Below are 288,358 nucleotides of genomic sequence, written 5' to 3'. Positions count from 1 at the left end.
ACCTTTATTTATAGACTCAAAACTAATCCTAAACCTAATCAAATTAGAAGACTAATCCTAATTGAATTAGAATCCCATTTGACCTAGAAAACCTAAGAAAACCGAAACTTGATCCCCAAGTTCCTAATTCGGATATGACTAAACTAACTAAGTTTAATTCAACTTAGATTAGGTTATTCAATCCTCCTAAAACTCCTAGACATGCCTAAAGATCAAAGTCAAGTCCTAATCCACTTAGGAACTAACTTTGCTAAAACAAGTCCTAATTCAAATAGGAACTCTCTTTTGCTAAAGACAAGTCCTAGTTCAAATAGGAACTCACTAGACCAAAACAATTCCTAATCAAAATAGAAATCCTAACGCTTAAAACAAGAAAAACCCTTTTAAGTGAAAGGTAAAAAATTGTAAGCCAAAATCTAATCTAAGAAACATTAAAGAAACGGACCATGAAAGGAAACCTTGAATGCTTCCGCATCACAAATGCATTCTAAATAGCGATTTGAATCAAATAAAAGTCAAACAAATTCAAACAAAGCTTTTTGAATCAAATGATTGTCAAATCCATTCAACGATGCTAATTGAATCATGTGAAAGTCAAGCACATTCAAACAGATTCAAGCAAAGCTAATTGAATCCAATGAAAGTCAAACAAATTCAAACAAGGTTATTTGAATCAAATGAAAGTCAAACACATTCAAGCAATGCTATTTGAATCAAATGAAAGTCAAATGCATTCAAAAAAAGGTATTTAAATCAAGTGAAAGTCAAAAACATTCAAACAAAGCTATTTAATCAAATTAAAGTCAAACACATTCAAACAAAGCTTTTTGAATTAAATGAAAGTCAAATGCATTAAACAAAGCTAAATGAATAAAATGAAAAGTCAATCACATTCTAACAAAGCTAATTTAATCAAATGAAAATCAAACACATTCAAACAAAGTTTTTTGAATCAAATGAAAGTCAAATGCATTCAAAATAGCTATTTGAATCAAGTGAAAGTCAACAAAATTCAATCAAAGCTTTTTGAATCAAATGATTGTCAAATCCATTCAACATTGCTAATTGAATCATATGAATGTCAAGCACATTCAAACAAATCTCTTTGAATCAAATGAAAGTGAAATGCATTTAAAAAGGCTAATTTTATCAAGTGAAAGTCAAACACAATCAAACAAAGCTTTTTGAATCAAATGATTGTCAAATGCATTCAACGAGGCTAATTGAATCATATGACAGTCAAATACATTCAAACAAAGATTTTTGAATCAAATGAAAGTCAAATATATTCAACAAAGATAATTGATTCAAATGAAAGTCAATGGCATTCTAACAAACTTAATTGAATCAAATGAAAGTTAACCACATTCAAATAATGCTAATTGAATCAGATGAAAGTCAACCACATTCAAACAAAGCTAATTAAATCAAGTGAAAGTCAAACAAATTCAATCAAAGCTTTTTGAATCAAATGATTGTCAAATCCATTCAACGTTGCTAATGAATCATATGAAAGTCAAGCACATTTAAACAAATCTCTTTGAATCAAATGAAAGTGAAATGCATTCAAAAAGGATGATTTTATCAAGTGAAACTCAAACCCATTCAAACCATGCTTTTTGAATCAAATGATTGTCATATGCATTCAACGAGGCTAATTGAATCATATGACAGTCAAACACATTCAAACAAAGATTTTTAAATCAAATGAAAGTCAAATGTATTCAACAAAGCTAATTGATTCAAATGAAAGTCAATGGCATTCTAACAAACCTAATTGAATAAAATGAAAGTTAAGCACATTCAAACAATGCTAATTGATTCAAATGAAAGTCAAAACACATTCAAACAAAGCTAATTGCATCAAACACATTCAAACAAAGCTAATTAAATCATATGAAAGTCAAATGCATTTAAAAAAGTTAATTAAATCAAGTGAGTCTAACAAATTCAAACAAAGATTTTTGAATCAAATGATTGTTAAATGGATTCAACGAGGCTAATTGAATCATATGACAGTCAAACACATTCAAACAAAACTTTTTGAATCAAATAAAAGTCAAATACATTCAAAAAAGCTAATTAAATCAATTCAAAGTTAACCTCATTCAAGCAAAGCTAATTGAATTAAATGAAAGTCAAACACATTCAAACAAAGCTATTTGAATCAAATGAAAGTCAAACACATTTAAGCAATGCTATTTGAATCAAATGAAAGTCAAATGCATTCAAAAAAGGTATTTAAATCAAGTGAAAGTAAAAAACATTCAAACAAAGCTATTTGAATCAAATTAAAGTCAAGCACATTCAAACAAAGCTTTTTGAATTTAATGAAAGTCAAATGCATTAAACAAAGCTAAATGAATCAAATGAAAGTGAATCACATTCAAACAAAGTTAATTTAATAAAATGAAAATCAAACACATTCAAACAAAGCTTTTTCAATCAAATGAAAGTCAAATGCGTTCAAATTAGCGATTTGAATCAAGTGAAAGTCAAACAAATTCAATCAAAGCTTTTTGAATCAAATGATTGTCAAATCCATTCAACGATGCTAATTGAATCATATGAAAGTCAAGCACATTCAAACAAATCTCTTTGAATCAAATGAAAGTGAAATGCATTCAAAAAAGCACATTTTATCAAGTGAAAGTCAAACACATTCAAAAAAAGATTTTTAAATCAAATTATTGTCAAATGCAATCAACGAGGCTAATTGAATCATATGACAGTCAAACACATTCAAACAAATATTTTTGAATCAAATGAAAGTCAAATGTATTCAACAAAGCTAATTGATTCAAATGAAAGTCAATGGCATTCTAACAAACCTAATTGAATCAAATGAAAGTCAACCACATTCAAACAATGCTAATTGAATCAAATGAAAGTCAACCACATTCAAACAAAGCTAATTAAATCAAGGGAAAGTCAAACATATTCAAACAAAGCTTTTTGAATTAAAGGAAAGTCAAATGAATTCAAAAAAGCTAATTGAATCAAGTGAAAGTCAAACAAATTCAAACATCGCTTTTTGCATCAAATGACTGTCAAATGCATTCAACGATTCTAATTGAATCATATTACAGTCAAACACATTCCAACAAATCTTTTTGAATCAAATGAAATTCAAATACATTCAACGAACCTAATTGAATCAATTGAAAGTCAACCACATTCAAACAAATCTAATTGAATCAAATGAAAGTCAAACACATTCAAACAAAGCTATTTGATGTGAATCAAGAGGCTAATTCTTTTGAAGGGTCCAAGACACTTGTAGAAGGTCAAAATAGCTTCATTATGGGCTGCCCAAACAAGAAAATAAACAAGATAATAAACAAGGAAAGATCCAATAGCTTAAATTGGAAAGAAACAAGCACGAATTACAAAGAAGAAGAAATTGCGAAGTTCACTTCCGACGAGCACACATGCTGCCACGCGCCGACTCCTGGCCAACGCGCCAACTCCCTAGCTCCGCCATGGACCCACCTTGACATTGGTCAGGCGCGTGCAAAGAGTTTCGGCGACAGAACGAAAAGCATGATTTTCTTTACTTAGTTTTCTCTACAGTTTTTGCCTGCAAGTTCTTACCTTTCACTTGAAAGGGTTTTTCTTGGTTTAAGCAATTAGGAATCTTCTTAATTTCTGTTATTTTATTTTAAAAATAATTTCTAAGTCAATTAGGAATTGTTTTAAGAAGTTTTAGGTTAATTAGAACTAGTCTTATTACTAGTTTCCTAGTTCCATTAGAATTGGTTTTCCTATTCTATCTAGGATACTTTGGGATCAAGGCTAGGGTTTTTTCTAGTTTGAATAGACTTAGGAATAGTTAGTTTTAGTCTATAAATAAGGGATTTTTCGTGGCTTTGTACACAACAACAAAAACCAGAAAATTCAATACAAGTTTATTGTTTGTTTTGCTTAATTGCTTACAAATTCTTTTGCTAGTTTTCAATTCAAGGAGTTGTTTTGATAATTGGAACGTTCAATTCTTAGTTCTAGGAGTAGTCTAAGTTTTGTTCATCAAAGTACTTAGTTCCAGAAGTGGTCTAGGTAATTTGAGAGGCGTTGAATTCGTTCCAGGAGTGGTTGTTTTCAAAGTCATATCCGGTTTGTTATCTTTAAGTTGTTCGATTTTCTAACGAAATTCGAAGGGTTTGTGTTACTTGTGTGATTTTAGATTCTTTATTAAGTGAAGGGGTTTAAATCCACATCAAATTGGTATCAGATTTCAGGGGTTTTTTATCGTTCAACAATTCGTTCATCAAATCGCACTTGTTCTCGGATAACCAGTTTTTCTGTCAACTTCAGAAGGCTCGTTCTCCTTCGTTACAAGGTCCTTTAAGTTGATTCGTTTTTTTTTTTGGTGAAATTTTGTATACTTTCTGCCTGTGAAATTTCGGAATTTTTCGAGTTCGTTTGCTATTAAACTGGATTGTTTTCCGCAACTGTGTCAGTTTTGGTCCGATTTAATACTTACTGCTCGTTGTGTGCGATTTTGTTCCAAGTTGTGTTGCGATTTATGTGGGATATACCTGTGTGGATAAGGGTTCTTTTAAGTCTGTTTTTGTCTTATAATTATGGAGGAAGCTTTGAGCAAACTCATGGATGAATTTGCAAGATTGCAAGATAATACGGAGGCACGTTTTAATGCTTTTTCACAACTATTGCTTGATAAAAAGAAAAAGAAGAAAAAACGGCATGATAGTGATAGTGATGCTTCTAGCAATGATGATGATACTCATTATAATAAAAAGATCGATGATAAAGGTATCAAGCTTGATGATTTTACGGGTCTAGGAAGCCCCGAAGATTTTCTTGAGTGGGCGAGACAATTAGAAAAAATTCAGATTATAAAGGTTTTGATGATTCTCAACGTTTCAAAATTGCTTATATACGACTCACTAAGAATGCGGGAATTTGGTTCGATATTTTAAAGGCTCGACGTGCTAGAGCAGGGAAGGATAAGATCAAGACATGGAGAGTTTTGAAGAAGAAGATGCGTTCTAAATACCTTCCACATGATTTCGAACAAGTTCTATATGTGAAACTCACTATGTTGACACAAGATACTAAGAGTGTTAATGAATATATTGCTGAATTTGATAAACTAACCTCTCTTTGTGATTTGGAGGAGAAAGAACCATTGCGGATTGCTCGATTCCTTAAGGGTCTTAATCGACCTATTGCTAAGAAGATTGAATTGAGTACTTATGAGTCATTCAATGATGTGTGCAAATTAGCTTTGAAGATTGAGAGTCATTGGCTCGAGGATAAGAAAAAAACCGAGGCAAATAAAAGTTTTTCGAAACCTTTCAAGCCTAGTTCCACAAATTTTTCTAACGAGCACAAGGGAGAAAGTTCGACGAGTGGAGAAAAGAAGGTTGTCAAGGTGTCTAAAGAGGAATTTGAAAGTCGAATTAGGTGCTTCAAGTGTCAAGGAAAGGGACATAGGTCGGATCAATGTCCTACTAAGAAAGCTCTTACAATCAAACAATATCAACAAATGGAAGAAGAAGAGGAACACATAACCTTTGAGTGTGAAGAGGAATCAATTCATAATAAGGAGGAAAAGGTTGTTGACTCGGAAGAAGAGGATGAGGTTGTCTATGCCGAAGATGAAGATAAGCTGCTTGTTTTAAGGAAGATATTACACACCGAAGTCACTTCTATTCAAGATTAACGTTAGAATTTGTTCCGTACTCGATGCAAAGTTGGTGAAAGTACTTGCAACGTGATCATTGATAGTGGCTCTTGCACGAATGTTGCTTCAACTAGCATGGTGAGTCAACTGAACCTCTCTATTCGGGATCATTCAAAACCATATAAAGTAAACTGGCTTGATGATTCAAAGAGTTTTCAAATTAAGAAGCAAGCACTAGTAAATTTCTCCATAGGAAATTACAAAGATGAAATATGGTGTGATGTGATTCCAATGAGTGCTTGTCACTTACTTTTGGGAAGACCATGGAAATTTGATAGAAAGGTTAAACATGATGGCAAGACCATTGTGTATTCCGTGAAGGATGGAAACAAACGTTTTATTCTACAACCTTTGTCTCATAAAGGACATAGTAATTGCTCCAATGTTAATCGAAGTTCAAGTTTGTTTCTAAGGGAAAAGGTATTCAAGGAAGAGATCAATAGAAGACCCAAGACATGTCTTCTTAATAAAGAAGATGACAATTATGAAGATGGTGATTACCAAGAAGACTTTTCTAGTAAGAATGGCGATAAAGATTCTACCTATAACATTGAAAACCTCTTTTCTTGTTTTGATGATGTGAATTTGAGGGCAAATTCTTTTGAAGAAAGGGAGAATGATGTGAATCAAGAGGCTAATTATTTTGAAGGGTCCAAGACACTTGTAGAAGGTCCAAATAGCTTCATTATGGGCTGCCCAAACAAGAAAATAAACAAGATAATAAACAAGGAAAGATCCAATAGCTTAAATTGGAAAGAAACAAGCACGAATTACAAAGAAGAAGAAATTGCGAAGTTCACATCCGACGAGCACACATGCTGCAACGCGCCGACTCATGGCCCACGCGCCAACTAACTAGCTCCGCCTTGGATTCACCTTGACATTGGACAGGCGCGTGCACCACCTTGGTGGCGCGTGCAAAGAGTTTCGGCGACAGAACGAAAAGCATGATTTTCTTTACTTAGTTTTTTCTAGAGTTTTTACCTGCAAGTTCTTACCTTTCACTTGAAAGGGTTTTTCTTGGTTTAAGCAATTAGGAATCTTCTTAATTTCTGTTATTTTATTTTAAAATAATTTCTAATTCAATTAGGAATTGTTTTAAGAAGTTTTAGGTTAATTAGAACTAGTCTTATTACTAGTTTCCTAGTTCCATTAGAATTGGTTTTCCTATTCTATCTAGGATACTTTGGGATCAAGGCTAGGGTTTTTTTCTAGTTTGAATAGACTTAGGAATAGTTAGTTTTAGTCTATAAATAAGGGATTTTTCGTGGCTTTGAATACAACAACAAAAACAAGAAAATTCAATACAAGTTTATTGTTTGTTTTGCTTAATTGCTTACAAATTCTTTTGCTAGTTTTCAATTCAAGGAGTTGTTTTGATAATTAGAACGTTCAATTCTTAGTTCTAGGAGTAGTCTAAGTTTTGTTCATCAAAGTACTTAGTTCTAGGAGTGGTCTAGGTAATTTGAGAGGCGTCGAATTCGTTCCAGGAGTGGTCGTTTTAAAAGTCATATCCGGTTTGTTATCTTTAAGTTGTTCGATTTTCTAATGAAATTCGAAGGGTTTGTGTTACTTGTGTGATTTTAGATTCTTTATTAAGTTAAGGGGTTTAAATCCACATCAAATTGGTATCAGATTTCAGGGGTTTTTGATCGTTCAACAATTCGTTCATCAAATCGCACTTGTTCTCGGATAACCAGTTTTTCTGTCAACTTCAGAAGGCTCGTTTTCCTTCGTTACAAGGTCCTTTCAGGTGATTCGTTTTTTTTTTGGGTGAAATTTTGTCTACTTTCTGCCTGTGAAATTTCGGAATTTTTCGAGTTCGTTTGCTATTAAACTGGATTGTTTTCCGCAACTGTGTCAGTTTTGGTCCGATTTAATACTTACTGCTCGTTGTGTGCGATTTTGTTCCAAGTTGTGTTGGGATTTATGTGGGATATACCTGTGTGGATAAGGGTTCTTTTAAGTCTGTTTTTGTCTTATAATTATGGAGGAAGCTTTGAGCAAACTCATGGATGAATTTGCAAGATTGCAAGATAATACGGAGGCACGTTTTAATGCTTTTTCACAACTATTGCTTGATAAAAAGAATAAGAAGAAAAAACGGCATGATAGTGATAGTGATGCTTCTAGCAATGATGATGATACTCATTATAATAAAAAGATCGATGATAAAGGTATCAAGCTTGATGATTTTACGGGTCTAGGAAGCCCCGAAGATTTTCTTGAGTGGGCGAGACAATTAGAGAAAATTTCAGATTATAAAGGTTTTGATGATTCTCAACGTTTCAAAATTGCTTATATACGACTCACTAAGAATGCGGGAATTTGGTTCGATATTTTAAAGGCTCGACGTGCTAGAGCAGGGAAGGATAAGATCAAGACATGGACAGTTTTGAAGAAGAAGATGCGTTCTAAATACCTTCCACATGATTTCGAACAAGTTCTATATGTGAAACTCACTATGTTGACACAAGATACTAAGAGTGTTAATGAATATATTCCTGAATTTGATAAACTAACCTCTCTTTGTGATTTGGAGGAGAAAGAACCATTGCGGATTGCTCGATTCCTTAAGGGTCTTAATCGACCTATTGCTAAGAAGATTGAATTGAGTACTTATGAGTCATTCAATGATGTGTGCAAATTAGCTTTGAAGATTGAAAGTCATTGGCTCGAGGATAAGAAAAAAACCGAGGCAAATAAAAGTTTTTCGAAACCTTTCAAGCCTAGTTCCACAAATTTTTCTAACGAGCACAAGGGAGAAAGTTTGACGAGTGGAGAAAAGAAGGTTGTCAAGGTGTCTAAAGAGGAATTTGAAAGTCGAATTAGGTGCTTCAAGTGTCAAGGAAAGGGACATAGGTCGGATCAATGTCCTACTAAGAAAGCTCTTACAATCAAACAATATCAACAAATGGAAGAAGAAGAGGAACACATAACCTTTGAGTGTGAAGAGGAGTCAATCCATAATAAGGAGGAAAAGGTTGTTGACTCGGAAGAAGAGGATGAGGTTGTCTATGCCGAAGATGAAGATAAGCTGCTTGTTTTAAGGAAGATATTACACACCGAAGTCACTTCTATTCAAGATCAACGTGAGAATTTGTTCCATACTCGATGCAAAGTTGGTGAAAGTACTTGCAACGTGATCATTGATAGTGGCTCTTGCACGAATGTTGCTTAAACTAGCATGGTGAGTAAACTAGCATGGTGAGTCTATAAATAAGGGATTTTTCGTGGCTTTGTACACAACAACAAAAACCAGAAAATTCAATACAAGTTTATTGTTTGTTTTGCTTAATTGCTTACAAATTCTTTTGCTAGTTTTCAATTCAAGGAGTTGTTTTGATAATTAGAACGTTCAATTCTTAGTTCTAGGAGTAGTCTAAGTTTTGTTCATCAAAGTACTTAGTTCCAGGAGTGGTCTAGGTAATTTGAGAGGCGTTGAATTCGTTCCAGGAGTGGTCGTTTTCAAAGTCATATCCGGTTTGTTATCTTTAAGTTGTTCGATTTTCTAACGAAATTCGAAGGGCTTGTGTTACTTGTGTGATTTTAGATTCTTTATTAAGTTAAGGGGTTTAAATCCACATCACTATTTGAATCAAGTGAAAGTCAAACACATTCTAACAATGCTATTTGAATCAAATGATAGTCAATGCATTCAAAAAGCTAATTAAATTAAAAGAAAGTCAAACACATTCAAACAAAGCTAATTGCATCAAACGAAAGTCAAACACATTCAAACAAAGCTAAGTAAATCATATGAAAGTCAAATGCATTCAAAAAAGCTAATTGAATCAAGTGAAAGTCCAACAAATTCAAACAAAGATTTTTGAATCAAATTATTGTCAAATGGATTCAACGAGGCTAATTGAATCATATGACAGTCAAACACATTCAAACAAAACTTTTTGAATCAAATAATAGTCAAATACATTCAAAAAAGCTAATTAAATAAATTCAAAGTTAACCTCATTCAAGCAAAGCTAATTGAATCAAATGAAAGTCAAACGCATTCAAACAAAGCTATTTGAATCAAATGAAAGTCAAACACATTTAAGCAATGCTATTTGAATCAAATGAAAGTCAAACGCATTCAAAAAATGTATTTAAATCTAGTGAAAGTCAAACACATTCAAACAAAGCTAATTGCATCAAACGAAAGTCAAACACAGCTTTTTGAATTAAATGAATGTCAAATGCATTAAACAAAGCTAATTGAATCAAATGAAAGTTAATCACATTCAAACAAAGCTAATTAAATCAAATGGAAATCAAACACATTCAAACAAAGCTTTTTCAATCAAATGAAAGTCAAATGCATTCAAAATAGCGATTTGAATCATGTGAAAGTCAAGCACATTCAAATAAATCTTTTTTAATCAAATGAAAGTCAAATGCAATTAAAAAAAGTAATTAAGTCAGGTAAAAGTCAAACACATTCAAACAAAGTTTTTTAAATCAAATGAAAGTCTAATGCATTCAACAAAGCTTATTGAATCAAATGAAAGTCAAACACATTTAAACGAAGCTAATTATATAAAACGAGAGTCAAAGACATTCAGACAAAGCTTTTTGAATCAAATAAAAGTGAAATGCATATAAAAAAGGTAATTTTATCAAGTGAAAGTAAAACACATTCAAACAAAGCTTTTTGAATCAAATGATTGTCAAATGCATTCAACGAGGCTAATTGAATCATATGACACTACAACACATTCAAACAAAACTTTTTGAATCAAATGAAAGTCAAACAAATTCAAGCAAAGCTTTTTGAATCAAATGAAAGTCAAACACATTCAAGCAATGCTATTTGAATCAAATGAAAGTCAAACGCATTCAAAAAAGGTATTTAAATCAAGTGAAAGTAAAAAACATTCAAACAAAGCTATTTGAATCAAATTAAAGTCAAGCATATTCAAACAAAGCTTTTTGAATTAAATGAAAGTCAAATGCATTAAACAAAGCTAAATGAATCAAATGAAAGTGAATCACATTCAAACAAAGCTAATTTAATCAAATGAAAATCAAACACATTCTAACAAAGCTTTTTCAATCAAATGAAAGTCAAATGCATTCAAAATAGCGATTTGAATCAAGTGAAAGTCAAACAAATTCAATCAAAGCTTTTTGAATCAAATGATTGTCAAATCCATTCAACGATGCTAATTGAATCATATGAAAGTCAAGCACATTCAAACAAATCTCTTTGAATCAAATGAACGTGAAATGCATTCAAAAAAGCACATTTTATCAAGTGAAAGTCAAAAACATTCAAAAAAAGCTTTTTGAATCAAATTATTGTCAAATGCATTCAACGAGGCTAATTGAATCATATGACAGTCAAACACATTCAAACAAATATTTTTGAATCAAATGAAAGTCAAATGTATTCAACAAAGCTAATTGATTCAAATGAAAGTCAATGGCATTCTAACAAACCTAATTGAATCAAATCAAAGTCAACCACATTCAAACAATGCTAATTGAATCAAATGAAAGTCAACCACATTCAAACAAAGCTAATTAAATCAAGTGAAAGTCAAACATATTCAAACAAAGCTTTTTGAATTAAAGGAAAGTCAAATGAATTCAAAAAAGCGAATTGAATCAAATGAAAGTTAAACAAATTCAAACATTGCTTTATGAATCAAATGACTGTCAAATGCATTAAACGATTCTAATTGAATCATATTACAGTCAAACACATTCCAACAAATCATTTTCAATCTAATGAAAGTCAAATGCATTCAACGAACCTAATTGAATCAATTGAAAGTTAACCACATTCAAACAAATCTAATTGAATCAAAAGAAAGTCAAACACATTCAAACAAAGATATTTGAATCAAGTGAAAGTCAAACACATTCTAACAATGCTATTTGAATCAAATGAAAGTCAAATGCATTCAAAAAGCTAATTAAATTAAAAGAAAGTCAAACACATTCAAACAAATCTAATTGCATCAAACGAAAGTCAAACACATTCAAACAAAGCTAAGTAAATCATATAAAAGTCAAATGCATTCAAAAAAGCTAATTGAATCAAGACAAAGTCCAACAAATTCAAATAAACTTATTTGAATTAAATGATTGTGAAATGGATTCAACGAGGCTAATTGAATCATATGACAGTTAAACACATTCAAACAAAACTTTTTGAATGAAATGAAAGTCAAATACATTCATCAAAGCTAATTAAATCAATTGAAAGTTAACCTCATTCAAGTAAAGCTAATTGAATCAAATGAAGTTCAAACGCATTCAAACAAAGTTATTTGAATCAAATGAAAGTCAAACACATTTAAGCAATGCTATTTGAATCAAATGAAAGTCAAACGCATTCAAAAAAGGTATTTAAATCAAGTGAAAGTCAAAAACATTCAAACAAAGCTATTTGAATCAAACTAAAGTCAAACACATTCAAACAAAGCTTTTTGAATTAAATGAAGGTTAAATGCATTAAACAAAGCTAATTGAATCAAATGAAAGTCAATCACATTCAAACAAAGCTAATTAAATCAAATGAAAATCAAACACATTCAAACAAAGCTTTTTCAATCAAATTAAAGTCAAATGCATTCAAAATAGCGATTTGAATCAAGTAAAAGTCAAACAAATTCAAACAAAGCTTTTTGAATCAAATGATTGTCAAATCCATTCAACGATGCTAATTGAATCATGTGAAAGTCAAACACGTTCAAACAAATCTTTTTGAATCAAATGAAAGTCCAATGCAATTAAAAAAAGTAATTAAATCAAGTAAAAGTCAAACACATTCAAATAAAGCTTTTTAAATCAAATGAAAGTCTAATGCATTCAACAAAGCTTATTGAACCAAATAAAAGTCAAACACATTCAAACAAAGCTAATTATATAAAAGGAGAGTCAAAGACAGTCAGACAAAGCTTTTTGAATCAAATAAAAGTGAAATGCATTCAAAAAAGCTAATTTTATCAAGTGAAAGTCAAACACATTCAAGCTTTTTGAATCAAATGATCGTCAAATGCATTCAACGAGGCTAATTGAATCATATGACAGTCAAACACATTCAAACAAAACTTTTTGAATCAAATGAAAGTCAAATGCATTCAACAATGCTAATTGAATCAATTAAAAGTTAACCATATTCAGGCAAAGCTATTTGAATCAAATGAAAGTCAAACAAATTCAAACAAAGTTATTTGAATCAAATGAAAGTCAAACACATCCAAGCAATGCTATTTGAATCAGATGAAAGTCAAACGCATTCAAAAAAGGTATTTAAATCAAGTGAAAGTCAAAAACATTCAAACAAAGCCATTTGAATCAAATTAAAGTCAACCACATTCAAACAAAGCTTTTTGAATTAAATGAAATTCAAATGCATTAAACAAAGCTAAATCAATCAAAAGAAAGTCAATCACATTCAAACAAAGCTAATTTAATCAAATGAAAATCAAACACATTCTAACAAAGCTTTTTCAATCAATTGAAAGTCAAATGCATTCAAAATAGCGATTCGAATCAAGTGAAAGTCAAACAAATTCAATCAAAGCTTTTTGAATAAAATGATTGTCAAATCCATTCAACGATGCTAATTGAATCATATGAAAGTTAGGCACATTCAGACAAATCACTTTGAATCAAACGAAAGTGAAATGCATTCAAAAAAGCTAATTTTATCAAGTGAAAGTCAAACACATTTAAACAAAGCTTTTTGAATCAAATGCATTCAACGAGGCTAATTGAATCATATGACAGTCAAACACATTCAAACAAAGATTTTTGAATCAAATAAAAGTCAAATGTATTCAAAAAAGCTAATTGATTCAAATGAAAGTCAGTGGCATTCTGACAAACCTAATTGAATCAAATGAGAGTCAACCACATTCAAACAATGCTAATTGAATCAAATGAAAGTCAACCACATTCAAACAAAGATAATTAAATTAAGTGAAAGTCAAACACATTCAAACAAAGGTTTTTGAATCAAAGGAAAGTCAAATGAATTCAAAAAAGCTAATTGAATCAAGTGAAAGTCAAACAAATTCAAATATCGCTTTTTGAATCAAATGATTGTCAAATGCATTCAACGATGCTAATTGAATCATATGACAATCAAACACATTCCAACAAATCTTTTTGAATAAAATGAAAGTCAAATGCATTCAACGAACCTAATTGAATCAATTGAAAGTCAACCACATTCAAACAAAGCTAATTGAATCAAATAAAAGTCTAACACATTCAAACAAAGCTGTTTGAATCAAATGAAAGTCAAACACATTCTAACTATGCTATTTGAATTAAATGAAAGTCAAATGCATTCAAAAAAGCTAATTAAATCAAAAGAAATTCAAACACATTCAAACATAAGTAATTGCATCAAACGAAAGTCAAACACATTCTAACAAAGCTAATTAAATCATATGAAAGTCAATGCATTCAAAAAAGCTAATTGAATCAAGTGAAAGTCCAACAAATTTAAACAAAGCTTTTTGAATCAACTGATTGTCAAATGGATTCAACGAGGCTAATTGAATCATATGACAGTCAAACACATTCAAACAAAACTTTTTGAATCAAATGAAAGTCAAATGCATTCAACAAAGCTAATTGAATTAATTGAAAGTTAACCTCATTCAAGCAAAGCTAATTGAATCAAATGAAGTTCAAATGCATTCAAACAAAGTTATTTGAATCAAATGAAAGTCAAACACATTTAAGCAATGCTATTTGAATCAAATAAAAGTCAAACGCATTCAAAAAATGTATTTAAATCAAGTGAAAGTACAAAACATTCAAACAAAGCTATTTGAATCAAATTAAAGTCAAACACATTCAAACAAAGCTTTTTGAATTAAATGAAGGTCAAATGCATTAAACAAAGCTAATTGAATCAAATGAAAGTCAATCACATTCAAACAAAGCTAATTAAATCAAATGAAAATCAAACACATTCAAACAAAGCTTTTTCAATCAAATGAAAGTCAAATGCATTCAAAATAGCGATTTGAATCAAGTGAAAGTCAAACAAATTCAAACAAAGCTATTTAAATCAAATGATTGTCAAATGAATTCAACGAGGCTAATTTAATCATATGACAGTCAAACACATTCAAACAAAACTTTTTGATTCAAATGAAAGTCAAATGCATTCTGTTTAGGGTAAAAATACCCCTAAGACACGTGGCCCTATAAAGGCTTGCCACGGGTCAAGTTTTCAACGGTCAGCAAAGGCCCAATCCCTTTGCGACATGTATCATTGTACCCTAATTGAGGTACAGCTCTACCCTACTATAAAAAGTAAGGGCAGACCTCATTAATGGGGATTGAATCATTTTTCCAAACACCAACCAAACACAAATCCCCTTGCAAATGCTCTCAAATCGAGAAGCATTTATTGTCTTATTTCCTCATTAAGAAAGATACTAACTTAATCTTCGGAGGCGGAACACCCCAGCCCCAGTCGGAGTTTTCCGTTACTTGTGCAGGTACAGGCAAAGGAAGGAGCATACTAGGAAATTGTAACTCTCCCGTAGGACACATAAAAAACCCCCAAACATTTGGCGCCGTCTGTGGGGAGAGTACTTTCTAGATGACTTCAGAACCTGTATTGCCAGGAAAAGGTAGTCAACCTGCTGGTGAGGCTGAGGTCCACTTGGACCAAGATACAGCTGACAACTACGAGGTTGAAACTTACACCGCTGCCGATGGTTCTTTTAGAACCAAGCATACTCGTTCCAAAGACAAAAGGGAACGGACAGAGCAGCAGGCAGGCCCAAACCATCCCGTCAGGGGACCACTTGGGTTAACTCCTGCTTCAGAAGGAGCCACCCAAGTCTCCGGGGACGAACTCATAAGCATAATGATGAGTTTCAAAGGGGAAATCAAAGGCCTTCTGGATAACATAGCCGACCCCCGTAAGGGTCAGGCGGAAGATAGGCGTCTTGGAAAAAAGACGGCCCAGACAGTGAAAGGTAGAGCGTCTACTCCACACCCGAAGTCAAAGGTGCCGGCTAGATCCGGCCCTCATATCATCTAACCGGCATTGCATGGGACACCATACACGCCTTTTGGTTCTCCATATTCACAGCCGGGTCTTTTTGGGGGGCAGCAACAGCCGCCTGTCCAGCCTATGGACTGGCAGCTCCGGCTGCTCAACCTTGGGGAACAACCAACGGCGTTTTTCAGGGAAATCACCGAGATGGCCCATCCGTCAAAAATTAAAAACGTGTTGGTGGGTGCCTCTGACGGTACCACCAACCCGGAAGATCACCTCATGGCATACACCAACCTGATGTATTTGAAGGGTTTGGACGATGCCTCATAGTGTAGGTGCTTACCGACAACGTTGAAAGGGATTGCTCAACGTTGGTTTGGCAACTTCCAAGCCGGATGCATCAATAATTTCAGGACGTTGGCCTACTGGTTTACGTCCAACTTTTCTATGAATATTCTTGACAAGAAAACAAGCCTTGATCTAGGGGAAATTCAGCAGGGAGATAAGGAAGGGCTCCGGTCATATGTCAGGCAGTTTAACCTGATGAGGATCCAAATCCATGGATTGTCTGATGACGTTGCCTAAAAGACGGGTCAACTTTTAAGTTTGACTTGGTTAGGAAGAGGGTCTCTACTCTTCACGAGGCGCTTATGAAGGCGGAGGCTTACATTCAAGCAATGGAACTCTGTGCTGTGAAACTTCCAACGGATTACAAAAGATCCAATAAAAAAGAGAATCGGCCTACCTAGTCGACCAAAAAGGAAGAAAATAAGAGAAAGGGGGTATGGGCAGCAGACCCATCCGGACAACCTTTCCAGAAAAGAAAGAGGTCGGATCCATATGTGCCAAAGTATGTATTCAACAAGGATTGTGCCTCCATTCTCAAAGAAGTAAGGGACCGGTTGAATCTTGAAAAACCAGCTCCCATGAAGAGTCCCGTGAGCACCCGGGATAAGAGCAAATATTGCCTTTTTCATGAAGAAATTGGTCATGATAGTGAGGGCTGTTTTAGCCTCAGGCGGCTCTTTGACTAGCTCGCTGATGAAGGGGCTCTCAAGTCCTATTTATCCAAGTCAAAGGATGCTCCCAAACAAGTAAAAGGACCACCCCCAAAGACACTGGCTAATCAATCCGATACAGATGAGGATACCATCCTAACCATAGTCGGTGGATTTGCGGGAGGTGGGCCTACCATCCGGGGCACGAAGAATAACATTAGGAAACTGGTCAACTCAGTGGATGAGGGCTAGTCGTCTAAATATTCATTTCTGGAAGTTAACATCTCCGAGAAAGATAGAGGAGAGGTCAGGCGGCCTCATGATGACCCCATAGTCATCGAGTGCAAAATCGCCAATCAACGAGTTGGCCGGATCTTAATCGATACCGGGAGCTCATCTGACCTCATAAGCTACCGGTGCTTGGAAAAACTCAAGTACAAGCCCAGTAGCATGCATCCGGCCTCATACCCTCTTGTTGGTTTTAGAGGAGGAGTAGTACATCCGGTGGGCATGATTAATCTACCCATCCGGTTCAGAGAAAAGGGAAAGGGCCGTCACGTGGTTGTCAAGTTTCTTATTGTGGAGAACTGGCTGCCTACAACTTGATTATTGGTTGCCCAACCCTTAACATCTCAAAAGAAGTCATCATCCCATCTCTAATGTTGATTAAGTTTGAAAGGGATGATGGCATAGTCGGTTCCTTGACTGGGGACCAAACGATGGCGGGAGAGTGTTACCTCTCGGACATCAAACCAACGCTTGACACAGCCGGTCAAGAGAAAGAAATACTGGTATAAAGAGAAAGGCGGACCAAATGGCACCTGTAAAGGAGAAACAATAGCAATCACTGTCAGGGGAGAGGCCAGACGGCCTTCGCCCCCATCCGGCTAGAGAAATAATTGACATTGTCCTTGAAGACAGCCGACCAGACAGAACCGTCAAAATTGGGACGGTTGCTTGTGAAAACTTGGGACCCGACTTGCTCCTTTTGCTGAAGGAGTTCAAAGATGTGTTTGCCTTTGAAGTAGAAGAGATGCCGGGTGTAAGTCCGGATCTTGCTGTTCATAAACTCGCTGTGGATCCTAAGAAGAAGCCGGTCAGGCAAAAGAAAACGAACCATGGCGAGGAAAGGTCACAGGCGGTAGCAACTGAGGTCAAGAAACTCTTAGATGCTGGGTTCATCCGGCAATGCTACTGCCCGGATTGAATAGCCAATGTTGTCCTTGTGAAAAAGCCGAATGGAACCTGGCGGATGTGCGTAGATTACACGGACTTAAATAGAGCTTGTCCAAAAGATAGCTACCCGCTTACAAAGATAGATCATTTGGTAGACTCTACAGCCGGCCATGCCCTGATGAGTTTTATGGATGCCTACTCCGGCTTCCATCAGATACCCGTGTGGAAGAAAGACCAAGAAAAGACGGCTTTCGTCACAGATCAAGGGCTATATTGCTGCACGGTGATGCCGTTTGGGTTGAAGGATGCGCCTGCCACTTTCCAACGAATGATGAACTCGGTCTTGTATGATCAGATTGGAAGGAATGTGGAGGCATACATCGATGACATGATAGTCAAGTCAAAACTACAGGCGAATCATCTAGCTGACCTCCGAGAAACCTTCACCACCCTCAGGCGGCATAATGTCATGTTAAACCCGAAAAAATGCGTCTTTGGAGTTGAGTCTGGGAAGTTTCTCGGATTTTAGATTGATCAGAGAGGCATAGAGGCCGATCCGGACAAAGTACAGGCGGTGATTGACATGCAATCGCCTCGTACTGTCAGGGAGGCTCAAAAGCTTACCGGTTGCCTGGCAGCATTAGGGAGATTCCTCAGCCGGTCAGGTGACAAGTGCCTGTATTTCTTTCAAGCAATCAAAAAGAGGTCAAGGTTTGAATGGGGTGAAGAGGCTGAGGCGGCATTTCAAAAACTGAAGCAACACTTGCATTCTTTGCCAAGATTAGTGAGTCCCCTACCCAGGAGGCTCTCTACATGTACTTAGCCGTCTCAGATCATTCCTTTAGTGTCGTTCTCCTCGCTGAGAGAGACGACAACCAGCTCCCGGTTTACTTTATAAGCCATGTCCTCCGGAATGCTGAACTTCGCTATCCCATGATCGAAAAATTCGGTCTGGCTTTGTTCAAAGCAGTCAAGTGGTTGAAACCTTATTTCTTGGCTCATCCGGTTACCGTCTATACTGACCAACCGCTCAAAAGGCCTATAACCACTTTAGAGTCATCCGGAAGAATGATTAAATGGGCTGTGGAAATTATAAGTCTAGAAATCACTTTCGAACCTAGGCGGGAAGTGAAGGGTCAGGCGTTTGCCGACTTCATTGTTGAAATGACAAGGCCGATACAGCCGGATTAAACTGATCAAGTTTGGAAAATATATGTAGACGGGAGCTCTACTGTGAACATTTGTGGGGCAGGCGTAATTTGTCATTCCCCAGAGGGGGACAAATACGAGTATGCTCTACGATTCAAGTTTCAAGCTTCAAATAAGGAACCAGAGTACGAGGCCGTGCTGGCCGGTATTCGCATGTGTAAGGCAACCGGGGCAAGGAAGGTGGACGCCTGCTCTGATTCTCAACTCATTATTAGCCAGTACAACGGTGATTGTGAGGCCACCCATCCGGTGATGATTAAGTATCTTCAGGCGGTCAAGGAGGAGGCTGGGGCATTTGATAAATTCAATCTAAGTCAAGTACCTAGGTCCGAGAATAATCAGGCGGATGCACTATCAAAATTGGCATCATCCGCCACATGTGATACGCCTAGGTCAGTCTTCTGGGAAGTGATGGAAAAGAAAAGCATTGAACATGATCCCATTGGAGTTCTAGATCGAAGCTCCACGTGGATGGACCCCATCCGGGACTACTTGGTAGACGACACTCTACCAGGTGTCTCATCAGAGGCGGCTGCTCTTAAAAGACGAGCATTAAGCTTCATAATGCACAAAGGTGAACTCTTCCGGAAGGGTTACCTGAAGCCGCTATTCAAATGTGTTACCCCAGAAAGGGGAAAGGAAATACTGGAAGATCTACATGTCGGCTTCTATGGATCACACATTGGCGGGAAGACTCTTGCCAAAAGAGCCAGGCGTCAGGGATAATTTTGGCCCACACTCGAGGCAGACGCATTAGATCTAGTAAAAAGATGTGACAAGTGCCAGAAGTTTGGCCGGCTGATCCGACAGCCGGCCACTGATTTTAACGGCTATTCACATCCCTATTCCCTTTGCCAAATGGGGCATGGACATTTTGGGGCCATACACTCCTGCCCCAGGCGGCAAAAGATACATTTTAGTGGCTGTTGATTACTTCACTAAGTGGGTTGAGGCCGAGGCGGTAAAGGGCATCAAAACTAAGGATGTCATCTCCTTCATCTGGAGAAATGTCATCACCCGGTTCGGTGTACCTATGTCAATGGTCTTTGACAATGGCCCCCAGTTCGAAACGCCTGTCCTAAAGACTTGGTTGCAAGATCAAGGGATTTCCCATTACTTTGCATCCGTTGGCCGTCCTCAAGCAAACGGTCAGGTTGGCTTTTAACAAGCTCATCTCAGGCGGCATAAAGAAGAAGATTGAAAAAGCAGGCGGTCTTTGGGCAGAGGAACTGACTCATGTTCTTTGGTCTATCAGAACTGCTGAGAAGGGGTCAACCGAAGAAACTCCATTTCTTATGGCATATGGCACAGAGGCGGTGCTTCCCATTGAATTATATGAGCCAACACTTCGAATCATGTTATATGATGAAGAGGCAAATTGGGAAGCCATGCGCCTGGCTTTGGATACTCTTCCTGAAAGAAGGGGCAATGCCGCCTTACGTCATGAAATCTACCGTCTGCGAATGACGAGGGCCTACAACAAAAGGGTGCGCAAACGCCCCCTCAAAATCGGAGATTTTGTTTTACGAAAGCTTGAGGCAACCGGTAGGGCGAACGAACAAGGGAAACTGACTCCAAATTGGGAAGGACCCTACCGGATTTTTTAAGCAGTTAGAAACGGCACATACCGCCTGGAAACCCCAGACAGAATGCGGCTGCCTCGTATCTGGAATGTAGATAACTTGAAAAAGTACTACTTCTAAGGAATTTGTAATTTTTTGTAAATAGTATTGAAATGTGAAAGCATATAATTTCCATTCATACAATTGTATTAGCACTTGTCTAGTGCAAAAACATAGACGGAAGAACACTTGTTAAATTCAACTACTCCAAAAAGAGCAGTCATCCGGCGAAACCTATTCGGGTGAAATCGTTGAAGAGAACAGCTCCCTTCCGGGTGGTGTTTAGGGAAAAATAACCCTAGACACGTGGCCCAATCAACAATTGCCACGTGTCAACCCCTCAGCAGTTGGTAACAAGCCAGTTAGCTTGTGACACGTGTCAGGCCCCCATTAGGCATACAGGGGCCCACTCTCTCTGTGAAACGTATCTATTAAACCCTAATTAAAGGAACAGTTCTCTCCTGCTATAAATGGCAGGGGCAGACCTCATTAATGGACACACGAAATTTCCAACAACCAACAAAACACGAACCAATTGCAAACGCTCTAAAAAAGGGAAGCATTTATTGTTCTTATTCCACTTCGAAAAGATACTAACTTAATCTTCGGAGGCGGAACTCCCACCCCCCGTTCGGAATCTCCGTTACTTGTGCAGGTACAGGCGAAAAAAGGAAGTCTGCTAGGAAATTGTAACTCTCCCGCTGGACACATAAAAAACCCCAAAACATTTGGCACCGTCTGTGGGGAGAGTACTTTCTAGATGACGTCTGAGCCTATACTATCTGGGAAAGGCAGTCTGCCTACTGGTGAGGCTAAGGTCCATTCGGACCAAGATACAACCGATAACTATAGGTGGAAACCTACACCGCTGCTGATGGTTCTCTAAGAACCAAGCATACCCGTTCCAAAGACAGAGGGGAACGGGAAGAGAACCGGGCGGCTCCTAGCAAGCCGACTAGGGGGCCGCTTGGGTTAACTTCTACCGCAGGGGACTCTCCAGTCTCTAGAGATGAAATCTTGAATATGATGATGAATATCAAGGGGGAAATCAAGGGTCTCCTTGATAAGTCAACTGGTCCTCGTACGGGCCAAGCAGAGGAAAGGTATCATGGAAGAAAGACAATCAAGCCGGTAAAGGGGAGAGCTTCTACCCCTCACCCAAAACCAAAGGTGCCAATCAGGCCCTTTGACCTTTCAAGACTTCGAGTTCCCATAGAGGGAATCAAAAAACCTGTCCGGCATATATTGCCATATGGAACGAAAAAACTTTACTCTGATGCCTAGGTACTTCTTGAAGACAAAAGAACTCAGTTCTCTGACTCGGCATCAACGTCCACATTCCATGACAGCTTCCATACTACATCAGGGAGGCATTCTCAAACCAGCAAGGGGAGCCGGACGCACGAGGAGTTTTTCGCGCGATCCGGTCCCCATATCATTCAGCCGGCATTACATCTATACATGCCTTTTAGAACACCTTATCAGCAGACGGCTCTCTTTGGAGGTCAGCCACCACCTGTCCAGCCCATGGACTGGCAGCTCCGTCTGCAAAATCTTGGGGAACAGCCAACGGCGTTCTCCAGGGAAATTACTGAGATGGCCTAGTCATCAAAAATGAAAAACACATTGGTAGGTGCCTATGACGGTACCTCCAACCCGGAAGATCACCTAATGGCGTATGCAAACCTGATGTATTTGCAGGGTTTGGATGACGCCTCATGGTGTAGATGCTTCCCGACCACGTTGAAAGGGATTGCTCAACGTTGGTTTGGTAACTTGCCTACCGGGTGCATCAATAACTTCAAGACGTTGGCATACTGGTTTACGTCCAACTTCTCGATGAACATCCCTGCCAAAAAGACAAGCCTCGATCTAGGGGCAATACAGCAGGGAGAAAAAGAGGGACTTAGGTCCTATGTCAGGCGGTTTAACCTGATGAGGATCCAAATCCACGACTTTTCTGATGAGGTCGCCTAAACAGACTTTTTCAAAGGTCTGAAAGACGGGTCAGCATTTAAGTTTGACTTAGTCAGGAAGAGGGTCTCCACCCTCCATGAGGCACTGATGAAAGCAGAAGCATACATCCAGGCATTGGAGCTCTATGCCATCAAAACTCCATCGGATTACAAACTATTCGACAAACGAGAGAGCCAGCCTACCCAGCCGGCCAAAAAGGAGGAAAAGAAAAGAAAAGAGGTCTAGGCGATAGGCTCATCTGGACAGCCCTCCCAAAAGAGAAAGAGGTCGGATCCGTACGTCCCCAAGTACGAATTCACCAAGGATTGCGCCTCCATTCTCAAGGAGGTAAAAGACCGGTTGAACCTGAAAAAGCCGGCTGCAATGAAGAGTCCCGTTAGCAGTCGGGATAAAAGAAAGTATTGCCATTTCCATGAAGAAATTGGCCACGACACAGAGGGTTTTTTTAGCCTCAGGCGGCTTTTTGACCGCTTAGCTGACGAAGGGGCTCTAAAATCATATTTGCCCAAGTCAAAGAGTACTCCCAAACAAGTCAAAGGGCCACAACCGAAGCAGACGGCAAACCACTCGGACACAGATGAAGATACTATCTTCACAATAGCAGGAGGTCTAGCAGGCGGTGGTCCTACCATCCGGGGTACTAAAGACAATATTAGAAGATTGATCAACTTGGGTCCATATCTCCGAAAAGGATAGGGGGAATGTCGAGCAGCCACATGATGACCCCATAGTTGTCGAGTGTAAAATTGCCAATTAGCGAGTTGGCCGTATATTGATTGATACGGGAATCTCGTCCGACATTATAAGCTACCGGTGCTTGGAAAAACTAAAGTACAAGCCAAGTAACATGAACCAGGTTTCCTACCCCCTAGTAGGTTTTGGGGGAGGAGTTGTGCATCCGGTGGGAATTATTGATCTACCCATCCGGTTTGGAGAGAAGGGTCTAGGCCGGCACATGGTCGTCAAGTTCCTTGTTGTTGAGGAACTAACGGCCTACAACTTGATCATTGGCCACCCTACCCTAAACATCTCCAAGGCAGTCATTATCCCGTCTCTAATGTTGATGAAATTTGAGAGGTATGATGGCACGGTCGGTTCCTTGAGCGGGGACCAAAAGATGGCGAAAGAGTGTTACCTCTCGGACATCAAGCCAACCTTGACACAGACGGTCAAGACAATGTTGAAATACCTGATGACTGTGATCAAGAGGCATCGGCACCAGCCGACAAAAAGAGAAAGGCAGATCAACTGGAATCCGTCAGAACAAAGCAATATCAATCACTGTCAGGGGAGAGGTCAGACGACCTCCGACCCCAGCCGGTTGGTGAGAGCCTAGACATCATATTAGATGAGAGTCGGCCAGATAGAACCATCAAAATTGGGACGGCTGCTTTGAAAATATTAGGGGAAGACTTGCCTTCTCTTCTCAAAGAATTCAAAGATGTGTTTGCCTTTGAAGTAGAAGAGATGTCGGGTATAAGCCCGAACCTTGCTGTTCATAAACTCGCCGTGGATCCTAAAAAGAAGCCGGTTAGGCAAAAGAAGAGGAATCATGGCGAGGAAAGATCTCAGGCGGCAGCAGCCGAGGTCAAGAAACTCCTAGATACAGGGTACATTCGGCAATGTAACTATCTAGAGTGGGTAGCAAATGTTGTAATTGTAAAAAAGTCGAATGGTTCTTGGCGGATGTGTGTAGATTACACAGATCTCAACAAGGCATGTCCGAAGGATAGTTATCCACTTCCAAAGATCGACCACCTGGTCGATTCTACAGCCGGCCATGCTTTGATGAGTTTGATGGATGCCTACTCGGGCTTCCATCAGATACTCCTATGGAAGAAGGATCAGGAGAAAACATCATTCGTCACTGATCAGGGGTTGTATTGCTACACTGTGATGCCGTTTGGGTTGAAAAATGCGCCTGCCACCTTCCAACGAATGATCAACTCTGTATTTTTTCATCAATTTGGAAGAAACGTGGAGGCGTACATTGATTATATGATTGTCAAATCCAAAATCCAGGCGGATCATCTGGCTGGCCTCCGAGAAACCTTCACCACCCTCAAGCGGCATATAGTCATGCTTAATCCAAAAAAGTGCGTCTTTGGGGTTGAGTCTGGAAAGTTTCTCGGATTCTTGATTGATCAAAGAGGCATAGAAGCCAATCCGGACAAGGTACAGGCGGTAATAGACATGAAGTCACCCCATACAGTTCAAGAGGCTCAAAAGCTTACAGGTTGTCTGGCGGCATTGGGGAGATTCCTCAGCCGGTCAGGTGACAAGTGCCTTTATTTCTTCCAAGCAATCAAGAAAAGGTCAAGGTTTGAATGGGGTGAAGAGGCTCAGGCGGCGTTTCAACACTTAAAACAGCACTTACATTCCTTACCAAGGCTAGTGAGTCCCCTACCACAAGAGGCTCTTTACATGTACTTGGCTGTCTCAGATCATTCTCTAAGTGCCGTCCTCCTTGCTAATAGAGACGGCAATTAGCTCCCGGTGTATTTTATAAGTCATGTACTTAGGAATGCTGAGCTCCGGTACCCCACAATTGAAAAATTTGGCTTGGCTTTGTACAAAGCAGTCAAGCGGTTGAAGCCCTACTTCTTGGCTCATCCGGTAACCATCTACACTAACCAGCCCCTCAAAAGGCCAATGACCACTATGGAGTCATCCGGCAGGATGATTAAATGGGCCGTTGAAATTCAAAGTCTCGAAATATCCTTTGAACCCAGGCGGGCAATAAAGGGTCAGACATTTGCTGATTTCATTGTCGAAATGACAAGACCAGTACAACCGGACAACACCAATCAAGTTTGGAAGGTATTTGTAGATGGTAGCTCTACAATGACTTGATGTGGGGCAGGCGTAATTTGTCACTCTCCGGAAGGGGATAAATACGAGTATGCTCTACGGTTCAAATTCCAAGCTTCAAATAATGAAGCAGAATACGAGGCCCTGTTAGCCGGTATCCGGATGTGTAAGGCAACCGGGGCAAGAAAGGTTGACACCTGTTCTGATTCACAACTTATCATCAACCAGTACCATGGTGACTACGAAGCAACCCATCCGGCGATGATAAAATATCTTCAGGCAGTCAAGGAAGGGGCCTAGACACTTGATGAATTCAACCTAAGTAAAGTGCCAAGGTCTGAGAATAATCAGACGGATGCGCTATCAAAATTGGCTTCATCCGCCACTTGTGATACGCCCAGGTCAGTCTTTTGGGAAGTCATGGAAAAAAGAAGTATTAAATATGATCCCATTGGAGTTCTAGACCGAAGCTCTACTTGGATGGAACCCATCCGAGCCTATCTAGAAGATGGCACCTTACCGGGTGTTTCCTCGGAGACAGCTGCTCTAAAAAAACGGACCATAAGCTTTGTTATACACAAGGGGGAACTCTTTAGAAAGGGTTACCTGCGGTCGTTATTCAAATGTGTAACCCTAGAAAAGGGGAAGGAAGTACTAGAGGAACTACATGCCGGCTTCTGTGGCTCACACATAGGTGGCAGAGCCCTAGCAAGGCGGGCTAAGCGGCAGGGATACTTTTGGCCCACTCTTGAGGCGGACTCCATGAACCTGGTAAAGAAATGTGACAAATGCCAGAGGTTTGGCCGCCTTATCCATCAGCCGGCTACTGACATGACGGCTATCTACAGTCCCGTCCTTTTTGCCAAGTGGGGCATGGACATTCTGGGTCCATATATGCCTGCCCCAGGCGGCCGCAGATACATTCTGGTGGCTGTGGATTATTTCACCAAATGGGTGGAGGTAGAGGCGGCCGCAGTTTGAAACGCCTGTACTCAAGACTTGGTTACAAGACCAAGGTATCTCTCATTACTTCGCATCCGTAGGACGTCCTCAAGCAAACGGTCAGGTGAAGGATTTTAACAAGCTCATCTCTAACGGAATTAAAAAGAAGATTGAGAAGGCAGGCGGCCTTTGGGTAGAGGAGTTGTCCTATGATCTTTGGTCCATTAGAACCACTGAAAAGGGATCAACCGGCGAAACACCGTTCCTAATGGCATACGGCACAGAGGCAGTCCTCCCCATTGAATTATATGAGCCAACTCTTCAAATCATGTTGTACGATGAAGAAGCTAACTGGGAGGCCATGCGTTTGGCATTGGACACTCTCCCGGAGAAACGGGGAAAAGCCGCCTTGCGTCATGAAATATATCGTCTCAGAATGACGAGGGCCTACAACAAGAGGGTACATAAACGGCCCCTGAAAGTAGGAGATTTTGTGCTCCGAAAACTCGAAGCAACTGGTAGGGCCAATGAGTAAGGGAATTTAACTCCCAATTGGGAAGGACCTTACCGGATTCTTGAAGAAGTCAGAAATGGCAACTACCGCGTAGAAACCCCAGACGGCAGGCAACTACCTCGCACTTGGAATGTAAATAACTTGAAAAAGTATTACTTTTAAGGATTTTCGCATTATTTGTAAATAGTATTGAAATGAGAAGCTTATAATTTTAATTCATCCTATGTATTAGCACCCGTTTAGTGCCAAAAAACAGACAGAAGAAACTATTAAAAAAAAACACTTCTCAAAAAAGGGCAGTCATCCGGTGATACCCATCCGGGTGAATGACTGAAGAGAACAGCTCCCTTCTGGGTGGAACATTGTTCTAGCGATCATAAACTCAAACGGCACGAACTGACAAAATATTGCAAGTAAACGAACCGTTTGAATGATCCATTGTATCTAGGAGTCAGCCAGCATACATGTGGCACATATCACTCCTTGAAGACGTCAACCATCTTTTTTGTGCAAAAGCAACACAGACGGTTCGGAGGTTAGAACTAACAGTTGTTTAAAAATTACAAATGTTTGTTTATTCATACGAAATATCCCTGTTAAAAATACAGACGGTAAAAAATATAGTAAAACGTATATTGCTTGAAAAATCAGTCGAACCTCGGTCAAACGATATACAAGCGAGTTGTAAAAACCAAACACCCATCCGGCAAATTCCGGATGATGGTACAACAAGAGGATACCCATCCGGCTGCCTATGAACGGCTGACTGTTTACCGTTGGGGTAAACAACCAACCGTTCTAGGGAATTTAATAGTACAGCCGGCATGATTGAAGTTGTAAACTAGTTAACTTATATGAATATTTGCAGAAAAATTGTAATTTTGCAAGTATAAAAAGAAATGCAAGTATAGAACTAAGGAAGAATAGCAAAACCGACTACGTCAGCTTAATATATATAAAATAGAAATTGTCAGCCAGACCCTTGTCCGGGGATAGTACAAAAGCATACATGGCACGCAGGCCGGTAAAAAGGAGTGTTTATGGTTGCTACGGTTGCTGTTGCTAATGCTGTTGAAGCTGAGGCTGCTCCACCTCTTGGGCTTGCTCAACCTAGGTCTCGGTCGTCTGCTCTTGCAGTTGCTCCAGCTGGTCTTCAGTTGGAGCCTCATCCGACACTGGATTCAACCCCTTCTCAGCCCACTCGTCGAAAGGAGGAGGGGCAGGAGTGCCGAGTACTCGAGCTTCGTAAACTTCAGAAGCATACAAGTAACGGAGGTTGAAGTAGTTGAAGTCAGAGTCCGGATGGATAAGGCCCCAAGCCAGCTTCATACGCTCCTCGCAGTCGGCCTCATTCTCTGCGATCAGGCGGCTGCGTTCTTCATTCAGCTCCTTTTTGTGGGCCGCCAGGATAGTAGAGAGTTGGACCGTCAGTTCGCTGTTCTTCAGGCGGAGGTTGGCATTCTCTTTGTCAGCTCCTTCCGGAGCTTTAAGATCAGCCTGGAGGTCCTTGACCTTGAGCTCAAGCTCACCAGCTTTCTTCTTAGCCTCCTCCCTAGCCAGCACAACCTCTTTCAGCAATTCCTCCTGTTGCAACTCCCTCTATTTAGTGGCCAGATCATATTTAATAGCATTGAATTGACTAATGTCAATTAGGTCAAGGGCACGCTTCTGAGCGTCTCTTACCTCCTCTTGCTTTTTACGCAAGGGGACTCGGACCCCATCCACTCTCAGTATCACCTATGGTACCAGCCGGAAAAAGAGTTATAAAAAATAAATGAAAAAATTGTTACTACGCATCCGGGAAAAACAAAGCATGAGACAAGTATAGGGCATCCGGTATTTTACCTCAGCTACAAGAGAGCTGATACGGTCCAGGTTAACCAGGTGTACAGCCGGCACCGCCTCCTTTTCAGAACGGGTCAGAGTCTTGATCATTCTCTTGGCATATTGGTTGTAGTCGGGCCGGCTGGTAGAGTCATCTGCAAAGGAAGGGTTATCTGTCAGCTACTGGGCATTTGCGCCGCCTATGTTCAGACGGCTGCCAGAAGAGTCCCCAGATTGGCTTGCTTGGGTTTTGACTCTCATATGCCCAAGCGGCCAGGGGGGATCAATGGCAGAGGTTTTACCTTGTTCGGGCTGTGGGGTACCACCCCCCCCCCCCCCCAGCCGCATCTGAGCCAGATCCCATCCGGGTCTGGCCCGCCGAAGCACTCGGCGTTAGTTGCAGACTCTTTCTTGTAGTTGTTGGCCTGACTGGTGCAGGCGTCTTCTTTGGAGGATTAGCTGCCGGAGGTGGACCCGTCAGCTTCGGAATTTTTGAAGTCGGCTGGGGTATGTCACCAGCCGGCCTTTTGTGCATGCTTGCCAGTGATTTTGGCATGCCTTGGGTTCCACCCTGAAATTAGCCAAGGAAAAAGCAATCGGTTAGAAACAAGGTTAGCTCAACATATGTCATCCGGTAAACAAAATGAAAGAAGTTATACCCCAGCATTCTTGGCGGCCAGTGCCGCCTTCCTCTCTTCTACTTGTTTCTTTCTCAGCTCAATAGCCGAGAAAGCCGGTGTCTTTCAGGAGGCACCATTCTTTTAGCTTTGCCTGCAAAAAAAGAGAAATTTGAGTTAGAACAAGGGTAAACATGCGCAGGCATCAGAATTCCGGATGGGTTATTAAACCTACTCTTCTTGAACATTGTACTTAGATTGCAAAGGGATAAGAAGGTCTCATCCCTGAACCATTCCGGGAGGGGTACCCAGAACTTTGGGACGATGATTTCACTACCGTCCTCCATCAGATGGGTCGCTTTGAGGAAGAGACCCGTCTTCATTATTTGGTCCCAGGCCTCAAACGACACTTTTGGGAGTGCGCATTTTTTACCCAGCAATGCGGGGTGCTTATTGTACCGCCGCAGCCGGCGATTTAGGGAAGAGGAAGGGGAAGAGACGACATAAAATTTTCTCTTCCAGTTGGACCACTTTGATGGCTTCTCCAAAGTCATCATGTATTCTTGGTTTGTGGTCAGGGTGTACCAGGCATTCCACCCACCCGGAGCCCGGCTGAGGTAATGCATGTGTTCAAAAGCCTCCTAGCTTGGGTTTACCTCCTGTAACTCGCAGGCGGCAACGTACCCCAGAATATTAACCCAAGAGTTGGGGGTCAATTGCCATACGCCCAAGTCATACCCCATTAATATGTCCTTGATACAGGGGTGAAGGGGGAACCGGAGGCCTGCTTTGAATGCCGCCGCATAGCAGCCGAAAAAATCATCGGCATGTTCTAAGTCGTCCGTCCAAACGACGGCTGCACCAACAGGCGGGACTCTTATTTCCCAGTCCTTCCCAACTGGTTTCCTTTTAAAAAGAAAGGCAAGAAGGGTTGTCGTTAATGTGACCACATCTCTCGCAGACATGGTCATGTCAGTCGGATCCCCCTTAGCCGGCCATTTGTAAGCCTCCTCAACAATAGGCTCAGCCTCCTACACAGGGGCTTCACATTCATACCCAGACTCTTCTCCACTAAATTCTTCCCCGGATCCTTTGGCATTAGAATCAGAGTCTTCCAATATGCTGTCACCCGGTGTGCTTGGACCACCCGGGGAATCTTCACAAGTCTCCTCTAGATTTTCTTCTAAAGGAATTTCACCAGACGGTCCTGCCATCTGGTCTTCGTTTAGGGGGTCAGCCGGATCTTCGGCTGCAATTCTGTCTTGCACATGAACAGAGACGGTCGGATTCGAGGTAGGTGAAGGTTCGCCCAAACACCCCAGACGGCAGTCCCAGTCTTAGACTCAGCCGTCCCTAGTGACCGGCTGACCATTGTCGTAGGCTGTGTCGAGTGTATATTGGAAGGGTCCATATCCTAGCTACGCAACCGGAAATTAACTAAAAGAATGGAAAAGGGTACAGACGATGCCTTAGAAGATTGAGATTTGTTGAGGTTAAGTGGCTTGAAAACTCCACAGGCGGAAGTCTCCGGGTGTGTTTGAAGTTGAAATAAAGGAAAACTATATCAGCTGTATTTCAAGCTGCTCAAACGACCCCCATACGGTTAATTGTCGGATGGGGGCTATTTGTAAGTTTGAGAAAAAAGCAAAGGCTGCTCAAACGACCCCCATGCGGATGAATACCGGATGGGTGCTATTTGTAACTAGTTTTAGAAAAAGCAAAAGACTGCTCAAACAACCCCCATGCGGCAAAATACCAGATGAGGGTTATTTGCACCTTGTTTGAGTAAAAACAAAGGCTGCTCAAACGGGCCCCATGCGGCAAAATGCCGGATGGGGGTATATTGTAACCTGTTTGAAAAAATTCAAAATATTGCTCAAACAGGCCCCAGACGGCAAAAAGCCGGATGAGGGATTTGGACTTGTGGTTAAAAAGCAAGGACTGCTCAAACAAGCCCCATGCGGCAAAATGCCGGATGGGGGTATTTTTAAATACCTTGGAAAAAACTTGTTTCTGCTCAAACAAGCCCCATGCGGCAAAATGCCGGATGGGGGTATTTTAAAATACCCTGGAAAAATTTGTTTCTAAGATACCTCAGACGGCAAATTCCGGCTGAGGTAGGTGTAATATTCAAAGAATTATGAAAAATGTACCCAGGCGGCAAAATGCCGAGTGAGGTCCTTAAAACCTAAAGGGCAAAAAGAAGAGAAAGGGAGCAGACGGTACCTTGCTGAATAAAGCACTCAGCCGGTAGACAGATATCGATGTTCTTGCAAAAACCGGATGCTCGAAAATCTTGAAAATAGCAGCCGGTATCAGAGCGCTTCTCTCAGGAAATTTTTTTGAAAAATAGTGATGTATGAAAAGTATGGAGGAGATAAGGTGCTGCTCCTACTTTATAGGAGAGAGGGGCAGAAGGCCAAACGACCTCTTTTGAAATTTGAAAAAAGGGGGGGAAGAAGGTGAACCGTCTCCCCCCATACGTTTGCCACCTGTCACAGGTGACACGTGGACATGCCACGTCACACCTGTGAAGGGCATATGTTTAGGGTAAAAATAACCCTAGACACGTGGCCCAATCAACGATTGCCACGTGTCAACCCCTCAGCAATTGGTAACAAACCAGTTAGCTTGTGACACGTGTCAAGCCCCCATTGGGCATACAGGGGCCCACTCTCTCTGTGACACGTATCTATTAAACCCTAATTAAAGAAATAGATCTCTCTTGCTATAAACGGCAGGGGCAGACCTCATTAATGGACACACGAAATTTCCAACAACCAACAAAACAAGAACCAATTGCAAACTCTCTCAAAAAGGGAAGCATTTATTGTTCTTATTCCACTTCGAAAAGATACTAACTTAATCTTCGGAGGCGGAACTCCCACCCCCCGTCCGGAGTCTCTGTTACTTGTGCAGGTACAAGCGAAAGAAGGAAGTCTGCTAGGAAATTGTAACTCTCCCGCAGGACACAGAAAAAACCCTGAAACAGGTGGTACATTGTTCTAGCGATCAAATGACTCAAACAACATTTATTTAAAAGAAACTCGCAGCCGTTAGAAATGAAACGGCCCACTGCTCCACCACTTCTTGCTAATCCGGGAAAGTAAAAATCCTAGTGGGTTAATACAACCGGGTTTTATGTAAGAGCCACCCAAACGGTTTTTCCAACCCATCCGGCTGCGAATGAAACGGCCGCCTGTTTACCGTTGGAATAAACAGTTAGCCAATTCAGGGGCATTTTCTTGTACCAGCCAGAGTAAGAGTAGATCAACTATTGATTACCCATCCGGCTGCCAATGAAACGGCTGCCTGTTTACCGTTGGAGTAAACAGTTAGCCATTTCAGGGGCATTTTATTGTACCAGCCGGAGTAAGAGTAGATCAACTATTGATCACCCATCCGGCTGCCAATGAAACGACTTCCTGTTTACCATTGAAGTAAATAGTTAGCCATTTCAGGGGCATTTTCTTGTACCAGCCGGAGTAAGAGTAAATCAACTATTGATCACCCATCCGGCTGCCAATGAAACGACTGCCTGTTTACCGTTGGAGTAAACAGTTAGCCATTTCAGGGGCATTTTCTTGTACTAGCCGGAGTAAGAGTAGATCAACTATTGATCACCCATCCGGATGCCAATGAAACGGCTGCCTGTTTACCGTTGGAGTAAACAGTTAAATATTTCAGGGGCATTTTATTGTACCATCGGCGTAAGAGTAGATCAACTATTGATCACCCATCCGACTACCAATGAAATGGCTGCCTGTTTACCGTTGGATTAACAGTTAGCCATTTCAGGGGCATATCATGGTATCATCACTTCATCCGGCGAAAAATAGAACGGCTGCTCATTTACCATTGGAATATATAAACAGCCATTCTACTTTGGAAGAATATTAACCGGATGAGTAGTAGAAACTTGTAATACTTGTAGAAATTGCATAAATAAAAAATGCAAGTAATAGAGAGAATATAAAATAGCAAAACCGACTGCGTCGGCTAGGAGATTAATAAAAAAAAAAATTAATGTTAAACAGACCCCCGTCCGGGAAAGTTACACGAAAACTACTCGGCTCACAGGCCGGAAAGGAAAAAGATAGAAAGAAAATATTTATGGTTGTTGTTGCTATTAAGGTTATTGTTGTTGTTGAGTTTGCTGTTGCTGATGCTTCGGCTGTTTAGTTGGATCGACTAGAACTTCGGCCCACTGCTCCACCACTTCTTGCTGATCCTCTACTGGTGCTTCTTGATTAGCCTCATCCGGCTGAATCTCTGTGTTGCGCTCAACCCACTCGTCAAAAGCAGGAGGAGGGTTAGCGCCGAGTACCTTTGCCTCATAAACCTCAAGAGGCATACTAGTATCGAAGATTCTAGTTTTCATACTCAAAGTCCGAATGGATTAGATTCCAAGCCAGCTTCATGCGCTCTTCGCAGTCGGCCTAATTTTCTTCAATCAGGCGGAGTTGTTCCTTTTCCATCTCTTTCTTATGAGCCGCCTGATTGTTTGCAAGTTCAGTTACCAGCCGACTGTTGTCCTTCCGGAGATCAGCATTCTCCTTGTCAGCATTCTCAAGAGCTTTAAGGCTAGTTTGAAGATTTTTTACTTGCAACTCAAGCTCATTAACTCTCTTCACAGCTGCCTCTCCAGCCTCAGCCGCCTTCTTCAGCAGTTCCTCCTGTTGCAACTTCCTTTGTTCAGTTTCCAAGTCATATGAAAAGGCATTGAATTGGAAAACGTCAATAAGCTCAGATGCGCGCTTCTGAGCGTCTCTTACCTCCTCCTGCTTCTTGCACAGAGGGACGCTAAGCCCATCAACTCTCAGCAGCGTCTGCGATATCAGCCGGGAAAAGTGTTAGGAAAGATCAAAGACAAAGTACTTGCATCCGATAAAAAAGATTATTGCTTAAACATAGGTCATCCGGTATTATGTACCTTAGGCAGAAGAGAAGTGATCCGGTTAAGATTGACCGTGTGCACAGCCAGCACAGCTTCCCTCTCAGACCGAGTAATAGTCTTGGCCATCCTCTTAGCATATTGCTGATAGTTTGGACGGCTAGAGGTTGTATCTGCAAGCATAGAATCATCTGTAAGGTATTGGGCATATGCCTCGCCAATATTCAGGCGGTGTCCAGAAGAATCCCCAGATTGGCTTGCTTGGGTTTTTACCCTCATATGCCCAAGCGGCTAGGGGGGATCAAAGGAAGAATTTTTACCTTTTTCGGACTGTGGGGTCAAAGCCCCCCCAGCCGCTAAAGAACCGGAGCCCGTCTGAGTACGAGCATCTGGTCTTGCTGACTCCACCACCATTTCAAAGTGGGGAGTGAATTGCAGGCTGTTCCCTACTGTTGTTGGCCTGTCCTTGTCAGGCGTCTTCTTTGTATGACCAGCAGCCGGGGCAGGAGCCGCCACCCTAGGCACTTTGGCGGCTGGCTTGGGAATATTCCCAGCCGGTCGTTTTTGCATACTCGCTACAGAGAGTGGTACGACTTAGCTTCCGGCCTGAAAACAATCAAAGAGGATGCATCCAGTTAAAACCATGTACCGAGAAAAAGGGTACATCCGGCAAAAGAAGAATAAACTGTAAACAAAAATATGATAAAGAAAAGACTACCCCGGCATTTTTGGCGGCCAGCGCCGCCTTCTTCTCTTCCAATTGCTTCTTCCTCAAAATAATGGCAGAAGTAGCCGGTGTCTTCTCTGGTGGCACCATTCTTTTTGCTTCTTCTACAAAAAAAAAGAGAAAGAAAACATGGTTAGAGATCACACAAAGTATTTACCCATCCGGGAAAGACTTGATTAATCAGTGAACCTACCCTTCTTAAACAAGGTACTTAAATTACAAAGGGACAAAAAACCCTCATCCGTAAACCAATCCGGATGAGGCACCCAAAATTGGGGAACTATGATCTCGCTCCCGTCATCCAACGGAGCGATTGTCTTTAGAAAGAGACCCTTATCCATTATTTGGTCCCAAGCCTCAGCCGGTACTTTAGGGAGAGCGCATTTTCTTCCCAGCAATGCCGGGTGCTTATTGTATCTGCGCAGCCGGTGGTTAAGTTGGGGGGATGGGGAAGAGGCGACATAAAATTTCCTCTTTCAATTACTCCATTTGGACGGCTTGTCCAAAGTCATCATATACTCCAGAAGCGTGGTGAGAGTGTACCACGCATTCCACCCACCCGACACTCTGCTTAAATAATGCATATGCGCAAATGCTTCCCAGCTTGGCTTGACGTCCTGCAGCTCGCAGGCGGCAATATATCCAAGAATGTTGACCCATGAATTAGGGGTCAACTGCCATACACCCAAGTCATACCCCTTTAGTATGGCTTTTATGCAGTGATGGAGGGGGAACCGGAGGCCGGCTATGAATGCCGCCTCGTAGCAGCCGAAGTAGTTATCGGCATTGTCCACGTCGTCGGTCTAAACGACGCTTGCCTCTACAGGTAGGACAACCACTTCCCATTCCTCCCCAACCGACTTCTTCGTTAAAAAAGCAGGGAGTGTGGTGTTTAAAGTGACTACATCCCTGGCGGACATGGTCATATCAGTCTGGTCGCCCTTAGCTGGCCATTTGTAAGCCTCCTCGTCAATCGGAGCCGCCTCTTCAGAAGACTCTTCATCAAAGCCAGAGCCAGAGCCGGACTCCTCATTATTGGCTGATCCCTCGTCGGATCCCTCTCCGGATTCTTCACCGGATCCCTCTCCGGATTCCTCAGCGTTGGAACTAGAGCTATCCAAGATACTGTCACCCGGTGTGCTAGGTGTATTCGGGAAATTTTACGGAACCTCTTCATTAGGATCCATCTCAGCCGGTTCCTCGGCTTGTTCTTGATTTATAGGGTCAGCCGGATCAACGGCTGCATCATCGGACTTGTAATCGGGATCCCTTGCCGTCTGTTTAACCCGGGCCATTCTGTCCTGCACATGAACAGAGACGGTCGGATTCGATGTAGGTGAAGGTTGTTCCAAGCACCCCTAGACGGCAATCCCAGTCCTAGACTCAACCGTTCCTAGTGACCGGCTGACCATAGTAGTAGGCTGTGCCGTGTGTGCATTGGTGTAGTCCATATCCTAATACTATGCAACTGGAAATAAAATAAAGTGACAAGTATGGGATGTAGGCGGTACCTTTGAAATGAGAAAGTTGAAAGATTTAGCTTGAAGTCACCTCAGGCGGGGAACTCCACAAAGTGTTTAAAGCTGAAAAAGACAAAGTAAATGCTTAGCCGGTTATTCACTAACTCACCCAAAAACACCCCAGACGGTATTCAATGAGGTGGGTCAGAAGTACGCTAGACGGTGTATGGCCGGATGGGGGTTCTTTACAAACATTTGTAAAGGCTAGCTAGATTATTGTAAAGCTCTCTATGGTACCCTAGGCGGTATTCAGCGAGCTAGGTCAGAAGTACCCTAGACGGTATAAGACCGGATGGGGGGTTATGACTTGCATTTTTGTAAAGGCTAGCTAGATTATTGTAAAGCTCTCTATGATACCCTAGGCGGTATTCAGCGAGCTAGGTCAGAAGTGCGCCAGACGGTACAAGACCGGATGGGGGGTTATGACTTGCATTTTTGTAAACTTAGCTAGATAAATTGAAAAGTTCACTGAATATTACCCCAGACGGTATTCAGTGAGCTAGGATAGAAGTACCCCCAAACGATATAAAACCGGATGGGGGGGGGTTTGTGATAAGCATTGGTAAAAATAGTAAAAAAAATTGCAAGGCTCACTCCATGATACCCCAGACGGTATCAAGGAAGTTGGGTCAGAGATACCCCATCCGGTAAAAATGTCGGATGTAGGTGCTGCAAGCAACATTTAAAGTCAACCATACCCAAAACGGTAAAATACCGGATGAGGGTATAGTAAGAACTGTTTCAAAAAGGCCTGTTCAAACAATACCCAGACGGTGAGTCACCGGATGGGGGTGCATTGAACGTATCTTAAAATTTGAAAAAAGTCATGAAAAGACAAGGATGATGACCCAACCGACTTTAAACCCGGTTGGGGTTTTTGAAATCATTTCTTGACAAAACAAATACCCAGGCGGTGTAATACCGGATGGGGTGCTTTGAAAGCCTTGTTATTTGAAAGAAAAAGAAAGGGTATTGTAGTCTAAACTTGGAAATGGGTCTAGGACCCCCCAGGCGGCTTACCACCCGGATGGGGAAAACATTCAACAAATCCTCAAAAAGAAAGAAGTAAAAGAGAATGAAGAAAGGGATCTGACACCTTAGAAATTGCAGAGAAATTACTCAACCAGTAGCCGGATGTACTTGATCTCACGAAGCCGGATGCAAGAAAACTTGAAGGAAATTAGCAGCCGGTATTAGAGCTCAAGAAATATTTGAAAAAATATGCAAAGTGTGGAAGAGAGAGTCATTTATAGAAAAATACCCCTAAGACACGTGGACAAAGTCACACCTGTGAGAGGCAGATGTTTAGGGTAAAAATACCCCTAAGACACGTGGCCCTATAAAGGCTTGCCACGTGTCAAGTTTGTAACGATCAGCAAAGGCCAAATCCCTTTGCGACACGTGTCATTGTACCCTAATTGAGGTACAACTCTCCCCTACTATAAATATTAAGGGCAGACCTCATTAATGGGGATCGAATCATTTTTCAAAACACCAACCAAACACAAATCCCCTTGCAAACGCTCTCAAATCTAGAAGCATTTATTGTCTTATTTCCTCATTAAGAAAGATACTAACTTAATCTTCGGAGGCAGAACACCCCAGCCTCAGCCGGAGTTTTTCGTTACTTGTGCAGGTACAGGCAAAGGAAGGACCATACTAGGAAATTGTAACTCTCCCGTAGGACACATAAAAAAACCCCCAAACACATTCAACAAAGCTAATTGAATAAATTGAAAGTTAACCATATTCAAGCAAAGCTAATTGAATCAAATGAAAGTCAAACAAATTCAAACAAAGTTATTTGAATCAAATGAAAGTCAGACACATTCAAGCAATGCTATTTGAATCAGATGAAAGTCAAACGCATTCAAAAAAGGTATTTAAATCAAGTGAAAGTAAAAAACATTCAAAAAATGCTATTTGAATCAAATAAAAGTCAAACACATTCAAACAAAGCTTTTTGAATTAAATGAAAGTCAAATGCATTAAACAAAGCTAAATGAATCAAATGAAAATCAATCACATTCAAACAAAGCTAATTTAATCAAATGAAAATCAAACACATTCAAACAAAGCTTTTTCAATTAAATGAAAGTCAAATGCATTCAAAATAGCGATTTGAATCCAGGGAAAGTCAAACAAATTCAATTTAAGCTTTTTGAATCAAATAATTGTCAAATCCATTCAACGATGCTAATTGAATCATATAAAAATCCAGCACATTCAAACAAATCTCTTTGAATCAAATGAAAGTGAAATGCATTCAGAAAAGCTAATTTTATCACGTGTAAGTCAAACACGTTCAAACAAAGTTTTTTGAATCAAATGATTGTCAAATGTATTCAACAAAGCTAATTGATTCAAATGAAAGTCAATGGCATTCTAACAAACCTAATTGAATCAAATGAAAGTCAACCACATTCAAACAATGCTAATTGAATCAAATGAAAGTCAGCTACATTCAAACAAAGCTAATTTAATCAAGCGAAAGTCAAACACATTCAAACAAAGCTTTTTGAATCAAAGGAAATTCAAATGAATTCAAAAAAGCTAATTGAATCAAGTGAAAGTCAAACAAATTCAAACATCGCTTTTTGAATCAAAAGATTGTCAAATGCATTCAAAGATGCTAATTGAATCATATGACAGTCAAACACATTCCAACAAATCTTTTTGAATCAAATGAAAGTGAAATGCATTCAACAAACCTAATTGAATCAATTGAAAGTCAACCACATTCAAACAAATCTAATTGAATCAAATGAAAGTTAAACATATTCAAACAAAGCTATTTGAATTAAATGAAAGTCAAACACGTTCTAACAATGCTATTTGAATCAAATGAAAGTCAAATGCATTCAAAAAAGCTAGTTAAATCAAAAGAAAGTCAGACACATTCAAACAAAGCTAATTGCATCAAACGAAAGTCAAACACATTCAAACAAACCTAATTAAATAATATGAAAGTCAAATGCATTTAAAAAAAGCTAATTAAATCTAGTGAAAGTCCAACAAATTCAAACAAAGCTTTTTGAATCAAATGATTGTCAAATGGATTCAACGAGGCTAATTGAATCATATGACAGTCAAACACATTCAAACAAAACTTTTGAATCAAATGAAAGTCAAATGCATTCAACAAAGCTAATTGAATGAATTGAAAGTTAACCACATTCAAGGAAAGCTAATTGAATCAAATGAAAGTCAAACACATTCAAACAAAGCTATTTGACTCAAATAAAAGTTAAACACATTTAAGCAATGTTATTTGAATCAAATGAAAGTGAAACACATTTTAAAAAGGTATTTAAATAAAGTGAAAGTAAAAAACATTCAAACAAAGCTTTTTGAATCAAATTAAAGTCAAACACATTCAAACAAAGCTTTTTGAATTAAATGAAGGTCAAATGCATTAAACAAAGCTAATTGATTCAAAATAAAATTCAATCACATTCAAACAAAGCCAATTAAATCAATTGAAAATCTAACACATTCAAACAAAGCTTTTTCAATCAAATGAAAGTCAAATGCATTCAAAATAGCGATTTGAATCAGGTGAAAGTCAAACAAATTCAAACAAAGCTTTTTGAATCAAATGATTGTCAAATCCATTCAACGATGCTAATTGAATGATGTGAAAGTCAAGCACATTCAAACAAATCATTTTGAATCAAATGATAGTCAAATGAAATTAAGATAAGTAATTAAATCAAGTGAAAGTTAAACACATTCAAACAAAGCTTTTAAAATCAAATGAAAAGTCTAATGCATTCAACAAAGCTTATTGAATCAAATGAAAGTCAAACATATTCAAACAAAGCTAATTGCATCAAAGGAGTGTCAAAGACATTCAGACAAAGCTTTTTAAATTAAATAAAAGTTAAATGCATTCAAAAAAGCTAATTTTATCAAGGGAAAGTCAAACACATTCAAACAAAGCTTTTTGAATCAAATGATTGTGAAATGCATTCAACGAGGCTAATTGAATCATATGACAGTCAAACACATTCAAACAAAACTTTTTGAATCAAATAAAAGTCAAATGCATTCAACAAAGCTAATTGAATCAATTGAAAGTTAACCACATTCAAGCAAATCTAATTGAATCAAATGAAAGTCAAACACATTCAAACAAAGCTATTTGAATCAAATGAAAGTCAAACACATTCAAGCAATGCTATTTGAATCAAAGGAAAGTCAAACACATTCAATGATGTGGATTCTAACCCCTTATTTAGTCAAGATTTTAGAAAACCCACAATCTTGAAATAAAGATAAACGAACCGATATTTCTCCTCACAAGATCACTCCTGAAACTTATGATTCGAATCCCCAAATTAATTAACCCACTCCTGGACGCTAATTATTTTGAGATTAAACTCTTAGCCTACTCCTAGACACTAAGTTTTTAATGTTCTATTCTTCAACCAACTCCTTGAATTGAAAACTAGCAAAACGTTTAAGCAAAAAGCTAAACAATGAATTTTTGTGTATTTATTATGTGTATACAAAGCCACAAAAATAAGCTTTTATAGGCCCCAAAGAGGTCTCCTAGTCCTCCTAGAAGTAGGAGATCTAACCTAGATAGGATTCTAATAATCCTACATAAGATAGAATTTCAATCCTATCAAAGATAAGATTGCTAGGTAGTTTATTCCTAATTAAACTCTAATTAACTAAAAACTTTCCTAATAACCTTAGGAAGTTTATAGCAACTAAATGACAGAAAAATAAACTTATCCTAAGTGCTTAAACCAAGAAAAACCCTTTCAAGTGAAAGGTAAAAACTTGCAAGCAAAAACTCTAGAAAAAAACTAAGGATGGAATTTCTTCTATTTCGTATCGCCGCCGTTTGACCACCACACACGTCGTTTCTTGCCTCACGCGCCGAATAACGTTGTAGCTGGGTTTAAGGTGGTTCTGGGAAGGTGGCGCGTGGCCCTTGGAGTGGCGTGTGGCATCCGTAATTGCCGTTGGAAGTGATTTATAAATATATTCATCATATCCCTCTCCACCGTCATTTTCAATCCCATAAAAAAAAATACCAAACCCTTCAACATCTTCATTCTTGGTAAGCCATGATCACTCCTTCAAGTTTTACCTTCTTCTCAGGACTCAGTACTTCATAAACACATCACCTCTGTTTTTCTAGTTTTGGGATTCTTAGTAAATAATTAGTTGTTTTTTAGTTTTATTTTAAAAAAAATTGCAATTGCAATTGCCGCTGTTGGTTTGACCATCTTTTTTATGGCTATTTCCTACCTTTTAGTTATGAAAGTGGGCTTCCTTCTCATAATAACTTTCAAATAGTCTAACTTCTGGTTTAGATTGGTCAGGGATTAAATCTGCAAGGCAAGTGCCGTTGTTTTTTTTCCCCTTTTCGAGATCTCAGGTCTTCTTGTTGTTAAAGGCTTTTGGTAAAATGGTTTTAGGAAAAAAAATAAAAAGGAAATGATTTTTGTTTTAATCGTCAAAACAAATTCATGTTTTAAAGTTAGATATAGTCACTACTATACACCTATTGCTTTCTATTAAAAGTTTTCGTAGTAGGCTTTAAGTTTGGGTATTATAAACAACTAATTGATGAATAACTATTTCAATTAGTAATGCCGTAAGACTAACTTAGACTCGTTATTGGTTTATTTGTAGACGGAGGTTACTAGGTGAACGTCTTGGAGGTTACTTACCTTGAGATTTACGCACTATAAGGTAATTTTCAATGTCCATCATCTTTAGAATCCCGTTAGGAAATTGTTTTAAATTATTTTGTGCCAACTTTGTGCTTACGTAATTATATGTGATGGATGTGTTACCGTATGATATTATGGAATTATATTATATACTAGTTTTCTATAATTGTGTACTAGTATAGTATTTTCGAAAATTTGATTATTTGGTATTGTATGAGTTTTTATATAACTATAATCTCGGGAATTGGATGATTGATTATATGTGATTGATGGTCTCCAAGACCTATTGGGAAACGAGTGTAACTAGTATGTCATGTAAAATGACTAAGTTCTACTAATGCTGAAATTAAAACTTTATTACTTGGGATTAAATTGATTTGTGCAATACTCGTGTGCAATGTGATCGGACAATTTAATCTATTAAAATATACATTCAATTAAGAAGGGGAATGAAACCCGAAAGGGTGAAGAACAGGTTGCCCACTAGTAGTTATGGTTGCTACTAGTTGGTTTAAATTGACGTATATTGTTGTTTAGTCTTCCTCCTAATCAATGGGTATTAGTGAGGGGTGTGCACACTAGGGACATTCTGTTTAATTTATGGCCATTTAGGGTTACGCGAGACCCTTTGTAAAGTAGGTGGTGACATGGACTAGTCTCGGCTTACTGGCGTTCTCTGTCCCTTTCTTAACTAAAGTAATAATTTTATGTGACAATTTGATTTTTGACTTATTTTTTTAATGTCGATAAAATTGTGTTGTGTAAAATATTTTTCGAACTAAAATTATTATTTTACGGGATGGAGTTGGAATTACTCAATTTATCTGATTTTGGGGAGTTTTCTCTCTTTTTTGTTTCTGATTTATTTTGCAGGTTGGTAAAAGGGTACTCGGTTGGTGTGAGGAGACGTTAGAATAATCACGTAGCTAAGACATTTTAGTTAATTCTAAACTTAGTTATTTTCCTTTATTTAATGATTTAAAATTTTTTACGGTTTGGATGTAACGATTATTTTATTCTTGTCGCCACTTATGTTTGGGGGTTTTTTATGTGTCCTACGGGAGAGTTACAATTTCCTAGTATGCTCCTTCCTTAGCCTGTACCTGCACAAATAACGGAATACTCCGGCTGGGGCTGGGGTGTTCCGCCTCCGAAGATTAAGTTAGTCTCTTTCTTAATGAGGAAATAAGACAATAAATGCTTCTCGATTTGAGAGCGTTTGCAAGGGGATTTGTGTCTTGTTGGTTTGTGGAAAATGATTCGATCCCTATTAATGAGGTCTGCCCTTACTATTTATAGTAGGGGAGAGCTGTACCTCAATTAGGGTACAATGACACGTGTCGCAAAGGGATTGGGCCTTTGCTGACCGTTGCAAGCTTGACACGTGGCAAGCCTTTATAGGGCCACGTGTCTTAGGGTATTTTTACCCTAAACATCTGCCCCTCACAGGTGTGACGTGGCATGTCCATGTGTCACCTGTGACAAGTGTCAGATGCATGGGAGGAGACGGTTCGTCTTCTTCCCTCCTTTTTTCAAATTTCAAGTTTTTAGGGCAGAAGGCATCGTTTCGCCTTCTGCTCCTTCTCTATAAATGAGAGACACACTCTCTCTCCTCCACACTTTGCATAATTTTTCAAAAATTTTCTGAGAGAGAGCTCTTATACCGGCTGCATAATTTTCTAAGTTTCCTTGCATCCATCATTTTCAAATCAAGCACATCCAGCAACCGGTTGGGTGTTCTTTCTCCAATCTCTAAGGTACCGGCTGTCCTTTTCTTTTTACTTTCGTTTTTGAGGATTTTGAACATTTCACCTCATCCGGGTTGCCTGCCGCATGGGGGGATTTTAACCCATATCCCAGTGTTGAATTCTCTTCCTCAGCCGGCATAGCTCCGTCTGAGGGGTCTTCAACTTTTAAGAACTAAGCATTCTAAACACCCCCATCCGGTTAAACGCTGTCTGGGGGGGGGGGGGTCTTTGATCCATTCCCAAGTAAAATTATCTTTTAACACCGCGTGGGGTATTCCTGAGCTTTTTATCAAGAAATGATTTCAAAAACCCCAACCGGTCTTAAAGCCGGTTGGGTCATCATCCTTGCCTCTTTCAGGACTTTTCAAATTTTAAGATGTATTCAATGCACCCCCATCCGGTGACTCACCGTCTGGGTATTTGCTTTGCCAAGTGATGATTTCAAAAACCCTAACCGGTTTCAAGGCCGGCTGGGTCACCATCCTTGTCGTTCCGAGACCTTTTCAATTTTGAAGATGCATTCAATGCACCCCCATCCGGTGACTCACCATCTGGGTGTTGTTAGAACATGCCTTTTTGAAACAGCTCCCTATATCCTCATCCGGTATTTTACCGTTTGAGGTATTTGTTGACCCTAGATGCTGATGCAGCACCTACATCCGACATCTTTATCGGATGGGGTATCTCTGACCCAACTTTCCTGATGCCGTCTGGGGTATCAAGGAGTGAGCCTCACAATTCCTTTTACTACGCCAATTTTGATCACAACCCCCCCATCCGGTGTTATACCGTTTGGGGGCACTTCTACCCTAGCTCACTGAATACCGTCTGGGGTATTATTCAGTGAACTGTACAATTAATCTAGCTAAGTTTTACAATAATGCAAGTCATAACCCCCCATCCGGTCTTAAGCTGTCTGGGTACTTTTGACCCAGCTCACTGAATACCGTCTAGGGTATCATAGAGAGCTTTACAATTTTCTAGCTAGTCATTACAAACATTTGTAAAGAGCTCGCATCCGGCCTTATGCCGTCTGGGATACTTCTGACCCACCTCATTATACACCGTTTGGGGGGTTTTTGGGCGAGTTAATGAATAACCAGCTAAGTATCTACTTTGTCTTTTTCAGCTTTAAACATTTTCGCGGAGTTCCCCGTCTGAGGTGACTTCAAGCCAACTCTCAACTCTCATTTCAAAGGTACCGCCTGCATCCCTTACTTGTCACTTTCTTTTATTTTCGGTTGCATAGTATTAGGATATGGACTCCACCAATGCACACACGGCACAGCCTACGACTGTGGTTTGCCGGTCACCAGGAACGGTTGAGTCTAGGACTGGGATTGTCATCTGGGGGTGCTTGGAACAACCTTCACCTACATCGAATCCGACCGTCTCTGTTCATGTGCAGGACAGAATGGCTCGGATCAGAGTGACGGCAATCGACCCTGACTACCAGTCCGATGATGCAGTCGCTGATCCGGCTGACCCTATAAATCAAGAACAAGCCGAGGAACCGGCTGAGGTGGGTCCGAATGAGGAAGTTCCGCAAAATTCTCCGGATACACCTATCACACCGGGTGACAGTATCTTAGATAGCTCTGGTTCCAACGCTGAGGAATCCGGAGAGGAAACCGGAGAGGGATCTGGTGAAAAATCCGGAGAGAGGTCAGCTGATAATGGGGAGTCCGGCCCTGACCCTGATGAAGATTCTTCTGAAGAGGCGGCTCCCATTGAAGAAGAGGCCTACAAATAGCCGGCTAAGGGCGACCCGACTCATATGACCATGTCCGTCAGGGATGTGGTCACTTTGAACGCCACACTCCCTGGTTTTTTACAGAAGAAGCCCGTTGGAGAGGGATGGGAAGTGGTCGTCCCGCCTGTAGAGGCAAGCGTCGTTTGGACTGATGACGTGGACCATGCCGACAACTTCTTCGGCTGCTAGGAGGCGGCGATAACAGCCGGCCTCCGGTTCCCCCTCCATCACTACATAAAAGCCATACTAAAGGGGTATGACTTAGGTGTATGGCAGTTGACCCCTAATTCATGGGTCAACATTCTTGGATATATTGCCGCTTGTGAGCGGCAGGGTGTCAAGCCAAGCTGGCAAGCGTTTGCGCATATGCATTATTTAAGCAGAGCGCCGGGTGGGTGGAATGCGTGGTACACTCTCACCACGCTTCCTGAGTACATGATGACTTTGGACAAGCCATCCAAGTAGAGTAATTGGAAGAGTGAATTTTATGTCGTCTCTTCCCCCTCCCCCCAACTTAACCGCCGGTTGCGTAGATACAATCAGCACCCGGCCTTGCTGGGAAGGAAATGCCCTCTCCCTAGAGTACCAGGAGAGGCATGGGACCAAATAATGCAGAAGGGTCTTTTTCTGAAGACAACCGCCCCACTAGATGACGGGGGTGAGATCTAGTTCCCTAATTTTGGGTGCCTCTCCGGACTGGTTTAAGGATGAGGGTTTTTTGTCCCTTTGTAACTTGAGCACTCTGTTCAACAAGGGTAGGTTTACTGATTGATCAAGTCTTTCCCGGATGGGTATGCTTTGTTTGATCTCTAACCATGTTTTCTTTTCTTGTTTTGCAGAAGAAGTAAAAAGAATGGTGCCACTAGAGAAGACACCAGCTACCTCTGCCATCCTCTTGAGGAAGAAGCAGCTAGAAGAGAAGAAGGCGGCGATGGCCGCCAAAAATGCCAGGGTAGCCTTTCCTTAACCATCTTATTGTGATGTACCGTTTACCTTGTTACAAAGATTTTTTTTTTTTGCCGGATGTACCGTTTACCTTGTTACAAAGATTTTTTACCAAGTGCATCCTATTGTGACTGTTTTCAGGCCGAGAGCCAAGTCATACTTCGCTCTGTAGCGAGTATGCAAAAACGTCCAGCTGGGAATATTCCCAAGCCAGCTGCCAAAGTGCCTAATGATTAGGGGATTTTTATCCACCAAGCGCCGTTTGACAAGTGGACCAACCAGGTTCCGCCACGCGTCCTCCATGGACCACTTAAGACACGCCACGTGTCCACCCATGCCAAATGGGACAACCGGCCATCAAGGCCCATTTCAGTCTAGAAGCCCGATCGGCCCTAGGTTTACCTTAAACCTAGAGAGTTGCACGCTTCCCAAGGCTATAAATACTCGATTAATCCTCATTAATCGGGGGACCGAATAATTTACAGAACACACTAATAACCGGCTGATCTCGCTAGCAAAGCAGATTACCTACATTAAATACTCTCACCTAGAGAGACCTTATTACTTTAATTTCTGTATTAATTACTCCTTAATCAGGTACTAACTTGACCGTTGGAGGCGGAGCTCTCAGGAGTCTCCGTTATTTTGCAGGTACAGGCGTCCGGTTCCAGTCTCGGAATTGTAACTCTCCCGCAGGACATCAGAAAACCCCGAAACATTTTGGCGCCGTCTGTGGGGAGAGTACTTCAGAGATGGCATCCAAGTCTGTACCGACCCCAGAAGAGAGGCGTCCCCTAGACGACCCTCAAGTTCAGTCGGACCATGATACCGAAAGTGAATTTGAAGTTGAAACTCATACAGCTCCAGACGGGACCCTAAGGGCCCGCCGTACCCGTCATACTGAAATAAGGGAACGGGAGTATCTTCAAACAGGAAGTGAGCCAGCAGGCGCACCGCTTGCTCGGCAACAGCCGACTGATGGGTCTGCTCCGATCACAAGAAACGAACTCATGACCTTCATGAGGGGATTCAAGGGAGAGATCCAAGAGTTGATCAACAAAAAACCGCCTGCTTCAGTCAAAGAGCAGGCGGCCAAAAAACCTTCCACTTCACTCAAGAGGAAGCCAGTTCAAGGGCGAGAGGCGACTCCCCATCCTAAATCTAAGAAGCGGGAGCCGTCTGCTCTTGATTTCACAAAACTCCGTTATCCTACGGGAAATAGGAAACCGGTTCGTCATATTCAGGCGGACGGGTCAAAGCAAACGTTCACAGATGCTCGGCACCTGCTAGAGCAGAAGAGGAGTGACCGATTATCAGAGTCGGCTTCTACTTCAAATTTTCAGGACAGTTTGCGAAATGCCTCGATGAGGCCAACTCAGTCGTACCATGAGAGTCAGTCAGGCGGCACCTCCCGACAGTCTGGCTTTCATAGTGCGCAGGCGGTACCAAATTTGCCATTTGTGCCGCAACAACAATATTTTATGCAGCCACCTCCATTTGGTGGACCTGCAGCAAAAAACGTCCAACCTATGGACTGGCAGCTACGGCTGCTTAGACTTGGTGAACAGCCGTCGGCCTTCTCCAAGGAAATTACTGAAGCCGCTCAGCCGGCCAAAGTAAAAAATGTTTTAGTAGGCGCCTATGATGGCACTACTAACCCGGAAGACCATCTGATGGCATTCACCAACCTGATGTACCTTCAAGGGTTGGATGATCCCACTTGGTGCAAGTGTTTCCCAGCAACTCTCAAGGGAATTGCACAGCAATGGTTCGGCAACCTGCCGACTGGTTGTGTAAACAGTTTCAGGACGCTTGCTTACTTATTTGCCTCCAACTTTGCAATGAACATCCCTGCGAAGAAAACGACCCTTGATTTGGGAACAATTCAGCAGGGTGAAAAGGAGGGGCTTCGTTCCTACATCAGGCGGTTCAACCTGATGAGAATACAGATTCAAGGGTTACCGGATGAGGTAGCTTATACTGACTTTTTTAGAGGTCTCAAAGACGGGTCTACCTTCAAATTTGATTTAGTTCGAAAAAGGGTGGCGACTCTTCAAGAGGCCTTGATTGAAGCAGAAGCCTATATACAGGCGACTGATCTGTGTACAATGAAACAGTCGGACGGGAGGAGGTTCGACAATAGAGAAGGACGACAGAAACAGTCGTCCAACAAAGATGAAAAAAGAAAAGGGGTCTGGGCGGCTGATTCCTCTAAACAGCCGGCCAAGAAGAAAAAGGAATTCAAACCATACTCCCCAAAGTATGTGTTTAACAAGGATAACCAGTTTATCCTAAAAGAAATAAAGGGACGGCTCTCAATTGAGAAACCGCTCCCCATGAAGGGTTCTGCGAGCAACCGGAACCAAGACAAAATCTGTGCTTATCATGATGACATTGGTCATCACACCAACGACTGCATTAGTCTCATGCGGTACCTAGACCGCTTGGCTGATCAAGGTGATCTTGACACTTATGTCAAGAAATCTACGGGGAATACTTCCTCAAAAAAGCAGTCGGCCAAAAAGAATCAACAGGCCGACAGTTCCGATACTGATGATGCAGTCGTCTACACCATTGCAGGCGGCTTCTCAGGAGGCGGCCCCACTATTAGGGGCAACAAAGATAATATAAGGCGGTTAGATGTAAATTCCGTTCACCAAGAACGACCGTCCAAATATACATTTCCTGAGATTGTCATCACTGAAGAGGATCTAGGAGGAATAAGGGGGCCGCATGACGACCCTCTCGTTATTGAATGTAAAGTGGCCAACCAGAGAGTTGGTCGAATCCTCATAGATACTGGGAGCTCTTCAGATCTCATCAGCAGCAAATGTCTGTCAAAACTGAAATATCAGACGGACTGCATACATCCGGCCTCCCACCCTTTAATAGGGTTTGGAGGAGGAGTCGTCCACCCACTGGGACGAGTTGATCTACCAGTCCGCCTGGGCGAAAAAGGGGAAGGACGACACATGGTAGTCCGATTCCTAGTTGTAGAGGAACTCTCTGCCTACAACATGATTCTGGGTCGCCCAACCCTGAATAGTGCCAAGGCTGTTATAATCCCGTCACTTATGCTGCTTAAGTTTGAAAGGGACAATGGAACAGTCGGCTCCCTAAGGGGAGATCAGAGGATGGCCCGAGAGTGCTATCTCTCGGATGTCAAACCCACTGCTAAGGCCACTGGGTCAAGTGGAGAAAAAACAGACCTTGACAATGTCAAGGAAAGTGCGCCTGTTCAAGAAACAGGCGACAGAAAAAGAAAGGCGTCCCAGACAGAGTCCGCCAGAAAGGCAAGAAAATAGCAATCATTGGCAGAGGACCGGCCGGATGAGTTCCGCCCTCAGCCGGCTGGTGAGCATACGGACCTGATATTAGACGACTCCCGCCCTGACCGAACAGTCAAAGTTGGGACGACTGCTCTGAGAAACCTTGGTGATGACTTTCACAACCTGTTGAAAGAATACAAGGACATCTTTGCATTTGAAGTCCATGAAATGCCAGGCATTAGTCCTGATCTGGCAGTACACAAACTCGCTGTGGATCCGAAAAAGAAGCCGGTACGGCAAAAGAAGCGGAACCATGGTGAAGAAAGAGGTCAGGCGGCCGCCGCCGAAGTCAAAAAATTACTTGATGCAGGGTTCATTCGGCAATGTTACTTCCCAGATTGGGTTGCAAATGTGGTACTTGTTAAAAAGCCGAATGGCACCTGGCGAATGTGTGTAGACTACACAGACTTGAACAAGGCGTGCCCCAAAGACAGTTACCCTCTGCCCAAAATTGATAACCTGGTCGACTCAACAGCCGGCCATGCCTTGATGAGTTTTATGGACGCCTATTCTGGTTTTCATCAAATTCCTTTGTGGAAGAAAGATCAGGAGAAGACGGCCTTCGTCACTGATCAGGGATTATACTGCTATACGGTCATGCCGTTTGGTCTTAAGAATGCCCCGGCTACATTCCAACGAATGATAAACACAGTGTTCTTTGATCAGATTGGGAGAAACGTCGAGGCATACATTGATGATATGATTGTTAAGACTAAACTTCAGAAAGATCATCTGACGGACCTCCGAGAAACTTTCGCCACACTCAGGCGGCACCATGTCATGCTCAATCCCAAGAAATGTGTATTTGGAGTTGAGTCTGGGAAATTTCTCGGATTCCTTATCAACCAGAGAGGAATAGAGGCGAACCCTGAGAAGGTACAGGCGGTCATTGACATGCAGTCGCCTCGTACCGTCCGAGAGGTTCAGAAGTTAACAGGTTGTCTGGCGGCCTTGGGAAGATTTCTAAGCCGATCAGGCGACAAATGCCTATACTTTTTCCAGGCAATTAAGAAAAAGGCAAGGTTTGAATGGGGGCCGGATGCTGAGGCCGCCTTCCAGAAATTAAAGGTTCACTTGCATTCCTTGCCAAGGCTGGTCAGCCCTTTGCCCAAAGAAAATCTCTACATGTACCTGGCCGTCTCTGATCATGCGTTAAGCGCGGTGCTCCTTGCTGAAAGGGACGGCTGTCAACTTCCGGTCTACTTTGTCAGTCACGTACTGAAAAATGCCGAGTTGAGGTATCCCCTAGTGGAGAAATTTGGTCTTGCACTCTTCATGGCTGTTAAAAAATTGAAGCCCTACTTTCTGGCACATGCAGTCGTCGTGTATACCGACCAACCGATCAAGCGGCCCCTTACCACCATGGAGTCCTCCGGACGAATGATCAAATGGGCCATAGAAATGCAGAGTCTCGAAGTTACTTTCGAGCCTAGAAAAGCAGTGAAGGGGCAAGCCTTTGCTGACTTTATTGTAGAGATGACTCGTCCTCCTGACTCTCAAGTTCCAGAACAAGTCTGGAAGGTATATGTGGACGGAAGCTCTACTTCAAACGGTTGTGGAGCAGGCGTCGTATGTCAATCTCCAGAGGGCGACAGGTTCGAGTATGCTCTACGCTTCAGTTTCCAGGCTTCAAACAATGAGGCAGAATATGAAGCTTTACTAGCCGGGATCCGCATGTGTAAGGCGGCCGGGGCAAGGAAAATAGACGCCTGTTCTGATTCACAACTGATAGTGAGTCAGTACAATGGCGAATACGAAGCAACACATCCGGCCATGATCAAATATTTACAGGCGGTCCGACAAGCAGTCGGCTCCCTTGAGGATTTCCATCTGATCCAAGTACCGAGATCAGAAAACAACCAGGCAGATGCACTCTCGAAATTAGCATCATCCGCCTCCTCCGATACTCCTCGAACTGTGTTTTGGGAAGTAATGGAGAAGAGAAGCATCGAGGAAAATCCTATTGGAATTCTAGACAGAAGCTCAACCTGGATGGATTCAATCAGGGCATATCTGACAAACGGTACACTGCCGGATGATCCTCAACAGGCGGCATCACTGAAAAAACGAGCCTCCTGTTTTGAAATGATACAGGGGGAACTGCACAAGAGGGGGCACCTTCAACCTTTCTTAAAGTGTGTTACTCCTGAAAAGGGACGAGAGATACTAGATGATCTTCACTCTGGTTTCTGTGCTTCCCATATAGGTGGTAGGATGCTTGCTCAAAGGGCAAGGCGGCAGGGCTACTTTTGGCCTACTTTGGAAGCAGATGCAATGGAGATGGTGAAAAAATGTGACAAGTGCCAAAGGTTTGGCAAATTAATTCACCGTCCGGCTACTGACCTCACTACCATTCACAGCCCACTACCGTTTGCTAAGTGGGGCATGGACATTCTGGGTCCATATACGCCTGCTACAGGCGGCAGAAGGTATATACTTGTTGCCGTTGACTACTTCACTAAATGGGTAGAGGCGGAGGCTGTAAAGGGAATCAAGACGAAAGATGTAATTTCATTCATTTGGAAAAACGTCATCACTCGGTTCGGGGTTCCCATGTCTATGGTTTTTGATAATGGTCCCCAATTTGAGACGCCTGTTCTCAAAAGCTGGTTGGGAGACCAAGGAATTGGACATTACTTTGCATCTGTCGGCCGTCCACAAGCAAACGGCCAGGTAGAAGCCTTTAATAAAATCATCTCAGACGGTCTCAAGAAAAAAATTGAACGAGCAGGCGGCCTATGGGCAGATGAACTACCACATGTTCTTTGGGCCATTAGGACGACTGAAAAAGGGGCGACTGGAGAAACTCCATTCCTCCTAACTTATGGTGCAGAAGCTGTTCTTCCAATAGAACACTACGAGCCGACTCTTCGAGTAATGCTATATGACGAAGAGGCAAACTGGGAAGCTATGCGCCTGGCATTAGATTCACTTCCTGAAAAGAGGGGCAATGCTGTTTTGCGCCATGAAATCTACCGCCTGAGAATGACTAGATCATACAACAAGAAAGTGCACAGGCGTCCACTCAAAGTAGGGGACTTTGTACTTAGAAAAATGGAAGCAGTTGGTAGGGCTAACGAGTCTGGCAAACTAACTCCCAACTGGGAAGGACCCTACCGAATCTATGCGGAAGTCAGGGACGGTACCTACCGTCTGGAAACACCAGACGGACAACCGTTGCCTCGAACTTGGAATGTAGATAACCTTAAGAAATATTTCTTTTGAATGATGTAAAGTAAAGAGCTACTTAATAAAGTTGGCACTTACTATTCAATTTTGTATTACGAGGGGCATGCCGTCTGTACCTTTACAGTCGGCTACTCTCCATTGAGTTTTTTCACTCTATCTTCAGAGGGGCATGCCGTCTGTACCTTTACAGTCGGCTACTCTCCATTGAGTTTTTTCACTCTATCTTCAGATCTTCAGAGGGCATGCCGTCTGTTCCTTTACAGTCGGCTACTCTCCATTGAGTTTTTTCACTCTATCATCAGAGGGGCATGCCGTCTGTACCTTTACAGTCGGCTACTCTCCATTGAGTATTTTACTCACAATACTTAGCTAAAAAGATTAGGGCCTGGCCGACCCTGTGCCTAACAGGCGGCTACCCTTCTTTGACTTAGCACCTACGTTCACCAAGAACTTACCAAGGCCACCGGCCGAATGATCAGACCAGGCGCCTAGTCAACTGATCTAACTTTTAAAAACTAATCCGACCTGTCCCAACATTATAGCAGGCGTCCGGCGGCATCCATTCGGATGAAATTCGTCGCAGAGAGCAGCTCCCTTTTGGGTGGAACATTGTTCTATAAACTAATTACACGGCACCTATACGACTGTCCCAAAGGGCAACCACGTAGCCGTTTTTGAGACAAGGATAACTCTATCACTAACCAAACCAGTGGTAGCAGTTGACATCTGAGTCAGATGACCGCCTGTATTACTTGGGATAAATGCAGGGGGTACCTATTGAGATAATAGCCAACAAACATTGGCGAATAAAGGGGTCTAGCCGGCCTACGCCGCCTGGTACCTCTACTTCTCAAACAAAAGTGACGGCGACTGAGTAACTCCAAAGTTAACTCATAGTCACTCCTTCAAATTTGGTATGGAACCTAAAAAGTTTGAGTCGTCCGCCTGTTTTATACAAACAAGGGCACTCGAACCCCTATTCCTACTGGATAACCTATTGAGTAAATAGCCAACAAACATTGGTAAATCAAGGGGTCTAGCCGGCCTACGCCGCCTGATACCTTTACTACTCAATCAAGATTGTGACGAAGACTAAGTAACTCCTATGTTAACTTAATAGTCACTCAAACTTAGTACTGAGCCTAAAAGGTACGAGTCGTCCACTTGTTTTTATAAACAAAGGCTCTCAACCAATACTCTTGCTAGGTTAACAAATAACAAATTAGAGGCCAACATTGGCAATAAAGGGAAACAACCGGTACCCGCCGCTTGTTTTCCTACTTAAATTCCTTGGCTACTTGGTAATTCTATTTACTTGGTCAAATTGAATAAAGAGTTCGAATACCGATTGATTAAATGGCCGACTGATTATCTATCCTGGAAACAGACAACCAGTCGTCCAGGGGCATAGGCGGCATACTTACTATTTGTACCTGTCTTAACGTTCGGCCATACACAACAGTCTGTCTAGTGAGCAAATTTCAAATACTTAGACAAATTTGAACAAAAACAAAAAATTTGATTAAAATGAGCCGGCCATAAAAGACCAGCAGAATATTCAAAACCCCGGCCCCCTGGCCGGGTAATTACAAAGCAAACGGCACGCAGGCCGTGAAAAGAAAAAATATACTTAAAGCTTAAGAAGGGGGCAGTTCAGTATCAGCAGCAGCCGCCTGGTCAGCACTCTTCTTGCTGGACTCGGCCTTAGCTGCATCATCTTTTGATGCCTTACCCCCAAGTGGCACAAGCGCCACAACAGCCTCTTCCTCCTCCAACGCAACGTCCATCGCCTCTTCTTCAGCAGCCGCCAGGATCTGTTGATTATATATTTCCGAACACTGGCGGTACGTTCTTTCCCATGAGGCAAAGTCGGCACTGGGGAACAGTCGTTCCCAGGTCATGCGTTGGATTTGGGCGGAGTCTTCCACCATCTCCCGGACGAGCTCTTGTTTCTCTTGCTCGGCCTTGTCCGAGAGCTCTTGGGTAAGACTCTTCTCCTGGTTCACCAGGCGTTCTTTTACGTTAGCCAAAGATTTCTCCATGGCTTCGTAAGAGTGCATTTTCTGACGAAGGGGCTTCAGCTCGGCTTTAAGTTTGGTGACGGTCCCCTCCAGCTCGTCAACCTTCTTTTGGGCCGCCTCTAGCTGAGCCCGAACAGCGGCGGTCGCCTGCGCCTGATAATAAAGAAGATCAATGGTCAGTACTTCATTTTGGGCAATTTGAAACATTGCTTTATCACAGCTGGAGGCGGCCATAGCCTTTGCGGCCTTTACCTCTTTGTTTTTCCGATCAATCGGCTTGCGAAGGCTGTTGACTCGGAGCAGGGCCTAAGTACAAAGAAAAACAGGCGTCAGTTTCCAATCATAAGGGTTAACAGGCGTCCTGGAACTTCAAAAGGGTATACCTCAGCTAGGATCCCCGAAATTCCATCGAGGTCAAGGGTGCCGGCACCCTTGACCGCCTCCCTGTCAGAGGGAGGAACTACTTTAACCATTGACTTGGCTACCTCAACCAAGTCAAGTCCCTGGGGGCCGGCTGCATTAAGCAAAAGGAAAAACAAGTTAGACCTAATCAAGAAGGAAGCAAGAGTGAGTTTTTACAAGCAAGTGTCCATACATCTAGGCGGCCCCGCCTGGGTTTTTGAAGAAGTGGCCGGCTGCTTCTCAGCCGCCACTGTTTTCCTGGAAGACCCAGGAGAGCTTGCAACAGTCGTCCTCCGGGCCTTGGGGTCCGGCTGTTGCGAGGAAGAAGCCCTTGGAGTGCCAGACTGAAAACAAAAAGAGTTAGTATATGCATAATACAACTAAAAGGAGAAGAGTTTTCAAGGCTTACCAAGGGTGCCTCCTTGCTGGGGGAGTCGGCATACGACTGCTTCATTAGCGAGACCCGCAGCATGGCCGCCGCAGTTTTAGACGCTGTTATTTTACTCATGGCGTCGGCTGAAAGAATTAACCAGCAAAGTTAGTAAAAATCCCAAGTAAACAAGGCGTGAAAAAACAGAGTATTCGTCAGGCCGGCTACCTCTAGAGCACCGACTGCCGAGGCCACAGGCGGCCAAGAAGTACTCATCATAGAGCCACTTGAAGCTCGGGACGCAGTGTAGGGGTACTTGCTCTCGTACCCCTGAAGTAGAGTTCACCCTAGTCTCTACTTTGAAGAGTCCTTTGTCTAGGATCTCTCTTTTAGCCTTTGGGGGAACAGGCGGCATGCTGCGGCCGCCTGCAAGAAGAGGCGGATCCCTGTTCCACTTGTTAAAACGTTTGTTCAGCTCCGTGTCTGAACTCTCGATAATAAGGAAGGTGTTCCGCCAATCCTTCCATTTGTTTGCCTTACCTCTCGTCATGAGGTAACCCCTGTGGCTTGTTAGTTGATACCAGCCGGTACCTCCCGACTTAGGGGTCCGGCTGAGATAGTTCATGTGGGCGAAAGCCTCAAAACTTGGCTCCACCCCGTTCAGTTCGCACCCGGCCACATAGCCGAGTACGTTTACCCAAGAGTTGGGGGCTAACTGCCATAACCCCAGATCATACCCATCTAAAATCCGCTGAACAGCCGGATGTAATGGGAAGCGCAGACCAGCTTTGATGGCCGCCACATAGCAGCCAAAACAGCCGTCACCATAGCTGGTACCAGCCGGCCAGACGACAGTATCTTCTGGATCCGGCACAAACAGTAAATACTCCGGGCCCATTTTGTGGTTAGCAATAAAGCTCGCCACGTTGTCTCGCATGGTTGCGATCCGGCCCCGGGGCACCCTGCAGTAGTAGGGGGTGTTTTCCTCTCTGTAAGAGGCGGACGGCTCTGCCCAATTATCCCCCTTCTCCACTGCATGGGAACTTCTCGCCTCTTGTAGGCGGTTATGTTTTTCTTCTGAGTCAGAAGAACTATGGTCAGAAGAGCTGGAATCGGACTCGTCCCCTGACGAGTCCGAAGAGGACGACTCCTCCCCTCTCCTAGAGGGGCCCGCCTCCTCTCCCTTAGAAGGAGCAGAAGGTAAATTGGACATGTCCACGGTTAGATGAGAAGGGAACACCTTGGTCCCTCTCTCAGAACTGTCAGCTTGACAGTCGCCTCGTTCCACATCTGGCGCCTGGTCAGATGTTTCGCTAAGGAGTACCCTTTGGGAGGAGCCGTCTGAGTTTGATATTCTAGCAGTCTTTTTTGTTCTGGCCATCACGTTCTGCATAGACACAGATTCAGTCGGACTTTGTATAAAGGGCAAAGATGGGTCCAGAAAAGGGCAGGCGGCACTCCTAGTCCTAGATTCAGCCGTCCCCGGTGACCGGCTGATCACTAACTTAGGGCGTGTCGTGTGCTTCCATGGTGCCATTTCAAAAAATAAAAAGAAAATTAAGAGTAAGAGAACTGAGTTACCTGAACGGATGACAGTTGATGAAGTCCTGGAAGTTCGGGTCAGTCGGCTTGTCAGAACAGGCGGTAGGCAGAAAAAGTCCGAAAATGTCAGAGCAAGTTCAGGGGTCCGAATGTTCTCGCAAAAATTCTCAAATGTGAAAATGACCGAAGTCAGCACTTCCTTTTATAGGCAAAATGAGAAGGCGAAGGGTCGCTTCCGAATTCAAATTTGGGCGGGAGAATCTCCCGGCCGTCTGCAAGGTGACACCTGTAACGGGCCGTCGCCTGTCACCGTGCGACACCTGTCACAGGCGACACGTGACCAGTCGCGTGCCACCTGTGAGGGGCAAATGATTAGGGGATTTTTATCCACCAAGCGCCGTTTGACAAGTGGACCAACCAGGTTCCGCCACGCGTCCTCCATGGACCACTTAAGACACGCCACGTGTCCACCCATGCCAAATGGGACAACCGGCCATCAAGGCCCATTTCAGTCTAGAAGCCCGATCGGCCCTAGGTTTACCTTAAACCTAGAGAGTTGCACGCTTCCCAAGGCTATAAATACTCGATTAATCCTCATTAATCGGGGGACCGAATAATTTACAGAACACACTAATAACCGGCTGATCTCGCTAGCAAAGCAGATTACCTACATTAAATACTCTCACCTAGAGAGACCTTATTACTTTAATTTCTGTATTAATTACTCCTTAATCAGGTACTAACTTGACCGTTGGAGGCGGAGCTCTCAGGAGTCTCCGTTATTTTGCAGGTACAGGCGTCCGGTTCCAGTCTCGGAATTGTAACTCTCCCGCAGGACATCAGAAAACCCCGAAACACCTAGGGTGGCGGCTCCTGCCCCGGCTGCAGGTCAGAAACAGAAGACGCCTGACAAGGACAGGCCAACAACTACAGGGAAGAGCCTGCAATTAACTCCCCACTTTGAAATGGTGGTGGAGTCGGCAACACCGGGTGCTCATACTCAGACGGGCTCCGGTTCATTAGCGGCTGGGGGGGCTTTGACCCCACAGTCCGAGAATAGTCCGAGAAAGGTAACACTTCTGCCTTCGATCCCCCCTGGCCGCTTGGGCATATGAGAGTAAAAACCCAAGCAAGCTAATCCGGGGATTCTTCTGGACACTGCCTGGATATTGGCGAGGCATATGCCCACTACCTTACAAATTATTCTATGCTTGCAGATACAACCTCCAGCCGTCCAAACTACCAGCAGTATGCTAAGAGAATGGTCAAGACCATCACTCGGTCTGAGAGAGAAGCTGTGCCGGCTGTGCACACAGTCAATCTTGACCGGATCACTTCTCTCCTTGCTGAGGTACATAAACCGGATGGCCTATGTTTAAGCAATACCCTTTTTTACCGGATGCATGTATTTTGTTTTTGATCTTTCCTAACACTTTTCCCGGTTGATATTGCAAATGCTGCTGAGAGTTGATGGGCTTAGCATCCCTCTTCGCAAGAAGCAGGAGGAGGTAAGAGACGCTTAGAAGCGCGCATCTGAGCTTATTGACGTTTGCCAACTCAATGCCATTTCATATGACTTGGAAACTGAACAACGGAAGTTGCAACAGGAGGAACTGCTGAAGAAGGCGGTACGGCTGGGGAGGCGGCATTGAAGAGGGTTGATGAGCTTGAGCTCCAGGTCAAAAATCTTCACACTGACCTTAAAGCCCTGAAGAATGCTGAGAAGGAAAATGTCGATCTCCGGAAGGACAACAGCCGGTTGGTAAATGAACTTGCAAATAATCAGGCGGCTCATGAGAAAGAGCTGGAACAGGAACAACTCCGCTTGATTGCAAAAAATGAGGCCGACTGCGAAGAACGCATGAAGCTTGCTTGGAACCTGATCCACCCGGACTTCGAGTACAAATATTGGAATCTTCGATACCAGTATGCCTCTGATGTTTATGAGGCAAAGGTGCTCGGGACTGACCCTCCTCCCGCTTTTGACGAGTGGGTTGAGCGCAACAATGCGATTACGCCAGATGGGGCTAATCAAGAAGCGCAAGTGGAGGATCAGCAAGTGGTGGAGCACTCGGCCGAAGTTCCGGTCGATGCAGCTCAGCAGCCGGAGCCTCAACAGCAACAAGCTTAACAACAACAACAACCTCTACAGCAACAACCATAAACATTTTCTATCTTCTTTTCCGGCCTGCGAGCCGAGTATCTTTGAATGTAACTTTCCCGGACGGGTGTCCGGTTAACATTTCTACTTATAAATTTTTAATCTACTAACCGACGCAGTCGGCAGTCGTTTTTGCTATTCTACTATTTGCATTTCGTTTTTATTCATGCATTTTTTTTGTTTTACATTTTCTTTACTACTAATCCGGTTAACATGATCAGTCGTTCTATTTTCGCCGGATGAAGTAACGATATCGTGATATGCCCCTAAAATGGCTCTGTTTACTCCAACGGTAGACAGGCAGCCGTTTTATTGGCAGCCGGATGGGTGATCAATGATTGATCTACTCCTTGAAAGGAATGGTGTCCTTCCAACAAGTGTATTATTCCGGTAGAGGGTTCAGAATTATTACAGAGGTAATTCTTCAGTAAGTTCAAGTGATCGGACTAGGTGGAGGCCGCTTCCGATCAGTAATATCAGGGTACAATTGATATTACAACTTAATCTTAACTGAACCCTTTGGGTCGAACCCAATCGAATCTTCGATCCGAGACGTCGAATTAATCCGAAAGGATTTAATGAGTCGACAGAGTTACGAATACAGACGTCGGAAATCGAGCCTAGGGCGTCGATACCGAGCGTCGCAAAATCACAAGCAACAAGTATGAGCGTAGCCGTAGCTAGGCTAGGCTAGCTCATAGCATTCCTAGGTGCACCATGTGAGTGCTAGGCGCACCATGGTGTGCTAGGCACCATCGCAGCCTAGGCGCACCCTCGCAGCCCATCGCAAGCTAGCATGGGTGCCTAGATGCGCATGGCAGCCATCGCAAGCCACACAGGTACTAGGCAGCCCATAGGAGCTAGCAATCATGCTAGCGTGGTGCCTGGGTGCATGTGGTGCCCTATCGCAGCGCACAGGCCTTGTTAGGCACCATCGCAAGGCCTGGCACCACGCACAAGCACCATTGCACTACAAGGGGCATGCGTGTTTGTGTGCGTGTGTGCCTCGCAGCCTCGCACATTGGCCTCGCACAGCAGCCGCGCAATGCGTGTGGGCTGGTGCGTGTGCGTGCAATGGCTGGCTAGGTGCTAGGCAGCAGCACCACACATGCATGTGCGTGTGCGTGTGCGCTTGCCTCGCACCAAGCACAAGCAGTGCTAGGCACTGGCTAGTGCGAGTGTGTGCATGTGCGTATGGGGTAGCAATGTGTGGGCTGACAATGCGTGAGGTGCAGCGATGAACGCGTGCATGTGCGCATGGCTGGTGCATGATGCATGTGCGACCAGCCAGTGCGTAGCATACGAAGCCAGCGCTAGCGATGCGCAGCTAGCACTAGCTGTGCTAGCGATGCGATGCGAGGAGAGAGATGTGTGGTGCGATAGGCATTGCTAGGCTGCCAGCAGCAGCGCCTAACACTGGCCAGCACTAGCGCCTAGCATGGCCTGGCACCAGGCATGCGAGGCTGCTGGGAAGCACCACGCTAGCTGGTTGGGCTGGCCAGCGCCATGCTAGCTGGCGTGCTAGCTGGCAGCAGCCCAGCTGCCCATGTGGTGGCGGTTTAAGTGAAAGGGTGGGTACCAATCTTGGGCAAAGCCTTGAGGAACAAGGCAATGGTCCCCCCACCCATTCATGGTCCTTACCTAACCCTCTCTCTCTATTTGACACTTGTTGCATTTTGATTACCTTTGCTTAATAATTATTTTAGAAATAAATTAATTAGCAAAAAAAATCCATTCTCCCACATTGGTGGAGGATGAAAGATCAAGGGATCATTTCCATATAAATACCAAGCTTGGTATTGGGATTTGAGACAACCTTGAGTGGAATTAAAAAGGAAACTCTAAGAAAAGAGTAAACCTTTGATTCGTAAAACTCATAGTTATTTTGTCCGGGTCTTGACTAACCTTCAAGACTTAGGACGCTCGGGTCGGGTCGAGTGTACGATCCGTCGGAGATCTCGTCTTTTCGGGATTTTGAAGTAAGAGCTCTCTAGGAGCGAAGCACGCGTTTGATTAAGTTAATTGTGCTTGTTTAATTGCTTTAATTAAGGGGCGGGTGTTGGTGAGTTTTCTTCCGCGTAGTGTCGGGTCACTACGAAACCCTACAGCGGTATCAGAGCCACACTCCTTTTAATTTTTACAATTATTGTTTAATTGAGGTGTTTTAAAGAATTTATTTTTCTGGTTCATGTTCATCTAATTAGATTAGATGCTCGTTTTAATTTTTTTTTTAAACTCGATTTTATTATCAATTTGGCTGTCGAACCCAGATTTTGGCTCAAAAATAGTGATTTTTGGGTGGAATCGACATTCTGGAACTGTTTCAACCCTTTCAGGATTGTCCATAAGCCAAATTCGATTCAAAAACCCATTTTTTCTGGGGTTTTTTGTTTTTCAACGAAAGTTTTAATTCTTTTTAAGCCTTGATTAATGCAAGCATTACAAGGTTAGATTAAATGCACATTCGCATCACTAATCTACTGGTTTTAAAATATCCTTGAGCATAATAATGGAGTGTTTATTAGTGCTTAAATTGATATACCAAGTAATCACATAAACTTGTATTTCACAATTTTGCAAATAAATTACAATAAGGTGTGAAAAATTTGTTGTGATTTTGTATTTTGAGTTCCCAAGTAATGTTAAAGTTCTAATCTTTAAGTGTTTAAATGATTGGAACCCTAACCCTAAATTCCATGTTGAACAAAGTTTGGACTTTTCATATTTTGGTTGATTAAAATCCATTATGTTCACCCACTTGTGAGTAAAATTTGATTAATCTTCATATTGGAAGATGTAATCTTAGTATTTTACACAAGTATGCAAGTTGGAAAATTTTATCATTGGATGATTAATTAATTTTTCCAACTCCCCTTTTGTCAAATCCATTATTAATTTGCATATTGGCAAGATTAATTTTGGACATAGCTCATTTTATTTTAAAGCATAAAGGTTGACCTAATTTTGTTCAAACTTGATAATATTGGATAAATTTGGGCTTGTGCACCAATTAAAATAAAATTGTTTAAGTTAGACTTAACATTTGTTTTATTTTATTTTTCCCTCAAAATTAATTCTAAAATTTGATTTATAATTGATTATTGTCGCACACAAATCGAAATTAAATTCCGAGTTAAACGCACGCAAAACGATGCAAAACCGCAAGCGTCACCAAGGCCAGCCGGGCTGCCTAGCAGCCAACATGTAGGCTGCCTGTGGTGCACATATGGTCGTGCATCGCTTGGTGCATAGCTGTGTGGCGTGGAGGGGCTGTTGTGTGGTGCATGTGCTGGCGCGCAGGGGCCTTAGGCTGCTGGCATGCTTGTGCGGCTACTGGGCAGCAAGCCCCAGCCAGCCAGCCCCTGATGCTTGTGCCAACAAGCTGCTAGCATGCTAGGCAGGCTGTGCTAGGCGCACCTGCTAGCTGCCAGCACCACGCACCATGGCGCAAGGGCCATGGGCTGCCTAGCAGCCATGGTGCGCCAAGCATCATTGGATGATGCTCTTCTTGCTTAAGGATGAGCTATGATTTTGCGATTTTTCCGTATTTATAATTTTAATTAATTATTTTAACGAGACTAAAAACCTCGATTTTCGATTTTGCAAAATTTTGACAAATTATGGGTTATGCCGACTTAATTAATCGGATTAATTAAGTACGGATGCGGAATTTAGTGGGAGCTTAATTGAATGCGTTGGCATTTTACGTTTAGAAATAATGGATTAAACCACTTTGACTAGTTTTAATTAGGCGCGTTAATTAGATTAACAACCTAAGTTAGTTACTATTTTTGCGTGTTTAATTATGTATTTCGTAAAATTGCATGGGTCGTTCACAAATAGTGAACGGATGAATGAAAATTGCTTTCAAAACAGGTTGTTTGAAAATGGCAACTAGTGGGGCCCGACTAGGATAGAAAATACGGACTGCGTTCCGTTATGTATTTTTGTAAATCTAAATACGGTCTGCGAACCGTTAAGTATTTTTGTACTATTTAGATTAATCTTAGTCGTTCTAGCTAGCTTCTTTTATTTCATTTTGGTCAAGAAGTTTCAAGACGGTGTTTCGAGGAAGACGAGCCAAGATGAAGACCCGTGGAAATTGAAGATTTCAAGGGGTCATGCTAGTTGCCAAATGCATCAATTTTATGCCTTATATATTCATATATATATATGTTTGCTAGATGCATGTCTAGGATTTCTATGATGTTGCGATGATTAGTTAAGTTCACTTAAATCAACCAACATAGAAACCCTAGGTCCCTTAATAATATTGAGCTAAAATTTGCCATTCCAAGGACAACACTTACCGAACTAATGCGCGTACGTGATGGATTACGCCAAAGCGAGGCATCACTACTTCCCTAGGAACGTAAGGTATACTAGGTATACAAGTTGTCTTGGTTAAGCTCAACGATATCAGTAAGGAGTCCTTAGATGTCGTGGCAAAAGAGATAAAATGTCAAGTATGCATTGGATGCGACATTTTATCAAATCGAGTGTAGCTTGGAGTTATTAGCAATTGGATTGCTTACCTTAAGATATTTAATGGTTAAGACAATCCAAAGCATGCTTATCCATTTCTTGATCTTTGGGATCTCGGAATCATTTTATTCTCGCTCATAAGGGACAATCTTAAAATGCGTGGATAAAATGTTCAATAAGTGTGAATAAATGCATGAACGCTTTAAAATTCAACTTATTGATGTATGAATGGTTTTTCACTTCAAATTCTTTCAATTGTAGAAATCATGTCTGCAAGTAACTCGAACAACAACCAAATTTGCCCGGAACTCCCCGATAAGTTAGCTATCAAGCTTAACTTAACAAACCTTGATGAATGGGAAGAAGAACTCAGGAAAACTCTCCGGAGTTGTTCCAAGGAGTATGTTCTGGATACTTCCCTCCCAACTCTCTGCTCCAAGACCCTCTTGAGTGACAAAACTTATTGTGCATGGTCGAAAGACTGCAAATTAGTGTCACAACTCATGGCTAACTCCATCCCGGAAGAATGGAAAGAAAAACTTCCATTTTCTTTCCCAGATTTGTTCCTTGGAGGACTAAGGGATGTTGTCGGTGTGAGATTCTTTAAGAGTTTCAACAACAACAATGATGGACTCTTGTTTGAAGTGACTAGGTCACTTACGGACATGAATGTAAAGCCGTCGGATCAAGGTTGTCTTGCGAAAGAGAGGTACCATCTTTGGTCTACGGTCTGCAACACTAAGTTGAGACCGTATATGCCCCTCCGATCCCATGTGGCAAGAATGACTAAGCTCTTCAAACACATGGAACTCCTCGGAATTCCACTAGAAGATGGAATGGCCGGTCATATTTTGCTCACTTCACTCCACTCAGGATATGATGCATTAAAGGCATATATTTCTGATTTAAAGGAGACACATTCCTTAAAGAATGTGGTGGAGCTTCTACACTGGGCCAACTCATTTGGGGCAACCAAAAGACCATCAAGAAGGAGGGATCTCAAGGTTAAGGCTAAGATGCGTTGCTTCTACTGTGGCGGGCAAGGCCACTTCAAGAGAGAATGCAAGCTCTTTCGGGAGGAAGAGGAGAGGAATGGAGCATCCGCCTCAGGTATCTTCCTTAACACTTGTGGATTAAGCTTATCATAAGGTATTGGATACCAAGTATGACTCACTTAATGTTGCCTTTTCAGGGACCAAGTGAGAAGCTTATCAAGTGTTGGTGCATGGACAAAAGATGACGAAGATGGTTTTTCGGTCGTGCTTGCATGCACTATTTTGTCTATGACATGTAATTAAAACTGTTTCTAGTTTTATCATGCTTTGAACATATTATCCATCGTGTTGGACACCTAGGAATCTCAAATGTAAGACTTTTGACAATAGTTGTTTCAAGTTTGTCTTACAAATTTATGTTCAATTAAATTGCATGTTTTACATATGACAAAAGTTGATACCACTAAGCTAAGACCATCGAGTCGAATCAAACTTACTTGTGGCATTGTCGTCTTGGCCACATTAATATCAAACGCATCAAGAAACTTCTTCAAGAAGGTGTTTTTGACTCATTTGACTTAGAGTCATTTGAAAATTGCGAAGGATGCTTATTAGGCAAGATGATCAAACAGCCATTCTCCAAGTTGGGAGAAAGCGCAAGTGACTTATTAGGTCTAATACACACGGATGTATGTGGACCTATGAGCACACCCGCAAGGCAAGGTTACCGATATTTCATCACCTTCACCGACGATTATAGTAGATATGGCTATATCTACTTAATGTCGAATAAATCTGAATCTTTTGAAAAGTTCAAAGAATTTCAGAAAGAGGTTGAAAATCAACTTGGTAAGAAAATTAAAGCACTTCGATCGGATCGAGGTGGCGAATATTTGAGCCATGAATTCGACGATCACTTGAAAGAATGTGGCATTCTTTCAGAGTTGACACCTCCCGGAACTCCTCAATGGAACGGAGTGTCCGAACGGAGGAATCGGACCTTGTTAGACATGGTTCGGTCAATGATTGGTCTTAGTGAACTCCCTATCTCGTTTTAGGGACATGCGCTATAAACAGAAGCACTAACACTGAATAGAGCTCCGTCAAAAGCTGTTGAAAAGACTCCATATGAATTATGGACTAAGAAACCTCCCAGGTTGTCTTTTCTCAAGATTTAGGGATGCGAAGCATATGTCAAGCGATTAATTTCGGACAAACTTCACCCCAAATCGGATAAGTGTTTCTTTGTGGGATATCCAAAAGAAACCAAAGGGTATTACTTCTACAATAAATCCGAGAACAAAGTATTTGTTTCTCGTGATGGTGTCTTTTTGGAGAAGGATCACCTTTCCAAAATTACAAGTGGGAGGAAAATTGAACTCGGCGAAGTTCGAGAGGACGAGCAACAATGTCAACCTGACAAAACTGACAATCTAGATACTTTGGAAGCATCAGAGAAGATTGGTCAGAGTCAAACAGACAATGTAAATGCTCAACCGATTACCCTACATAGGTCGCAACGGCAAAGATCTCAACCAGACAGATACCTCGGTATTGCCTTAACTGATGATCAGGACATCCTAGTTATGGATGGTGATGAGCCGGCGACATACAAGCAAGCTATGACGAGCCCCGACTCTGCAAAATGGCAAGAGGCCATGAAATCCGAGATGGACTCCATGTCTGAAAATCAAGTCTGGGACTTGGTGAATTTGCCCGAGGGTTATACACCCATTGGATGCAAATGGATCTTCAAAGTGAAGACAGACAAAGATGGAAATGTATCGGTATACAAAGCTAGACTGGTGGTAAAAGGTTATAGACAAGTCCACTTGATTGACTATGACGAAACTTTTTCACCAGTTGCAATGCTAAAGTTCGTCCGGATCATCCTAGCGATTGCTGCATATTACGATTACGAAATATGGCAAATGGATGTCAAAACCGCCTTCCTTAATGGGATTTTGGAAGAAATTGTGTATATGACACAGCCAGAGGGTTTTGTCGATCCACGAAACACTGGAAAGGTTTGCAAGCTGAAGAAGTCCATTTATGGACTAAAGCAAGCCAGCAAGAGTTGGAATCTGCGATTTGATGAAGCCATCAGCACGTTTGGTTTTATCAAGAATCCAGATGAGTCTTGTGTATACAAGAAGGTCAGTGGGAGTGATATTGCATCCCTAGTCCTGTATGTAGATGACATACTGCTCATTGGAATCAGCAGAAAATTGTTGGAGTCCGTAAAGGGCTGGTTGGGAAAGTGCTTTTCAATGAAAGACTTAGGAGAGGCACAGTACATATTGGGCATCAAGATCTACAGGGATAGATCTAAGAGGATGATTGGATTAAGCCAGAGTACTTACATTGATAAGGTACTGGCTTGATTCAACATGGAAAATGCCAAAAGAGGGCATTTACCCATGTCCCATGGCATAACTCTCAGCAAGAAACAGTGTCCACAGACACCTGTTGAGCGAGAAAGAATGAATCAGATCCCATATGCTTCGCTAATCGGATCGATCATGTATGCCATGATATGTACAAGGCCGGATGTATCGTATGCCCTGAGTGCAACGAGTCGATACCAATCGAACCCAGGAGAGGCGCATTGGACTACGGCCAAGAACATCCTTAAGTACCTGAAAAGAAACAAGGATAAATTCCTGGTGTATGGAGGCCACAAAGAACTTGTTGTTGAAGGTTACACCGACGCTAGCTTCCAGACTGACAAAGACGACTTCAAGTCATAGTCGGGATATGTATTCAGTCTAAATGGAGGAGCGTTCAGCTGGAAGAGTGGCAAGCAGAGCACCACTGCAGACTCTATAACTGAAGCCGAGTACTTAGCCGCTTTGGAAGCTTCCAAGGAAGCTGTTTGGATTCACAAGTTCATCAGTGAACTTGGTGTTGTACCCTCAACAAGGGTCCGATAGACCTTTCTTGTGATAATAATGGAGCTATCGCTCAGGCCAGAGAGCCGAGAGAACACCAGAAGGTCAAACACGTGCAACGGCGATTTCACATGATAAGGGAATGGAAATCCAAAGGTGAAATCAAAATTTGTAAGATAGGCACGGATGATAATGTGGCTGATCCTTTGACTAAACCTCTGCCTCAAGTGAAACACAACAAACACGTTGAGGCAATGAGAATCAAGCATGTTGGAGACTGGCTTTGATATTCCCTGTACAAGTGTTTTAATTAAACAGGGTTGATTTAATGTAAGACACTGTACTAAAACCATTCATTAATGGAGTAATTAATTTTTTTTCAAAATTATCATTCACTCCATTACTATTTAATTGTGGTTTAGAATTAAATAATGAGTCCATTCGATTTACGGAAATATTCAAAACAGGGTATCAAGACCATGTCTTGGATAAAGAAACAACTGTTTAGTGAACATTGAATATTAAATCAAAAAGTATCCTTAATCGAGGTCGTCTAACAGATGGACGATTGATGACCGTAATAGATTAGTGTGTAGTATGATTTACAACAACGTTTCTTGTGCTGCGAGGACGTGACAGTCATAAATCATTTGCACAGGTACAGGTTGGAACTGTACTGGATAAGACCTATGAGAGTACTTTAAGAAAATTTAACTTTTGTCATAAGTACACTTCTCATTATGGCTATCGGAACTTATTTCCTCATACCTTGAGTACTGTGAAGTTTTCCTGTTTGAGTACTAGGCTCTTTGATGTTTCCTAACGTCTGCCGTAACTGGGGATCATAACGAGAACACTCGGGAGTCTATGTCCTCTCAGTAAGAAGAACTTACAATACAAGACTAGGATTGTCCCCTTACTAACAATAAGGAAAATGTTTTGTTGTTTAAAAGGCCGCTCGAAGAGTGAGACTGTAAAATGCATGGCCATGCTCAGATGGATTTTAGAAATCATCTGCTTATTTGACAGTCAAACTCGGAGATCGAGAAACACTTCTGAACGTAATAAGGATGACAAAGAATCTTACCTTATAGTTCACGAAGAAACATTAATTGACAAAGAAAATGAGCTATACACAATATGCACACTTGTCCGGAAGGACAAGTGGGAGATTTAAAGGAATGGTGTCCTTCCAACAAGTGTATTATTCCGGTAGAGGGTTCAAAATTATTACAGAGGTAATTCTTTAGTAAGGTCAAGTGATCGGAATGCCTAGGTGGAGGCCGCTTTCGATCAGTAATATCAGGGTACAATTGATATTACAGCTTCATCTTAACTGAACCCTTTGGGTCGAACCCAATGGAATCTCCGATCCGAGAAGTCGAATTAATTCGAAAGGATTCAATGAGTCGACAGAGTTTTACAAATACAGACGTCGGAAATCGAGCCTAAGGCGTCGATACCGAGCATCGCAAAATCACAAGCAACAAGTATGAGCGTAGCCGTAGCTAGGCTAGGCTAGCTCATAGCATGCCTAGGTGCACCATGTGTGTGCTAGGCGCACCATGGTGTACTAGGCACCATCGCAGCCTAGGCGCACTCTGGCAGCCCATCGCAAGCTAGCATGGGTGCCTAGATGCGCATGGCAGCCATCGCAAGCCACACAGGCACCAGGCAGCCCATAGCAGCTAGCAAGCATGCTAGCGTGGTGCCTGGGTGCATGTGGTGCCCTATCGCAGCGTACATGCCTTGCTAGGCACCATCGCAAGGCCTGGCACCACGCACAAGCACCATCGCACTGCCAGGGGCATGCGTGTGTGTGTGCGTGTGTGCCTCGCAGCCTCGCACACTGGCCTCGCATAGCAGCCGCGCAATGCGTGTGGGCTGGTGCGTGTGCGTGCAATGGTTGGCTAGGTGCTAGGCAGCAGCACCACACATGCATGTGCGTGTGCGTGTGCGTGTGCGCTTGCCTCGCACCAAGCACAAGCACTGCTAGGCACTAACTAGTGCGAGTGTGTGCATGTGCGTATGGGGTAGCAATGTGTGGGATGGCAATGTGTGAGGTGCAGCGATGGACGCGAGCATGTGCGCATGGCTGGTGCGTGATGCATGTGCGACCAGCCAGTGCGTAGCATACAAAGCCAGCGCCAGCGATGCGCAGCTAGCACTAGCTGTGCTAGCGATGCGATGCGAGGAGAGAGATGCGTGGTGCGATAGGCATTGCTAGGCTGCTAGCACCAGCGCCTAGCATGGCCTGGCACCAGGCATGCGTGGCTGCTGGGCAGCACCACGCTAGCTGGCTAGGCTGGCCAGCGCCATGCTAGCTGGCGTGCTAGCTGGCAGCACCCCAGCTGCCCATGTGGTGGCGGATTAGCTGAAAGGGTGGGGGCCAATCTTGGGCAAAGCCTTGAGGAACAAGGCAATGGTCCCCCCACCCATTCATGGTCCTCACCTAACCCTCTCTCTCTATTTAACACTTGTTGCATTGTGATTAGCTTTGCTTAATAATTTATTTTAGAAATAAATTAATTAGCAAAAAAAATCCATTCTCCCACATTGGTGGAGGATGAAAGATCAAGGGATCATTTCCCTATAAATACCAAGCTTGGTATTGGTATTTGAGGCAACCTTGAGTGGAATTAAAAAGGCAACTCTAAGAAAAAAGTAAACCTTTGATTCGTAAAACTCATAGTTATTTTGTCCGGGTCTTAACTAACCTTCAAGACTTAGGACGCTCAGGTCGGGTCGAGGGTACGATCCGTCGGAGATCTCGTCTTTTCGGGATTTTGAAGTAAGAGCTCTCTAGGAGCGAAGCACGCGTCAAAGGTATAATTCTTATCCTTAATCTTGTTTGATTAAGTTAATTATGCTTGTTTAATTGCTTTCATTAAGGGGCGGGTCTTGGTGGGTTTCCTTCCGCGTAGTGTCGGGTCACTACGAAACCCTACACTCCTGCCCCGGATGGTACAATAAAATGCCCCTGAAACGGCCAACTGTTTACTCCACGGTAAACAGGCAGCCGGATGGGTGATTAATGATTGATCTACTCCTGCCCCGGCTGGTACAATAAAATGCGCCTGAAATGGCCAACTGTTTACTCCACGGTAAACAGGCAGTCGTTTCAGTGGCAGCCGGATGGGTGATCAATGTTTGATCTACTCCTGCCCCGGCTGGTACAATAAAATGTCGGATGGGTTGTAAAACCGTTTGGGTGGTTTTTAGATAATACCCGGTTGCAGTAACTGACTAGGAATTTCATTTTGCCGGATGGACCACTTTTGGGTCCTTGCCGAGTGAATCCTAGATGTGAAGGATCATTTCTAATGGCTGCAAGTTTCTTTTAAGAAAATGTCGTCAGAGTTATTGGATCGCTAGAATAATGTACCACCCGAAATGGAGTTGTTCTCTTCAACGATTTCACCCGGATGGGTGTCGCCGGATGACTGCTCTTTTTGGAGCAGTGGTTTTTAACAAGTGTTCTTCCGTCTGTGATCTTGCCTAGACAGCTGCTAATACAATTGCATGAATGGAAACTATATGTTTTCACATTTCAATACTATTTACAAAAAATTACAAAATCCTTAGAAGTAGTACTTTTTCAAGTTATCTACATTCAAGGTACGAGGCAGCCGCATTCCGTCTTCAAAATCCGGTAGGGTCCTTCCCAGTTTGGGGTCAGTTTCCCTTGTTCGTTCGCCCTACCGGTTGCCTCAAGCTTTCGTAACACAAAATCTCCAACTTTGAGGGGGCGTTTACGCACCCTTTTGTTGTAGGCCCTTGTCATTCGCAGACGGTAGATTTCATGACGCAAGGTGGCATTTCCCCTTCTTTCAGGAAGAGTATCCAGAGCCAGGCGCATGGCTTCCCAATTTGCCTCTTCATCATATAACATGATTCGAAGTGTTGGCTCATACAATTCAATGGGAAGCACTGCCTCAGTGCCATATGCCATAAGAAATGGAGTTTCACCGGTTGACCCCTTCTCAGTAGTTCTGATAGACCAAAGAACATGAGTCAATTTCTCTGCCCAAAGACCGCCTGCCTTTTCAATTTTTTTCTTTATACCGCCTGAGATGAGCTTGTTAAAAGCTTCAACTTGACCGTTTGCTTGAGGACGGCCAATGGATTCAAAGTAATGGGAAATCCCTTGGTCTTGCAACCAAGTCTTTAGGACAAGCGTTTCGAACTGGGGGCCATTGTCAAAGACCATTGACATTGGTACACCAAACCGAGTGATAACATTTCTCTAGATGAAGGAGATGACATCCTTAGTTTTGATGCCCTTTACCGCCTCGGCCTCAACCCACTTGGTGAAGTAATCAATAGCCACCAAAATGTATCTTTTGCCGCCTGGGGCAGAAGTGTATGGCCCCAAAATGTCCATGCCCCATTTGGCAAAGGGAATAGGGTTGTGAATAGCTGTTAAATCAGTGGCCGGCTGTCTGATCAGCCGGCCAAACTTCTGGCACTTGTCACATCTTTTTACCAGATCTACTGCATCTGCCTCGAGGGTGGGCCAAAAGTATCCTTGCCGCCTGGCTCTTTTGGCAAGTGTCTTTCCGCCAATGTGCGATCCACAGAAACCGGCATGCAAATCTTCTAGTATTTCCTTTCCCCTTTCTAGGGTAACACATTTGAATAGCGGCAGCAGGTAACCCTTCCGGAAGAGTTCACCTTTGTGCATTACGAAGCTTAATGCTCGTCTTTTAAGAGCAGCCTATAGGGTTTCGTAGTGACCCGACACAACGCGGAAGGAAACCCACCAAGACCCGCCCCTTAATAAAAGCAATTAAACAAGCATAATAAACTTAATCAAACAACATTAAGGACAAGAATTATACCTTTGACGCGTGCTTCGCTCCCAAAGAGCTCTTACTTCAAAATCCCGAAAAGACGAGATCTCCGACGGATCGTACCCTCAACCCGACCCGAGCGTCCTAAGTCTTGAAGGTTAGTCAAGAACCGGACAAAATAACTATGAGTTTTACGAATCAAAGGTTTACTCTTTTTTAGAGTTGCCTTTTTAATTCCACTCAAGGTTGTTTCAATTCCCAATACCAAGCTTGGTATTTATAGGGAAAAGATCCCTTGATTTTCATTCCCCAACCAATGTGGGAGAATGTATAATTTGCTAATTATTTTATTTCTAAAAAAAATTAATAAATAAATCTAATCACAATGCAACAAGTGTGAAATGGAGAAATAAGGTTAGGTGAGGACCATGGAGGGGTGAGGGGGACCATTGCCTTGCTACCCAAGGCTTTCCCAAAGCCTTGGTCCCCACCCTCACAAAACCGCCTCACCTAAGAGGGGTGCTGGGTTGATGCCAGCTAGCACGCCAGCTAGCATGGTGCTGGCCAGCCTAACCAGCTAGCATGTGCCTACCCAACAACCTCGCATGCCTGGTGCTAGGCTGTGCTAGGCGCTGGTGCTGCTGGCTGCCCAGCACTGCCTTCCGCACGCACACGCATCTCTCTCGCATCCTATTGCTAGCACAGGCAGCATGCGTGCTGCTAGCAAGCCACGCATGCTGGCCCCTTTCTTCACACCATCCACGCTGCGCACCATGCATCCCTCCCACACGCATCAGCTAGTTCCTAGCACTGCTATGCTTGGTGCAAGGCACGCACATACGCACCAGCATACGCATGGCACCTAGCACGCCAGCACTACTCGCCCATGCTTGCACAGCTACGTGTATCCAGGCTAGCACGCACTAGCGTTGTGCTTGGTGCGTGGCCTGCGATGGTGCCTAGCACACACGCAAGGCCATCGCTGCCTGCCAGCTAGCTGTGCTTGGTGCGTGGCCTGCGATGGTGCCTAGCACTCACGCACACACGCATGTGCCTAGCACAGCGATGGTGTTGTGCGTGGTGCTAGGGGGCTGCGATGGTGCTCGCACTTACGCACATGCACTTGGGTGCTGTGCTTGGTGCGATAGGGCTGCGATAGTCCCCTTGAGCACCAAGGCACCCAGGCTAGCACGCTGCTAGCTGCGATGGCCTGCCTGGTGCTTGTGAGGCTTGCGATAGCTGCCATGCGCACCCAAGCACCCATGCTAGCATGCTGCTAGCTTGCGATGGGTTGCCAGGGCACGCCTAGGCTGCGATAGTGCCTATCACACCATGGTGCTCCTAGCACACACATGGTGCACCTAAGCTTGTGATGAGCTAGCCTAGCCTAGCTACGGCTACGCTCATACTTGTTGCTTGTGATTTTGCGACGCTCGGTCTCGACGCCCTAGGCTCGATTTCCGACGTTTGTATTCGTAAAACTCTGTCGACTTATTAAATCCTTTCTGATTAATTCGTCTTCTCGGATAGGTGATTCGATTGGGTTCGACCCAAAGGGTTCAGTTAAGATCAAGCTGTAATATCACTTGTACCTCAATATTATTAATCGGAAGCGGCCTCCACCTAGGCATTCCGATCACTTGACCTTACTGAAGAATTAGCTCTGTAATAATTTTGAACCCTCTATAGGTAGAATACACTTGTTAGAAGGACACCATTTCTTTCAATCTCCCACTTGTCCTTCCAGACAAGTGTGCATACAGTGTATAGCTCATTTCCTATGTGACTTATTGTTTCTTCGTGAACTATAAGGTAAGATTCTTTGTCATCCAAACAACGTTCAGAAGTGTTTCTCGATCTCCGAGTTCGACTGTCAATAAGAAGATGATTTCTAAAATCCATCTCAGAACGGCCATGCATTTTCACAGTCTCACTCTTCGAGCAGCCTTGTAAACAACAAAACATTTTCCCTATTGTTAGTAGGGGGACAATCCCAACCTTGTATTGTAAGTTCTTCCTACTAAGAGGACATAGTCTCCCGAGTGTTCCCGTTATGATATATGACCGTCACGTCCTCGCAGCACAAGAAACGGTGCTGTAAATCATACTACACACTAATATATGGCGGTCATCAATCGTCCATCTGTTAGATGACCTCGATTAGGGACACTTTTCGATTTAATATTCAATGTTCACTTAACAGGTATTTCCTTATCCAAGACATGGTCTTGATATCCTGTTTTGAATATTTCCGTAAATCGAATGGACTCATTATTTAATTCTAAACAACAATTAAATAGTAATGGAGTGAATGATAATTTTGCATAAAATTAATTATTCCATTAATGAATGGTTTTAATACAGTGTTTTACATTAAATATCCTATTTAAATAAAACACATATACAGGGAATTTCAAAGCCAGTCTCCAACATGCTTGATTCCCATTGCCTCAATGTGCTTGTTGTGTTTCACTTGAGGCAAAGGTTTAGTCAAAGGATCGGCTTCATTATCATCCGTGCCGATCTTACAAATTCTGATTTCACATTCGGATTTCCATTCCTTTATCATGTGAAATCTCCTTTGCACGTGTTTGACCTTTTGGTGTTCTCTCGGCTCCCTGGCCTGAGCGATAGCTCCGTTGTTATCACAATAGAGGTCTATCGGCCCCTTGATTGAGGGTACAACACCAAGTTCGCTAATGAACTTGCGAATCCAAACAGCTTCCTTGGCAGCTTCCGAGTCTGCAGTGGTGCTCTGCATGGCACTCTTCCAGCTAAGCGCTCCTCTATTCAGACAGAATATGTACCCCTACTGTGACTTGAAGTTGTCTCTGTCAGTCTGGAAGCTAGCGTCAGTGTAACCTTCAACAACCAATTATTTATGGCCTCCATACACCAGGAATTTATCCTTGTTCCTTTTTAGGTACTTAAAGATGTTCTTGGCCGCCAGTCCAATGCGCCTCTCTTGGGTTCGATTGGTATCGACTCGTTACACTTAGGGCATACGATACATCTGGCCTTTTACATATCATGGCATACATGATCGATCCGATTAGCGAAGCATATGGGATCTTATTCATTCTTTCTCACTCAACAGGTGTATGTGGACACTGTTTCTTGCTGAGATTTATGCCATGGGACATGGGTAAATGCCCTCTTTTGGCATTTTCCATGTTGAATCGAGCCAGTACCTTATCAATGTAAGTACTCTGGCTTAATCCAATCATCCTCTTAGATCTATGACTGTAGATCTTGATTCCCAATATGTACTTTGCCTCTCCTAAGTCCTTCATTGAAAAGTACTTTCCCAACTAGCCCTTTACGGACTCCAACAATTTTGTGCTGTTTCCTATGAGTAGTATGTCATCTACATACAGGACTAGGAATGCAATATCACTCCCACTGACCTTCTTGTATACACAAGACTCATCTGGATTCTTGATAAAACCAAACTTGCTGATGGCTTCATCAAACCGCAGATTCCAACTCTTGCTGGCTTGCTTTAGTCCATAAATGGACTTCTTCTGCTTGCAAACCTTTCCAGCGTTGCCTGGATCGACAAAACCCTCTGGCTGTGTCATATACACAATTTCTTCCAAAATCCCATTAAGGAAGGCGGTTTTGACATCCATTTGCCATATTTCGTAATCGTAATATGCAGCAATCGCTAGGATGATCCGGATGGATTTTAGCATTGCAATTGGTGAAAAAGTTTCGTCATAGTCAATCCCGTGGACTTGTCTATAACCTTTTGCCACCAGTCTAGCTTTGTATATCGATACATTTCCATCCTTGTCTGTCTTCAGTTTGAAGATCCATTTGCAACCAATGGGTGTATAACCCTCGGGCAAATTAACCAAGTCCCAGACCTTGATTTTCAGACATGGAGTTCATCTCGGATTTCATGGCCTCTTGCCATTTTGCAGAGTCGGGGCTCGTCATAGCTTGCTTGTATGTCGCCGGCTCATCATCATCGGTTAAGACGATACCAAGGTATCTGTCTGGTTGAGATCTTTGCCGTTGTAACCTACGTAGGGTAATCGGTTGAGCATTTACATTGTCTGTTTGACTCTGACCAATCTTCTTAAATTCTTCCAGAGTATCTAGATTATCCGTTTTGTCAGGTTGACATTGTTGCTCGTCCTCTCGAACTTCGTCGAGTTCGATTTTCCTCCCACTTGTCATTTTGGAAAGGTGATCCTTCTCCAAAAAGTCACCATCACGAGCAACAAACACTTTGTTCTTGGATTTATTGTAGAAGTAATACCCTTTGGTTTCTTTTGGATATCCCACAAAGAAACACTTATCCAATTTGGGGTGATGTTTGTCCGAAATTAATCGCTTGACATATGCTTCGCATCCCCAAATCTTGAGAAAAGACAACCTGGGAGGTTTCTTAGTCCATAATTCATATGGAGTCTTTTCAACAGCTTTTGACGGAGCTCTATTCAGTGTTAGTGCTGCTATTTGTAGCGCATGTCCCCAGAACGAGATAGGGAGTTCACTAAGACCCATCATTGATCGAACCATGTCTAACAAGGTCCAATTCCTCCGTTCGGACACTCCGTCCCATTGAGGAGTTCCGGGAGGTGTCAACTCCGTCCAATTCATGGCTCAAATATTCGCCACCTCGATCCAATCAAAGTGCTTTAATTTTCTTGCCAAGTTGATTTTCAACTTCTTTCTGAAATTCTTTGAATTTCTCAAAGGATTCAGATTTATTCAACATTAAGTAGATATAGCCATATCTACTATAATCGTCGGTGAAAGTGATGAAATATTGGTAACCTTGCCTTGCGGGTGTGCTCATAGGTCCACATACATCTGTGTGTATTAGACCTAATAAGTCACTTGCCCTTTCTCCCAACTTGGAGAATGGTTGTTTTATCATCTTGCCTAATAAGCATCCTTCGCAATTTTCAAACGACTCTAAGTCGAATGAGTCAAGAACACCTTCTTGAAGAAGTTTCTTGATGCGTTTGATGTTAATATGGCCAAGACGACAATGCCACAAGTAAGTTTGATTCGACTCGATGGTCTTAGCCCTTTTGGCAGTATTCTCGATGTTATAGACCTGTTTGTCTAGTGACAACACATAAAGACCATTTTCTGAATGTGCCTTTCCATATAAAACATTATCAAAATATATAAAAACAACTATTGTTTTTGATTTGAAATTCGAATCCTTTGGCGTCTAACGCCGATATTGAAATAATGTTTTTGGTCACTCTAGGAACATGATAACAGTTTTCAAGTTCTAGAACAAGCCCAGTGGGCAAAGACAAACTGAGAGTTCCAACAGAGACGGCAGACATCCTTGCTCCATTGCCGACCCGAAGCTTGAGCTCTCCCTTCTCTAGCCTCTTACTTATCCTTAGTCCCTGAGCATTGGAACAAAGGTGTGAGCCACATCCTGTATCTAATATCCATGATGTTTTGCTAGAGAAGTTTACGTCTATAACGAAAATACCTAATGAAGAAGCAACGTTGCCGTTCTTCTTATCTTCCTTGAATTTGAGGCAGTCCCGTTTCCAATGTCCCTTCTTCTTGTAGTAGAAACATTCAGAATCAGATTTAGAAGAAGCTGCCTTCTTGTCCTTGTTGCCCTTGGCAGACTTTGACTTAGGCGAGAATTTCTTCTTTTTCCCTTTAAAGCTCTTCTTTTTGCCCGCACGTTTGAACGACTTGCCCTTCCTCACCATGAGCATGTCATGCTTGCCCTCATCCTTCAGGGTTTGCTCGGCTTGCTTCAACATACCATGAAGCTCGGTGAGGGTTTTCTCCATACTATGCATGTTATAGTTCATCTTGAACTGATCATAGCCTTTGTGAAGGGAGTGGAGAATGATGCCAATTGCCATTTCGGTTGAATACCCATCATCAAGCCTTTCCATGTTTTCAAATAATCCAATCATTTTGAGAACATGCGGGCTGACTGGCTCTCCTTTCTTGAGCTTGCTCTCAAGGATCTGCCTGTGGGTTTCGAACCTTTCAGTTCGGGCCTGCTCTTGGAACATATTCTAAAGCTCAGAAATGATCTCAAAGCTGTCTCCTTTTCAAAGAAAGTCTTTTGAAGATCCGGAGACATTGTAGCCAACATGATGCATTTGACATCCCGATTGGCACTTTGCCATCGGTTAAGGGCAGCCTGAGTGACCTCCTCATTTGGGAGCGTCGGGCATTTCCTCATCAAGGACGTATTCCTTTTGCTCCTACATTAGTATAATGCGGAGATTTCTTTTCCAATGAAGAAAGTTCGGCCCGCTCAACTTCTCCTTGTCGAGAATTGAGCGCAAAGAGAATTGGTTGTTGTTTGAGTTAGTTGCAGACATGATTTCTACAATTGAAAGAATTTGAAGTGAAAAACCATTCATACATCAATAAGTTGAAATTTAAAGCGTTTATGCACATATTCAAACTTATTGAACATTTTATCCACGCATTTTTAAGATTGTCCCTTATGGGCGAGAATAAAATGATTCCGAGATCCCAAAGATCAAGAAATGGTTAAGCATGATTTGGCTTGTCTTAGCCATTAAATATCTTAAGGTAAGCAATCCAATTGCTAATAGCTCCAAGCTACTCTCGGTTTGATTAAATGTCGCATCTAATGCATTCTTGACATTTTATCATTTTTGCCACGACATCTAAGGACTCCTTACTGATATCGTTGAGCTTAACCAAGACAACTTGTATACCTAGTACACCTTACGTTCCTAGGGAAGTAGTGATGCCTCGCTTTGGCGTAATCCATCACATACGCGCATTAGTTCGGTAAGTGTTGTTCTTGGAACGACAAATTTTAGCTCAATATTATTAAGGGACCTAGGGTTTCTATGTTGGTTGATTTAAGTGAACTTAACTAATCGTCGCAACATAATAGAAATCCTAGACATGCATCTAGCAATCATATATAATAACAATATATATGCATAAAATAGATGCATTTGGCAACTAGAATGACCCCTTGAAATCTTCAATTTCCACGGGTCATCATCTTGGCTCGTCTTCGTCGGAACGCCGTCTTGAGATATCTTGGCCTAAATGAAATAAAAGAAGCTAGCTAGAACGACTAATATTAATCTAATAGTACAAAAATACTTAACGGTTCGCATACCGTATTTAGATTTACAAAAATACATAACGGAACGCAGTCCGTATTTTCTATCCTAGTCGGGCCCCACTAGTTGTCGTAATCAAAGAACCTATTTTGAAAGCAATTTTTCATTCACCCGTTCACTATTTGTGAACGGCCCATGCAATTTTACGAAATACATAATTAAACACGCAAAACTAGTAACTAACTTAGGTCGTTAATCCAATAACGCGCCTAATTAAAACTAGTCAAAGTGGTTTAATCCATTATTTCTAAACGCAAAATGCTTACGCGCTTAATTAAGCTCCCACTAAATTTTGCATCCGTACTTTGACTAGTTAATATAATTACCAAAATATTTTAAAACGGGATAATCACAAAATTATAGCTCAAATATTAAGCAAAATCACCCAACACAACTCTTGGTGGGTGCGCACCATGGCCTTAGCCTATGATGCATGGCGCACCATGGCTGCTAAGGCAGTGTGTGCTGGCTGGGGCTTGCTGCCCAGCAGCAGCACTAGCCAACCAGCAGCTCATGCTACACACGCAACATCAGCTTTGGATGGCTGGGCTGGCGCTTGGTGCTAGCATGCTGCGCCCAGCACATCACACTACGTTGGCCAGCACCACGCATGCTGGCGCCTGGTAGCAAGTGGGGGCTGGCTGGTGCTTGCTACCACGCTGCCCAGCAGCGCCTCCAAGCATCCAGCAGCCAAGGCCACTGCCCAAGCCCAGCCGTAGCTTCCCTCCCACACAGCCACGCACCAAACGATGCACAGCCATATGCGCACCACAGGAAGCCTACATGTGGGCTGCTAGGCAGCCCGACTAGCCTTGGTGACGCTTGCGGTTTTTCATCGTTTTGCGTGCATTTTACTCGGAATTTAATTTCGATTTGTGTGTGACAATAATCAATTCTAAATTCCATTTTAGAATTAATTTTGAGGGAAAATAAAATAAAACAAAATTAAGTCTAACTTAAACAAATTTATTTTATTGGTGCACAAGCCTAAATTTATCCAAAATGTCCATTTTGAACAAAATTAGGTCAAACTTTATGCTTAAAATAAAATGAGCTATGTCCAAATTAATCTTGCTAATATGCAAATTAATAATGGATTTGACAAAAGGGAGTTGGAAAAATAAATTAAACATCCAATGATAAAATTTTCCAACTTGCATACTTGTGTAAAACACCAAGATTACATCTTCCAATATGAAGATTAATCAAAGTTTACTCACAAGTAATTGAACTTAATGGATTTTAATCAACCAAAACATGAAAAAATCTAAACTTTGTTCAACATGGAATTTAGGGTTAGGGTTCCAATACATTAAACCTTTAAAGATTAGAACTTTAACATTATTTTGGAACTTAAAATACAAAATCACAACAAGATTTCACACCTTATTGCAATTTATTTGCAAAATTTGTGAAAAACAAGTTTACGTGATAAATTGGTATATCAACTTAAACACTAACAAACACTCCATTATTATGCTCAAGGATATTTTAAAACTAGTAGATTAGTAATGCAAATGTGCATTTAATCTAACCTTGTAATGCTTGCATTAATCAAGGCTTAAAAAGAATTAAAATTTTCATTAAAAAACGAATAACCCTAGAAAAATTGGGTTCGGGTTCGAATTTGGCTTTTGGAAAATCCTAAAAGGGTTGAAACAGTTCCAGAATGTCAATTCCACCCAAAAATCACTATTTTTGAGCCAAAATCTGGGTTCGACAGCCAAATCGAAAATAAAATCGAGTTTTAAAACAATAATTAAAACGAGCATCTAATCTAATAAGATGAACATGAACCAGAAAATAAATACTTTTAAAACACCTTAATTAAAAAATAATTGCAAATATTAAAAGGAGCGTGGCTCCGATACCGCTGTAGGGTTTCGTAGTGACCCGACACTACACGGAAGGAAACCCACCAAGACCCGCCCCTTAATTAAAGCAATTAAACAAGCATAATAAACTTAATCAAACAAGATTAAGGACAAGAATTATACCTTTGACGCGTGCTTCGCTCCCAAAGAGCTCTTACTTCAAAATCCCGAAAAGACGAGATCTCCGACAGATCGTACCCTCGACCCGACCCGAGCGTCCTAAGTCTTGAAGGTTAGTCAAGACCCGGACAAAATAACTATGAGTTTAACGAATCAAAGGTTTACTCTTTTCTAGAGTTGCCTTTTTAATTCCACTCAAGGTTGTTTCAATTCCCAATACCAAGCTTGGTATTTATAGGTAAAAGATCCCTTGATTTTCATTCCCCGACCAATGTGGGAGAATGTATAATTTGCTAATTAATTTATTTCTAAAATAAATTAATAAATAAATCTAATCACAATGCAACAAGTGTCAAATGGAGAGATAAGGTCAGGTGAGGACCATGGAGGGGTGGGGAGGGACCATTTCCTTGCTCCCCAAAGCTTTCCCAAAGCCTTGGTCCCCACCCTCACAAAACCGCCTCACTTAAGAGGGGTGTTGGGCTGCTGCCAGCTAGCACGCCAGCTAACATGGTGCTGGCCAACCTAACCAGCTAGCATGTGCCTGCCTAGCAGCCTCGCATGTCTGGTGCTAGGCTGTGCTAGGCGCTGGTGCTGGCCAGTGCTAGGCGCTGGTGCTGCTGGCTGCCAAGCACTGCCTACCGCACACACACGCATCTCTCTCGCATCCTATTGCTAGCACAGCCAGCATGTGTGCTGCTAGCGAGCCACACATGCTGGCCCCTTCCTTCACACCATCCACGCTGCGCAACATGCATCCCTCGCACACGCATCAGCCAGTGCCTAGCACTACTATGCTTGGTGCGAGGCACGCACATACGCACCAGCATACGCATGGCACCTAGCACGCCAGCACTACTCGCCCATGCTCGCACATCTACGTGCATCCAGGCTAGCACGCACTAGCGTTGTGCTTGGTGCGTGGCCTGCGATGGTGCCTAGCACTCACGCAAGGCCAGCACTGCCTTGCCAGCTAGCATTGCTATGGTGCAGACGCACACGCACACACGCATGTGCCTAGCACATCGATGGTGCTGTGCGTGGTGCTAGGGGGCTGCGATGGTGCTCGCACTTATGCACATGCACTTGGGTGCTGTGCTTGGTGCGATAGGGCTGCGATAGTCCCCATGAGCACCCATGCACCCAGGCTAGCACGATTCTAGCAGCGATGGGCTGCCTGGTGCTTGTGAGGCTTGCGATAGCTGCCATGCGCACCCAGTCACCCATGCTAGCATGCTGCTAGCTTGCGATGGGTTGCTAAGGCACGCGTAGGCTGCGATAGTGCCTAGCACACCATGGTGCCCGTAGCACACACATGGTGCACCTAGGCTTGCGATGAGCTAGCCTAGCCTAGCTACGGCTACGCTCATACTTGTTGCTTGTGATTTTGCGACGCTCGGTCTCGACGCCCTAGGCTCGATTTCCGACGTCTGTATTCGTAAAACTCTGTCGACTCATTAAATCCTTTCGGATTAATTTGTCATCTCGTATCGGTAATTCGATTGGGTTCGACCCGAAGGGTTCAGTTACGATCAAGCTGTAATATCAATTGTACCTCGATATTACTGATCGGAAGCGGCCTCCATCTAGGCATACCGATCACTTCATCTGACTGAAGAATTAGCTCTGTAATAATTCTAAACCCTCTATTGGAAGAATAAACTTGTTGGAAGGACACCATTCCTTTCACAGCCGCCTCTGATGAGGCACCCAGTAGGGTGCCGTCTACCAGGTAATCCCGGATGGGGTCCATCCAAGTAGAGCTTCGATCTAGAACTCCAATGGGATCATGTTCAATGCTTTTCTTTTCCATGACTTCCCGGAAGACTAACCTAGGCGTATCACATGTGGCGGATGATGCGAGTTTTGATAGTGCATCCGCCTAATTATTCTCTGACCTGGGTACTTGACTTAGATTGAATTCATCAAATGCCCTAGCCTCCTCTTTGACCGCCTGAAGATACTTAATTATCACAAGATGGGTGGCCTCATAGTCATCGTTGTACTGGCTAACGATGAGTTGAGAGTCTGAACAGGCGTCAACTTTCCTTGCCCTGGCTGCCTTACACATGCGGATACCGGCTAGCAGGACCTCGTATTCAGCTTTATTATTCGAAGCTTGAAATTTGAATCGTAGAGCATATTCGTATTTGTCCCCCTCTGGAGAATGACAAATTACGCCTGACCCTTCATTGCCCGTCTAGGTTCGAAAGTGATTTCTAGACTTTGAATTTCCACAGCCCATTTAATCATTCTTTTGGATGACTCTAAAGTGGTCATAGGCCTTTTGAGCGGCTGGTCAGTGTAAACGGTAACCGGATGAGCCAGGAAATAAGGTTTCAACCGCTTGACTTCCTTGAACAATGCCAGACCGAATTTTTCAATCATGGGATAGCGAAGTTCAGCATTCCGGAGGACGTGGCTTATAAAGTAGACCGGGAGCTGGTTGCCGTCTCTCTCACAAGGAGAACGGCACTCAAGGAATGATCTGAGACGGCCAGGTACATGTAGAGAGCCTCCTGAGGTAGGGGACTCAGTAATCTTGGCAAAGAATGCAAGTGTTGCTTCAGCCTTTGAAATGTCGCCTCAGCCTCTTCACCCCATTCAAACCTCGACCTCTTTTTGATAGCTTGAAAGAAATACAGGCACTTGTCACCTGACCGGCTGAGGAATCTCCCCAATGCCGCCAGGCAACCGGTAAACTTTTGAGCCTCCCTAACGGTACGAGGCGATTGCATGTCAATCACCGCCTGTACTTTGTCCGGATTGGCCTCTATGCCTCTCTGATCAATAAAAAATCTTAGAAACTTCCCAGACTCAACTCAAAAGACGCATTTTTCGGGTTTAACATGACTTTATGCCGCCTGAGGGTGGTGAAGGTTTCTCGGAGGTCGGCTAGATGATCCGCCTGTAGCTTTGACTTGACTATAAAAGATCGATGTACGCCTCCACATTCCTTCCAATCTGATCATAAAAGACCGAGTTCATCATTCGTTAGAAAGTGGCAGGCGCATTCTTCAACCCAAATGGCATCACCGTGTAGCAGTATAGCCCTTGATCTGTGACGAAAGCCGTCTTCTCTTGGTCTTTCTTCCACAAGGGTATCTGATGGAAGCCGGAGTAGGAATCCATGAAACTCATTAGGGCATGGTCGGCTGTAGAGTCTACCAAATGATCTATCTTTGGAAGCGGGTAGCTATCTTTTGGACAAGCTCTGTTCAAGTCCGTGTAATCTACACACATCCGCCAGGTTCCATTCGGCTTTTTCACAAGGACAACATTAGCTACCCAATCCGGGTAGTAACATTGCCGGATGAACCCAGCATCTAAGAGTTTCTTGACCTCGGTTGCTGCCGCCTGGGACCTTTCCTCACCATGGTTCCTTTTCTTTTGCCTGACCGGCTTCTTCTTAGGATCCACAGCGAGTTTATGAACAACAAGATCCGAACTTACGCCTGTCATCTCTTCTACTTCAAAGGCAAACACATCTTTGAACTCCTTCAGCAAAAGGAGCAAATCAGGTCCCAAGCTTTCAAAAGCAACCGTTCCAATCTTGACGGTTCTGTCTTGCCGGCTGTCTTCAAGGACAATGTCAATTATTTCTCCAGCCGGCTGGGGGCGAAGGCCGTCTGGCCTCTCCCCTGACAGTGATTGCTATTGTTTCTCCTTTACAGGCGCTAGTTGGTCCGCCTTCCTATTTTTACCGGCTTGCTTAGTAGCCGGTAAGCTTTGATCACAGTCGTCAAGTTCAACTATTTCTTTCTCTTGACCGTCTGTGTCAAGCGTTGGTTTGATGTCCGAGAGGTAACACTCTCTCGCCATCTTTTGGTCCCCACTCAAGGAAACGACTGTGCCATCATCCTTCTCAAACTTGATCAACATTAGGAATGGGATGATGACTGCTTTTAAGATGTTAAGGGTTGGGCGGCCAATAATCAAGTTGTAGGCAGTCAGCTCTCCTACAACAAGAAACTTGACAACCATGTGCCGGCCCTTTCCCTTTTCTCCGAACCGAATGGGTAGATCAATCATGCCCACCGGATGTACTACTCCTCCCCCAAAACTAACAAGAGGGTATGAGGCCGGATGCATGCTACTGGGCTTGTATTCGAGTTTTTCCAAGCACCGGTAGCTTATGAGGTTAGATGAGCTCCCGGTATCAATCAAGATCCGGCCAACACTTTGATTGGCGATTTTGCACTCGATGACTATTGGGTCATCATGAGGCCGCCTAACCTCTCCTCTATCTTTCTCGGAGATGTTAACTTCCGGAAATGAATATTCAGACGACTGGCCCTCATCCACTGAGTTGACCAGTTTCCGAATGTTATCCTTTGTGCCCCGGATGGTAGGCCCACCTCTCGCAAATCCTCCGGCTATAGTCAGGATGGTTTCCTCATCCGTATCCGATTGAGTAGCCGACTTCTTTGCGGGTGGTCTTTTTACTTGTTTGGGACCACCCTTTGACTTGGATAGGTATGACTTAAGAGCCCCTTCATCAGCCAGCCGGTCAAAGAGCCGCCTGAGGCTAAAGCAACCCTTAGTGTCATGGCCAATTTCTTCATGAAAAAGGCAATATTTGCTTTTATCCCGGGCGCTTACAGTACTCTTCATGGGAGCCGGTTTTTCAAGATTCAACCGGTCCTTTACTTCGTTGAGAATGGAGGCACAACCCTTGTTGAATTTGTACTTTGGCACATACGGATCCGACCTCTTTCTTTTCTGGAAAGGTTGTCCGGATGAGTCTGCTGCCCATACCCCCTTTCTCTTATCTTCCTTTTTGGCCGACTGGGTAGGCCGATTCTCTTTTTTGTTGGATCTTTTGTAATCCGTTGGAAGTTTTACAACACATAATTCCATTGCCTGAATGTAAGCCTCCGCCTTCATAAGTGCCTCGTGAAGAGTAGAGACCCTCTTCCTAACCAAGTCAAACTTAAAAGTTGATCCGTCTTTTAAGCCTTTAAAGAAATCAGTGTAGGCAACGTCATCACACAATCCATGGATTTGGATCCTCATCAGGTTAAACCTCCTAACATATGACCGGAGCCCTTCTTTATCTCCCTGCTGGATTTCCCCTAGATCAAGGCTTGTTTTCTTGGCAGGGATGTTCATAGAAAAGTTGGACGTAAACCAGTAGGCCAACGTCCGGAAATTATTGATGCATCCGACTGGGAGGTTGCCAAACCAACGTTGAGCAATCCCCTTCAACGTTGCCGGGAAGCACCTGCACCATGAGGCGTCATCCAAACCCTGCAAATACATCAGGTTGGTGTATGCCATGAAGTGATCTTCCTGTTTGGTGGTACCATCATAGGCGCCTACCAACACGTTTTTAATTTTTGCCGGCTGGGTCATCTCGATGATTTCCCTGGAAAACGCCGTTCGCTGTTCCCCAAGGTTGAGCAGCCGGAGCTGCCAGTCCATAGGCTGGACAGGCGGCTGCTGCTGTCCCCCAAAAAGACCCGGCTGTGAATAGGGAGATCCAAAAGGCGCGTATGGTGTTCCATGCAATGCCGGTTGGATCATATGAGGGCCGGATCGAGCGGAAACCTCGCTCGTCTGGCTGTCATTGTTTGTTCTCGAGTGCCTCCCTGATGTGGCATTGAAGCTGTCTCGAAAGGTCGATGTTGATGCCGACTCGGAACGCTGAGTCTTTTTATCCTGAATGAGCATCCGGGCATCAGAATAGACTTTCTTGGTTCCATCCGGCTGTATGTGCTGGACGGGTTTTCTGACTCCATCTATAGGAGTGTGTATCTTTGAGAAATCAAAGGGCCTAGTCGGCATATTTGACTTCGGATGCGGGGTAGATGCTCTACCCTCTATTGTTCTGGCCGTCTTTTTTTCGAGACGCCTTTCTTCTGCCTGACCCTTACGGGGGCCGGCTGTATTGTCTAGAAGGCCTTTGATCTCCCCTTTGAAACTCATCATTATGTTCATGAGTTCATCCCTAGAGACTGGGGTGGCCCCCTCCGAAGCAGGAGTTAACCCAAGCGGTCCCCTGGTGGGATGGTTTGGGCCTGCCTGCTGCTTTGCCCGTTCCCTCTTGTCTTTGGAACGAGTATTCTTGGTTCTGAAAGAACCATCGGCAGCTGTGTGAGTCTCAATCTCATGATTGTCGGCTGTATCTTGGTCCGAGTGGACCTCAGCCTCACTAACAGGTTGACTACTTTTACCCGGCTGTACCGGTTCTGAAGTCATCTAGAAAGTACTCTCCCCACAGACGGCGCCAGATGTTTGGGGTTTTTTTATGTGTCCTACACGGCAGAGTTACAATTTCCTAGTATGCTCCTTCCTTAGCATGTACCTGCACAAATAACGGAATACTCCGGCTGGGGCTGGGGCTGGGGTGTTCCGCCTCCGAAGATTAAGTTAGTCTCTTTCTTAATGAGGAAATAAGACAATAAATGCTTCTCGATTTTAGAGCGTTTGCAAGGGGATTTGTGTTTTGTTGGTTTGTGGAAAATGATTCGATCCCTATTAATGAGGTCTGCCCTTACTATTTATAGTAGGGGAGAGCTGTACCTCAATTAGGGTACAATGACACATGTCGCAAAGGAATTGGGCCTTTGCTGACCATTTCAAGCTTGACACGTGGCAAGCCTTTATAGGGCCACGTGTCTTAGGGTATTTTTACCCTAAATAACTTAGATCACTTAGTTATTAAATGGTATTATATTTTGCTTTGCATTTATTTTCTATGGAGAATAAGTGTAACAGTAACACTCCCAAGGTTCGATGGCTGGTTCTGAAAGGTAAAAAAGTTACTCTTATCGTTTACAAAGACCCAAATTTTGGGGATGTTACAAAAACGCCCCATTTCTTCTTCCTTGATGATGAAGCCTCCTTCTTTCCCAATTGATCTATTGAGCCTTTCCTTGTTTATTTCTTTGATTGGGCAGCCCATAATGAAGCTATTTGGACCTTCTAAAGGTATCTTGGACCCTTCAAAAGAATTAGCCTCTTGATTCACATCATTCAAACAAAGCTTTTTGAATCAAATGATAGTCAAATGCATTCAACAAGGCTAATTAAATCATATGACAGTCAAACACATTCAAACAAAACTTTTTGAATCAAATGAAAGTCAAATGCATTCAACAAAGCTAATTGAATCAATTGAAAGTTAACCACATTCAAGCAAAGCTAACTGAATCAAATGAAAGTCAAACAAATTCAAACAAAGCAATTTGAATCAACTGAAAGTCAAACACATTCCAGCAATGCTATTTGAATCGAATAAAAGTCAAACGCATTCAAAAAAGGTATTTAAATCAAGTGAAAGTCAAAAACATTCAAACAAAGCTATTTGAATCAAATTAAAGTCAAACACATTCAAACAAAGCCTTTTCAATTAAATGAAAGTCAAATGCATTAAAGAAAGCTAAATGAATCAAATGAAAGTCAATCACATTCAAACAAAGCTAATTTAATCAAATGAAAATCAAACACATTCAAACAAAGGTTTTTCAATCAAATGAATGTCAAATGCATTCTAAATATCGATTTGAATCAAGTGAAAGACAAACAAACTCAAACAAAGCTTTTTGAATCAAATGATTGTCAAATCCATTCAATGATGCTAATTGAATCATATGAAAGTCAAGCACATTCAAACAAATCTTTTTGAATCAAATGAAAATCAAATGCAATTAAAAAAAGTAATTAAATCAAGTAAAAGTCAAACACATTCTAACAAAGCTTTTTAAATCAAATGAAAGCCTAATGCATTCAACAAAGCTTATTGAATCAAATGAAAGTCAAACACATTCAAAAAAAGCTAATTGCATCAAAGGAGAGTCAAAGACATTCAGACAAAGCTTTTTGAATCAAATAAAAGTTAAATGCATTCAATAAAGCTAATTTTATTAAGTGAAAAGCAAACACATTCAAACAAAGCTTTTTGAATCAAATGATTGTCAAATGCATTCAATGAGGCTAATTGAATCATATGACAATCAAACACATTCAAACAAAACTTTTTGAATCAAATGAAATTCAAATGCATTCAAAAAAGCTGATTGAAGCAATTGAGAGTTAACCACATTCAAGCAAATCTAATTGAATGAAATGAAAGTCAAACACATTCAAACAAAGCTATTTGAATCAACTGAAAGTCAAACACATTCAAGCAATGCTATTTGAATCAAATGAAAGTCAAACGCATTCAAAAAAGGTATTTAAATCAAGTGAAGGTCAAAAACATTCAAACAAAGCTATTTGAATCAATTTAAAGCAAAACATATTCAAACAAAGATTTTTGAATTAAATGAAAGTCAAATGCATTAAACAAAGTTAAATGAATCAAATGAAAGTCAATGACATTCAAACAAAATTAATTTAATCAAATGAAAATCAAACACATTCAAACAAAGCTTTTCAATCAAATGAAAGTCAAATGCATTCAAAATAGCGATTTGAATCAAGTGAAAGTCAAACAAATTCAAACAAAGATTTTTGAATTAAGTGATTGTCAAATCCATTCAACGATGCTAATTGTTTCGGGGTTTTCTGATGTCCTGCGGGAGAGTTACAATTCCGAGACTGGAACCGGACGCCTGTACCTGCAAAACAAACGGATGCTCCAGATGATTGGAGATCCGCCTCCGATGGTCAAGTTAGTACTTGATTTAGGAGTAATTAATGCGGAAATTAAAGTGATTGGGTCTCTCTAGGTGAGAGTGTTTAATGGGTGTAATCTGTGTCATCCCCCTTAATGAGGATTAAGGGAGGTATTTATAACCTCGGGAAACGTGCCAATCCTAGGTTTAGGTTAACCTTGGGCTGATTGGGCTTCCCTCGGAAGTTGGGCCTAGGTGAGCGACTTTTCCATTAGGCATGGAGTATGCCACGTGTCATGACATAATAGGTCCAGGGTGGACGAATAAGCGTGCGCCACGTGGCAAGCCCTGAGAGGTCCAACTGGGTGACACTTGGCAGGACCTGATTGGCCCACGTGGCGCATTCCTATTGGTGGGAGCAAAATCCCCTAATCATTTGCCCCTCACAGGTGGCACGTGACTGGTCACGTGTTACCTCTGACAGGTGTCGCCCTGTTACAGGCGACGGCCTGCTACAGGTGTCACTCGGCGAAAGGCCGAGAGATTCTCCCGCCCCAATTTTGAATTTTGGAAGTGACCCTTCGCCTTCTCACTTCGCCTATATAAGGGAGTGTTGACTTCAGTCATTTTCACACTTGAGAACTTTTAAAGAGAACATTCGGACCCCTGAACTTGCTCTGACATTTTGGACCCTTTCTGCCTACCGCCTGCTCTAACAAGCCGACTGCAAAGGATTTTCAGAACTCCATCAACTTCACTCGTTCAGGTAACCGTCGGTTCTCTTACTCTTAATTTTCTCTTTACTTTATTCTTTTTTTAAATGGCACCACGGAAGCACACGACACGACCTAGGTCACGACACGACGGAGGTCACCGGGGACGGCTGAATCTAGGACTAGGAGTGCCGCCTGCCCTTTTCTGGACCCATCTTTGCCCTTTATACAAAGTCCGGTTGTATCTGTGTCTATGCAGAACATGATGGTCAGAACAAAAAAGACGGCTAGGATCTCGAACTCAGACGGCTCCTCCCACAGGGTGCTGATTAGTGAAACATCTGACCAGACGCCAGATGTGGAAGTGAAACAAAGCGGCTTGAAAGCCGGCAGTTCTGAGGGAGGAGTCAAAGTGACCCCTTCCCATTTTTCACTTGACAATTCTACATTCTCTCCTGCTACTTTTAAAGGAGAGGAGGCGGGCCCCTCTGGGAGAGGGGAGGAGTCGTCCTCTTCGGACTCGTCAGAGGACGAATCCGAGTCTAGCTTTTCTGGCCATGCTTCTCTGGACACAGAAAAGAAAAACAGTCGCCTACAAGAGGCGAGGCTTTCTCACGCAGTTGAGAAGGGGGACAATTGGGCGGAGCCATCCGCCTCTCACCGAGAGAAAAATACCCCCTACTACTGCACGGTACCTCGGGGATTGATCACGGCCATGCAACAAAAAGTGGGGAGCTTTATCGCAAACCACACAATCGGCCCCGGCTTTTTAGTGTTCGTGCCGGATCCAGAAGACACAGTCGTCTGGCCGGCTGGTACTAGTTATGATGGCGCCTGCTTTGGCTGCTACGAGGCGGCCATCAAGGCTGGGCTGCGCTTCCCACTACATCCGGTTGTTCAGCGGATCTTGGATGGTATGAGTTGGGGTTATGAAAGTTAGCCCCAAACTCCTAGGTCAACGTACTCGGCTATGTGGCCGGGTGCGAACTGCACGGGGTGGAGCCAAACTTCGAGGCTTTCGCCCACATGAACTACCTCAGCCGGACCCCTAAGGCAGGCGGTAACGGCTAGTATCAATTGACGAGCCACAGGGGCTACCTCATGACAAGAGGTAAAGCAAACAAATGGAAGGACTGGCGGAGCACCTTCTTTATTATTGAGAGTTCAGACACAGAGCTGAACAAGCGCTTCAACAGGTGGAACAGGAATCTGCCCCTTCTTGCAGGCGGCCGCAGCATGCCGCCTGTTCCCCCCAAGGCTAAGAAAGAGATCCTAGATAAAGGACTCTTCAAAGTAGAGTCGAAGGTGAACTTTACTTCAGGGGTACGAGGGCAAGTTCCCCTGCACTGCGTCCCGAGCTTCAAATGGCTCTACGACGAGTACTTTTTGGCCGCCTGTGGCCTCAGCAGTCGGTGCTCAAGAGGTAGCCGGCCTGTCGAATACTCTATTGTTCCATGCATTTCTGTTATGACTTTTATTAACTTTGCTATTTGTTTTTGCAGCGGACGCCATGAGCAAAATTACCGCCTCCAAGACTGCGGCGGCCATGTTGCGGGCCTCCATCATGCAACAGTCTTCAACCGACTCCCCCAACAAGGGGGCACCCTTGGTGGGCTTCAAACCTTTCACTCTCTTTTTGGAGTTGTGTTTATGCATATACTGACTCTTTTCTTCTATTTTAGACGGGTGCTCCAAAAGCTTCTTCTTCCCAACAGCCGGGTTCCAAGGCCCGGAGGACGACTGTTATGCGGCGGCTGAGAAACAGCCGGCCACTCCTTCCAAAACTCCAATTGGGCTGCCTAGAAGTATGAAGTTGTCCTTGTAAATTTTAGACTTGCTCCCTTCTTTACTAGGTCTAATTCGTTTATCTATGCTTAATGCAGCCGGCCCTCAGGAGCCTGACTTGGTCGAGGTGGCCAAGTCTATGATCAAGGCCGTTCCTCCAGCTGAAAAGGAGGCGGTCAGGGGTGTCGGCACCCTTGACCTAGACGGGATTGCAGGAGTCCTTCCTGAGATATACTTAACATATTTTTGAGTATTTGAATTTCAGGACGCCTCTCTTTTTTTTTTTTTTTTTTTTTTTTTTGGAAACTGACGCCTGTTCCCCTTTTTACTTAGGCCCTGCTCCGAGTAAACGGCCTCTGTAAGCCGCTTGACAGGAAGAACAAAGAGGTGGCTGCAAAAGCTATGGCCGCCTCTGACTGTGATAAGGCAATGTTTCAAATTGCCCAAAATGAGGTTCTGACAATTGATATTCTTTATTATCAGGCGCAGGCTACCGCCGCTATCCGAGCTCAGTTAGAGGCGGCCCAGAAGAGGAATAGCGAGCTGGAGGCGACCGTCAACAATCTCAAGGCCGAGCTGAGACCTCTTCGCCAAAAGATGTCCTCATACGACACCTTGGAGAAATCCTTGGCGGCTGTTAAGGAACGCCTAGTGACCCAGGAGAAGAGTCTTACTCAGGAGCTCTCGGAAAAGGCCGAGCAAGAAAAGAAAGAGCTGGTCCGGGAGATGATGGAAGACTCTGCTCAAATCCAGCGCATGACTTAGGGCCGCCTCTTCCCCAATGCCGACTTTGCCTCCTGGGAAAAAACGTACCGCCAGTGTTCTGATAGATATAATCAAGAGATCCTGGCGGCTGCTGAGGAAGAGGCGTTGGAGGAGGAGGAGCAGCCGGTAGTGGCGCTTGTGCCGCTTGGGGGTAATGCATCGAAGAAGGATGCAGCTGAAGCCGAGTCCAGCAAAAAAGGTGCTGACCAGGCGGCAGCTGCTAATATTGAAGATCTGCCTCCTTCTTAAGCTTTATGTCTTCTTTCCACGGCTTGCGTGCCGTTTGTTTGTATTTACCCGGCCAGGGGGCCGGGGCTTTGAATATTTGGCCGGTCTTTAATGACCGGCTTCCTTTTAATGAATATTTTTGTTTTGCTTCAAATTTGTTTAAGTATTGAATATTCTGATATCCAATTGCACACTATACCGACTGTTTTACATGGCCGACAGTTGCAGACAGGTACGGATAGTTAGTCACGTCGCCTATGCCCCTGGACGACTGTTTGTCTGTTTCCAGGCTAGGCGATCAATCGACCATTTATCCAATCGGTATTTGACCCATTTTAAAGACTGGATCCCCTTTAGGCAGGCGGTCCTGTAATTTGTAAAATTAACCAAGTAGGAAAGTTGTTTCCTACCTGTCATGTTTTTAGGCTAGAGACTTTAGGCAATCTAGGCCGACTGTTCCCCGCCACATTTAATCTAGTGTGAACAGGTGCTGTATGAACACCTTTTTAGTTTCATACTAAATTTTTAAGGAGTGACCAAGTAAACATGATTGTTACCCAGTCACCGAGTGACTGAGTAGTAGAGGTTTCAAGCGGTGGGTACCGGCTGCTCCCCTTTATTCGCCAATGTTTATTGGCTATCAACTCATAAGATACCGAGTGTTCTTATCCCAAGTAGTCCAGTCGGTTGGTTGACACGGATGGTTACTGCGAACACTTGTTTGACCTGATTAGTCAGTTAAGTGAAAGGTATCCTTGTCCGGGAAACACGTATAGGTGTTGTGTAATGATTTTATAGAACAATGTTCCACCTAAAAGGGAGCTTCTCTCTGCGACGAATTTCATCCGGATGGATGCCGTCGGACGCCTGCTATAACGTTGGGACAAATCGAATTGAATTTTTATATTTTGATCAGTTGGCTTAACGCCTGGTCTGATCATTTTAGCCATGAGCCTTTGATAGTTCTTGGTGAATTGTATTATGGGAGAGTAGCCGGTTGAGTGAAACAAGCGGCGTGCCCCTCTTAAGTAAGAATAAAAATTAAACATGGAGAGTAGCCGACTGTTTGTCGGTAGGCATGCCCCTCTTAAGTATAAATGAAAACTAAATATGGAGAGTAGCCGACTGTTTGTTAGTAGGCATGCCCCTCTTAGTACAAAATTGAATGAAACAACAAACTTTTATTAAGTAGCCCTTGACTATTTACATCATTCAAAAGAAATATTTCTTAAGATTATCTACATTCCAAGTTCGAGGCAACGGTTGGCCGTCTGGTGTTTCCAGACGGTAGGTACCGTCCCTGACCTCTTCACAGATTCGGTAAGGTCCTTCCCAGTTGGGAGTTAGTTTGCCAGACTCATTAGCCCTACCAACTGCTTCCATTTTTCTAAGTACAAAGTCCCCCACTTTGAGAGGACGCCTGTGTACTTTTTTGTTGTATGATCTAGTCATTCTCAGGCGGTAAATTTCATGGCGCAAGACAGCATTGCCCCTCCTTTCAGGGAGTGAGTCTAATGCCAGGCGCATGGCTTCCCAGTTTGCCTCTTTGTCATATAGCATTACTCGAAGAGTCGGCTGGTAGTGTTCTATTGGAAGAACAGCTTCCGCACCATAAGTTAAGAGGAATGGAGTTTCTCCAGTCGCCCCTTTTTCAGTCGTCCTAATGGCCCAGAGAACATGTGGTAATTCATCCGCCCATAGGTCGCCTGCTCGATCAATCTTTTTCTTGAGACCGTCTAAGATGATTTTATTAAAGTCTTCTACCTGACCGTTTGCTTGTGGACGGCCGACAGATGAAAAGTAATGTGCAATTCCTTGGTCACCCAACCAGCTTTTGAGAACAGGCGTCTCAAATTGGGAACCATTATCAAAAACCATAGACATGGGAACCCCGAACCGACTGATGACATTTTTCCAAATGAATGACATTACATCCTTTGTCTTGATTCCCTTTATAGCCTCCGCTTCTACCCATTTAGTGAAGTATTTGACTGCAACAAGTATGTACCTCCTTCCGCCTGTAGCAGGCGTATATGGACCAAGAATATCCATGCCCCACTTAGCAAACGGTAGTGGGCTATGAATGGTAGTGAGGTCAGTAGCCGGACGGTGAATTAGTTTGCCAAACCTTTGGCACTTGTCACATTTTTTCACCATCTCCATTTCATCTGCTTCTAAAGTAGGCCAAAAGTAGCCCTGCCGCCTTGCCCGTTGAGCAAGCGTCCTACCGCCTATATGGGAAGCACAGTAACCAGAGTGAAGATCGTCTAGTATCTCTCGCCCCTTTTCTGGAGTAACACACTTCAAGAAGGGTTGAAGGTACCCCCTTTTGTGAAGTTCTCCCTTTATCATTTCAAAACTGGTTGCTCGTTTTTTCAGTGCTGCCGCCTGTTGATGATCATCCGGCAGGGTACCGTTTGTCAGATATACCATGATTGGATCCATCCAGGTTGAGCTTCTGTCTAGGATTCCAATAGGCTCTTCCTCGATGCTTCTCTTCTCCATTACTTCCCTAAAAATAGTTCGAGGGGTATCACAAGAAGCGGATGATGCTAATTTTGAAAGTGCATCCGCCTGGTTGTTTTCTAATCTCGGCACTTGAGTTAGACGAAAGTCTTCAAGGGATCCGACCGCCTGTCGTACCGCCTGTAAATACTTGATCATGGCCGGATGGGTTGCTTCGTATTCGCCATTATACTGACATTATACCGACTCACTATCAATTGTGAATCGGAACAGGCGTCTATCTTTCGTGCCCCTGCCGCCTTGCACATGCGGATTCCAACTAGTAAAGCTTCATATTCTGCCTCATTGTTTGAGGCTTGAAAACTGAAGCGTAGAGCATACTCGTACCTGTCGCCCTCTGGCGACTGACATATGACGCCTGCTCCACAACCATTTGATGTAGAGCTTCCATCCACATATACCTTCCAGACTTGGTTTGGGTCTCGAGAATCAGGGGGACGAGACATCTCAACAATAAAGTCAGCAAAGGCTTGCCCCTTCACTGCTTTTCTAGGCTCGAAAGTAACTTCGAGGCTCTGTATTTCTATGGCCCATTTGATCATTCGGCCTGACGACTCCATGGTGTTCGGTGGCCGCTTGATAGGTTGATTTGTATACACGACGACTGCATGTGCCAAAAAGTAGGGCTTCAATTTTTTAACAGCCAAGAAGAGTGCAAGACCAAATTTCTCCACTAAGGGATACCTCAACTCGGCATTTTTCAGTACATGACTGACAAAGTAGACCGGGAGCTGACAGCCGTCTCTTTCAGCAAGAAGAACAGCGCTTAACGCATGATCAGAGACGGCGCCAAAATGTTTCGGGGTTTTCTGATGTCCTGCGGGAGAGTTACAATTCCGAGACTGGAACCGGACGCCTGTACCTGCAAAACAAACGGATGCTCCGGATGATTGGAGATCCGCCTCTGATGGTGAAGTTAGTACTTGATTAAGGAGTAATTAATGTGGAAATTAAAGTGATTGGGTCTCTCTAGGTGAGAGTGTTTAATGAGTGTAATCTGCGTCATCCCCCTTAATAAGGATTAAGGGAAATATTTATAACCTCGGGAAACGTGCCAATCCTAGGTTTAGGTTAACCTTGGGCTGATTGGGCTTCCCTAGGAAGTTGGGCCTAGGTGAGCGACTTCTCCATTAGGCATGGAGTATGCCACGTGTCATGACATAATAGGTCCAGGGTGGACGAATAAGCGTGCGCCACGTGGCAAGCCCTGTGAGGTCCAACTGGGGGACACTTGGCAGGACCTGATTGGCCCACGTGGCGCATTCCTATTGGTGGGAGCAAAATCCCCTAATCACTAATTGTATCATATGAAAGTCAAGCACACTCAAACAAATCTAACAAAGCTTTTTAAATCAAATGAAAGCCTAATGCATTCAACAAAGCTTATTGAATCAAATGAAAGTCAAACACATTAAAAAAAAAGCAAATTTCATCAAAGTAGAGTCAAAGACTTTCAGACAAAGCTTTTTGAATCAAATAAAAGTTAAATGCATTCAAAAAATCTAATTTTATCAAGTGAAAGTCAAACACATTCAAACAAAGCTTTTTGAATCAAATGATTGTGAAATGCATTCAACGAGGCTAATTGAATCATATGACACACAAACACATTCAAACAAAACTTTTTGAATAAAATGAAAGTCAAATGCATTCAACAAAGCTGATTCAATCAATTGAAAGTTAACCACATTCAAACAAAGCTAATTGAATGAAATGAAAGTCAAACACATTCAAACAAAGCTATTTGAATCAAATGAAAGTCAAACACATTCAAGCAATGCTATTTGAATCAAATGAAAGTCAAACACAGTCAAGCAATGCTATTTGAATCAAATGAAAGTCAACCGCATTCAAAAAAGGTATTTAAATCATGCGAAAGTCAAAAACATTCAAACAAAGCTATTTGAATCAAATTAAAGCCAAACACATTCATACAAAGATTTTTGAATTAAATGAAAGTCAAATGCATTAAACAAAGCTAAATGAATCAAATGAAAGTCAATGACATTCAAACAAAGCTAATTTAATCAAATGAAAATCAAACACATTCAAACAAAGCTTTTTCAATCAAATGAAAGTCAAATGCATTCAAAATAGCGATTTGAATCAAGTGAAAGTCTAACAAATTCAAACAAAGCTTTTTAATTCAATTGATTGTCAAATCCATTCAACGATGCTAATTGAATCATATGAAAGTCAAGCACATTCAAACAAATATTTTTGAATCAAATGAAAGTCAAATGCAATTAAAAAAAGTAATTAAATCAAGTGAAAGTCAAACACATTCAAACAAAGCTTTTTAAATCAAATGAGAGCCTAATGCATTCGACAAACCTTATTGAATCAAATGAAAGTCAAACACATTCAAACAAACCTAATTGCATCAAAGCAGAGTCAAAGACTTTCAGACAAAGCTTTTTGAATCAAATAAAAGTTAAATGCATTTAAAAAAGCTAATTTTACCAAGTGAAAGTCACACACATTCAAACAAAGCTTTTTGAATCAAATGATTGTGAAATGCATTCAACGAGGCTAATTGAATCATATGACAGTCAAACTCATTCAAACAAAACTTTTTGAATCAAATGAAAGTCAAATGCATTCAACAAAGCTAATTGAATAAATTGAAAGTTAACCACATACAAACAAAGCTAATTGAATCGAATGAAAGTCAAACAAATTCAAACAAAGCTATTTGAATCAAATGAAAGTCAAACGCATTCAATAAAGGTATTTATATCAAGTGAAAGTAAAAAACGTTCAAACAAAGCTATTTGAATCAAATTAAAGTCAAGCACATTCAAACAAATATTTTTGAATCAAATGAAAGTCAAATGCAATTAAAAAAAGTAATTAAATCAAGTGAAAGTCAAACACATTCAAACAAAGCTTTTTAAATCAAATGAAAGCCTAATGCATTCGACAAAGCTTATTGAATCAAATGAAAGTCAAACACATTCAAACAAAGCTAATTGCATCAAAGTAGAGTCAAAGCCTTTCAGACAAAGAATTTTGAATCAAATAAAAGTTAAATGCATTCAAAACAACTAATTTTACTAAGTGAAAGTCAAACACATTCAAACAAAGCTTTTTGAATCAAATGATTGTGAAATGCATTCAACGAGGCTAATTGAATCATATGACAGTCAAACACATTCAAACAAAACTTTTTGAATCAAATGAAAGTCAAATGCATTCAACAAAGCTAATTGAATAAATTGAAAGTTAACCACATTCAAGCAAAGTTAATTGAATAAAATGAAAGTGAAACAAATTCAGACAAAGCTCTTTTAATAAAATGAAAGTCAAACGCATTCAATAAAGGTATTTAAATCAAGTGAAAGTCAAAAACATTCAAACAAAGCTATTTGAATCAAATTAAAGTCAAACACATTCAAACAAATCCTTTTCAATTAAATGAAAGTCAAATGCATTAAACAAAGCTAAATGAATCAAATGAAAGTCAATCACATTCAAACAAAGCTAATTTAATCAAATGAAAATCAAACACATTCAAACAAAGCTTTTTCAGTCAAATGAATGTCAAATGCATTTAAAATATCGATTTGAATCAAGTGAAAGACAAACAAATTCAAACAAAGCTTTTTGAATCAAATGATTGTCAAATCCATTCAACGATGCTAATTGAATCATATGAAAGTCAAGCACATTCAAACAAATCATTTTTGAATCAAATGAAAGTCAAATGCAATTTAAAAAAGTAATTAAATCAAGTGAAAGTCAAACACATTCAAACAAAGCTAAAATCAAATGAAAGCCTAATGCATCCGACAAAGCTTATTGAATCAAATGAAAGTCAAACACATTCAAACAAAGCTAATTGCATCAAAGCAGAGTCAAAGACTTTTAGACAAAGATTTTTGAATCAAATAAAAGTTAAATGCATTCAAAAAAGCTAATTTTACCAAGTGAAAGTCAAACACATTCAAACAAAGCTTTTTGAATAAGATGATTGTCAAATGCATTTAACGATGCTAATTGAATCATATGACAGTCAAACACATTCAAACAAAACTTTTTGAATCAAATGAAGGTCAAATGCATTCAACAAAGCTATTTGAATCAATTGAAAGTTAACCACATTCAAGCAAAGCTAATTGAATTAAATGAAAGTCAAACAAATTCAAACAAAGCTATTTGAATCAAATAAAAGTCAAACACATTCAATAAAGGTATTTAAATCAAGTGAAAGTCAAAAACATTCAAACAAAGCTATTTGAATCAAATTAAAGTCAAACACATTCAAACAAAGCCTTTTCAATTAAATGAAAGTCAAATGCACTAAACAAAGCTAAATGAATCAAATGAAAGTCAATCACATTCAAACAAAGATAATTTAATCAAATGAAAATCAAACACATTCAAACAAAGCTTTTTCAATCAAATGAATGTCAAATGCATTCAAAATATCGATTTGAATCAAGTGAAAGACAAACAAATTCAAACAAAGCTTTTTGAATCAAATGATTGTCAAATCCATTCAACGATGCTAATTGAATCATATGAAAGTCAAGCACATTCAAACAAATCTTTTTTAATCAAATGAAAGTCAAATGCAATTAAAAAAAGTAATTTAATCAAGTGAAAGTCAAACACATTCAAACAAAGCTCTTTAAATCAAATGAAAGCCTAATGCATTCGACAAAGCTTATTAAATCAAATGAAAGTCAAACACATTCAAACAAAGCTAATTGCATCAAAGCAGAGTCAAAGACTTTTAGACAAATCTTTTTGAATCAAATAAAAGTTAATGCATTCAAAACAACTAATTTTACTAAGTGAAAGTCAAACACATTCAAACAAAGCTTTTTGAATCAAATGATTGTGAAATGCATTCAACGAGGCTTATTGAATCATATGATAGTCAAACACATTCAAACAAAACTTTTTGAATCAAATGAAAGTCAAATGCATTCAACAAAGCAAATTGACTCAATTGAAAGTTAACCACATTCAAGCAAAGCTAATTGAATCAATTGAAAGTCAAACACATTCAAACAAAGCTATTTGAACCAAATGAAAGTCAAACACATTCAAGAAATGCTATTTGAATCAAATGAAAGTCAAACGCAATCAAAAAAGGTATTTAAATCTAGTGAAAGTCAAAATCATTCAATCAAAGCTATTTGAATCAAATTAAAGTCAAACACATTCAAACAAAGCCTTTTGAATTAAATGAAAGTCAAATGCATTAACAAAGCTAATTGAATCCAATGAAAGTTAATCACATTCAAACAAAGCTAATTTAATCAAATGAAAATCAAACACATTCAAACAAAGCTATTTCAATCAAATGAAAGTCAAATGCATTCAAAATAGCGATTTGAATTAAGTGAAAGTCAAACAAATTCAAACAAAACTTTTTGAATCAAATGATTGTCAAATCCATTCTACGATGCTAATAAAATCATATGAAAGTCAAGCACATTCAAACAAATCTTTTTGAATCAAATGAAAGTCAAATGCAATTAAAAAAAGTAATTAATTCAAGTGAAAGTCAAACACATTCAATCAAATCTTTTTAAATCAAATGAAAGCCTAATGCATTCAACAAAGCTTATTAAATCAAATGAAAGTCAAACACATTCTAACAAAGCTAATTGCATCAAAGGAGAGTCAAAGACATTCAGACAAAGCTTTTTGAATCAAAAAAAGTTTAATACATTCAAAAGAGCTAATTTTATCAAGTGAAAGTCAAACACATTCAAACAAAGCTTTTTGAATCAGATGATTGTCAAATGCATTCAACGAGGCTAATTGAATCATATGACAGTCAAACACATTCAAACAAAACTTTTTGAATCAAATGAAATTCAAATGCATTCAACAAAGCTAATTGAATCAATTGAAAGTTAACCACATTCAAGCAAAGCTAATTGAATCAAATGAAAGTCAAACACATTCAAACAAAGCTATTGAATCAAATGAAAGTCAAACACATTCAACTAATGCTATTTGTATCACATAAAAGTCAAACGCATTCAAAAAAGGTATTTAAATCAAGGAAAGTAAAAAAACATTCAAACAAAGCTATTTGAATCAAATTAAAGTTAAACACATTCAAACAAAGCTTTTTGAATTAAATGAAAGTCAAATGCATCAAACAAAGCTAATTGAATCAAATGAAAGTCAATCACATTCAAACAATGCTAATTTAATCAAATAAAAATCAAACACATTCAAACAAACCTTTTTCAATTAAATGAAAGTCCAATGTATTCAAAATAGCAATTTGAATCAAGTGAAAGTCAAACAAGTTCAAACAAAGTGTTTCGGGGTTTTCTGATGTCCTGCGGGAGAGTTACAATTCCGAGACTAGAACCGGACGCCTGTACTTGCAAAACAAATAAACACTCCGAGTGGTTTGGAGATCCGCCTCCAACGGTCAAGTTAGTACTTGTTTAAGGAGTAATTAATGCGGAATATTGTAATCGAGTCTCTCTAGGTGAGAGTGTTTAATGTGCGTAATCCCCTTTAATGAGGATTAATGAGCATATTTATATGCTTTAGGATGCGTGCCAATTCCTAGGTTTAGGTTAAACCTATAGCTGACTGGGCCTCCCACGAGGATTGGGCTTTGTTGGCCGGTTTTCCCATTTGGTATGGGTGGATACGTGTCGCGTCACAATTGGTCCATGGAGGACGTATCTCTGATTAACACGTGGCAGGATCCTATTGGCCTACGTAAAGGACACGTGGCGGAACCTGGTTGGTCCACTTGTCAGATGGTGATTGATGGATAAAAATCCCCTAATCATTTGCCCCTCATAGGTGGCACGTGACTGGTCACGTGTTACCTGTGACAGGTGTCGCATCGTAACAGGCGACGGCCTGCTACAGGTGTCGGTTGGTGAGAGGCCGAGAGGTTTTCCCGCTCAAATTTTGAATTTGGGAGTGACCCTTCGCCTTCTCATTTTGCCTATATAAGGGTGTGTTGACTTCAGTCATTTTCACACTTGAGAACTTTTTAAGAGAACATTCGGACCCCTGAACCTGCTCTGACATTCCAGATACTTTCTGCCTACCGCCTGCTCTGACAAGTCGGCTGTTTTCTCAGAATTTTCAGAACTTCGTCAACTACTCGTTCAGGTAACAGTCGGTTCTCTCACTATTTTAATTTTTCTTTATTTTTTTCCTTTTTTAAATGGCACCACGGAAGCACACGACACGACCTAGGTTAGTGATGAGCCGGTCACCAGGGACGGCTGAATCTAGGACTAGGAGTGTCGCCTGCCCTTTTTCGAACCAATCTTTGCCCAGAACAAAAAGAACTGCTAGGATCACAAACTCAGACGGCTCCTCCTACCAGGTGCTGATTAGTGAGACAATTTGACCAGGCGCCAGATGCTGAAGTGAACCAAGGCGGCTTGACCGCCGACAGCTCTGAGGGAGGGGTCAAGGTGGTCCCTTCCCATTTTACCGTAGACATGTCTACATTTTCTTCTGCTCTTATTGAAGGAGAGGAGGCGGGCCCCTCTGGTAGAGGAGAGGAGTCGTCCTCTTCGGACTCTTCAGAGGACGAGTCCAAATCTAGTTCTTCTGGTCATGCTTCTATAGACACAGAAGAGAAAAACAACCGCCTACAAGAGGCGAGGCTTTCTCACGCAGTTGAGAAAGGGGACAATTGGGCGGAGCCGTCCGCCTCCTATAGAGAACAAAACACCCCCTACTACTGCACATTTCCGAAAGGCCGGATCAAGGTCATGCAAGAGAAAGTGGGGAGCTTTATTGCGAACCACGTAATGGGGCCTGGATTTTTAGTTTTTGTGCCAGACCCGGAGGACACAGTCGTCTGGCCGGTTGGTACCACCTAAGATAGCGCCTGCTTTGGATGCTATGAGGCGGCCATCAGAGCTGGGCTGCGCTTCCCCCTACATCCGGCTGTTCAGCGGATCTTGGATGGGTATGAGTTGGGGTTGTGGCAGTTAGCCCCAAATTCCTAGTTCAACGTCCTCGGCTATGTGGCCGGGTGCGAACTGCACGGGGTGGAGCCAAATTTCGAGGCTTTCGCCCACATGAACTATCTCCCCTAAGGCAGGCGGTACTAGCTGGTACCAATTGACGAGCCACCGTGGCTACCTCATGACAAGAGGTAAAGAGAACAAATGGAAGGATTGGAGAAGCACCTTCCTTATCATTGAGAGTTCAGACATGAAGCTGAACAAGCGCTTCAACAGGTGGAATAGAGATCTGCCTCTTCTTGCAGGCGGTCGCAGCATGCCGCCTGTTCCCCCAAGAGCTAAGAAAGAGATCCTGGACAAAGGACTCTTTAAAGTAGAGACGAGGGTCGACTCTACTACAGGGGTACAAGAGCAAGTATCCCTGCACTGCATCCCGAGCTTCAAATGGCTCTATGACGAGTACTTTCTGGCCGCCTGTGGCCGTAGCAGTAGGTGTTCAAGAGGTAGCCGGCCTGACGAATACGCTCTTTTGTAGAAATTATTGTTATAATTTTTTGCTAACTTTGGTCTTTATTTCTGCAGCGGACACCATGAGCAAAATTACTGCCTCCAAGACTGTGGTGGCTATGTTGCGAGCCTCTATCATGCAACAATCTTCAGCCGACTCTCCCAACAAGGAGGTGTCCTTAGTAAATTCCAAGCTTTTGCCTTTTCCCTTTTTGAAGTTGGGTTTATACTGATACTGACCGTGTGCTCTTTTTTTTTTTTTTTTTAGACGAGCACACCAAGAACTTCTTCCTCCCAACAGCCGGACTCCAAGACCCGGAAGACGACTGTTGCGAGCTCTCCTGGCACTGCCAGGAAACATGCGGCGGCTGAGAAACAGCCGGCCACTCCTTCTCAAACTCCAAGCAGGCCGCCTAGAAGTATGAAACTGCAATTCCAGCTTTGAACCTTTTTTCCTTGCGCTTTATCTAACATTCTTGTTTATGCTTGATGCAGCCGGCCTTCAGGAACCGGAGCTGGTTGAGGTGGCCAAGTCCATGATCAAAGTCGTTCCTCCGGCTGAGAGAGAGGCGGTCAGGGGTGTCGGCACCCTTGACCTAGAAGGAATTGCAGGGCTCCTAGCTGAGGTATACTTAGCATTTTTTATTGTTTTAATTCCAGGACGCCTGTTTTTTGTTTGAAACCTGACGCCTGTTTCCTTTTACTTAGTCTCTGCTCCGAGTGAACGGCCTTCGCAAGCCGCTTGATTGGAAGAACAAAGAGGTAAAGGCTGCTAAAGCTATGGCCGCCTCTGATTGTGATAAGGAAATGTTTCAAATTGCCCAAAATGAGATTTTGACAACTGATATTCTTTATTATCAGGCGCAGGCTACTTCTGCTATCCGGGCTCAGTTGGAGGCGCCCCAGAAGAAAAATAATGAGCTGGAGGCGACCATCAACAATCTCAAGGCCGAGCTGAGACCTCTTCGCCAAAAAATGTCCTCATACGACACCTTGGAGAAATCCTTGGCACACGTTAAGGAACGCCTGGTGACCCAGGAGAAGAGTCTTACTGAGGAGCTCTCGGCAAAGGCTGAGCAGGAAAAGAAGGATCTGGTCCGAGAGATGATGGAAGACTCGGCTCAAATCCAGCGCCTGACCTGGGGCCGCCTCTTCCCAAATGTCGACTTTGCCTCATGGGAAAAAACGTATCGCTAGTGCTCTAAGAGATATAATGAAGAGATCCTGGCGGCTGCTGAGGACGAGGCATTGGAGGAGGAGGATCCGGTAGTGGCCCTAGTGCCTGTTGGGGTAGATGCGTTGAAGAAAGATGCAGCTGAGGCCGAGTCAAGCAAGAAGAATGCTGACTAGGCGGCAGCTGTAATTGTTGAAGATCTTCCCCTATCTTAAGCTTTTGTCTTCTTATTCTTCGGCCTGCGTGCCGTTTGTTTTTCTTTACCCGGCTAGAGGGCCGGGGTTCTGACTATTTTTCCGGTCTTTATGGCCGGCTCTTTTTTGTATCTTTACCCGGCCAAGGGTTCGGGGTTTTGAATATTTATGCCGGTCTTTATGGCCGGCTGTTAATATAAATTAGGCGACCATCTTTTTAGTTCGCCTTTCTGACAAAATTTCGAATTGTGCTTTTATTTTGCTAAGTATTGAAACTCTGATATCCAGTTGCATACTATACCGACTGTTTTGCATGGCCGATAGTTGTAGACAGGTAAGATGTAGCGACACTGCCTATGCCCCCGGACAACTGGTTGTCTGTTTTCAGGCTAGGCGATCAGTCGGCCATTTATCCAACCGGTATCTGACTTGTTTAGGGTAAAATTACCCATGACAAATGGACCAATCCGGACCTGCCACGTGTCCACCACGTGGGCCAATCATCGTCCGCCACTTGTCACCCTAAGAGGTCCAACATGGACTAATCAGGTCACATCATGTGGCCCATTATTCGCCAACCTGGAAAACGACCATCGCAGGCCCAATTCCCGAGGCAAGCCCAATCAGTCCTAGGTTTTGCCAGAAAACCTAGTATTGGGCACGTACTTCGAGGCTATATAAACATGTCATTAGCCTCCATAAACAAGAGAATCATCTCACCTAGAGAAGTCTAAGCACGTTGATCACTCCTCCCCTAGAGGAACCAGATCTCCCACCTTTACTTTCCGCATTTATTACTCCTCAAACAAGTACTAACTTGACCGTTGGAGGCGGAGCTCCCACCACAAGGAGTCTCCGTTGTTTTCCAGGTACAGGCGCAAGGATACCAGTCCCCGAATTGTAACTCTCCTGCAGGACATCAAAAAACCTCGAAACATGACTCATTTTTAAGACTGGATCCCCTTTAGGCAGGCGCCATTTTAGAATTAACAAAGTATGAAGGTGATTTCCTACCTGCCATGGTTTTAAGCAAGAGACACTAAGCGGTCTAGGTCGGCTAGTCCCTGCTGTGTTAACTTAGTAAGAACAGGCGATATATGAACACCTTTTGAGTTTCACACCAAGTTTTAAGGAGTGACTAAGTAAACATGATTGTTACTTAGTCGCCGAATGATTGAGTAGTAGAGGTTTCAAGCGGTGGGTACCGATTGTTCCCCTTTATTCGCCAATGTTTGTTGGCTATTAACTCATAAGGTACCGACTGTTGTTATCCCAAGTAGTTCAGTCGGTTATTTGACTCGGATGGTTACTACAAACACTTGTTGGACCTGATTAGTCGGTTAATTGAGAGGTATCCTTGTCTGAGAAACGGCTACGTGGTTGTCTTGGTTTGGCAGTCGTATAGGTGCCGTTTAATTATTTTATAGAACAATGTTGCTCCCAAAAGGGAGCTGCTCTTTGCGACAAATTTCATCCGGATGGATGCCGCCGGACGCCTGCTATGATGTTGGGACATGTCGAATTAGTTTAATATTTGGATCAGTTGGCCTGGCGCCTGGTCCGATCATTTCGGCCATGAGCCTTTGATAGTTCTTGGTGAACTGTGTTATGGGAGAGTAGCCGGTTGTATGGAACAAGCGGCATGCCCCTCTTAAGTAAGAATGAAAAATAAAACATTGAGAGTAGCCGACTGTTTGTCAGTAAGCATGCCCCTCTTAGTACAACTTGAATGAAACAACAAACTTTTATTACGTAGCTCTCGGCTATTTACATCATTCAAAAATAATATTTCTTGAGATTATCTACATTCCAGGTTCGAGGCAACGGTTGGCCGTCTGGTGTTTCCAGGCGGTAGGTGCCGTCCCTGACCTCTTCATAGATTTGGTAGGGTCCTTCCCAGTTGGGAGTTTATTTGCTAGACTAATTAGCCCTACCGACTGCTTCCATTTTTCTTAGTACAAAGTCCCCCACTTTTAGTGGACGCCTGTGTACTTTTTTTTGTATGATCTGGTCATTCTCAGGCGGTAAATTTCATGGCGCAAGACTGCATTGCCTCTACTTTCTGGGAGTGAGTCCAAGGCAAGGCGCATGGATTCCCAGTTCGCCTCTTCGTCGTATAACATTACTCAAAGAGTCGGCTCGTAGTGTTCAATTGGAAGAACAGCTTCCGCACCATAGGTTAGGAATGGAGTCTCTCCAGTCGCCCCTTTTTCAGTCGTCCTAATGGCCCAGAGGACATATGGTAGCTCATCTGCCCATAGGCCGCCTGCTCACTCAATCTTTTTATTGAGACCGTCTAAGATGATTTTATTAAAGGCTTCTACTTGGCCGTTTGCTTGTGGACGGCCGACTGATGCAAAGTAATGTGAGATACCTTGGTCACCCAACCAGCTTTTGAGAACAGTCGTCTCAAATTGGGGACCATTATAAAAAACCATAGACATGGGAACCCCGAATCGAGTGATAACATTTTTCCGGATGAATGAAATCACATCCTTCGTTTTGATTCCCTTGACAGCCTCCGCCTCTACCCATTTAGTGAAGTAGTTGACTGCCACAAGTATGTACTTCCTACCGCCTGTAGCAGGCGTATTGGGACCCAGAATATCCATGCCCCACTTAGCAAATGGTAGAGGGCTATGGATGGTGGTGAGGTCGGTAGCCGGACGGTGAATCAGCTTGCCAAACTTTTAACATTTGTCACATTTATTCACCATCTCCATCGCATCTGCTTCTAAGTAGGCCAAAAGTAACCCTGTCCCCTTTCCCGTTGAGCAAGCGACCTGCCACCTACATGGGAAGCGCAGTAACCAGAGTGGAGATCTTCTAGGATCTCTCGTCCTTTTTCTGGAGTAACACACTTCAAGAAAGGCTAAAGATACCCTCTTTTGTGTAGTTCTCCCTTTATCATTTCAAAACTGGTTGCTCGCTTTTTCAGTGCAGCTGCCTGGTGATGATCATCCGGCAAGGTGCCGTTTGTCAAATATGCCCTGATTGGATCCATCCAGGTTAAACTTCTGTCTAAGATTCCAATAGAGTCTTCCTCGATGCTTCTTTTCTCCATCACCTTCTAGAAAACAGTTCGTGGAGTATCACAAGAGGCTGATGATGCTAACTTTGAAAGAGCATCCGCTTGGTTGTTTTCTGACTTTGGTACTTGAGTCAGATGAAAATCTTCAAGGGATCCGACTGATTGTCGTACCGCCTGTAAATACTTGATCATTGCCGGATGGGTCGCTTCGTATTCACCATTGTACTGACTCACTATCAGTTGTGAATCAGAACAGGCGTCTATCTTTCTTGCCCCAGCCGCCTTACACATGCGAATTCTGGCTAGTAAAGCTTCATATTCTGCCTCATTGTTTGAGGCCTGAAAATTGAAGCGTAGAGCATACTCGTACCTGTCGCCTTCTGGTGACTAACATATGACGCCTGCTCCACAACCATTTGAAGTAGAGCTTCCATCCACATATACCTTCCAGACTTGGTCTGGGACTTGAGAATTAGGGGGACGAGTCATCTCAACAATAAAATCAGCAAAGGCTTGCCCCTTCACTGCTTTTCTAGGCTCGAATGTGACTTCGAGGCTTTGAATTTCTATGGCCCATTTGATCATCCGGCCTGACGAATCCATGGTGTCAGTGGCCGCTTGATAGGTTGATCTGTATACACAACGACGACATGTGCCAAAAAGTAGGGCTTCAATTTTTTGACGGCCACGAAGAGTGCGAGGCCAAACTTCTCCACTAAGGGATACCTCAACTCGGCATTTTTCAGTACATGACTGACAAAGTTGATCGGGAGCTGGCAGCCGTCTCTTTTAACAAGAAGGACAGCGCTTGAAGCATGATCAGAGACGGTCAGGTACATGTAAAGTTCTTCTTTAGGCAAAGGACTAACCAGCCTCGGCAAGGAATGTAGGTGAACTTTCAATTTTTGGAAGGCCGCCTCAGCATCCGGCCCCCATTCAAACCTTGCTTTCTTCTTTATGGCCTGATCGACTTAGAAATCTTCCCAAGGCCGCCAGACAACCTGTTAGCTTCTGAACCTCTCTGACGGTGCGAGGCGACTGCATGTCAATGACCGCCTACACTTTCTCAGGTTTCGCCTCTATTCCTCTCTAATTGTTAAGGAATCCGAGAAATTTCCCAGACTCAACCCCAAATACACATTTCTTGGGATTAAGCATGACATGGTGCCGCCTGAGTGTGGCGAAAGTTTCTCAGAGGTTCGACAGATTATCTATCTGAAGCTTAGACTTGACAATCATATCATCCATGTATGCCTCGACGTTTCTCCCAATCTGATCAAAGAACACAATATTTATCATTCTCTGGAAGGTGGCCAAGGCCTTCTTCAGACCAAACGGCATGACCGTGTAACAGTATAACCCTTGATCAGTGACGAAGGTCGTCTTCTCCTGATCTTTCTTCCATAAAGGAATTTGATGGAAACCAGAGTAGGCGTCCATGAAGCTCATCAAAGCATGGCCGGCTGTTGAGTCGACCAGATTATCAATTTTAGGCAGAGGGTAACTCTCCTTGGGGCACGCTTTGTTTAGGTCTGTGTAGTCCACACACATTCGCCAGGTACCATTCGGCTTTTTAACAAGCACTATATTTGCAACCCATTCTGGGAAGTAACATTGTCGAATGAACCTTGCATCAAGTAGTTTCTTTTCTTCGCCATGGTTCCGCTTTTTCTTCCTTACCGGCTTCTTTTTTGGATCCACGACCAGTTTATGTACCGCCAGGTCAGGACTGATGCCTGGCATTTCATGGACTTCGAATGCAAAAATGTCTTTGTATTCTTTCAAAAGTTGATGGAATTCTTCACCCAGAACTCTCAAAGCAGTCGTCCCAACCTTAACTGTTCGGTCAGGGCGCGAGTCGTCTAGTTTCAGGTCCGTATGCTCACCAGCCGGCTGAGGGCGGAATTCATCTGATCGCTCCTCTGCCAATGATTGTTATCTCTTCTCTTTTCTTACGGCCCCCATCTGGGCAGCCTTTCTTTTCTTGCCGCCTGCTTCTTGAGCAAGCGCACTCTCCTTGACATTGTCAAGGTCTGGTTTTCCACCACTTGACCCAGCGGCCTCTCTCGGGGGTTTGATGTCCAAAAGGTAGCACTCTTGGGCCATCTTCTGATATCCCCTTAGGGAGCCGACTGTTCCGTCATCCCTCTCAAATTTGAGCAACATAAGAGACGTATTATAACAGCCTCCAAACCCTACTAGAGGGTGGGATACCGGGTGTATGTAGTCAGTCTGATACTTGAGCTTTGACAGACATTTGCTACTGATAAGGTCCGAGGAACTGCCGATATCTATGAGGATTCGGCCAACTCTCTGGTTGGCCACTTTGCACTCAATAACAATGGGGTCGTCATGCGGCCCCCTCACCCCTCCTAAATCCTCTTCAGTGAAGACAATTTCGGGAAATGAATATTTGGAGGGCCGTTCTTGGTGAACGGAATTGACGTCTAGCCGCCTGATATTGTCCTTGTTGCCCCTGATAGTGGGGCCGCCTCCTGAGAAGCCGCCTGCAATGGTTTAGACGACTGCATCATCTGTATCAGAGCTGTTTGGGGGTTTTTTATGTGTCCTTCGGGAGAGTTACAATTTCCTAGTATGCTCCTTCCTTTGCTGGTACCTGCACAAATAACGAAATACTCTGGCTGGGGCTGGGGTGTTCCGCCTCCGAAGATTAAGTTAGTCTCTTTCCGAATGGGGAAATAAGACAATAAATGCTTCTCGATTTGAGAGCGTTTGCAAAGGGATTTGTGTTTTGTTGGTTTGTGGAAAAATGATTCGATCCCCATTAATGAGGTCTGCCCTTACTATTTATAGTAGGGAGAACTGTACCTCAATTAGGGTACAATGACACGTGTTACAAACGGATTAGTCCTTTGCTGACCGTTGCAAGCTTGACACGTGGCAGGCCTTAATTGGGCCACGTGTCTTAGGGTATTTTTACCCTAAACATCTGCCCCTCATAGGTGTGACGTGGAATGTCCACGTGTCACCTGTGACAAGTGTCAGACGCATGGGAGGAGACGGTTCGTCTCCTTCCCTCCTTTTTTCAAATTTCAAGTTTTTGAGGGCAGAAGGCATCGTTTCGCCTTCTACTCCTTCTATAAATACAAGACATGCTCTCTCTCCTCCTCACTTTGCATATTTTTTTTCAAAAAATTTCCAAGAGAGCTCTGCTACCGGCTGCATTATTTCCTTAGTTCTACTGCATCCGGCACTTTCAAATTACGCACATCCGGCGACCGGTTGGGTGCCCTTTCTTCAATCTCTAAGGTACTGGCTGCCCCTTTTCTTTTTACTTACGCTTTTGACGATTTCAAACATTTCACCCCATCCGGGCTGCATGCCGCCTGAGAGGCCCTTAGCCCATATCCCGTTTGTTGTATCTTCTCCCTCAGCCGGCATAGCCCCGTCTGAGGGGCTTTGAACTTTAAAGTATTATGCATTCTAAACACCCCATCTGGCTTAACACCGTCTGGGGTACTTCTGAGTTTTTATCAAGAACCGATTTCAAAAACCCCAACCGGTTTTCAAGCCGGTTGGGTCATCATCCTTGTCTCTTTGGATTTTTCAAAAAGTTTTTAAGATGCGTTCAATGCACCCCCATCCGGCATTTTACTGCGTGGGGGTCATTTGAGCAGCATTTACTTGATCAACATTCAAATAACCCCCATCTGGTATATAACCGCATGGGGGTGGTTTGATCAGCCTCTAGCTTTTTCTCAAACCTCACTCAAATAGCCCCCATCCGGTACATAACCGCATGGGGGTGGTTTGAGCAGCCTCTAGCTTCCTCAAACAACATTCAAATAACCCCCATTCGGTAAATAACCGCATGGGGGTGGTTTGAGCAGCTTCTAGCTTTTTCTTAAACAACACAGATAACCCCCATCCGGTATATAACCGCATAAGGGTGGTTTGAGCAGCCTTGGCTTTTTCTCAAACAACAGTCAGCTAACCCCCATCCGGTATATAAACGCATGGGGGTGGTTTGAGCAGCCTTGGCTTTTTCTCAAACAACATTCAGCTAACCCCCATCCGGTATATAACCGCATGGGGGTGGTTTGAACAGCCTGTAGCTTTTTCTAAAACATACAAATAGATAACCCCCATCCGGTATATAACCGCATGGGGGTGGTTTGAGCAACATGTAGCTTTTTCTCAAACATACAAATAGACCCCATCCGGATTTTAACCTTATGGGGGTCTTTTGAATGAGTCCATTTTATATATCTGATCCTTTTTTCTTTATTTCAACTTCAAACACATTCGGGGACTTCCGCCTGTGGAGGTTTCAAGCCATCACCTTTATCAAATCTCAATTTTCAAAGGTACCGCCTGCATCCTATACTTGTCACTTTCTTTTATTTCCGGTTGCATAGCATTACGACATGGACTCCACCAATACACACACGGCACAGCCTATGACCGTGGTCAGCCGGTCACCAGGAACGGCTGAGTCTAGGACTGGGATTGCCGTCTGGGGTGCTTGAAACAACCTTCACCTACATCGAATCCGACTGTCTCTGTTCATGTGCAGGACATAATGGCTCGGATCAGAGTGACGACAATCGACCCTGACTACCAGTCCGATGACGCAGTCGCTGACCCGGCTGACCCCATAAATCAAGAAGAAGACGAGGAACCGGCTGAGGCAGGTCCTAATGAGGAAGTTCCACAAAATCATCCAAGTACACCTAGCACCCCGGGTGATAGTATCTTGGATAGCTCAGGTTCCAACAGTGAGGAGTCCGGAGAGGAAGCCGGCGAGGGATCCGAGGAAGAAATCGATGAAGAAGCCAGTGAGGGATCCAGAGAAGGGTTTGCTGATAATGGGGAGTCCAGCCCTGGCCCTGATGAAGATTCTTCTGAAGAGGCGGCTCCTGTTGAAGAAGAGCCCTACAAATGGCCGGCTAAGGGCGACCCGACTGATATAACCATGTCCGCTAAGGATGTGGTCACTTTGAACGCCACACTCCCTGCTTTTTTGCAGAAGAAGCCGGTTGGAGAGGGATGGAAAGTGGTCGTCCCGCCTATAAAGGCAAGCGTCGTTTGGACCGACGACCTTGATCATGCTGATAACTTCTTCGGCTGCTATGAGGCGGCGTTTACAGCCGGCCTCCGGTTCCCCCTCCATCACTGCATAAAGGCCATACTGAAGGGCTACGACCTAAGTGTATGGCAGTTGACCCCTAATTCATGGGTCAACATTCTCTGATATATTGCCGCCGGCGAACTGCAGAGTGTCAAGCCAAGCTGGCAGGCATTTGCGCACATGCATTATTTAAGCAGAGCGCCGGGTGGGTGGAATGCGTGGTACACTCTCACCACGCTTCCTGAGTACATGATGATCTTGGACAAGCCGTCCAAGTGGAGTAATTGGAAGAGTAAATTTTTTGTAGTCTCTTCCCCCTCCCCCAACTCAACCGCCGGCTGCGTAGATATAATAAGCACCTGGTCTTAATGGGTAGGAAATGCGCTCTCCCTAGATTACCGGGAGAGGCATGAGACCAAATAATGCAGAAAGATCTATTTCTGAAGACAACCGCCCCACTAGATGACGGGAGCGAGATCGTAGTTCCCAAATTTTGGGTGCCCCATTCGGACTGGTTTAAGGATGAGGGTTTTTTGTCTCTTTGTAACTTGAGCACTATGTTTACCAAAGGTAGGTTTACTGATTGATCAAGTCTTTCTCGGATGGGTATGCTTTGTTTGATTTCTAACCATGTTTGCTTTTCTTGTTTTGTAGAAGAAGCAGAAAGAATGGTGCCCCCAGCGAAGACTCCGACTACCTCTGCCATCCTCTTGAGGAAGAAACAGCTAGAGGAGAAGAAGGCGGCGATGGCCGCCAAAAATGCCGGGGTAGTCTTTTCTGAACCATCTCCGTTTTTTTTACCAGATGCACTTTTTACCTTGTTAAAAGGTTTTTATCGGATGCATCCTATTGTGACTGTTTTCAGGCTGGGAGCCAAGTCATACCTCGCTCTGTAGCGAGTATGCAAAAACGTCCGGCTGGGACTATTCCCACGCCAGCCGCCAAAGTGCCTAGGGTGGCGGCTGCTGCCCCGGCTGCAGGTCAGAAACAAAAATCGCCTGACAAGGACAGGCCAACAACTGGAGGGAAGAGCCTGTAGTACACTCCCCACTTTGAAATGGTGGTGGAGTCGGCAAGGCCGGATGCTCGTACTAAGACGGGCTCCGGTTCATTAGTGGTCGGGGGGGCTTTGACCCCACAGTCCGAGAGAGGTAACACTTCTGCCTTCGACCCCCCCTGGCCGCTTGGGCATATGAGAGTAAAAAACCTAAGCAAGCCAATCCGGGGATTCTTCTGGACACCGCCTGGATATTGGCGAGGCATATGCCCAATACCTTACAGATGATTCTATGCTTGCAGATACCACCTCCAGCCGTCCAAACTACCAGCAATATGCAAAGAGGATGGTGAGGACCATCACTCGGTCAGAACGAGAAGCTGTGCCGGCTGTGCACACTGTCAATCTTGACCGAATTACTTCTCTTCTTGCAAAGGTACATAATCCAGATGGCCTATGTTTAAGCAATGCCCTTTTTTCCGGATGCATGTATTTTAGCTTTTACTCTTTCCTAACACTTTTCCCGGTTGATGCTGCAGACGCTGGTGAGAGTTGATGGGCTTAGCGTCCCTCTTCGCAAGAAGCCGGAGGAGGTAAGAGACGCTCAGAAGCGCGCATCTGAGCTTATTGACGTTTGCTAATTAAATGCCATTTCATTTGACTTGGAAACTGGACAACAGAAGTTGCAACAGGAGGAACTGCTGAAGAAGGCGGCTGCGGCTAAGGAGGTGGCACTAAAGAGAGTTGATGAGCTTGAGCTCCAGGTCAAAAATCTTCAAACTAACCTTAAAGCCCGGGAGAATGCTGATAAGGAAAACGCCAATCTCCGGAAGGACAACAGCCGGCTGGTGACTGAACTTGCTAACAATCAGGCAGCTCATAAGAAAGAGCTGGAACAAGAACAACTCCGCCTGATTGGTGAAAACGAGGCCGGCTGCGAAGAACGGATGAAGCTCGCTTGGAGCCTGATCCACCCGGATTTTGAGTACGAATACTGGAATCTTTGATACCAGTATGCCTCTGAAGTTTACGAGGCCAAGGTGCTCGGAACTGACCCCCCTCCCGCCTTCGACGAGTGGGCTGAGCGCAACAACGTGATTCACCCGGATGGGGCTAATCAAGATGCTCAGGCGGGGGATCAACAAGTGGTGGAGCAGTCGGCCGATGTTCTAGTCGATGCAGTCCAGCAGCCGGATCCTCAACAGCAGCAAACTCAACAGCAGCAAACTCAACAGTAACAACCATAAACAATTTTCTATCTTCTTTTCCGGCCTGCGGGCCGAGTAACTTTTGATGTATCTTTCCCGGACGGGGGTCCGCTCAACATTTTTATAAATATCTAATCTATTTAACCGACGCAGTCGGTTTGGCTATTTCTACTATTTGCGTTTGAATGTTTTTTTTTTTTTGAAATGTTTTTTTTTATATTCACTCATCCGGTTTACATGATCAGCCGTTCTATATATGCCGGATGAAGTAACGATACCATATTATGCCCCTGAAATGGCTAACTGTTAACTCCAACAGTAGACAGGCAGTCGTTTCATTGCAGCCGGATGGGTAATCATTGAATGATCTACTCCTGCCCCGGCTGGTACAATAAATGCCCCTGAAATGGCCAACTGTTTACTCCAACGGTAGACAGGCAGCCGTTTCATGTTAGCCGGATGGGTGATCATTGAATGATCTACTCCTGCCCCGGTTGGTACAATAAAATGCCCCTAAAAATGGCCAACTGTTTACTCCAACGGTAGACAGGCAGCCGTTTCATGGCAGCCGGATGGGTGATCATTGAATGATCTACTTTTGCCCCGGCTGGTACAATAAATCGTCGGATGGGTTGTTTTTAGATAATGCCCGGTTGACATAACTTACTAGGAGTTTCATTTTGCCGGATGGACCTCTTTTGGGTCCTTGCCGGGTGAAACCTAGATACGATGGATCATTTCGAACGGTTGTACATTTTTTTAAGAAAATGCCGTTTGAGTTATTGGATCGCTAGAACAATGTACCACCCGGAAGGGAGCTGTTCTCTTCGACGCTTTCACCCTGATGGGCGTCGCCGGATGACTGCTCTTTTTGGAGCAGTGATTTTGACAAGTGTTCTTCCGTCTGTGATCTTGCACTAGACAGGTGCAAATACAACTGTATGAATGGAAATTATATGCTTTCACATTTCAATACTATTAACAAAAAAATACAAAATCCTTAGAAGTAGTACTTTTTCAAGTTATCAACATTCCAGGTACGAGGCAGCAGCATTCCGTCTGGGGTTTCCAGGCGGTATGTGCCGTTTCTAACTTCTTCAAAAATCCGGTAGGGTCCTTCCCAGGTTGGGGTCAGTTTCCCTTGTTCGTTCGCCCTACCGGTTGCTTCAAGCTTCCGTAATACAAAATCTCCAACTTTGAGGGGGCGTTTAAGCACCCTTTTGTTGTAGGCCCTCGTCATTCGCAGACGGTAGATTTCATGACGCAAAGTGGCGTTGCCCCTTCGTTCAGGAAGAGTATCCAGAGCTAGGCGCATGGCTTCCCAATTTGCCACTTCATCATATAACATGATTCGAAGTGTTGGCTCATACAATTCAATGGGAAGCACCGCCTCTGTGCCATATGCTATAAGAAATGGAGTTTCTCCGGTTGACCCCTTCTCAGTAGTTATGATAGACCAAAGAACGTGAGTCAACTCTTCTGCCCAAAGACCACCTGCCTTTTCAATCTTTTTCTTTATGCCGCCTGAGATGAGCTTGTTAAAAGCTTCAACTTGACCGTTTGCTTGCGGATGGCCGACGGATGCAAAGTAATGGGAAATTCCTTGATCTTGCAACCAAGTCTTTAGGACAGGCATTTCGAACTGGGGGCGATTGTCAAAGGCCATTGACATTGGTACACCGAACCGGGTGATGACATTTCTCCAGATGAAGGAGATGACATCCTTAGTTTTGATGCCCTTAACCGCCTCGGCCGAACCTCTGGCACTTGTCGCATCTTTTTACCATATCTAATGCATCCGCCTCAAGGGTAGGCCAAAAGTATCCTTGCCGCCTGGCTCTTTTGGCTAGGGTCTTTCCGCCAATGTGCGATCCACAGAAGCCCGCGTGCAGATCTTCCAGTATTTCCTTTCCCCTTTTTGGGGTAACACATTTGAATAGCGGCTGCAAGTAACCCTTCCGGAAAAGTTCACCTTTGTGCATTGCGAAGCTTAATGATCGTCTTTTAAGAGCAGCCGCCTCTGATGAGACACCCGGTAGAGTGCCGTCTACCAGGTAATCCCGGATGGGGTCTATCCAAGTGGAGCTTCGATCTAGAACTCCAATGGGGTCATGTTCAATGCTTTTCTTTTCCATGACTTCCCAAAAGACTGATCTAGGCGTATCACATGTGGCGGATGATGCAAGTTTGGATAGTGCATCCGCCTGATTATTCTCGGACCTGGGTACTTGACTTAGATTGAATTCATCAAATGCCCCAGCCTCCTCTTTGACCGCCTGAAGATACTTAATCATCACCGGATGGGTGGCCTCATAGTCACCGTTGTACTGGCTAACGATGAGTTGAGAGTCTGAACAGGCGTCAACTTTCCTTGCCCCGGCTGCCTTACACATGCGGATACCGGCTAGCAAGGCCTCGTATTCAGCTTCATTATTCAAAGCTTGAAACTTGAATCGTAGAGCATACTTGTATTTGTCCCCCTCTGGAGAATGACAAATTACGCCTGCCCCACAACCATTCAGCGTAGAGCTCCCGTTTACATAAACTTTCCACACTTGATGAGTTTTATCTGGCTGTAACGGCCTTGTCATTTCAACAATAAAGTCGGCAAACGCCTGACCCTTCACTGCCCGCCTGGGTTCGAAAGTGATTTCTAGACTTTGAATTTCCACAGCCAATTTAATCATTCTTCCGGATGACTCTAGAGTGGTCATAGGCCTTTTGAGCGGCTGGTCAGTGTAGACGGTAACCGGATGAGCCAGGAAATATGGTTTCAACCGCTTGACTGCCTTGAACAATTGCAGACCAAATTTTTCAATCATGGGATGTCGAAGTTCGGCATTCCGGAGGACATGGCTTATAAAGTAGACCGGGAGCTGGTTGTCGTCTCTTTCAGCAAGGAGGACGGCACTCAGGGAATAATCCGAGATGGCCAAGTACATGTAGAGAGCCTCCTAGGGTAGGGGACTCACTAATCTTGGCAAAGAATGTAAGTGTTGCTTCAGCCGTTGAAATGCCGCCTCAGCCTCTTCACCCCATTCAAACCTCGACCTCTTTTTGATTGCTTGAAAGAAATACCAGCACTTGTCACCTGACCGGCTGAGGAATCTCCCCAATGCTGCCAGGCAACCGGTAAGCTTTTGAGCCTCCCTGACGGTACGAGGGGACTGCATGTCAATCACCGCCTGTACTTTGTCCGGATTGGCCTCTATGCCCCTCTGATCAATCAAAAATCCGAGAAACTTCCCAGACTCAACTCCAAAGACGCATTTTTTCGGGTTTAACATGACTTTATGCCGCCTGAGGGTGGTGAAGGTTTCTCGGAGATCGGCTAGATGATCCGCCTACAGCTTTGACTTGATTATCATGTCATCAATGTACGCCTCCACGTTCCTTCCAATCTGATCATAAAAGACCGAGTTCATCATTCGTTGGAAAGTAGCAGGCGCATTCTTCAACCCAAACGACATCACCGTGTAGCAGTATAACCCTTGATCTGTGACGAAATCCGTCTTCTCTTGGTCTTTCTTCCACAAGGGTATCTGATGGAAGCCGGAGTAGGCATCCATGAAACTCATCAGGGAATGGCCGGCTGTAGAGTCTACCAAATGATCTATCTTTGGAAGCGGGTAACTATCTTTTGGACAAGCCCTGTTCAGGTCCGTGTAATCTACACACATCCGCCAGGTTCCATTCGGCTTTTTCACAAGGACGACATTGGCTACCTAATCCGGGTAGTAACATTGCCGGATGAACCCAGCATCTAAGAGTTTCTTGACCACGGTTGCTGCCGCCTGGGACCTTTCCTCGCCATGGTTCCTTTTCTTTTTCCTGACCGGCTTCTTCTTAGGATCCACAGCGAGTTTGTGAACAGCAAGATCCAGACTTACATCTGGCATCTCTTCTACTTCAAAGGCAAACACATCTTTGAACTCCTTCAGCAAAAGGAGGAAATCTGATCCCAAACTTTCAAACGCAACCGTTCCAATCTTGAAGGTTCTGTCTGGCCGGCTGTCTTCAAGGACAATGTCAATTATTTCTCCAGCCGGCTGGGGGCGAAGGACGTCTGGCCTCTCCCCGGACAGTGATTGCTATTGTTTCCCCTTTACAGGCGCCAGTTGGTCCGCCTTCCTCTTTTTACCGGCTGGCTTAGTGGCCGGTAAGCTTTGATCACAATCGTCATGTTCTACTATTTCTTTTTCTTGACCGTCTGTGTTAAGCATTGGTTTGATGTCCGAGAGGTAACACTCTCTCGCCATCTTTTGGTCCCCACTCAAGGAACCGACTATGCCATCATCCCTTTCAAACTTGATCAACATTAGAGATGGGATGATGACTTCCTTTGAGATGTTAAGGGTTGGGCGGCCAATAATAAAATTGTAGGCAGTCAGCTCTCCTACAACAAGAAACTTGACAACCATGTGCCGGCCCTTCCCCTTTTCTCCGAACCGGATGGGTAGATCTATCATGCCCACCGGATGTACTACTCCTCCCCCAAAACCTACAAGAGGATATGAGGCCTGATGCATGCTACTGCCTTATACTTGAGTTTTTCCAAGCACCGGTAGCTGATGAGGTCGGATGAGCTCCCGGTATCAATCAAGATCCGACCAACTCTTTGATTGGCGATTTTGCACTCGATGACTATGGGGTCATCTTGAGGCCGCCTGACCTCTCCTCTATCTTTCTCGGAGATGTTAACTTCCGGAAATGAATATTCAGACGACTGGCCCTCATCCACTGAGTGGACCAGTTTTCTGATAAGTGGCATTTATGCCACTATTTAGATCCTCTAATCGCCGTATTTTTCTACGTTTGTCCCTTGTTTGTACCCCTTTTGCTCTGTTTCTCTCTTTATTATGTTTTGTGCTTTTCCTCGTGTTTTGTAGGCTTTTGGAGTTGATTTTGAGAGAATGAAGAGCTTGGAGAATTGGAGTTCATTTGAAGAGCTACAAAGGAAGTTAAGGAGCAAGCAAGCAAGGCCATGCGGACAACACGGGTCGCGCTTTCAGAATGGCGCGGGCGCGCCAAGCCAAGCGCGGGCGTGCCTAACATTGGGGTTGAAAATATTGAAGGAGGCAGAATGTAGGCGCGATTTGGGCGCGGCTTAGGCGCGGGCGCGCCTAAGATAGGCGCGGGCGCTCCTAAGATAGGCGCGGGCGCTCAAGGGCCTGAACTCCGAAACTAACCTTTGTTCACTCTTTTAGCCATAACTTTTTATCTACAAATTGGATTGAGGTGATTCAAGTTGCATTGGAAACTAGACTTAAAGAGCTTTCTAACGGTAGGTTGCACGCCTATAGAAGACTCTTAGAACAGAAGTTATGGCCGTTTGAAAATGAATGTCGCTGTCAGGCCAATCCCAGTGCGCGGGCGCGCAGGCAAATATCGCGGGCGCGCACGAGCAGCTACGGGTCTTTTAAACACTTCTTCCTCTCCTCTTTTTATAAGTTTGGATGGGGGGTTTCTTTGGGGTTTTCTCTCTCCTCTTTAAGGGGTTAAACCCTAACATCTCTCCATCAATCTTCACATAAATTAGGCTTAGATTTAGTTTTAATCTTTGTTTTTATACTTTACAATGTAGATTAAGAGTAATTTAGGGTATTTTAGAGAGAGAAAGTGAAGAGCTTCAATGGTGGATTGAAGAAGATGAAGATGCAAAGTGACATTGTTTTGGATTCCTTTTCAATACTTCAATGAGCATTCTAAACTCTATCTCATTTATTGTTCTTTCTTAATTTCTTGCTTGATTAGAGTAGTTGTTTAGTTTAATTGCTTCTCTTTGTTCTTCTTGTTGGGTTTTGTGTTAGTTGTTCATGATTAGTGAGTAATTCCCTTTACTAAGGGATTGGTGATAGCATGTGGTGAATCTTAAATGTATTAGGCTGGACAAATGTTGGTTATATGTGATTAAATATACCTTGTAACCATGTTTTACTAATTACTCCATGTGAATGGCCAATCATGTGTTGTAATTGGGTGGATTGAACTAAGTTATGACGATAGTGTAACTTAGGGATATCCATTAGGTGATCGATTCTATGCAAAAACCTTAACTTTCACAGCTTATGACGATAGTATGAGCATGTGTTAAGTTGGGAAAGCCTTTGACCCCGATAGGTGGTTAGATGGTATTGTTGGTATTGCCTTATATGAGATATTTGGTTTGCATGTAAACTCATTTCCATTGCCTAACTTTATTGAAGATCATTGTCTTGTTTGACCCTCTCCCTTGGTGTTAGTTTAACTTAATATAAATCTCATTTTTGTTTATTGTTCTATCCATCCTATCTCTTTGACCTAGCTTAATTGGTGGTGGTGTTGATAGTGTTTATGTCGTCTCCGTGGTTCGACCCTCTACTTACCACTAAACTTGTTTAGTGTAGGTGTAGGTTTATAAATATTGTTTGGTTGAGGGTAGTTAGTCCAACGACCTAATTATCCTTCACCAAAATGGCGCCGTTGCCGGGGACGGCTTCCATTATTGTTGTATTACCTTATTGAGTCTAGGTCTTTGCGAATATTTTCTTTTCTTTTTGTTTATTTTTTTTGTTTAAAAAAAAGGAAAAAAAAGGGGAAATTCCAAAAATATTTGAGCTTTCTTATTTGGTTGCTATTTGTTTTGCCTCATTGAGTCATGGATCAATTTGTCCAAAATGAAATGTCATGTCCTTCTTTGCCTCAATTTGAATATGAGCCCTTTTGGGTATACTTTAATAGGTTTGAAGACTTCTCTAATTACCTTGGTTGTTCTTTATGGGAGTCTTGTGAGATAATTTATTGGGGTTTGAATGAGTACACTAGGGGGGTGGTTGAAAACATATTTAATGGTGAATTTCGAGCCACATCTTCGGATGAGGCTTGGGATTTCTATTTGTGGTTTGCTCGGGATAGCAATGAGCAAGATAATTATGATAATTGTCGTGATTTTTCTAACTCTTGCATAAACTCTAATGATGATTCTTATGTTCCCCATGATGACCCCTTGATGCATGATGGCAACCCTTCCCTTTTGTATGCTAATTGTGATGAGATGCATCCCAATGTTGATAATGTTCATGATATTTTTCAATGTTTATCAATTATGTGCATGAATTCCAATGATGCTTCACACCCCCCAAATTCTCAAATGCATAATTCTTCATCTTCCATTCCTTTTTCATACACGATTCCTAATGAGTTCCCCTATGTGTCTAATGAGCCTTTTTGTGAGGGTAATTCAGTGGGGAGATCGAAGGAAGAAGAGTGTATGGAGATGCTTAAGGAGTTTATGAGAAAACAAGATGAAGAGAGGAATGAAAGGGAAGCTTGGATTAAAATGATGGAAAGTAAAATTTCCCAACTAGCCTCATCCCAAGAGGATGCCTTTCCTTCTTCTCCCTCCTCCCATTTGAGTGAGCCTAAGGGTAATCAAGAGAGTGAGACAACTCATTTGGAATTTGAGAATGTGATTGAGGATGATGATTTTGAAAGTGATGGAGGGAGTATGGATGGTGAGATTTTTCATGACTTCGTGAATACCAACCCCTCCACCCAATTTGAGCCTCAAAACTCTTCGCAACCCATTGACGATACAAAATTGATGCAATTAAACATTGATTTGAGGTTGCTTAGAGAAAATTTTGGTTTAGGTGATGATGAGATACCGATGTTCATTCATGGTGACTTGGGGAATGTTAACAATGATGATCATGCTCTTGTTGAGAGTGAAATATCCCAATTGGTGATTGAGAATACATCGAAAATCTTTGAGGGTATTGAAGATGAGTTGGAAGAGAAAGCTTGTGATTCAATGCTAGGTGGTGTAATTGAGGTGGTGAGTGCGATCCCAATTCAAACCCCTTCAACTTACATCCCTTTTTCAAGGAAGTTTAGCAATATTCCTTCTTTTCCCATCTCACTACCATATTTTCTTAAAAATAAACCAATTGAGGACCCCCTTGCCTCTCTATACCACCACGACCTTACTTTTGATTTCAATGATGAGCTTTCACCTTCCAAAATGCAACTAAATGAGTTTGTTCCCTCTTTTTCTTTTTCTTATTTTAATTTTTCTTTTGATTCTTTTGATTTTTCTTTTCCCCCTCCCCTCAAGCATAGAGTTTCTTTCAACTTTGTGCTTGCTTGTCATATGAGCATCGTATATGCTCTATTTCTTGAAATGTTTTCCGATGCGTATGACAAGCTTTTGCGTTCTTTGTCCGGTTATTTACTAATAAGGTCAATCTTGGACCTTAAACAAGACTTTCTCGGGAAGTAACCCGTGTTTATATTGCTTTTACTTTTCTTTTATATCTTTTAATTTTGTTTTCCTCTTGTTTATCTTTGTATATAGGTACTTGATGTCTATACTTTTGCGCATGACCTTGGACCGAGAACCATAAGAAGTAGCAAACCAAGGAATATTTTTAAATGGAAGTTGAAGCATCAAAGAAGAGCAATTTAATGGAAATGAGGAAAATGACTTAATTTGCGGGTTTCTACACCCACCTAACATTTTGGTTCACTCTTTCCATCTCCTCTCTTTTGTTGCTTTACCCTTTTATTTTCATATGGTTTGAAAGCTAAATGTTTGTGGTTTTGTTGTTTCCTTCTTCCCTTTCTTGGTCTCTTGATTGCTTGATTTACCCCCCATACATACCAAGGTTTATTTTTTTTACTTTGGTTATTCTATATTTGGATGGCCATGAGTGCCTTATTGACTTGACTTTTGGTATGCATGGCTTTGTCGTTGATCATGCTCTCTTCTAGCGCAATTTGTATATACATTCTCAAGTTGTTCTCGTTTTGTGAATATTTGTTTGTATAGCGTATTTTCCTTTGAAAACAAGGCAAGTTTGCATATGTGTTTTGATCCGTTCTTGTTTTGGTCTTACTACTTTGAACTTGTGTCCTTGAATGTTTTCCTTCCTAATTGGTAATGGTATGCACGGTTTGAGAGTGTTTTAGGTTGAGTTAAACCTATTTTAATTCTAAGGTAGCGGTTTTAAGAACTTTGGGATACTTGTAGCCTTAATCCATGGTTGTGGTAAGACGGTGTCGCTCTCCATGGTGGATATGAACCCTTAGGTCGGTAATTGCTATACAAATCCCGTGTGAGGTTTATTTGTTCTAGCCTTCATCAACTTTGTTGAGTGGCATATTTGGATCCTTGGTTATGCATTTTTCAATCCAGAGTTTGACTTCTATCTACCCGAGATCGTGACCGAACCCTTTAAGGGAGGACATATGCATTTTTCATTTTCTTATCCTTCTTTTTGTTTTGTTACAAAATTGGTTTTCTTTTAAATTTGCCCCTCTTGCTAACCCTTTGAGCCTATTTCCCTTTCTTGATTTTGAGCCACATTACAAACCGAATGACCTTTTGTTCCCCTAAACCTTTTGTTTATGTGAAGCATGTTGGTTTGAGAATTGTTTTGTGTTGATTTTGAACGCAAATGAGAAAGTTGTAGTTCTTTGGTCAAGCAAGTGAGTAAACTGTGTTTCTATTCAGTGAAATAAGAGCAAATGCTTATGAAAATCCGTCCTTACTCAAATAAGGTAAGGACCAAAAAAAAAAATAAAAAAAAATAAAAAAAAATTCATATCCCTCGTGTTTGAGCATTGAGGACAATGCTCCGTTCAAGTGTGGGGGAGTCCTGTTTCTTAGTCTTGTTAGTGTGTGTTTATTGAATAAGTGTGGGGGAATACCACCAAATTTTTAAATTTTTCAAAATTTTTCCCACCTTACACCCCAAGCATACCCTTACAACCAATAAAAGACCTTTAGACCCTATAGAGTTTAGTCTTTATCGATGGAGGAAGATAGTTTTCAAGCTTATAGAGAGAGAGTGCATAGCCAAGACGTCGGGATAACCTTCTCATCGTTTTCATTTCTTTATCTTTTTCCGGTTCCTTCGAGGAACCATGAGAAGCCCACCTAATGGTTGACTTGAAGCTAGTGGAGAGAACGCGGCTAGCTAGTTTGGGATGAAAGGTGAATTGTACGGCTCTTAGTTCTCTATGCTTAGCTTAGTCTATGTTTCTTTCAACCCTAAACATCTTGGAACGTGCATACCCTTATTTGTTTAGAAAGTTGTGCATTCATTGGTGCTTGTTTCGTTCCAAAAAGTCCACCAAGAACGTCTTGTTTTTGTGTTTATTTTATTTGTCTATGCATTGCCTTGTTTGTGTTTCTTTATGTGTAGAGTTATGGGTTAAACTCTTTGGAAACCCTTACGAGAGCACACTCGTCCTCATAGGCGACTTTGAGGTTTAAATGGCTTGTTGTTTACGCTAAAAACAACCGTGATTCCTACGAAAGTGAGTTAGTGTATATTCTTTTTCACCCCTCTCCTTTTAGTGTTATTAGATCCTTTTTCTTTCTTTTTGTTTCTGCTTCTGTTCTTGCTTGAGGACAAGCAAGAGGCAAGTGTGGGGGAGTTTGATAAGTGGCATTTATGCCACTATTTAGATCCTCTAATCGCCGTATTTTTCTACGTTTGTCCCTTGTTTGTACCCCTTTTGCTCTGTTTCTCTCTTTATTATGTTTTGTGCTTTTCCTCGTGTTTTGTAGGCTTTTGGAGTTGATTTTGAGAGAATGAAGAGCTTGGAGAATTGGAGTTCATTTGAAGAGCTACAAAGGAAGTTAAGGAGCAAGCAAGCAAGGCCATGCGGACAACGCGGGTCGCGCTTTCAGAATGGCGCGGGCGCGCCAAGCCAAGCGCGGGCGTGCCTAACATTGGGGTTGAAAATATTGAAGGAGGCAGAATGTAGGCGCGATTTGGGCGCGGCTTAGGCGCGGGCGCGCCTAAGATAGGCGCGGGCGCTCCTAAGATAGGCGCGGGCGCTCAAGGGCCTGAACTCCGAAACTAACCTTTGTTCACTCTTTTAGCCATAAATTTTTATCTACAAATTGGATTGAGGTGATTCAAGTTGCATTGGAAACTAGACTTAAAGAGCTTTCCAACGGTAGGTTGCACGCCCATAGAAGACTCCTAGAACAGAAGTTATGGCCGTTTGAAAATGAATGTCGCTGTCAGGCCAATCCCAGTGCGCGGGCGCGCAGGCAAATATCGCGGGCGCGCACGAGCAGCTACGGGTCTTTTAAACGCTTCTTCCTCTCCTCTTTTTATAAGTTTGGATGGGGGGTTTCTTTGGGGTTTTCTCTCTCCTCTTTGAGGGGTTAAACCCTAACATCTCTCCATCAATCTTCACATAAATTAGGCTTAGATTTAGTTTTAATCTTTGTTTTTATACTTTACAATGTAGATTAAGAGTAATTTAGGGTATTTTAGAGAGAGAAAGTGAAGAGCTTCAATGGTGGATTGAAGAAGATGAAGATGCAAAGTGACATTGTTTTGGATTCCTTTTCAATACTTCAATGAGCATTCTAAACTCTATCTCATTTATTGTTCTTTCTTAATTTCTTGCTTGATTAGAGTAGTTGTTTAGTTTAATTGCTTCTCTTTGTTCTTCTTGTTGGGTTTTGTGTTAGTTGTTCATGATTAGTGAGTAATTCCCTTTACTAAGGGATTGGTGATAGCATGTGGTGAATCTTGAATGTATTAGGCTAGACAAATGTTGGTTATATGTGATTAAATATACCTTGTAACCATGTTTTACTAATTACTCCATGTGAATGGCCAATCATGTGTTGTAATTGGGTGGATTGAACTAAGTTATGACGATAGTGTAACTTAGGGATATCCATTAGGTGATCGATTCTATGCAAAAACCTTAACTTTCACAGCTTATGACGATAGTATGAGCATGTGTTAAGTTGGGAAAGCCTTTGACCCCGATAGGTGGTTAGATGGTATTGTTGGTATTGCCTTATATGAGATATTTGGTTTGCATGTAAACTCATTTCCATTGCCTAACTTTATTGAAGATCATTGTCATGTTTGACCCTCTCCCTTGGTGTTAGTTTAACTTAATATAAATCTCATTTTCGAATATTGTTTATAAATATTGTTTGGTTGAGGGTAGTTAGTCCAACGACCTAATTATCCTTCACCATTTTCGAATGTTATCTTTTGTGCTCCGGATGGTAGGCCCACCTCCCGCAAATCCACCGGCTATGGTCAGGATGGTTTCGTCATCCGTATCCGATTGAGTAGCTGGCGTCTTTGGGGGTGGTCCTTTTACTTGCTTGGGAGCACCCTTCGATTTGGATAGGTATGATTTGAGAGCTCCTTCGTTAGCCAGCCGGTCAAAGAGCCGCCTGAAGCTAAAGCACCCCTCAGTGTCATGGCCAATTTCCTCATGGAAAAGGCAATATTTACTCTTATCCCGGGCGCTTAGGGGACTCTTCATAGGAGCCGGTTTTTCAAGATTCAACCGGTCCTTTACTTCGTTGAGAATGGAGGCACAATCCTTGTTGAATTCGTACTTGGGCACATACGGATCCAACCTCTTTCTTTTCTAGAAAGGTTGTCCGGATGAGTCTGCCGCCCATACCCCCTTTCTCTTGACTTCCTTTTTGGCCGACTGGGTAGGCCGATTCTCTTTTTTATCGGATCTTTTGTAATCCGTTGGAAGTTTCACAGCATACAATTCAATTGCCTGAATGTAGGCCTCCGCCTACATGAGCGCCTCGTGAAGAGTAGAGACCCTATTCCTAACCAAGTCAAACTTAAAAGTTGATCCGTCTTTTAAGCCTTTGAAGAAATCAGTATAGGCAACGTCATCAGACAATCCATGGATTTGGATCCTCATCAGGTTAAACCGCCTGACATATGACCGGAGCCCCTCTTTGTCTCCCTGCTGGATTGCCCCTAGATCAAGGCTTGTTTTCTTGGCAGGGATGTTCATAGAAAAGTTGGACGTAAACCAGTAGGCCAAGGTCCTGAAATTATTGATGCATCCGGTTGGGAGGTTACCAAACCAACGTTGAGCAATCCCTTTCAACGTTGCCGGGAAGCACCGGCACCATGAGGCGTCATCCAAACCCTGCAAATACATCAGGTTGGTGTATGCCATGAGGTGATCTTCCGGGTTGGTGGTACCGTCGTAGGCGCCTACCAACACGTTTTTAATTTTAGCCGGCTGGGTCATCTTGGTGATTTTCCTGTAAAACGCCGTTGGCTGTTCCACAAGGTTGAGCAGCCGGAGCTGCCAGTCCATAGGCTGGACAGGCGGCTTATGCTGCCCCCCGAAAAGACCCGCCTGTGCATAGGGGGATCCAAAGGGCGTTTATGGTGTTCCATGCAATGCCGGTTGGATCATATGAGGGCCGGATCGAGCGGAAACCTCGCTCGTCCGGCTGTCATTGCTTGTTCTCGAGTGCCTTCCTGATGTGGCATTGAAGCTGTCTCGAAAGGTCGATGTTGATGCCGACTCGGATCGCTGAGTCTTTTTATCTTGGATGAGCGTCCGGGCATCATAATAGACTTTCTTTGTTCCATCCGGCTGAATGTGTCGGACGGGCTTTCTGACTCCATCTACGGGAGTGTGTATCTTTGAGAAATCAAAGGGCCTAGCCGGCATATTTGACTTCGGATGCGGGGTAGACGCTCTACCCTTGACTATTTTGGCAGTCTTTTTACCGAAGGCCTTTGATCTCTCCTTTGAAGCTCATCATCATATTCATGAGTTCATCTCTGGAGACTGGGGTGGCTCTCTCTGAAGCAGGAGTCAACCCAAGCGGTCCCCTGGTAGGATGATTTGGGTATGCCTGCTGCTCTGCCCGTTCCCTCTTGTCTTTGGAACGAGTATGCTTGGTTCTGAAGGAACCATCGGCTGCTGTGTAAGTTTCAATCTCATGATTGTCGGCTGTGTCTTGGTCCGAGTGGACCTCAACCTCACCAGCAGGTTGACCACTTTTACCCGGTTGTACCGGTTCTGAAGTCATCTAGAAAGTACTCTCCCCACAGACGGCGCCAGATGTTTTGGGGTTTTTTATGTGTCCTTCGGGAGAGTTACAATTTCCTAGTATGCTCCTTCCTTTGCCGGTACCTGCACAAATAACGGAATACTCCAGCTGGGGCTGGGGTGTTCCGCCTCCGAAGATTAAGTTAGTCTCTTTCTGAATGGGGAAATAAGACAATAAATGCTTCTTGATTTGAGAGCGTTTGCAAGGGGATTTGTGTTTTGTTGGTTTGTGGGAAAATGATTCGATCCCCATTAATGAGGTCTGCCCTTACTATTTATAGTAGGGAGAACTGTACCTCAATTAGGGTACAATGACACGTGTTGCAAAGGGATTGGGCATTTGCTGACCATTGCAAGCTTGACACGTGGCAGGCCTTAATTGGGCCACGTGTCTTAGGGTATTTTTACCCTAAACAAGAGCTGTCAGCCTGTTGACTCTTTTTAGCCCACTGCTTTTTCGAGGAAGTGTTCCCCTTAGATATGTTGACATAAGAGTCAAGATCGCCTTGCTCAGCCAGGCGGTCCAGATACCGCATGAGACTGATGCATTCATTGGTTTCATGACCAACGTCTTCATGATAATCACATAATTTTTCTTGGTTCCGATTGCTCACAGAACCCTTCATGGGGGCCGGCTTCTCAATTGAGATCCGACCCTCGATTTCTTTTAGGATAGCTTGGCTATCCTTGTTAAACACATACTTTGGGGAGTATTGTTTGAATTCTTTCTTCTTCTTCTGGGCCGGCTGTTTAGAGGAATTAGCCGCCCAGACCTCTTTTCTCTTTTTCTCATCTTTGTTGGACGACTGCTTCTGTTGACCTTCTTTCTTGTCGAACCTTTTTCCGTCCGACTGCTTTCCAGTACTGCAAAGATCAGTCGCCTGTATATAGGCTTCTGCTTCGATCAAGGCTTCTTGAAGAGTCGTAAACCCTCTTTCGAACCAAATCAAATTTGAAGGTCGACCCGTCTTTGAGACCCCTGAAAAATTCAGTATAGGCCACCTCATCCGGTAACCCTTGAATCTGTATCCTCATTAGGTTGAACCGCCTGATATAAGAACGAAGCCCTTCCTTCTCGCCCTGCTGAATCGTCCCTAAATCAAGGGTCGTCTTCTTCGCAGGTATGTTCATGGAAAAATTGGAGGTGAATAAGTAAGCAAGCGTCCTGAAGTTATTCACACAACCAGTCGGTAGGTTGCCAAACCATTGTTGTGCGATTCCTTTAAGAGTTGCTGGGAAATACTTGCACCAAGTTGGATCATCCCACCCTTGGAGGTACATCAGGTTGGAGAATGCCATCAAATGGTCTTCTGGGTTAGTAGTGCCGTTATAGGCGCCTACTAACACATTTTTCACTTTGGCCGGCTGAGCGGCTTCAGTAATTTCCTTGGAGAAAGCCGACGGCTGTTCTCCAAGTCTAAGCAATCGTAGCTACCAATCCAAAGGTTGGACATTTTCTGCCGCCTATCCTCCAAACAAAGGTGGCTGCAGAAAATATTGTTGGTGCAGTACAAATGGAAAGTTTGGTACCGCTTGGTCACTATGAAAACCAGACCGACGGGAGGTACCGCCTGTCTGACTCTCATGATTTGACAGTCGGTCATTCTTCTTCTGCTCTAGCAATAGCTGAGCGTCAGTGTATGTTTTCTTCGATCCATCCGCCTGTATATGACGAACGGGCTTCCGCTTTCCTGGAGTAGGAAAGCGGTACTTTGCGAAGTCAAGCACAGGCGGCTCCCACTTCTTAGAGTTAGGATGAGGGATCGCCTCTCGTCCTTGAACAGGCTTCCTCTTCCCTAGAGAGGAAGGCTTCTTAGCCAACTGCTTCTTGGTCAGAGCAGGCGTCTTTTTGTTGATCAGTTCCTGAATCTCTCCCTTGAAGCCCCTCATGAAGGTCATGAGTTCGTTCCTTGTAATGGGAGCAGACCCGTCAGCCGGCTGCTGCTGAGCAAGCGGTGCGCCGACTGGATCACTAAGTCAAGTTTGAGGATCTTCCCGTTCTCTCCTTTCGGTATGACGGGTACGCCGGGCCCTTAGGGTCCCGTCTGAAGCTGTATGTGCTTCAACTTCAAACTCTTCTTTAGTATCATGATCCGACTGAACTTGAGGGTCGTCCAGGGGACGCCTCTCTTCTGGAGTCGGTACAGACGTGGATGCCATCTCAAAAGTACTCTCCCCAAAGACGGCGCCAAAATGTTTCGGGGTTTTCTGATGTCCTGCGGGAGAGTTACAATTCCGAGATTGGAACCGGACGCCTGTACCTGCAAAACAAACGAACACTCCGAGTGGTTTGGACATCCGCCTCCAACGGTTAAGTTAATACTTGTTTAAGGAGTAGTTAATGAGGAATATTGTAATTGAGTCTCTCTAGGTGAGAGTGTTTAATGTGCGTAATCCCCTTTAATGAGGATTAATGAGCATATTTATATGCTTTGGGATGCGTGCCAATTCCTAGGTTTAGGTTAAACCTATAGCTGACTGGGCCTCCCACGAGGATTGGGCCTTGTTGGCCGGTTTTCCCATTTGGTATGGGTGGATACGTGTCGCGTCACAATTGGTCCATGGTAGACGTATCTCTGATTGACACATGGCGGAACCTGGTTGGTCCACTTGTCAGATGGTGATTGGTGGATAAAAATCCCCTAATCACAAAGCTTTTTTAATCAAATGATTGTCAAATCCATTTAACGGTGCTAATTGAATCATATGAAAGTCAAGCACATTCAAACAAATCTTTTTGAATCAAATGAAAGTCAAATGCAATTAAAAAAAAGTAATTAAATCAAATGAAAGTCAAACACATTAAATCAAATCCTTTTAAATCAAATGAAAGCCTAATGCATTCAACAATGCTTATTGAATCAAACGAAAGTCAAACACATTCAACCAAAGCTAATTGCATCAAAGGAGAGTCAAGGACATTCAGACAAAGTTTTTTGAATCAAATAAAAGTTAAATGCATTCAAAAAAGCTAATTTTATCAAGTGAAAGTCAAACACATTCAAACAAAGCTTTTTGAATCAGATGATTGTCAAACGCATTCAACGAGGCTAATTGAATCATATGACAGTCAAACACATTCAAACAAAACTATTTGAATCAAATGAAAGTTAACGACATTTAAGCAAAGCTAATTGAATGAAATGAAAGTCAAACAAATTTAAACAAAGCTATTTGAATCAAATGAAAGTCAAACACATTCAAGCAATGCTATTGGAATCAAATGAAATTCAAACACATTCAAAAAAGGTATTTAAATCAAGTGAAAGTCAAAAACATTCAAACAAAGCTATTTGAATAAAATTAAAGTCAAACACATTCAAACAAAGCCTTTTGAATTAAAAGAAAGTCAAATGCATTAGACAAAGCTAATTGAATCAAATGAAAGTCAATCACATTCAAACAAAGCTAATTTAATCAAATGAAAATCAAACACATTCAGACAAAGCTATTTCAATCAATTGAAAGTCAAATGCATTCAAAATAGCGATTTGAATCAGGTGAAAGTCAAACAAATTCAAACAAAGCTTTTTGAATCAAATGACTGTCAAATCCATTCAACGATGCTAATTGAATCATATGAATGTCAAGCACATTCAAACAAATCTTTTTGAATCAAATGAAAGTCAAATGCAATTAAAAAAAAGTAATTAAATCAAGTGAAAGTCAAACACATTCAATCAAAGTTTTTAAATCAAATGAAAGCCTAATTCATTCAACAAAGCTTATTGAATCAAAGAAAGTCAAACACATTCAACCAAAGCTAATTTCATCAAAGGTGAGTAAAAGACATTCAGACAAAGCTTTTTGAATCAAATAAAAGTTAAATGCATTCAGAAAAGCTAATTTTATCAAGGGAAAGTCAAATACATTCTAATAAAGCCTTTTAAATCAGATGATTTTCAAATGCATTCAACGAGGCCAATTGAATCATATGACAGTCCAACATATTCAAACAAAACTTTTTGAATCAAATGAAAGTCAAATGCATTCAATAAAACTCATTAAATCAATTGAAAGTTAACCACATTCAAGCAAAGCTAATTGAATCAAATGAATGTCAAACACATTCAAACAAAGCTATTTGAATCAAATGAAAGTCAAACACTTTCAAGCAATGCTATTTGAATCAAATGAAAGTCAAACGCATTCAAAAAAGGTATTTAAATCAAGTGAAAGTAAAAAACATTCAAACAATGCTATTTAAATCAAATTAAAGTCAAACACATTCAAACAAAGCTTTTTGAATTAAATGAAAGTCAAATGCATTAAACAAAGCTAATTGAATCAAATGAAAGTCAATCACATTCAAACAAAGCTAATTTAATCAAATGAAAATTAAACACATTCAAACAAAGCTTTTTCAATCAAATGAAAGTCAAATGCATTCAAAATAGCGATTTGAATCAAGTGAAAGTCAAACAAATTCAAACAAAGCTTTTTGAATCAAATGATTGTCAAATCCATTCAATGATGCTAATTGAATCATATGAAAGTCAAGCACATTCAATGAAATCTTTTTGAATCAAATGAAAGTCAAATGCAATTAAAAAAGTAATTAAAGCAAGTGAAAGTCAAACACATTCAAACAAAGCTTTTTAAATCAAATGAAATCCTAATGCATTCAACAAAGCTTATTAAATCAAAGAAAGTCAAACACATTCAACCAAAGCTAATTGCATTAAAGGAGAGTAAAAGACATTCAGACAAGCTTTTTGAATCAAATAAAAGTTAAATGCATTCAGAAAAGCTAATTTTATCAAGTTAAAGTCAAACACATTCAAACAAAGCTTTTTGAATCAGATGATTGTCAAATGCATTCAACGAGGCTAATTGAATCATATGACAGTCAAACACATTCAAACAAAACTTTTTGAATCAAATGAAAGTCAAATGCATTCAACAAAGCTAATTGAATCAATTGAAAGTTAACCACATTCAAGCAAAGCTAATTGAATCAAATGAAAGTCAAACACATTCAAACAAAGCTATTTGAATCGAACGAAAGTCAAACACATTCAAGCAATGCTATTTGTATCAAATGAAAGTTAAACGCATTCAAAAAAGGTATTTAAATCAAGTGAAAGTAAAAAACATTCAAACAAAGCTATTTGAATCAAATTAAAGTCAAACACATTCAAACAAAGCTTTTTGAATTAAATGAAAGTCAAATGCATTAAACAAACCTAATTGAATCAAATGAAAGTCAAACACATTCAAATAATGCTAATTTAATCAAATGAAAATCAAACACATTCAAACAAAGCTTTTTCAATCAAATGAAAGTCAAATGCATTCAAAATAGCGATTTGAATCAAGTGAAAGTCAAACAAATTCAAACAAAGCTTTTTGAATCAAATGATTGACAAATCCATTAAATGATGCTAATTGAATCATATGAAAGTCACGCACATTTAATGAAATCTTTTTGAATCAAATGAAAGTCAAATGCAATTAAAAAAGTAATTAAAGCAAGTGAAAGTCAAACACATTCAAACAAAGCTTTTTAAATCAAATGAAATCCTAATGCATTCAACAAAGCTTATTGAATCAAAGAAAGTCAAACACATTCAACCAAAGCTAATTGCATTAAAGGAGAGTAAAAGACATTCAGACAAAGCTTTTTAAATCAAATAAAAGTTAAATGCATTCAGAAAAGCTAATTTTATCAAGTGAAAGTCAAATACATTCAAATTAAGCTTTTTGAATCAGATGATTTTCAAATGCATTCAACGAGGCCAGTTGAATCATATGACAGTCAAACACATTTAAACAAAACTTTTTGAATCAAATGAAAGTCAAATGCATTCAATAAAGCTCATTTAATCAATTGAAAGTTAACCACATTCAAGCAAAGCTAATTGAATCAAATGAATGTCAAACACATTCAAACAAAGCTATTTGAATCAAATGAAAGTCAAACACTTTCAAGCAATGCTATTTGAATCAAATGAAAGTCAAACGCATTCAAAAAAGGTATTTAAATCAAGTGAAAGTAAAAAACATTCAAACAATGCTATTTGAATCAAATTAAAGTCAAACACATTCAAACAAAGCTTTTAGAATTAAATGAAAGTCAAATGCATTAAACAAAGCTAATTGAATCAAATGAAAGTCAATCACATTCAAACAATGCTAATTTAATCAAATGAAAATCAAACACATTCAAACAAAGCTTTTTCAATCAAATGAAAGTCAAATGCATTCAATATAGCGATTTGAATCAAGTGAAAGTCAAACAAATTCAAACAAAGCTTTTTGAATCAAATGATTGTCAAATCCATTCAATGATGCTAATTGAATCATATGAAAGTCAAGCACATTCATTGAAATCTTTTTGAATCAAATGTAAGTCAAATGCAATTAAAAAAGTAATTAAAGCAAGTGAAAGTCAAACACATTCAAACAAAGCCTTTTAAATCAAATGAAATCCTAATGCATTCAACAAATCTTTTTGAATCAAATGAAAGTCGAACACATTCAAACATAGCTAATTGCATCAAAGGAGAGTCAAAGACATTCAGACAAAGCTTTTTAAATCAAATAAAAGTTAAATGCATTCAGAAAAGCTAATTTTATCAAGTGAAAGTAAACACATTCAAATAAAGCTTTTTGAATCACATGATTTTCAAATGCATTCAACGAGGCTAATTGAATCGTATGACAGTCAAACACATTTAAACAAAGCTATTTCAATCAAATGAAAGTCAAATGCATTCAATAAAGCTCATTGAATCAATTGAAAGTTAACCACATTCAAGCAAAGCTAATTGAATCAAATGAATTTCAAACACATTCAAACAAAGCTATTTGAATCAAATGAAAGTCAAACACTTTCAAGCAATGCTATTTGAATCAAATGAAAGTCAAACGCATTCAAAAAAGGTATTTAAATCAAGTGAAAGTAAAAAACATTCAAACAATGCTATTTGAATCAAATTAAAGTCAAACACATTCAAACAAAGCTTTTAGAATTAAATGAAAGTCAAATGCATTAAACAAAGCTAATTGAATCAAATGAAAGTCAATCACATTCAAACAAAGCTAATTTAATCAAATGAAAATCAAACACATTCAAACAAAGCTTTTTCAATCAAATGAAAGTCAAATGCATTCAATATAGCGATTTGAATCAAGTGAAAGTCAAACAAATTCAAACAAAGCTTTTTGAATCAAATGATTGTCAAATCCATTCAATGATGCTAATTGAATCATATGAAAGTCAAGCACATTCATTGAAATCTTTTCGAATCAAATGAAAGTCAATTGCAATTAAAAAAGTAATTAAAGCAAGTGAAAGTCAAACACATTCAAACAAAGCCTTTTAAATCAAATGAAATCCTAATGCATTCAACAAATCTTTTTGAATCAAATGAAAGTCGAACACATTCAAACATAGCTAATTGCATCAAAGGAGAGTCAAAGACATTCAGACAACGCTTTTTGAATCAAATAAAAGTTAAATGCATTTAAAACAGCTAATTTTATCAAGTGAAAGTCAAACACATTCAAACAAAGAAATTTGAGTCAAATGATTGTTAAATGCATTCAACGAGGCTAATTGAATTGTATGACAGTCAAACACATTCAAACAAAGCTATTTCAATCAAATGTAAGTCAAACACTTTCAAGCAATGCTATTTCAATCAATGAAAGTCAAACGCATTCAAAAAAGGTATTTAAATCAAGTGAAAGTAAAAGACATTCAAACAAAGCTATTTTAATCAAATTAAAGTCAAACACATTCGATTCAAATAGCATTTATATGTAACATTCAAAACACATTCAAAGTGAAAAACCCTAGAGAGAGAAAATGAAAAACCCTGGAGAGAGAAAGCTTTAATTTCTGGTTATGGTGTATTCATTCTAGTGGTTTTCTTCCTTAAATTAGTTACTATGGCTAGAAAGAAGAAGCAAGCTACTCCATCTCCCTCTAAGATTACAAAAGTAATTACTGAATCCTTCTTTGTTCCTGCTTCAGCTGGGTTCCCGATTGTTCATGAGGTTTTTGATGAGGGTGATGAGCTAGTAACTCCTGCTCCTGGTCTTGTCCACCCTTTTGCTGGGATGATTACTAGAAGGGATGATGAGCTTCTAGCTCTAAGCTTTGGTTCTGTTTGCCCCAAATCCAATGGAATAGTGAATTCCCCGGTTACTGTTCCATTGGTTAGCAACCAATCAGTGCCTATTTCTGGAATGCAAGATACTTCAGCAGTCCCACCAATTGCTAAGGTGCCTGAAGAAGGTAAAAATAAAGCTGTTGGAGGGCAAAAAATTACTGGGAAACTTAATGAAAAAAGGGTTACCTTGAATTTCGTTCCTCCCCAAATCAAAGATGGTAAGTCTATTGCTATCTTACCTTCTGCTGAAAATGAGGAAGGCACTAAAAAGTGGAGTAATGCTATAGTTTTGTATGTTGTTGGCTACTACCCTACTATTGCCTCTATTAAAAGATTTATTGTTAATGAATGGGGAATTTATACTGAAGTTGAAGTTTTCTAGCATGATGAAGGGTATTTTATAATTAATCTCTGCTCTGCAGACAATATGAACTCAGTATTGTATGAAGGCTATCACATGTTTTATGGGAAGCATGTTATAGTGAAACCGTGGTCTGAGAAGTTTGATTTCAATGCTGAGATATTGCGTACTGTACCTCTTTGGGTTAAATTACCTAACCTCCCTCTCAATTGCTGGGGGCCTGAAACCCTAAGCAGAATTGGTAGCACCCTTGGAGTTCCTATATTGTGCAGATGAGTGCACATCTAAACAGTTACGAGTCTCCTTTGCTAGAATGTTAGTGGAAATTGACATCACTAATCCTCTTCCTAAGGCTGTTTGGGTTGAGAGCCCTAAGGGGGAGGTGGTGGAACTATCTGTGGAGTATGAGTGGACCCCCCTTATTGTGGGAAGTGTAATATGGCTGGTCACAATTGTAATGAAATTCAGGCTCAGAATCAACTTGTCCATAAGGCTCCCTCAAAGGTTCAACCTCAGAAGAAGGCCTAGGTTCAAAAAGACAGACAAGGCTCTGTAATTACAAGCAAGGCCCTGGTACATGGGAAACTGTGAAAAAGAAAGGGAAAGACAGTACTGTGCCTGTTACCTCTGTATTGACCACTAATCAATTTGATGTGTTGCCTGTAGATGGAGCTACTGATTCTAGCACTCAGTACACTAAACCTAGCGGGGGTGGGCCCCCTCCACAGCAATGATTGTCACAATCTGGAATGTCAGGGGTCTAAATGACCCTGGTAAGGTGGCTGATGTTAAACAGCTCTTTTACAGAACTTCTACTGATTTAATTGTCTGTTTAAGACTTGGGTTAAGAAGAAAAATTGTAAAGGGATCCAGAATAAGATCTCCTATGGCTTTACTTGGGAATGTAACTATAATGATTCTAGGAAAGGAAGAATATGGCTGGGGTGGAGAAGTGACAGGATCCATGTTAAGGTGCTGGCTGTTTCCTCTCAGTTTATTCACTGTTCTATTAGCAATTATGATTACAGTAGATGATGCAAATCATGAATATTCCATTAGTCCAATCAAGCATGATCATCCTACAATTCCAATTCACAAAGAAATCATTCTTGCTAAGTCATTTGAAGATCAAGTGTTAGATACTTTTTGTGCGCATGGACCGTTTCTTGCTAACCAAGGGTTTACTTGTTTACATTCTAGTTATGAATGTTAATGGGTTAATGGGCATCCTAGGCACGTTTTGAACAGCCTTAGGCATAGGAATAGGCGTCCTTGAAGCAAGGAGAAACTTCATTGCAAATCATAAACATTTAGCATGAAGAAAGGCATGAAACAAGGGGAGGTTACTCCACGTTTTTTGCTGGTTCTTTATGGCTGTTTTTAAGCTTCTTTTCAGCAGTTTTTAAGAGGTTAATTAAGGGTGATTAAAGCCTAAAATCAGTTAAGAAAATCTGCTTAGCTTAGGCGTGATTCTAGGCTAGGTTTTAGCTTTCATGTTTAGTTACAATAAACACACGTTAAGCTTGTTTAATGCGTGTAGTTTAGTACTAGTTTGTTTTCTTTATTTAAGCTTATGAAATGTAAGTGTATGGCAGATTATGATATATGAATTAAGAAAGTTTTCTAATTAAAAACTATTTATTCTTGTTGCTAAGATAAATCGTTTTTTTTCCAAGTTTAACTTGACGAATTTGAGTGGTTAAGTGAGTTTTCCTTCCATGCAAATTAAACAACTACTGGGTTTTAAGTGAATAATCCTTGCCTACATATCTTGTTTGTTTAAGTGAGTAATCCTTACAAACTAATCCTTCTTTCCTCTAAAAACCATTCCTTAACCATTTCCAAAACAACCTACAAACCTTTACCCGTAATTTGACTTAAAACACCAACCCTTTTTTTTTTCTTTCCACTTAAGTTTGATCCATTAAGCTTGTATTAACTAAGACTTTCTATTAGTTTTTACATCATTTGGCGCGTTAGGTAGGGGGCATTTCTTTCCATAATGGATCAAGCGAACCCAAATGAAACCATTGACCAAAGGAGACTTAGAATGATGGAGGAAAACCAACAAAGACTCTTGGAAACCAATGAGCAATTACATGGTAATATAATGGCTCTAGTGGCTCGTTTGTTGACACAAGAACAAAGAGATGGGCGTCAAAACCCTCCTAGAATTGATGACAAGAGTCTTAAGGTGGATGTAGACCTTTTTGATGGTACTCTTGACCCTGAGAAGTACTTGGAGTGGGAGCAATCACTTGAGAGGTACTTTGAGTTCAAAGACGTTGAGGAAGATGAACAAAAGTACAAGATTGCTAAGGTAAAGATAGCCAAGTATGCTTAAACTTGGTTGAAAGGAGTCCAAAGAAAACGAGAAAGCAATGGGAAAACTCGTATTTCTACATGGACCAAGCTTAGGAAGAAACTTAGGGGACGATTTGTTCCTTCTAATTACAAGCAATCCATGTATGTGAAATGGAGCACTTTGCAGCAAGGAGGGAGTAGTGTGGAGGAATACATTAAAGAATTTGAGAAACTTTCCATTGTGTGCGAAAAAGTGGAAAATGAAGAACTCAAATTAGGGAGGTTTATGGCTGGTTTGGATAAGGACATTTATGAGAAAGTAGAAGTGCAACCCAATCTGACCATTGATGAAGCTTGTAAGCTTTCGGTGAAATTTGACAATCAAAAGAAGAAGAAGAAACCTTCGACCCTTTTGACCCAAAATTCAAACGCCCATTTAACCCACCAAAAGAAACCCCTTCCTTTCCAAATTCCACTACCAAAAAGAACCCTGCCTCGTTTGATCTTTCACAAAAAGAAAAAGGAAAAGCCAAAACCGGAGACTTAAGTGACATTGTTTGTTTCAAATGTCATGGAAAAGGAAATTACAAGAGATATTGTCCTAATGCAAGAGCTTTAACCATACGAGAGCTTAAGAATATGATGGCACAACCTTTTGTCCTTGAAGAAGAGAAGGAGAACGAAAATGGTAGTGAAAATGTACCTTTAGAGTCTTATGATTCTAATGAGGAGGAGGAGCAAGTTGATGACTGTTTTCCCGAAAAAAATAGTCTAGTAATGAGGAGAGCCCTCCAAATGCACGTGGAGGTTGAGAAAACCCCAATTCAAAGAGAAAATGTCTTCTTAATTAAATGCAAGGTTAATGAAGATGTGTGTGACTTGATTGTTGATAGTGGCAGTGAAGCTAATGTTGTGTCAAGTAATCTTGTTAAGAAACTTGACTTGAAGACTACTTGACATCCTACTCCTTACAAGTTGAGTTGGCTTGATAAGAGCAAGAGTACGGGAGTTAGAAAATAATGTCTAGTAATATTTCAGATTGGTTCGTATGTGGATGAAATTTTATGTGATGTCATTCCCATGGATGCTTGTCACATTTTGTTAGGGAGGCCATGGCAAAGTGACAAAAAACCAGTACATGATGGCCTATCAAACACCTACACCATTACTTACCAAGGCAGCAAGAAAGTGTTGCACCCCTTACCACCACAAAAAAGCCTTTCCCAAACACAATCCCCACCACCACAAAAAGAGCCCAAAAGAAAGGACATTTTGTTGCTTTCCTTAAAAGAATTCGAAAACTCTTTGGAGAAGGAAGATGAAGTGTTCTTATTGTTTTCTCAAGAGGAACACGAAGGTTTTGTCCAACAAAACCCTAGGCTAGCCGCATCGATCAAGGAGTATGAAGATGTTTTTTCTAATGAATTACCACAAGGGTTGCCTCCTATTCGTGGTATAGAACATCAAATATATTTGATTTCGGGAGCCCCCCTTCCGAATAAACCCCCTTATAGATGCAATCCCATGGAAACTAAGGAATTACAAAGACAAATTGAGGAGTTGATGCAAATGGGTTACGTGAGAGAATCCATGAGTCCTTGTGCCGTTCCAGCTTTGTTAGTGCAAAAAAAGGATGGAACATGGAGGATGTGTATTGATAGTAGGGCGGTGAATAACATAACCATTAAGTATAGGTTTCCTATTCCTAGACTTGATGATACGTTAGATGAGTTGAGTGGAGCTCAAGTGTTTTCCAAGATAGATTTAAGGAGTGGATATCACCAAATTAGAATGAGGGAAGGTGATGAATGGAAAACAGCCTTTAAAACTAAGCATGGTTTGTATAAGTGGCTTGTTATGCCATTTGGATTAACAAATGCTCCAAGCACCTTCATGAGACTTATGAACGAAATGTTGAGGCCATTTTTGGGGAAGTTTGTAGTTGTTTACTTAGATGACATTCTCATCTATAGTAAAAATGAGGAGGAGCACTTGAAACACTTGGAAGAGATTTTCAAAACCTTGAGAGAGCAACAATTGTATGGGAAGTTGGAGAAGTGCCATTTTTTGCTAACAGATATTGTTTTCCTTGGTTATATTGTTTCAGGTGAAGGAATTAAAGTTGATCCAAGCAAAGTGGAAGCCATTTCTTCATGGCCAATTCCAAAAACAGTCACGGAGGTTCGTTCATTTCATGGACTTACTTCGTTCTATAGGAGGTTTATTGAACATTTTAGCACCCTTATGGCTCCCATCACCAAATGTACAAAGAAGGGAAGCTTTCAATGGACTCCACAGGCTCAAAAGGCGTTTGAGGTTGTGAAAAAGAAGATCTGTGAAGCGCCGGTTCTAGCCCTTCCAGATTTCATGAAACCATTTGAAGTTGAGTGTGATGCAAGTGGAAAAGGAATAGGGGCTGTACTAATCCAAGAGAAGAAGCCAATTGCGTATTTTAGTGAGAAATTGAGCCAAGGCAAATTGAATTACTCCACTTATGACAAAGAATTCTATGCCATGGTTCGAGCTTTAGATCATTGGTCACATTATTTGAGGCCACAGCCTTTCATCTTATATTCGGATCATGAATATTTAAGGTTCATTCATGGGCAAAAGAAGTTGAATGCAAGGCATGCTAAGTGGGTGGAATTCCTACAATCTTTCAACTTTGCAACCAAGTACAAGAAAGGCAAAACCAATATTGTGGCGGATGCATTATCAAGAAGGCATAATCTTCTTGTAATCATGGAAACTAAAATTCTTGGTTTCGAGGTCATGAAGGAATCATACAATGATGATCTTGAACTCAAGGAAATCATGGAGTCTTGCAAGAATGGAGTCCACGGTTCATTTGTCATAATAGATGGTTTCCTTTTCAAAGGGAACAAACTTTGTGTTCCTAAAGGTGCAATTCGAGAGTTGTTGACAAGGAAGCTCATGGAGGAGGACTTGCTGGTCATATGGGTATACAATAGACCCTAGAAATCTTACAAAGTCATTTTTATTGACCAAAAATGTTAGCTAATGTGCACCAAGTTTTGGCTAGGTGTTCTATTTGTCAAAGAGCCAAAATGACGTTTCATAAGGGAGAGTATAAGCCTTTGCCCATTCCCGAAAGACCTTGGGAAGATTTGAGTATGGATTTAATAATGGCCTTGCCTAGAACAGCTCGTGGAAAAGATTCTATCATGGTGGTCGTTGATCGGTTTTCAAAGATGGCTCATTTCATAGCTTGTAAGAAGGTGGATGATGCGTTCAATGTGGCGCAACTTTTTTTTAAAGAAGTGGCTAGATTACATGGTTTGCCTAGAACCATAGTTTCGAATCGTGACACTAAGTTTGTGAGTCATTTTTGGAAGTCCTTGTGGAGGCTCGTGGGTACTAAGCTACTTTTCTCAACAAGCCATCATCCACAAACGGATGGTCAAACCAAAGTAGTGAACCGAATTCTTGGTTCTTTGCTTCGTGACTTAGTGAATAAGGGAGGTAAAGATTGGGACTTGAAGTTAGCTCATGCAGAGTTTGCCTACAATAGAACTCCAAGTAAAACTCCAAAGTATTCACCTTTTGAAGTTGTGTATGGTGTGAATCCTTATGTGCTGATTGATTACATTTCGCTTCCTAAAGATAAGTTCGTGCATGGGACAGCCAAGGAGCATATAGAATTCATGATTGATGTCCATAAAGAAGTTAGGAAGAACATAGAAAAGGCAAATGAGTCATACAAGAAGCAAGCTAACAAAAACTTGAGAAATATGAAGAAGTTCGAAGTGGGTGAGGAGAAACTTCATTGCAAATCATAAACATTTAGCATGAAGAAAGGCATGATCAAGGGGAGGTTACTCCACGTTTTTTGCTGGTTCTTTATGGCTGTTTTTAAGCTTCTTTTCAGCAGTTTTTAAGAGGTTAATTGAGGGTGATTAAAGCCTAAAATCAGTTAAGAAAATCTGCTTAGCTTAGGCGTGATTCTAGGCTAGGTTTTAGCTTTCATGTTTAGTTACAATAAACACACGTTAAGCTTGTTTAATGCGTGTAGTTTAGTACTAGTTTGTTTTCTTTATTTAAGCTTATGAAATGTAAGTGTATGGCAGATTATGATATATGAATTAAGAAAGTTTTCTCCTTAAAAACTATTTATTCTTGTTGCTAAGATAAATCGTTTTTTTTTTCCAAGTTTAACTTGACGAATTTGAGTGGTTAAGTGAGTTTTCCTTCCATGCAAATTAAACAACTAGTGGGTTTTAAGTTAGTAATCCTTGCCTACATATCTCGTTTGTTTAAGTGAGTAATCCTTACAAACTAATCCTTCTTTCCTCTAAAAAATGTTCCTTAACCATTTCCAAAACAACCTACAAACCTTTACCCGTAATTTAACTTAAAACACCAACCCTTTTTTTTTTCTTTCCACTTAAGTTTGATCCATTAAGCTTGTATTAACTAAGACTTTCTATTAGTTTTTACATCAGTAGACAACTTATTGCTACTTTTGTCTCTGGCTTGCATAACAATCATGATAGGAAAGCTTTGTGGGAAGGAATAAGAAGTATTGGTCCTGTTTCCCTACCTTGGTTGTGCACTGGGGATTTTAATTTTGTGCTTCAAGTTGGTGATAGGATAAATGGGACTGAGATTACTGACTATGAAATCACGGATCTGAGGAACTTTGTTGAAGATATGAGTTTCACTGAGATCAAAAGTAAAGGACCCTTTTACTCTTGGTCTAATAAAGCTCATAATGGTCCTAGAACTCAAACTAGAATTGATAGGGGTTTTGTTAACTTTGAATGGTTGGTGCAATTCCCTAATGTAGAAGATGTGTACCTCCCTCCTTCCCTTTCTGATCATACACCTATATTATTTGAGATTCTACCTCCTGTTCCAGGGAAGGGAAGGCCTTTCAGGTTTTTAAACCATGTTAATACTCACCCTGATTTTCTAACCATTGTTCAAGGTGTTTGGAGTATTAGAGTTCAGGGTAACCCAATTAGTAGAGTTTGGAGGAAATTGAAGACCTTGAAAACTCATCTCAAGGACCTTAATTTTAACTCCTTTAGCAATGTTGATGAAAGGGTTGACTTGGCTCAACATTCCCTTCTTGAAATTCAGGAACAAATGAATAGTGACCCTCTCTCACCTGAGATGATTGTTCAGGAAGACTCTGCATTACAACACCTGAAATTCTGGAGGTTTGTGCAAGAGAGTGTTTATACACAGAAATCGAGAATAGATTGGCTTAAGCTTGGTGACTCTAAAATCAAGTATTTATTTTCTGTGATGAAGCACAGACAATCCAGGAATAGGATTGATACAATTCTGACAGATCAACAACTCCTGTTAAAAGGCCCTGCTGATATTGAAAAAGAAGTTGTTGGGTTTTACAAGAAGCTTATAGGCTCAAGTTCTTCCTCTCTTGATGCTATTAATCTGATAACTGTAAGATCTGGGAAACAGCTATCTGTGGAAGCTTAGAACAAGCTCACTGCTCCAATTACTAATTCTGAGATAGACTGTGCAATTCGAGGTATTTCTAGTGAGAAAGCTCCTAGGATTGATGGCTACAATGCATAATTTTTTAAGTCTACTTGGGAGATTATCAAACTTGATATTTATGAAGCTGTGCATGGTTTTTTTGAGACTGGAGTTATGAGTTCCCTTGCTTGCTAGAATCCCTCAAAAGAGCTCTTGGGTTCTTAGGAAAATTATGAAGCAAAGAAGCTTAATTGATAACTTTGGGGGCTGGTCTGCAGTGGCTAACAGTACTGGGGTTAATATTAAGAGAGTCTATGATAAGATGAGGATTCAGTCCCCTAAAGTGCCCTGGAGAAGAATTGTGTACAATAACAATGCCTCTCCTAGGAGTGTGTTCTTGTTATGGCTTGCAATTTGGAATAGGTTGTTAACTAAGGAAAGGATCCTTCTGTGGAACCAGCTCTATGATCCTGTCTGTTATTTGTGCTTGGAGGAGATTGAAAGTGTTCACCACCTGTTCTTTTTGTGTAAGTATTCTGCCAGGATCTAGTCAAAGGTCTTGAACCTACTCCATTGTCAAAAATGAGTCCAGGGGTTTTACCAAGAGACAGAGTGGGAAATCAAGAAAAGCAAGAGAACTGATCACACTAGCAGACTGCATATGATGTTTTTGGCTGAAGCAGTTCACTGTATCTGGACTCAGAGGAATAGTGTTCTGTTTAATGGCTCTTGTGAACCTACTGACATTGTTTTCAGGAAGCTGGTTTACAGAGTTGCTTGCAGATGCAAAGAGGATGATAGAAGGAAGCTTATCTGGACTTAATGGTAGATAGAGTTATCTTTCTTCTGTTTTTCTTTAATAGTGGTGTTTGGCCTGGTTTGTATGCCCTATTTTTAGGGGTCTGTGTGCGGCTGTTGTTTTTTGTTATGTTGTTTCCTGATCCTTGCTCCTGGTACCCTTCCTAGAAGGTAAACAGTAGCTAGGACTCAGGGTGTTCTTGCCTTAGGCTAACACCCTTCCTAGAAGGTGGTTATCCCGAGTCTTGAACTGGTTTTGGGGTTTGTTTGGGCTTTTGGTTGTTGTAGTTTGGGTGTTTTGTATGATGCCAATCCTGTATTTTGCATCTTTTTCTTGGTAATAAAATTTTATATACCACAAAAAAAAAAAAAAGTCAAACACATTCAAACAAAGCTTTTTGAATTAAATGAAAGTCAAATGCATTAAACAAAGCTAATTGAATAAATTGATAGTTAACCACATTCAAGCAAAGCTAACTGAATCAAACAAAAGTCAAACAAATTCAAACAAAGCTTTTTGAATCAAATAATTGTCTAATGCATTCAACGAGGCTAATTGAATTATATGACAGTCAAACACATTCAAATAAAACTTTTTGAATCAAATGAAAGTCAAATGCATTAAACAAAGCTTATTGAATCAATTGAAAGTTAACCACATTCAAGCAAAGCTAATTGAATGAAATGAAAGTCAAACACATTCAAACAAAGCTAATTGCATCAAAGGAGAGTCAAAGATATTCAGACAAAGCTTTTTGAATCAAATAAAAGTTAAATGCATTCAAAAACTAATTTTATCAAGTTAAAGTCAAACACATTCAAACAAAGCTTTTTGAATCAAATGATTGTCAAATGCATTCAACGAGGCTAATTGAATCATATGACAGTCAAACACATTCAAACAAAACTTTTTGTATCAAACGAAAGTAAAATGCATTCAACTAAGCTAAATGAATCATTTGAAAGTTACCCACATTCAAGCAAATCTAATTGAAACAAATGAAAGTCAAACACATTCAAACGAAGCTATTTGAATGAAATGAAAGTCAAACACATTCAAGCAATGCTATTTGAATCAAAGGGAAGTCAAACGCATTCAAAAAAGGTATTTAAATCAAGTGAAAGTAAAAAACATTCAAACAAAGCTTTTTTAATCAAATTAAAGTCAAACACATTCAAACAAATCTTTTTTGAATTAAATGAAAGTCAAATGCATTAAACAAAGCTAATTGAATCAAATTAAAGTCAAGCACATTCAAACAAAGCTTTTTAAATCAAATGAAAGCCTAATGCATTAAACAAAGCTAATTGAATCAAATGAAAGTCAATCACATTCAAATAAAGCTAATTTAATCAAATGAAAATCAAACATATTCAAACAAAGCTTTTTCAATCAAATGAAAGTCAAATGCATTCAAAATAGTGATTTGAATCAAGTGAAAGTCAAACAAATTCAAACAAAGCTTTTTGAATCAAATGATTGTCAAATCCATTCAACGATGCTAATTGAATTGTATAAAAGTCAAGCACATTCAAACAAATCTTTTTGAATCAAATGAAAGTCAAATGCAATTAAAAAAAGTAATTAAATCAAGTGAAAGTCAAACATATTCAATCAAAGCTTTTTAAATCAAATGAAAGCCTAATGCATTCAGCAAAGCTTATTGAATCAAATGAAAGTCAAACACATTCAAACAAAGCTAATTGCATCAAAGGAAAGTCAAAGACATTCAGATAAAGCATTTTGAATCAAATAAAAGTTAAATGCATTCAAAAAAGCTAATTTTATCAAGTGAAAGTCAAACACATTCAAAACAAAGCTTTTTGAATCAAATGATTGTCAAATGCATTCAACGAGGCTAATTGAATTATATGACAGTCTAACACATTCAAATAAAACTTTTTGACTCAAATGAAAGTCAAATGCATTAAACAAACCTGATTGAATCAATTGAAAGTTAACAACATTGAAGCAAAGCTAATTGAATGAAATGAAAGTCAAACATATTCAAACAAAGCTAATTGCATCAAAGGAGAGTCAAAGACATTCAGACAAAGCTTTTTGAATCAAATAAAAGTTAAATGCATTCAAAAAAGCTAATTTTATCAAGTGAAAGTCAAACACATTCAAACAAAGCTTTTTGAATCAAATGATTGTCAAATGCATTCAACGAGGCTAATTGAATCATATGACAGTCAAACACATTCAAACAAAACTTTTTGTATCAAACGAAAGTAAAATGCATTCAACAAAGCTAAATGAATCATTTGAAAGTTAACCACATTCAAGCAAAGTTAATTGAATAAAATGAAAGTCAAACACATTCAAACGAAGCTATTTGAATGAAATGAAAGTCAAACACATTCAAGCAATGCTATTTGAATCAAATGGAAGTCAAACGCATTCAAAAAAGGTATTTAAATCAAGTGAAAGTAAATAAACATTCAAACAAAGCTATTTGAATCAAATTAAAGTCAATTACATTCAAACAAAGCTTTTTGAATTAAATGAAAGTCAAATGCCTTAAACAAAGCTAATTGAATCAAATGAAAGTCAATCACATTCAAATAAAGCTAATTTAATCAACTGAAAATCAAACACATTCAAACAAAGCTTTTTCAATCAAATGAAAGTCAAATGCATTCAAAATAGTGATTTGAATCAAGCGAAAGTCAAACAAATTCAAACAAAGCTTTTTGAATCAAAAGATTGTCAAATCCATTCAACGATGCTAATTGAATCATATGAAAGTCAAGCACATTCAAACAAATCTTTTTGAATCAAATGATAGTCGAATGCAATTAAAAAAAGTAATTAAATCAAGTGAAAGTCAAACACATTCAATCAAATCTTTTTAAATCATATGAAAGCCTTAAAGCATTCAACAATGCTTATTGAATCAAATAAAATTCAAACATAGCTAATTGCATCAAAGGAAATTCAAAGACATTCAGACAAAGCTTTTTGAATCAAATACCAGTTAAATGCTTTTAAAAAAGTTAATTTTATCAAGTGAAAGTCAAACACATTCAAACAAAGCTTTTTAAATCAAATGATTGCCAAATGAATTCTACGAGGCTAATTGAATCATATGAAAGTCAAACACATTCAAACAAACCTTTTTGAATCAAATGAAAGTCAAATGCATTCAACAAAGCTAAATGAATCGATTGAAAGTTAACCACATTCAAGCAAAGCTAATTGAATCAAATGAAAGTTAAACATATTCAAACAAAGCTATTTGAATGAAATGAAAGTCAAACACATTCAAGCAATGCTATTTGAATCAAATGAAAGTCAAACACATTCAAGCAATGCTATTTGAATCAAATGAAATTCAAACGCATTCAAAAAAGGTATTTAATGCAAGTTAAAGTATAAAACATTTAAACAAAGCTATTTTAATCAAATTAAAGTCAAACACATTCAAACAAAGCTTTTTAAATTAAATGAAAGTCAAATGCATTAAACAAACCAAATTGAATCAAATGAAAGTCAATTACATTCAAACAAAGCTAATTGAATCAAATGAAAATCAATCACATTCAAATAAAGCTAATTTAATCAACTGAAAATCAAACACATTCAAACAAAGCTTTTTCAATCAAATAAAAGTCAAATGCATTCAAAACAGGGATTTGAACCAAGTGAAAGTCAAACAAATTCAAACAAAGCTTTTTGAATCAAATGATTGTCAAATCCATTCAACGATGCTAATTGAATCATATGAAAGTCAAGCACATTCAAACAAATCTTTTTGAATCAAATGATAGTCGAATGCAATTAAAAAAAGTAATTAAATCAAGTGAAAGTCAAACACATTCAATCAAATCTTTTTAAATCATATGAAAGCCTTAAAGCATTCAACAATGCTTATTGAATCAAATAAAATTCAAACATAGCTAATTGCATCAAAGGAAATTCAAAGACATTCAGACAAAGCTTTTTGAATCAAATACCAGTTAAATGCTTTTAAAAAAGTTAATTTTATCAAGTGAAAGTCAAACACATTCAAACAAAGCTTTTTAAATCAAATGATTGTCAAATGAATTCTACGAGGCTAATTGAATCATATGAAAGTTAAACACATTCAAACAAACCTTTTTGAATCAAATGAAAGTCAAATGCATTCAACAAAGCTAAATGAATCGATTGAAAGTTAACCACATTCAAGCAAAGCTAATTGAATCAAATGAAAGTTAAACATATTCAAACAAAGCTATTTGAATGAAATGAAAGTCAAACACATTCAAGCAATGCTATTTGAATCAAATGAAAGTCAAACACATTCAAGCAATGCTATTTGAATCAAATGAAATTCAAACGCATTCAAAAAAGGTATTTAATGCAAGTTAAAGTATAAAACATTTAAACAAAGCTATTTTAATCAAATTAAAGTCAAACACATTCAAACAAAGCTTTTTAAATTAAATGAAAGTCAAATGCATTAAACAAACCAAATTGAATCAAATGAAAGTCAATTACATTCAAACAAAGCTAATTGAATCAAATGAAAATCAATCACATTCAAATAAAGCTAATTTAATCAACTGAAAATCAAACACATTCAAACAAAGCTTTTTAAATCAAATGAAAGTCAAATGCATTCAAAATAGTGATTTGAACCAAGTGAAAGTCAAACAAATTCAAACAAAGCTTTTTGAATCAAAAGATTGTCAAATCCATTCAACGATGCTAATTGAATCATATGAAAGTCAAGCACATTCAAACAAATCTTTTTGAATCAAATGATAGTCGAATGCAATTAAAAAAAGTAATTAAATCAAGTGAAAGTCAAACACATTCAATCAAATCTTTTTTAATCATATGAAAGCCTTAAAGCATTCAACAATGCTTATTGAATCAAATAAAATTCAAACATAGCTAATTGCATCAAAGGAAATTCAAAGACATTCAGACAAAGCTTTTTGAATCAAATACCAGTTAAATGCTTTTAAAAAAGTTAATTTTATCAAGTGAAAGTCAAACACATTCAAACAAAGCTTTTTAAATCAAATGATTGCCAAATGAATTCTACGAGGCTAATTGAATCATATGAAAGTCAAACACATTCAAACAAACCTTTTTCAATCAAATGAAAGTCAAATGCATTCAACAAAGCTAAATGAATCGATTGAAAGTTAACCACATTCAAGCAAAGCTAATTGAATCAAATGAAAGTTAAACATATTCAAACAAAGCTATTTGAATGAAATGAAAGTCAAACACATTCAAGCAATGCTATTTGAATCAAATGAAAGTCAAATACATTCAAGCAATGCTATTTGAATCAAATGAAATTCAAACGCATTCAAAAAAGGTATTTAATGCAAGTTAAAGTATAAAACATTTAAACAAAGCTATTTTAATCAAATTAAAGTCAAACACATTCAAACAAAGCTTTTTAAATTAAATGAAAGTCAAATGCATTAAACAAACCAAATTGAATCAAATGAAAGTCAATTACATTCAAACAAAGCTAATTGAATCAAATGAAAATCAATCACATTCAAATAAAGCTAATTTAATCAACTGAAAATCAAACACATTCAAACAAAGCTTTTTCAATCAAATGAAAGTCAGATGCATTCAAAATAGTGATTTGAACCAAGTGAAAGTCAAACTAATTCAAACAAAGCTTTTTGAATCAAATGATTGTCAAATCCATTCAACGATGCTAATTGAATCATATGAAAGTCAAGCACATTCAAACAAATCTTTTTGAATCAAATGATAGTCGAATGCAATTAAAAAAAGTAATTAAATTAAGTGAAAGTTAAACACATTCAATCAAATCTTTTTAAATCAAATGAAAGCCTAAAGCATTCAACACAGCTTATTGAATCAAATGAAAGTCAAACACATTCAAACATAGCTAATTGCATCAAAGGAAAGTCAAAGACATTCAGAAAAAGCTTTTAGAATCAAATAAAAGTTAAATGCTTTCAAAAAAAGCTAATTTTATCAAGTGAAAGTCAAACACATTCAAACAAACCTTTTTGAATCAAATGAAAGTCAAATGCATTCAACAAAGCTAAATGAATCGATTGGAATTTAACTACATTCAAGCAAAGCTAATTGAATCAAATGAAAGTCATTCATATTCAAACAAAGCTATTTGAATGAAATGAAAGTCAAACACATTCAAGCAATGCTATTTGAATCAAATGGAAGTCAAACACATTCAACAAAGGTATTTAAATCAAGTGAAAGTAAAAAACATTCAAACAAAGCTATTTGAATCAAATTAAAGTCAAACACATTCAATCAAAGCTTTTTGAATTAAATGAAAGTCAAATGCATTAAACAAAGCTAATTGAATCAAATGAAAGTCAATCACATTCAAATAAAGCTAATTTAATCAAATGAAAATCAAACACATTCAAACAAAGCTTTTTCAATCAAATGAAAGTCAAAAGCATTCAAAATAGCGATTTGAATCAAGTGAAAGTCAAACAAATTCAAACAAAGCTTTTTGAATCAAATGATTGTCAAATCCATTCAACGATGCTAATTGAATCATATAAAAGTCAAGCACATTCAAACAAATCTTTTTGAATCAAATGATAGTCGAATGCAATTAAAAAAAGTAATTAAATCAAGTGAAAGTCAAACACATTCAATCAAATCTTTTTAAATCAAATGAAAGCCTTAAAGCATTAACCAAAGCTTATTGAATCAAATGAAATTCAAACACATTCAAACATAGCTAATTGCATCAAAGGAAAGTCAAAGACATTCAGACAAAGCTTTTTGAGTCAAATAACAGTTAAATGCTTTCAAAAAAGCTAATTTTATCAAGTGAAAGTCAAACACATTCAAACAAAGCTTTCTAAATCAAAAGATTGTCAAATGAATTCTACGAGGCTAATTGAATCATATGAAAGTCAAACACATTCAAACAAACCTTTTTGAATCAAATGAAAGTCAAATGCATTCAACAAAGCTAAATGAATCGATTGAAAGTTAACCACATTCAAGCAAAGCTAATTGATCAAATGAAAGTCAAACATATTCAAACAAAGCTATTTGAATGAAATGAAAGTCAAACACATTCAAGCAATGCTATTTGAATCAAATGAAAGTCAAACACATTCAAGCAATGCTATTTGAATCAAATGAAAGTCAAACGCATTTAAAAAAGGTATTTAATGCAAGTTAAAGTATAAAACATTTAAACAAAGCTATTTTAATCAAATTAAAGTCAAACATATTCAAACAAAGCGTTTTAAATTAAATGAAAGTCAAATGCATTAAACAAACCAAATTGAATCCAATGAAAGTCAATTACATTCAAACAAAGCTAATTGAATCAAAAGAAAATCAATCACATTTAAATAAAGCTAATTTAATCAACTGAAAATAAAACACATTCAAACAAAGCTTTTTCAATCAAATGAAAGTCAAATGCATTCAAAATAGTGATTTGAATCAAGTGAAAGTCTAACAAATTCAAACAAAGCTTTTTGAATCAAATGATTGTCAAATCCATTCAACGATGCTAATTGAATCATATGAAAGTCAAGCACATTCAAACAAATCTTTTTGTATCAAATGATAGTCGAATGCAATTAAAAAAAAGTAATTAAATTAAGTGAAAGTTAAACACATTCAATCAAATGTTTTTAAATCAAATGAAAGCCTAAAGCATTCAACAAAGCTTATTGAATCAAATGAAAGTCAAACACATTCAAACATAGCTAATTGCATCAAAGGAAAGTCAAAGACATTCAGACAAAGCTTTTTGAATCAAATAAAAGTTAAATGCTTTCAAAAAAAGCTAATTTTATCAAGTGAAAGTCAAACACATTCAAACAAAGCTTTTTAAATCAAATGATTGTCAATGAATTCTACGAGGCTAATTAAATCATATGAAAGTCAAACACATTCAAACAAACCTTTTTGAATCAAATGAAAGTCAAATGCATTCAACAAAGCTAAATGAATCGATTGAAAGTTAACCACATTCAAGCAAAGCTAATTGAATCAAATGAAAGTCATACATATTCAAACAAAGCTATTTGAATGAAATGAAAGTCAAACACATTCAAGCAATACTATTTGAATCAAATGGAAGTCAAACACATTCAATAAAGGTATTTAAATCAAGTGAAAGTAAAAAACATTCAAACAAAGCTATTTGAATCAAATTAAAGTCAAACACATTCAAACAAAGCTTTTTGAATTAAATGAAAGTCAAATGCATTAAACAAAGCTAATTGAATCAAATGAAAGTCAATCACATTCAAATAAAGCTAATTTAATCAAATGAAAATCAAACACATTTAAACAAAGCTTTTTCAATCAAATGAAAGTCAAAAGCATTCAAAATAGCGATTTAAATCAAGTGAAAGTCAAACAAATTCAAACAAAGCTTTTTGAATCAAATGATTGTCAAATCCATTCTACGATGCTAATTGAATCATATAAAAGTAAAGCACATTAAAACAAATCTTTTTGAATCAAATGAAAGTCAAATGCAATTAAAAAAAGTAAGTAAATCAAGTGAAAGTCAAACATATTCAATCAAAGCTTTTTAAATCAAATGAAAGCCTAATGCATTCAACAAAGCTTGTTGAATCAAATGAAAGTCAAACACATTTAAACAAAGCTAATTGCATCAAAGGAAAGTCAATGACATTCAGATAAAGCTTTTTGAATCAAATAAAAGTTAAATGCATTCAAAAAAGCTAATTTTGTCAAGTGAAAGTCAAACACATTCAAACAAAGCTTTTTGAATCAAATGATTGTCAAATGCATTCAACGAGGCTAATTGAATTATATGACAGTCTAACACATTCAAATAAAACTTTTTGAATCAAATGAAAGTAAAATGCATTAAACAAAGTTGATTGAATCAATTGAAAGTTAACCACATTCAAGTAAAGCTAATTAAATGACATGAAAGTCAAACACATTCAAACAAAGCTAATTGCATCAAAGGAGAGTCAAAGATATTCAGACAAAGCTTTTTGAATCAAATAAAAGTTAAATGCATTCAAAAAAGCTAATTTTATATTGTGAAAGTCAAACACATTCAAACAAAGCTTTTTGAATCAAATGATTGTCAAATGCATTCAACGAGGCTAATTGAATCATATGACAGTAAAACACATTCAAACAAAACTTTTTGAATCAAATGAAAGTAAAATGCATTCAACAAAGCTAAATGAATCATTTGAAAGTTAACCACATTCAAGCAAAGCTAATTGAATCAAATGAAAGTCATACATATTCAAACGAAGCTATTTGAATGAAATGAAAGTTAAACACATTCAAGCAATGCTATTTGAATCAAATGGAAGTCAAACACATTCAATAAAGGTATTTAAATCAAGTGAAAGTAAAAAACATTCAAACAAAGCTATTTAAATCAAATTAAAGTCAAACACATTTAAACAAAGCTTTTTGAATTAAATGAAAGTCAAATGCATTAAACAAAGCTAATTGAATCAAATGAAAGTCTATCACATTCAAATAAAGCTAATTTAATCAAATGAAAATCAAACACATTCAAACAAAGCTTTTCAATCAAATGAAAGTCAAAAGCATTCAAAATAGCGATTTAAATCAAGTGAAAGTCAAACAAATTCAAACAAAGCTTTTTGAATCAAATGATTGTCAAATCCATTCAACGATGCTAATTGAATCATATAAAAGTAAAGCACATTAAAACAAATATTTTTGAATCAAATGAAAGTCAAATGCAATTAAAAAAAGTAAGTAAATCAAGTGAAAGTCAAACATATTCAATCAAAGCTTTTTAAATCAAATGAAAGCCTAATGCATTCAACAAAGCTTGTTGAATCAAATGAAAGTCAAACACATTTAAACAAAGCTAATTGCATCAAAGGAAAGTCAATGACATTCAGATAAAGCTTTTTGAATCAAATAAAAGTTAAATGCATTCAAAAAAGCTAATTTTGTCAAGTGAAAGTCAAACACATTCAAACAAAGCTTTTTGAATCAAATGATTGTCAAATGCATTCAACGAGGCTAATTGAATTATATGACAGTCTAACACATTCAAATAAAACTTTTTGAATCAAATGAAAGTAAAATGCATTAAACAAAGTTGATTGAATCAATTGAAAGTTAACCACATTCAAGTAAAGCTAATTAAATGACATGAAAGTCAAACACATTCAAACAAAGCTAATTGCATCAAAGGAGAGTCAAAGATATTCAGACAAAGCTTTTTGAATCAAATAAAAGTTAAATGCATTCAAAAAAGCTAATTTTATATTGTGAAAGTCAAACACATTCAAACAAAGCTTTTTGAATCAAATGATTGTCAAATGCATTCAACGAGGCTAATTGAATCATATGACAGTAAAACACATTCAAACAAAACTTTTTGAATCAAATGAAAGTAAAATGCATTCAACAAAGCTAAATGAATCATTTGAAAGTTAACCACATTCAAGCAAAGCTAATTGAATCAAATGAAAGTCATACATATTCAAACGAAGCTATTTGAATGAAATGAAAGTTAAACACATTCAAGCAATGCTATTTGAATCAAATGGAAGTCAAACACATTCAATAAAGGTATTTAAATCAAGTGAAAGTAAAAAACATTCAAACAAAGCTATTTAAATCAAATTAAAGTCAAACACATTTAAACAAAGCTTTTTGAATTAAATGAAAGTCAAATGCATTAAACAAAGCTAATTGAATCAAATGAAAGTCTATCACATTCAAATAAAGCTAATTTAATCAAATGAAAATCAAACACATTCAAACAAAGCTTTTCAATCAAATGAAAGTCAAAAGCATTCAAAATAGCGATTTAAATCAAGTGAAAGTCAAACAAATTCAAACAAAGCTTTTTGAATCAAATGATTGTCAAATCCATTCAACGATGCTAATTGAATCATATAAAAGTAAAGCACATTAAAACAAATATTTTTGAATCAAATGAAAGTCAAATGCAATTAAAAAAAGTAAGTAAATCAAGTGAAAGTCAAACATATTCAATCAAAGCTTTTTAAATCAAATGAAAGCCTAATGCATTCAACAAAGCTTGTTGAATCAAATGAAAGTCAAACACATTTAAACAAAGCTAATTGCATCAAAGGAAAGTCAATGACATTCAGATAAAGCTTTTTGAATCAAATAAAAGTTAAATGCATTCAAAAAAGCTAATTTTGTCAAGTGAAAGTCAAACACATTCAAACAAAGCTTTTTGAATCAAATGATTGTCAAATGCATTCAACGAGGCTAATTGAATTATATGACAATCTAACACATTCAAATAAAACTTTTTGAATCAAATGAAAGTAAAATGCATTAAACAAAGTTGATTGAATCAATTGAAAGTTAACCACATTCAAGTAAAGCTAATTGAATGACATGAAAGTCAAGCACATTCAAACAAAGCTAATTGCATCAAAGGAGAGTCAAAGATATTCAGACAAAGCTTTTTGAATCAAATAAAAGTTAAATGCATTCAAAAAAGCTAATTTTATATTGTGAAAGTCAAACACATTCAAACAAAGCTTTTTGAATCAAATGATTGTCAAATGCATTCAACGAGGCTAATTGAATCATATGACAGTAAAACACATTCAAAAAAAACTTTTTGAATCAAATGAAAGTAAAATGCATTCAACAAAGCTAAATGAATCATTTGAAAGTTAACCACATTCAAGCAAAGCTAATTGAATCAAATGAAAGTAAAACACATTCAAACGAAGCTATTTGAATGAAATGAAAGTCAAACACATTCAAGCAATTCTATTTAAATCAAATGGAAGTCAAACGCATTCAAAAAAGGTATTTAAATCAAGTGAAAGTAAAAAAACATTCAAACAAAGCTATTTGAATCAAATTAAAGTCAAACACATTCAAACAAAGCTTTTTGAATTTAATGAAAGTCAAATGCATTAAACAAAGCTAATTGAATCAAATGAAAGTCAATCACATTCAAATAAAGCTAATTTAATCAAATGAAAATCAAACACAATCAAACAAAGTTTTTTCAATCAAATGAAAGTCAAATGCATTCAAAATAGTGATTTGAATCAAGTGAAAGTCAAACAAATTCAAACAAAGCTTTTTGAATCAAATGATTGTCAAATCCATTCAACGATGCTAATTGAATTGTATAAAAGTCAAGCACATTCAAACAAATCTTTTTGAATCAAATGAAAGTCAAATGCAATTAAAAAAAGTAATTAAATCAAATGAAAGTCAAACATATTCAATCAAAGCTTTTTAAATCAAATGAAAGCCTAATGCATTCAACAAAGCTTATTGAAAATCAAATGAAAGTCAAACACATTCAAACAAAACTAATTGCATCAAAGGTAATTCAAAGATATTCAGATAAAGCATTTTGAATCAATTGAAAGTTAACCACATTCAAGTAAAGCTAATTGAATGAAATGAAAGTCAAACACATTCAAACAAAGTTAATTGCATCAAAGGAGAGTCAAAGACATTCAGACAAAGCTTTTTGAATCAAATAAAAGTTAAATGCATTCAAAAAAGCTAATTTTATTAAGTTAAAGTCAAACACATTCAAACAAAGCTTTTTGAATCAAATGATTGTCAAATGCATTCAACGAGGCTAATTGAATCATATGACAGTCAAACACAATCAAACAAAACTTTTTGTATCAAATGAAAGTAAAATGCATTCAACAAAGCTAAATGAATCATTTGAAAGTTAACCACATTCAAGCAAAGCTAATTGAATCAAATGAAAGTCAAACACATTCGAACGAAGCTATTTGAATGAAATGATAGTCAAACACATTCAAGCAATGCTATTTGAATCAAATGGAAGTCAAACGCATTCAAAAAAGGTATTTAAATCAAGTGAAAGTAAAAAAACATTCAAACAAAGCTATTTGAATCAAATTAAAGTCAAACACATTCAAACAAAGCTTTTTGAATTAAATGAAAGTCAAATGCATTAAACAAAGCTAATTGAATCAAATGAAAGTCAATCATATTCAAATTAAGCTAATTTCATCAAATGAAAATCAAACACATTCAAACAAAGCTTTTTTAATCAAATGAAAGTCAAAAGCATTCAAAATAGCGATTTGAATCAAGTGAAAGTCAAACAAATTCAAACAAAGCTTTTTGAATCAAATGATTGTCAAATCCATTCAACGATGCTAATTGAATCATATAAAAGTCAAGCACATTAAATCAAATCTTTTTGAATCAAATGAAAGTCAAATGCAATTAAAAAAAGTAATTAAATCAAGTGAAAGTCAAACATATTCAATCTAAGCTTTTTAAATCAAATGAAAGCCTAATGCATTCAACAAAGCTTATTGAATCAAATGAAAGTCAAACACATTTAAACAAAGCTAATAGCATCAAAGGAGAGTCAAAGACATTCAGATAAAGCTTTTTGAATCAAATAAAAGTTAAATGCATTCAAAAAAGCTAATTTTGTCAAGTGAAAGTCAAACACATTCAAACAAAGCTTTTTGAATCAAATGATTGTCAAATGCATTCAACGAGGCTAATTGAATTATATGACAGTCTAACACATTCAAATAAAACTTTTTGAATCAAATGAAAGTCAAATGCATTAAACAAAGCTGATTGAATCAATTGAAAGTTAACCACATTCAAGTAAAGCTAATTGAATGAAATGAAAGTCAAACACATTCAAACAAAGCTAATTGCATCAAAGGAGAGTCAAAGACATTCAGACAAAGCTTTTTGAATCAAATAAAAGTTAAATGCATTCAAAAAAGCTAATTTTATCTAGTGAAAGTCAAAAAAATTCAAACAAAGCTTTTTGAATCAAATGATTGTCAAATCCATTCAACGATGCAAATTGAATTGTATAAAAGTCAAGCACATTCAAACAAATCTTTTTGAATCAAATGAAAGTCAAATGCAATTAAAAAAAGTAATTAAATCAAATGAAAGTCAAACATATTCAATCAAAGCTTTTTAAATCAAATGAAAGCCTAATGCATTCAACAAAGCTTATTGAATCAAATGAAAGTCAAACACATTCAAACAAAGCTAATTGCATCAAAGGAAATTCAAAGACATTCAGATAACGCATTTTGAATCAATTGAAAGTTAACCACATTCAAGTAAAGCTAATTGAATGAAATGAAAGTCAAACACATTCAAACAAAGCTAATTGCATCAAAGGAGAGTCAAAGACATTCAGACAAAGCTTTTTGAATCAAATAAAAGTTAAATGCATTCAAAAAAGCTAATTTTATCAAGTTAAAGTCAAACACATTCAAACAAAGCTTTTTGAATCAAATGTTTGTCAAATGCATTCAACGAGGCTAATTGAATCATATGACAGTCAAACACATTCAAACAAAACTTTTTGTATCAAATGAAAGTAAAATGCATTCAACAAAGCTAAATGAATCATTTGAAAGTGAACCACATTCAAGCAAAGCTAATTGAATCAAATGAAAGTCAAACACATTCAAACGAAGCTATTTGAATGAAATGAAAGTCAAACAAATTCAAGCAATGCTATTTGAATCAAATGGAAGTCAAACGCATTCAAAAAAGGTATTTAAATCAAGTGAAAGTAAAAAACATTCAAACAAAGCTATTTGAATCAAATTAAAGTCAAACACATTCAAACAAAGCTTTTTGAATTAAATGAAAGTCAAATGCATTAAACAAAGCTAATTGAATCAAATGAAAGTCAATCACATTGAAATTAAGCTAATTTCATCAAATGAAAATCAAACACATTCAAACAAAGCTTTTTCAATCAAATGAAAGTCAAAAGCATTCAAAATAGCGATTTGAATCAAGTGAAAGTCAAACAAATTCAAACAAAGCTTTTTGAATCAAATGATTGTCAAATCCATTCAACGATGCTAATTGAATCATATAAAAGTCAAGCATATTAAAACAAATCTTTTTGAATCATATGAAAGTCAAATGCAATTACAAAAAGTAATTAAATCAAGTGAAAGTCAAACATATTCAATCAAAGCTTTTTAAATCAAATGAAAGCCTAATGCATTCAACAAAGCTTATTGAATCAAATGAAAGTCAAACACATTTAAACAAAGCTAATTGCATTAAAGGAAAGTCAAAGACATTCAGATAAAGCTTTTTGAATCAAATAAAAGTAAATGCATTCAAAAAAGCTAAATTTGTCAAGTGAAAGTCAAACACATTCAAACAAAGCTTTTTGAATCAAATGATTGTCAAATGCATTCAACGAGGCTAATTGAATTATATGACAGTCTAACACATTCAAATAAAACTTTTTGAATCAAATGAAAGTCAAATGCATTAAACAAAGCTGATTGAATCAATTGAGAGTTAACCACATTCAAGTAAAGCTAATTGAATAAAATGAAAGTTAAACACATTCAAACAAAGCTAATTGCATCAAAGGAGAGTCAAAGACATTCAGACAAAGCTTTTTGAATCAAATAAAAGTTAAATGCATTCAAAAAAGCTAATTTTATCAAGTGAAAGTCAAACAAATTCAAACAAAGCTTTTTGAACCAAATGATTGTCAAATCCATTCAACGATGCTAATTGAATTGTATAAAAGTCAAGCACATTCAAACAAATCTTTTTGAATCAAATGAAAGTCAAATGCAATTAAAAAAAGTAATTAAATCAAATGAAAGTCAAACATATTCATTTAAATCAAATGAAAGCCTAATGCATTCAACAAAGCTTATTGAATCAAATGAAAGTCAAACACATTCAAACAAAGCTAATTGCATTAAAGGAAATTCAAAGACATTCAGATAAAGCATTTTGAATCAATTGAAAGTTAACCACATTCAAGTAAAGCTAATTGAATGAAATGAAAGTCAAACACATTCAAACAAAGCTAATTGCATCAAAGGAGAGTCAAAGACATTCAAACAAAGCTTTTTGAATCAAATAAAAGTTAAATGCATTCAAAAAAGCTAATTTTATCAAGTTAAAGTCAAACACATTCAAACAAAGCTTTTTGAATCAAATGATTGTCAAATGCATTCAACGAGGCTAATTGAATCATTTGACAGTCAAACACATTCAAACAAAACTTTTTGTATCAAATGAAAGTAAAATGCATTCAACAAAGCTAAATGAATCATTTGAAAGTGAACCACATTCAAGCAAAGCTAATTGAATCAAATGAAAGTCAAACACATTCAAACGAAGCTATTTGAATGAAATGAAAGTCAAACACATTCAAGCAATGCTATTTGAATCAAATAGAAGTCAAACGCATTCAAAAAAGGTATTTAAATCAAGTGAAAGTAAAAAAACATTCAAACAAAGCTATTTAAATCAAATTAAAGTCAAACACATTCAAACAAAGCTTTTTGAATTAAATGAAAGTCAAATGCATTAAACAAAGTTAATTGAATCAAATGAAAGTCAATCACATTCAAATTAAGCTAATTTCATCAAATGAAAATCAAACACATTCAAACTAACCTTTTTTAATCAAATGAAAGTCAAAAGCATTCAAAATAGCGATTTGAATCAAGTGAAAGTCAAACAAATTCAAACAAAGCTTTTTGAATCAAATGATAGTCAAATCCAATCAAAGATGCTAATTGAATCATATAAAAGTCAAGCACATTAAATCAAATCTTTTTGAATCAAATGCAATTAAAAAAAGTAATTAAATCAAGTGAAAGTCAAACATATTCAATCAAAATTTTTAAATCAAATGAAAGTCTAATGCATTCAACAAAGCTTATTGAATCAAATTAAAGTCAAACACATTTAAACAAAGCTAATTGCATCAAAGGAAAGTCAAAGACATTCAGATAAAGCTTTTTGAATAAAATAAAAGTAAATGCATTCAAAAAAGCTAATTTTGTCAAGTGAAAGTCAAACACATTCAAACAAAGCTTTTTGAATCAAATGATTGTCAAATGCATTCAACGAGGCTAATTGAATTATATGACAGTCTAACACATTCAAATAAAACTTTTTGAATCAAATGAAAGTCAAATGCATTAAACAAAGCTGATTGAATCAATTGAAAGTTAACCACATTCAAGTAAAGCTAATTGAATGAAATTAAAGTCAAACACATTCAAACCAAGCTAATAGCATCAAAGGAGAGTCAAAGACATTCAGACAAAGCTTTTTGAATCAAATAAAAGTTAAATGCATTCAAAAAAGCTAATTTTATCAAGTGAAAGTCAAACAAATTCAAACAAAGCTTTTTGAATCAAATGATTGTCAAATCCATTCAATGATGCTAATTGAATTGCATAAAAGTCAAGCACATTCAAACAAATCTTTTTGAATCAAATGAAAGTCAAATGCAATTAAAAAAAGTAATTAAATCAAATGAAAGTCAAACATATTCAATCAAAGCTTTTTAAATCAAATGAAAGCCTAATGCATTCAACAAAGCTTATTGAATCAAATGAAAGTCAAACACATTCAAACAAAGCTAATTGCATCAAAGGAAATTCAAAGACATTCAGATAAAGGATTTTGAATCAATTGAAAGTTAACCACATTCAAGTGAAGCTAATTGAATGAAATGAAAGTCAAACACATTCAAACAAAGCTAATTGCATCAAAGGAGAGTCAAAGACATTCAGACAAAGCTTTTTGAATCAAATAAAAGTTAAATGCATTCAAAAAAGCTAATTTTATCAAGTTAAAGTAAAACACATTCAAACAAAGCTTTTTGAATCAAATGATTGTCAAATGCATTCAACGAGGCTAATTGAATCATATGACAGTCAAACACATTGAAACAAAACTTTTTGTATCAAATGAAAGTAAAATGCATTCAACAAAGCTAAATGAATCATTTGAAAGTGAACCACATTCAAGCAAAGCTAATTGAATCAAATGAAAGTCAAACACATTCAAACGAAGCTATTTGAATGAAATGAAAGTCAAACACATTCAAGCAATGCTATTTGAATCAAATGGAAGTCAAACGCATTCAAAAAAGGTATTTAAATCAAGTGAAAGTAAAAAACATTCAAACAAAGCTATTTAAATCAAATTAAAGTCAAACACATTCAAACAAAGCTTTTTGAATTAAATGAAAGTTAAAATGCATTAAACAAAGTTAATTGAATCAAATGAAAGTCAATCACATTCAAATTAAGCTAATTTCATCAAATGAAAATCAAACACATTCAAACTAAGCTTTTTTAATCAAATGAAAGTCAAAAGCATTCAAAATAGCGATTTGAATCAAGTGAAAGTCAAACAAATTCAAACAAAGCTTTTTGAATCAAATGATAGTCAAATCCATTCAAAGATGCTAATTGAATCATATAAAAGTCAAGCACATTAAATCAAATCTTTTTGAATCAAATGCAATTAAAAAAAGTAATTAAATCAAGTGAAAGTCAAACATATTCAATCAAAGTTTTTTAAATCAAATGAAAGCCTAATGCATTCAACAAAGCTTATTGAATCAAATTAAAGTCAAACACATTTAAACAAAGCTAATTGCATCAAAGGAAAGTCAAAGACATTCAGATAAAGCTTTTTGAATAAAATAAAAGTAAATGCATTCAAAAAAGCTAATTTTGTCAAGTGAAAGTCAAACACATTCAAACAAAGCTTTTTGAATCAAATGATTGTCAAATGCATTCAACGAGGCTAATTGAATTATATGACAGTCTAACACATTCAAATAAAACTTTTTGAATCAAATGAAAGTCAAATGCATTAAACAAAGCTGATTGAATCAATTGAAAGTTAACCACATTCAAGTAAAGCTAATTGAATGAAATTAAAGTCAAACACATTCAAACAAAGCTAATAGCATCAAAGGAGAGTCAAAGACATTCAGACAAAGCTTTTTGAATCAAATAAAAGTTAAATGCATTCAAAAAAGCTAATTTTATCAAGTGAAAGTCAAACAAATTCAAACAAAGCTTTTTGAATCAAATGATTGTCAAATCCATTCAATGATGCTAATTGAATTGCATAAAAGTCAAGCACATTCAAACAAATCTTTTTGAATCAAATGAAAGTCAAATGCAATTAAAAAAAGTAATTAAATCAAATGAAAGTCAAACATATTCAATCAAAGCTTTTTAAATCAAATGAAAGCCTAATGCATTCAACAAAGCTTATTGAATCAAATGAAAGTCAAACACATTCAAACAAAGCTAATTGCATCAAAGGAAATTCAAAGACATTCAGATAAAGCATTTTGAATCAATTGAAAGTTAACCACATTCAAGTAAAGCTAATTGAATGAAATGAAAGTCAAACACATTCAAACAAAGCTAATTGCATCAAAGGAGAGTCAAAGACATTCAGACAAAGCTTTTTGAATCAAATAAAAGTTAAATGCATTCAAAAAAGCTAATTTTATCAAGTTAAAGTAAAACACATTCAAACAAAGCTTTTTGAATCAAATGATTGTCAAATGCATTCAACGAGGCTAATTGAATCATATGACAGTCAAACACATTGAAACAAAACTTTTTGTATCAAATGAAAGTAAAATGCATTCAACAAAGCTAAATGAATCATTTGAAAGTGAACCACATTCAAGCAAAGCTAATTGAATCAAATGAAAGTCAAACACATTCAAACGAAGCTATTTGAATGAAATGAAAGTCAAACACATTCAAGCAATGCTATTTGAATCAAATGGAAGTCAAACGCATTCAAAAAAGGTATTTAAATCAAGTGAAAGTAAAAAACATTCCAACAAAGCTATTTGAATCAAATTAAAGTCAAACACATTCAAACAAAGCTTTTTGAATTAAATGAAAGTCAAATGCATTAAACAAAGCTAATTTCATCAAATGAAAATCAAACACATTCAAACAAAGCTTTTTCAATCAAATGAAAGTTAAAAGCATTCAAAATAACGATTTGAATCAAGTGAAAGTCAAACAAATTCAAACAAAACTTTTTGAATAAAATGATTGTCAAATCCATTCAACGATGCTAATTGAATCATATAAAAGTCAAGCACATTAAAACAAATCTTTTTGAATCAAATGAAAGTCAAATGCAATTAAAAAAAGTAATTAAATCTAGTGAAAGTCAAACATATTCAATCAAAGCTTTTTAAATCAAATGAAAGCCTAATGCATTCAACAAAGCTTATTGAATCAAATGAAAGTCAAACACATTTAAACAAAGCTAATTGCATCAAAGGAAAGTCAAAGACATTCAGATAAAGCTTTTTGAATAAAATAAAAGTAAATGCATTCAAAAAAGCTAATTTTATCAAGTGAAAGTCAAACACATTCAAACAAAGCTTTTTGAATCAAATGATTGTCAAATGCATTCAACGAGGCTAATTGAATTATATGACAGTCTAACACATTCAAATAAAACTTTTTGAATCAAATGAAAGTCAAATGCATTAAACAAAGCTGATTGAATCAATTGAAAGTTAACCACATTCAAGTAAAGCTAATTGAATGAAATTAAAGTCAAACACATTCAAACAAAGCTAATAGCATCAAAGGAGAGTCAAAGACATTCAGACAAAGCTTTTTGACTCAAATAAAAGTTAAATGCATTCAAAAAAGCTAATTTTATCAAGTGAAAGTCAAACAAATTCAAACAAAGCTTTTTGAATCAAATGATTGTCAAATCCATTCAATGATGCTAATTGAATTGCATAAAAGTCAAGCACATTCAAACAAATCTTTTGGAATCAAATGAAAGTCAAATGCAATTAAAAAAAGTAATTAAATCAAATGAAAGTCAAACATATTCAATCAAAGCTTTTTAAATCAAATGAAAGCCTAATGCATTCAACAAAGCTTATTGAATCAAATGAAAGTCAAACACATTCAAACAAAGCTAATTGCATCAAAGGAAATTCAAAGACATTCAGATAAAGCATTTTGAATCAATTGAAAGTTAACCACATTCAAGTAAAGCTAATTGAATGAAACGAAAGTCAAACACATTCAAACAAACCTAATTGCATCAAAGGAGAGTCAAAGACATTCAGACAAAGCTTTTTGAATCAAATAAAAGTTAAATGCATTCAAAAAAGCTTATTTTATCAAGTTAAAGTCAAACACATTCAAACAAAGCTTTTTGAATCAAATGATTGTTAAATGCATTCAACGAGGCTAATTGAATCATATGACAGTCAAACACATTCAAACAAAACTTTTTGTATCAAATGAAAGTAAAATGCATTCAACAAAGCTAAATGAATCATTTGAAAGTGAACCACAATCAAGCAAAGCTAATTGAATCAAATGAAAGTCAAACACATTCAAACGAAGCTATTTGAATGAAATGAAAGTCAAACACATTCAAGCAATGCTATTTGAATCAAATGGAAGTCAAACGCATTCAAAAAAGGTATTTAAATCAAGTGAAAGTAAAAAACATTCAAACAAAGCTATTTGAATCAAATTAAAGTGAAACACATTCAAACAAAGCTTTTTGAATTAAATGAAAGTCAAATGCATTAAACAAAGCTAATTGAATCAAATGAAAGTCAATCACATTCAAATTAAGCTAATTTAATCAAATGAAAATCAAACACATTCAAACAAAGCTTTTTCAATCAAATGAAAGTCAAAAACATTTAAAATAGCGATTTGAATCAAGTGAAAGTCAAACAAATTCAAACAAAGCTTTTTGAATCAAATGATTGTCAAATCCATTCAACGATGCTAATTGAATCATATAAAAGTCAAGCACATTAAAACAAACCTTTTTGAATCAAATGCAATTAAAAAAAAGTAATTAAATCAAGTGAAAGTCAAACATATTCAATCAAAGCTTTTTAAATCAAATGAAAGCCTAATGCATTCAACAAAGCTTATTGAATTAAATGAAAGTCAAACACATTCAAACAAAGCTAATTGCATCAAAGGAAAGTCAAAGACATTCAGATAAAGCTTTTTGAATCAAATAAAAGTAAATGCATTCAAAAAAGCTAATTTTATCAAGTGAAAGTCAAACACATTCAAACAAAGCTTTTTGAATCAAATGATTGTCAAATGCATTCAACGAGGCTAATTGAATTATATGACAGTCTAACACATTCAAATAAAACTTTTTGAATCAAATGAAAGTCAAATGCATTAAACAAAGCTGATTGAATCAATTGAAAGTTAACCACATTCAAGTAAAGCTAATTGAATGAAATTAAAGTCAAACACATTCAAACAAAGCTAATAGCATCAAAGGAGAGTCAAAGACATTCAGACAAAGCTTTTTGAATCAAATAAAAGTTAAATGCATTCAAAAAAGCTAATTTTATCAAGTGAAAGTCAAACAAATTCAAACAAAGCTTTTTGAATCAAATGATTGTCAAATCCATTCAATGATGCTAATTGAATTGCATAAAAGTCAAGCACATTCAAACAAATCTTTTTGAATCAAATGAAAGTCAAATGCAATTAAAAAAAGTAATTAAATCAAATGAAAGTCAAACATATTCAATCAAAGCTTTTTAAATCAAATGAAAGCCTAATGCATTCAACAAAGCTTATTGAATCAAATGAAAGTCAAACACATTCAAACAAAGCTAATTGCATCAAAGGAAATTCAAAGACATTCAGATAAAGCATTTTGAATCAATAGAAAGTTAACCACATTCAAGTAAAGCTAATTGAATGAAACGAAAGTCAAACACATTCAAACAAACCTAATTGCATCAAAGGAGAGTCAAAGACATTCAGACAAAGCTTTTTGAATCAAATAAAAGTTAAATGCATTCAAAAAAGCTAATTTTATCAAGTTAAAGTCAAACACATTCAAACAAAGCTTTTTGAATCAAATGATTGTTAAATGCATTCAACGAGGCTAATTGAATCATATGACAGTCAAACACATTCAAACAAAACTTTTTGTATCAAATGAAAGTAAAATGCATTCAACAAAGCTAAATGAATCATTTGAAAGTGAACCACATTCAAGCAAAGCTAATTGAATTAAATGAAAGTCAAACACATTCAAACGAAGCTATTTGAATGAAATGAAAGTCAAACACATTCAAGCAATGCTATTTGAATCAAATGGAAGTCAAACGCATTCAAAAAAGGTCTTTAAATCAAGTGAAAGTAAAAAACATTCAAACAAAGCTATTTGAATCAGATTAAAGTCAAACACATTCAAACAAAGCTTTTCGAATTAAATGAAAGTCAAATGCATTAAACAAAGCTAATTGATTCAAATGAAAGTCAATCACATTCAAACAAAGCTAATTTTATCAAATGAAAATCAAACACATTCAAACAAAGCTTTTTCAATCAAATGAAATTCAAATGCATTCAAAATAGCGATTTGAATCAAGTGATAGTCAAACAAAGCTTTTTGAATCAAATGATTGTCAAATCCATTCAACGATGCTAATTGAATCATATAAAAGTCAAGCACATTAAAACAAACCTTTTTGAATCAAATGAAAGTCAAATGCAATTAAAAAAAGTAATTAAATCAAGTGAAAGTCAAACATATTCAATCAAAGCTTTTTAAATCAAATGAAAGCCTAATGCATTCAACAAAGCTTATTGAATTAAATGAAAGTCAAACACATTCAAACAAAGCTAATTGCATCAAAGGAAAGTCAAAGACATTCAGATAAAGCTTTTTGAATCAAATAAAAGTTAAATGTATTAAAAAAAGCTAATTTTATCAAGTGAAAGTCAAACACATTCAAACAAAGCTTTTTGAATCAAATGATTGTCAAATGCATTCAACGAGGCTAATTGAATTATATGACAGTCTAACACATTCAAATAAAACTTTTTGAATCAAATGAAAGTCAAATGCATTAAACAAAGCTGATTGAATCAATTGAAAGTTAACCACATTCAAGTAAAGCTAATTGAATCAAAAGAAAGTCAAACACATTCAAACAAAGCTAATTGCATCAAAGGAGAGTCAAAGACATTCGGACAAAGCTTTTTGAATCAAATAAAAATTAACTGCATTCAAAAAAGCTAATTTTATCAAGTGAAAGTCAAACACATTGAAACAAAGCTTTTTGAATCAAATGATTGTCAAATGCATTCAACGAGGCTAATTGAATCATATAACAGTCAAACACATTCAAACAAAACTTTTTATATCAAATGAAGGTAAAATGCATTCAACAAAGCTAAAAGAATCATTTGAAAGTTAACCACATTCAAGCAAAGCTAATTGAATCAAATGGAAGTCAAACCCATTCAAATGAAGCTAATTGAATGAAATGAAAGTCAAACACATTCAAGCAATGCTATTTGAATCAAATGAAAGTCAAACGCATTCAAAAAAGGTATTTAATGCAAGTGAAAGTAAAAAACATTCAAACAAAGCTATTTTAATCAAATTAAAGTCAAACACATTCAAACAAAGCTTTTTAAATTAAATGAAAGTCAAATGCATTAAACAAAGCTAATTGAATCAAATGAAAGTCAATCACATTCAAACAAAGCTAATTGAATCAAATGAAAGACAATCACATTCAAACAAAGCTAATTTAATCAAATGAAAATCAAACACATTCAAACAAAGCTTTTCCAACCAATTGAAAGTCAAATGCATTAAATATAGTTATTTGAATCAAGTGAAAGTCAAACAAATTCAAACAAAGCTTTTTTAATCAAATGATTGTCAAATCCATTCAACGATGCTAATTGAAACATATGAAAGTCAAGCACATTCAAACAAATCTTTTTGAATCAAATGATAGTCGAATGCAATTATAAAAAGTAATTAAATCAAGTGAAAGTCAAACACATTCAATCAAAGCTTTTTAAACCAAATGAAAGCCTAAAGCATTCAAAAAAGCTTATTGAATCAAATGAAAGGCAAAAACATTCAAACATAGCTAATTGCATCAAAGGAAAGTCAAAGACATTCAGACAAAGCTTTTCGAATCAAATAAAAGTTAAATGCTTTCAAAAAAGTTAATTTTATCAAGTAAAAGTCAAACACATTCAAACAACGCTTTTTGAACCAAATGATTGTCAAATGCATTCAACGAGGCTAATTGAATTAAATGAAAGTCTAACACATTCAAATAAAACTTTTTGTATCAAATGAAAGTAAAATGCATTCAACAAAGCTAAATGAATCATTTGAAAGTTAACCACATTCAAGAAAGCTAATTGAATCAAATGAAAGTCAAACACATTCAAACGAAGCTATTTGAATGAAATGAAAGTCAAACACATTTAAGCAATGCTATTTGAATCAAATGGAAGTCAAACGCATTCAAAAAACGTATTTAAATCAAGTGAAAGTAAAAAACATTCAAACAAAGCTATTTGAATCAAATTAAAGTCAAACACATTCAAACAAAGCTTTTTGAATTAAATGAAAGTCAAATGCATTAAACAAAGCTAATTGAATCAAATGAAAGTCAATCACATTCAAAAAAAGTTAATTTAATCAAATGAAAATCAAACACATTCAAACAAAGCTTTTTCAATCAAATGAAAATGCATTCAAATTAGCGATTTGAATCAAGTGAAAGTCAAACAAATTCAAACAAAGCTTTTTGAATAAAATGATTGTCAAATCCATTCAACGATGCTAATTGAATCATATAAAAGTCAAGCACATTAAAACAAATCTTTTTGAATCAAATGAAAGTCAAATGCAATTAAAAAAAGTAATTAAATCTAGTGAAAGTCAAACATATTCAATCAAAGCTTTTTAAATCAAATGAAAGCCTAATGCATTCAACAAAGCTTATTGAATCAAATGAAAGTCAAACACATTTAAACAAAGCTAATTGCATCAAAGGAAAGTCAAAGACATTCAGATAAAGCTTTTTGAATCAAATAAAAGTAAATGCATTCAAAAAAGCTAATTTTATCAAGTGAAAGTCAAACACATTCAAACAAAGCTTTTTGAATCAAATGATTGTCAAATGCATTCAACGAGGCTAATTGAATTATATGACAGTCTAACACATTCAAATAAAACTTTTTGAATCAAATGAAAGTCAAATGCATTAAACAAAGCTGATTGAATCAATTGAAAGTTAACCACATTCAAGTAAAGCTAATTGAATGAAATTAAAGTCAAACACATTCAAACAAAGCTAATAGCATCAAAGGAGAGTCAAAGACATTCAGACAAAGCTTTTTGAATCAAATAAAAGTTAAATGCATTCAAAAAAGCTAATTTTATCAAGTGAAAGTCAAACAAATTCAAACAAAGCTTTTTGAATCAAATGATTGTCAAATCCATTCAATGATGCTAATTGAATTGCATAAAAGTCAAGCACATTCAAACAAATCTTTTTGAATCAAATGAAAGTCAAATGCAATTAAAAAAAGTAATTAAATCAAATGAAAGTCAAACATATTCAATCAAAGCTTTTTAAATCAAATGAAAGCCTAATGCATTCAACAAAGCTTATTGAATCAAATGAAAGTCAAACACATTCAAACAAAGCTAATTGCATCAAAGGAAATTCAAAGACATTCAGATAAAGCATTTTGAATCAATTAAAAGTTAACCACATTCAAGTAAAGCTAATTGAATGAAACGAAAGTCAAACACATTCAAACAAACCTAATTGCATCAAAGGAGAGTCAAAGACATTCAGACAAAGCTTTTTGAATCAAATAAAAGTTAAATGCATTCAAAAAAGCTAATTTTATCAAGTTAAAGTCAAACACATTCAAACAAAGCTTTTTGAATCAAATGATTGTTAAATGCATTCAACGAGGCTAATTGAATCATATGACAGTCAAACACATTCAAACAAAACTTTTTGTATCAAATGAAAGTAAAATGCATTCAACAAAGCTAAATGAATCATTTGAAAGTGAACCACATTCAAGCAAAGCTAATTGAATCAAATGAAAGTCAAACACATTCAAACGAAGCTATTTGAATGAAATGAAAGTCAAACACATTCAAGCAATGCTATTTGAATCAAATGGAAGTCAAACGCATTCAAAAAAGGTCTTTAAATCAAGTGAAAGTAAAAAACATTCAAACAAAGCTATTTGAATCAGATTAAAGTCAAACACATTCAAACAAAGCTTTTCGAATTAAATGAAAGTCAAATGCATTAAACAAAGCTAATTGATTCAAATGAAAGTCAATCACATTCAAACAAAGCTAATTTTATCAAATGAAAATCAAACACATTCAAACAAAGCTTTTTCAATCAAATGAAATTCAAATGCATTCAAAATAGCGATTTGAATCAAGTGATAGTCAAACAAAGCTTTTTGAATCAAATGATTGTCAAATCCATTCAACGATGCTAATTGAATCATATAAAAGTCAAGCACATTAAAACAAACCTTTTTGAATCAAATGCAATTAAAAAAAGTAATTAAATCAAGTGAAAGTCAAACATATTCAATCAAAGCTTTTTAAATCAAATGAAAGCCTAATGCATTCAACAAAGCTTATTGAATTAAATGAAAGTCAAACACATTCAAACAAAGCTAATTGCATCAAAGGAAAGTCAAAGACATTCAGATAAAGCTTTTTGAATCAAATAAAAGTTAAATGTATTCAAAAAAGCTAATTTTATCAAGTGAAAGTCAAACACATTCAAACAAAGCTTTTTGAATCAAATGATTGTCAAATGCATTCAACGAGGCTAATTGAATTATATGACAGTCTAACACATTCAAATAAAACTTTTTGAATCAAATGAAAGTCAAATGCATTAAACAAAGCTGATTGAATCAATTGAAAGTTAACCACATTCAAGTAAAGCTAATTGAATCAAAAGAAAGTCAAACACATTCAAACAAAGCTAATTGAATCAAAGGAGAGTCAAAGACATTCGGACAAAGCTTTTTGAATCAAAAAAAAAATTAACTGCATTCAAAAAAGCTAATTTTATCAAGTGAAAGTCAAACACATTGAAACAAAGCTTTTTGAATCAAATGATTGTCAAATGCATTCAACGAGGCTAATTGAATCATATAACAGTCAAACACATTCAAACAAAACTTTTTATATCAAATGAAGGTAAAATGCATTCAACAAAGCTAAAAGAATCATTTGAAAGTTAACCACATTCAAGCAAAGCTAATTGAATCAAATGGAAGTCAAACCCATTCTAACGAAGCTAATTGAATGAAATGAAAGTCAAACACATTCAAGCAATGCTATTTGAATCAAATGAAAGTCAAACGCATTCAAAAAAGGTATTTAATGCAAGTGAAAGTAAAAAACATTCAAACAAAGCTATTTTAATCAAATTAAAGTCAAACACATTCAAACAAAGCTTTTTAAATTAAATGAAAGTCAAATGCATTAAACAAAGCTAATTGAATCAAATGAAAGTCAATCACATTCAAACAAAGCTAATTGAATCAAATGAAAGACAATCACATTCAAACAAAGCTAATTTAATCAAATGAAAATCAAACACATTCAAACAAAGCTTTTCCAACCAATTGAAAGTCAAATGCATTAAATATAGTTATTTGAATCAAGTGAAAGTCAAACAAATTCAAACAAAGCTTTTTTAATCAAATGATTGTCAAATCCATTCAACGATGCTAATTGAAACATATGAAAGTCAAGCACATTCAAACAAATCTTTTTGAATCAAATGATAGTCGAATGCAATTATAAAAAGTAATTAAATCAAGTGAAAGTCAAACACATTCAATCAAAGCTTTTTAAACCAAATGAAAGCCTAAAGCATTCAAAAAAGCTTATTGAATCAAATGAAAGGCAAAAACATTCAAACATAGCTAATTGCATCAAAGGAAAGTCAAAGACATTCAGACAAAGCTTTTCGAATCAAATAAAAGTTAAATGCTTTCAAAAAAGTTAATTTTATCAAGTAAAAGTCAAACACATTCAAACAACGCTTTTTGAACCAAATGATTGTCAAATGCATTCAACGAGGCTAATTGAATTAAATGAAAGTCTAACACATTCAAATAAAACTTATTGTATCAAATGAAAGTAAAATGCATTCAACAAAGCTAAATGAATCATTTGAAAGTTAACCACATTCAAGCAAAGCTAATTGAATCAAATGAAAGTCAAACACATTCAAACGAAGCTATTTGAATGAAATGAAAGTCAAACACATTTAAGCAATGCTATTTGAATCAAATGGAAGTCAAACGCATTCAAAAAACGTATTTAAATCAAGTGAAAGTAAAAAACATTCAAACAAAGCTATTTGAATCAAATTAAAGTCAAACACATTCAAACAAAGCTTTTTGAATTAAATGAAAGTCAAATGCATTAAACAAAGCTAATTGAATCAAATGAAAGTCAATCACATTCAAAAAAAGTTAATTTAATCAAATGAAAATCAAACACATTCAAACAAAGCTTTTTCAATCAAATGAAAATGCATTCAAATTAGCGATTTGAATCAAGTGAAAGTCAAACAAATTCAAACAAAGCTTTTTGAATCAAATGATTGTCAAATCCATTCAACGATGCTAATTGAATCATATAAAAGTCAAGCACATTAAAACAAATCTTTTTCAATCAAATGAAAGTCAAATGCAATTAAAAAAAGTAATTAAATCAAGTGAAAGTCAAACATATTCAATCAAAGCTTTTTAAATCAAATGAAAGCCTAATGCATTCAACAAAGCTTATTGAATCAAATGAAAGTCAAACACATTTAAACAAAGCTAATTGCATCAAAGGAAAGTCAAAGACATTCAGATAAAGCTTTTTGAATCAAATAAAAGTTAAATGCATTCAAAAAAGCTAATTTTATCAAGTGAAAGTCAAACACATTCAAACAAAGCTTTTTGAATCAAATGATTGTCAAATGCATTCAACGAGGCTAATTGAATTATATGACAGTCTAACACATTCAAATAAAACTTTTTGAATCAAATGAAAGTCAAATGGATTAAACAAAGCTGATTGAATCAATTCAAAGTTAACCACATTCAAGTAAAGCTAATTGAATGAAATGAAAGTCAAACACATTCAAACAAAGCTAATTGCATCAAAGTAAAGTCAAAGACATTTAGATAAAGCATTTTGAATCAATTGAAAGTTAACCACATTCAAGTAAAGCTAATTGAATGAAATGAAAGTCAAGCACATCCAAACAAACCTAATTGCATCAAAGGAGAGTCAAAGACATTCAGACAAAGTTTTTTGAATCAAATAAAAGTTAAATGCATTCAATAAAGCTAATTTTATCAAGTGAAAGTCAATCACATTCAAACAAAGCTTTTTGAATCAAATGATTGTCAAATGCATTCAACGAGGCTAATTGAATCATATGACAGTCAAACACATTCAAACAAAACTTTTTGAATCAAATGAAAGTAAAATGCATTCAACAAAGCTAAATGAATCATTTGAAATTTAACCACATTCAAGCAAAGCTAATTGAATCAAATGAAAGTCAAACACATTCAAACGAAGCTATTTGAATGAAATGAAAGTCAAACACATTCAAGCAATTCTATTTGAATCAAATGGAAGTCAAACGCATTCAAAAAAGGTATTTAAATCAAGTGAAAGTAAAAAACATTCAAACAAAGCTATTTGAATCAAATTAAAGTCAAACACATTCAAACAAAGCTTTTTGAATTAAATGAAAGTCAAATGCATTAAACAAAGCTAATTGAATCAAATGAAAGTCAATCACATTCAAATAAAGCTAATTTAATCAAATAAAAATCAAACACATTCATACAAAGCTTTTCCAATCAAATGAAAGTTGTTTCGGGGTTTTTTGATGTGTCCTGCGGGAGAGTTATTATTCCAAGATTTCCCTTCGACCGCCTGCACCTGCCAAATCACGATGACTCCGGTTGGGTGGAGCTCCACCTCCGACGATCAAGTCAGTGATGTACGGGAGGAAGAAAGTGCGTAAAAGAGCAATTACTTCTCACGTAATGGGAGAATTCCGCAATTAAGGAATTCAATGCCCATTAATGAGGATTCCCCCACTATTTATAGTGGGGAGCATTGGTTCCCCATTTAGGGTTCCTAGGACACGTGTCAGCAGGAGATTGGAGCCCTGCTGACCAATGGCTAGATGCCACATGTCGCACTGCCATTGGGCCACGTGGCTGGGGTTAAATTACCCCAAACAAAAGTCAAATGCATTAAAAATAGTGATTTGAATCAAGTGAAAGTCAAACAAATTCAAACAAAGCTTTTTGAATCAAATGATTGTCAAATCCATTCAACGATGCTAATTGAATCATATGAAAGTCAAGCACATTCAAACAAATCTTTCTGAATCAAATGAAAGTCAAATACAATTAAAAAAAGTAATTAAATCAAGTGAAAGTCAAACACATTCAAACAAAGATAATTGCATCAAAGGAGAGTCAAAGACATTCACACAAAGCTTTTTGAATCAAATAAAAGTTAAATGCATTCAAAAAAGCTAATTTTATCAAGTGAAAGTCAAACACATTCAAATAAAGCTTTTTGAATCAAATGATTGTCAAATGCATTCAACGAGGCTAATTGAATCATATGACAGTCAAACACATTATAACAAAACTTTTTGAATCAAATGAAAGTCAAATGCATTCAACAAAGTTATATGAATCAATTGAAAGTTAACCATGTTTCGGGGTTTTCTGATGTCCTGCGGGAGAGGTACAATTCCGGGACTAGAACAGTGCGCCTGTACCTGCAAAAAAACGGAGACTCCGGGTGGTGGGAGCTCCGCCTCCGACGGTCAAGTTAGTACTTGTTTTAGGAGTAATAAATGCGGAAAAAGTAATGGTTGGGAGATCAGATTCCTCTAGGGGAGGAGTGATCTGTGTGTTTAGGTTCTCTAGGTGAGAGAAATTAATAGTTGAATCCCCCTCTAATGAGGATTAATTAGAGTATTTATAACCTTGGAAAACGTGTCAAATCCTAGGTTTTGGTTAACCTAGGGGCTGACTGGGCTTCCCTCGAAAATTGGGCCTAGGTGGCCTGCTTGGCGTATGGAGGCCACGTGGCGTGACACAACTGGTCCATGGTGGACAGATCAACGCCCGACACGTGGCAGGCTCCTATTGGCCCATGTGGCGGACACATGGCAGGACCTGATTGGTCCACTTGTCAGATGATGATTGGTAGGGAAAAATCCCCTAATCATTTTCCCCTCACAGGTGGCACGTGACTGTTCACATGTCACCTGTGACAGGTGTCGGCCTGTAACAGGCAATGGTCTGCTACAGGTATCGCCCTATGACGGGCCGAGCATTTTTCCCGCTCATTTTTTGAATTTGGAGGCGACTCTTCGCATTCTCTTTTGCCCTATATAAAGGCATGTTAACCAAGTCTTTTGTTCACATTTGCAAACTTTTTCAAGAGAACTCTCGGACCCCTGAACTTGAGTTCTGACACTTTGCAACTTTTGACCTGCCAAGACGACTGTTTTACTAGGCGCCTACTCGATCAAGATCTTCAGAACTTAAGTTTCAGGTAACCGTCTGTTCTTTTATTCTTTTTGCTTTTGCACTTTTTCTTTCTTTTTTGAAAATGAGACCTCAAAAGCATCTGGCACGGCCTATATTAGCAATCAGTCGGTCACCGGGGACGGCTGAGTCTAGGACTAGGGGTGCCGACTTCCCTACGGTACTTCAAACTTTGCGCAAGTCCCGGAATCCAATTGTCTTTGTATCTATGCAGGACAGTATGGCTAGAACAAAAAAGACCAAGAGAATAGAAAACTCTGATAGCTCCTCTTTTCGGGTTCCGATTTGTGAAACTTCAGACCAACCGCCTGATACTACGGGGACCCAAGGCGGCCCTTCTGCCGAGAGCTCTGAGGAGGGAGCTAAGGTAGCCCCTTCCCACTTCATTGTTGACCTGGCCAGTCAGCAGACGACCCCTGAAGAAGAAGAGGGGTCGGCTCCCTTAGGGAGAGCGGAGGAGTCGGACTCTTCTGATAGTGAGTCTGACTCTAGCTTATTAAGCCGCCTCTCTATAAGCTTAGAGGAAAGACATGCTCGCTTGCTTGAGGCAAGAACTTCTCATGCAGCTGAAAAGGGGGACGGCTGGTCGAAACCATCCGCCTCTCATAGGGAGTTGAACACTCCTTATTACTGTCATGTTCCAAAGGGCCGGATCAAGGCCATGAAAGAACGAATAGAACTTTCCTTTCGGACCATATGATGGGTCCGAATTATCAAGTTTTTGTGCCGGATGCTAAGGACACGGTCGTCTGGCCCGCGGGAACCAGCTATGGGGACGCCTGTTTTGGCTGTTATGAGGCGGCCTTTAAGGCTGCGCTTCGTTTTCCCTTGCATCCAATCGTTCAGCAAATCCTCGATGGATACGAGGTGGGGCTTTGGCAGTTAGCCCCTAATTCTTGGTACAACATCCTTGGCTACGTAGCCGAATGTTAAATGCACGGGGTGAAGCTGAATTTTGAGGCATTCACCCATATGAATTATCTCAGCCGGACCCCCAAGGCAAGCGGTACCGACTGGTACCAAATAACGAGCCACAAGGGCTACTTAATGACCAGAGGTAAAGAAAATAAATGGAAAGATTGGAGAAACACCTTCCTCATCATTGCCAGCCCTGACCGCCTGCTGAACAAGCGCTACAATCGGTGGAACAAGGATCCGCCTCTTCTAGCAGGCGGTCACAGAATGCCGCTTGTTCCCCTCAAGGCCAGGGAAGGGATCCTGGACCGAGGGCTTTTTAAAGTAAAGATTAGGGCAAAATCTACTACTGGGGTACGAGAGCAAGTTCCCCTAAACTGCGTCCCAGAGTTTCAATGGCTGTACGACGAGTTTTTCCTGGCCGCTTGCGGCCTAAGCAGTCGGTCCTCCAGAGGTAGCCGGCCTCTTGAATATATGCACCCTTCTTTTGATTTGTTTTCAAATTTTTGGCTAACTCTTGTGGTTCTTATTTGTAGTTGAAGCTATGGACCAAATCTCCGCATCTAAGAAGGCGGCTGCTTTGCTGCGAACCTCCATCATGCAACAGAAGCGAACCTCTTCTGATTCTCCTGCCAAGGAGACCCCCATAGTACGTTTCGAGCCTTAGAACTTGTCTTGAAAAACTACTTATATCAGTGTTATTCATCTTTTTCGCAGGCGGGCACTTCCAAACCTTCCTCCTCCCAACAACCGGACTCGAAGGTTCGAAAGACGCTTGGTGGCAGTACGCCTGGATCTGCCAGGAAACAGTCGGCTGACAAGCAGCCAGTCACCCCACAAAGTGTGGGGAACCCACCACTAGTTCTAGTCGGCCGCCGAGAGATATAGACTGGTCTGCTAGACTTAACTTATTTTTTCATCACTTCCTTCACGTTTCTGATGTTTCTCTTTGTTTTTGAGGCAGGCGGCCCTCAAGAACAGGACTTGGTCCAAATGGCCAAGTCTATGATTAAGGTCGTCCCTCAAGAAGAGAGGGATGCGATCAAGGGAGTCGGCACCCTTGACCTAGACGACATCATGGGTCTCCTTTCTGAGGTAGACTTGGAATATTTTTAATTTGGTTACTTTGCATACCACCTGCTATTCTCAAATATGACGCCTGTTTTTCCTTTTTCCAGACCATGTTGAGAGTACACGGCCTCCGAAGGCCAATTAGCGCCAATAATAAAGAGGTAAAGGCTGCTAAAGCTATGGCCGCCTCTGACGTTGATAAGGCAATGTTTCAAATTGCCCAAAATGAAATTTTGACAACTGATATTCTTTATTATCAGGCGCAGGCCACTTCCACTATTCGTATGGATTTGGAGGCGGCCAAAAAGAAGAATAATGAGCTGGAGGCGACGGTTAAGAGTCTCCGATATGAGCTGAGGCCGCTTAGGCAAAAGATGACCCAGTTCGAGACCATGGAGAAATCCTTGGCTGCTGTCAAAGAGCGCCTGCAACAGCAGGAGAAAACCCTCACTGATGAGCTCTCGGCCAAGGCCGAAAAAGAAAAAATGGAGCTAGTCCAAGCCATGATGGACGACTCGGCTCAAATCATGAAGATGACTTGGACGACTCTCTTCCTAAAAGCTCATTATGCCGTCTGGGAGAAAAAATTCAATGCTTGTACTGAAAAGTACAACCAACAAATCATGAGACAGACAGCTGAGGATGACAAGGCGGTGGCCCTGCGGCCAATTGAGGCGGATGCATCTAAAGGGGCTGCCCCTGATGCCGAGACAAGTAAGAAGGATGCTTCCCAGAACCAGGCGTCCCTTGCTGATCAGGCGGCAGTCAATACTAAAACCCTTCCTCAATCTTAAAGCTTTTATTTCTTTAACTTTTCTTCGGCTTGTGCCCCGTTTACTCTTGTATCATTTTACCCGGCCAGGGGGCCGGGGTATTGAATATTTTGCCGGTCTTTATGGCTAGCTGTTTATATAAATCCGGCGACCATCTTTTGGTCGTCTTTTCTCATTGAATTTTGTTTCATGCTTTATTTTTGCCAAGTGTCAAGGGTCCTTGATATCCGTTTGTATGCCATACCGACTGTTTTGGCTAGCCATGTTTTTAAAAAAAAAAAAAATTTGTAAGCCAAAAGTTGCGAACAGGTACAAAGTAACGACTGCCTATGCCCGTGGATGACTGGTTGTCTTGGTTCCAGGTTAGGCGATCAGTCGGCCATTTATCCAGTCGGACCCCCAACATATTTTAGGCGATAGGTTAGGTTTGTTTAACTTTTTCAAGTTAGAAAGGAACAGGCCGGTTATAACTAGCCCGCTTGTTTGTTATGATAGGAATAGTTCTTTGGTCCTTGCTTACTAAAAAGCAGTCGACCCATGAACCAAATTTTCAAACGTGTTTGGTTTAAAAAGAAATCATCTTAGTAGGGTCAGGGTACGAGAGCTCTGGTTCGCCTTTAGGCAGGCGGACTCGTCATACCTTTTGAATCTTGACTAAGTATGAAAGAGTGACTTATGGACAATCTTTAAGGTTACCCATTCGTCATCTTTTATGCTTGAGTAGTAGAGGCACCAGGCAGCGGAGGCCGGCTGGTTTTCTTGATTAACCAATGTTTGTTGGCTATTTACTCAAGAGGTACCGGCTGTACTTATCCCATGTAATACAGACGGTTATCCGACTCAGACTTTAGCTGCTAACGCTTGTTTGGTTTAGTGTTAGAGTATTCCTTGTCTCGAAAACGGCTATGCGGTTGTCCTTGGGGACAGTCGTCTGAGTGCCGTGTAATTACTTTATTGAACAATGTTCCACCCAAAAGAGAGCTGCTCTCTGCGACGAATTTCATCCGAATGGATGCCGCCGGACGCCTGCTATGATGTTGGGACAGGTCGTATTAGATTAAAGATTGGATCAGATGGCTGGGCGCCTGGTCTGATCATTTGACCATAGGCCTTAGGTAATTCATGGCGAACTAAGTTTTAGGAGAGTAGCCAATTGTATTGCTACAGGCGGCGTGCCCCTCTTAATTGAATGTATATTTAAGTGAAATGGAGAGTAGCCGACTGTTCTACCAGTTGGCATGCCCCTTTAATTGATATAAAGGTGGAAAGTAGCCGACTACTAATGGAGCAGGCGGCATGCCTCTCATAATACAAAATAGATGAAGTAAAATAGCAATTTTATTAGTAGCCCTTGGCTATTTACATCATTCAAAAATAATACTTCTTTAGATTATCTACATTCCAGGTTCGAGGCAAGGGTTAGCCGTCTGGTGTTTCCAAATGGTAGGTGCCGTCCCGGACCTCTTCATAGATTCGGTAGGGTCCTTCCCAGTTGGTAGTTAATTTGCCTGACTCATTAGCCCTACCGACTGCTTTCATTTTTCTTAGTAAAAAATCCCCCACTTTGAGTGGACGCCTGTGCACTCTTTTGTTGTATGACCTTATCATTCTCATGTGGTAGATTTCATGGCGCAGGGCTGCATTGCCCCTTCTTTCTAGAAGTGAGTCAAATGCCAGGCGCATGGATTCCTTGTTTGCCTCTTCGTTATACAACATTACTCGAAGAGTCGGCTCATAGTGTTCAATTGGAAGAACAGCTTCTACACCATAAGTTAGGAGGAATGGGGTTTCTCCAGTCGACCCTTTTTCAGTCGTCCTAATGGCCTAGAGAACATGTGGTAGTTTGTCTGCCCATAGGCCGCCTGCTCGTTCAATCTTCTTTTTGAGACCGTCTGAGATGATTTTATTGAAAGCTTCTACCTGGCCGTTTGCTTGAGGACGGCCGACTGATGCAAAGCAGTGCGAGATGCCTTGGTCTCCCAACCAATTTTTGAGAACAGGCGTCTCAAATTGGGGACCATTATAAAAAACCATAGACATGGGCACTCCAAACCGAGTGATGACATTTTTCCAGATGAATGAGATTACATCTTTCGTCTTGATTTCCTTAACAGCCTCTGCCTCTACCCATTTGGTGAAGTAGTCGACTGCAACAAGCATGTATTTCCTACCGCCTGTAGCAGGCGTACAGGGACCAAGAATATCCATGCCCCACTTAGCAAACGGTAGTGGGTTATGGATGACAGTGAGATCAGTAGCCGGACGGTGAATTAATTTGCAAAACCTTTGACACTTGTCACATTTTTTCACCATCTCCATGGCGTCTGCTTCTAAGGTAGGCCAAAAGTAACCCTGCCGCCTTGCTCGTTGAGCAAGAGGCCTGCCGCCTACATGAGAGGTGCAGTATCCAGAGTGCAGATCTTCTAAGACCTCTCGTCCTTTTTCTGGGGTAACACATTTCAAGAGGGGTTGAAGGTACCCTTTCTTGAAGAGTTCCCCTTTTCGCATCTCAAAACTAGATGCTCTTTTTCAGTAAAACCGCCTGGTAATGATCATCCGGCAAGGTGCCGTCTGTTAAGTATGTCCTAATTGGGTCCATCCAGGTTGAACTTTGATCTAGAATTCCAATAGGATCTTCTTCAATACTTCTCTTCTCAATAACTTCCCAGAAGACAATTCTTGGAGTATCACAGGAGGCCGAGGATGCCAGCTTTGAAAGAGAATGCACCTGGTTATTTTCAGATTTGGGCACCTAAGTCAAATGAAACTCTTCAAGGGACCCGACTGCTTATCGTACCGCCTGCAAATATTTAATCATGGCCGGATGGGTTGCTTTGTATTCGCCATTATACTAACTCACTATCAATTGTGAGTCAGAGCAGGCGTCTATCCTTCTTGCCCCAGTCACGTTGAACATGCTGATACCGGCCAGTAGAGCTTCATATTCTGCCTCATTGTTCGAGGCTTGGAAGTTAAAATGTAGAGCATATTCATACCTGTCGCCTTCTGGCGACTAACATATGGCGCCTGCTCCACAACCATTTGAGGTGGAGCTAACGTCCACATAGACCTTCCAGACTTGGTCTGGAATTTGAGATTCAGAGGGCCGAATCATCTCTACAATAAAATCAGCAAATGCTTGCCCCTTTACTGCTTTTCTTAGCTCGAATGTGATTTCAAGGTTCTGAATCTCTATGGCCCATTTGATCATTCGGCCTGACGACTCCATGGTAGTTAGTGGCCGCTTGATTGGCTGATCTGTGTACGACGACTAAATGTGCTAAGAAATAAGGCTTCAATTTTCTAACGGCCACGAAGAGGGCGAGACCGAATTTTTCCACTAAGGGGTACCTCAACTCAGCATTTTTCAACACATGGCTGACAAAGTAGACCGGGAGCTGGCAGCCGTCTCTTTCAGCAAGGAGAACGACAATTAGAGCATGGTCAGAGACTACGAGATACATGTAGAGCACTTCTTTAGGCAAGGGACTGACCAGCCTTGGCAAGGAATGCAGATGAACTTTCAATTTTTAGAAGGCCGCCTCAGCATCTGGCCCCCATTCAAACCTTGCCTTCTTCTTTATTGCCTGGAAAAAGTAAAGGCACTTATCGCCTGATCGGCTGAGAAATCTTCCAAGAGCCGCCAGACAACTTGTTAACTTCTGAACCTCTCGGACGGTGCGAGGTGACTGCATATCAATGACCGCCTGCACTTTCTCAAGGTTCGCCTCTATACCTCTTTGATTAATGAGGAATCCGAGAAACTTCCCAGACTCAACCCTAAAAACACATTTCTTGGGATTGAGCATGACATGGTGCCTCCTAAGTGTGGTGAATGTTTCTCGGAGGTCCTCTAGATGATCCGTCTGAAGTTTAGACTTAACAATCATATCATCTATGTATGCCTCGACATTCCTTCCAATTTGGTCAAAGAAGTCCGTATTTATCATTCTTTGAAAGGTAGCCGGGGCGTTCTTCAAACCAAACGGCATGACCGTGTAACAATATAGCCCTTGATCAGTGACGAATGTCGTCTTCTCCTGATCTTTCTTCCACAAAGGAATCTGATAGAAGCTAGAGTAGGCGTCCATGAAGCTCATTAAAGCATGGCCGGGTGTTGAGTCGACCAGGTTGTCAATCTTAGGCAATGGATAGCGATCTTTAGGGCATGCTTTGTTCAAATCAATGTAGTCCACACACATTCGCCAGGTACCATTCGACTTCTTTACTAGTACCACATTTGCAACCCAGTTAGGGAAGTAGCATTGTCGAATGAACCCTACATCAAGAAGCTTTCTCAGCCGATCAGGACGTTCGGTCAGGACGTGAGTCGTCTAGGACAACATCCGTGTGTTCGCCAGCCTTCTGAGGGCGGAATTCATCCGACCGCTCTTTTGCCAGTGATTTCTATCTTTTTTCTTTTCTCTCGGCCCCCAATTGGGTAGCCTTTCTTTTCTTGCCGCCTGCCACTTGAGCAGGCGCATCCTCCTTGATGAGTTCAAGGTCAGTTCTTTCACCATTTGGGCCAGCAGCCGCCATAGTGGTTTGATATCCGAGAGGTAACACTCTCGTGCCATCTTTTGATCTCCCCTTAGGGAGTCGACTGTTCCATCATCCCTCTCAAATTTGAGCAGCATAAGAGAAGGTATAATGACAGCTTTAGAGTTGTTCGGGGTGGGTCGTCCCAATATCATATTGTAGGCCGAAAGTTCTTCAACTACCAAGAACCGAACCACCATGTGACGGCCCTCCCCTTTCTCACCCAGGCGGATGGGCAGATCCACTCGTCCCACTTGGTGTACAACACTTCCTCCAAACCCTACTAAAGGGTGAGATATCGGATGTATGCAATCAGTTTTGTACTTGAGCTTTACCAAGCACTTGTTGCTGATGAGATTAGAAGAACTACCAGTATCTATGAGGATCCGGCCAACTCTTTGATTAGCTACCTTACATTCAATGACAATGGGGTCATCATGCGGCCCCTTAACACCTGCCAGATCCTCTTCGATGATGACAATTTCTGGGAATGAACTCTTGGCGGTCCGTCCTTGGTGAACGGAATTAACATCTAGCCGCCTGATATTGTCTTTGTTGCCCCTTATAGTGGGGCCGCCTGCTGAGAAGCCACCGGCTATAGTGTAGATGATTGCGTCATCAGTATCAGAACTGTCGGCCGGCCGGTGATTCTTCTTGGCCGACTGCTTGTTCTTTAGGGGAGCATTCCCCTTGGACTTCTTGACATAGGAGTCAAGGTCGCTTTTTTCAGCCAGGCAGTCCAGATAGCGCATGAGGCAAATAAATTCATTGGTTTCATGACCAACATCTTCATGAAAATGGCAGAATTTATCACGGTTCCGATTGCTTACAGAACCCTTCATGGGGATCGGCTTCTTGATTGAGATCCGGCTCTTGATTTCTTTGAGGATAGCTTGGCTATCCTTGTTGAACGCTGATGAGTGACATATATGTCACTCTTAGGGGTAGCATTTAGGTCTTTTCCCTCTTATTTTTCTTAGTTTTTTCCACCTCATTTATCCTCTTATGGCTTCTTTATGTATTGATGAAAAGTAATGCTTATTTGCACTTATTTTGATAATCTTTATGCATTATTTTATCATCCCCATGCTCTCATGAACTTTGGTATCTTCTGCAGGTTCCATGACGGTCCTATGCACGGTGGGAGGCCCCTTGGCCAAGTATGGAAGCCATGGACAAAGGCAAGAGGAGCAAAAGGGAAGGAGAGGAAGCAAGAAAAGGAAGTGCAAGAGGAGGTGTGGCCGAACCTCTAAAAGGTCCGGTCGAACCTAGGTGTGGTCAAACTTTTGAAAAGTTTGACCGAACCTCCTGGGTGCAGTGAAGGCAGTGTCAAACCAGTTTTCAACAATTTTGCAGGAGAGGTCGAACCTCAAAAGTTCGACCAAACAAGGATCAGGGAGGTTCGACCGAACCTACACATAGTTCGATCGAACCTACCCTGAGTCCGACCGAACCTACCCAGAGTTCGGTCGGACCTTTTCCCGATCTCAGCCAATTTTGTACGGACTATTTAAGGTCCTTTTGAGATCGTTTTTCGGGGGGAGAGAAGAAAGACAGTAGAATAGTTTTCAGCAAAAAAGATACTCTCTCTTAGTTAGCAACTTCATTAAATTAGTTGATTTAGTTTTAGAAACTCTCAAATCTAATCATTGTAGAAGCAAATTTCAAGATTTATCTCAAGAATTTCAGCAATTATCCAACATTTTTGAAGCTTTAATAGTAACTTCTTTCATTTGTCCTTCATTATTTTCTGATTTTATTTTTTTTGTTTTGTAAGCCACTTGATTTTCTCTCAATCTTAATATATTGTTGTTGCATGTTAGCTTTGTCCATAGATAATCACTTGTTTTTCCAAATCTTAGAATCGCTTATAATCCAAGCTTGGAATTTGCATGTACTCACAATGAATTGTGAGTAGTCCTCTTGGCTAGGGGTTGGGTGAAACTCAACCTATTGGTGATTATGTGAGTTTGGGAGTGATTTTGATGATGGATTGCTTGTTAGTTCTTCATGATAGGAGTAATTAACCTAGATTATTGAACTTGATGGCATGAAATGTTTGGTTAGACATGGAAATGTGAGTTGAATGTTTCATTACCTATTGCAATATGATTATGTATCTTTTGTTGCTAAGTTAATGAGGGATCTAAGCTTAGTAATCTGAGTTGTTTTCATATCGTTTGATGTTGATCTTACATGTGGTCTTTTCTATTCCATTATCCTCATTCCTCCCTATTTGCCTAATTGCTATTGGTTGAGTGAATCCCATTCCCCTAGTGTTTTAATCCCTTGAATTCAACCTTTAGTTGTAGTTTGTTAGTTAATCACCACTTATACCTTGATTTCGATTTAGCTTGAGCATTAAGATTATTTAGCATTTGATTCCCGTTCTCCGTGGACCGAACCTTTGCTTGCCATTGTACTTGTTTGAGTGAGGTGTTTGTTATAAATGTGTTTGAATGAGCCTAAATTGTGCGACCGATTTAGCGCTCGTCAAAATGGCGCCGTTGCTGGGGGACGGTGTTGTTGATTGCTATTTGATTGCTTGAGTCTAATTCACCCTTAAAAAAAACACAAAAAGAGTTGTTTTCCTTTTTGGCTACGCTTGTAGCCTTGCTACTAATTGTGTTTGTTGAGTGCGTATGCGTAGGACTCAACATCGTGAGTTGGTGCCTTACGATCCCGAGATTGAGCAAACCCTTAGAAGAAGAAGGAGATCTCGTTCGCGTTCCTCCACTTCCCCAAGAAGAGAATCCAACCCGGAACCACAAAGAAATCCAATGGGTGACAACCCACCACCACCACCTCCAAGACCTTTGAAGGAGATGGGAACTCCGGGAGCTTATAGAGCTTCAAGTGGGATTGCTCCCCCAAACACCCCGGCCAATGACTTCGAGATTAGGCCCGCAATGATAAATTTGATTGAGAGGAGACAATTTAGTGGAGCAAAACACGAGAGCCCTCTTGCACATTTGAACGAGTTTGAGAAATATTGCAACACGATCAAGGTGAATGGGGTCACTCAAGAGTTTGTGAGACTAAAACTATTTCCTTTCTCCTTAATAGGAAGGGCTCTCGAATGGCTTGAGAAGGAGTTGAGACCCAATTCTTTGAGGACTTGGGATGAGGTCACCACGGCTTTCTTAGGGAGATTCTACTCTCAAAAGAAGACGGCCGAGGCAAGAGCTCTAATTCAAGGCTTTCGGCAAAAGGGTAGTGAGACTATCTATGAAGCTTGGGAGAGGTACAAGGAGTACCAAAGAGAGTGCCCTCACCATGGAATCCCAACATACAAAGTTTTACAAATCTTCTATGGAGGCTTGAGTTCTCAAGGCAAAACAAGCTTGGATGCGGGAGCCGGCGGGCCAATCAAGAATAAAACCGAAGATCAAGTGATTGAGATCATTGAAGATGTGGTAAGGCACCACATGGATTGGCAAGAAAATGAAAGAGAATCCATAAGCAAGAGTGGGGGGGGGGGGCGGCTTATTCGGTAGATCACCTCAATGCTATAAACAACTTGACATCCTAAATTACAAATCTTGGAAAGGAGATGACATCGATCAAAGCTAAGCTTGAGTCCTCCACTTCGCGCTAAAACTTTTCCTCCCAATCTAAGGGGAGAGGTATGAGTTCTAACCCTTCTACTTCTACATCTAATAACATGCCCAGTGGATGCTTATTTTGTGATAATTGTGGGTCTTATGACCATGATACATCTTCTTGTAATTTTGATTCCCAATCCCAACCCCTTAATGATGATGGTAATGAGTATGAAAATGAACATGTCAATGCCTTGTCTTATGATAATAGACCTAGGAATGACAACCAACGATACTTACCACCCAATCAAAGAGGGCAAGGGAATAATTTCAATCAAAGAGGAAATGATTATGATTACCACAACCACAACCAATGGGGTGGTAGAAACCAAAGGGACCAAAATCCCCTAGGTAATTACAACCAACAAAGTGGTTATGGTAACCATAATCATAACAATCAAGGAAACTATGGAAATCAAGGCCAATACCACCAAGGGAGGAGTTCTAATAACCGGAACAATTGGAATAATAATGGTAATAGAGGCTTTAACAACCAAAATGCTAATTCCAATGTGAGATGTCCTAGAGCACAACAAGACAATTGTTACACTCAACCACCTCCACAAAAGTCTAGCCTAGAAGAGATGATGGAAAGCCAAGCCAAAATGTTCAACACTTTCATGGCCACTAGTGATAAGAAGTTTAATGAAGGAATGACCCATAACAAAATGCTTGAAACACAAATTTCTCAATTGGCCAATGCTTTAAAAGAGGGAGCTAGCACTTCTAAACTTCCACCCCAAGGACTTGACCCCAAGAAACCGGTGAATGCTATATCAACTAGGAGTGGGAAAGTGTTGGAAGAGAGTGTCCCTAAGGAAAACAATGGGAAAGTGAACATGAGTGAGCCTCCCCTTGAGAGTTATTTTGAGCATGAAGAAGAGAAAGCCTCTGAGAATGAAAAAGAAAAAGAGAATGAAAAAGAAAAAGAGAGTGAAAAAGAAACCAAACAATTGCAAAGACTTCCATATCCCCATAAATTTGTGAGACACAAATTAGATGTGCAATTCGGAAAATTCCTTGAAACACTGAAGCAAATTCACCTTTCAATCCCTTTTACCGATGCTATCAAGCAAATGCCTAACTATGCTAGGTTTTTAAAAGATATTTTGAGTGGCAGGAGAAAGTGTGATGTGGTGGAAACGGTGAATCTCACCGAGAATTGTAGTGCTATTATCATGAATAAGATGCCACCAAAGTTAAAAGATCCCGGTAACTTTTCAATCCCTTGTGCAATATATAAAATGCAAATTGATAATGCCTTGTGTGACCTTGGGGCTAGTGTTAGCCTTATGCCATATTCGGTATATGAAATACTTGAGATAGGGGAGCTTTTACCCACTAACATTACCTTACAATTGGCCGATCGATCCATTAAATTTCCAAAGGGTAAGGTAGAGGATGTTCCCCTAAGAGTGGGAAAGTTTGTAATTCCGGTGGATTTTGTTGTGTTAGAGATGGATGAAGATGTTAACATTCCAATAATTTTAGGAAGACCTTTTCTTGCTACTTCGGGTGCTTTAATAGATGTTCAAAGTGCTAAAATTTCACTAAAAGTAGGAGATGAGGTGATAGAATTTGATTTGAATGAGAGCATGAAATATCCAAGCTCTAGTCTTGATAATTGCATGATGATTGATACTATTGATTCTATTGAAACTTCTATGCATGAGAACTTGCTCACTACTAACGATGCCCTTGAGAATGTCCTTTTGAACAAGGAAAAGATAGGTGACCAAAGCAAAGAGATGGCATTGTATGAAGAAATGCTTGAAGGAAGTACATAATCAAGGAATGAGCAAGTGTGCATGGGAATCACAACGCATGATGCATTAGAAGTAGCTACCTCAAGAGAAGGTAAGGGTGTTCCAATGGTAGAGTTGAAACCTCTACCATCACACCTAAGGTATGAGTTTTTGGGCCCCAATTCAACTTTTCCGGTTATTGTGAATTCTTCTTTGAACGAGTGCCAAACTCAAATGTTATGTTGTGTTTTGAGAGATCACCAAGGTGCTTTAGTCTATACCATAGAAAACCACAAAGGTATTAGCCCCGCTTTATGTATGCACCACATAACACTTGAGGAGGGTGCTAAGCCTTCCATTGAGAGGCAAAGGACACTCAATCCTCAAATGGGGGAGGTGGTGAAGAAAGAAATCACCAAACTCCTTGATGCCGGCATCATCTTCCCCATTTCGAGTTCTAGATGGGTTTCCCCCGTTCATGTGGTCCCTAAAAAGGGAGGAATGACCGTAGTTGAAAATGAGAATGGTAATCTCATTTCAACTAGAACGGTGACTGGTTGGAGGATGTGCATAGACTATAGACGTCTAAATGCATCCACCAACAAGGATTATTTTCCTCTCCCTTTTATCGACCAATTGCTTGAAAGACTAACCAAGCACAAGTATTATTGCTTTCTTGATGTTTATTCGGGTTTCTTTCAAATCCCTATAAACCTGGATGACCAAGAGAAAACAACTTTTACTTGTCCCTATGGAACTTTTGCATATAGGAGGATGCCCTTCGGGCTTTGCAACGCACCGGCAACCTTCCAAAGATGCATGATGAGTATTTTTGGGGACATGCTTGAAGCCGAAATGGAAGTTTTCATGGATGATTTCTCGGTAGGGGGCCTTTCGTTCGAGGATTTTTTGTCCAACTTGGGCAAGTGCTTGACAAGATGTGAGAAGGTCAATTTGGTTTTGAATTGGGAGAAATGCCACTTTATGGTGGAAGAGGGAATTGTCCTTGGTCACAAGATTTCAAACAAAGGGATTGAGGTTGACAAGGCCAAAGTTGAAGTGATAGAAAAGCTTCCGCCACCAATCAATGTGAGAGGAGTAAGGTCATTTTTGGGGCATGTCGGGTTCTATAGGAGATTCATCAAGGATTTCTCACAAATTTCTAGACCCCTAAATGCTCTTCTTCAAAAAGATGCCATCTTTATTTTTGATGAAGAGTGTCTCCAAGCTTTCAACAAATTAAAGGAGGCTTTAATCTCAACTCCAATTGTGCAAGGGCCAAGATGGGATTTTCCATTTGAACTTATGTGCGATGCAAGTGATGTTGCGATTGGAGGAGTATTGGGGCAAAGGTTAGAGAAGAGGCTTCACATGATTTACTACATGTCTAAGACCTTGAATGAAGCTCAACGGAACTACACCACAACGGAGAAAGAGTTTCTTGCCGTGGTTCATGCTTTTGAGAAGTTTTGGAACTACCTAATTGGTTCCAAAACTATTGTCTACAATGATCATGCGGCTATTAGGTACCTTGTGGCAAAGAAAGAGTCCAAGCCTCGTCTTCTTTGTTGGGTGCTATCACTTCAACAATTCGATGTAGAGATTCGGGACAAAAAGGGGGCCGAAAATGTGGTTGCGGATCATTTATCCCGGTTAGAGAACGTGCAAGATAATGACGATGGGGTCCCAATTTGTGATGAGTTAAAATATGACGTGCTTTACTTGTTGGCCGAGAAAGATCTTCCTTGGTTTGCGGATTTGGTGAACTATTTGGCTTGTGGGGAGTTTCCTCCAAATGCTTCAAGGAACCAGAAGAAGAAGTTGAAAAGGGAAGCACGGCATTACATATGGGATGATCCGATCCTTTTCAAAAGAGGAGTAGATGGTTTACTCCGTAGATGTGTGCCAAATGATGAAGTGAAGAGTGTTTTGAAGATGTGCCACTCCGATCCTTGTGGAGGGCACATGGGTGCCAACAAAACAGCCTTGAAAGTACTTCAAAGCGGGTTATGGTGGCCTCATATCTTCAAAGATTCATGGGGTTTTGTGAAAACATGTGACTCTTGCCAAAGAACCGGTAATGTTTCGAAGAGAAATGAAATGCCTCAACAACCGATTCTTGAACTTGAGGTGTTTGATGTGTGGGGAATTGATTTCATGGGACCTTTTCCCTCATCTAATGGAAATCAATACATCCTTGTGGCGGTTGATTATGTTTCTAAATGGGTTGAAGCCATTTCCTCCCCAACTAATGACCACAAGGTAGTGATGAAGATGTTAAAAAGGTGATATTTCCAAGATTTGGGATCCCTAGAGCAGTGGTTAGCGATAATGGTTCTCATTTTATTCATAATGTGTTTCAAAATATGCTGAGAAAGAATGGGATCCATCAACGCTTTGGCACGACTTATCACCCACAAACAAGTGGGCAAGCGGAGGTTTCCAATCGCCAAATCAAGGTAATTCTTGAGAAAACAGTGGCTAGGAATAGGAAAGATTGGTCGGACAAGCTAGATGATGCCCTTTGGGCCTATAGAATCGCTTTCAAAACCCCCATCGGCACTACCCCCCACCGGCTTGTATATGGTAAGTCTTGTCACCTTCCGGTTGAACTTGAACACCGTGCTCAATGGGCTATCAAAAAGATCAACTTTGATTTGGCGAGTGCGGGTGAACAAAGGTGGCTAGACTTGCATGAGTTAGAGGAACTACGGATGGATGCTTATGATTGTGCAAGCTTGTACAAAACCCGGTCAAAGGAGTGGCATGACCGGCAAATTGAAAAGAAGACCTTCAATGTTGGAGGTAAGGTGTTGCTTTACAATTCAAGGATGAAACTATTTCCCGGAAAACTCATGTCAAGGTGGAGTGGTCCATTCACCGTTAAGGAGGTGTTCCCCCATGGAGCCGTTGAGCTAAATGATTTGGATGGATCGAGGTCATTCAAGGTCAATGGGCATCGCCTCAAGCTTTATTATGAGGATGCTCATGTTGGTTTGATTGAGTCAATGCAATGCAATCTCAACTTTTGAGTGTGTGAAGTACGTCAAGCTAGTGACGTTAAAGAAGCGCTTCCGGGATGCAACCCGAGTTTCTAAACCTCCTCTATTCTATTTGCTTGATGTTTTCTTTTCTTCTTTCACAACTTTGGATTGATGGTTTTGCGTGTATTTGGTTTGTGTTGGTATTCTTGTTTGTCTTGCCTTAAAAAGGAATGCATTTTCCATATACCTTAGGCATGATTGTGTTGTATTTTAGTGTGTCTTGAGGGGAAGTTTTGTGCAAATTTTAAGATAGAGGGATTTAGGGGTGTTCGACCAAACTGCAACAAGGTTCGGCCGAACTTTGCAAAAGTTTGACAGAACCACCCAAGAGTTCGGCCGCTCCTCCCCTAGAACTCAAAATGGGCTTAAAACTGTCGGAATCTGGAAAATCAAAAAGTTCGACCGAACTTTTCAAAAGTTTGGTCGAACCTATGCTGGTCCGACCGAACCCCCAGAAAGTTCGGTCGCTCCTGTTCTGGAAATCAAATTAGGCTGAATTATGGCTGTTTCTGGAAAATCCAAAAGTTCGACCGAACTTTTCAAAAGTTTGGTCGAACTTATTATGGTCCGATCGAACCTCATAAGGTCCGACCGAACCTTTTTCGAGCTTGCCCAGAATTAATAGGCTTGAGCCGCTGCTTTCTCGCTCTTACTTCATACATTCGGCTCTCTCTGTCCCTTCTCTTCTCCTTCTCACCCTAATACTCCATTGTCACCCCTCCTTCAACCTCAAATCTCCATAAAAATCACTCCTATCTTTTTCCCTCCTCACTTCATTAACATCCACTACTCAATTCCTACAATCTCCTTAAATTTTCCCCAATTTCTAGGGTTTGAGTGACTTGAAACTTCTTGATTTCTACTTACTTCCAATCAATTGTGGTATGGTTATTCTAGCTTTTGCAAGATCATTTCTTCAATTTCTCTTTGTTTTACCATGTTTTACATGTTCAAGTATGATATGTGGTATAATTGATATTGTTAGTCATGGCTTGTTTGATTTAAGTGGTTATTGGGATTTCCTTGTTGTAATTGGTTGGTTGTTGTTAGTAAAACTTGTTTCATGATGAATATGCATGTATGACTTGGGTTTTCATGATTTCAATTTGTTTGCTTGAATGTGTTAATCTTTCGCTAGGTTATTCATGCTACATTTTGATTGAGAAATTCTTGAGTTGGATGGAATTTTGTGACTATTACTCATTGTTCTCGGTTTGATTTCGATGAGTTTTGAGTGGATTTCATGAATTTTAGGGGACATCATGCCCAATTTCGCCTAGGTTTTCTTAGGATTTGCATTCGATTGCCATAGGATTTTTAGCTCATGCCTTGGTTTATAAGTGTCCATTAATGCCTTGAATTGTATTGTTGCTACCGTCTATATCTATTTCACAACTCATGGCTTTTACTCTCATTGCACACACTTTTTATCTCGACGAGCTTCTTGTGCCTCCTTTTGGCTTGAATCTTCCTGATGTTAGTTCTTGGCGATTTTTGTAGATTCACAATGCATCTTTTTGGCAAAAGCAAGTCCAAGAGGAAGAGGACGGATGAATCTTCATCGTCAAATTTTCCACCTCCACCCGGCATCTATGATCATGGCATCATCGCTCCAAACAAACACTTTTGGGATGTCTATAAAACCCTCATAGACCGTCCCATACGATCTACAAGATTCTTCTGCGGGAACACCTTAAGAAAGCTGGGCATCATGGATGAAGTAGTCCGGCTCGCACAAAACTTTGGTTTGGGCGAGTTCATTGACCTCCACGCTCACACCTTTGAGCGCGTCACATTGGAGTTCCTTGCTTCCCTCCGCAAGGAAGTCATTGAAGAAGATGATGAAGGGAATGAATCTCAAATTATTCTTCACTTTCGTATGTTCAACGAAGACCATTCCCTAACCGAGAGTGAGCTCAATGAGATCTTCCATTGGCAAGCAACCGGGATGCATCGACCTTCCGATATGACCTCAATGTGTCGCATTCCCTATAATGAACAAGAATGCTGGCAGAGCATCTCCACCAAGCCCGTCTTTCGCACTAACACCGCAAAGGTCAACAACATCATCCATATTGCTTTGAGATACTTTGCCCAGCTCCTTCAGTATGTCGTATTCTTCAAGGCAAACCTCGGCTCTATGGTGAAAGATGAGGTAGCTTGCCTTTACTTGGCCGACAATCCTTAGCGTTTAAAGTTCAAATGCTCCACCACTTTTATCTCAAGATTGTTGGACACTAGAGATGGGCGGCTTGGTGATGAGATACACATGGGGGGCATGATCACCCTCATTGCCCTTTCTTTGAATGGTGGAGCTTACAAGGACCAAATTTATTTGCTTCCCCATGTGCTCCAAAACAAAGAAGAAGAGGCCGTCGGCTTCCCTCCTTATGCTATTTCTATTGTTGCTCTCCGCAACCAACGCTTCATCAACTACACCACCCAGAATCGCAAATTTATCCTCTTGGTTGATAATGGAGAAGAATGGTGTGTCCTCCCGGATCCTCCTCACACTTCGGTAGACCCTTCCAACCCGCTAAGGTGGAAGATTGCGCGAAAATTCATCCCTGATGAATTAAGGAAAAATCAAGTCCGCGGTGCAATCCCTCACCCTCAACCGGTCTACCAAGTGGAGCATCCCTTTCCCCCCCCCAGTGGGGGAGGTGAGACATCTTCTTCTTCTTCCTCTTCTCCTTTTGATATGAGTGCCCTGCGTAGTACCCTCGATGGTATTCGTTATGATAATCAGGCTTCTATTGAACAATGGGGGTACTACGCAAGGATGAACTATGATAGTCTTGTGCAAGCGGGCGTTCAATCGCCCTATGTTAACTATCCCTACCACCCGCCTCAAGAGGGTCCAGTTCCACATTGGGACCCCTATGACCCTAACAACCCCTCCCCCAACACCTATGCTTATTGGGAAGGCCCTATCGACCCATCCCAACGTGTTGGTACCCCACCATACAATCCTTATCGGCCGGGTGGGTGTGACTACGCCTATGATCCGGCAAGTCCATCAACCCCGAATCCTTTTGATGGTGGTTGGGGTACACAAGGGTGGCCCTATGAGCACTTTAACCAACCTTTCCATCCATTCATGGATCGCCCGGGGTTTGATTTCATGAACCCTTCTAAGGAACGGGAGGATAGAAACCCCCAATGAGGGTTCTCTCCTTCCCTTTTCCCCCTGGACTTTCATGCCTATTCCTTTTGCTCGAGACGTGCAAAAGACTAGCGTGGGGGAGGATGTTCCTTTTGGTTGAAGTGTACATAGGAGGGTAGTGTGGTAGGATGGTAGCTTGTGCATATCGAGAACCATCAGGGATAATGAATTTATTATAGTTAGAGATGATTTTTGGTTGGTAATATTCTTATGATGATGATGTTATGAAGCTTCATTTCAAAAAAAAAAAAAAATAAATAAATAAAAATATATATATATTTTTGAAGTTGTTTTTCCCTCTTCTCTCTTGATCCCATAATCCAAATCCCAAAATCCAAATCCCTTAATCCAAATTTTGTAGATAGCTTTTTGTCAATCATTTTCTTTTGTTTATAATTCTAGTCTTTTCCTTTTGTTCACTAACTTTTCTTTGTATAGTTGTAGTGTTTCTTTTCTTTTGGCTCACTTTCCTTGTAGCTTGAAAACGGAAGCACAAAATGATGGAATAAGGAGCAACTCAAGCTCTGGAAACCTTGGTGAGATCGCAATTTTGCCTTGTGTTCTATTTCAAGCAGCATTTGGTGAGATCTTTCCCCACTTTCCTTTATTTTTCTTTGTGTGCATAGTCAGTTTAGACTAGAATGGAGTTGATTGTTCGAGGTTGTTTGCATTTGATTCCACGGAATCTGGTGATCGTTGGTATTGATGCCGAACGATCTTTGTTTGTCGATTGAGAATTATATGTTTGCTAGCCTCTTATCTCTCTTGTACTCCTTGCATTAAAAAAAAATAAAAAAAAAATTCGAAAAATGTGAAAAAATGAAAAAGGTTTTCCTTTTTATTCATGGCAAACCACGAAAAGCTTAGTTGTTTCATTTTCATTTCGAGCATAATAATGTTGACTCGTGTGTTTGAATGCTTTGCTTCTTGAGTGTTATAAGTTTGCATGCTTCAGGATTGCCATTGGTTGACTCTGGGACATGTTCATGCTTAGGTAGTTGTTTTAGAACTCGTTAGGCCCATCGAACCCAAATTCACTTGTTTGTGGTAAGAAGGTGTTGCTCTCATTAGGGGATTTGAAGCCCTAGAGATGGTTTTTGTACCCCAAGTGAGCTTTACTGTTCAAGCCTCCAACATTACTTGTATGAGCGGCGTAGGATCCTCACCAAGGCATGCTTAGATCTAGAACTTGGCGTCTGGCTCCCGAGATCGAGACCGAACTAACCTACGAATGACAAAGGCATTCTTCATTCGGTGACTATTTTTGTTTTCTAGTATTAGGTTTTTTTTTTTTTTTTTCTTATCTTTTGTATTTTTGGGTTGCATTCGCCCTTACCATGTTGAGTCTTCCCCTCCTTTATTGTAGCACATTGCAAGCCCATGGCCCTTTTGTTTTACTTTCACCCTTAGAATCGTGAAGCTCAAGCCATGAGGGCTTATTGTAGTTTTGATTTGAAATTTGGAAGGGAATGGTTCTTGTTGGAAAGTGAAGCAGTGTTTTTGTGAATATGTGTTCAAGAAAAGCAAATGAAAATCCTAGAAAAAGCCTTTGAAGCTAAAAAAAAAAATAAAAAAAAATATATATATAAAATTAAAAAAAATAAAAAAATAAAAAAACAGAGAGAATGTGACAAACGAAGAGTTGATGAATGAAGATGTAAGAGGAAAGCGAAAGCTCAAAAGTGTTTGGCATTATAGTTCAAGATTGTGGCAACGTAGTTTGAAAATTGGTTGATGATTGATTTTGAAAAAGAGGCTTGATCACCCTTTGCTTCACGGTTAGGCTAAGCACCAATTTCCAAATTCCTCCACACCCTTACCCCCTAGTCAACGTTACAACCCTTTCAATGCCCTGTTGACCTAGGTTGGTTGAGTCACTAGTCGGTGGAGGGAGCTGGAACTCAAGCATATGGAGAAGGCATGACTTGGTGAGATGTCGGGTTCCTCTATTTTGCAGTGTTTTATCTTTGTTCCTGCTCCTTCGAGGAGTCACTTGATGCTATCTCCAAGGGCGGATTTGAATCTAGATGAGGGAACGCGGTAAGATTGTATGGAATGCGGGGGGAGTGGTGCATGTTTGATTTCTCTATGCTTAGCATGACTTATCCTTCAATCAACTTTCGGCATCCCCTTGCATGCTCACTTCTACTACTCAGAAAGTTTAACTCTCATTCATGTTTGTTATCTCCAAAAGCTCGACTTGGCTATGATTTGTGTTGGATTTGTTGTTTCTCTTTCCCTTGTTTTTGGTTTGTCTTGAACACAATTTTGTAAGAGTTGTGGGGTATGCTCTTTGGAAACCCTCACGAGATCACAACTCGTCCTCATCGGTGACCTTGGGGTTTAAATGGCTTGTTGCTTTTGCTAAAAGCAATTTCGGTTTTTCTTTTGTTCCTTGCATGTTTGAATAACTAATTCTTTCTCCCTTGTTCATTTTCCTTTGCTTTGCTCGAGGGCGAGCAAAGGCTTAGCGTGGGGGAGTTTGATGAGTGACATATATGTCACTCTTAGGGGTAGCATTTAGGTCTTTTTCCTCTTATTTTTCTTAGTTTTTTCCACCTCATTTATCCTCTTATGGCTTCTTTATATATTGATGAAAAGTAATGCTTATTTGCGCTTATTTTGATAATCTTTATGCATTATTTTATCATCCCCATGCTCTCGTGAACTTTGGTATCTTCTGCAGGTTCCATGACGGTCCTATGCACGGTGGGAGGCCCCTTGGCCAAGTATGGAAGCCATGGACAAAGGCAAGAGGAGCAAAAGAGAAGGAGAGGAAGCAAGAAAAGGAAGTGCAAGAGGAGGTGTGGCCGAACCTCTGAAAGGTCCGGTCGAACCTAGGTGTGGTCAAACTTTTGAAAAGTTTGACCGAACCTCCTGGGTGTAGTGAAGGCAGTGTCAAACCAGTTTTCAGCAATTTTGCAGGAGAAGTCAAACCTCAAAAGTTCGACCAAACAAGGATCAGGGAGGTTCGACCGAACCTACACAGAGTTCGACCGAACCTACCCTGAGTCCGACCGAACCTACCCAGAGTTCGGTCGGACCTTTTCCCAATCTCAGCCAATTTTGTACGGATTATTTAAGGTCCTTTTGAGATCGTTTTTCGGGGGGAGAGAAGAAAAACAGTAGAATAGTTTTCAGCAAAAAAGATACTCTCTCTTAGTTAGCAACTTCATTAAATTAGTTGATTTAGTTTTAGAAACTCTCAAATCTAATCATTGTAGAAGCAAATTTCAAGATTTATCTCAAGAATTTCAGCAATTATCCAACATTTTTGAAGCTTCAATAGTAACTTTTTTCATTTGTCCTTCATTATTTTCTGATTTTATTTTTTTTGTTTTGTAAGCCACTTGATTTTCTCTCAATCTTGATATATTGTTGTTGCATGTTAGCTTTGTCCATAGATAATCACTTGTTTTTCCAAATCTTAGAATCGCTTATAATCCAAGCTTGGAATTTGCATGTACTCACAATGAATTGTGAGTAGTCTTCTTGGCTAGGGGTTGGGTGAAACTCAACCTATTGGTGATTATGTGAGTTTGGGAGTGATTTTGATGATGGATTGCGACTAAACTTGATTATATGGGATTGCTTGTTAGTTCTTCATGATAGGAGTAATTAACCTAGATTATTGAACATGATGGCATGAAATGTTTGGTTAGACATGGAAATGTGAGTTGAACGTTTCATTACCTATTGCAATATGATTATGTATCTTTTGTTGCTAAGTTAATGAGGGATCTAAGCTAAGTAATCTGAGTTGTTTTCATATCGTTTGATGTTGATCTTACATGTGGTCTTTGCTATTCCATTACCCTCATTCCTCCCTATTTGCCTAATTGCTATTGGTTGAGTGAATCCTATTCCCCTAGTGTTTTAATCCCTTGAATTCAACCTTTAGTTGTAGTTTGTTAGTTAATCACCACTTATACCTTGATTTCGATTTAGCTTGAGCATTAAGATTATTTAGCATTTGATTCCCGTTCTCCGTGGACCGAACCTTTGCTTGCCATTGTACTTGTTTGAGTGAGGTGTTTGTTATAAATGTGTTTGAATGAGCCTAAATTGTGCGACCGATTTAGCGCTCGTCAAACGCATACTTAGGAGAGTAAGGTTTGAATTCTTTCTTCTTTTTCTGGGCCAGCTGTCCAGATGAGTCGGCTGCCCAGACTTCTTTCCTCTTTTTCTCATCTTTATTTGCCGACTGCTTTTGTCGGCTTTCTTTTTTGTCAGACCTCCTTCCATCCGAATGTTTTCCAGTGTTATAGAGATCAGTTGCCTGTATATAGGCTTCAGCTTCGATCAATGATTCTTGGAGAGTCGCAACCCTCTTTCGGACCAAGTCGAACTTAAAGGTCGACCCATCCTTAAGACCTCTGAAAACGTCAGTGTAGGCTACCTCATCCGGCAGCCCTTGTATTTGAATTCTCATCAGGTTAAACCGCCTGATGTAGGAACAGGGTCCCACCTTCTCTCCCTGCTGAATGGTCCCCAAGTCAAGAGTCGTCTTCTTAGTAGGGATGTTCATAGAAAAATTGGAGGTGAACAGGTAAGCAAGTGTGCGATTCACACAACCGGTCGGCAGGTTGGCGAACCATTGTTGTGCGATTCCCTTGAGAGTCGCTGGGAAACACTTGCACCAAGTGGGATCATCCAACCCTTGGAGGTACATTAGGTTGGTGAACGCCATAAGGTGATCTTCTGGGTTAGTAGTGCCATCATAGGCGCCTACTAACACATTCTTCGCTTTGGCCAGCTGGGCGGCCTCTATAATTTCCTTGGAGAAGGCGAACGGTTGTTCTCCAAGTCTTAGCAACCGGAGTTGCCAGTCCAAAGGTTGGACGCTTCTGGCCGCCTGGCCTCCAAACAAAGGAGGCTGCAAGAAGTATTGTTGTTGCGGTACGTATGGTACATTCGGTACCGACTGATCCTTATGGAATCCAGACCGACGGGAGGCACCGCCTGTCTGAATTTCATAATTTGATTGAGTATACCTCATGGAGGTATTATGCAAACTATCCTAAAAATCTGAAGTAGAGGCCGACTCTGACAGTCGGTCATTCTTCTTCTGCTCTAGCAACAGGCGAGCATCTTAGTAAGTTTTCTTTGACCCATCCGCTTGTACATGACGAATGGGCTTTCTCTTCCCTAGTGAGGGAAAACGATACGTTGTTAAGTCAATCACGGGCGACTCCCACTTCTTAGAATTAGGGTGGGGAGTCGCCTCTCGACCCTGTACAGGTTTCCTTCTTCCAGACTGAGAAGGTTTTCTAGCCGACTGTTCCTTGGAGGGAACAGGCGTCTTCTTATTAATCAACTCTTGGATCTCTCCCTTGAACCCCCTCATGAAAGTCATGAGTTCGTTCCTTGTAATGGGAGCGGATCCTTCAGCCGCCTGTTGTTGCTCAGGCGGCGGGCCGGCTAGATTGCTAGGTCCAGCTTGGCAATCTACCTGTTCTTTCCTTTCGGTGTGACGGGGACATCGGGCTCTTAGGGTCCCATTTGAGTCCGTGTGTGCTTCAACCTCGACCTCATATTCAGTATCTTGGTCTGAGTAGACAAGAGGGTCGTCCACTGGACGCCTCTCTTCTGAATTCGGTACAGACTGTGATGCCATCTCGAAAGTACTCTCCCCACAGACGGCGCCAAAATGTTTCAAGGTTTTCTAATGTCCTGCGGGAGAGTTACAATTCCGGGACTGGAACCATGCGCCTGTACCTGCAAAACAACGGAAACTCCGGGCGGTGGGAGCTACGCCTCCGACGGTCAAGTTAGTACTTGTTTTAGAAGTAATAAATGCGGAAAAAGTAATGGTTGGGAGATCGAATTCTTCTAGGGGAGGAGTGATCAGTGTGTGTAGGTTCTCTAGGTGAGAGTAATTAATTACTGAATCTGTTTTGGGGTTTTCTGATGTCCTGCGGGAGAGTTACAATTCCGAGACTGGAACCGGACGCCTGTACCTGCAAAACAAACGGATGCTCCGGATGATTGGAGATCCGCCTCCGACAGTCAAGTTAGTACTTGATTAAGGAGTAATTAATGCGGAAATTAAAGTGATTGGGTCTCTCTAGGTGAGAGTGTTTAATGTGTGTAATCTGCGTAATCCCCCTTAATGAGGATTAAGGGAGGTATTTATAACCTCGGGAAACGTGCCAATCCTAGGTTTAGGTTAACCTTGGGCTGATTGGGCTTCCCTCGGAAGTTAGGCCTAGGTGGCCGACTTCTCCATTAGGCATGGAGTATGCCACGTGTCATGACATAATAGGTACAGGGTGGACGAATAAGCGTGTGCCACGTGGCAAGCCCTGAGAGGTCCAACTAGGGGACACTTGGCAGGACCTGATTGGCCCACGTGGCGCATTTCGATTGGTGGGAGCAAAATCCCCTAATCATTTGCCCCTCAAAGGTGACACGTGATTGGTCACGTGTTACCTGTGTCAGGTGTCGCCCTGTAACAGGCGACGACCTGCTACAGGTGTCACTCGGCTAAAGGCCGAGAGATTCTCCCGCCCAAATTTTGAATTCCGAAAGTGACCCTTCGCCTTCTCACTTCGCCTATATAAGGGAGTGTTGTCTTCGGTCATTTTCACACTTAAGAACTTTGTGAGAGAACATTCGGACCCCTGAACTTGCTTTGACATTTTGGACCCTTTCTTCCTACCGCCTGCTATGACAAGCCGACTGCAAAGGATTTTCAGAACTTCATCAATCGTCACTCGTTCAGGTAACCGCCGGTTCTCTTACTCTTAATTTTCTCTTTACTTTATTCTTTTTTGAAATGGCATCACGGAAGCACACGACACGACCTAGGTTAGTGATCAGCCGGTCACCGGGGACGGCTGAATCTAGGACTAGGAGTGCCGCCTGCCCTCTTCTGGACCCATCTTTGCCCTTTATACAAAGTGTGACTGTATCTGTGTCTATGCAGAACATGATGGCCAGAACAAAAAAGACTGTCAGGATCTCAAACTCAGACGGCTCCTCCCACAGGGTGCCGATTAGTGAAACATCTGACTAGGCGCCAGATGTGGAAGTGAAACAAAGCGGCTTCAAAGCCGGCAGTTCTGAGGGAGGAGTCAAAGTGACCCCTTCCCATTTTACAGTTGACAATTCTACATTCTCTCCTGCTCCTTTTAAAGGAGAGGAGGCGGGCCCCTCTGGGAGAGGGGAGGAGTCGTCCTCTTCGAACTCGTCAGAAGACGAATGCGAGTCTAGCTCTTCTGGCCATGCTTCTCTGGACACAGAAGAGAAAAACAGTCGCCTACAAGAGGCGAGGCTTTCTCACGCAGTTGAGAAGGGGGACAATTGGGCGGAGCCATCCGCCTCTCACCGAGAGCAAAATACCCTCTACTACTGCACGGTACCTCGGGGCTGGATCACGGCCATGCAAGAGAAAGTGGGGAGCTTTATCACAAACCACACATTGGGCCCCGGCTTTTTAGTGTTCGTGCCGGATCCAGAAGACATAGTCGTCTGGCCGGCTGGTACTAGTTATGATGACGCCTGCTTTGGCTGCTACGAGGCGGCCATCAAGGCTGGGCTGCACTTCCCACTACATCCGGCTGTTCAGCGGATCTTGGATGGGTATGAGTTGGGGTTATGGCAGTTAGCCCCAAACTCCTGGGTCAACGTACTTGGCTATGTGGTCGGGTGCGAACTGCACGGGGTGGAGCCGAACTTCGAGGTTTTCGCCCACATGAACTACCTCAGCCGGACCCCTAAGGCAGGCGGTACCGGCTGGTATCAATTGACGAGCCACAGGGGCTACCTCATGACAAGAGGTAAAGCAAACAAATGGAAGGACTTGCGGAGCACCTTCCTTATCATTGAGAGTTCAGACACAGAGCTAAACAAGCGCTTCAACAGGTGGAATAGGAATCCGCCCTTCTTGCAGGCGGCCGCATCATGCCGCCTATTCCCCCCAAGGCTAAGAAAGAGATCCTAGATAAAGGACTCTTCAAAGTAGTGTCGAAGGTGAACTTTACTTCAGGGGTACGAGAGCAGGTGAACTCTACTCTTTTTTAGATGGGTGCTCCAAGAGCTTCTTCTTCCCAACAGCCGGACTCCAAGGCCCGGAGGACGACTATTGCGAGCTCTCCTGGTTCTGCCAGGAAACAAGCGGCGGCTGAGAAACAGCCGGCCACTCCTTCCAAAACTCCAATTGGGCCGCCTAGAAGTATGAAGTTGTCCTTGTAAATTTTAGACTTGCTCCCTTTTTTACTAGGTCTAATCCGTTTGTCTATGCTTAATGCAGCCGGCCCTCAGGAGCCTGACTTGGTCGAGGTGGCCAAGTCTATGATCAAGGTCGTTCCTCCATCTGAAAGGGAGGTGGTCAGGGGTGTCGGCACCCTTGACCTAGACGGGATTGCAGGAGTCCTTGCTGAGGTATACTTAACATATTTTTGAGTATTTGAATTCCAAGACGCCTTCTTTTTTTTTTTTTTTTTTTGTTTGGAAACTGACGCCTGTTCCCCTTTTTACTTAGGCCCTGCTCCGAGTAAACGGCCTCCGTAAGCCGCTTGACAGGAAGAACAAAGAGGTAAAGGCTGCAAAAGCTATGGCCGCCTCTGACTGTGATAAGGCAATGTTTCAAATTGCCCAAAATGAGGTTCTGACAATTGATATTCTTTATTATTAGGCGCAGGCTACCGCCGCTATCCGGGCTCAGTTAGAGGCGGCCCAGAAGAGGAATAGCGAGCTGGAGGCGACCATCAACAATCTCAAGGCCGAGCTGAGACCTCTTCGCCAAAAGATGTCCTCATACGACACCTTGGAGAAATCCTTGGCGGCTGTTAAGGAACGCCTGGTGACCCAGGAGAAGAGTCTTACTCAGGAACTTTCGGAAAAGGCCGAGCAAGAAAAGAAAGAGCTGGTCCGGGAGATGATGGAAGACTCTGCTCAAATCCAGCGCATGACTTGGGGCCGCCTCTTCCCCAATGCCGACTTTGCCTCCTTGGAAAAAACGTACCGCCAGTGTTCTGATAGATATAATCAAGATATCCTGGCGGCTGCTGAGGACGAGGCGTTGGAGGAGGAGGAGCAGCCGGTAGTGGCGCTTGTGCCGCTTGAGGTAATGCATCGAAGAAGGATGCAGCTGAAGCCGAGTCCAGCAAAAAGAGTGCTGACCAGGCGGCAGCTGCTAATATTGAAGATCTGCCCCCTTCTTAAGCTTTATGTCTTCTTTCCACGGCCTGCGTGCCGTTTGTTTGTATTTACCCGGCCAGGGGGCCGGGGCTCTGAATATTTGCCCGGTCTTTAATGACCGGCTTCCTTTTAATGAATATTTTTGTTTTGCTTCAAATTTGTTTAAGTATTGAATATTTTGATATCCAATTGCACACTATACCGACTGTTTTACATGCCCCTGGACGACTGGTTGTTTGTTTCAGGCTAGGCGATCAGTCGACCATTTATCCAATCGGTATTCGACTCATTTTAAAGACTGGATGCCCTTTAGGCAGGCGGTCCTGTCATTTGTAAAATTAACTAAGTAGGAAAGTGGTTTCCTACCTGTCATGTTTTTTGGCTAGAGACTTTAGGCAATCTAGGCCGACTGTTCCCCGCCACATTTAATCTAGTGTGAACAGGTGCTGTATGAACACCTTTTTAGTTTCATACCAAATTTTTAAGGAGTGACCAAGTAAACATGATTGTTACCTAGTCGCCGAGTGACTGAGTAGTAGAGGTTTCAAGCGGTGGGTACCGGTTGCTCCCCTTTATTTGCCAATGTTTGTTGGCTATTAACTCATAAGATACCGACTGTTCTTATCCCAAGTAGTTCAGTCGGTCGGTTGGCACGGATGGTTACTTCGAACACTTGTTTGAACTGATTAGTCAGTTAAGTGAGAGGTATCCTTGTCCGGGAAACGGCTACGTGTTTGTCTTGTTTATACAGTCGTATAGGTGCCGTGTAATGATTTTATAGAACAATGTTCCACCCAAAAGGGAGCTGCTCTCTGCGACAAATTTCATCCGGATGGATGCCGTCGGACGCCTTCTATAACGTTGGGACAGGTCGAATCGAATTTTAATATTTTTATAATGCCTGGTCGGATAAGTTAGCACCGGCACCATGAGGCGTCATCCAAACCCTGCAAATACATCAGGTTGGTGTATGTCATGAGGTGATCTTCCGGGTAGGTGGTACCGTCGTAGGCGCCTACCAACACTTTTTTAATTTTAGCCGGCTGGGTCATCTTGGTGATTTCCCTGGAAAACGTCGTTGGCTGTTCCCCAAGGTTGAGCAACCGGAGCTGCCAGTCCATTGGCTGTCAGCCTGTTGACTCTTTTTAGCCCACTGCTTTTTCGAGGAAGTGTTCCCCTTAGATATCTTGACATAAGAGTCAAGATCGCCTTGCTCAGCCAGGCGGTCCAGATACCGCATGAGACTGATGCATTCGTTGGTTTCATGACCAACGTCTTCATGATAATCACAGAATTTTTCTTGGTTCCGATTGCTCGCAGAACCCTTCATGGGGGCCGGCTTCTCAATTGAGATCCGGCCCTCGATTTCTTTTAGGATAGCTTGGCTATCCTTGTTAAACACATACTTTGGGGAGTATTGTTTGAATTCTTTTTTCTTCTTCTGGGCCGGCTGTTTAGAGGAATTAGCCGCCCAGACCTCTTTTCTCTTTTTCTCATCTTTGTTGGACGACTGCTTCTGTTGTCCTTCTTTCTTGTCGAACCTTCTTCCGTCCGACTGCTTTCCAGTACTACAAAGATCAGTCGCCTGTATATAGGCTTCTGCTTCGATCAAGGCTTCTTGAAGAGTCGTCACCCTCTTTCGAACCAAATCAAATTTGAAGGTCGACCCGTCTTTGAGACTACTGAAAAAGTCAGTATAGGCCACCTCATCCGGTAACCCTTGAATCTGTATCCTCATCAGGTTGAACCGCCTGATATAAGAACGAAGCCCCTCCTTCTCGCCCTGCTGAATCGTTCCTAAATCAAGGGTCGTCTTCTTCGCATGTATGTTCATGGAAAAATTGGAGGTGAATAAGTAAGCAAGCGTCCTGAAGTTATTCACACAACTAGTCGGTAGGTTGCCGAACCATTGTTGTGCGATTCCTTTAAGAGTCGCTGGGAAACACTTGCACCAAGTGGGATCATCCCACCCTTGGAGGTACATCAGGTTGGAGAATGACATCAAATGGTCTTCTGGGTTAGTAGTGACGTCATAGGCGCCTACTAACACATTTTTCACTTTGGCCGGCTGAGCGGCTTCAGTAATTTCCTTGGAGAAAGCCGACGGCTGTTCTTCAAGTCTAAGCAATCGTAGCTACCAATCCAAAGGTTGGACATTTTCTGCCGCCTGTCCTCCAAACAAAGGTGGCTGCAGAAAATATTGTTGGTGCAGTACAAATGGTAAGTTTTGTACCGCTTGGTCACTAAGTCCAGTTTGAGGATCTTCCCGTTCTCTCCTTTCGGTATGACGGGTACGCCGGGCCCTTAGGGTCCCGTCTGAAGCTGTATGTGCTTCAACTTCAAACTCTTCTTTAGTATCATGATCCGACTGAACTTGAGGGTCGTCCAGGGGACGCCTCTCTTCTGGAGTCGGTACAGACGTGGATGCCATCTCAAAAGTACTCTCCCCAAAGACGGCGCCAAAATGTTTCGGGGTTTTCTGATGTCTTGCGGGAGAGTTACAATTCCGAGATTGGAACCGGACGCCTGTACCTGCAAAACAAACGGACACTCCGAGTGGTTTGGAGATCCGCCTCCAACGGTCAAGTTAGTACTTGTTTAAGGAGTAATTAATGCGGAATATTGTAATTTAGTCTCTCTAGGTGAGAGTGTTTAATGTGCGTAATCCCCTTTAATGAGGATTAATGAGCATATTTATATGCTTTGGGATACGTGCCAATTCCTAGGTTTAGGTTAAACCTATAGCTGACTGGGCCTCCCACGAGGATTGGGCCTTGTTGGCCGGTTTTCCCATTTGGTATGGGTGGATACGTGTCGCGTCACAATTGGTCCATGGAAGACGTATCTCTGATTGACACGTGGCAGGCTCCTATTGGCCTACGTGAAGGACACGTGGCGGAACCTGGTTGGTCCACTTGTCAGATGGTGATTGGTGGATAAAAATCCCCTAATCACAAAGCTTTTTTAATCAAATGATTGTCAAATCCATTCAACGATGCTAATTGAATCATATGAAAATCAAGCACATTCAAACAAATCTTTTTGAATCAAATGAAAGTCAAATGCAATTAAAAAAAAGTAATTAAATCAAGTGAAAGTCAAACACATTCAATCAAATCTTTTTAAATCAAATGAAAGCCTAATGCATTCAACAATGCTTATTGAATCAAACGAAAGTCAAACACATTCAACCAAAGCTAATTGCATCAAAGGAGAGTCAAGGACATTCAGACAAAGTTTTTTGAATCAAATAAAAGTTAAATGCATTCAAAAAAGCTAATTTTATCAAGTGAAAGTCAAACACATTCAAACAAAGCTTTTCGAATCAGATGATTGTCAAATGCATTCAACGAGGCTAATTGAATCATATGATAGTCAAACACATTTAAACAAAACTTTTTGAATCAAATAAAAGTCAAATGCATTCAACAAAGCTAACTGAATCAATCGAAAGTTAACCACATTCAAGCAAAGCTAATTGAATGAAATGAAAGTCAAACAAATTTAAACAAATCTATTTGAATCAAATGAAAGTCAAACACATTCAAGCAATGCTATTGGAATCAAATTAAATTCAAACACATTCAAAAAAGGTATTTAAATCAAGTGAAAGTCAAAAACATTCAAACAAAGCTATTTGAATCAAATTAAAGTCAAACACATTCAAACAAAGCCTTTTGAATTAAAAGAAAGTCAAATGCATTAGACAAAGCTAATTGAATCATATGAAAGTCAATCACATTCAAACAAAGCTAATTTAATCAAATGAAAATCAAACACATTCAGACAAAGCTATTCCAATCAATTAAAAGTCAAATGCATTCAAAATAGCGATTTGAATCAAGTGAAAGTCAAACAAATTCAAACAAAGCTTTTTGAATCAAATGATTGTCAAATCCATTCAACGATGCTAATTGAATCATATGAATGTCAAGCACATTCAAACAAATCTTTTTGAATCAAATGAAAGTCAAATGCAATTAAAAAAAAGTAATTAAATCAAGTGAAAGTCAAACACATTCAATCAAAGTTTTTAAATCAAATGAAAGCCTAATGCATTCAACAAAGCTTATTGAATCAAATGTAAGTCAAACACATTCTAACAAAGCTAATTCCATCAAAGGAGAGTCAAAGACATTCAAACAAAGCTTTTTGAATCAAATAAAAGTTAAATGCATTCAAAAGAGCTAATTTTATCAAGTGAAAGTCAAACACAGTTAAACAAAGCTTTTTGAATCAGATGATTGTCAAATGCATTCAACGAGGCTAATTGAATCATATGACAGGCAAACACATTCAAACAAAACTTTTTGAATCAAATGAAAGTCAAATGCATTCAACAAAGGTAATTGAATCAATTGAAAGTTAACCACATTCAAGCAAAGCTAATTGAATCAAATGAAAGTCAAACACATTCAAACAAAGCTATTTGAATCAAACGAAAGTCAAACACATTCAAGCAATGCTATTTGTATCAAATAAAAGTTAAACGCATTCAAAAAAGGTAAATAAATCAAGTAAAAGTAAAAAACATTCAAACAAAGCTATTTGAATCAAATTAAAGTCAAACACATTCAAACAAAGCTTTTTGAATTAAATGAAAGTCAAATGCATTAAACAACCCTAATTGTATCAAATGAAAGTCAATCACATTCAAACAATGCTAATTTAATCAAATGAAAATCAAAGACATTCAAACAAAGCTTTTTCAATCAAATGAAAGTCAAATGCATTCAAAATAGCGATTTGAATCAAGTGAAAGTCAAACAAATTCAAACAAAGCTTTTTGAATAAAATGATTGTCAAATCCATTCAACGATGCTAATTGAATCATATGAAAGTCAAGCACATTTAAACAAATCTTTTTGAATCAAATGAAAGTCAAATGCAATTAAAAAAAGTAATTAAATCAAGTAAAAGTCAAACACATTCAAACAAAGCTTTTTAAATCAAATGAAAGCCTAATGCATTCAACAAAGCTTATTGAATCAAAGAAAGTCAAACACATTCAACCAAAGCTAATTGCATCAAAGGAGAGTAAAAGACATTTAGACAAAGCTTTTTGAATCAAATAAAAGTTAAATGCATTCTGAAAAGCTAATTTTATCAAGTGAAAGTCAAATACATTCAAACAAAGCTTTTTGAATCAGATGATTGTCAAATGCATTCAACGAGGCCAATTGAATCATATGACAGTTAAACACATTCAAACAAAACTTTTTGAATCAAATGAAAATCAAATGCATTCAATAAAGCTCATTGAATCAATTGAAAGTTAACCACATTCAAGCAAAGCTAATTGAATCAAATGAATGTCAAACACATTCAAACAAAGCTATTTGAATCAAATGAAAGTCAAACACTTTCAAGCAATGCTATTTGAATCAAATGAAAGTCAAACGCATTTAAAAAAGGTATTTAAATCAAGTGAAAGTAAAAAACATTTAAACAATGCTATTTGAATCAAATTAAAGTCAAACACATTCAAACAAAGCTTTTTGAATTAAATGAAAGTCAAATGCATTAAACAAAGCTAATTGAATCAAATAAAAGTCAATCACATTCAAACAAAGCTAATTTAATCAAATGAAAATCAAACACATTCAAACAAAGCTTTTTCAATCAAATGAAAGTCAAATGCATTCAAAATAGCGATTTAAAATAAGTGAAAGTCAAACAAATTCAAACAAAGCTTTTTGAATCAAATGATTGTCAAATCCATTCAATGATGCTAATTGAATCATATGAAAGTCAAGCACATTCAATGAAATATTTTTGAATCAAATGAAAGTCAAATGCAATTAAAAAAGTAATTAAAGCAAGTGAAAGTCAAACACATTCAAACAAAGCTTTTTAATTCAAATGAAATCCTAATGCATTCAACAAATCTTATTAAATCAAATGAAAGTCAAACACATTCAAACATAGCTAATTGCATCAAAGGAGAGTCAAAGACATTCAGACAACGCTTTTTAAATCAAATAAAAGTTAAATGCATTTAAAACAGCTAATTTTATCGAGTAAAAGTCAAACACATTCAAACAAAGCTTTTTGAGTCAAATGATTGTTAAATGCATTCAACGAGGCTAATTGAATCGTATGACAGTCAAACATATTCAAACAAAGCTATTTCAATCAAATGTAAGTCAAACACTTTCAAGCAATGCTATTTCAATCAATGAAAGTCAAACGCATTCAAAAAAGGTATTTAAATCAAGTGAAAGTAAAAAACATTCAAACAAAGCTATTTGAATCAAATTAAAGTCAAACACATTCGATTCAAATTGCATTTATATGTAACATTCAAAACACATTTAAAGTGAAAAACCCTAGAGAGAGAAAGTGAAAAACCCTGGAGAAAGAAAGCTTTAATTTCTGGTTATGGTGTATTGATTCTAGTGGTTTTCTTCCTTAAATCAGTTACTATGGCTAGAAAGAAGAAGCAAGCTACTCCAGCTCCCTCTAAGATTACAAAAGAACTTACTGAATCCTTCTTTGTTCTTGCTTCAGCTGGGTTCCCGATTGTTCATGAGGTTTTTGATGAGGGTGATGAGCTAGTAACTCCTTCTCCTTGTCTTGTCCACCCTTTTGCTGGGATGATTACTAGAAGGGATGCTGAGCTTCTAGCTCTATGCTTTGGTTCTGTTTGCCCCAAATCCAATGGAACAGTGAATTCCCCGGTTACTGTTCCATTGGTTAGCAACCAATCTGTGCCTATTTCTGGAATGCAAGATACTTCAGCAGTCCCACCAATTGCTAAGGTGCCTAAAGAAGGTAAAAATTAAGTTGTTGGAGGGCAAAAATTTACTGGGAAACTTAATGAGAAAAGGGGTTACCTTGAATTTCGTTCCTCCCCAAATCAAAGATGGTAAGTCTATTGCTATCTTACCTTCTGCTGAAAATGAGGAAGGCACTAAAAAGTGGAGTAATGCTATAGTTTTGTATGTTGTTGGCTACTACCCTACTATTGCCTCTATTAAAAGATTTATTGTTAATGAATGGGGAATTGATACTGAAGTTGAAGTTTTCTAGCATGATGAAGGGTATTTTATAATTAATCTCTGCTCTGCTGACAATATGAACTCAGTAATGAATGAAGGCTCTCACATGTTTTATGGGAAGCCTGTGGTCTGAGAAGTTTGATTTCAAAGCTAATTGAATCAAATGAAAGTCAAACATATTCAAACAAAGCTATTTGAATCAAATTAATGTCAAACACATTCAAACAAAGCCTTTTGAATTAAAAGAAAGTCAAATGCATTATACAAAGCTAATTGAATCAAATGAAAGTGAATCACATTCAAACAAAGCTAATTTAATCAAATGAAAATCAAACACATTCAGACAAAGCTATTTCAATCAATTGAAAGTCAAATCAATTCAAAATAGCGATTTGAATCAAGTGAAAGTCAAACAAATTCAAACAAAGCTTTTTGAATCAAATGATTGTCAAATCCATTCAACGATGCTAATTGAATCATATGAATGTCAAGCACATTCAAACAAATCTTTTTGAATCAAATGAAAGTCAAATGCAATTAAAAAACAGTAATTAAATCAAGTGAAAGTCAAACACATTCAATCAAAGCTATTAAATCAAATGAAAGCCTAATGCATTTAACAAAGCTTATTGAATCAAATGTAAGTTAAACACATTCAAACAAAGCTAATTCCATCAAAGGAGAGTCAAAGACATTCAAACAAAGCTTTTTTAATCAAATAAAAGTTAAATGCATTCAAAAGTGCTAATTTGATCAAGTGAAAGTCAAACACAGTCAAACAAAGCTTTTTGAATCAGATGATTGTCAAATGCATTCAACGAGGCTAATTGAATCATATGACAGTCAAACACATTTAAACAAAACTTTTTAAATCAAATGAAATTCCAATGCATTCAACAAAGCTAATTGAATCAATTGAAAGTTAACCACATTCAAGCAAAGCTAATTGAATCAAATGAAAGTCAAACACATTCAAACAAAGCTATTTGAATCAAACGAAAGTCAAACACATTCAAGCAATGCTATTTGTATCAAATAAAAGTTAAACGCATTCAAAAAAGGTATTTAAATCAAGTGTAAGTAAAAAACATTCAAACAAAGCTATTTGAATCAAATTAAAGTCAAACACATTCAAACAAAGCTTTTTGAAATAAATGAAAGTCAAATGCATTAAACAAAGCTAATTGAATAAAATGAAAGTCAATCACATTTAAACAATGCTAATTTAATCAAATGAAAATCAAACACATTCAAACAAAGCTTTTTCAATCAAATGAAAGTCAAATGCATTCAAAATAGCGATTTGAATCAAGTGAAAGTCAAACAAATTCAAACAAAGCTTTTTGTATAAAATGATTGTCAAATCCATTCAACGATGCTAATTGAATCATATGAAAGTCAAGCAGATTTAAACAAATCTTTTTGAATCAAATGAAAGTCAAATGCAATTAAAAAAAGTAATTAAATCAGGTAAAAGTCAAACACATTCAAACAAACCTATTTAAATCAAATGAAAGCCTAATGCATTCAACAAAGCTTATTGAATCAAAGAAAGTCAAACACATTCAACCGAAGCTAATTGCATCAAAGGAGAGTAAAAGACATACAGACAAAGCTTTTTGAATCAAATAAAAGTTAAATGCATTCAGAAAAGCTAACTTTATCAAGTGAAAGTCAAATACATTCAAACAAACTTTTTAAATCAGATGATTGTCAAATGCATTCAACGAGGCCAATTGAATCATATGACAGTCAAACACATTCAAACAAAACTTTTTGAATCAAATGAAAGTCAAATGCATTCAATAAAGCTCATTGAATCAATTGAAAGTTAACCACATTCAAGCAAAGCTAATTGAATCAAATGAATGTCAAACACATTCAAACAAAGCTATTTGAATCAAATGAAAGTCAAACACTTTCAAGCAATGTTATTTTAATCAAATGAAAGTCAAACGCATTCAAAAAAGGTATTTAAATCAAGTGAAAGTAAAAAACATTCAAACAATGCTATTTGAATCAAATTAAAGTCAAACACATTCAAACAAAGCTTTTTGAATTAAATGAAAGTCAAATGCATTAAACAACGCTAATTGATTAAATTGATAGTTAACCACATTCAAGCAAAGCTAACTGAATCAAATGAAAGTTAAAGAAATTCAAACAAACCTATTTGAATCAAATGAAAGTCAAACACATTCAAGCAATACTATTGGAATCAAATGAAAGTCAAACACAATCAAAAAAGGTATTTAAATCATGAGAAAGTCAACAACATTCAAACAAAGCTATTTGGATCAAATTAAAGTTAAACACATTCAAAGAAAGCCTTTTGAATTAAATGAAAGTCAAATGCATTACACAAAGCTAAATGAATCAAATGAAAGTCAATCACATTCAAACAAAGCTAATTTAATCAAATGAAAATCAAACACATTCAAACAAAGCTTTTTCAATCAAATGAAAGTCAAATGCATTCAAAATAGTGATTTAAATCAAGTGAAAGTCAAATAAATTCAAACAAAGCTTTTTGAATCAAATGATTGTCAAATCCATTCAACGATGCTAATTGAATCATATAAAAGTTAAGCACATTCAAACAAATCTTTTTGAATCAAATGAAAGTCAAATGGAATTAAAAAAAGTAATTAAATCAAGTGAAAGTCAAACATATTCAATCAAAGATTTTTAAATCAAATGAAAGCCTAATGCATTCAACAAAGCTTATTGAATCAAAAGAAAGTCATCGCATTCAAATAAAGCTAATTGCATCAATGGAAAGTCAAAGACATTCAGATAAAGCTTTTTGAATAAAATAAAAGTTAAATGCATTCAAAAAAGCTAATTTTATCAAGTCAAAGTCAAACACATTCAAACAAAGCTTTTTGAATCAAATAATTGTCAAATGCATTCAACGAGGCTAATTGAATTATATGACAGTCAAATACATTCAAATAAAACTTTTTAAATCAAATGAAAGTCAAATGCATTAAACAAAGCTTATTGAATCAATTGAAAGTTAACAATATTCAAGCAAAGCTAATTGACTTAAATGAAAGTCAAACACATTCAAACAAAGCTAATTGCATCAAAGGAGAGTCAAAGACATTCAGACAAAGCTTTTTGAAACAAATAAAAGTTAAATGCATTCAAAAAAGCTAATTTTATCAAGTGAAAGTCAAACACATTCAAACAAAGCTTTTTGAATCAAATGATTGTCAAATGCATTCAACGAGGCTAATTGAATCATATGACAGTCAAACACATTCAAACAAAACTTTTTGTATCAAACCAAAGTAAAATGCATTCAACTAAGCTAAATGAATCATTTGAAAGTTAACCACATTCAAGCAAAGCTAATTGAATCAAATGAAAGTCAAACACATTCAAACGAAGCTATTGAATGAAATGAAAGTCAAACACATTCAAGCAATTCTATTTGAATCAAATGGAAGTCAAACGCATTCAAAAAAGGTATTTAAATCAAGTGAAAGTAAAAAACATTCAAACAAAGTTATTTGAATCAAATTAAAGTCAAACACATTCAAACAAACCTTTTGGAATTAAATTAAAGTCAAATGCATTAAACAAAGCTAATTGAATCAAATGAAAGTCAACCACATTCAAATAAAGCTAATATAATCAAATGAAAATCAAACACATTCAAACAAAGCTTTTTCAATCAAATGAAAGTCAAATGCATTCAAAATAGGGATTTGAATCAAGTGAAAGTCAAACAAATTCAAACAAAGCTTTTTGAATCAAATGATTGTCAAATCCATTCAACGATCCTAATTGAATTGTATAAAAGTCAAGCACATTCAAACAAATCTTTTTGAATCAAATGAAAGTCAAATGCAATTAAAAAAAGTAATTAAATCAATTGAAAGTCAAACATATTCAATGAAAGCTTTTTAAATCAAATGAAAGCCTAATGCATTCAACAAAGCTTATTGAATCAAATGAAAGTCAAACACATTCAAACAAAGCTAATTGCATCAAAGGAAAGTCAAAGACATTCAGATAAAGCATTTTGAATAAATTGAAAGTTAACAACATTCAAGTAAAGCTAATTGAATGAAATGAAAGTCAAACACATTCAAACAAAGCTAATTGCATCAAAGGAGAGTCAAAGACATTCAGACAAAGCTTTTTGAATCAAATAAAAGTTAAATGCATTCAAAAAAGCTAATTTTATCAAGTTAAAGTCAAACACATTCAAACAAAGCTTTTTGAATCAAATGATTGTCAAATCCATTCAACGATGCTAATTGAATCATATAAAAGTCAAGCACATTAAAACAAATCTTTTTGAATCAAATGAAAGTCAAATGGAATTAAAAAAAGTAATTAAATCAAGTGAAAGTCAAACATATTCAATCAAAGATTTTTAAATCAAATGAAAGCCTAATGCATTCAACAAAGCTTATTGAATCAAATGAAAGTCAAACGCATTCAAACAAAGCTAATTGCATCAATGGAAAGTCAAAGACATTCAGATAAAGCTTTTTGAATCAAATAAAAGTTAAATGCGTTCAAAAAAGCTAATTTTATCAAGTCAAAGTCAAACACATTCAAACAAAGCTTTTTGAATCAAATAATTGTCAAATGCATTCAACGAGGCTAATTGAATTATATGACAGTCAAACACATTCAAATAAAACTTTTTGAATCAAATGAAAGTCAAATGCATTAAACAAAGCTTATTGAATCAAATGAAAGTTAACAATATTCAAGCAAAGCTAATTGACTTAAATGAAAGTCAAACACATTCAAACAAAGCTAATTGCATCAAAGGAGAGTCAAAGACATTCAGACAAAGCTTTTTGAAACAAATAAAAGTTAAATGCATTCAAAAAAGCTAATTTTATCAAGTGAAAGTCAAACACATTCAAACAAAGCTTTTTGAATCAAATGATTGTCAAATGCATTCAACGAGGCTAATTGAATCATATGACAGTCAAACACATTCAAACAAAACTTTTTGTATCAAACCAAAGTAAAATGCATTCAACTAAGCTAAATGAATCATTTGAAAGTTAACCACATTCAAGCAAAGCTAATTGAATCAAATGAAAGTCAAACACATTCAAACAAAGCTATTGAATGAAATGAAAGTCAAACACATTCAAGCAATTCTATTTGAATCAAATGGAAGTCAAACGCATTCAAAAAAGGTATTTAAATCAAGTGAAAGTAAAAAACATTCAAACAAAGTTATTTGAATCAAATTAAAGTCAAACACATTCAAACAAGCCTTTTGGAATTAAATTAAAGTCAAATGCATTAAACAAAGCTAATTGAATCAAATGAAAGTCAACCACATTCAAATAAAGCTAATATAATCAAATGAAAATCAAACACATTCAAACAAAGCTTTTTCAATTTAATGAAAGTCAAATGCATTCAAAATAGGGATTTGAATCAAGTGAAAGTCAAACAAATTCAAACAAAGCTTTTTGAATCAAATGATTGTCAAATCCATTCAACGATCCTAATTGAATTGTATAAAAGTCAAGCACATTCAAACAAATCTTTTTGAATCAAATGAAAGTCAAATGGAATTAAAAAAAGTAATTAAATCAAGTGAAAGTCAAACATATTCAATAAAAGATTTTTAAATCAAATGAAAGCCAAATGCATTAAACAAAGCTTATTGAATCAAATGAAAGTTAACAATATTCAAGCAAAGCTAATTGACTTAAATGAAAGTCAAACACATTCAAACAAAGCTACTTGCATCAAAGGAGAGTCAAAGACATTCAGACAAAGCTTTTTGAAACAAATAAAAGTTAAATGCATTCAAAAAAGCTAATTTTATCAAGTGAAAGTCAAACACATTCAAACAAAGCTTTTTGAATCAAATGATTGTCAAATGCATTCAACGAGGCTAATTGAATCATATGACAGTCAAACACATTCAAACAAAACTTTTTGTATCAAACCAAAGTAAAATGCATTCAACTAAGCTAAATGAATCATTTGAAAGTTAACCACATTCAAGCAAAGCTAATTGAATCAAATGAAAGTCAAACACATTCAAACGAAGCTATTGAATGAAATGAAAGTCAAACACATTCAAGCAATTCTATTTGAATCAAATGGAAGTCAAACGCATTCAAAAAAGGTATTTAAATCAAGTGAAAGTCAAATGGAATTAAAAAAAGTAATTAAATCAAGTGAAAGTCAAACATATTCAATAAAAGATTTTTAAATCAAATGAAAGCCAAATGCATTAAACAAAGCTTATTGAATCAAATGAAAGTTAACAATATTCAAGCAAAGCTAATTGACTGAAATGAAAGTCAAACACATTCAAACAAAGCTAATTGCATCAAAGGAGAGTCAAAGACATTCAGACAAAGCTTTTTGAAACAAATAAAAGTTAAATGCATTCAAAAAAGCTAATTTTATCAAGTGAAAGTCAAACACATTCAAACAAAGCTTTTTGAATCAAATGATTGTCAAATGCATTCAACGAGGCTAATTGAATCATATGACAGTCAAACACATTCAAACAAAACTTTTTGTATCAAACCAAAGTAAAATGCATTCAACTAAGCTAAATGAATCATTTGAAAGTTAACCACATTCAAGCAAAGCTAATTGAATCAAATGAAAGTCAAACACATTCAAACGAAGCTATTGAATGAAATGAAAGTCAAACACATTCAAGCAATTCTATTTGAATCAAATGGAAGTCAAACGCATTCAAAAAAGGTATTTAAATCAAGTGAAAGTAAAAAACATTCAAACAAAGTTATTTGAATCAAATTAAAGTCAAACACATTCAAACAAACCTTTTGGAATTAAATTAAAGTCAAATGCATTAAACAAAGCTAATTGAATCAAATGAAAGTCAACCACATTCAAATAAAGCTAATATAATCAAATGAAAATCAAACACATTCAAACAAAGCTTTTTCAATCAAATGAAAGTCAAATGCATTCAAAATAGGGATTTGAATCAAGTGAAAGTCAAACAAATTCAAACAAAGCTTTTTGAATCAAATGATTGTCAAATCCATTCAACGATCCTAATTGAATTGTATAAAAGTCAAGCACATTCAAACAAATCTTTTTGAATCAAATGAAAGTCAAATGGAATTAAAAAAAGTAATTAAATCAAGTGAAAGTCAAACATATTCAATCAAAGATTTTTAAATCAAATGAAAGCCTAATGCATTCAACAAAGCTTATTGAATCAAATGAAAGTCAAACGCATTCAAACAAAGCTAATTGCATCAATGGAAAGTCAAAGACATTCAGATAAAGCTTTTTGAATCAAATAAAAGTTAAATGCGTTCAAAAAAGCTAATTTTATCAAGTCAAAGTCAAACACATTCAAACAAAGCTTTTTGAATCAAATAATTGTCAAATGCATTCAACGAGGCTAATTGAATTATATGACAGTCAAACACATTCAAATAAAACTTTTTGAATCAAATGAAAGTCAAATGCATTAAACAAAGCTTATTGAATCAAATGAAAGTTAACAATATTCAAGCAAAGCTAATTGACTTAAATGAAAGTCAAACACATTCAAACAAAGCTAATTGCATCAAAGGAGAGTCAAAGACATTCAGACAAAGCTTTTTGAAACAAATAAAAGTTAAATGCATTCAAAAAAGCTAATTTTATCAAGTGAAAGTCAAACACATTCAAACAAAGCTTTTTGAATCAAATGATTGTCAAATGCATTCAACGAGGCTAATTGAATCATATGACAGTCAAACACATTCAAACAAAACTTTTTGTATCAAACCAAAGTAAAATGCATTCAACTAAGCTAAATGAATCATTTGAAAGTTAACCACATTCAAGCAAAGCTAATTGAATCAAATGAAAGTCAAACACATTCAAACGAAGCTATTGAATGAAATGAAAGTCAAACACATTCAAGCAATTCTATTTGAATCAAATGGAAGTCAAACGCATTCAAAAAAGGTATTTAAATCAAGTGAAAGTAAAAAACATTCAAACAAAGTTATTTGAATCAAATTAAAGTCAAAAACATTCAAACAAACCTTTTGGAATTAAATTAAAGTCAAATGCATTAAACAAAGCTAATTGAATCAAATGAAAGTCAACCACATTCAAATAAAGCTAATATAATCAAATGAAAATCAAACACATTCAAACAAAGCTTTTTCAATCAAATGAAAGTCAAATGCATTCAAAATAGGGATTTGAATCAAGTGAAAGTCAAACAAATTCAAACAAAGCTTTTTGAATCAAATGATTGTCAAATCCATTCAACGATCCTAATTGAATTGTATAAAAGTCAAGCACATTCAAACAAATCTTTTTGAATCAAATGAAAGTCAAATGCAATTAAAAAAAGTAATTAAATCAATTGAAAGTCAAACATATTCAATGAAAGCTTTTTAAATCAAATGAAAGCCTAATGCATTCAACAAAGCTTATTGAATCAAATGAAAGTCAAACACATTCAAACAAAGCTAATTGCATCAAAGGAAAGTCAAAGACATTCAGATAAAGCATTTTGAATAAATTGAAAGTTAACAACATTCAAGTAAAGCTAATTGAATGAAATGAAAGTCAAACACATTCAAACAAAGCTAATTGCATCAAAGGAGAGTCAAAGACATTCAGACAAAGCTTTTTGAATCAAATGAAAGTCAAATGCATTCAAAATAGTGATTTGAATCAAGTGAAAGTCAAACAAATTCAAACAAAGCTTTTTGAATCAAATGATTGTCAAATCCATTTAACGATGCTAATTGAATCATATGAAAGTCAAGCACATTCAAACAAATCTTTTTGAAACAAATGATAGTCGAATGCAATTAAAAAAAGTAATTAAATCAAGTGAAAGTTAAACACATTCAATCAAATCTTTTTAAATCAAATGAAAGCCTTAAAGCATTCAACAAAGCTTATTGAATCAAATGAAATTCAAACACATTCAAACATAGCTAATTGCATCAAAGGTAAGTCAAAGACATTCAGACAAAGCTTTTTGAATCAAATAACAGTTAAATGCATTCAAAAAAGCTAGTTTTATCAAGTGAAAGTCAAACACATTCAAACAAAGGTTTTTGAATCAAATGATTGTCAAATGCAGTCAACGAGGCTAATTGAATCATATGACAGTCAAACACATTCAAACAAAACTTTTTGTATCAAACGAAAGTAAAATGCATTCAACTAAGCTAAATGAATCATTTGAAAGTTAACCACATTCAAGCAAAGCTAATTGAATCAAATGAAAGTCAAACACATTCAAACGAAGCTATTGAATGAAATGAAAGTCAAACAAATTCAAGCAATTCTATTTGAATCAAATGGAAGTCAAACGCATTCAAAAAAGGTATTTAAATCAAGTGAAAGCAAAAAACATTCAAACAAAGCTATTTGAATCTAATTAAAGTCAAACACATTCAAACAAACCTTTTTGAATTAAATTAAAGTCAAATGCATTAAACAAAGCTAATTGAATCAAATGAAAGTCAACCACATTCAAATAAAGCTAATTTAATCAAATGAAAATCAAACACATTCAAACAAAGCTTTTTCAATCAAATGAAAGTCAAATGCATTCAAAATAGCGATTTGAATCAAGTGAAAGTCAAACAAAGCTTTTTGAATCAAATGATTGTCAAATCCGTTCAACGATGCTAATTGAATCATATAAAAGTCAAGCACATTAAAACAAATATTTTTTAATCAAATGAAAGTCAAATGCAATTAAAAAAAGTAATTAAATCAAGAGAAAGTCAAACATATTCAATCAAAGCTTTTTAAATCAAATGAAAGCCTAATGCATTCAACAAAGCTTATTGAATCAAATGAAAGTCAAACACATTCAAACAAAGCTAATTGCATCAATGGAAAGTCAAAGACATTCAGATAAAGCATTTTGAATAAATAGAAAGTTAACCACATTCAAGTAAAGCTAATTGAATGAAATGAAAGTCAAACACATTCAAACAAAGCTAATTGCATCAAAGGAGAGTCAAAGACATTCAGACAAAGCTTTTTGAATCAAATAAAAGTTAAATGCATTCAAAAAAGCTAATTTTATTATGTTAAAGTCAAACACATTCAAACAAAGCTTTTTGAATCAAATGATTGTCAAATGCATTCAACGAGGCTAATTGAATCATATGACAGTCAAACACATTCAATCAAAACTTTTTGTATCAAATGAAAGTAAAATGCATTCAACAAAGCTAAATGAATCATTTGAAAGTTAACCACATTCAAGCAAAGCTAATTGAATCAAATGAAAGTCAAACACATTCAAACGAAGCTATTGAATGAAATGAAAGTCAAACACATTCAAGCAATTCTATTTGAATCAAATGGAAGTCAAACGCAATCAAAAAAGGTATTTAAATCAAGTGAAAGTAAAAAACATTCAAACAAAGCTATTTGAATCAAATTAAAGTCAAACACATTCAAACAAACCTTTTTGAATTAAATTAAAGTCAAATGCAGTAAACAAAGCTAATTGAATCAAATGAAAGTCAACGACAGTCAAAAAAAGCTAATTTAATCAAATGAAAATCAAACACATTCAAACAAAGCTTTTTCAATCAAATGAAAGTCAAATGCATTCAAAATAGGGATTTGAATCAAGTGAAAGTCAAAAAAATTCAAACAAAGCTTTTTGAATCAAATGATTGTCAAATCCATTTAACGATGCTAATTGAATTGTATAAAAGTCAAGCACATTCAAACAAATCTTTTTGAATCAAATGAAAGTCAAATGCAATTAAAAAAAGTAATTAAATCAAATGAAAGTCAAACATATTCAATGAAAGCTTATTAAATCAAATGAAAGCCTAATGCATTCAACAAAGCTTATTGAATCAAATGAAAGTCAAACACATTCAAACAAAGCTAATTGAATCAAATGAAAGTCAACCACAGTCAAAAAAAGCTAATTTAATCAAATGAAAATCAAACACATTTAAACAAAGCTTTTTCAATCAAATGAAAGTCAAATGCATTCAAAATAGGGATTTAAATCAAGTGAAAGTCAAACAAATTCAAACAAAGCTTTTTGAATCAAATGATTGTCAAATCCATTCAACGATGCTAATTGAATCATATGAAAGTCAAGCACATTCAAACAAATCTTTTTGAATCAAATGATAGTCGAATGCAATTAAAAAAAGTAATTAAATCAAGTGAAAGTTAAACACATTCAATCAAATCTTTTTAAATCAAATGAAAGCCTTAAAGCATTCAACAAAACTTATTGAATCAAATGAAATTCAAACACATTCAAACATAGCTAATTGCATTAAAGGAAAGTCAAAGACATTCAGACAAAGCTTTTTGAATCAAATAACAGTTAAATGCTTTCAAAAAAGCTAATTTTATCAAGTGAAAGTCAAACACATTCAAACAAAGCTTTTTAAATCAAATGATTGTCAAATGAATTCTACAAGGATAATTGAATCATATGATAGTCAAACACATTCAAATAAACCTTTTTGAATCAAATGAAAGTCAAATGCATTCAACAAAGCTAAATGAATCGATTGAAAGTTAACCACATTCAAGCAAAGCTAATTGAATCAAATGAAAGTCAAACATATTCAAACAAAGCTATTTAAATGAAATGAAAGTCAAACACATTCAAGCAATGCTATTTGTATCGAATGAAAGTCAAACACATTCAAGCAATGCTATTTGAATCAAATGAAAGTCAAACGCATTCAAAAAGGTATTTAATGCAAGTTAAAGTATAAAACATTTAAACAAAGCTATTTTAATCAAATTAAAGTCAAACACATTCAAACAAAGCTTTTTAAATTAAATGAAAGTCAAATGCATTAAACAAACCAAATTGAATCAAATGAAAGTCAATCACATTCAAACAAAGCTAATTAAATCAAATGAAAATCAATCACATTCAAATAAAGCTAATTTAATCAACTGAAAATCAAACGCATTCAAACAAAGCTTTTTCAATCAAATGAAAGTCAAATGCATTAAAAATAATGATTTGAATCAAGTGAAAGTCAAACAAATTCAAACAAAGCTTTTTGAATCAAATGATTGTCAAATCCATTCAACGATGCTAATTGAATCATATGAAAGTCAAGCACAATCAAACAAATCTTTTTGAATCAAATGATAGTCGAGTACAATTAAAAAAAGTAATTAAATTAAGTGAAAGTTAAACACATTCAATCTAATCTTTTTAAATCAAATGAAAGCCTAAAGCATTCAACAAAGCTTATTAAATCAAATGAAAGTCAAACACATTCAAACATAGCTAATTGCATCAAAGGAAAGTCAAAGACATTCAGACAAAGCTTTTTGAATCAAATAAATGTTAAATGCTTTCAAAAAAGCTAATTTTATCAAGTGAAAGTCAAACACATTCAAACAAAGCTTTTTAAATCAAATGATTGTCAAATGAATTCTACGAGGCTAATTGAATCATATGAAAGTCAAACACATTCAAACAAACCTTTTTGAATCAAATGAAAGTCAAATGCATTCAACAAAGCTAAATGAATCGATTGAAAGTTAACCACATTCAAGCAAAGCTAATTGAATCAAATGAAAGTCAAACATATTCAAACAAAGCTATTTGAATGAAATGAAAGTCAAACACATTCAACCAATGCTATTTGAATCAAATGGAAGTCAAACGTATTCAAAAAAGGTATTTAAATCAAGTGAAAGTAAAAAACATTTAAACAAAGCTATTTGAATCAAATTAAAGTCAAACACATTCAAACAAAGCTTTTTAAATAAAATGATTGTCAAATGAATTCTACGAGGCTAATTGAATCATATGAAAGTCAAACACATTCAAACAAACCTTTTTGAATCAAATGAAAGTCAAATGCATTCAACAAAGCTAAATGAATCGATTGAAATTTAACCACATTGAAGCAAAGCTAATTGAATCAAATGAAAGTCAAACATATTCAAACAAAGTTATTTGAATGAAATGAAAGTCAAACACATTCAAGCAATGCTATTTGAATCAAATGGAAGTCAAACACATTCAATAAAGGTATTTAAATCAAGTGAAAGTAAAAAACATTCAATCAAATCTTTTTAAATCAAATGAAAGCCTTAAAGCATTCAACAAAGCTTATTGAATCAAATGAAAGTCAAACACATTCAAACAAAGCTAATTGCATCAAAGGAGAGTCAAAGACATTCAGACAAAGCTTTTTGAATCAAATAAAAGTTAAATGCATTCAAAAAAGCTAATTTTATCAAGTGAAAGTCAAACACATTCAAACAAAGGTTTTTGAATCAAATGTTTGTCAAATGCATTCAACGAGGCTAATTGAATCATATGACAGTCAAACACATTCAAACAAAACTTTTTGTATCAAATGAAAGTAAAATGCATTCAACAAAGCTAAATGAATCATTTGAAAGTTAACCACATTCAAGCAAAGCTAATTGAATCAAATGAAAGTCAAACACATTCAAACGAAGCTAATTGAATGAAATGAAAGTCAAACACATTCAAGCAATGCTATTTGAATCAAATGGAAGTCAAACGCATTCAAAAAAGGTATTTAAATCAAGTGAAAGTAAAAAACATTCAAACAAAGATATTTGAATCAAATTAAAGTCAAACACATTCAAACAAAGCTTTTTGAATTAAATGAAAGTCAAATGCATTAAACAAAGCTAATTGAATCAAATGAAAGTCAATCACATTCAAATAAAGCTAATTTAATCAAATGAAAATCAAACACCTTCAAACAAAGCTTTTTCAATCAAATGAAAGTCAAAAGCATACAAAATAGCGATTTGAATCAAGTGAAAGTCAAACAAATTCAAACAAAGCTTTTTGAATCAAATGATTGTCAAATCCATTCAACGATGCTAATTGAATCATATAAAAGTCAAGCACATTAAAACAAATCTTTTTGAATCAAATGAAAGTCAAATGCAATTAAAAAAAGTAATTAAATCAAGTGAAAGTCAAACATATTCAATCAAAGCTTTTTAAATCAAATGAAAGCCTAATGCATTCAACAAAGCTTATTGAATCAAATGAAAGTCAAACACATTCAAACAAAGCTAATTGCATCAAAGGAAAGTCAAAGACATTCAGATAAAGCTTTTTGAATCAAATAAAAGTTAAATGCATTCAAAAAAGCTAATTTTATCAACTGAAAGTCAAACACATTCAAACAAAGCTTTTTGAATCAAATGATTGTCAAATGCATTCAACGACGCTAATTGAATTATATGACAGTCTAACACATTCAAATAAACTTTTTGAATCAAATGAAAGTCAAATGCATTAAACAAAGCTGATTGAATCAATTGAAAGTTAACCACATTCAAGTAAAGCTAATTGAATGAAATGAAAGTCAAACACATTCAAACAAAGCTAATTGCATCAAAGGACAGTCAAAGACATTCAGACCAAGCTTTTTGAATCAAATAAAAGTTAACTACATTCAAAAAAGCTAATTTTATCAAGTGAAAGTCAAACACATTCAAACAAAGCTTTTTAAATCAAATGATTGTCAAATGAATTCTACGAGGCTAATTGAATCATATGAAAGTCAAACACATTCAAACAAACCTTTTTGAATCAAATGAAAGTCAAATGCATTCAACAAAGCTAAATGAATCGATTGAAAGTTAACCACATTCAAGCAAAGCTAATTGAATCAAATGAAAGTCAAACATATTCAAACAAAGCTATTTGAATGAAATGAAAGTCAAACACATTTAAGCAATGCTATTTGAATCAAATGGAAGTCAAACGTATTCAAAAAAGGTATTTAAATCAAGTGAAAGTAAAAAACATTCAAACAAAGCTATTTGAATCAAATTAAAGTCAAACACATTCAAACAAAGCTTTTTAAATCAAATGATTGTCAAATGAATTCTACGAGGCTAATTGAATCGTATGAAAGTCAAACACATTCAAACAAACCTTTTTGAATCAAATGAAAGTCAAATGCATTCAACAAAGCTAAATGAATCGATTGAAAGTTAACCACATTCAAGCAAAGCTAATTGAATCAAATGAAAGTCAAACATATTCAAACAAAGCTATTTGAATGAAATGAAAGTCAAACACATTCAAGCAATGCTATTTGAATCAAATGGAAGTCAAACACAATCAATAAAGGTATTTAAATCAAGTGAAAGTAAAAAACATTCAATCAAATCTTTTTAAATCAAATGAAAGCCTTAAAGCATTCAACAAAGCTTATTGAATCAAATGAAAGTCAAACACATTCAAACAAAGCTAATTGCATTAAAGGAGAGTCAAAGACATTCAGACAAAGCTTTTTGAATCAAATAAAAGTTAAATGCATTCAAAAAAGCTAATTTTATCAAGTGAAAGTCAAACACATTCAAACAAAGGTTTTTGAATCAAATGTTTGTCAAATGCATTCAACGAGGCTAATTGAATCATATGACAGTCAAACACATTCAAACAAAACTTTTTGTATCAAATGAAAGTAAAATGCATTCAACAAAGCTAAATGAATCAAATGAAAGTCAAACATATTCAAACAAAGCTAATTGCATCAAAGGAGAGTCAAAGACATTCAGACAAAGCTTTTTGAATCAAATAAAAGTTAAATGCATTCAAAAAAGCTAATTTTATCAAGTGAAAGTCAAACACATTCAAACAAAGGTTTTTGAATCAAATGTTTGTCAAATGCATTCAACGAGGCTAATTGAATCATATGACAGTCAAACACATTCAAACAAAACTTTTTGTATCAAATGAAAGTAAAATGCATTCAACAAAGCTAAATGAATCATTTGAAAGTTAACCACATTCAAGCAAAGCTAATTGAATCAAATGAAAGTCAAACACATTTAAACGAAGCTAATTGAATGAAATGAAAGTCAAACACATTCAAGCAATGCTATTTGAATCAAATGGAAGTCAAACGCATTCAAAAAAGGTATTTAAATCAAGTGAAAGTAAAAAACATTCAAACAAAGCTATTTGAATCAAATTAAAGTCAAACACATTCAAACAAAGCTTTTTGAATTAAATGAAAGTCAAATGCATTAAACAAAGCTAATTGAATCAAATGAAAGTCAATCACATTTAAATAAAGCTAATTTAATCAAATGAAAATCAAACACATTCAAACAAAGCTTTTTCAATCAAATGAAAGTTAAAAGCATACAAAATAGCGATTTGAATCAAGTGAAAGTCAAACAAATTCAAACAAAGCATTTTGAATCAAATGATTGTCAAATCCATTCAACGATGCTAATTGAATCATATAAAAGTCAAGCACATTAAAACAAATCTTTTTGAATCAAATGAAAGTCAAATGCAATTAAAAAAAGTAATTAAATCAAGTGAAAGTCAAACAATATTCAATCAAAGCTTTTTAAATCAAATGAAAGCCTAATGCATTCAACAAAGCTTATTGAATCAAATGAAAGTCAAACACATTCAAACAAAGCTAATTGCATCAAAGGAAAGTCAAAGACATTCAGATAAAGCTTTTTGAATCAAATAAAAGTTAAATGCATTCAAAAAAGCTAATTTTATCAAGTGAAAGTCAAACACATTCAAACAAAGCTTTTTGAATCAAATGATTGTCAAATGCATTCAACGAGGCTAATTGAATTATATGACAGTCTAACACATTCAAATAAACTTTTTGAATCAAATGAAAGTCAAATGCATTAAACAAAGCTGATTGAATCAATTGAAAGTTAACCACATTCAAGTAAAGCTAATTGAATGAAATGAAAGTCAAACACATTCAAACAAAGCTAATTGCATCAAAGGAACCTTAAAGACATTCAGATAAAGCTTTTTGAATCAAATAAAAGTTAACTGCATTCAAAAAAGCTAATTTTATCAAGTGAAAGTCAAACACATTCAAACAAAGCTTTTTGAATCAAATGATTGTCAAATGCATTCAACGAGGCTAATTGAATCATATGATAGTCAAACACATTCAAACAAAACTTTTTGTATCAAATGAGAGTAAAATGCATTCAACAAAGCTAAATGAATCATTTGAAAGTTAACCACATTCAAGCAAAGCTAATTGAATCTAATGAAAGTCAAACACATTTAAACGAAGCTAATTGAATGAAATGAAAGTCAAACACATTCAAGCAATGCTATTTGAATCAAATGGAAGTCAAACACATTCAAAAAAGGTATTTAAATCAAGTGAAAGAAAAAAAACATTCAAACAAAGCTATTTGAATCAAATTAAAGTCAAACACATTCAAACAAAGCTTTTTAAATCAAATGATTGTCAAATGAATTCTACGAGGCTAATTGAATCGTATAAAAGTCAAACACATTCAAACAAACCTTTTTGAATCAAATGAAAGTCAAATGCATTCAACAAAGCTAAATGAATCGATTGAAAGTTAACCACATTCAAGCAAAGCTAATTGAATCAAATGAAAGTCAAACATATTTAAACAAAGCTATTTGAATGAAATGAAAGTCAAACACATTCAAGCAATGCTATTTGAATCAAATGGAAGTCAAACACATTCAATAAAGGTATTTAAATCAAGTGAAAGTAAAAAACATTCAATCAAATCTTTTTAAATCAAATGAAAGCCTTAAAGCATTCAACAAAGCTTATTGAATCAAATGAAAGTCAAACACATTCAAACAAAGCTAATTGCATCAAAGGAGAGTCAAAGACATTTAGACAAAGCTTTTTGAATCAAATAAAAGTTAAATGCGTTACAAAAAGCTAATTTTATCAAGTGAAAGTCAAACACATTGAAACAAAGCTTTTTGAATCAAATGTTTGTCAAATGCATTCAACGAGGCTAATTGAATTATATGACAGTCTAACACATTCAAATAAAACTTTTTGAATCAAATGAAAGTAAAATGCATTAAACAAAGTTGATTGAATCAATTGAAAGTTAACCACATTCAAGTAAAGCTAATTGAATGACATGAAAGTCAAACACATTCAAACAAAGCTAATCGCATCAAAGGAGAGTCAAAGATATTCAGACAAAGCTTTTTGAATCAAATAAAAGTTAAATGCATTCAAAAAAGCTAATTTTATATTGTGAAAGTCAAACATATTCAAACAAAGCTTTTTGAATCAAATGATTGTCAAATGCATTCAACGAGGCTAATTGAATCATATAAAAGTAAAAAACATTCAAAAAAAGCTATTTGAATCAAATTAAAGTCAAACGCATTCAAACAAAGCTTTCTAAATCAAATGATTGTCAAATGAATTCTACGAGGCTAATTGAATCATATGAAAGTCAAACACATTCAAACAAACCTTTTTGAATCAAATGAAAGTCAAATGCATTCAATAAAGCTAAATGAATCGATTGAAAGTTAACCACATTCAAGCAAAGCTAATTGAATCAAATGAAAGTCAAACACATTCAAACGAAGGTAATTGAATGAAATGAAAGTCAAACACATTCAAGCAATGCTATTTGAATCAAATGAAAGTAAAACGCATTCAAAAAAGGTATTTAATACAAGTGAAAGTAAAAAACATTCAAACAAAGCTATTTTAATCAAATTAAAGTCAAACACATTCAAACAAAGCTTTTTAAATTAAATGAAAGTCAAATGCGTTAAACAAAGCTAATTGAATCAAATGAAAGTCAATCACATTCAAACAAAACTAATTTAATCAAATGAAAATTAAACACATTCAAACAAAGATTTTCCAACCAATTGAAAGTCAAATGCATTTAATATAGTTATTTGAATCAAGTGAAAGTCAAACAAATTCAAACAAAGCTTTTAAAATCAAATGATTGTCAAATCCATTCAACGATGCTAATTGAATCATATTAATGTCAAGCACATTCAAACAAATCTTTTTGAATCAAATGATAGTCGAATGCAATTAAAAAAGTAATTAAATCAAGTGAAAGTCAAACACATTCAATCAAAGCTTTTTAAATCAAATGAAAGCCTAAAGCATTCAAAAAAGCTTATTGAATGAAATGAAAGTCAAACACATTTAAACAAAGCTAATTACATCAAAGGAGAGTCAAAGACATTCAGACAAAGCTTTTTGAATCAAATAAAAATTAACTACATTCAAAAAAGCTAATTTTATCAAGTGAAAGTCAAACACATTGAAACAAAGCTTTTTGAATCAAATGATTGTCAAATGCATTCAACGAGGCTAATTGAATCATATGACAGTCAAACACATTCAAACAAAACTTTTTGTATCAAATGAAAGTAAAATGCATTCAACAAAGCTAAATGAATCATTTGAAAGTTAACCACATTCAAGCAAAGCTAATTGAATCAAATGAAAGTCAAACACATTCAAACGAAGCTATTTGAATGAAATGAAAGTCAAAAACATTCAAGCAATGCTATTTGAATCAAATGGAAGTCAAACGCATTAAAAAAAAGGTATTTAAATCAAGTGAAAGTAAAAAACATTCAAACAAAGCTATTTGAATCAAATTAAAGTCAAACACATTCAAACAAAGCTTTTTGAATTAAATGAAAGTCAAATGCATTAAACAAAGCTAATTGAATCAAATGAAAGTCAATCACATTCAAATAAAGGTAATTTAATCAAATGAAAATCAAACACATTCAAACAAAGCTTTTTCAATCAAATGAAAGTCAAATGCATTCAAAATAGCTAATTTTATCAAGTGAAAGTCAAACACATTCAAACAAAGCTTTTTGAATCAAATGATTGTCAAATGCATTCAACGAGGCTAATTGAATCATATGACAGTCAAACACATTCAAACAAAACTTTTTGTATCTAATGAAAGTAAAATGCATTCAACAAAGCTAAATGAAGCATTTGTAAGTTAACCACATTTAAGCAAAGCTAATTGAATCAAATGAAAGTCAAACACATTCAAACGAAGCTATTTGAATGTATTGAAAGTCAAACACATTAAAGCAATGCTATTTGAATCAAATGGAAGTCAACACGCATTCGAAAAAGGTATATAAATCAAGTGAAAGTAAAAAACATTCAAACAAAGCTATTTGAATCAAATTAAAGTCAAACACATTCAAACATAGCTTTTTTGAATTAAATGAAAGTCAAATGCATTAAACAAAGCTAATTGAATCAAATGAAAGTCAATCACATTCAAATAAAGCTAATTTAATCAAATGAAAATCAAACACATTCAAACATAGCTTTTTCAATCAAATGAAAGTCAAATGCATTCAAAATAGCGATTTGAATCAAGTGAAAGTCAAACAAATTCAAACAAAGCTTTTTGAATCAAATGATTGTCAAATCCATTCAACGATGCTAATTGAATCATATAAAAGTCAAGCACATTAAAACAAATCTTTTTGAATCAAATGAAAGTCAAATGCAATTAAAAAAAGTAATTAAATCAAGTGAAAGTCAAACATATTCAATCAAAGCTTTTTAAATCAAATGAAAGCCTAATGCATTTAACAAAGCTTATTGAATCTAATGATAGTCAAACACATTCAAACAAAGCTAATTGCATCAAAGGAACCTTAAAGACATTCAGATAAAGCTTTTTGAATCAAATAAAAGTTAAATGCATTCAAAAAAGCTAATTTTATCAAGTGAAAGTCAAACACATTCAAACAAAGCTTTTTGAATCAAATGATTGTCAAATGCATTCAACGAGGCTAATTGAATTATATGACAGTCTAACACATTCAAATAAAACTTTTTGAATCAAATGAAAGTCAAATGCATTAAACAAAGCTGATTGAATCAATTGAAAGTTAACCACATTCAAGTAAAGCTAATTGAATGAAATGAAAGTCAAACACATTTAAACAAAGCTAATTGCATCAAAGGAGAGTCAAAGACATTCAGACAAAGCTTTTTGAATCAAATAAAAATTAACTGCATTCAAAAAAGCTAATTTTATCAAGTGAAAGTCAAACACATTGAAACAAAGCTTTTTGAATCAAATGATTGTCAAATGCATTCAACGAGGCTAATTGAATCATATGACAGTCAAACACATTCAAACAAAACTTTTTGTATCAAATGAAAGTAAAATGCATTCAACAAAGCTAAATGAATCATTTGAAAGTTAACCACATTCAAGCAAAGCTAATTGAATCAAATGAAAGTCAAACACATTCAAACGAAGCTATTTGAATGAAATGAAAGTCAAACACATTCAAGCAATGCTATTTGAATCAAATGGAAGTCAAACGCATTCAAAAAAGGTATTTAAATCAAGTGAAAGTAAAAAACATTCAAACAAAGCTATTTGAATCAAATTAAAATCAAACACATTCAAACAAAGCTTTTTGAATTAAATGAAAGTCAAATGCATTAAACAAAGCTAATTGAATCAAGTGAAAGTCAATCACATTCAAACAAAGCAAATTTAATCAAATGAAAATCAAACACATTCAAACAAAGCTTTTCCAATCAAATGAAAGTCGAATACATTAAAAATAGTTATTTGCATCAAGTGAAAGTCAAACAAATTAAAACAAAGCTTTTCGAATCAAATGATTGTCAAATCCATTCAACGATGCTAATTGAATCATATGAAAGTCAAGCACATTCAAACAAATCTTTTTGAATCAAATGATAGTCGAATGCAATTAAAAAGTAAGTAAATCAAGTGAAAGTCAAACACATTCAATCAAATCTTTTTAAATCAAATGAAAGCCTAAAGCATTCAACAAAGCTTATTGAATCAAATGAAAGTCAAACACATTCAAACATAGCTAAATGCATCAAAGGAAAGCCAAAGATATTCATACAAAGCTTTTGGAATCAAATAAAAGTTAAATGCTTTCAAAAAAGCTAATTTTATCAAGTGAAAGTCAAACACATTCAAACAAAGCTTTTTAAATCAAATGATTGTCAAATGCATTCTTCGGGGCTAATTGAATCATATGAAAGTCAAACACATTCAAACAAACCTTTTTGAATCAAATGAAAGTCAAATGCATTCAACAAAGCTAAATGAATCGATTGAAAGTTAACCACATTCAAGCAAAGCTAATTGAATAAAATGAAAGTCAAACATATTCAAACAAAGCTATTTGAATGAAATGAAAGTCAAACACATTCAAGCAATGCTATTTGAATCAAATGAAAGTCAAACACATTCAAGCAATGCTATTTGAATCAAATGAAATTCAAACGCATTCTAAAAAGGTATTTAAATCAAGTGAAAGTAAAAAACATTCAAACAAAGCTATTTTAATCAAATTAAAGTCAAACACATTCAAACAAAGCTTTTTAAATTAAATGAAAGTCAAATGCATTAAACAAAGCTAATTGAATCAAATGAAAGTCAATCACATTCAAACAAAGCTAATTTAATCAAATGAATATCAAGCATATTCAAACAAAGCTTTTCCAATCAAATGAAAGTCAAATGCATTAAAAATAGTTATTTGAATCAAGTGAAAGTCAAACAAATTCAAACAAAGCTTTTCAAATCAAATGATTGTCAAATCCATTCAAAGATGTTAATTGAATCATATGAAAGACAAGCACATTCAAACAAATCTTTTTGAATCAAATGATAGTCGAACGCAATTACAAAAAGTAATTAAATCAAGTGAAAGTCAAACACATTCAATCAAATCTTTTTAAATCAAATGAAAGCCTAAAGCATTCAACAAAGCTTATTGAATCAAATGAAAGTCAAACACATTCAAACATAGCTAATTGCATCAAAGGAAAGTCAAAGACATTCAGACAAAGCTTTTTGAATCAAATAAAAGTTAAATGCTTTTAAAAAAGCTAATTTTATCAAGTGAAAGTCAAACACATTCAAACAAAGCTTTTTTTAAGTCAAATGATTGTCAAATGCATTCTTCGAGGCTAATTGAATCATATGAAAGTCAAACACATTGAAACAAACCTTTTTGAATAAAATGAAAGTCAAATGCATTCAACAAAGCTAAATGAATCGATTGAAAGTTAACCACATTCAAGCAAAGCTAATTGAATAAAATGAAAGTCAAACATATTCAAACAAAGCTATTTGAATGAAATGAAAGTCAAACACATTCAAGCAATGCTATTTGAATCAAATGAAAGTCAAACACATTCAAGCAATGCTATTTGAATCAAATGAAAGTCAAACGCATTCAAAAAAGGTATTTAATGCAAGTGAAAGTAAAAAACATTCAAACAAAGCTATTTGAATCAAATTAAAGTCAAACACATTCAAACAAAGCTTTTTAAATTAAATGAAAGTCAAATGCATTAAACAAAGCTAATTGAATCAAATGTAAGTCAATCACATTCAAACAAAGCTAATTTAATCAAATGAAATCAAACACATTCATACAAAGCTTTTCCAATCAAATGAAAGTGTCCTGCGGGAGAGTTACTATTCCAAGAATGCCCTTCGACCGCCTGCACCTGCAAAATCACGAAGACTCCGGTTGGGTGGAGCTCCGCCTCCGACGATCAAGTCAGTGATGTACGGGAGGAAGAAAGTGCGTAAAAGAGCAATTACTTCTTACGTAATGGGAGAATTCCGCAATTAAGATTGCTCGGGTTTAGTGTAAATTGTATTTATGAGTGTATTCTTTTTTTTTTTGAAGGAATTCAATGCCCATTAATGAGGATTCCCCCACTATTTATATTGGGGAGCATTGGTTCCCCATTTAGGGTTCCTAGGACACGTGTCAGCAGGGGATTGGAGCCCTGCTGACCAATGGCTAGATGTCACGTGTCGCACTGCCATTGGGCCACGTGGCTGGGGTTAAATTACCCCAAACAAAAGTCAAATGCATTAAGAATAGTGATTTGAATCAAGTGAAAGTCAAACAAATTCAAACAAAGCTTTTTGAATCAAATTATTGTCAAATCCATTCAACGATGCTAATAGAATCATATGAAAGTCAAGCACATTCAAACAAATCTTTCTGAATCAAATGAAAGTCAAATGCAATTAAAAAAAGTAATTAAATCAAGTGAAAGTCAAACACATTCAAACAAAGATAATTGCATCAAAGGAGAGTCAAAGACATTCAGACAAAGCTTTTTGAATCAAATAAAAGTTAAATGCATTCAAAAAAGCTAATTTTATCAAGTGAAAGTCAAACACATTCAAATAAAGCTTTTTGAATCAATTGATTGTCAAATGCATTCAACAAGGCTAATTGAATCATATGACAGTCAAACACATTATAACAAAACTTTTTGAATCAAATGAAAGTCAAATGCATTCAACAAAGCTATATGAATCAATTGAAAGTTAACCATGTTTCGGGGTTTTCTGATGTCCTGCGGGAGAGGTACAATTCCGGGACTGGAACCGTGCGCCTGTACCTGCAAAACAACGGAGACTCCGGGTGGTGGGAGCTCCGCCACCGACGGTCAAGTTAGTACTTATTTTAGGAGTAATAAACGCGGAAAAAGTAATGGTTGGGAGATCAGATTCCTCTAGGGGAGGAGTGATCAGTGTGTTTCGGTTCTCTAGGTGAGAGAAATTAATAGCTGAATCCCCCTCTAATGAGGATTAATTAGAGTATTTATAACCTTAGAAAACGTGTCAAATCCTAGGTTTTGGTTAACCTAGGGCTGACTGGGCTTCCCTCGAAAATTGGGCCTAGGTGGCCTGCTTGGCGTATGGAGGCCACGTGGCGTGACACAACTGGTCCATGGTGGACAAATCAACGCCCGACACGTGGAAGGCTCCTATTGGCCCATGTGGCGGAGACATGGCAGGACCTGATTGGTCCACTTGTCAGATGATGATTGGTAGGGAAAAATCCCCTAATCATTTGCCCCTCACAGGTGGCACGTGACTGTTCACATGTCACCTGTGACAGGTGTCGGCCTGTAACAGGCGATGGTCTGCTACAGGTATCGCCCTATGACGGGCCGAGCATTTTTCCCGCTCATTTTTTGAATTTGGAGGCGACTCTTCGCATTCTCTTTTGCCCTATATAAAGGCATGTTAACTAAGTCTTTTGTTCACATTTGCAAACTTTTTCAAGAGAACTCTCGGACCCCTGAACTTGAGCTCTGACACTTTGCAACTTTTGACCTGCCAGGACGACTGTTTTACTAGGCGCCTACTCGACCAAGATCTTCAGAACATAAGTTTCAGGTAACCGTCTGTTCTTTTATTCTTTTTGCTTTTGCACTTTTTCTTTCTTTTTTGAAAATGAGACCTCAAAAGCATCTGGCACGACCTAGATTAGCAATCAGTTGGTCACCGGGGACGGCTGAGTCTAGGACTAGGGGTGCCGACTTCCCTGCGGTACTTCAAACTTTGCACAAGTCCCAGAATCCAATTGTCTTTGTATCTATGCAGGACAGTATGGCTAGAACAAAAAATACCCAGAGAATAGAAAACTCTGATGTCTCCTCTTTTCGGGTTCCGATTTGTGAAACGTCAGACCAACCGCCTGATACTACGGGGACCCAAGGCGGCCCTTCTGCCGAGATCTCTAAGGAGGGAGCTAAGGTAGCCCCTTCCCACTTCATTGTTGACATGGCCAGTCAGCAGACGGCCCCTGAAGAAGAAGAGGGGTCGGCCCCCTCAGGGAGAGGGGAGGAGTCGGACTCTTCTGATAGTGAGTCTGACTCTTGCTCTTTAATCCGCCTCTCTATAAGCTTAGAGGAAAGGCATGTTCGCTTGCATGAGGCGAGAACTTCTCATGCAGCTAAAAAGGGGGACGGCTGGTCGAAACCATCCGCCTCTCATGGGGAGTTGAACACTCCTTATTACTGTCATGTTCCAAAAGGCCGGATCAAGGCCATGAAAGAACGAATAGAACTTTCCTTTCGGACCATATGATGGGTCCAGATTATCAAGTTTTTGTGCCGGATGCTAAGGACACGGTCGTCTGGCCCGCGGGAACCAGCTATGGGGACGCCTGTTTTGGCTGTTATGAGGCGGCTATTAAGGCTGGGCTTCATTTTCCCTTGCATCCGGTCGTTCAGCAAATCCTCGATGGATACGAGGTGGGGCTTTGGCAGTTAGCCCCTAATTCTTGGTTCAACATCCTTGTCTACGTAGCCGAATGTGAAATGCACGGGGTGAAGCCGAATTTTGAGGCATTCACCCATATGAACTATCTCAGCCGGACCCCCAAGGCAAGCGGTACCGGCTGGTACCAAATAACGAGCCACAAGGGCTACTTAATGACCAGGGGTAAAGAAAATAAATGGAAGGATTGGAGAAACACCTTCCTCATCATTGCCAGCCCTGACCGCCTACTGAACAAGCGCTACAATAGGTGGAACAAGGATCCGCCTCTTCTAGCAGACGGTCACAGAATGCCGCTTGTTGCTCTCAAGGCCAGGGATGGGATCCTGGACCGAGGGCTTTTTAAAGTAGAGATTAGGGCAAAATCTATGATGCGTTTCTTGATTCGTTTGGTCTTAGGTTTAAACAAGCTTCACTCGTTTGTTTTCGCCTAAGGGTTCTAAATCTGATTTCAAGGCTTCACTCACCTTAATCTCGTGATTTAGGGGTTTTTTTGAGGATAGTTTGAATTAGCTTCACTCACTAATTAATCTAACCTCTCTTAAATCAGGTTTCACTCGCCTAATCTAAGGGTTTTTATGTTTAACTTCACTCGTCAAACACAAAGAAAACTTGGAAAGAAACGTTCCAAATTAACAAGCAATAAAGCTTTAATCAACAAAACAAACTTCTTCTTTAATTCAAAGTTTACAACCTTTATTTATAGACTCAAAACTAATTCTAAACCTAATCAAATTAGAAAACTAATCCTAATTGAATTAGAATCCCATTTGACCTAGAAAACCTAAGAAAACCGAAACTTGATCCCCAAGTTCCTAATTCGGATATGACTAAACTAACTAAGTTTAATTCAACTTAGATTAGGTTATTCAATCCTCCTAAAACACCTAGACACGCCTAAAAACCAAAGTCAAGTCCTAATCCACTTAGGAATTTACTTTGCTAAAAACAAGTCCTAATCCAATTAGGAATCTCTTTTGCTAAAGACAAGTCCTAATTCAAATAGGAACTCACTAGACCAAAACAATTCCTAATCAAAATAGAAATCCTAATGCTTAAAACAAGAAAAACCCTTTCAAGTGAAAGGTAAAAACTTGTAAGCCAAAATCTAATCTAAGAAACATTAAAGAAACGGACCAAGAAAGGAAACGTTGAATGCATCCGCATCATACTCCTCCTCTTGAAAACGAACTTGTCCTCAAGTTACATCATAACAAGGAACGAGATCATTTGCGCTAAGAGAAGCACAAACGCCTTCACCAAGTAGCACTTGAAATGTATCATAATTCTCCCTATGCACGATTTTAAAAGGCCCTTCATCAAAGGATTCATGCTTGTCTTTGCGGTTGTTGTATAACCTCTGTGCACTCAAAGAAAGCCACACATAGTCACCTATCTCAAATGGAGACTTACGAACAAGTTGAAGCACTCTATCTTGCTGCTTGTCTTTCTTCTTCCTTTTACTTGAACCACCTTCATCCCATGTAGAAAGAGAAATAACCTTGCTGCCATCATGTTGCATAGGTTCGAATTTAGGAGGCAAAGGTTTTAATCCAATCCTTTTCCCTTTATGTAGAACTGAAACCACATTCTTCTTTGCAAGGTAGATCACATCACGATCAAATTGCCAAGGACGGCCTAGCAACAAAGCACATGCATCCATAGGAACAACATCACACCATACTTTGTCTTCAAACTCACCAATTGTAAAAGAAACCAATGCTTGTTTCGAAACATGTACTCCTCCAACATTTGTGAGCCAATTAAGTTTGTAAGGATTAGGATGGTTCCTAGTCTCAAGCTGCAATGTATCCGTCATCTTCTTAGAGCATGCATTAGTACAAGAACCATTATCCACAATAACTGAACAACTACGCCCATTCACTAAGCATCTAGTGTGAAACAAGTTCTCCCTTTGTGCCATATCAGTCAAAGGAGTAGATTGAGCATGGAGAAGCTTTCTCAAAACAAGTGTGTTGTGATCCGGGGCTGCCTCACACAATGGTTGCTCTTCACACTCTTCCTCAAAGTCATATTCATTCTCCTCTCCTTCACGTTGCTCTTTTAGAAGTAAAGCAAGTTTAGCATCCTCCTCTTCTAAGGCTTGGTATCTTGTTAATGTCATGACCCTTCTATTAGGACACTCGGACTTGTAGTGACCTCTACCTTGACACTTGAAACACTTGATTTCATCTTTATCAACTCTTTGATTTTTAGCTTGAGCATCAAACTTAAAGGAATCCGAAACACCTTTATTCTTTTCCCAATTTTCAGATTTTTCAAAACCCTTTGAAGTCTCACCCTTTAGAGCATAATTAGGTCGAAAAGATTTCAACTTTGAAGTTTTAATTTGTCTTTCAACCTTTACAGCAAGCTCACAAGCCTCATCAAAAGTAAAGAACGATTGCAACTCAACTTTATGTCCAATTTCCATATTAAGGCCAACAAGAAATTTAGAGATCTTTTGTTCCTCCTCATCTTTACAATCACAAGCTAATGACAATCTCTCAAATTCTTTAATATAATCTTCGACACTCAAATTATTTTGTTGCAAAGTATTGAATTTGTGAAACAAATCTTGCTTATAGGATCGTGGAACAAAGCGTTTTCTCAATTTTTGTTTCAGCAAATTCCATGAATTAATTCTTTCTTTCTTTTCCCTTTCTCTCTTGATTTGACAATTATCATACCATAAAGATGCAAGCTTTGACAATTTAAGAATAGCATAAGTAAAGCACTTATAATCATCAATACCTTTGTGAGAGAAAATTCGATCTACTCGTCGCTCCCAATCTAGATAAACTTCTGGATCTAAAGTACCATCGAATTCTGGAAGATCACTCAGTTTGATCTCCTCATCCTTCTTGTATCCACCACTACCAATAGAACCTCCCGAAGCCTTAGCCTTCAATTCGGACATCTCCCCTTCAAGACTCTTCATATGATTCATGAAAATAATGTTTTGTTCCATCAAAGCAGCCATTTGTTCAAGCAAGTGAGTTTCCGTTGATTTACTCGCCATATTTGCGCACAATCAATAATCTTCCCTCGAATGTTTGTTGCTGTAGATTTTGCGTCACTTATCCAATGACCACGAAATTTTACAGGCTATAATTCTAGTCCAATAGGAATCCAACCAAAAAAGAATCACCGAAAAATACCAAGTATATAGTTCGCAGTAACCTAAAACTTCCAACTGGTCCAGATCTGCGCCGAGAAGAACAAGAACCAAGAAACTAGCACGAATTGATTCTTGATTGCTCAAGAACAAGGATATAACGACTCAATAATCACACCAACAGCTCTGATACCATTTGATGCGTTTCTTGATTCGTTTGGTCTTAGGTTTAAACAAGCTTCACTCGTTTGTTTTCGCCTAAGGGTTCTAAATCTGATTTCAAGGCTTCACTCACCTTAATCTCGTGATTTAGGGGTTTTTTTGAGGATAGTTTGAATTAGCTTCACTCACTAATTAATCTAACCTCTCTTAAATCAGGTTTCACTCGCCTAATCTAAGGGTTTTTATGTTTAACTTCACTCGTCAAACACAAAGAAAACTTGGAAAGAAACGTTCCAAATTAACAAGCAATAAAGCTTTAATCAACAAAACAAACTTCTTCTTTAATTCAAAGTTTACAACCTTTATTTATAGACTCAAAACTAATTCTAAACCTAATCAAATTAGAAAACTAATCCTAATTGAATTAGAATCCCATTTGACCTAGAAAACCTAAGAAAACCGAAACTTGATCCCCAAGTTCCTAATTCGGATATGACTAAACTAACTAAGTTTAATTCAACTTAGATTAGGTTATTCAATCCTCCTAAAACACCTAGACACGCCTAAAAACCAAAGCCAAGTCCTAATCCACTTAGGAATTTACTTTGCTAAAAACAAGTCCTAATCCAATTAGGAATCTCTTTTGCTAAAGACAAGTCCTAATTCAAATAGGAACTCACTAGACCAAAACAATTCCTAATCAAAATAGAAATCCTAATGCTTAAAACAAGAAAAACCCTTTCAAGTGAAAGGTAAAAACTTGTAAGCCAAAATCTAATCTAAGAAACATTAAAGAAACGGACCAAGAAAGGAAACGTTGAATGCATCCGCATCAATCTACTACTGGGGTACGAGAGCAAGTGCCCCTAAATTGCGTCCCAGAGTTTCAATGGTTGTACGACGAGTTTTTCCTGGCCGCTTGCGGCCTAAGCAGTCGGTCCTCCAGAGGTAGCCGGCCTCTTGAATATATGCACCCTTCTTTTGATTTGTTTTCAAATTTTTTGCTAACTCTTGTGGTTCTTACTTGTAGTTGAAGCTATGGACCAAATCTCCGCATCTAAGAAGGCGGCTGCTTTGCTGCGAGCCTCCATCATGCAACAGAAGCGAACCTCTTCTGATTCTCCTGCCAAGGAGACCCCCATAGTGAGTTTCGAGCCTTAGAACTTGTCTTGAAAAACTGCTTATATCAGTGTTGACCATTCATCTTTTTCGCAGGCGGGCACTTCCAAACCTTCCTCCTCCCAACAACCGGACTTGAAGGTTCGGAAGACGACTGGTGGGAGTACGCCTGGATCTGCCAGGAAACAGTCGGCTGACAAGCAGCCAGTCACCCCACAAAGTGTGGGGAACCCACCACTAGTTCTAGTCGGCCGCCGAGAGGTATAGATTGGTCTGCTAGACTTAACTTTTTTTTTCATCACTTCCTTCACGTTTCTGATGTTTCTCTTTGTTTTTGATGCAGGCGGCCCTCAAGAACCGGACTTGGTCCAAATAGCCAAGTCTATGATTAAGGTCGTCCCTCAAGAAGAGAGGGATGCGATCAAGGGAGTCGGCACCCTTGACCTAAACGGCATCATGGATCTCCTTTCTGAGGTAGACTTGGAATATTTTTAATTTGGTTACTTTGCATACCGCCTGCTATTCTCAAATATGACGTGTGTTTTTCCTTTTTCCAGACCATGTTGAGAGTACACGGCCTCCGAAGGCCAATTAGCGCCAAGAATAAAGAGGTAAAGGCTGCTAAAGCTATGGCCGCCACTGACGTTGATAAGGCAATGTTTCTAATTGCCCAAAATGAAATTTTGACAACTGATATTCTTTATTATCAGGCGCAGGCCACTTCCACTATTCGTACTGATTTAGAGGCGGCCAAAAAGAAGAATAATGAGCTGGAGGCGACGGTTAAGAGTCTCTGAGATGAGCTGAGGCCGCTTAGGCAGAAGATGACCCAGTTCGAGACCATGGAGAAATCCTTGGCTGCTGTCAAAGAGCGCCTGCAACAGCAGGAGAAAAGCCTCACTGATGAGCTCTCGGCCAAGGCCGAAAAAGAAAAAATGGAGCTTGTCCAAGCCATGATGGAAGACTCGGTTCAAATCATGAAGATGACTTGGACGACTCTCTTCCCAAAAGCTCATTATACCGTATGGGAGAAAAAATTCAATGCTTGTACTGAAAAGTACAACCAACAAATCATGAGGCAGGCGGCTGAGGATGATAAGGCGGCCGAGTCCAGCTCAGAAGAGGAAGAGGAGGAGGTGGCCCTGCGGCCGATTGAGGTGGATGCATCTAAAGAGGCTGCCCCTGATGCCGAGACAAGTAAGAAGGATGCCTCCCAGAACCAGGCGTCCCTTGCTGATCAGGCAGCAGTCAATACTGAAACCCTTCCTCAATCTTAAAGCTTTTATTTCTTTAACTTTTCTTCGGCCTATGCGCCGTTTACTCTTGTATCATTTTACCCGGCCAGGGGGCCGGGGTATTGAATATTTTGCCGGTCTTTATGGCCAGCTGTTTATATAAATTCGGCGACCATCTTTTGGTCGTCTTTTCTCGTTGAATTTTGTTTCATGCTTTATTTTTGCCAAGTGTCAAGGGTCCTTGATATCCGTTTGTATGCCATACCGACAGTTTTGGCTAGCCATTTTAAAAAAAAAAAAAAAAAATTGTAAGCCAAAAGTTGCGAACAGGTACAAAGTAACAACTGCCTATGCCCGTGGATGACTGGTTGTCTTGGTTCCAGGTTAGGCGATCAGTCGACCATTTATCCAGTCGGACCCCCAACATATTTTAGGCGATACGTTAGGTTTGTTTAACTTTTTCAAGTTAGAATGGAACAGGCCGCTTATAACTAGCCTGCATGTTTGTTAAGATAGGAATAGTTCTTTGGTCCTTGCTTACCAAAAAGCAGTCGACCCACGAACCAGATTTTCAAACGTGTTTGGTTTGAAAAGAAATCATCTTAGCAGGGTCAGGGTACGAGAGCTCTGGTTCGCCTTTAGGCAGGCGGACTCGTCATACTTTTTGAATCCTGACTAAGTATGAAAGAGTGACTTATGGATAATCTTTGAGGTTACCCATTCGTCATCTTTTATGCTTGAGTAGTAGAGGCACCAGGCAGCGGAGGCCGGCTGATTCTCTTGATTCACCAATGTTTGTTGGCTATTTACTCAAGAGGTACCGGCTGTACTTATCCCAAGTAATACAGACGGTTTTCCGACGCACACTTTAGCTGCTAACGCTTGTTTGGTTTAGTGTTAGAGTATTCCTTGTCTCGAAAACGGCTATGTGATTGTCCTTGGGGACAATCGTCTGAGTGCCGTGTAATTAGTTTATTGAACAATGTTCCACCCAAAAGGGAGCTGCTCTCTGCGACGAATTTCATCCGAATGGATGCCGCCGGACGCCTGCTATGATGTTGGGATAGGTCGTATTAGATTAAAGATTGGATCAGATGGCTGGGCGCCTAGTCTGATCATTTGACCATAGGCCTTAGGTAATTCATGGCGAACTAAGTTTTTGGAGAGTAGCCAACTGTATGGCTACAGGCGGCGTGCCCCTCTTAATTGAATGTATATTTAAGTGAAATTTAGAGTAGCCGACTGTTCTACCAGTTGGCATGCCCCTCAATTGATATAAAGGTGGAAAGTAGCCGACTGCTAATGGAGCAGGCGGCATGCCTCTCATAATACAAAATAGATGAAGTAAAATAGCAATTTTATTAGTAGCCCTTGGCTATTTACATCATTCAAAAATAATATTTCTTTAGATTATCTACATTCCAGGTTCGAGGCAAGGGTTTGCCGTCTGGTGTTTCCAAATGGTAGGTGCCGTCCCGGACCTCTTCATAGATTCGGTAGGGTCCTTCCCAGTTGGTAGTTAATTTGCTTGACTCATTAGCCCTACCGACTGCTTCCATTTTTCTTAGTACAAAATCCCCCACTTTGAGTGGACGCCTATGCACTCTTTTGTTGTATGACCTTGTCATTCTCATGTGGTAGATTTCATGGCGCAGGGCTGCATTGCCCCTTCTTTCTGGAAGTGAGTCCAATGCCAGGCGCATGGATTCGCAGTTCGCCTCTTCGTTATACAACATTACTCGAAGAGTCTGCTCATAGTGTTCAATTAGAAGAACAGCTTCTGCATCATAAGTTAGGAGGAATGGGGTTTCTCCAGTCGACCCTTTTTCAGTCGTCCTAATGGCCTAGAGAACATGTGGTAGTTTGTCTGCCCATAGGCCGCCTGCTCGTTCAATCTTCTTTTTGAGACCGTCTGAGATGATTTTATTGAAAGCTTCTACCTGGCCGTTTGCTTGAGGACGGCCGACTGATGCAAAGAAGTGCGAGATGCCTTGGTCTCCCAACCAATTTTTGAGAACAGGCGTCTCAAATTGGGGACCATTATCAAAAACCATAGACATGGGCACTCCAAACCGTGTGATGACATTTTTCCAAATGAATGAGATTACATCTTTCGTCTTGATTCCCTTAACAGCCTCTGCCTCTAGCCATTTGGTGAAGTAGTCGACTGCAACAAGCATGTATTTCCTACCGCCTGTAGCAGGCGTACAGGGACCAAGGATATCCATGCCCTACTTAGCAAACGGTAGTGGGCTATGGATGGCAGTGAGATCAGTAGCCGGACGGTGAATTAATTTGCCAAAACTTTGACACTTGTCACATTTTTTCACCATCTCCATGGCGTTTGCTTCTAAGGTAGGCCAAAAGTAACCCTACTGCCTTGCTCGTTGAGCAAGAGACCTGCCGCCTACATGAGAGGTGCAGTATCCAGAGTGCAGATCTTCTAAGACCTTTCGTCCTTTTTCTAGGGTAACACATTTCAAGAGGGGTTGAAGGTACCCTTTCTTGAAGAGTTCCCCTTTTCGTATCTCAAAACTGGATGCTCTTTTTCAGTAAAACCGCCTGGTAATGATCATCCGGCAAGGTGCCGTCTGTTAAGTATGTCCTAATTGGGTCCATCCAGGTTGAACTTCGATCTAGAATTCCAATAGGATCTTCTTCAATACTTCTCTTCTCAATAACTTCCCAGAAGACAGTACTTGGAGTATCACATGAGGCCGAGGATGCCAGCTTTGAAAGAGCATCCACCTGGTTATTTTCAGATTTGGGCACCTGAGTCAAATGAAACTCTTCAAGGGACCCGACTGCTTATCGTACCGCCTGCAAATATTTAATCAAGGCCGGGTGGGTTTCTTCGTATTCGCCATTATACTGACCCACTATCAATTGTGAGTCAGAGCAGGCGTCTATCCTTCTTGCCCCAGTCGCGTTGCACATGCGGATACCGGCCAGTAGAGCTTCATATTCTACCTCATTGTTCGAGGCTTGGAAGTTAAAACGTAGAGCGTATTCATACCTTTCGCCTTCTGGCGACTGACATATGACGCCTGCTCCACAACCATTTGAGGTGGAGCTCCCGTCCACATTGACCTTCCAGACTTGGTCTGGAATTTAAGATTCAGAGGGCCGAGCCATCTCTACAATAAAATCAGCAAATGCTTGCCCCTTTACTGCTTTTCTTAGCTCGAATGTGATTTCAAGGTTCTGAATCTATATCGCCCATTTGATCATTCGGCCTGACGACTCCATGGTAGTCAGTGGCCGCTTGATTGGCTGATCTGTGTACGACGACTGAATGTGCTAAGAAATAAGGCTTCAATTTTCTAACGGCCATGAAGAGGGCGAGACCGAATTTTTCCACTAAGGGGTACCTCAACTCAGCATTTTTCAACACATGGCTGACAAAGTAGACTGGGAGCTGGCAGCCGTCTCTTTCAGCAAGGAGAACGACACTTAGAGCATGGTCAGAGACTACGAGATACATGTAGAGAACTTCTTTAGGCAAGGGACTGACCAGCCTTGGGAAGGAATGCAGATGAACTTTCAATTTTTGGAAGGCCGCCTCAGCATCCGGCCCCCATTCAAACCTTGACTTCTTCTTTATTGCCTGGAAAAAGTAAAGGCACTTGTCGCCTGATCGGCTGAGAAATCTTCCAAGAGCCGCCAGACAACCTGTTAACTTCTGAACCTCTCGGACGGTGCGAGGTGACTGCATATCAATGACCGCCTGCACTTTCTCAAGGTTCGCCTCTATACCTCTTTGATTAATGAGGAATCCGAGAAACTTCCCAGACTCAACCCTAAAAACACATTTCTTGGGATTGAGCATGACATGGTGCCTCCTGAGTGTGGTGAATGTTTCTCGGAGGTCCGCCAGATGATCCGTCTGAAGTTTAGACTTAACAATCATATCATCTTTGTATGCCTCGACATTCCTTCCAATTTGGTCAAAGAAGTTTGTATTTATCATTCTTTGAAAGGTAGCCGGGGCGTTCTTCAAACCAAACGGCATGACCGTGTAACAATATAGCCCTTGATCAGTGACGAATGTCGTCTTCTCCTAATCTTTCTTCAACAAAGGAATTTGATGGAAGCTAGAGTAGGCGTCCATGAAGCTCATTAAAGCAAGGCCGGTTGTTGAGTCGATCAGGTTGTCAATCTTAGGCAATGGATAGCGATCTTTAGGGCATGCTTTGTTCAAATCAGTGTAGTCCACACACATTTGCCAGGTACCATTCGACTTCTTTACTAGTACCACATTTGCAACCCAGTTAGGGAAGTAGCATTGCCGAATGAACCCTACATCAAGAAGCTTTCTCAGCCGATCAGGACGTTCGGTCAGGACGTGAGTCGTCCAGGACAACATCCGTGTGTTTGCCAGCCTGCTGAAGGCGGAATTCGTCCAACCGCTCTTTTGCCAGTGATTGCTATCTTTTTTCTTTTCTCTCGGCCCCCAATTGGGTAGCCTTTCTTTTCTTGCCGCCTGCCACTTGAGCAGGCGCATCCTCCTTGATGAGTTCAAGGTAAGTTCTTTCACCATTTTGGCCAGCAGGCGCCATAGTGGTTTGATATCCGAGAGGTAACACTCTCGTGCCATCTTTTGATCTCCCCTTAGGGAGTCGACTGTTCCATCATCCCGCTCAAATTTGAGCAGCATAAGAGAGGGTATAATGACAGCTTTAGAGTTGTTCAGGGTGGGTCGTCCCAATATCATATTGTAGGCCGAAAGTTCTTCAACTACCAAGAACCGAACCACCGTGTGACGGCCCTCCCCTTTCTCACCCAGGCAAATGGGCAGATCCACTCGTCCCACTAGGTGTACAACACTTCCTCCAAACCCTAATAAAGGGTGAGATATCGGATGTATGCAATCGATTTTGTACTTGAGCTTTGCCAAGCACTTGTTGCTGATGAGATTAGAAGAACTACCAGTATCTATGAGGATCCGGCCAACTCTTTGATTAGCTACCTTACATTCAATGACAATGGGGTCATCATGCGGCCCCTTAACACCTGCCAGATCCTCTTCTATGATGACAATTTCTGGGAATGAACTCTTGGCGGTCCGTCCTTGGTGAACGAAATTAACATCTAGCCGCCTGATATTGTCTTTGTTGCCTCTTATAGTTGGGCCGCCTCCTGAGAAGCCACCGGCTATAGTGTAGATGACTGCGTCATCAGTATCAGAACTGTCGGCCGGCCGGTGATTCTTCTTGGCCGACTACTTGTTCTTTAGGGGAGCATTCCCCTTGGACTTCTTGACATAGGAGTCAAGGTCGCTTTTTTCAGCCAGGCAGTCCAGATAGCGCATGAGGCTAATACATTCATTGGTTTAATGACCAACATCTTCATGAAAATGGCTGAATTTATCACGGTTCCGATTGCTTACAGAACCCTTCATGGGGGCCGGCTTCTCGATTGAGATCCGACTCTTGATTTCTTTGAGGATAGCTTGGCTATCCTTGTTGAACGCATACTTAAGAGAGTAAGGTTTGAATTCTTTCTTCTTTTTCTGGGCCAGCTGTCCAGATGAGTCGGCTGCCCAGACACCTTTCCTCTTTTTCTCATCTTTATTTACCGGCTGCTTTTGTCGGCTTTCTTTTTTGTCAGACCTCCTTCCATCCGATTGTTTTCCAGTGTTACAGAGATTAGTTGCCTGTATATAAGCTTCAGCTTCGATCAATGCTTCTTGGAGAGTCGCAACCCTCTTTCGGACCAAGTCGAACTTAAAGGTCGACCCATCCTTAAGACCTCTGAAAACGTCAGTGTAGGCTACCTCATCCGGCAGCCCTTGTATTTGAATTCTCATCAGGTTAAACCGCCTGATGTAGGACAGGGTCCCTCATTCTCTCCCTGCTGAATGGTCCCCAAGTCAAGAGTCGTCTTCTAAGAAGGGATGTTCATAGAAAAATTGGAGGTGAACAAGTAAGCAAGTGTGCGATTCACACAACCAGTCGGCAGGTTGGCGAACCATTGCTGTGCGATTCTTTTGGGAGTCGCTGGGAAACACTTGCACCAAGTGGGATCATCCAACCCTTGGAGGTACATTAGGTTGGTGAACGCCATAAGGTGATCTTCTTGGTTAGTAGTGCCATCATAGGCGCCTACTAACACATTCTTCGCTTTGGCCAGCTGGCGGCCTCTATAATTTCCTTGGAGAAGGCGAACGGTTGTTCTCTAAGTCTTAGCAACCGGAGTTGCCGGTCCAAAGGTTGGACGCTTCTGGCCGCCTGGCCTCCACACAAAGGAGGCTGCAAGAAGTATTGTTGTTGCGGTACGTATGGTACATTCGGTACCGACTGATCCTTATGGAATCCAGACCGACGGGAGGCACCGCTTGTCTGACTTTCATAATTTGATTGAGTATACCTCATGGAGGTATTATGCAAACTATCCTGAAAATCTGAAGTAGAGGCCGACTCTGACAGGCGGTCATTCTTCTTCTGCTCCAGCAACAGGCGAGCATCTGAGTAAATTTTCTTTGACCCATCCGCTTGTACATGACGAATGGGCTTTCTCTTCCCTAGTGAGGGAAAACGATACGTTGTTAAGTCAATCACGGGCGACTCCCACTTCTTAGAATTAGGGTGGGGAGTCGCCTCTCGACCCTGTACAGGTTTCCTTCTTCTAGACTGAGAAGATTTTCTAGCCGACTGTTCCTTGGAGGGAACAGGCGTCTTCTTATTAATCAACTCTTGGATCTCTCCCTTGAACCCCCTCATGAAAGTCATGAGTTCGTTCCTTGTAATGGGAGCGGATCCTTTAGCCGCCTGTTGTTGCTCAGGCGGCGGGCCGGCTAGATTGCTGGGTCCAGCTTGGCAATCTACCTGTTCTTTCCTTTCGGTGTGACGGGGACGTCGGGCTCTTAGGGTCCCATCTGAGGCCGTGTGTGCTTCAACCTCGACCTCATATTTAGTATCTTTGTCTGAGTAGACAAGAGGGTCGTCCACTGGACGCCTCTCTTCTGAATTCGGTACAGACTGTGATGCCATCTCAAAAGTACTCTCCCCACAGACGACGCCAAAATGTTTCAAGGTTTTCTGATGTCTTGCGGGAGAGTTACCATTCCGGGACTAGAACCATGCGCATGTACCTGCAAAACAACGGAAACTCCGGGCGGTGGGAGCTACGCCTCCGACGGTCAAGTTAGTACTTGTTTTAGAAGTAATAAATGCAGAAAAATTAATGGTTGAGAGATCGGATTCTTCTAGGGGAGGAGTGATCAGTGTATGTAGGTTCTCTAGGTGAGAGTAATTAATTACTGAATCTGTTTTGGGGTTTTCTAATGTCCTGCGGGAGAGTTACAATTCCGAGACTGGAACCGGACGCTTGTACCTGCAAAACAAACGGATGTTCCGAATGATTGGTGATCCGCCTCCGACGGTCAAGTTAGTACTTGATTAAGGAGTAATTAATGCGGAAATTAAAGTGATTGGGTCTCTCTAGGTGAGAGTGTTTAATGTGTGTAATCTGCGTAATCCCCCTTAATGAGGATTAAGGGAGGTATTTATAACCTCGGGAAACGTGTCAATCTTAGGTTTAGGTTAACCTTGGGCTGATTGGGCTTCCCTCGGAAGTTGGGCCTAGGTGGCCGACTTCTCCATTAGGCATGGAGTATGCCACGTGTCATGACATAATAGGTCAAGGGTGGACGAATAAGCGTGTGCCACGTGTCAAGCCCTGAGAGGTCCAACTGGGGGACACTTGGCAGGACCTGATTGGCCCACGTGGCGCATTTCGATTGGTGGGAGCAAAATCCCCTAATCATTTGCCCCTCACAGGTGACACGTGACTGGTCACGTGTTACCTGTGACAGGTGTCGCCTTGTAACAGGCGACGACCTGCTACAGGTGTCACTCGGCGAAAGGCCGAGAGATTCTCCCGCCCAAATTTTGAATTCCGGAAGTGACCCTTCGCCTTCTCACTTCGCCTATATAAGGGAGTGTTGTCTTCGGTCATTTTAACACTTGAGAACTTTGTGAGAGAACATTCGGACCCCTAAACTTGCTCTGACATTTTGGACCCTTTCTGCCTACCGCCCGCTCTAACAAGCCGACTGCAAAGGATTTTCAGAACTTCATCAATCGTCACTCGTTCAGCTAACCGTCGGTTCTCTTACTCTTAATTTTCTCTGTACTTTATTCTTTTTTGAAATGGCACCACGGAAGCACACGACACGACCTAGGTTAGTGATCAGCCGGTCACCGGGGACGGCTGAATCTAGGACTAGGAGTGCCGCCTGCCCTCTTCTGGCCCCTTCTTTGCCCTTTATACAAAGTCCGACTGTATCTATGTCTATGCAGAACATGATGGCCAGAACAAAAAAGACTGCCAGGATCTCGAACTCAGACGGCTCCTCCCACAGGGTGCCGATTAGTGAAACATCTTACCAGGCGCCAGATGTGGAAGTGAAACAAAGCGGCTTCAAAGCCGGCAGTTCCGAGGGAGGAGTCAAAGTGACCCCTTCCCATTTTACAGTTGACAATTCTACATTCTCTCATGCTCCTTTTAAAGGAGAGGAGGCGGGCCCCTCTGGGAGAGGGGAGGAGTCGTCCTCTTCGGACTCGTCAGAGGACGAGTCCGAGTCTAGCTCTTCTGGCCATGCTTCTCTGGACACAGAAGAGAAAAACAGCCGCCTACAAGAGGCGAGGCTTTCTCACGCAGTTGAGAAGGGGGACAATTGGGCGGAGCCATCCGCCTCTCACCGAGAGGAAAATACCCCCTACTACTGCACGGTACCTCGGGGCCGGATCACGGCCATGCAAGAGAAAGTGGGGAGCTTTATCGCAAACCACACAATGGGCCCCGGCTTTTTAGTGTTCGTGCCGGATCCAGAAAACACAGTCGTCTGGCCAGCTGGTACTAGTTATGATGGCGCAAGCTTTGGCTGCTACGAGGCGGCCATCAAGGCTGGGCTGCGCTTCCCACTACATCCGGCTGTTCAGCGGATCTTGGATGGGTATGAGTTGGGGTTATGGCAGTTAGCCCCAAACTCCTGGGTCAACGTACTCGGCTATGTGGCCGGGTGCGAACTGCACGGGGTGGAGCCGAACTTCGAGGCTTTCGCCCACATGAACTACCTCAGCCGGACCCCTAAGGCAGGCGGTACCGGCTGGTATCAATTGACGAGCCACAGGGGCTACCTCATGACAATAGGTAAAGCAAACAAATGGAAGGACTGGCGGAGCACCTTCCTCATCATTGCGAGTTCAGACACAGAGCTGAAAAAGCGCATCAACAGGTGGAACAGGAATCCGCCCCTTCTTGCAGGCGGCCGCAACATGCCTCCTGTTCCCCCCAAGGCTAAGAAAGAGATCCTAAATAAAGGACTCTTCAAAGTAGTGTCGAAGGTGAACTCTACTTCAGGGGTACGAGAGCAGGTATCCCTGCACTGCGTCCCGAGCTTCAAATGGCTCTACGACGAGTACTTTTTGGCCGCCTGTGGCCTCAGCAGTCGGTGCTCAAGAGGTAGCCGACCTGTCGAATACTCTGTTGTTCCATGCATTTCTATTATGACTTTTATTAACTTTGTTATTTGTTTTTGCAGCGGACGCCATGAGCAAAATTACCCCCTCCAAGACTGCGGCGGCCATGTTGCGGGCCTCCATCATGCAACAGTCTTCAACCGACTCCCCCAACAAGGGGGCACCCTTGGTGGGCTTCGAACATTTCACTCTCTTTTTGGAGTTGTGTTTATGCATATACTGACTCTTTTCTTCTTTTTTAGACGGGCGCTCCAAGAGCTTCTTCTTCCCAACAGCCGGACTCCAAGGCCCGGAGGACGACTGTAGCGAGCTCTCCTGGTTCTGCCAGGAAACAAGCGGCGGCTGAGAAACAGCCGGCCACTCCTTCCAAAACTCCAATTGGGCCACCTAGAAGTATGAAGTTGTCCTTGTAAATTTTAGACTTGCTCCCTTTTTTACTAGGTCTAATCCGTTTGTCTATGCTTAATGCAGCCGGCCCTCAGGAGCCTGACTTGGTTTGAGGTGGCCAAGTCTATGATCAAGGCCGTTCCTCCATCTGAAAGGGTGGCGGTCAGGGGTGTCGGCACCCTTGACCTAGACGGGATTGCAGGAGTCCTTGCTGAGGTATACTTAACATATTTTTGAGTATTTGAATTCCAAGACGCCTTCTTTTTTTATTTTTTTATTTTTTTTTTGTTTGGAAACTGACGCCTGTTCCCCTTTTAACTTAGGCCCTGCTCCGAGTAAACGGCCTCCGTAAGCCGCTTGACAGGAAGAACAAAGAGGTAAAGGTTGCAAAAGCTATGGCCGCCTCTGACTGTGATAAGGCAATGTTTCAAATTGCCCAAAATGAGGTTATGACAATTGATATTCTTTATTATTAGGCGCAGGCTACCGCCGCTATCCGGGCTCAGTTAGAGGCGGCCCAGAAGAGGAATAGCGAGCTGGAGGCGACCATCAACAATCTCAAGGCCGAGCTGAGACCTCTTCGCCAAAAGATGTCCTCATACGACACCTTGGAGAAATCCTTGGCGACTGTTAAGGAACGCCTGGTGACCCAGGAGAAGAGTCTTACTCAGGAGCTCTCGGAAAAGGCCGAGCAAGAAAAGAAATAGCTAGTCAGGGAGATGATGGAAGACTCTGCTCAAATCCAGCGCATGACTTGGGGCCGCCTCTTCCCCAATGCCGACTTTGCCTCTTAGGAAATAACGTACCGCCAGTGTTCTGATAGATATAATCAAGAGATCCTGGCGGCTGCTGAGGACGAGGCGTTGGAGGAGGAGGAGCAGCCGGTAGTGGCGCTTGTGCCGCTTGGGGGTAATGCATCGAAGAAGGATGCAGCTGAAGCCGAGTCCAGCAAAAAGAGTGCTGACCAGGCGGCAGCTGCTAATATTGAAGATCTGCCCCCTTCTTAAGCTTTATGTCTTCTTTCCACGGCCTGCGTGCCGTTTGTTTGTATTTACCTGGCTAGGGGGCCAGGGCTCTGAATATTTGGCCAGTCTTTAATGACCGGCTTCCTTTTAATGAATATTTTTGTTTTGCTTCAAATTTGTTTAAGTATTGAATATTCTGATATCCAATTGCACACTATACCGACTGTTTTACATGGCCGATAGTTGCAGACAGGTACGGATAGTTAGTCACGCCGCCTATGCCCCTGGACGACTGGTTGTCTGTTTCCAGGCTAGGCGATCAGTCGGCCATTTATCCAATCGGTATTCGACTCATTTTAAAGACTGGATCCCCTTTAGGCAGGCGGTCCTGTCATTTGTAAAATTAACCAAGTAGGAAAGTGGTTTCCTACCTGTCATGTTTTTAAGCTAGAGACTTTAGGCAATCTAGGCCGACTGTTCCCCGCCACATTTAATCTAGTGTGAACAGGTGCTGTATGAACACCTTTTTAGTTTCATACCAATTTTTTAAGGAGTGACCAAGTAAATATGATTGTTACCTAGTCGCCGAGTGATTGAGAAGTAGAGGTTTCAAGCGGTGGGTACCGGTTGCTCCCCTTTATTTGCCAATGTTTGTTGGCTATTAACTCATAAGATACCGACTGTTCTTATCCCAAGTAGTTCAGTCGGTCGGTTGGCACGGATGGTTACTGCGAACACTTGTTTGACCTGATTAGTCAGTTAAGTGAGAGGTATCCTTGTCCGGGAAACGACTACGTGGTTGTCTTGTTTAGACAGTCGTATAGGTGTCGTGTAATGATTTTATAGAACAATGTTCCACCCAAAAGGGAGCTGCTCTCTGCGACGAATTTCATCCGGATGGATGCCGTCGGACGCCTTCTATAACGTTGGGACATGTCGAATTGAATTTTTATATTTTTATAACGCTTGGTCGGATAAGTTAGGAGGAATGGAGTTTCTCCAGTCGCCCCTTTTTCAGTCGTCCTAATGGCCCAGAGAACATATGGTAATTCATCCGCCCATAGGCTGCCTGCTCGTTCAATCTTTTTCTTGAAACCGTATGAGATGATTTTATTAAAGGCTTCTACCTGGCCGTTTGCTTGTGGACGGCCGATAGATGCAAAGTAGTGTGCAATTCCTTGGTCACCTAACCAGCTTTTGAGAACAGGCGTCTCAAATTGGGGACCATTATCAAAAACCATAGACATGGGAACCCCGAACCGAGTGATGACATTTTTCCAAATGAATGAAATTACATCCTTCTTCTTGATTCCCTTTACAGCCTCCGCCTCTACCCATTTAGTGAAGTAGTCGACTGAAACAAGTATGTACCTCCTTCCGCCTGTAGCAGGCGTATATGGACCCAGAATATCCATGCCCCACTTAGCAAACGGTAGTCAGTAGCCGGACGGTGAATTAGTTTGCCAAACCTTTGGCACTTGTCACATTTTTTCACCATCTCCATTGCATCTGCATCTAAAGTAGGCCAAAAGTAGCCCTACCGCCTTGCCCGTTGAGCAAGCGTCCTACCGCCTATATGGGAAGCACAGTAACCAGAGTGAAGATCGTCTATTATCTCTCGCCCCTTTTCTGGAGTAACACACTTGAAGGTACCCCCTTTTGTGAAGTTCTCCCTTTATCATTTCAAAACTGGTTGCTCGTTTTTTCAGTGCTGTCACCTGTTGATGATCATCCGGCAGGGTACCGTTTGTCAGATATGCCCTGATTGGATCCATCCAGGTTGAGCTTCTGTCTAGGATTCCAATAGGGTCTTCCTCGATGCTTCTCTTCTCCATCACTTCCCAAAAAACAGTTCGAGGAGTATCACAAGAAGCGGATGATGCTAATTTTGAAAGTGCATCCGCCTGGTTGTTTTCTGATCTCGGCACTTGAGTCAGACGAAAATCTTCAAGGGATCCGACCGCCTATCGTACCGCCTGTAAATACTTGATCATAGCCGGATGGGTGGCTTCGTATTCGCCATTATACTGACTCACTATCAACTGTGAATCGGTACAGGCGTCTATCTTTCGTGCCCCTGCCGCCTTGCACATGCGGATTCCAGCTAGTAAAGCTTCATATTCTGCCTCATTGTTTGAGGCCTGAAAACTGAAGCGTAGAGCATACTCGTACCTGTCGCCCTCTGGCGACTGACATATGACGCCTGCTCCACAACCATTTGATGTAGAGCTTCCATCCACATATACCTTCCAGACTTGCCCCTTCACTTATTTTCAGGGGGACAAGTCATCTCAACAATAAAGTCAGCAAAGGCTTGCCCCTTCACTTCTTTTCTAGGCTCGAAAGTAACTTCGAGGCTCTGTATTTCTATGGCCCATTTGATCATTTGGCCTGACGACTCCATGGTGGTCAGTGGCCGCTTGATAGGTTGATTTGTATACACGACGACTGCATGTGCCAAAAAGTAGGGCTTCAATTTTTTAATAGCCATGAAGAGTGCAAGACCAAATTTCTCCACTAAGGGATACCTCAACTCGGCATTTTTCAGTACATGACTGACAAAGTAGACCGGGAGCTGACAACCGTCTCTTTCAGCAAGAAGAACAGCGCTTAACGCATGATCAGAGACGGCCAGGTACATGTAAAGTACTTCTTTGGGTAAAGGGCTGACCAGCCTCGGCAAGGAATGCAAGTGAACTTTCAATTTCTGGAAGGCCGCCTCAGCATCCGGCCCCCATTCAAACCTTGCCTTCTTCTTAATGGCTTGGAAAAAGTATTGGCATTTGTCGCCTGATCGGCTTAGAAATCTTCCCAAGGCCGCCAGATAACCTGTTAACTTCTGAACCTCTCAGATGGTACGAGGCGACTGCATGTCGATGATCGCCTGCACCTTCTCAGGGTTCGCCTCTATTCCTCTCTGATTGATAAGGAATCCGAGAAATTTCCCAGACTCAACTCCAAAGACACATTTCTTGGGATTGAGCATGACATGGTGCCGCCTGAGTGTGGCGAAAGTTTCTTGGAGATCCGACAGATGATCTTTCTGAAGTTTAGACTTGACAATCATATCATCAATATATGCCTCGACATTTCTTCCAATCTGATCAAAGAACACAGTGTTTATCATTCGCTGGAAAGTGGTCGGGGCATTCTTAAGACCAAACGGCATGACCGTGTAACAGTATAACCCTTGATCAGTGACGAAGGCCATCTTTTCCTGATCTTTCTTCCATAAAGGAATTTGATGGAAACCAGAGTAGGTGTCCATAAAGCTCATCAAAGCATGGCTGGCTGTTGAGTCGACCAGGTTATCAATTTTAGGCAGAGGGTAACTGTCTTTGAGGCACGCCTTGTTTAAGTCTGTGTAGTCTACACACATTCGCCAGGTGCCATTCGGCTTTTTAACAAGCACCACATTTGCAACCTAGTCTGGGAAGTAACATTGCCGGATGAACCTTGCATCAAGTAATTTTTTAACTTCGGCGGCTGCCGCCTGACTTCTTTCTTTTCCATGGTTCCGCTTTTTCTGCCGTACCGCCTTCTTTTTGAGATCCACGACCAGTTTATGTACCGCCAGATCAGGACTGATGCCTGGCATTTCATGGACTTCGAATGCAAAGATGTCCTTGTATTCTTTCAATAGTTTGTGAAAGTCGTCACCCAGGACCCTTAGAGCAGTCGTCCCAACTTTGACTGTTCTGTCAGGACGCGAGTCATCTAAGATCAGGTCCGTATGCTCACCAGCCGGCTGAGGGCGGAATTCATCCGATCGCTCTTCTGCCAATGATTGCTATTTTCTGTCTTTTCTTGCGGCCCCCGTCTGGGATGCCTTTCTCTTCTTGCCGCCTGCTTCTTGAACAGGCGCACTCTCCTTGACATTGCCAAGGTCTATTTTTCCACCACTCGACCTAGCGGCCATAAAAGTGGGCTTGACATCCGAGAGATAGCACTCTCGGGCCATCCTCTAATCTCCATTTAGGGACCCGACTGTTCCATTATAACAGCCTTGGAATTATTCAGGGTTGGTCGTCCCAGAATCATGTTGTAGGCCGAGAGTTCTTCTACTACCAGGAACCGGACTACCATGTGTCGTCCTTCCCCTTTTTCACCCAGGCGGATGGGTAAATCCACTCGTCCCACTAGGAGGACTCCTCCTCCTCCAAACCCTACTAAAGGGTGGGATGCCGGATGTATGCAATCAGTCTGATATTTTAGTTTCGACAGACATTTGCTACTGATGAGATTTGAGGAGCTTCCGGTATCTATGAGGATTCAGCCAACTCTCTGGTTGGCCACTTTACATTCAATAACGATAGGGTCGTCATGCGGCCCTCTTACCCCTCCTAGATCTTCTTCAGTGATGACAATCTCAGGAAATGAATATTTGGAGGGCCGTTCTTAGTGAACGGAATTTACATCTAGCCGTCTGATATTGTCTTTATTGCCCCTAATAATGGGGCCGCCTCCTGAGAAGCCGCCTGCAATGGTGTAGACGACTGCATCATCTGTATCGGAGCTGTCGGCCTGTTGATTCTTTTTGGCCGACTGCTTTTTCGAGGAAGTGTTCCTCGTAGATTTCTTGACATAAGTGTCAAGATCACCTTGCTCAGCCAGGCGGTCCAGATACCGCATGAGACTGATGCATTCATTGGTGTGATGACCAACATCTTCATGATAATGACAGAATTTTTCTCGGTTCCGGTTGTTTGCAGAACCCTTCATGGGGACCGGCTTCTCAATTGAGATCCGTCCCTTGATTTCCTTTAGGATAAATTGGCTATCCTTCTTAAACGCATACTTTGGGGAGTATGGTTTGAATTCTTTTTTCTTCTTCTGGGCCGGCAGTTTAGAGGAATCAGCCGCCCAGACCTCTTTTCTCTTCTCATCTTTGTTTGACGACTGTTTCTGTCGTCCTTCTCTTTTGTCGGACCTTTTCCCGTCCGACTGTTTTACCGTACTACAAAGATAAGTCGCCTGTATATAGGCTTCCGCTTCAATCAAGGCCTCTTGAAGAGTCGCCACCCTCTTTCAGACCAAATCAAATTTGAAGGTCGACCCGTCTTTGAGACCTCTGAAAAAGTCAGTATAGGCTACCTCATCCGGTAACCCTTGAATCTGTATTCTCATCAGGTGAAACCTCCTGATGTAAGAACAAAGCCCCTCCTTCTCGCCCAGCTGAATCGTTCCTAAATCAAGGGTCGTCTTCTTCGAAGGGATGTTCATGGCGAAGTCTGAGGTGAATAAGTAAGCAAGCGTCCTGAAGTTATTTACACAACCAGTCGGCAGGTTGCCGAACCATTGTTGTGCGTTTCCTTTGAGAGTCGCTAGGAAACACTTGCACCAAGTGGGATCATCCAACCCTTGAAGGTACATCAGGTTGGTGAATGCCATCAAATGGTGTTCAGGGTTAGTAGTGCCGTCATAGGCGCCTACTAATACATTTTTCACTTTGGTCGGCTGAGCGGCTTCAGTAATTTCCTTGGAGAAGGCCGACGGCTGTTTACCAAGTCTAAGCAACCGTAGCTGCCAGTCCATAGGTTGGACATTTTTTGCTGGACATGCAACAAAATACTGTTGTTGCGTTACAAACGGTAAGTTTGGTACCGCCTGGTCGCTATGAAAGCCGGACTGACGGGAGGTGCCGCCTGACTGACTCTCATGATACGACTGAGTATGCCTCATCGAGGTATTGCGCAGACTGTCTTGGAAGTTTGAAGTAGAGGCCGACTCTGACAATCGGTCACTCTTCTTCTGCTCTAGCAGTAGCCGAGCATCTGTGTATGTTTTCCTCGACCCGTCCGCCTGAATATGACGAACAGGTTTCCTCTTTCCTGGAGTAGGAAAACGGTATTTTGTGAAATCAAGGGCAGGCGGCTCCCACTTCCTAGATTTAGGATGAGGGGTCGCTTCTCGCCCTTGAACTGGCTTCCTCTTCCGTGAAGTGGAGGGTTTCTTAGCCGACTGCTCCTTGTCCAGAGCAGGCGGCTTCTTGTTGATCAACTCGTGAATTTCTCCCTTGAAGTCCCTCATGAAGGTCATGAGTTCGTTCCTTGTGATGGGAGCAGACCCATCAGTCGGCTGCTGCCGAACAGGCGGTGCGCCTGCTGGCTCACTTCCAGTTTGAAGATGTTCCCGTTCCCTCCTTTCGATATGACGGGTACGTCGGGCCCTTAGGGTCCCGTCTGAAGCTGTGTGAGCTTCAACTTCAAATTCATTCTCAGTATCGTGGTCCAACTAAACTAGAGAGTCGTCCAGAGGACGTCTCTCTTCAGGAGCCGATACAAACGTGGATGCCATCTCAGAAGTACTCTCCCCACAGACGGCGCCAAAAATGTTTCGGGGTTTTCTGATGTCCTGCGGGAGAGTTACAATTCCGAGACTGGAACCGGACGCCTGTACCTGCAAAACAAACGGATGCTCTGAATGATTGGAGATCTGTCTCCGACGGTCAAGTTAGTACTTGATTAAGGAGTAATTAATGCGGAAATTAAAGTGATTGGGTCTCTCTAGGTGAGAGTGTTTAATGTGTGTAATCTGCGTAATCCCCCTTAATGAGGATTAAGGGAGGTATTTATAACCTCGGGAAACGTGCCAATCCTAGGTTTAGGTTAACCTTAAGCTGATTGGGCTTCCCTCGGAAGTTAGGCCTTGGTGGCCGACTTCTCCATTAGGCATGGAGTATGCCACGTGTCATGACATAATAGGTCCAGGGTGGACGAATAAGTGTGTGCCACGTGGCAAGCCCTGAGAGGTCCAACTGGGGGACACTTGGCAGGACCTGGTTGGCCCACGTGGCGCATTCCGATTGGTGGGAGAAAAATCCCCTAATCAGAATCCCCCTCTAATGAGGATTAATTAGAGTATCTATAACCTTAGGAAACGTGTCAAATCCTAGGTTTTGGTTAACCTAGGGCTGACTGGGCTTCCCTCGGAAATTGAGCCTAGGTGGCCTGCTTGGCATATGGAGGCCACGTGGCATGACACAAAAGGTCCATGGTGGACAGATCAACGCCAGACACGTGGCATACTCCTATCGGCCCATGTGGCGGACACATGGCAGGACTTGATTGGTCCACTTGTCAGATGATGATTGGTAGGGAAAAATCCTAATCAAACCACATTAATGCAAAGCTAATTGAATGAAGTGAAAGTCAAACACATTCAAACAAAGCTATTTGAATCAAATGAAAGTCAAACACATTCAAGCAATGCTATTTGAATCAAATTAAAGTCAAACGCATTCAAAAAAGGTATTTAAATCAAGTGAAAGTAAAAAACATTCAACAAAGCTATTTGAATTAAATTAAAGTTAAACACATTCAAACAAAGCTTTTTGAATTAAATGAAAGTCAAATGCATTAAACAAAGCTAAATGAATCAAATTAAAGTTAATCACATTCAAACAAAGCTAATTTAATCAAATGAAAATCAAACACATTAAAACAAAGCCTTTTCAATCAAATGAAAGTAAAATGCATTCAAAATAGCGATTTGAATCAAGTGAAAGTCAAACAAATTCAAACAAAGCTTTTTGAATCAAATGATTTTCAAATCCATTCAACGATGCTAATTGAATCACATGAAAGTCAAGCACATTCAAACAAATCTTTTTGAATCAACTGAAAGTCATATGCAATTAAAAAAAAGTAATTAAATAAAGTGAAAGTCAAACACATTTAAACAAAGCTTTTTAAATCAAATGAAAGTTAAATGCATTCAACAAAGCTTATTGAATCAAATGAAAGTCAAACACATTCAAGCAATGCTATTTGAATGAAATTAAAATCAAACGCATTCAAAAAAGGTATTTAAATCAAGTGAAAGTCAAAAACATTCAAACAAAGCTATTTGAATTAAATTAAAGTTAAACACATTCAAACAAAGCTTTTTGAATTTAATGAAAGTCAAATGCATTAAAAAAAGCTAAATGAATCAAATGAAAGTTAATCACATTCAAACAAGGCTAATTCAATCAAATGAAAATCAAACACATTCAAACAAAGCTTTTTCAATCAAATGAAAGTAAAATGCATTCAAAATAGCGATTTGAATCAACTGAAAGTCAAACAAATTCAAACAAAGCTTTTTTAATCAAATGATTGTCAAATCCATTCAACGATGCTAATTGAATCATATGAAAGTCAAGAACATTCAAACAAATCCTTTTGAGTCAAATGACAGTCAAATGCAATGAAAAAAGTAATTAAATCAAGTGAAAGTCAATCACATTCTTACAAAGATTTTTAAATCAAATGAAAGCCTAATGCACTCAACAAAGCTTATTGAATCAAATGAAAGTAAGAAATTCTAATTGAATCAAATGAAATTCTAGAGAGAGAAAGTGAGAGAAAGCAAGAAACGCGTGTGTGTTTTTGTTAGGGGCGTTTCCCGCCACCTCTCTTGAAGGTTCTGTAATGGCGAAGGAGAGGAAGAAGACCAAGAAAGCTTCTAATTCCAAATCCAAGAATAAGAAGAAGAAGTCACCTCCAAGTGCGAAGAAGTTCACTAAGAAAGATGAGAGTGTAAGCGTAGGTTCGATGCACTGTTCCATTGAAAGCTGGCTGGAGAAGTCTTCGATTCAGGAAGTCCCTATCAAGGAGGTTTCAGAGGAGGAGAAGGAGTTGTATTGTGAACAATTTAATCAATGGCTCAACGTAATTCACTCTTCCTCACCTCCATTGTTGTGTGAGGAAAAAACAGAGAATGTGATTGCTGGTAATTTGAACTCTGATGATAACATTCATTCAAATGTGATTAATCCTACTCCAATCATGATGTTATGTAATGGTAATCTGGGTTCTAATTCGGCTAATGATAATAATTGCACCCCTAACACTAGATACCCTGTTTTTGGGAATCCTGAGAAATCGGACATAAATTGGAGAGCTCAGTTTGATTCTGTTACTGATGAGTGGATGAATTTTGGTTGTCCTGAAGAATTTTCTAAGGAAAATGAGGATGATGGTGGGAGTTCAAGCTTCTTGAAATTAACAATGGATGATGTGAAACCTGAAATTTATTACTGAAATAGTTCGATTGTTTGCTATGTTTTATGTGGTAAGCCTACTAATGTGGCTTTCTTAGCATTTATTTGTAGGACATGGGGAAAATTTGGGGTAGATAAGATTTGCCCAATGAACAATGGTATTTTTGTAGTAAGATTTAAGGAGTATGCAGGTCGAGAAAGAGCATTGAATGCTGGGCCTGTGTTCTTTGACAAAAACCCAGTGATTGCTAAGAAATGGGTGCCTGGGTTGGATCTAACAGAGGAAAAGGTTGAGGTTATCCCTGTTTGGGTCAGGCTTCCTGGGCTTGATCTCAGATTTTGGGGGCAATCCACTTTGATGAAGATTGGTAGTTTAGTTGGGAAGCCTCTCAATATGGATAGAGCCATTGCTACGAAAGAACTCATTGCTTATGCAAGACTGCTTGTTGAAGTGAAGATTGGGACTAAGCTCATTGAGAACATTGAGTTCATGGATGAGAATGGTTGCTGGGTGAGTCAGGCTATTGTCTATGAATAGAAGCCTATAATATGCTCTAAATGTGGAGGTATGGGACATGGGATTGATCTATGTCCTAACTTAAAGGTTCCTAAGAGAAGTAATCTACCTGCTCAGACTCAGAAAGTGTGGAGGCCTGTTAGAAATGATTATAAGGTTCAGTCTCAGGAAGTTGTTGATAATAACAAGGTGAAGAGGACTGAAGGGTGTTTCTCAATCCTGAGTAGGATAGGTGATAAGGAGGATGGTGAATTATTCAGGTCTAATGGGGAACTGTATGCTCAGGTAACCCCTTCTGAGAAAGAATGGAAGACTGTTGGCAGTGAGAGTGTTTTGTTTGGAAGTAAGGGGGGTGGAGTTCATTCCAACCCTTATCATGAATAGTTTGGGTTTTTGGAATGTAAGAGGTCTCAACCAAATTGATAGAATCTGTGATGTTTTATGGTTTTTAAAACATCATAATATCAGTTTGTTTGGGCTTCTTGAAACTAAGGTTAAGACAGTGAAGTTTGGTTCTGTTTTTGCTAATTTTGGGGGTGATTGGGCTGTTAGTGCCAATTATTCCAAGCACCCTAATGGTAGAATTTGGGTTATTTGGAAGCCGGATTTGTTCTATGTGGATATTGTTGAGGTTGATGCTCAGTTTATTCACTTGAAAGCTCTTCATAAAGGTACAGGGATTTTGTTTTGGTATACAGTTGTGTATGGGTTTAACAACCCAGGTTTGAGGGAGCACCTGTGGGATAGAATTAGTCATATTAGTAGTTGTGTGAATGGTCCTTGGATTGTAGGAGGGGATTTCAACAATGTTCTGAACATTGAGGACAGAGTTGGGTCTGCTGTGTCTTTATCTGAGGTTGAGAATTTCAGACTTTGTGTCAGGAATAGTAGTTTGTTAGAGCTGAAGTCTAGTGGGATGTTTTACACCTGGAACAATAAGCAGGAGGGAGCTGATAGGGTGTGTTCCAAGATTGATAGAGTTTTTGGTAATTATAGGTGGTGCTCAGTATTTCAGCATGCTCATGCTGAATTTCTGCCTGAAGGATTAATGGACCACAGCCCTTGTGTGGTGACTTTTCTTGAAAATGTAGGGGGAGGTAAAAAACCGTTTAAATTTTTTAATCATTGGGCTGAATGTGCAGGCTTTGCCAGGGTGGTTGCTGAGGCTTGGCAGTATGATGGTCAAGGCACTGCTATGTTTAAACTAATCCAGAATTTGAAGAGAGTTAAGGTTAGACTTAAAGATATTAACTCCCAGCTGAGATCACATGTTGAAGATGAGGAGGCTAAGGTTGCTAAGGTTCTGTCCAGGGCTTAATGTAACTTAAACAAGAATCCCAGAGATGAAAGTCTCATTGCTGGAGAAGGGGAGGCTAGAAAGAGATTCAGCGAAGCTCACAATGCTAAGCTTAAGTTCCTCAAACAGAAGGCTAAAGCTCATTGGGCTAGAGAGGGTGATATGAATACAGCTTTCTTCTATGCTTGCATCAGGAAAAGGAGGATGCAAAACAGTGTGTTTAGCATTCAAAAAAAGGATGGTGAGGTTACTAATGACCCTAAGGAAATTGCTGATACTTTCATTGACTTTTACAAAGGCATGCTAGGTACTCATTCAGATGCTGTCTGGAAGCTTCATCAGAGTGTCATTGTTGAGGGGCCTGTGTTGAGTGCTGATCAGGGTAGTCAGTTATGCAGAGACTTCAGTGTTGAGGATGTGAAAAGTGCATTATGGAGTATGGATGATAACAGAGCTCCAGGTCTAGATGGGTTTTCTAGTGGCTTTTTTAAGGCTGCTTGGAATATTGTGGGAGAAGATTTGTGTAATGCAGTACTTGATTTCTTTAGGCATGGCAGATTACTTAAACAGGTGAATAATACACTCCTTACCCTTATCCCTAAAGTTGATAATGCAACTTAAGTAGGCCAGTTTAGACCAATTGCATGCTATAATGTCATCTATAAGATAATTTCTAAGATGATCTATAAGATAATTTCTAAGATGATCTGCCAGGTGTTTCGGGGTTTTCTGATGTCCTGCGGGAGAGTTACAATTCCGAGACTAGAACCGGACGCCTGTACCTGCAAAAAAAACTGATGCTCCTGATGATTGGAGATCCGCCTCCGACGGTCAAGTTAGTACTTGATTAAGGAGTAATTAATGCGAAAATAAAAGTGATTGGGTCTCTCTAGGTGAGAGTGTTAAATGTGCGTAATCCCCCTTAATGAGGATTAAGGGAGGTATTTATAACCTTGGGAAACGTGCCAATACTAGGTCCAGGGTGGACGAATAGGCGTGTGCCACGTGGCAAACCCTGACAGTTCCAACTAGGGGACACTTGGCAGGACCTGATTGGCCCACGTGGCGCATTTCGATTGGTGGGAGCAAAATCCCCTAATCATTTTCCCCTCACAGGTGGCATGTGACTGGTCACGGGATACCTATGACAGGTGTCGCACTGTAACAGGCGACGGCCTGCTACAGGTGTTACTCGGCAAAAGGCCGAGAGATTCTCCTGCCCAAATTTTTAATTTTGGAAGTGACCCTTCGCCTTCTCACTTCGCCTATATAAGGGAGTGTTGACTTCAGCCATTTTCACACTTGAGAACTTTTAGAGAGAACATTCGGACCCCTGAAGTTGCTCTGACATTTTGGACCCTTTCTGCCTACCGCCTGCTCTGACAAGCCGACTGCACAGGATTTTTCAGAACTCCATCAACTTCACTCGTTCAGGTAACCGTCGGTTCTCTTACTCTTAATTTTTTCTTTATTTTATTCTTTTTTTTTTTTGAAGTGGCACCACGGAAGCACACGACACGACCTAGGTTAGTAATCAGCCGGTCATCGGGGACGGCTGAATCTAGCACTAGGAGTGCCGCCTGCCCTTTTCCGGACCCATCTTTGCCCTTTATACAAAGTCCGACTATCTCTGTGTCTATGCAGAACATGATGGCCAGAACAAAAAGAACTGCTAGGATTTCGAACTCAGACGGCTCCTCCCACAGGGTGTCGATTAGTGAAACATATGACCAGGCGCCAGATGTGGAAGTGAACCAAAGCGGCTTGAAAGCCAGTAGTTCTGAGGGAGGAGTCAAAGTGACCCCTTCCAATTTTATATTTGACAAGTCTACATTCTCTCCTGCTCCTTTTGAAGGAGAGGAGGTGGGCCCCACTGGGAGAGGAGAGAAGTCGTCCTCTTCGGACTCGTCAGAGGACGAATCCGAGTCTTGCTCTTCTGGTCATGCTTTTCTGGACACGGAAGAGAAAAACAGCCGCCTACAAAAGGCGAGGCTTTCTCACGCAGTTGAGAAGGGGGACAATTGGGCGGAGCCATCCGCCTCTCACCGAGAGCAAAATACCCCCTACTACTGCACTGTCCCACGGGGCCGGATCACGGCCATGCAAGAGAAAGTGGGGAGCTTTATTGCGAACCACACAATGGGCCCCGGCTTTTTAGTTTTCGTGCCGGATCCAAAAGACACAGTCGTCTGGCCGGCTGGTACTAGTTATGATGGCGCTTGTTTTGGCTGCTACGAGGCGGCCATCAAGGCTGGGCTGCGCTTCCCACTACATCCGGCTGTTCAGCGGATCTTAGATGGGTATGAGTTGGGGTTATGGCAGTTAGCCCCGAACTCCTAGGTCAACGTACTCGGCTATGTGGCCGGGTGCGAACTGCACGGGGTGGAGCCAAACTTCGAGGCTTTCGCCCACATGAACTACCTCAGCCGGACCCCTAAGGCAGGCGGTACCAGCTGGTATCAATTGACGAGCCATAGAGGCTACCTCATAACAAGAGGTAAAGCAAACAGCAAACAAGTGGAAGGACTGGCGAAGCACCTTCCTTATCATTGAGAGTTCAGACACAGAGCTGAACAAGCGCTTCAACAGGTGGAACAGGAATCCGCCTCTTCTTGCAGGCGGCCGTAGCATGCCGCCTGTTCCCCCCAAAGCTAAGAAAGAGATCCTAGATAAAGGACTCTTTAAAGTAGAGTCGAGGGTTGACTCTACTTCAGGGGTACGAGAGCAAGTACCCCTGCACTGCGTCCCGAGCTTCAAATGGCTCTACGACGAGTACTTTTTGGCCGCCTGTGGCCTCAGCAGTCGGTGCTCAAGAGGTAGTCGGCCTATCGAATACTCTGTTTTTCCATGAATTACTGTTATGACTTTTTATTAACTTTGCTATTTGTTTTTGCAGCGGACGCCATGAGCAAAATTACTGCCTCCAAGACTGCGGCGGCCATGTTGCGGGCCTCTATCATGCAAAAGTCCTCAACCGACTCCCCCAAAAAGGGGGCGCCCTTGGTCAGCTTTGAACCTTTCACTCTCTTTTTGGAGTTTGGTATATGCATATACTGACCGAGTGTTGTTGTTTTTTTTTTTTTTTTTTTTTTTTTTTTTTTTTTTTTTTTTCAGACGGGCACTCCAAGAGCCTCTTCTTCCCAACAGCCGGACTCCAAGACCTGGAGGACGACTGTTGCGAGCTCTCCTGGTTCTGCCAGGAAACATGCGACGGCTTAGAAACAGCCGTCCATTCCTTCTAAAACTCCAATCGGGCCGCCTAGAAGTATGAAGCTGTCTTTGTGAATTTAGACTTGCTCCCTTCTTTACTAGGTCTAACCCGTTTGTTTATGATTGATGCAGCCGGCCCTCAGGAGCCAGCTTTGGTCGAGGTGGCCAAGTCTATGATCAAAGTCGTCCCTCCGGCTAAGAGGGAGGCGGTCAGGGGTGTCGGCACCCTTGACCTAGACGGGATTGCAGGGGTCCTTGCTGAGGTATTCTTAGCATATTTTTGGTTATTTAAATTCCAGGACGCCTGTTTTTTGTTTGAAAACTGACACCTGTTCTCTTTTACTTAGGTCCTGCTCCGAGTGAACGACCTTCGCAAGCCTCTTGACAGGAAGAACAAAGAGGTAAAGGCTGGAAAAGCTATGGTCGCCTCTGACTGTGATAAGGCAATGTTTCAAATTGTCCAAAATGAGGTTATGACAATTGACATTCTTTATTATCAGGCGCAGGCTACTTCTGCTATCCGGGCTCAGTTAGAGGCGGCCCAGAAGAAAAATAACGAGCTGGAGGCGACCATCAACAATCTCAAGGCCGAGCTGAGACCTCTTCGCCAAAAAATGTCCTCATACGACACCTTCGAGAAATCCTTAGCGCACGTTAAGGAACGCCTGGTGACCCAAGAGAAGAGTCTTACTCAGGAGCTCTCGGAAAAGGCCGAGCAAGAAAAGAAGGAGCTGGTCCGAGAGATGATGGAAGACTTTGCCCAAATCCAGCTCCTGACCTGGGGCCGCCTCTTCCCCAATGCCGACTTTTCCTCCTGGGAAAAAACGTACCGCCAGTGTTCTGATTGATATAATCAAGAGATCCTGGCGGCTGTTGAGGACGAGGCGTTGGAGGAGGAGGAGCCGGTAGTGGCGCTTGTGCCACTTGGGGGGAATACATCGAAGAAGGATGCAGCTGAAGCCGAGTCCAGCAAAAAGAGTGCTTACCAGGCGACAGCTGCTACTATTGAAGATCTGCCCCCTTCTTAAGCTTTATGTCTTCGTTTCACGGCCTGCGTGCCGTTTGTTTCTGTTTACCTGGCCAGGGGGCCGGGGTTCTGAATATTTGGCCGGTCTTTAATGACCGGCTTCTTTTTTATGCCAAAATATTTCGTTTTTGTTTTGTTTCAAATTTGTTTAAGTATCGAAACTCTGATTTCCAATTGCGTACTATACCGACTGTTTTGCATGGCTTTTGTTTCAAATTTGTTTAAGTATCGAAACTCTGATATCCGATTGCATACTATACCAACTATTTTGCATGGCCGATAGTTGCGGACAGGTAGTCACGCCACCTATGCCCCTGGACGACTGGTTGTCTGTTTCCAGGCTAAGCGATCAGTCGGCCACTTAAAGACTGGATCTCCTTTAACCAAGTAGGAAGGTGGTTTCCTACCTGCCTTGTTTGTTTTTTTGTTTTTTAAGCTAGAGACTCTAGTCGGTCCAGGCCGACTGTTCCCCGCCACATTTAATCTAGTGTGAACAGGCGCTGTATGAGCACCTTTTTAGTTTCATACTAAATTTTTAAGGAGTGACCAAGTAAACATAATTGTTACCTAGTCGCCAAGTGACTGAGTAGTAGAGGTATCAAGCGGTGGGTACCGGTTGTTCCCCTTTATTCGCCAATGTTTGTTGTCTATTTACTCTTAAGAGACCGACTGTTCTTATCCCAAGTAGTTCAGTCGGTTGGTTGACCCGGATGGTTACTGCGAACACTTGTTTGTCCTGATTAGTCAGTTAAGTGAGAGGTATCCTTGTCCGGGAAACGGCTACGTGGTTGTCTTTGTTAGACAGTCGTATAGGTGCCGTGTAATGATTTTATAGAACAATGTTCCACCCAAAAGGGAGCTGCTCTCTGCGACGAATTTCATCCGGATGGATGCCGTCGGACGCCTGCTATAATGTTGGGACATGTCGAATTAAACTTATATTTGGATCAGTTGGCTTGGCGCCTGGTCTGATCATTTTAGCTATGAGCCTTTGATAGTTCTTGATGAACTGTGTTGTGGGAGAGTAGTCGGTTGTGTGGAACAAGCGGCGTGCCCCTCTTAAGTAAAAATGAAAATTAAACATGGAGAGTAGCCGACTGTTTGTCAGTAGGCATGCCCCTCTTAAGTAAAAATGAAAATTAAACATGGAGAGTAGCCGACTGTTTGTCAGTAGGCATGCCCCTCTTAAGTAAAAATGAAAATTAAACATGGAGAGTAGCCGAATGTTTGTCAGTAGGCATGCCCCTCTTAGTACAAAATAGAATGAAACATCAAACTTTTATTAAGTAGCCCTCGACTTTTTATATTATTCAAAAGAAATGTTTCTTAAGATTATCTACATTCCAGGTTCGAGGCAACGGTTGGCCGTCTGGTGTTTCCAGACGATAGGTACCGTCCCTGACCTCTTCATAGACTCGGTAGGGTCCTTCTCAGTTGGGAGTTAATTTGCCAGACTCATTAGCCCTACCAACTGCTTCCATTTTTCTAAGTACAAAGTCCCTCACTTTGAGTGGACGCCTGTGTACTTTTTTGTTGTATGATCTAATCATTCTCAGGCGCATGGCTTCCCAGTTTGCCTCTTCGTCATATAGCATTACTCGAAGAGTCGGCTCGTAGTGTTCTATTGGAAGAACAGCTTCCGCACCATAAGTTAGGAGGAATGAAGTTTCTCCAGTCGCCCCTTTTTCAGTCGTCCTAATGGCCTAGAGAACATGTGGTAATTCATCCGCCCATAGGCCGCCTCCTCGTTCAATCTTTTTCTTGAGACCGTCTGAGATGATTTTATTAAAGGCTTCTACCTGGTCGTTTGCTTGTGGACGGCCGACTGATGCAAAGTGGTGTGCAATTCCTTGGTAACCCAACAAGCTTTTGAGAACAGGCGTCTCAAATTGGGGACCATTATCAAAAACCATAGACATGGGAACCCCGAACCGAGTGATGACATTTTTCCAGATGAATGAAATTACATCCTTCGTCTTGATTCCCTTTACAGCCTCCGCCTCCACCCATTTAGTGAAGTAGTCGACTGCAACAAGTATGTACCTCCTTCCGCCTGTAGCAGGCGTATAGGGACCTAGAATATCCATGCCCCACTTAGCAAACGGTCGTGGGCTGTGAATGGTAGTGAGGTCAGTAGCCGGACGGTGAATTAGTTTGCCAAACCTCTGGCACTTGTCACATTTTTTCACCATCTCCATTGCATCTGCTTCTAAAGTAGGCCAAAAGTAGCCCTGCCGCCTTGTTCGTTGAGCAAGCGACCTACCGCCTATATGGGAAGCGCAGTAACCAGAGTGAAGATCGTCTAGTATCTCTCGTCCCTTTTCTGGAGTAACACACTTTAAGTAGGGTTGAAGGTACCCTCTTTTGTGAAGTTCTCCCTTTATCATTTCAAAGATGGCTGCCCGTTTTTTCAGCGCTGCCGCCTGATGCTGATCATCCGGCAGGGTACCGTCTGTAATCACTTGTTTTGATAGGAGTACATGTGAACAAGGTGTTACAGTGTCGGATAGTAGAGTAAGTACAAGTACATAATAGGAGTACATGTGAAATAATCTCTCGGCAATTGATGCAAGCATTGTAGTCTTGACTAGATTCTTGTTGCTATTAATAGGAAAGAAAGATGCTGCTGCTCCCTCTTCTGTTCTTCAGTTGTTGCAGTCCTTCTATTTTATTGAATTTTTAACTACTTTATATCTGTTTTAAGCAATTATCTTAATTAAACTATCAAATTATTTTATTTCCCTGCAACTTGTTCTATAGAATAGGTAGGAAGGTTTTTAATCTAGTGTTTTGAGTTGTCAGTCGTGTTTTTTAATTCTTTTATCAATAATTTCTGATAACTTTTCCCTAAAAGTTGGTTTGTTTTTTACTCTTGAATGGAGGAAGTTGGGGGATATGCACTAGGTTATGCAAATCTATTGTGCTACAGGTGTACTATATATTTATATGACATGGATGGGTTGATTATAGGTCATATAAAGTTTATGACACAAGACAAATCTGTTAATAGGTCTAATGTGATTCATGTGGTTTGTGGGTGGGCAATGACTTTGAAGAATAGTAAATGATTGAGGTGAAAAGTTAGGCAGTTTAAATCGAGTCATATTCAGGTGATTAATCTTCTGGTTAGCCTTAGGTCTATTTGGATTGATCGACTTTAAAAAAGAATAGAATACACCTTCAGGTTAAATGTCGGTTAGTTGTTTATCTTGTTATGATTACTTGTTCATCATTTGACACATTAGTATTCACTTTGAGTAAGATATTTTTTAATCATTATGAATTTAGGTTGGTGGTGAAATTGAGTGATTTATTACACTAATCAAAACAAGTGATTACTTCATCACCTCCTTTTAGATTGTCAGATATGCCCTGATTGGATCCATCCAGGTTGAGCTTCTGTCTAGGATTCCAAAAGGGTCTTCCTCGATGCTTCTCTTCTCCATTACTTCCCAAAAAACAGTTCAGGGAGTATCACAAGAGGCGGACGATGCTAATTTTGAAAGTGCATCCGCCTGGTTGTTTTCTGATCTCGGCACATGAGTCAGATGAAAATCTTCAAGGGATCCGACTGCCTGTCGTACCGCCTGTAAATAATTGATCATGGCCGGATTGGTTGCCTCGTATTCGCCATTATACTGACTCACTATCAATTGTGAATCGGAACAGGCGTCTATCTTTCGTGCCCTTGCCGCCTTGCACATGCGGATTCCGGCTAGTAATGCTTCATATTCTGCCTCATTGTTTGAGGCCTGAAAACTGAAGCGTAGAGCATACTCGTACCTGTCGCCCTCTGACGACTGACATATGACGCCTGCTCCACAACCATTTGAAGTAGAGCTTCCATCCACATATACCTTCCAGACTTGGTCTGGATCTCGAGAATCAGGGAGACGAGTCATCTCAACAATAAAGTCAGCAAAGGCTTGCCCCTTCACTTCTTTTCTAGGCTCGAAAGTAACTTCGAGGCTCTGTATTTCTATGGCCCATTTGATCATCCGGCCTGACGACTTCATGGTGGTCAGTGGCCGCTTGATAGGTTGATCTGTATACACGACGACTGCATGTACCAAAAAGTAGGGCTTTAATTTTTTAACAGCCATGAAGAGCGCAAGACCAAATTTCTCCACTAAAGGATACCTCAACTCGGCATTTTTTAGTACATGACTGACAAAGTAGACTGGTAGCTGACAGCCGTCTCTTTCAACAAGAAGAACAGCGCTTAACGCATGATCAGAGACGGCCAGGTACATGTAGAGTACTTCTTTGGGCAAAGGGCTGACCAGACTCGGCAAGGAATGCAAGTGAACTTTCAATTTCTGGAAGGCTGCCTCAGCATCCAGCCCCCATTCAAACCTTGCCTTCTTCTTAATGGCTTGGAAGAAGTATAAGCAATTGTCGCCTGATCGGCTTAGAAATCTTCCCAAGGCCGCCAGACAACCTGTTAACTTCTGAACCTCTCGGACGGTCTGAGGCGACTGCATGTCGATGACCGCCTGCACCTTCTCAGGGTTCGTCTCTATTCCTCTCTGAATGATAAGGAATCCGAGAAATTTCCCAGACTCAACTCCAAATACACATTTCTTGGGATTGAGCATGACATGGTGCCGCCTGAGTGTGGCGAAAGTTTCTCAGAGGTCCGACAGATGATCTATCTAAAGCTTAGACTTGACAATCACATCATCAATGTATGCCTCGACGTTTCTCCCAATCTGATCAAAGAACACAGTGTTTATCATTCGCTGGAAGGTGGTCGGGGCATTCTTAAGACCGAACGGCATGACCGTGTAACAGTATAACCCTTGATCAGTGACGAAGGCCGTCTTCTCCTGATATTTCTTTCATAAAGGAATTTGATGGAAACCAGAGTAGGCGTCAATAAAGCTCATCTAAGCATGGCCGGCTGTTGAGTTGACCAGGTTATCAATTTTAGGCAGAGGGTAACTGTCTTTGGGGCATGCCTTGTTTAAGTCTGTGTAGTCTACACACATTCGCCAGGTGTCATTCGGCTTTTTAACAAACACCAAATTTGCAACCCAGTCTGGGAAGTAACATTGCCGAATGAACCCTGCATCAAGTAGTTTTTTAACTTCGACGGCTGCCGCCTGACTTCTTTCTTCGCCATGGTTCCGTTTTTTCTGCCTTACCAGCTTCTTTTTCGGATCCACAACTAGTTTATGTACCGCCAAGTCAGGACTAATGCCTGACATTTCGTGGACTTCGAATGCAAAGATGTCCTTGTATTCTTTCAATAGTTTGTGAAAATCGTCACCCAGGACTCTCAGAGCAGTCGTCCCAACTTTGACTGTTCGCTCAGGACGTGAGTCATCTAAGATCAAGTCCGTATGCTCACCAGCCGGCAGAGGGCGGAATTCATCCGACCGCTCCTCTGCCAATGATTGCTATTTTCTGTCTTTTCTTGCGGCCCCCGTCTAGGCTGCCTTTCTCTTCTTGCCGCCTGCTTCTTGAACAGGCGCACTCTCCTTAACATTGTCAAGGTCTGTTTTTCCACCACTTGACCCAGCGGCCATGACAGTGGGCTTGATATCAGAGAGATAGCACTCTTGGGCCATCCTCTGATCTCCCCTTAGGGACCCGACTGTTTCATTATCCCTCTCAAACTTGAGCAACATAAGAGATGGGATTATAACAGCCTTGGAATTATTCAGGGTTGGTCGTCCCAGAATCATGTTGTAGGCCGAGAGTTCTTCTACTACCCGGAACCGGACTACCATGTGTTGTCCTTCCCCTTTTTCACCCAGGCGGATGGGTAAATCCACTCGTCCCACTAGGTGGACGACTCCTCCTCCAAACCCTACTAAAGGGTAGGATGCCGGATGTATGCAATCAGTCTGATATTTTAGTTTTGACAAACATTTGCTACTGATAAGATCTGAGGAGCTTCCAGTATCTATAAGGATTCGACCAACTCTCTAGTTGGCCACTTTACATTCAATAACGATAGGGTCGTCATGCGGCCCCCTTACCCCTCCTAGATCTTCTTCAGTGATGACAATCTCAGGAAATGAATATTTGGGGGGTCGTTCTTGGTGAACGGAATTTACATCTAGCCGCCTTATATTGTCTTTGTTGCCCCTAATAGTGGGGCCGCCTCCTAAGAAGCCGCCTGCAATGGTGTAGACGACTACATCATCTGTATCAGAGTTTTCGGCCTGTTGACTCTTTTTGGCTGACTGCTTTTTGAGGAAGTGTTCCCCGTAGATTTCTTGACATAAGGGTCAAGATCGCCTTGCTCAGCCAGGCGGTCCAGATACCGCATGAGACTGTTGCATTCGTTGGTGTGATGACCAACATCTTCATGATAATCACAGAATTTTTCCTTGTTTCGGTTGCTTGCAGAACCCTTCATGGGGACCGGCTTTTCAATTGAGATCCGTCTCTTGATTTCCTTTAGGATAGCTTGGCTATCCTTTCTAAACGCATACTTTGGAGAGAATGGTTTGAATTCTTTCTTCTTCTTCTAGGCCGGCTGTTTAGTGGAATCAGCCGCCCAAACCTCTTTTCTCTTCTTCTCATCTTTATTCGACGACTGTTTCTTTCGTCCTTCTCTTTTGTCGAACCTTTTCCCGTCCGACTGTTTTGTACTACAAAGATCAGTCGCCTGTATATAGGCTTCCGCTTCAATCAAAGCCTCTTAAAGAGTTGCCACCCTCTTTCGGACCAAATCAAATTTGAATGTCGATCCGTCTTTGAGGCCACTGAAAAAGTCGGTATAGGCTACCTCATCCGGTAACCCTTAAATCTGTATTCTCATCAAGTTAAACCGCCTGATGTAAGAACGAAGCCCCTCCTTCTCGCCCTGCTGAATTGTTCCTAAATCAAGGGTCGTCTTCTTTGCAGGTATGTTCATGGCAAAGTTGGAGGTGAATAAGTAAGCAAGCGTCCTGAAGTTATTCACACAACCAGTCGGCAGGTTGCCGAACCATTGTTGTGCGATTCCTTTGAGAGTCGCTGGAAAACACTTGCACTAAGTGGGATCATCCAACCCTTGAAGGTACATCAGGTTGGTGAATGCCATCAAATGGTCTTCTGGGTTAGTAGTGCCGTCATAGGCGCCAACTAATATTTTTTTCACTTTGGCCGGCTGAGCGACTTCAGCAATTTCCTTGGAGAAGGCCGACGGCTGTTCCCCAAGTCTAAGCAACCGTAGCTTCCAGTCCATAGGTTGGACATTCTTTGCTGCATGCCCACCAAACAGAGGTAGCTTAAAAAAATATTGTTGTTGCGGTACAAATGGTAAGTTTGGTACCGCCTGGTCACTATGAAAGCCGGACTGACGGGAGGTACCGCCTGACTGACTCTCATGATGCGACTAAGTATGCCTCATCGAGGTATTGCGCAGACTGTCTTGGAAGTTTGAAGTAGAGGCCGACTCTGAGAATCGGTCATTCTTTTTCTGCTCTAGCAATAGCCGAGCATCTGTGTATGTTTTCTTCGACCCGTCCGCCTGAATATGACGAACAGGTTTCCTCTTTCCTGGAGTAGGAAAGCGGTACTTTGTGAAACCAAGGGCAGGCGGCTCCCACTTCCTAGAGTTAGGATGAGGGGTCGCCTCTCGCCCTTGAACTGGCTTCCTCTTCCCTGAAGTGGAAGGTTTCTTAGCCGACTGTTCCTTGGCCAGAGCAGGCTTCTTGTTGAGCAACTCTTGAATCTCTCCCTTGAAGCCCCTCATGAAGGTCATGAGTTCGTTCCTTGTAATGGGAGCAGACCCATCAGCCGGCTACTGCTGAACAGGCGGTGCGCATGCTGGATCACTGAGTCCAGTTTGAAGATGCTCTCGTTCCCTCCTTTCGGTATGAAGGGTGCGTCAGGCCCTTAGGGTCCCGTCTGAAGCTGTGTGAGCTTCAACTTCAAATTCTTCCTCAGTATCATGGTCCGACTGAACATTAGGGTCGTCTAGGGGACGCCTCTCTTCAGGAGTCGGTACAGACGTGGATGCCATCTCAGACGTACTCTCCCCACAGACGGCGCCAAAATGTTTCGGGGTTTTCTGATGTTTTGCGGGAGAGTTACAATTCCGAGACTGGAACTGGACGCCTGTACCTGCAAAACAAACGGATGCTCCGGATGATTGGAGATCCGCCTCCGACGGTCAAGTTAGTACTTGATTAAGGTGTAATTAATGCGGAAATAAAAGTGATTGGGTCTCTCTAGGTGAGAGTGTTAAATGTGCGTAATCCCCCTTAATGAGGATTAAGGGAGGTATTTATAACCTTGGGAAACGTGTCAATCCTAGGTTTAGGTTAACTTAGGGCTGATTGGGCTTCCCTTGGAAGTTTGGCCTAGGTGGCCGATTTCTCCATTAGGCATGGAGGATGCCACGTGTCATGACATAATAGGTCCAGGGTGGACGAATAGGCGTGTGCCACGTGGCAAACCCTGACAGTTCCAACTGGGGGACACTTGGCAGGACCTGATTGGCCCACGTGGCGCATTCCGATTGGTGGGAGCAAAATCCCCTAATCACCAAGCTTGATAGATGAGGTTCAAGGGGCTTTTGTAGCTGGTAGGTTTATCTTGGATAATATCTTGGTCTGCCAAGACATGCTCAAGGATTACAATAACAAGAGAAAGGCTCCTAGATGCACAATCAAAGTTGATCTTAGGAAGGCTTATGATTCAGTTCATTGGTCCTTTATAAAGGATATGCTGATTGCTTTAGGGTTTCCTTTCTAGTTTGTTGATTGGGTCATGCAGTGTGTGTGCTCTCCTTCTTTTTCTGTGATGATTAATGGTGGTATTCATGGTTTTTTTAAGTGTAGGAGAGGAATACGACAGGGGGATCGTATGTCTCCTCTATTATTTGTGGTGGTCATGGAGTATTTTACCAGATTGCTGAGGAAGATTGGCAAACTTAACAGGTTTAAATTTCACTCTAGATGCAAGGGTTTGAGGCTTAATCACCTTATTTTTGCTGATGACTTGTTGCTCTTCAGTTATGGTGATAAGCTGTCTATTGAGCTGCTGGTCAGAGGTCTTAGGACCTTTGAGAAATGTTATGTTTTAAAAGCTAATGCTGAGAAAACTGCTCTCTATTTTGGCAATGTTCCTGATACAGCTAGATCCCAGATTATGCTAGTCACTGGTTTTACAGTAGGTGAGATGCCTTTTAAGTATCTTGGGCTTCCTTTAAATGCTAGATACTTGAGAATTGTTGAGTTTGATAGCATTATAGATAAAATGCTTAATAAGATTACCTGCTGGTCTAGTAGGAATTTATCTTATTCTGCTAGGGTGATCCTTGTCAATTCTGTCCTTATGAGTATACACACGTATTGGGCTCAGTGTGCTCTTTTACCTACTGGGGTTGTGACCAGAATTACTCAGCTGTGTCGTGCTTTCTTACGGGGTGGGAATGTTGTTCTTTCCAAGACCCCCAGTTGCTTGGGATTGGATTTGCAAGCCTAAGTCAGTTGGTGGGATAGGTGTCAGAAACATTGGTTTATGGAATAAAGCAACTCTGGGTAGATACATTTGGAAAATTGCTTAGAAACAGGACAGCTTGTGGGTCAAGTGGGTGCATTCTGTCTACATTAAAGACAATGATTGGTGTTCTTATATTCGTAAGAAGTCTGCAGGCTGGGCATGGAAAACACTCTGTGTTGTTAAGGAAGATTTAAAGGCTGTCTTCAGTTAGAATTGGTGGCAGAACAATACTTACAAGATCTTAGAAGTCTATGGTAGATTGCAAGGTGCTTTTCCTACTGTGGACTGGGTTAATTGGGTTTGGAACTCTTATAACTTGCCTAAACTGTAGGGTTTCGTAGTGACCCGACACTACGCGGAAGGAAACCCACCAAGACCCGCCCCTTAATTAAAGCAATTAAACAAGCATAATTGACTTAATCAAACAAGATTAAGGACAAGAATTATACCTTTGACGCGTGCTTCGCTCCTAAAGAGCTCTTACTTCAAAATCCCGAAAAGACGAGATCTCCGACGGATCGTCATAATGAGAAATTTACTTATGACAAAATTTAAATTTTCTTAAAGTACTCTCATAGGTCTTATCCAGTACAGTTCTAAACTGTACCTGTGTAAATGATTTATGACTGTCACGTCCTCGCAGCACAAGAAACGGTGTTGTAAATCATACTACACACTAATCTATTGCGGTCATCTATCGTCCATCTGTTAGATGACCTCGATTAGGGATACTTTTCGATTTAATATTCAATGTTCACTTAACAGGTGTTTCTTTATCCAAGACATGGTCTTGATACCCTGTTTTGAATATTTCCGTAAATCGAATGGACTCATTATTTAATTCTAAAACACAATTAAATAGTAATGCAGTGAATGATAATTTTGCACAAAAATTAATTACTCCAGTAATGAATGGTTTTAGTACAGTGTCTTACATTAAATCAACCCTGTTTAATTAAAACACTTGTACAGGGAATATCAAAGCCAGTCTCCAACATGCTTGATTCCCATTGCCTCAATGTATTTGTTGTGTTTCACTTGAGGCAGAGGTTTAGTCAAAGGATCGGCTACATTATCATCCGTGCCGATCTTACAAATTCTGATTTCACCTTCGGATTTCCATTCCCTTATCATGTGAAATCGCCTTTGCATGTGTTTGACCATCTGGTGTTCTCTCGGCTCTCTGGCCTCAGCGATAGCTCCACTATTATCACAATAGAGGACTATCGGTCCCTTGATTGAGGGTACAACACCAAGTTCACTAATGAACTTGCGAATCCAAACAGCTTCCTTGGCTGCTTCCGAAGCGGCCAAGTACTCGGCTTCAGTTATAGAGCCTGCAGTGGTGCTCTGCTTGGCACTCTTCCAACTGAATGCTCCTCCAATCAGACAGAATATATACCCCGACTGTGACTTGAAGTCGTCTCTGTCAGTCTGGAAGCTAGCGTCGGTGTAACATTGTTCCTTTTCATGTACTTAAGGATATTCTTGGCCGCAGTCCAATGCGCCTCTCCTTGGTTCGATTGATATCGACTTGTTGCACTCAGGGCATACGACACATCCGGCCTTGTACATATCATGGCATACATGATCGATCCGATTAGCGAAGCATATGTGATCTGATTCATTCTTTCTCGCTCAACAGGTGTCTGTGGACACTGTTTCTTGCTGAGAGTTATGCCATGGGACATGGGTAAATGCCCTCTTTTGGCATTTTCCATGTTGAATCGAGCCAGTACCTTATCAATGTAAGTACTCTGGCTTAATCCAATCATCCTCTTAGATCTATCCCTGTAGATCTTGATGCCCAATATGTACCGTGCCTCTCCTAAGTCCTTCATTGAAAAGCACTTTCCCAACCAGCCCTTTACGGACTACAATAATTTTGTGTTGTTTCCAATGAGGAGTATGTCATTAACGTACAGGACTAGGAATGCAATATCACTCCCACTGACCTTCTTGTATACACAAGACTCATCTGGATTCTTGATAAAACCAAACTTGCTGATGGCTTCATCAAATCGCAGATTCCAACTCCTACTGGCTTGCTTTAGTCCATAAATAGACTTCTTCAGCTTGCAAACCTTTCCAGCGTTGCCTGGATCGACAAAACCCTCTAGCTGTGTCATATACACAATTTCTTCCAAAATCCCATTAAGGAAGGCGGTTTTGACATCCATTTTCCATATTTCGTAATCGTAATATGCAGCAATCGCTAGGATAATCCGGACGGACTTTAGCATTGCAACTGGTGAAAAAGTTTCATCATAGTCAATAACGTGGACTTGTCTATAACCTTTTGCCACCAGTCTAGCTTTGTATACCGATACATTTCCATCTTTGTCTGTCTTCACTTTGAAGATCCATTTGCAACCAATGGGTGTATAACCCTCGGGCAAATTCACCAAGTCCCAGACTTGATTTTCAAACATGGAGTCCATCTCGAATTTCATGGCCTCTTGCCATTTTGCAGAGTCGGGGCTCGTCATAGCTTGCTTGTATGTCGCCAACTCATCACCATCCATAACTAGGATGTCCTGATCATCAGTTAAGACGATACCGAGGTATCTGTCTGGTTGAGATCTTTGCCGTTGCGACCTACGTAGGGTAATCGGTTGAGCATTTACATTGTCTGTTTGACTCTGACCAATCTTCTCAGATGCTTCCAAAGTATCAAGATTGTCAGTTTTGTCAGGTTGACATTGTTGCTCGTCCTCTCGAACTTCATCGAGTTCGATTTTCCTCCCACTTGTCATTTTGGAAAGGTGATCCTTCTCCAAAAAGACACCATCACGAGCAACAAACACTTTGTTCTCGGATTTATTGTAGAAGTAATACCCTTTGGTTTCTTTTGGATATCCCACAAAGAAATACTTATCCGGTTTGGGGTGAAGTTTGTCCGAAATAAATCGCTTGACATATGCTTCGCATCCCCAAATCTTGAGAAAAGACAACATAGGAGGTTTCTTAGTCCATAATTCATATGGAGTCTTATAACAGCTTTTGTCGGAGCTCTATTCAGTGTTAGTGCTGTTGTTTGTAGCGCATGTCCCCAAAACGAGATAGGGAGTTCACTAAGACCCATCATTGACTGAACCATGTCTAACAAGGTCCGATTCCTCCGTTCGGACACTCCGTGCAATTGAGGAGTTCCAGGAGGTGTCAACTCTGAAAGAATGCCACATTCTTTCAAGTGATCGTCGAATTCATGGCTCAAATATTCGCCACCTCGATCCGATCGAAGTGCTTTAATTTTCTTGCCAAGTTGATTTTCAACCTCTTTCTGATATTCTTTGAACTTTTCAAAGGATTCAGATTTATTCGACATTAAGTAGATATAGCCATATCTGCTATAATCGTCAGTGAAGGTGATGAAATATCGGTAACCTTGCCTTGCGGGTGTGCTCATAGGTCCACATACATCCGTGTGTATTAGGCCTAATAAGTCACTTGCCCTTTCTCCCAACTTGGAGAATGGCTATTTGATCATCTTGCCTAATAAGCATCCTTCGCAATTTTCAAATGACTCTAAGTCAAATGAGTCAAGAACACCTTCTTGAAGAAGTTTCTTGATGTGTTTGATGTTAATGTGGCCAAGACGACAATGCCACAAGTAGGTTTGATTCGACTCGATGGTCTTAGCTTAGTGGTATCATCCTTTTGTCATATGTAAAACATGCAATTTAATTGAACATAAATTTGTAAACTTGAAACAACAATTGTTAAAACTAGAATTGTAAACTTGAGGAGTTCCTAGGTGTCCAACACCATGGATCATAATATGTTCAAAGCATGATAAAACTAGAAATAGTTTTAATTACATGTCATAGACAAAATAGTGCATGCAAGCACGACAGAAAAACCATCTTCGTCGTCTTTTGTCCATGCACCAACACTTGATAAGCTTCTCACTTAGTCCCTGAAAAGGCAACATTAAGTAAGTCATACTTGGTATCCAATACCTTATGATAAGCTTAATCCACAAGTGTTAAGGAAGATACCTGAGGAGGATGCTCCATTCCTCTCCTCCTCCTCTCGAAAGAGCTTGCATTCTCTCTTGAAGTGGCCTTGCCCGCCACAGTATAAGCAACGCATCTTAGCCTTAACCTTGAGATCCCTCCTTCCTGATGGTCTTTTGGTTGCCCCAAATGAGTTGGCCCGGTGCAGAAGCTCCACCACATTCTTTAAGGAATGTGTCTCCTTTGAATCAGAAATATATGCCTTTAATGCATCATATCCTGAGTGGAGTGAAGAGAGAAAAATATGACCGGCCATTCCATCTTCTTGTGGAATTCTGAGGAGTTCCATGTGCTTGAAGAGCTTAGTCATTCTTGCCACATGGGGACGGAGGGGCATACCCGGTCTCAACTTAGTGTTGCAGACCGTAGACCAAAGATGGTACCTTTCTTTCGCAAGACAACCTTGATCCGACGGCTTTACATTCATGTCCGTAAGTGACCTAGTCACTTCAAACAAGAGTCCATCATTGTTGTCGTTAAAACTCTTAGAGAATCTCACACCGACAACATCCCTTAGTCCTCCAAGGAACAAATCTGGGAAGGAAAATGAAAGTTTTTCTTTCCATTCTTTAGGGATGGAGTTAGCCATGAGTTATGACACCAATTTGTAGTCTTTCGACCATGCACAATAAGTTTCGTCACTCAAGAGGGTCTTGGAGCAGAGAGTTGGGAGGGAAGTATTCAGAACATACTCCTTGGAACAACTCCGGAGAGTTTTCCTGAGTTCTTCTTCCCATTCATCAAGGTTTGTTAAGTTAAGCTTGATAGCTAACTTATCGGGGAGTTCCGGGCACATTTGGTTGTTGTTCGAGTTACTTGCAGACATGATTTCTACAATTGAAAGAGTTTGAAGTGAAAAACCATTCATACATCAATAAGTTGAAATTTAAAGCGTTCATGCATTTATTCACACTTATTGAACATTTTATCCACGCATTTCAAGATTGTCCCTTATGGGCGAGAATAAAATGATTCCGAGATCCCAAAGATCAAGAAATGGATAAGCATGCTTTGGCTTGTCTTAACCATTAAATATCTTAAGGTAAGTGATTAGGGGATTTTGCTCCCACCAATCGGAATGCGCCACGTGGGCCAATCAGGTCCTGCCAAGTGTCCCCCAATTGGACCTCTCAGGGCTTTCCATGTGGCACACGCTTATTCGTCCACCCTGGACCTATTATGTCATGACACGTGGCATACTCCATGCCTAATGGAGAAGCCGGCCACCTAGGCCCAACTTCCGAGGGAAGCCCAATCAGCCCAAGGTTAATCTAAACCTAGGATTGGCACGTTTCCCGAGGTTATAAATACCTCCCTTAATCCTCATTAAGGGGGATTACGCACATTAAACACTCTCACCTAGAGAGACCCAATCACTTTAATTTCCGTATTAATTACTCCTTAAGCAAGTACTAACTTGACCGTCGGAGGCGGATCTTCAATCATCCGGAGCATCCGTTTGTTTTGCAGGTACAGGCGTCCGGTTCCAGTCTCGGAATTGTAACTCTCCCGCAGGACATCAGAAAACCCCGAAACATTTTCGCGCCGTCTGTGGGGAGAGTACTTCTGAGATGGCATCCATGTCTGTACCGACTCTTGAAGAGAGGCGTCCCCTAGACGACCCTCAAGTTCAGTCGGACCATGATACTGAGAATGAATTTGAAGTTGAAGCTCACACAGCTTCAGACGGGAACCTAAGGGCCCGACGCACCCGTCATACCGAAAGAAGGGAACGGGAACATCTTCAAACTGGAAGTGAGCCAGCAGGCGCACCGCCTGTTTGGCAGCAGCCGACTGATGGGACTGCTCCCATCACAAGGAACAAACTCATGACCTTCATGAGGGACTTCAAGGGAGAGATTCAAGAGTTGCTCAACAAGAAGCCTGCTCTGGCCAAGGAACAGTCGGCTAAGAAACCCTCCACTTCAGGGAAGAGGAAGCCAGTTCAAGGACGAGAGGCGACCCCTCATCCTAAATCTAGGAAGTGGGAGCCGCCTGCCCTTGATTTCACAAAATACCGTTTTCCTACTCCAGGAAAGAGGAAACTTGTTCGTCATATTCAGGCAGACGGGGCGAAGAAAACATACACAGATGCTCGGTTATTGCTAGAACACAAGAAGAGTGACCGATTGTCAGAGTCGGCCTCTACTTAAAACTTCCAAGACAGTATGCGCAATACCTCAATGAGACATACTCAGTCGCATCATGAGAGTCAGTAAAGCGGTACCTCCTGTCAGTCCGGCTTTCAAAGTGACCAGGCGGTACCAAACTTACCATTTGTACCGCAACAACAATATTTTTTGCAGCCACCTCTGTTTGATGGGCATGCAGCAAAGAATGTCCAACCTATGGACTGGCAGCTACGGTTGCTTAGACTTGGTGAACAGCCGTCGGCCTTCTCCAAGGAAATTGCTGAAGCCGCTCAGCCGGCCAAAGTGAAAAATCTATTAATAGGCGCCTATGACGGCACTACTAACCCAGAAGACCATTTGATGGCATTCACCAACGTGATGTACCTTCAAGGGTTGGATGATCCCACTTAATGCAAGTGTTTCCCAACGACTCTCAAAGGAATCGCACAACAATGGTTCGGCAACCTGCCGACTGGTTGTGTGAATAACTTCAGGATGCTTGTTTACTTATTCACCTCCAACTTTGCCATGAACATCCCTGCGAAGAAGACGACCCT

General features: G+C 39.8%; 2 protein-coding genes across 2 annotated transcripts; both read left to right on the top strand.

The window, feature by feature from the left end:
- Positions 1 to 265,937: 265,937 nt before the first annotated feature.
- Positions 265,938 to 268,587, top strand: LOC110704583. Its single transcript, XM_021882390.1, has 6 exons — positions 265,938 to 266,130; positions 266,251 to 266,663; positions 266,757 to 267,004; positions 267,138 to 267,766; positions 267,812 to 267,960; positions 268,003 to 268,587. The coding sequence occupies exons 1-6, from the start codon at positions 265,938 to 265,940 to the stop codon at positions 268,585 to 268,587; spliced, it is 2,217 nt and encodes a 738-aa protein (XP_021738082.1).
- Positions 268,588 to 281,038: 12,451 nt separating this feature from the next.
- Positions 281,039 to 281,632, top strand: LOC110704582. The gene has a single exon (XM_021882389.1). It carries the CDS (start codon positions 281,039 to 281,041, stop codon positions 281,630 to 281,632), a length of 594 nt encoding a protein of 197 aa, XP_021738081.1.
- The last annotated feature ends 6,726 nt before the right edge of the window (positions 281,633 to 288,358 follow it).

This window comes from Chenopodium quinoa, unplaced genomic scaffold (genome assembly GCF_001683475.1).
Source record: "Chenopodium quinoa cultivar QQ74 unplaced genomic scaffold, ASM168347v1, whole genome shotgun sequence".
Taxonomy (NCBI): Eukaryota; Viridiplantae; Streptophyta; class Magnoliopsida; order Caryophyllales; family Amaranthaceae; genus Chenopodium; species Chenopodium quinoa.
This window is presented reverse-complemented; position numbering and strand designations above follow the sequence as displayed.

Bases quoted from the DNA above. Each gene is read 5' to 3' on its own strand.
- LOC110704583 (XM_021882390.1), top strand. From the start codon at position 265,938: ATGATGTTATGTAATGGTAATCTGGGTTCTAATTCGGCTAATGATAAT. The intron at 266,131-266,250 runs GTGGGAGTTCAA...TGGCTTTCTTAG, and splicing joins TAAGGAAAATGAGGATGATG to CATTTATTTGTAGGACATGG. The intron at 267,005-267,137 runs GTTTGGAAGTAA...TCATAATATCAG, and splicing joins GTTGGCAGTGAGAGTGTTTT to TTTGTTTGGGCTTCTTGAAA.
- LOC110704582 (XM_021882389.1), top strand. From the start codon at position 281,039: ATGGAGTATTTTACCAGATTGCTGAGGAAGATTGGCAAACTTAACAGG.